Here is a 288358-nt window from a genome sequence, read left to right as displayed (position 1 = left end):
TATAGAAAATATTTTATAGGAGGTGAGAAGAAAGGAAGTATGTTTTTGCTTCGCTTAAAACTTTGGCTCCGTTTCACAGTGGAGTAGCAATGTGTTGTGAGCCCTAGTGTTGAAAAGGAAATTGGGCCACTGGGTGCTGTTTGAGCTATGGACAACAGCAATAATCAGTGCTCAGTGGACGTGGCAGGCCTCTGGGCCCTGGTGCCACTGCACTGGTTGCATCATTGGAAACTACACCCCTGAACTTCACAAAGCATTCTCAAAGAAGTTCACCCACCTCAGCTCCTTCTTGGACAGTGTTGCACAAGACTTGGCCCAAGAAAATCATGGGTCCCAAAGCATTGATTTCGCATGGTAATTCTAATAGGATACTCTATGGTATTGGAAAAAAGACAGAATCGAATGACACAAACATTTTCAGTTAAAAGTTAACATTAGAACTTTACTCAGAGAGCATAGTGTTTGTGATTTGATGCAAATCTGTTCAGCCCCTTTCAACAAACTTGAGTTTAAAGAGGTGCTTGGGGTAGGCCTCAAGGGGTAAAAAGTTAGATACATCTTGATGGTTCATCTGACTGGAGTCATTCAGTAATGAAAATGTAAAAGATAGGGCCTTCTGGTTTGCCAAGGAAGCTTTTTCTCCATTCGGGCGTTATGGTACCACAGGTTTGGCTCTGCTCTCAGTACTGAGCAATCTGATTGGCTAGCTGCAAAGCAGAAGAAAATATTGCAGCTGCCATGACAGTACTCGTAGACCCAGTCCTTCTTTCATAGAAAAGTTTAAAAAACTGAGTACATGGGAGTTGTGTAGGGACACCCTGACCCTATGGCACTTGTGGAAGGGACACAGAGGAACGACCACTGAAGTCAATTGTTTAAAACACATTTTGGGTGGGCTGTGGGTACAGCTGTACTCCTGCAGAAACCAGCAAATCCGACTTGTAAAGAACCATGGGACACTAGCAGGAGAAGAAGATCAAGCTTCACCTCCATGGTACCACAATATCATGCAAGCTTCACTAGTTACAGATAGCTCTAGCCTCATGTCATTCATTATTTAAAACAATAGAATAAGAAGAGCTACAAAGAAAGAATGGTCTTTCATTCAGCGCCCTTCACCCAATGGCCTTCATGTGTTTTTCAAGGGTTGACATTGCTAAGATAGGCTGCCCACCAAGGCTTAGGCAACTTGTGGATGGTTACATTTTCACATTTGTAGGTTTTGCTGATGGGGATTAAGTGGTCCTTTTGTTAGATGCAGATGCGACATTAAGCATAGCTTGTAGTTGAGACCTAGTCTGTATACTGTGATGTATTTACTTTGCGGATACAATGACCTCATAAGTGCTGGTTTATTGATTTTTTTTTTGTTTGGAAAAGTAAACGTGCATGCACATACGATTTCTTAAAGATGCAATGAAAATACTGGCCCTTTGTGAGAAGCTCTTTACTATTCAGTATTTTGCTTTGCAACCCCTGTACATTAATCAGATACACACTTCATATTTGAATAGTTTTCATAGGTGTAAGGAAATGCCTCCTTGGCATGGTTACCCCCTGGCTTTTTGCCTTTTGCTGATGCCAAATTATGATTGAAAGTGTGCTGGGACCCTTCTAACCAGGTCCCAGCACCAGTGTTCTTTCCCTAAACTGTACCTTTGCTTCCACAATTGGCCCAGCCCTGGCACTCAGATAAGTACCTTGTAAATGGATACCCCTGGTACCAAGGGCCCTGATGCCAGGGAAGGTCCCTAAGGGCTGCAGCATGTCTTATGCCACTCTGGGGATCCCTCACTCAGCACATGTGCCTCACAGCTTGTGTGTGCTGGTGGGGAGAAAATGACTAAGTCGACATGGCACTCCCCTCAGAGTGCCATGCCAACCTCACACTGCCTGTGGCATAGGCGAGTCACCCCTCTAGCAGGCCTTACAGCCCTAAGTCAGGGTGCACTATACCAAAGGTGAGGGCATATGTGCATGAGCACTATGTCCCTACAGTGTCTAAGCAAAACCTTAGACATTGTAAGTGCAGGGTAGCCGTAAGAGTATATGGTCTGGGAGTTTGTCAAACACAAACTCCACAGTTCCATAATGGCTACACTGAAATCTGTGAAGTCTGGTATCAAACGTCTCAGCACAATAAATGCACACTGATGCCAGTGTGGAATGTATTGTAAAATGCACCCAGAGGGCATCTTAGAGACGACCCCTGAATACCAATCCGACTTCTAGTGTTAGGCTCACCAGTTTCTGCCAGCCTGCCACAAACCAGACATGTTTCTGGCCACATGGGGAGAGTGCTTTTGTCACTCTGTGGCCAGGAACAAAGCCTGTACTGGGTGGAGGTGCTTCTCACCTCCCCCTGCAGGAACTGTAACACCCGGGGGTGAAAAGGCTCACCCCTTTTGTTAAAGTGCCACAGGGCATCCCAGCTAGTGGAGGTGCCCGCCCCTCCGGCCACGGCCCCCACTTTTGGCGGCAAGGCTGGAGGAGATAAGGAGGAAAACAAGGAGGCGCCACCTATCAGTCAGGACAGCCACTAAGGTGCCCTGAGCTGGGGTGACCCCTGCCTTTAGAAATCCTCCATCTTGATTTTGGAGGATTCCCCAATAGGATTAGGGATGTGCCCCCCCTCCCCTCAGGGAGGAGGCACAAAGAGGGTGTAGCCACCCTCCAGGACAGTAGCCATTGGCTACTGCCCCCCAGACCTAAACATACCCCTAAATTTAGTATTTATGGGTACCCCAGAACATCAGATTCCTGCAACCTGAACTAAGAAGAAGGACTGCTGACCTGAAAGCCCTGCAGAGTCGATGGAAGACGACAAATGCTTTGGCCCCAGCCCTACCGGCCTGTCTCCTGACTCGAAAAACTGCAACAGCGACGCATCCAACAGGGACCAGAAACCTCTGAAGCCTCAGAGGACTGCCCTGAACCTAAGGGCCAAGAAACTCCAGTGAGCAGCGGCTCTGCTCAACAAACAGCAACAATATTGCAACGTTTCTGCAACTTCTAAGGACTTCACTCTTCCCGCCGGAAGGGCGATGTAGGAAAGTACCATCTTGCCTGGCATGTTACCCTCATTTTTCACTGTATATATGTTGTTTTAGTTGTATGTGTCACTGGGACCCTGTTCTCCAGGGCCCCAGTGCTCATAAGTGTGCCTGAATGTGTTACCTGTGTAGTGACTAACTGTCTCACTGAGGCTCTGCTAATCAGAACCTCAGTGGTTATGCTCTCTCATTTCTTTCAAATTGTCACTAACAGGCTAGTGACCAATTTTACCAATTTACATTGGCTTACTGGAACACCCTTATAATTCCCTAGTATATGGTACTGAGGTACCCAGGGTATTGGGGTTCCAGGAGATCCCTATGGGCTGCAGCATTTCTTTTGCCACCCATAGGGAGCTCTGACAATTCTTACACAGGCCTGCCACTGCAGCCTGAGTGAAATAATGCACACATTATTTCACAGCCATTTTCACTGCACTTAAGTAACTTATAAGTCACCTATATGTCTAACCTTTACCTGGTAAAGGTTAGATGCAAAGTTACTTAGTGTGAGGGCACCCTGGCACTAGCCAAGGTGCCCCCACATTGTTCAGGGCCAATTCCCCGGACTTTGTGAGTGCGGTGACACCATTACATGCGTGCACTACACATAGGTCACTACCTATGTGTAGCTTCACAATGGTAACTCCGAATATGGCCATGTAACATGACTAAGATCATGGAATTGCCCCCTCTATGCCATCCTGGCATTGTTGGTACAATCCCATGATCCCACGGGTCTGTAGCACAGACCCTGGTACTGCCAAACTGCCTTTTCAGGGGTTTCACTGCAGCTGCTGCCAACCCCTCAGACAGGTTTCTGCCCCCCTGGGGTCCAGCCAGGCTTGTCCCAGGATGGCAGAACAAAGGACTTCCTCTGAGAGAGGGTGTTACACCCTCTCCCTTTGGAAAATGGTGTGAATGCAGGGGAGGAGTAGCCTCCCCCAGCCTCTGGAAATGCTTTCTTGGGCACATTTGTGCCCAATTCTGCATAAGCCAGTCTACACTGATTCAGGGACCCCTTAGCCCTGCTCTGGCGCGAAACTGGACAAAGGAAAGGGGAGTGACCACTCCCCTGACCTGCACCTCCCCTGGGAGGTGTCCAGAGCTCCTCCAGTGTGCTCCAGACCTCTGCCATCTTGGAAACAGAGGTGCTGCTGGCACACTGGACTGCTCTGAGTGGCCAGTGCCACCAGGTGACGTCAGAGACTCCTTCTGATAGGCTCCTCCAGGTGTTGCTAGCCTATCCTCTTTCCTAGGTAGCCAAACCCTCTTTTCTGGCTATTTAGGGTCTCTGTCTCTGGGGAAACTTTAGATAACGAATGCAAGAGCTCATCAGAGTTCCTCTGCATCTCTCTCTTCACCTTCTGCCAAGGAATCGACTGCTGACCGCGCTGGAAGCCTGCAAAACTGCAACAAAGTAGCTAAGACGACTACTGCAACTCTGTAACGCTGATCCTGCCGCCTTCTCGACTGTTTTCCTGGTGGTGCATGCTGTGGGGGTAGTCTGCCTCCTCTCTGCACTAGAAGCTCCAAAGAAATCTCCCGTGGGTCGACGGAATCTTCCCCCTGCAACCGCAGGCACCAAAAAGCTGCATTACCGGTCCCTTGGGTCTCCTCTCAGCACGACGAGCGAGGTCCCTTGAATCCAGCAACTCTGTCCAAGTGACTCCCACAGTCCAGTGACTCTTCAGTCCAAGTTTGGTGGAGGTAAGTCCTTGCCTCCCCACGCCAGACTGCATTGTTGGAAACTGTGTCTTTTGCAACTACTCTGGCTTCCGTGCACTTCCGGCGGAAATCCTTTGTGCACAGCCAAGCCTGGGTCCACGGCACTCTAACCTGCATTGCACGACTTTCTAAGTTGGTCTCCGGTGACGTGGGACTCATTTGTGCAACTTCGGCGAGCACCGTTTCACGCATCCTCGTAGTGCCTGTTTCTGGCACTTCTCCGGGTGCTACCTGCTGCTGAGAGGGCTCCTTGTCTTGCTCGACGTCCCCTCTCTCTCCTGACGCAATTTGCGACATCCTGGTCCCTCCTGGGCCATAGCAGCATCCAAAAACGCTTACCACACGATTTGCAGCTAGCAAGGCTTGTTGGCGGTCTTTCGGCGGGAAAACACTTCTGCACAACTCTCCACGGCAAGAGAGATCCGTCCACCAAACAGGGAGTCTCTAACCCTTTTCGTTCATGCAGAAACCTCAGCTTCTTCTGTCCAGTAGAAGCTTCTTTGCACCCACAGCTGGCATTTCCTGGGCATCTGCCCATCTCCGACTTGCTTGTGACTTTTGGACTTGGTCCCCTTGTTCCACAGGTACCCTAGATTGGAAATCCATCTTTGTTGCATTGCTGGTTTGTGTCTTTCCTGCATTATTCCTCTATCACAACTTCTTTGTCCTTTGGCGAACTTTAGTGAACTTTGCACTCACTTTTCAGGGTCTTGGGGAGGGCTATTTTTCTAACCCTTACTATTTTCTAATAGTCCCAGCGACCCTCTACACCCTCTACAAGGTCACATAGGTTTGGGGTCCATTCGTGGTTCACATTCCACTTTTGGAGTATATGGTTTGTGTTGCCCCTATCCCTATGTGTCCCCATTGCATCCTATTGTAAGTATACATTGTTTGCACTGTTTTCTAAGACTATACTGCATATTTTTGGTATTGTGTACATATAACTTGTGTAGAATTGCTATCCTCATACTGAGGGTACTCACTGAGATACTTTGGCATATTGTCATAAAAATAAAGTACCTTTATTTTTAGTATATCTGTGTATTGTGTTTTCTTATGATATTGTGCAAGTGACACTAAGTGGTACTGTAGGAGCTTCACTCGTCTCCTAGTTCAGCCTAAGCTGCTCTGCTAAGCTACCATTATCTATCAGCCTATGCTGCTAGACACCCTATACACTAATAAGGGATAACTGGGCCTGGTGCAAGGTGCAAGTACCCCTTGGTACTCACTACAAGCCAGTCCAGCCTCCTACATTGGTTGTGCAGCGTGGGATAAGTGCTTTGAGACTACTTACCACTCTTGTCATTGTACCTTTCATAAGAGAAAAATATACAAAACAAGTTCAGTGTGTGTACACTTTGCTAAAAAGTTTTGCATTTCCTCTTTTCACTCTTTTCTAAGTGCTGAAAAGTACTTCAAACTTTCTAAAAAGTTCTAAAAAGTTTTAAAAGTTTTTTTTCTGTCTTTCTAAAAGTTCTGAAAACTTTTTTCTCTTTTTCTATCACTTTAACTCTCTCTAAAAATGTCTGGCACAGGCCAAAATGTTGACCTGTCCAAGATTGCATATGATCACCTTAGCTGGAAAGGAGCAAGGAGTCTGTGTAGAGAGAAGTTTGAGTGTAGGGAAGAATCCTTCCTTGGAATTGTTACTTAACATGCTTAGAGAACAAGATAAGGCTAAAAGTGCCCCATCTGTTGAAAAAGTAGCTAATGGTTCCCAATCTGATCCAGGGACTCCCCCAGGAAAAGATTCAGGAAAGAAACTTCACAGCCTGCCCATTACTAGACAGTCTAGCATAGTTGGTACTGATGTAGAGTCACACGATACAGATAGTGTTGTCTCACATCATAGCAAGAGCATTGTTTCTCGCCACAGTAGAACTGATGTTTCTGTTAGCCAAGCTGTTAGGGTGCCTTCTGTAAGGGACAGGTCTCCTTCTGTCCATTCTCACCATACTTCTGTGTCTAGGAATGTCCCTCCCACCCACCCTGAAGACAGATTGTTAGAAAGGGAGCTCAATAGATTGAGAGTGGAACAAACCAGACTGAAGCTCAAGAAGCAACAGCTGGATTTGGATAGACAGACGTTAGAAGTAGAAAAGGAGAGACAGAAATTGGGTTTAGAAACCCATGGTGGCAGCAGCAGTATTCCCCATAGTCATCCTGCAAGAGAGCATGATTCAAGGAATCTGCACAAGATAGTTCCCCCTTATAAGGAGGGGGATGACATTAACAAGTGGTTTCCTGCACTTGAGAGGGCCTGTGTTGTACAGGATGTCCCTCAAAGGCAGTGGGCTGCTATCCTATGGCTATCATTTAGTGGAAAAGGTAGGGATAGGCTCCTTACTGTGAAAGAAAGTGATGCCAATAATTTTACAGTTCTTAAGAATGCACTCCTGGATGGTTATGGCTTAACCACTGAACAATACAGGATAAAGTTCAGAGAGACCAAAAAGGAGTCGTCACAAGACTGGGTTGATTTTGTTGACCATTCAGTGAAGGCCTTGGAGGGGTGGTTACATGGCAGTAAAGTTACTGATTATGACAGCCTGTATAACTTGATCCTGAGAGAGCATATTCTTAATAATTGTGTGTCTGATTTGTTGCACCAGTACTTGGTGGACTCTGATCTGACCTCTCCCCAAGAATTGGGAAAGAAGGCAGACAAATGGGTCAGAACAAGGGTGAACAGAAAAGTTCATACAGGGGGTGACAAAGATGGCAATAAGAAGAAGGATGGTAAGTCTTCTGAGAAGGGTGGGGACAAATCTAAAAATGAGTCTTCATCAGGCCCACAAAAGAACTCTGGTGGGGGTGGTGGGCCCAAATCCTCTTCTAATCAAAACAAAGAAAAGAAACCATGGTGCTATTTATGTAAAATAAAAGGCCATTGGACAACAGATCCCAGTTGTCCAAAGAAAAGCACCAAGCCTCCTACCACTACAACCCCTACTGCTACACCTAGTGTCCCTACTAATAGCAGTGGTGGTCGGAGCAAACCTACTAATAGCCAATCCAAGGGAGTAGCTGGGCTCACTATTGTTAACTTAGTTGGGGTTGGTCTGATTAGGGAGACCACAGAGGCTGTGTTAGTCTCTGAGGGGGCTATTGATTTAGCCACCTTGGTTGCTTGTCCCCTTAACATGGATAAGTACAAGCAACTACCCCTAATAAATGGTGTTGAGGTTCAGGCCTACAGGGATACTGGAGCCAGTGTCACAATGGTGATTGAAAAACTGGTCCACCCTGAACAACACCTACTTGGTCACCAGTACCAAGTAACCAATGCTCACAACAACACACTTAGCCACCCCATGGCTGTTGTAAATCTCAACTGGGGGGGGGTTACTGGTCCAAAGAAAGTTGTGGTAGCCACAGATTTACCTGTAGACTGTCTACTAGGAAATGATTTGGAGACATCAGCTTGGTCAGATGTGGAGTTGGAGGCCCATGCAGCAATGCTGGGCATCCCAGGGCATATTTTTGCTTTAACCAGGGCTCAGGCCAAAAAGCAAAAAAGACAGGGAAGCTTGGATCCTGGAACAATGGACCAAGTGCTCCCTAAAGCTAGGGCTAGTAGAAGTAAAGCACTACCTACTATCCCTCCCTCTACAGTGGATTCTACTTCTGAGGAAGAAGAATTCCCTCCCTGTGCAGAACCTACACCAGAGGAGCTTGAAGCAGACACTGCTGAGCTTTTGGGTGAAGGGGGGCCTGCCAGAGAGGAGCTGAGTGTGGCACAGCAAACCTGTCCCACATTAGAGGGTCTGAGACAGCAAGCTGTCAAACAGGCTTATGGGGATGTCAGTGACTCTCACAGAGTCTACTAGGAGGACAACCTCTTGTACACTGAGGCAAGGGATCCTAAACCTGGAGCTGCCAGGAGATTAGTGATTCCTCAGGAGTACAGGAAGTTCCTCCTAACACTGGCTCACGACATTCCCCTAGCTGGGCATCTAGGACAAATGAAAACATGGGACAGGCTTGTTCCCTTGTTTCATTGGCCTAGAATGTCTGAGGACACAAAAGAATTTTGTAAGTCCTGTGAAACCTGTCAAGCCAGTGGCAAGACAGGTGGAACTCCAAAGGCACCCCTTATTCCACTGCCTGTGGTTGGGGTTCCCTTTGAAAGGGTAGGGGTTGACATAGTTGGCCCCCTTGACACTCCTACTGCTTCAGGCAATAGGTTTATCTTGGTGGTAGTGGACCATGCCACAAGATATCCTGAAGCAATTCCTTTAAGGACCACTACAGCACCTGCAGTGGCAAAGGCCCTCCTGGGAATATTTTCCAGAGTGGGCTTCCCAAAGGAAGTAGTATCAGACAGGGGAAGCAATTTCATGTCTGCATACTTAAAGGCCATGTGGAAGGAGTGTGGTGTGACTTATAAGTTCACTACACCCTATCATCCACAAACTAATGGACTGGTGGAGAGATTTAACAAAACTCTCAAAGGCATGATTATGGGTCTCCCTGAAAAACTCCGCAGGAGATGGGATATCCTTCTACCATGCCTCCTTTTTGCCTACAGGGAGGTACCCCAGAAGGGAGAGGGCTTTAGCCCCTTTTAACTTCTTTTTGGACACCCTGTTAGGGGTCCACTCACACTTGTCAAGGAGGGTTGGGAACAACCTCTAAAAGCTCCAAAACAAGATATTGTGGACTATGTACTTGGCCTCAGATCAAGGATGGCTGAGTATATGAAAAAGGCCAGTAAAAAACTTCAGGCCAGCCAAGAGCTCCAGAAGCAATGGCATGATCAGAAGGCTGTTTTGGTTCAGTACCAACCAGGGCAGAAAGTGTGGGTCTTGGAGCCTGTGGCCCCAAGGGCACTCCAAGATAAATGGAGTGGACCCCACACAATTGTTGAGAAAAAGGGTGAAGTCACCTACTTGGTTGACGTAGGCACTGCCAGGAGTCCCCTTAGGGTGCTCCATGTCAACCACCTGAAACCCTACTATGACAGGGCTGATCTCACCCTGCTCATGGCAACTGATGAGGGACAGGAAGAAGACAGTGATCCTCTACCTGATCTCTTCTCTTCCACAGAACAAGATGCTCTTGTGGAAGGTGTAGTTTTGGCTGATTGTCTTACTGCTGAGCAGAAAGACCATTGCATACATCTCCTAGATCAATTCTCTGAACTCTTCTCTACTGTGCCAGGTACCACTTCTTGGTGTGAGCACACTATAGATACTGGAGACAGCTTGCCTGTCAAAAGTAAGATCTATAGGCAGCCTGACCATGTCAGGGACTGCATAAAGCAAGAGGTACAGAAAATGTTAGAACTGGGAGTGGTTGAGCACTCTGAAAGTCCATGGGCTTCTCCTGTGGTACTTGTACCAAAACCCCATTCCAAAGATGGAAAGAAGGAAATGTGGTTTTGTGTAGACTACAGAGGTCTCAACTTGGTAACCAAAACTGATGCTCACCCTATACCCAGGGCAGATGAGCTCATAGATACACTGGCATCTGCCAAGTATCTAAGCACTTTTGACTTGACTGCAGGGTATTGGCAGATCAAATTATCAGAAGATGCAAAACCTAAAACTGCATTTTGAACCATTGGAGGACATTACCAATTCACATTAATGCCTTTTGGATTGAAAAATGCACCTGCCACTTTTCAGAGGTTGGTGAACACAGTCCTGCAAGGGCTGGAAGCTTTCAGTGCAGCATATCTAGACGATATAGCTGTCTTTAGCTCCAGCTGGGATGATCACCTGGTCCACCTATGGAAAGTTTTGGAGGCCCTGCAAAAGGCAGGCCTCACTATCAAGGCTTCAAAGTGCCAGATAGGGCAGGGTAAGGTGGTTGATCTAGGACACCTTGTTGGTGGAGAACAGATTGCACCACTACAGGGGAAAATCCAAACAATTATTGATTGGGTTCCCCCTACTACTCAGACTCAGGTGAGAGCCTTCCTAGGCCTCACTGGGTATTACATGAGGTTCATTAAGAACTATGGCTCCATTGCAGCCCCTCTTAATGACCTCACTTCCAAGAAAATGCCTAAAAAGGTATTATGGACAGCAAACTGTCAGAAAGCTTTTGAGGAGCTGAAGCAGGCTATGTGCTCTGCACCTGTCCTGAAAAGCCCTTGTTACTCTAAAAAATTCTATGTCTAAACTGATGCATCTGAAATAGGAGTAGGGGCAGTCCTATCACAACTTAATTCTGAGGGCCAGGATCAACCTGTTGCTTTTATTAGTAGGAGGTTGACCCCTAGAGAAAAGCGTTGGTCTGCCATAGAGAGGGAGGCCTTTGCTGTGGTCTGGGCACTGAAGAAGTTGAGGCCATACCTGTTTGGCACTCACTTCATTGTTCAGACAGACCACAAACCTCTACTTTGGCTAAAACAAATGAAAGGTGAAAATCCTAAATTGTTGAGGTGGTCCATATCCCTACAGGGAATGGACTATACAGTGGAACATAGACCTGGGAGTAGCCACTCCAATGCAGATGGACTCTCCAGATATTTCCACTTAGACAATGAAGACTCATCAGGTCATGGCTAGTCTTATTGTCCTTCGTTTAGGGGGGGGGGTTGTGTAGGAAAGTACCATCTTGCCTGGCATGTTACCCCCATTTTTCACTGTATATATGTTGTATGTGTCACTGGGACCCTGTTCTCCAGGGCCCCAGTGCTCATAAGTGTGCCTGAATGTGTTACCTGTGTAGTGACTAACTGTCTCACTAAGGCTCTGCTAATCAGAACCTCAGTGGTTATGCTCTTTCATTTCTTTCAAATTGTCACTAACAGGCTAGTGACCAATTTTACCAATTTACATTGGCTTACTGGAACACCCTTATAATTCCCTAGTATATGGTACTGAGGTACCCAGGTATTGGGGTTCCAGGAGATCCCTATGGGCTGCAGCATTTCTTTTGCCACCCATAGGGAGCTCTGACAATTCTTACACAGGCCTGCCACTGCAACCTGAGTGAAATAATGCACACATTATTTCACAGCCATTTTCACTGCACTTAAGTAACTTATAAGTCACCTATATGTCTAACCTTTACCTGGCAAAGGTTAGGTGCAAAGTTACTTAGTGTGAGGGCACCCTGGCACTAGCCAAGGTGCCCCCACATTGTTCAGGGCCAATTCCCCGGACTTTGTGAGTGCGGTGACACCATTACATGCGTGCACTACACATAGGTCCTTATTTACCTATGTGTAGCTTCACAATGGTAACTCCGAATATGGCCATGTAACATGTCTAAGATCATGGAATTGCCCCCTTTATGCCATCCTGGCATTGTTGGTACAATCCCATGATCCCACGGGTCTGTAGCACAGACCCTGGTACTGCCAAACTGCCTTTTCAGGGGTTTCACTGCAGCTGCTGCTGCTGCTGCCAACCCCTCAGACAGGTTTCTGCCCCCCTGGGGTCCAGCCAGGCTTGTCCCAGGATGGCAGAACACAGGACTTCCTCTGAGAGAGGGTGTTACACCCTCTCCCTTTGGAAAATGGTGTGAAGGCAGGGGAGGAGTAGCCTCCCCCAGCCTCTGGAAATGCTTTCTTGGGCACATTTGTTCCCAATTCTGCATAAGCCAGTCTACACCGATTCAGGGACCCCTTAGCCCTGCTCTGGCGCGAAACTGGACAAAGGAAAGGGGAGTGACCACTCCCCTGACCTGCACCTCCCCTGGGAGGTGTCCAGAGCTCCTCCAGTGTGCTCCAGACCTCTGCCATCTTGGAAACAGAGGTGCTGCTGGCACACTGGACTACTCTGAGTGGCCAGTGCCACCAGGTGACGTCAGAGACTCCTTCTGATAGGCTCCTCCAGGTGTTGCTAGCCTATCCTCTCTCCTAGGTAGCCAAACCCTCTTTTCTGGCTATTTAGGGTCTCTGTCTCTGGGGAAACTTTAGATAACGAATGCAAGAGCTCATCAGAGTTCCTCTGCATCTCTCTCTTCACCTTCTGCCAAGGAATCGACTGCTGAGCGCGCTGGAAGCCTGCAAAACTGCAACAAAGTAGCTAAGACGACTACTGCAACTCTGTAACGCTGATCCTGCCGCCTTCTCGACTGTTTTCCTGGTGGTGCATGCTGTGGGGGTAGTCTGCCTCCTCTCTGCACTAGAAGCTCCGAAGAAATCTCCAGTGGGTCGACGGAATCTTCCCCCTGCAACCGCAGGCACCAAAAAGCTGCATTACCGGTCCCTTGGGTCTCCTCTCAGCACGACGAGCGAGGTCCCTTGAATCCAGCAACTCTGTCCAAGTGACTCCCACAGTCCAGTGACTCTTCAGTCCAAGTTTGGTGGAGGTAAGTACTTGCCTCCCCACGCCAGACTGCATTGTTGGAAACCGCGTCTTTTGCAACTACTCCGGCTTCCGTGCACTTCCGGCGGAAATCCTTTGTGCACAGCCAAGCCTGGGTCCACGGCACTCTAACCTGCATTGCACGACTTTCTAAGTTGGTCTCCAGCGACGTGGGACTCCTTTGTGCAACTTCGGCGAGCACCGTTTCACGCATCCTCGTAGTGCTTGTTTCTGGCACTTCTCCGGGTGCTACCTGCTGCTGAGAGGGCTCTTTGTCTTGCTCGACGTCCCCTCTCTCTCCTGACGCAAATTGCGACATCCTGGTCCCTCCTGGGCCATAGCAGCATCCAAAAACGCTTAACGCACGATTTGCAGCTAGCAAGGCTTGTTGGCGGTCTTTCGGCGGGAAAACACTTCTGCACGACTCTCCACGGCGAGAGAGATCCGTCCACCAAAGGGGAAGTCTCTAGCCCTTTTCGTTCCTGCAGAAACCTCCGCTTCTTCTGTCCAGTAGAAGCTTCTTTGCACCCACAGCTGGCATTTCCTGGGCATCTGCCCATCTCCGACTTGCTTGTGACTTTTGGACTTGGTCCCCTTGTTCCACAGGTACCCTAGATTGGAAATCCATCGTTGTTGCATTGCTGGTTTGCGTCTTTCCTGCATTATTCCTCTATCACGACTTCTTTGTCCTTTGGGGAACTTTAGTGCACTTTGCACTCACTTTTCAGGGTCTTGGGGAGGGCTATTTTTCTAACCCTTACTATTTTCTAATAGTCCCAGCGACCCTCTACAAGGTCACATAGGTTTGGGGTCCATTCGTGGTTCACATTCCACTTTTGGAGTATATGGTTTGTGTTGCCCCTATCCCTATGTGTCCCCATTGCATCCTATTGTAACTATACATTGTTTGCACTGTTTTCTAAGACTATACTGCATATTTTTGGTATTGTGTACATATAACTTCACTCGTCTCCTAGTTCAGCCTAAGCTGCTCTGCTAAGCTACCATTATCTATCAGCCTATGCTGCTAGACACCCTATACACTAATAAGGGATAACTGGGCCTGGTGCAAGGTGCAAGTACCCCTTGGTACTCACTACAAGCCAGTCCAGCTTCCTACAGGCGAGACTTCACCCGATGCCCCCGGCTCGAGATCCAGAGAACCAACACCACAGGGAGGACTCCCAGGCGACTGCGACCTCGTGAGTAGCCTGAGATGACCCCCCTGGACCCTCACAACCACGCATACAGAAAGAATCCAGAGGCTTCCCCTGACCGCGACTGTCTGTAACAAGGGACCTGACGCATGGACCAAGCACTGCACCCTCAGCCCCCAGGACCAGAAGGAACTGAACCTCAGTGCAGGAGTGACCCCCAGGTGACCCTCTGCCTAGCCCAGTTGGTGGCTGGCCCAAGAAGCCCCCCTGTGCCCTGCCTGCACCGCTAGAGTGACCCCCGGGTCCCTCCATTGAATCCAATACAAAACCAGACGCCTGCTTTGCACACTGCACCCGGCTGCCTCTGCGCCGCTGAGGGTGTGTTTTGTGTGCCTACTTGTGTCCCCCCAGTTCTCTACAAACCCCCCCCTGGTGTGCCCTCCGAGGACACAGGTACTTACCTGTTGGCAGACTGGAACCGGAGCACCCCTGTTCTCCATAGGCGCCTATGTGTTTTGGGCACCTCTTTGACCTCTGCACCTGACTGGCCCTGAGCTGCTGGTGTGGTAACTTTGGGGTTGCCTTGAACCCCCAATGGTGGGGTGCCTATGCCCAGGAACTAAGACTTGTAAGTGTCTTGCTTACCTCACAACCTAACCAATACTTACCTCCCCAGGAACTGTTGATTTTTGCACTACTTTTAAAATAGCTTATTGCCATCCATTTTAACAAAAACGGTATGTTATTGCTCTAATTCAACGTTCCTAACTTACCTGTGTGGAGCACTTTGCATTTTATGTATTTACTTCAAATCTTGAACTTGTGGTTCTAAAAATGAATTAAGAAAATATATTTTTCTCTATAAAAACGATTGGCCTGGAGTTAAGTCTTTGAGTGTGTGTTCCTCATTTATTGCCGGCGTGTGTACAACAAATGCTTAACACTACCCTCTGATAAGCCTACTGCTCGACCACACTACCACAAAATAGAGCATTAGAATTATCTCTTTTTGCCCCTATCTTACCTCTAAGGGGAACCCTTGGATTCTGTGCATGCTATTTCTTACTTTGAGATAGTATATACAGAGCCAACTTCCTACAATAGCACCCTACCTTAATAGTATATTTTATTCTTAACCCAATGTATTCAGGCAGTTGTGCAAAGGAGCCCTACTTCAACTTCCATACAGGTATAGCCAAAGATGTTGCTTTATTATTAGACTTTCTCTCTAGGACAACCAGCGCCAGCATACATTGATGCGCCCAGGTTTTACTAAATACGTTCCCTGACATCAAGTCAGACAGGCTGGCTTTGCCAATGCTTGTTTAAGTAACACTTACATACCATTAGTGTAGGATACAATACACTGCCACCCATAATATTAGTTACTCAAAGAAAGGACTCACAAGTGAATGTAAAAAAAATGTTGTTGATGTATCATTTCCCTTTATCCAAACAATCTCACACATATGGGTTTTTGACCAAACTCACTTATTTGTCTGAATGAACTGCAATTTATGTAGGAGATTAGGTAACTAGTCACACACTTATGTCTTCATTTAGGAGTGTTGGGTAGCGCTACCATGCAGGTCCCTGCTTAATTGGTATTTTGTATTGGAAGTCCATGGATAATGAGAAACAGTTCCTGGCTTGTTGAATTTTGAAGTGAGGGAACAAAGGGCAAGTGCTAGCTCTTAAAATTAGAAAAAGGTTGAAAGAATATAATTAAAAGTTACGCATCAAACTAAATATTTGTACACTTTGCTCCTACTTCATCCTAAATCTGTGAGTCACTATACCATGTTTAAAACAGCTACCTGCTGCAATATCATATCGTAACATCAACTATCACTGTATCATCACAATATGTAGATGTGGAGATAAGAGTAACACCTCTATACCTAATATAGTAGATGCAATATTTGTGCTAGGTGATATTGGTTTCTTTGAAATTTTGACACACAGCCTCTCTGATCAACACCCTTTGCTTGAGAAAGTGTGTGTACTCAGGAAGCACAAGTCATACTACTGTAAGATTCCTCCTCAACTCTCAACAAAAGAATTAAGGTTTTACAACCTAACCATTCATACACCAACACACCAATATCTCATCGGATCTGCTGGGTATCTGTTAAATACAGATCACAGAGGTGTTCATTCATCCCTAATCTCTGTCCCTAATGCACTCTCCACAATTTCCAACTATGAGGTCCTCACATGAATACTTTACTCAGTGAATGTCAGCCTGAAACTTGTCTTCAAAGCACATGCATCCAGACTTAAGGAACAAGATGAGTACCTAATCCCTTAACCCCCTCGCAGAGAAACTGTAATGTATGTTTTGCACATATACAAAAATGTCTAAATATTATTTTTAGTGCATTGTTACTGCACTGTCTGATGTAACATCTGCGTCACCAAGTACAAAAACAATACCATTGCAAATTGCCATTATTGTTCTGCCAAAAGAGTTCTACCTCTTCATTAGAAGCTAAAGCAAATTGATGTTTTGTATTTCATTGCAAAACTCAGTTTGTCAGTCTGTCCAGCACCGCTTCAGTGCTGGTGGTCACACTTGCATTTGATTGAGTTTGTTCCTTCAGAGTTATCACGGACCATGGGAGAAATTCATTCTTCCCACTTCATGTTCATAGTCTGTACCAGACCCAATGGAGACTCAACCTCTTGCACTCAGAGTTGACAACTTTAATAATGTGTTGATCTTTGAAATGTCATAGTTTAGTGTTTGAAAGTTTCTCTTTGGACATGAAGGAGGATGTGGTGCCCTGGCTAGATATTTTGTTTCTTTCTTGCATCCATTCCTGGTGGGGTGTGACACACATTTGTTAAAAAAACATATGCAACCGCTGCATAAGTAAAACCCTTATAGGCATTGGTGTTTAGTGGAAAATCTGACATAACAAGTAGTACTGCTACTCATGCTTAATGAGAACAATTGGATCGGTGGCAGATAAGGGATGCTGGGCCTGAAAGGATAGGAGATACGCTATATGCTTTTGTCAGTTTTTGTAAGCACCTCCTGGCATTGGATGACTGTGGAGGAAGTAGGCCTCAGCTTGGGATGTGAAACTCTGTGATGCTTAAAGAATGTGAAACAAATGACATGCTACCTGCCATAGAAGAATTCGGACACAATATGCTATACATCGGCACTACCTCAGCACATGGTGCTTTCAAACCAGGAATATAAGTAAATGTTTCCTCATTGCCTTTACTTAAGGAGAGAGTTTCTAAGCAGCACACAAGAGTTGTGTACAGTATCTCTATGAAGGCCACGTATCAGAGTCCTGCTCAAAGATGACTCCAACCCAAGTGTCTAACCTTGTTGGTGCAAACGTTGTGGCTCTTGAAGAAGGTTGTGGTACCCGAGAGTCTGAGGTAGGCAATGTTTAGGCAGCTTTTCCTGACATCCCTGAATTAGCAGGTAGATGAAGGGCTGCACAGTGGCTCTGGGTCACGGTGTAGGCTCATGAGCTCTACCCAAGAGGGCGATGGCAGCCAGCAGTTTAAGACAGAGATGAGACAAAGAGCATGTTGGCAGCCATAAGATGTTGTGAGGACACAGCTGGGTGGGTAACGGCATCATGTGGGTAACCAGGAATAATGGGAGAATGTTGCCAAGTCGTATGATGTGTAGTGTTCGAAACTGTCATGTAAACTACACATTAGGATTCTCAGGAGTCTAGAGATCTTCGTGAGAGGTCAGACTTTGGTTTTGAGTTACTTTGGAATCCCTGAAGCTAAGACGTGACAGTTCCCAGTGAAAGGTTTGTCCTTTATTTTGATGGTTACATTTCTTGACAAAGAGTCACAGAAGACTGTTTGCTGGTAACAAGTCCATGTCCACTATTACATACATCAAGACTTAAAAAAATTTATAAGCATATTTAGGCCCCTTTCACATGAAGTACCTGTGAGTTTGAATGAACTATGACCTTGAATCAGGGCATTGGTGGTTTAGCACAAGGCAAGCCACATATTTGGATGCCTTGTGTGAAGCTTCTATGAAGTCTATGAAGGAAGGGTGATGCACGTCATGGTGTGTAACATCTTTTGGTTGAGTGAGTGGGAGCCATTCATGTCTGACTTTGTGTGATTAGGACATTAGAAGTGTTGAATGTTTGAGACGATGGAAGGTTTGAGAGCGGGTCTCCCTAGAGGGAGAAGTGGCACTCAAGGGTGGCAGCTGTTGGGCAGACATCATACCCATTGGAGGCACTCTGGCAAGATACACCCTTGCCAAGCCCAGTATGGCTAGCGGAGATTATGCTTTATCCCTCCGGAAGGAGTGTGTTAGGCTCGGGTTGTTTCGTAAATGGCAGGACCAGAGCCCAGTGGAGCCAGAGCTGAATGGCCGCTGGCAGATACTGGCAGGCAGATTCCATGAGGTTCTATGTGTGATGCACCTTGTTTTCTTAAGGCTCAATCTGATGCACAGGATGGAAAGGGTGTGTCCGTCGCAGACCTGCCATTATTTTGCAGAGGCACTAACTGGGTGCCACACAGTGAATCTCCATTGTGATCTACCAACCCAGTGGGTCACTTTTAGGACACTTGGTAGCAATTCTACCTTCTGAGAAGAAAAACAGGCCCTGTCTCACAGACTTTGAATCACAGATATTACAAGTCACCTTGCATTAAATTGACAGGGGTCTCAGGTACAGCCCAACAACCTGTTGGAACCAAGAGCAGCATGGAAGGGTTGGCCTGACACCAGTGACCAGGATGGATTTGGTGTCTCACACTTAATTAGCTTTTATCCCCAAGTAGGTGTAAAACACAACACTTCAATGTGTTATAATAGCAGGAAGGGTGAATGTCCTCCTGACCTTCACGGCATAGAAGACAAGGTTGTCACTTCAGTAGCGTGACATTAGAGATTGAAGGAGTGAGGCGCCGTATGCTTGCTTATGCATAACCCTTTTCACCCGGTTCTATCTGAAATGCAGATGGCTGAGGTTCTGTATACAGCTGCATCAGGGTCTGCCAAATAACCTTTCAGAGTGTAGCACCCAGGCATCATCGTAAGGATACTCGAGGGAAGGACTTTTCTAATACCACAATCCAGCTGAAGGAAGTGCCATCAATCTACATGGAAGTGTGCAGGTTGCAGCCATTTTGGTATCACAGTGGGTGCGCCGCCCAAAGGGGGTATACTCTAAGCTCAATCATCTTCTCTTCTAGTCACTTACTAACTTGCATTGCGCACAAACTAAACCAAATCTTGGTTCACCACCAAAATCATTTTTTTCACTTCAGTCTTTAGCTGGCTCTGACTTTTTAAAATATTAAGGCTTATGTACTTCTATTTGCCAATTTTAATAATAGTGGCCCTCATTATGAACATGGCAGTCTGGACCGTCATGCCGGTGGTGGCGGTAATTGCTGCCAATGGCATGGCGGTCCAGACCGCCATATTATGAACGTGGCTGAACCGACACGTTTGAAACGCCGCCACCGCCAGGCTTCCGCCACCAGGCAGCCTTGTCGGTGGCAGCGTTTGTGATTCGAATGGGCAGCGCTGCACGCAGCACTGCCTGCCAGATAATGAGTCACATTCCACCAGCCTTTCCATGGCGGTTTACACTGCCAGGGAAAGGCTGGCAGAATGGTTGACTCTGGCCCCTGCCCATGCACTTGGCCCCCATGCACAGCCCCGTCGCGCATTTCATTGCCCTATTTACGAGCAGTGAAATGCACGACAGGTGCTGCTGCACCCGCCGCACTGCTACATTGCTGCCGGCTTCATTTGGAGCCGGCGTCAATGTTCAGGCCGGCCCGCCGGCCCAGCTGGATGTTCATTATGTGGCCGGTGGGGGGTTCTGCGTGCTAGCGGTCTTCTGTTGACCGTCAGCACCGATCTCGGCATCGTAATGACCCCCATAGTCTATTTGTTGTCCTTGTTCTTCTTTTGTATCATTGGTAATGTTTTTATTAACAAAAATAATCAAATCGATTGAATTCGGTTTTGGTATCAATCCCTTTGAAAACTCCCTCCAGTAATTAAAATGCTGATTAAACTCGAAAAATATTGTAAGAAACTCCCGAAAATGTATCCCCTCCTCCCCCCTAGAGAAATGTATTATGTGCTGCTCGACCCATTTTTCCTTCGGGATTACAGGTAGCTGGTGGGTTTGGAGGTGTCTTTTGCAGGGGGTTTCACTGTGGTTGCATGTGCAAGCTACTAAAAATGGATTTGGTGATGTGAGAAAAATTTAGAAGAGTTGTCTAGGATTTGTTTAGGAATGATAGGGATACACAATCTTTGATAATATGTGTGGCTAATCTGTGAAGTTTTACATGATGAAATAAAAGTAGAGTTGTCATGAATTGCTACTTGAAGTCAGTGTATTTGTCCAAGACCTGGGGCATTATGGACCATTTTCCCTTTTTTGCTGCTGAGTCTGGCAGAGTTGTGTTTTTTCATTCTTTGTCAAGAGATGGACATTCTCTCATTAAGCCAGTTGGTAGGACGTAGCCGGGCCAAAGGTGTCCACATGAGATTCAAGGTGACATGAATGACCTGAAATTTGTGCTCAGATCGTGGTCCGTGTCTATGCGAAGTCATTTGTTAGTCCTTAGGTTTTGGGTTAGTGAATGATGGTTCGAGGGTAGGTTAGAACATTTTCCTTCTGCTGGTATTTTAAAGTGATTTGTAGTTGCTGAGTTATGAAGCTTCATAGGCTGATGATGCATTCTTTCAGCAGATTTAATTGGTGGTTACTGAGATACGCAACAGCTGTTGAGGAGCCATAGTATAGACAAAGGCCGCACCCGCATCATAAATTTCAATAAGTAAAACATGCTGGTATTTCCCAGGAAAAAAATGTGCAATAAATAAAGGGACACGCAGATTTTGGTGCAGTAAGGAACAGAATCTGGAAGTTATGTCCATTTCGAGGACAGCAATTATAAGTGGGTGTTATATTCCGATCTCTATGTGTTGGAATATATCGGACGCAATAAAAATCGCATCCTGTGGCCTTATTGTCATTGACATGGCAGTGGAAATCCAGCACCTTATGTGCTTGAGTTTCACGTGGATGAATAAAGGTGGTGACAGTGTAGCCTTTGCCCGCGGTGCACATTACCGGGGTATCTGTGAATTGAAAGTGTGGACTAAAGACGTAGACAAAAGAAAGTGCTATTGCCCTCCGCTGAGGATATTAACAGTGGTGGATGCTTTTAATTGGCCGCCACACAGTTATTGGCCTGAACCAAAGACCATAGCCCCTAACAAAAACAAATACTGATAGCTGTTTAGGCAATGCAGTGTGCTGGTAAACAGTTATTGACATTTGTCACCTTAATTTCATTCAACACTGACAAAAACACATCTGCTGTGTCTGCTCCATGCCTCTTCCTCTGTGCCTAGAAAGCTTGCAAGCAGTTGTGAATGCAAATAGGCTTAAGCTTTCTGATTGGCAGAATCAATCTCCAAATTCAGATCATGGGTCCAGTGGGTGTTAATTTTATCGAGCTCAGTGGGATGCATGCTATCCAAGATGAAGAACACATTGAACTCCTTGCAATTGAAATTGACATTTTCAGATCACACAGATCATGGATTAACTACCATTTTTGCTTTGACTTTTAGATTCTAACAGTCTTTGCTTTTCAGGTTTTCTTTTTTCCAGGTTCTGTTCCAGGTGCCAGAGACGCTTTTCTCCCTTTAGTTATAATACTGTTTTTTTAGGTTATAGCACATATGCGAAGCTATACCAGGCTTCACAGGTCATAACTGATGCTGGAAGTACTGTGAGTTTTACAAAGGCTGCTCTCGCCATTACTGAACAGTTTCTGAACCATGGAGTGAAGGACCCATGAGGTACGAGGTCTTCTGTGGAGAAGAAATGTGTGAGATACCACGATGCGTTATCGCCCTTCTTCGTCAATTGTGGAAAGCTGCCTCGAAAACTTAATTTCAACTGGGTTTAGTGCATAAACACAGAATTATCGTTTATTGTTCTATCTTTCTAAGCACCTTAATTTCAATCACTTCATCAATTCTGCGCAAGCAGAAGGTTGGAAAAATACTCTGAGACTTCAGAGTCTTAAATCCACCATCATCTCAACAAAATATAGATTTTTTTTACACAAGGTCCGGAGGCCACTGATTGCGGTTTACTAATGAAATCAATCTTTTCCTATGGAAGCCAATAATTTACTAATGTGATCATTATCTCCCTTTAGAAGCCGAGGTTGCCTTCACTATTGGCATTTTCTCCCGAATCACTGCATGTCTCTTTCAGGAGCTCATCTGATGGACAGTTTTGCTAGCTGCATTTCCGGTTTTCTTTCCCTGCTTCGGTACCTCTTTTTGAATCATTAATTCGAATTAATAAACTAATGAATTCTTCAGTTCTTCAAACAATCTACATTTATATGCAGTGTAATATTCCATGGGCTGAGTAGGCATGTGTATGTATGGATACAAGGGCCATATGTACGAACCCTTTTTCCCATAGACACAGAATGGGTAAAAACCTTTGCTACATCTGGCCCCATATCTCTTTAGGTTATGTGGTACTCTCCATTAATGCAATCTCTTTCCCTATGATTGGCTATTCACCAATGTGTGAACCCACCATATCTGCTATATTTGCAGTTGATTTTAGTCAATCATAATGTTTTCCATTTATTATACTTTCAGCCACTGTGATCTTTCCAGATTTTATATTCACTGACCTTGCCCTTTGCCTAGTGTGTTCCCTATTTCCCTATAGGCTCTTTTGACTCATAACTCTGTCTTAACACCTACATGTTTCTGTTTACCTTATCTCGGAATGCTCCATGTTTTTCTTCTGATCCACCTCAATTCTCTCTCTAATTAACAAATCTCTTAACGCATTACAAATCCTTATGAAATGCATGCACAAACAACAGAAATCACTGCAAACTGCAGCCCTTTGCATTCTGGTCATTCAGGATGTTCCAGTTCGCTTGTGCTAAAAAGGGCACATGACTACACAATGTGCTGCAACTGCAACATTTTGAGAGTTTCCGTAAATAGCTAAATTAAAAATTACCGAAAGGATATAAGATTATGCCATCATAATGGAAATTTTGCCCTGGCCTACTAACTCCATTACATTTGCAGCGTGCTCTCTCTGCTTTGTCTTTAGTAACTCACCTTATCCATGTCATTTACACTTTGTAGGTCCCTGTGTCTTAATACTTCAATGTTGTACATATCTGGCATCAGTTCCCCAGATTCCACTCTGCCTTCGTGGGATCTTTTATAATTTGTGATTTGCCTTTTCTAAACTCCTGGCCAATCTATCTGGCATTCTGACCCTGGTGCATATATTTTTTCATGTCCCACTATCGTGTAGATGCTTTGTCATAGATTGACTCTGTACATTAACATCTGACAGTGGTCCTCCATTCTCCAAGGACTCCATCTCATCTGATCTATGTTTACTCTTTTGTATGACATATAATTACGCTCTTCCTTGGCTCCTTTTGCATCACCTGATTATCTGGACTTTGCAGCCTGACACTTTGGAGTCCATCTCTTCTAAAGTCTGATCAAACAACATAATGCTTGCAGAAATTAAAAAAAAAATGTGGCTCATTATTTCTTACACTAAAACAAGACAATTCTACATGGGAAAGAGCTTTTCTTTACCCCCAGAAGTGATTTTCACCATCTGGGTTTAATGACTCAGAGCAACTTAACTCAACTATAACTATTCTTTGTGCTTGCATGATTCCATGTTTTGCATTGACCATAGTACAAAAAACATTGAAAGGTGCCAACCAACTACTTGAACAGACAACATTAGCCTGAAGATTCAGGCCCACGCCTGAGTATATCATTATGGCGGCCCTTTCAGGCTGTAGAGGTGCCCCACCGTTTCAAGGTGCCTTAATTTGGCCCATGTACACTAAATAGCTATGGGGTGGCCATCCTTTATGATTTCTGCAAGGCTTGAAACCTTTTCTACCATGCAGCTTCTCTTGATTTTTCTGTTTGTGCCACCTGCTCAGCAATTCCAAAAACTTCTGAACCGAAAATAGTGTGTGATCCTAAACCTATCAATCCCATTCGTCACAATGACTATTGTATCTCTGCAGCCACTGCAGTCTGACAACAAGCAAATTTACAGCGAAATTGCAAAGATGGATGAATACGGACCTGACAAGGTAGGTTCTCCTTGCAGTTATATTTAACAATGACAATGTTTTCTGGCGCATTACATGGTTTAGACGGCAATAGAGAGTTTTCCAACCTTAGATATCGTAATTTGATAGTGTCATTATGAATTTCCATAAACTACATAACTATAATTATGTTTTTATATTTACGCAAAGTGAATAATTCTATAGCTGTTTACACAGTTTACCTCCTTATGTCTCTATTCTACTTTTGGACACTTACTGGGGCAAGAAGAAGGATATTTTCTGAGCACTCCTGAAATAACAGCAGTGGGTTTGACTTTGTTGTGAGTGCTCGCTTGGTCAAGAGATTGGGAAGGCATCTGTCACTTCTACTGATGTAACTGAACTCACATGTTGAGTGGTAGAGCCTACATACACTGGATGAGATGACATCTTTCAGCAGATGAAGTTGGAGTAACATTTGTTGGACTTCCGGACTAAATCCACTCAGTATTGGTGTAGTATCCAGTTCAGTTGTTTACTGTGACGCAAATCACTTTAATTTCCTGGTACCAGATCTCTGCTTGCAGTTTTCCTTGTGTCAGCAATTCCATGCAGCATAGTTTGCAGTGCTGCTTCCCGATAGAAGGCTCCATCTGAGAATCATAGGTGAGATTGAGTCAGGTTAACTCAGTATGAATTGCAGTAAAGGGCAATGCAAATGGATCAAATGCTGCAACATGCTTTATCCACTAGATACTGAAGAAAGACAAGATGCTGGGCACTAAGTACATTTTTAATAACCTAAAAATATACCATGAGTGATGTAATAAAGTACTTATGAAAAAGGGAGGCTCGAGAAGTTGACAGATCAGGCCATCAATGAGCCAATGAAATTAGCAAGCAAGTAGAACATGCATGACGAGCCAGCCAATAGAATTAGAAAGGTATGAAGAGAGGTAGAGACCAGAACAACATTCATCCAAGGGTGTCGAACACATGCAGAAGCACCACGCGTGCATACAAGTGAATTACAAAACATCAGAACATAGACCGTTTTGGCATCAGAGTTGGATCAGGGATGTTCCTGCAGCAAATTTACCAAGAATCCCAGAATGCTATAATATTAGCAGGTAACTTCAGGCATCCATGCTTGATAACATTTTGTCATTTTATTAGACAGTTTGTAAGCCTTTAACCTAGTCCACTTATGGAAGAATACAAGTGTGGGCAGGGGCATGATCTAGTAAGCGAAGAGTAATGGGAGACGAGAAGCCATAGCTTGGTTGAATGTACGGTAGACATTTTCTAGGAGATACCATTTTACAGTCATAGATTGTTTACTTTTAAAGACTTAAAGTTTTTTACATTTTACAGCATAAACATTGTGCTCATGTTGCTGAGGAGAAGCCTTGGACCTTGGTAAAGACCTTAACAACAGGAGGGAATTTGTAGCAGTAGTATGCTGCACATTCATATGTTGTGATTTGAATAATGTTCAATGATGATGAGTGTGTGGGTTGCTTGAAACTGCAGGCATGCATTATGCGTCAGTCCAATCCTCAGAATCAAACAAACACAAAAGGATGACTAAAAATAAAAAAAGGATAAAGAGCAGAAAGATAATAGCACTGGCAAAGTGCAAACCCCGGTTCTAAAGTGCAATTCTTTTTAGCAGCATGTATTCATGTGGTCAGTAAAATGCTGTTATTCCCAGTGCAAGATTCAGTGTCTGAAGTGGGCTGACTGATTGGCCCATGCTCTTTGCTGTGGTAGGTGGAAGCAAAACACAAATGGCTGCTGAAAAACCAGTGGATGAAGGGAGCTGACTCAAATCCTGTCCATATGTATGTTTGTATATAATTTTATGTATGATTTGTTTATTAATTGTGGATATTGAGACAACTAACGCTGTGCCTTGGCTGACCTAAAAGGAAGCCGTCTAGGATAAGATAACTGGAATAAGCTCAAATTAATAGAGAACACTCAGTGCCCATTATTTCCACTTTCTTTGAGATCTTATCTTAGAACACTGTGGTGAGAAGTTGTTTCTGATAATTTCAAGCACTGTGCCTTGCTACCTAGTGTGAAAGGCGGAGACATGTCTCATACAAGTTCCAGACATTGACCACAGTGTTCTCCTAGTTTTGTCAAAACTTCCTGCCCAATGATGTGTGGAAATGAAATCCAATGTATTGTGTAACAAATTCTCACAAACTGGTGCTTGCTAAGAATTGGTCTCAAGCAGAAAGTTAGTTTGTCAGTTGATTTGATACTGCACAGACCTCTCAAGACATTGGGATGTCGTTGGGTCTGACCTTTGCGGAAAGCAGTTTTCTTGGTTCTTAGTTGGGTGTGGTCTGTAGTCTACTGTCCAAGAAGATTGCTGGTAGAAGGAACTGTGAAAGTCATAGGGGCTCTAAACATGGTATTGGGTGAACCGTGGATGGCTGCCCCACAGGAACTGTAAGTAAAGGATTTCCTTTATATGGAATGGGTTTCAAAAGTGTCTTTTAAGAACAAAGTGGAAATGGCCTTTAAAAATAGAACAGAATATTGATATTTATGCTATACAATTAGAACAGAGATCATGACTATAGCAAAGGATGGAGATCTCACAGCTGTGAGGTAATCTGAGATGCTTTGGGGATGCCCTTGGGTTTAACGATTGGCGTATGTATATTATTAAGATACAGCTAAATCAGATTGCAATTTCAGTTGACCCTGGGCAATGGTGTGGCCAAGGAAAGGGGGAGAGCTACTGTTGCTAACATAATTTAGAGACTGAAACAGTCAAGATGAAGCTTATAACTCGCTGTCACTTTGAAGTTGCACCTCAAAATGTAATTATGAAAAATCTAAGGAACTCATATCAGTAAGTGATATTCGCTTAGGTGAATTCATAAAGGAAAGCGTTTTGAAGAGTTTATGATGATAATTATACCTTTTAAGCGTTTGAAATCTTAATTGAATGTGTCCCTCATGAACGTTAAAAAAATATATAATTTAATAGTGAAGTGAGCCGACTATGCATGTCCACATATCTCTAAAACTATCTTATAACATCAGTTTATACAACTTTTTTTTTCTTTTTGGCTTTCAGAAAGAAGAAAGTGTCTACACAGTAAGTGACTAAACACCTCCTTAATTAGGCTATTAAGTTTCACTGTAGTATGTGTGCTTACTCTATTGCTTGTTACGATCTATGGTTTATCCAGTGCTATGTTATGGGAGCTGATCCCAAAGTTTGGAGGAAAGAACAAAACAATTCTTGAAATGGGACGAGGCACCTAGAGGCGAAGTCCAGATAAAGATAGTTTGTTTAATTGCAGAGAAGTGGCCTTGATGCACAGGTACATACACTGGGATAACGGAGGATAGGTAAAGAGTGACAAGCCATAAATACATAGATAAGATATTGGAAAATTAGATTAACTTTTTAAAGTAAACAACAGAGAAAAATCAGATTGAGTATGACATGCATAGAAAGAACATTCACATGAGCGGTTATAGAATAATAAAAAATAGAATCAAAAGGAGTAAGAAAGTAAGTAAGAAAGCACACTAGACAAGATAAAGTATCAGAAAGAGCAAGGCTTTAAACGGCATTGACTGCAACAAGAGAACACATTTTCAAGAATTTCTAAAGATGAAATTCACATTTGAAGATGAAAGTAATATGCTCTATGAATGAGAAAGAGGAGTCATAATTGCTCCAAGATTTTATCTGAGAGAGATAAGTGGAAATGTGCCAATTGGAAGAAGGTAAATTGTGAAAAAAAAGAGACAACCTAAGACTTCAAGTGCAATAAAAAAGAGAAACTCTGTTTTGGAACGATTAAGAGGGTATAGCGTAAACAGTGAGAGAACATCCAGGCATCAATGTGGTGAGACATTTAGAAATAGTGTCATGATGTTTAGCAGTAAATGAGGAAAACGCAAAATACAGTTGATAGCCAACCTTCTGAAATACTATGATAATTGAAAGGAAGCAATCAGAGGTTCATTATTAAATAGCACCTGATAAGAAGGGGCTGGTCTCAGAAAAGAATGTAGTGGAACAGCATTAATAATTGGTGGACATTTTTGTGTGAGTATATATTTGGTGTCTAATATAGCCTTGGAACCCGCCGTAGCGGGCTCTACCGGCTATTAAAGGCCCGCTCCCCGCGTTAAATGCCCGAGCCGAAGACGAGGGCATTTAACAAGGGAGAGGGACTTTAATAGCCGTTAGAGCCCGCTACGGCGGGTTCTAAGGCTATTAGAACATTCTGCCACAAAGGGCAGAATGTTCTATTAAAAAAAAAAAATAATTCACGGAGCCCGAGGGGATTTAAATCCCCTCGGGCTCCGTGAGGCTTTGTTCACAGCTGTTGCTGTGAACAAAGTGAACATTGGAATGTTGGCGCTGCCGGCTTTTACCGGCCTGTAAAAGCCCGCAGCAGTCCATTGTCTTCAATGGACATGCCAACATTCCAATGTTCTAATTAACAATGGATTGTGCATTTGATGGCATTCTGAGATACAAGTGTAGAAGCAATTATAATGTATATCGGGGTACCAGGTAATTTTTCATATAGTAACAATGAGCATATGATGGCTTTAGTTATTTGCAGATGAGGTGTTTCTTGAAAAGGTTGATTCCACATTTCCTTTCATAATTAGTGGAGTGGAGTCATTCTTCATACATGCTCCATAATCAAGTGCCATAGACATAGTTATTTGTACATTGAGTATTCCCTAATGAAGTGTGTCTTCACTTCCTTAAAGGAACAGAAGAGACATTGTTATTATTTGTTTTGGGATAGAGCTCCAGAGCCTGTGTGCATAGAAAGAGACAACTTAACTCTAGCCTTCTCCTTTTGTTACGTTTGTTGCTTTGGACACCAAAAGCTCGTCCACCAGGAAGGAGTAGTGTGATGGAAATGAATACTTTGAAAGTAATACCACAGATTTTGCATGCGATGTTGCAGGGGGATCGTGGGGTGTACTTTCTTATCCCTCAAACAGTTGTGTGGCCATGAAAAGTTGTCAGGTGTTTCAGATATCTGCAAGCAGTGAATTGCCTATGTTATTTAGGAGAGGAACAATGCTTAATCAGGAGTTCTGATATCTGACCTTGAAGGAGAGAGAGAATTTGCACTGAGCAGTCTCCTAGGGATGTGTTTCCCGAAACTGAAGCTGTTGTTCATGTCGAATTTAGGAGATATTGCACTAACTGGCAATCAGGAGGAACTCAATTTTCATGTGGGTCAGTTCTGGACGGCACTTTGAAATCCTAATTTGATTGCTGGAGAAGAAGCCCCAGCATGGTTGATATCAATGCCAAAGTGTACCTTGAAATAGAGGTGTGTATAGCTCCCACGTTGATATTTTTGCTGGGCAAGAGTACGACAGAGGGGCTCCATGTAAAGGATGAAGATGACCAGTGATAGGAGCAAGTTCCTGACAATGTTGCAGGTCATTGTGTATACCATGACTTCCATTGAGGTCCTCTTTTTGGTGTTCCGGTTTGACTGTCTAGGGAGCTATCCAATGCACCTGAATTGCACTCATGGGGCAATAGCATTAATAAAGGCTTGCTGGTTAACAGTCTTCATTTGTCGGACAGAAATAGGAGGTTGAGGGAAATATAGTCATTACAGGTGATGAGATGGGCATTGGCAGCCAAGTGAATGGTGGCTGTCTCAATATTGCTGTAAGACAAAAACACAGACTGATAATGCTGTAGGCTTGCCTCAGATTGATTTACTTGTGTAACTGGGTAGAGGCACCTTCTTCATGCTCTTGCCAAGAAAGGGAAGGTGCATGACTTGGGATAATTGGAGTAGCAGCTTATTTTCGAGGACAGCCTTCTTCTACGGTGTCAGGGTCCATGCAGTTTTGAGTGGGTCTAGGAAGATGCTTTTGATGAAGGAGACATTCTTCAAAACAACAACAACATCCAGAGTGCCATTATTCCACAGAAAAGTACCCAAAATGGTATTGCTTTAATTATCAGTGTAGCTGTCTATTGAATTATCAACATTGTTCTTAGTCTGTCACAAATAAATTGGAGGGCTTGCACTGAGAAATATCTGTGAAAATAAACATAATGCAAAGTGATGTATAATTTGTTTCTAAATTTTAAAAGAAAAATAAGGCCTGATTGAGAGTCTGGTTGATGCAAGACATCAGCCAAAAACTGGTGGATTCCCGCCCACCCTATTTAGAATTGCATGTCTGTGCCATCTCAGTAGGACAGACAGCACGTCTCCCGTTTTATGTCCATGCCCTACATCTGCCAAACTCTAAATCAGGCCCATGATTTTGTGTCTAAAAATTTAAATTGATACCCCTTGGCCATATGTTTATAGAACATTTCTCATTTAGCATGCATGATACTGTATACAATTTACTAATCAAATTAATTTCATACAGACCTTCACTAAGACTTTTACCATTGTCTGTGAACAAGTAGTGTTTTAGGTGTTCAGCTACATATACATTATGGCACATATTGGCATGGTGCTCTCTTTTAAAGAGCTTCTGGATTGAAGTCATGAAAATGATTTTACATAAAGATGTGTCCCTTAAGTTAATTGTGAACAATATAGTGAAAATTATTCTAGGTACAATAACAGACATTCAACCTTTCTTCACTAACACTATCATCAGATCACAATTCTATTTTCTCATGTTGAGTATAGCAATTACTTTACAATAGATTAATCCGTCACTAATGGAAGATGATTAGGAAACTAATGATATTAAACAGGGTATATGTTCTGTCATGGGCACAGCAATAAAGAATTTGACATCTAACTTTCCTTTTCTTTTTTCATCAGGGTCTCCAATCTCAGAAGCAAGACACCTACGAAACCCTCCAGATGCATGAGAAGCCCAATTAGATTACAGAGTTCACAAACTGCCACACTCATGAATTGCTTAATCTACACTTTTATTGTGGGTTATTTGTGTTGCTGGATTGAACTTTTTGTTCACTGTAAACCTTTAAATATTCAGCCAACAAGTTTCCAAAGTACTTAATTCGAGTATATCACTGAATAAGTCTAGTCTGGACATTTAGAGAGCCAGAGCAATTATTTATTGTTAGTGAGGTATTTGGAGTTTTGAGTGTAGAGAATCAATTTCTCTTATTGCCTCCATAAACTTCTGCTGAGGATCCTCTTCCCAATTTAGTTGCCTCGTATAGAGCAAGGCGACTGATGGAATCAAATTCATTGAGTATTTAATGAACAACAGCTCCTACAGTGCATTTAATAAGTGCAAATCTCTGACACATTATATGATGCCCATTAAACATGTATGTTTCACTATTTGAAATCCATTCACCCACACAAATGGGTAGCAGTAGTTTGTTCGTTTAAACTGACTCTCCAATTCCTATTCCTACAAATTATATCTCCTAGAAACAATGCTTTTTTATGCAGCCAATTTATTTTGTGTTTCATATACTACATTTCTTCATTTTGTATTGAAGTGTGTAGATTCTACTTGTCAACAACTCCCTGCAAATCATTTTCTCATTAAATTGTAAAGGTTTGCAATTCCATTACTATAAATATTAAAAGGATTTAGATCTCTTATTTAAGAGTCTTTGATGGAGTAGGCAAGACATTTTTCAAACTTATTTGGCTGTATTTCAGAATACTGTTAACAAAATATTGTCTGTCGTAAAGATTATTTCCTAATTATCCCTAACCTAAATATTTTCCCATAGAGGGTATATTTTTATATTAACTCAAATGGCTCAATAAATGTGTGAACAATATTTTACACAATATTTTCATGAGTGATATTTAGTCCACAATATTCTGGTACAATATACTCCTGTAGAAAGGCCTCAATAACATGTTTTTCTTTTCGAAGATATCAAGCAGTGATTTTTGGCCAAGTTAGATCTGTTGTTGAAATGACTTCGAAGGAAAAGTTATGACATTTTTCAATCTTCTGCAGTAGAGCAGGAATCCTTTGTAGGATACTAAGCTGGCAGTATTTTATCAGATAGATTAGTCACTCTGTCTGCAAAGAAACTGACAGCTTTGCCAAATGCAGATTCAGTCCACTCTGGACTACGAAGGCAGATGTGTTAGTCAAGATATGATTAAAAAAATCAATATAGTAAAAATTTAAATTTTTAAAGCGAATGCACATAGAGGTAATTCTTAATCTTTATAAAAAATGTTTTTTTCTTAAGCTTTTCTACTTTGAACGGTAGGCTGCCAGCCTAAATTATTATTGACTTCTTGATTCTTTTTCTGTGCCCTTACGGGCTATACATAAAAAACATACATTTTAACCCATATCTTTCTAGAGCATGCAGCAAATCATTTCTAGCCACAAGTGTTGTGTCTCTCAATACTCATGGAATGTAACAGAAGTAGCAGCTCAATTTCATTTATCCTTATTTTGCTTGCCTGCAAATTACCACACAATCAACAATACATTGCTAACTTGGTGGTAGACAATAATAAGAGATTTTGCATTGTACATGGCAATTCCTATGGTGCGTTGGCTTTGCATACATGTTTGTATGTTGTTAATCTCTATTTGATGCTTGAAAAGTTTTCTAAATAAAATCTTCTTGCCGACAATATGGGGACTGCAATGTGACTTAAAAAATTATTTGTTTTATTTGTGATTTTAAGGCTTTACGGCTGGTATGCCATGCATGATGCAGAATACTTCAGATTAAATCCTATCATCTCACCATGCATAATTATTTTTTTAATTCCAGTTCACAAATCGCAGATGGCGTCTACTGGATCCCGTTGTGGGGGTTGTTTTAAAAATTCTATGTGATATGTAAACAATAGAAAAAAGGTGGCTAAGTATATGGGACTGTGCAAATCTGCAGGTATCTGAGGGGTCCAGGCAAAAACCTACATCCACAAGGTGTGCATCCCAAAGAATGAAGAATGCCGCTTCTTGTGGTTGAGCAGGGATAATAATTTCCTCCTTCATGGGCCATAGTACTCTTAGGTTTACACCTCATTATGAGGTGCCTGGAGTTTAGAGCATCAGAAATGAATAATTCCAGTCAGTAACTCCCCATCTAAACTTGGGGCCACACTGAGATCTTGGTGGACGAGTTACTTTGTCACAATAGTGATAGATGTCCCGTCCGCTGAAATATAAATCCCATTATATCCTCTGGGATTTATATTTAAGCGGGCCGGATATCCGTCACCGTTGTGATGGAGTAACTCATCCACCTAGATCTCAATCAGGCCCTTAGTTCCTTTCAAGTGTTAGTCCAGGTACTGTGAAAATCCTGGGTCAATATCACAAGTTATCCCCGATTCCAGGGACCTTTCCACTCCGATTTAACACCTGCCATGAACACGTGGTAAATCTAAGTGAGGGTAAACTATGGCGATCACAGGCATTCTGAGGGTATATATGGACAGTGCATATGCTATTTATGATGTGGGCAGGAGTCGTGTGGGGGCAGGATGGAGCCTATCTTTCCTCTATTGTCTGGAGACCCGGGGGGTTTACGGGATACATTTCTGCACCCAGTACACCCAGGCTTGTATGCCCGCACCTGGTAATGCCTGGCACAGGACTGCAATTCCACACAAAATTGGATGTGGTGGTATCCACCTGAGGGAAAGACCGCCTGCCAATTTATAATGAGGCTGTATGTGATTAGATTATATTCAAGAGTGCCTGTTCTGTAACTAGGAAACAAGATTTTGTTTTCCAAAGGAATGAAATGCTTGGTTTTAATGACCAGCGAATAGCAACATCTGGTTTAAATTCAGGATGATACTTTGGGGGAACACTTTAAAATCAAAGACTTAAGTAAAGGTGAAAAGACATTTAACTTGAAATTTAAGGTGTGCCAAAATCTGGTATAGATGAAATGTTTTTCAACAAAATGTTGCACTGGAATGGTATTGAAACGAAATGGAGTAGATACCTTGATCAGCAATTAGAGAGTTGATATGTGTGTGTGAGAGAGATAGAGACTTAATATCTAACTTCCTCAAAGGGTGGACTTAGGGCCTGATATATATTGGGCATGACTTGTGCAACCTCAATACCAATATCCAGATTGATAACCATTCATGTCCAAACCATAGGGGAGATGCTGATTTTACTTAAGGGACAGAGACCTTGTCCTCCTTGGGTCCTCCTGTTTACCACAAAATAGTGCAAAACAAAGTTAAGGCATGCCACTCCAAATAGCATAAGTAAAGGGGCTTTTTGGTGCAAGGGCCTGATTTTGACCTTGGTAGTTTTTACTCTGTTCGTTAAGGTGGTGACGGATATCACGTCCGACAATCTGAAAAACAGCAATATTTAAAGATTACAGCCGCCCCAGCCGGAATCTCTACGCCCTGAATATCAGTCTGCTTGATCTGACAAGTTGTTTCTTTTTTTTAATGCAACTGTGGGGTTTGGCTTGTAAAGCTTAAATAGAATGTGTTGTATCGGAGGGTGGTTTCTCGTTCGGCCACTTCTGCATGTGGTTTAATTTGCTCTACAACCAGCAGTCTGAAGGCAGGCCATCTTCACGCTGTCACGGAAATATCACTGACTGACCAACACGACCACGGTTCAAAGAAAGACAGGAAGCCGTGGTTGGAACATCTCCGCTTTTTTTGCTGTTGCTTTTTTCAGTTAAAGAATCATCAGAAAATATTTTGGATTCAAAGTGAAATCGTTTTTGTTTTTGGGTTGTTTTCAAAGACTTCACACACGGGATAGCTCCACTCTGCTGGACTTTCACTATCACACACCGCGCACATGAACAAAAGCGGGGTACGGGGTTGCGCCTTTCCTTGCTTGCCTCCTAAAGCCTGGAACGACCTCTCACAACACATCAGAGCCCCTCATCTCTTTTTGACGTGCGCAAAAAGCTGAAGAGCTGGCTTTTTAAGCAAGCCCACCAGGCTGGCCACTCGGACCTGCTACAAGCATCACCATACCCTCATGGGCTACTAGCATGCTATAAAAATACAGATAACATAACATAACCCAAACAGCAGAAGGAATTAACCCCTTCGCTGCCAGGCCTTTTCCCCTCAGGTGCCAAGCCTTTTTTTGACTGTTGGGGCAATTCACGCTTTGACCCTCATAACTTTTTGTCCACATAAGCTAACCACGACAAATTTGCATCCTTTTTTTCCAACATCCTAGGGATTCTAGAGGTACCCAGACTTTGCGAGTTCCCCTGAAGAGACCAAGAAATTAGCCAAAATACAGCAAACGTTTATTTTATTTTTTTTAAATGGGGAAAAAGGGCTGCAGGGGAAGGCTTGTGTTTTTTTCCCCTGAAAATAGCATCAACAAAGGGTTTGCAGTGCTAAAATCACCATCTTCCCACCTATCAGGAACAGGCAGACTTGAATCGGAAAACCCAATTTTTCACACACAATTTTGGCATTTTGCTGGAACATACCCCATTTTTACTATTTTTTTGTGCTTTGTCTTGTTCCATTTAGTGACAGCAATAGGTTTGAAACCAATGCTGGATCCCAGAAAGCTAAACATTTCTGAAAAGTAGACACAATTCTGAATTCAGCAAGGTGTAATTTGTGTAGATCCTACAAGGGTTTCCTACAGAAAATAACAGCTGCAATAAAAACAGATTGAAATTGAGGTGAAAAAAAACAGCAATTTTTCTCCACGTTTTACTCTGTAATTTTTTTCTGCAATGTCAGATTTTTTAAAGCAATATACCATTATGTCTGCTGGACTCTTCTGGTTGCGGGGATATGTAGGTCTTGTAGGTTCATCAAGAACCCTAGGTACCCAGACCCAATAAATGAGCTGCACCTTGCATTGGGTTTTCATCCTATACCGGGTATACAGCAATTCATTTGCTGAAATATAAAGAGAGAAAAATAGGTATCAAGAAATCCTTTGTATTTCCAAAATGGGCACAAGATAAGGTGTTGAGAAGCAGTGGTTATTTGCACATCTCTGAATTCTGGGATGCCCATACGAGCATGTGAATTACATGGCATTTCTCAAATAGATGTCTTGTTTACACACCGTATTACATTTGGAAGGAAAAAATGTAGAGAAAGACAAGGGGCAATAACACTTGTTTTGCTATTCTGTGTTCCCCCAAGTCTCCCGATAAAAATGATACCTTACTTGCGTGGGTAAGCCTAATGCTCGCGACAGGAAACGCAACATGGACACATCACATTTTTACATTGACATCTGACGTATTTTTTGCAAAGTGCCTAATTGTTGATTTTGGCCTCTAGCTCAGCCGGCACCTAGGGAAACCTGCCAAACCTTCGCATTTTTTAAAACTAGACACCTAGGGGAATCCAAGATGGGGGTGACTTGTGGGGCTCTGACCAGGTTCTGTTACAAAGAATCCTTTGCAAACCTCAAAATTTGGCACAAAAAACACTATGCCCCTTGCTTCACCATTTTCCCAAATATAAGTTGTAATGTTTCTCCAAATAGATGTAGGCTAGTAGATACGAGAGTTCTTGAACTTTTTTAGAGATGGATTACAAATGAGAGAGCAGAGATATGTACAGATTAGAGCAGATGACTCTAAATGGATTTGCTTCATATACTAATGCAGAAATCCTGAAATATAAAGATTTATTGGCCCTTATTACAACCCTAGTAGTTGGTGATAAAGTGGCGTTAATACCGCCAACAGGCCAGGGGTAACAAAAATGGAATTATGACCACGGCAGAAACCGCTCAGACAGACAGCCACTTTAGCACACCGACCGCCAGGGCGGAAGCAACAAGCACCACAGCGGTAACCATCAACAGTCAGGCGTAAGACAATGTTCCGCCCACTGTATTAAGACACGCCAATCCCCCACCTTTTCTGGGGCGGTACCAACGACATCAAAAGCCTGGGGGAAACAATGCACAGCAGGTAAACATCTCACCTCCGGAGACTCGGGGAAGAACCATGCCGTCATGCAGCACGAGTTCCATGTCTTCCCCATGCTCGTCTATCTTCTGCTACACTATGAACATCAACACCGGCGAAGACGACCACGGTGAGTACTGCTGCCTAGCACACAGGGGAGGGGGGGGAAGAGAGTGACACAAACAGGCACAACACACACCCCCAACACCAGACACACAAGCAGATGCAGTAACATAACATAATCACTCTGTATCCCTCAGGAATAATGCAAGGACAAAATGATTTGAGGAAAGTGAGTGTAATACATAAACATACTATGAATAAGTGCATCAAAAACCAAACGTATATACATATTTACAAATGTAGGGACACTGCCCAGTCCTCAATGTCCATTGGCCACAGGGCCATAACAGATACCCCAAGGCCTCACCTCACTCCTGCAACAACACGGAGAGAACACTGCAGGGGCATCAGGTCGAAAACAGACAGGCACCTTGGGGGGGGGGGGCGGGGAAAGGGGACGACTTCAGCCAGAAGATGGTACAACGTCACTGGTCCTGGAGGGGGCAACATACCCTGTGCGCTGTCCAGGGGAGTGCAAGGCCACAGTCTCTCAAGTGGGTGGTCTGCCCACTGCTTGGTCCTGGGGAGTGCAAGGCCACAGTCTCTCAAGTGGGTGGTTTGCCCACTGCTTGGTCCTGGTGAGTGCAAGGCCAAGTCTCTCCAGGGGGTGGTCTGCCCACTGCTTGGTCCCGTGGAGTGCAAGGCCACAGTCTCTCAAGAGGATGGTCTGCCCACTGCTTGGTCCTGGGGAGTGCAAGGCCACAGTCCCTCAAGTGAGTGGTTTGCCCACTACCTGGTCCCAGGGAGTGCAAAGGCACAGTCCTCAAGTGGGTGGTTTGCTCACTGCTTGGTCCTGGGGAGTGCAAAGCCACAGTCTCCTGAGTGGATGGCTTCTCCACTGGTTCTGGAGGGGGCATTGTGCCCAGTGTTCTTCATCCTGTAGAGGATGGGGTGAGTAGATGGCTTCTCCAATGGTTCTGGAGGGGGCATTGTGCCCAGTGTTCTTCATCCTGTGGAGGATGGGGTGAGTGGATGGCTTCTCCACTGGTTCTGGAGGGTGCATTGTGTCCTGTGATGCAGATCTTGGGGAGTGCAAGGTCACAGTCCCTCACCTGGGTGTCACACCCACAGGATTTGCTGGGGCCAGGCCGCATAACAGCCCATGGACGCAGGACTACACATTGTCTGCCAGCGGTGGCAGCTGCTCAGTGGTGGCAGTGGTGGTGCTGCTGGTTGAGCTGGCAGTGGTTGGTGGAGGCTCCAGCCCATCCCCTGCAGCCTCGGACGGCTGCCCACTGGTGCTCGTGGCGGTGCTGGCAGTGGTTGGGGAGGCTCCAGCCCTTCCCCTGCAGCCTCGGATGGCTGCCCACTGGGGCAGCTGCTGATGGCAGTGGTGCTGGTGTCAGTGCTGGTGGCGGTGCTAGCAGTGATGGGGGGAGGCTCCAGCCATTCCCTGCAGCCTCGGACAGCTGCCAACTGGGGCTGTTGGCGGGTGACTCAAGCCCTTCCCCTGCAGCCTCGGACGGCTGAACCCCCATGGTTGGTGGTAGGGACTCCAAATGAATCCCAGCACCAGGCATCCTGTCCTTCCTGCCTGCTGGTGCAGGCCCCTTGCCCTTCCTGGCAGCAGCCGGGGATTGCTCTTTGCCGTTCCTTGTCGCAGCAGGTGGTGCCTCCTTGCCCTTCCTTGACACAGCAGGTGATGCTTCCTTGCCCTTCCTTGATGCAGCAGGTGGTGCCTCCTTGGCCTTCCTTGCAGCACCTGGTGCAGGCGCCCTGTCAGGGTGGCTTCCTGGTGCCTGGTATCCTGTAGCTGTCAACACCACTGTGGCCATGGACTGGGTGGCAGAGGTGCTCGCCTGGGTTCTGACCACCCTGGCCCAACATGAAGGACGGGGGGGAGTGGTAGGGAAGAGGTCAAGGGTGGAGAGGAAAAGCTTCTTAGGGACATTGGGGCAGGAAGAGGGAGAATGTTTGGTAGTGGAGGAAGAGGAGGTGGTTGTAGGAGGTGTCTGCTGTGTTTGGGTGCGGGTGCATGAGCTGGATGCTGTTGTGAGGTTGATGGCTGTTGGGTGTCTAAGTGCTTGCGTTTGTGTACTTTGGGAGGAGGGGGTACAGACACAGTGGGAGAGGACACAGGGGATGTGTGCATGGATGTGGGGGTGGTGACTGCCAGTGAGGGGCGTGTAGTGATAGGCGTGATGGTGATGGTGGTAGTGGATGAGGTTGTAGTGCAAGCAGGTGTGAGTGGAGATGCAACTGGGAGGGAGGTGGACGAGGACGGGGACACAGTGAAGGCACTGGATGTTGGCATGTCTGCATCTGGATGGTGTTTGTGTGAGTGCCTGTGGGATGATGTGTGGTGCTTGTGTTTGCCTGAACAACTCCTGTGTGTTGTCTTGTGTGCATGCTGGGCTGCCTGTGTGCTTGGGATAGGTTGGGGTTGAGGGAAATGGGACTGGGTAGAGGAAGTTGGAGAGGGAGGCTAGAAACAGGAACAATGGCTGCCATCAGAGAGGAGGCCAGAGCCTGGATTGATCTCTGTTGGGCCACCATGCCAGTGTGAATGCCCTCCAGGAATGCATTTGTCTGTTGCATTTGGGCTGCCAGCCCCTGGATGGCATTCACAATGGTTGACTGCCAAACAGAGATGGATCGCAGGAAGTCAATAGCCTCCTCACTCAGGGCAGCAGGGCTAACTTGGGCAGGGCCTGAGGTGCCTGGGGCGAAGGAGATGCCCACCCTCCTGGGTGAGCAGGCACGGGAAACACGCTGAGGGGCTGCTGGGAGGGCGGTGCTGGTACGGGGTGGTGGCTGTACCTGTACCTGTAGTTAGGGTGGGCACAGAGGTGTCCGCCACCACCAAGGAGCTTCCATCGAAGGAGGTATCACTATCCAAACTGTCCCCTCCAGTCTCTGCCGTGGTGCTCCCCTCGCCCTCCGTCCCACTGGTGCCCTCACCGTCGGTGGATTCGGCCTCCTGGGCCCTGTGGGATGCAGCTCCCCCTGTCGCTGGTGCCTTTGCTCCTCCGCCAGATGATGCTAATGCACATAAGGACAGGGTGACAAAACAAGAACGGGGGGAGACAAAGGATACAGTTGGTCAATGGCAGCACCAACACCACCTTTGGCGTACACGACACACACCCACACAGGGAACAGTCCTACGCACTATGCAATGCACTACCAGTGTCAATGCTAGTCACCAGCTCATGGAGAGGGACACCTAACGACGATTGCAGCATACCAGAGACCCACAGACCCCTGCCCAGTAGTGGATGCCTACTAGCTTGGTTGGAAGAAGTTTACATCAGACCTACCCTGCAATGTCCGACCTGGGCTAGGGGCACCCACAGGCCCACATCCCCCACCAGGATACCACCCCACCATGCGCAAGTCGTATATTAGGGCACTGTACTCACCCCCTTGTGGCTGCTGTGATGCCCCCAAGTGCTCATCCAGCTCCGGATAGGCCACCACCAGTATGCAGGCCATCAGGGGGGTCAGGGTTCGACAGGCACCCCTTCCTCGTTGGGAGGCCATCCCCAGCTGGGCCTCCACCGTCTTCCATGCCCAGTGTCTCCGGTCCTCCCTCCTTGGCAATGGCACACCATATACCCTTTTTCTGATGGGCGCTGACCTGCAGAGAAACACACACAGGAAAAGGTATCAGTCAGACCGTCCTGCCTGTTATACTCATGGCCCACCATAGCCCTTCACATCCCCTTACGCACAGACATGGCCAAACATACACGCAGCATGCTGCCCAGGGCCCTTCCACCAACCCCCCCCTCCCTACACAAGGCCTACACACACAACATTCCATGCATTCATTCCCCGTGCATCGTGCTCACACTGTACTCACCTGTTAGTCTGGAGGCCCATATAGCATTCGGTTCTGGGGCAGGACCCCATCCATCAGTCTCTCCAACTCCGCAGAGGTGAAGGCAGGGGCCCTTTCCCCAGTAACATGAGACATGTTCAGTTCCAGACACAGGTCAGAGCTGCACATGCAGTGTAGGTCCTCTCCTGTTGAAGGTCCGGTAGCAAGTGAGTAAACAGATGGAAAATGGCGTCACTGCCGGCGTACATCACCATTGGCCACTGTAACCCATAGGGGCCAATAATAACCAATAAGGAGTTGCACAGCGGTTCTCGACCGCCTCCCGCAAAGGCGCACAATGTCGGCGGAATTTCATCATTTCCACATTTCCCTCCATACAGGATAGGCGGACGCCTTTTCATGGGGGGGGTGGCAGGCCATGGCTCCTAACTGCGTCACAGTACACATAAGCACAAGTTGGACTCCTCCAACAAAATACAGTTACAATCACAACATGCAATGAAGTGTAGTGGTTGGAAATATGATATACTGACCAGCTGCTCACCGTTTTGCCCCATAGAGTACAACCACTGCGGATGAATAGGAGATGGTGACATCCCCCCATGTACAGACCCCTGGTGGACTTGGCAACAATGGAGGGCAGGCACATCATCCTCACCTATAGACTTGACAGGGCCACAATCACCGAGCTGTGTGCCCAATTGGAGCCTGGCCTTATATCTGCTATCAGTCAGCCCACTGGGATCCCCCCCTCTTGTGCAAGTCCTATCTGTGCTCCATTTCCTGACAACTGGCTTCTTCCAAGTAACTGGGCTTGGCAGCAGGAATGTCTCAGCCAATGTTCTCAATAGTGCTGACCAGAGTGTTGTCTGCCCTGACACATGCGCAGCTACATCATTTTCCCCCAGGAGGAGGATTTTGCCACAGTGAAAGCTGATTTCTATGCAATGGGACATATCCCCAACATAATTGGGGCAATTGATGGTACACATATTGCATTTGTCCCCCACCCTGGAGGATTGAGCAGGTGTTTAGAAATAGTAAGAGCTTTCACTCAATGAATGTGCAGATAGTGTGCCTGGCGGACCAGTACATCTCCCACGTCAATGCAAAGTATCCTGGGTCTGTCCATGATACCTTTATCCTGAGGAATAGTAGCATCCCATATGTGATGGCCCAACTCCAGAGGCACAGGGTGTGGCTAATAAGTGAGGCCTGGTTCCCACCCAGTGGATGTTGGTGTATGGGTATGGTGTGAGCCCTAAGGGTTAGTGTGTGGCTAACAGTTGTCCCTCGATATTTGCAGGTGACTGGTTACCCCAATCTCTCATGGCTACTGACCCCTGTGAGGAATCCCAGGACAAGGGCAGAGGAACGTTACAATGAGGCACATGGGCAAACAAGAAGAATTATAGAGAGTACATTCGGCCTCCTGAAGGCCAGGTTTTGTTTTGTTGCCTCCATCTAACAGGTGGTTCCCTTTGCTACTCACCCAAGAAGGTCTGCCAGATCATCGTGGCATGCTGTATGTTGCACAACCTTGCCTTATGTTGCCAGGTGCCTTTTCTGCAGGAGGATGAGGCTGGAGATGGCCGTGTGGCAGCAGTGGACCCTGTGGACAGTGAAGAAAAGGAGGCAGAGGATGAGGATGAGGACAACAGAAGTGTTATCATACGTCTATACTTCCAATGACACACACGTAAGCCAGTGTAACTTAAGATTTAATTGACTGTTTTGTGATTGACATTGTCACTGGCAGGCTGATTTTCCCACTTCTATGGCCACTCATTGTACCCTTTGGCATCTCTATTTGCAGATATATGTTCCCCACTCTCACTCGTGGTGTGTTGACTGCAGCCAACTACAGGTCATTCCTATGTATACATTACTGTACAGTTGAATTGCAATGTGTGAACCTTGTTAAACAAATACATACTCAAATCATTTGACATACTCTATATTTGTATTTTTTCAAAGGGTGTTTAAGTGCTAAGAAGTAGAGGGGGATGTGCAATGTGCTGGGGTGATGATGGAGGAAAGTCCAGGATAGAGTCCAGTCTATTGGTATCACAGATGCATTGTCCAAGGGGGCATAGGAAGTGGAGCAATGGCAGTTCAAATTGGACAGGGTGACAGGGTGAGACACAAGGGTGACAATCAGGAGAGTCTTATTTCCTGGCGAAGGTCTTGGCAATAGTCTCTGGCTTCTGCCTGGATCGCAGGGAGCATTTGCAGGGTGGTTCTCCTTCTGCAGGGGGAGGGGTGCTGGTGGCCTTTTGGACCTGTGGCGGTCCCTCCTGTCCACTATCTGCAGCAGAGGTGGAGGGCTGTTCATCGGTTTGGCTAGTGGTAGGGGCCAGGTGGTGTGCCACTGCCTCCCTCATAGTGTTGCCTATATCTGCCAGCACCAGGGTGGTGTTGCTGTCCTTCAAGTCCTCCTTGATTCCTAGGTACTGTCCCTTCTGCAGCCGCTGGTTCTCCCTCATCTTGTCCAGTATCTGGCCCATCGTCTCCTAGGAATGGTGGTATGCTCCCAGTATCTTGGTGAGTGTCTCCTGGAGAGTTTGTTCCATGGGCCTGTCCTCCCCCTGTCGCACAGCAGTCCTCCCAGCTTCCCTGTTGTCCTGTGCCTCTGTCCCCTGAACCATGTGCCCACTGCCACTGACCCCAAGTCCCTGATCGTCCTGTGTTTGTGGGGTGGCCTGTGGTCCCTGTAGTGGTGGACACACTGCTGATTGTCGTGTCCTGGAGACAGAGGTATGGGCCCTCTGGGTGGGTGCTGTGCTGGTGTTTCCTGAGGGGGGAGGCTCTGTAGTGGTATAGGACTTGCCTGGGTAACCGACTGTCCGGAGATCCCTGATGGCCCAGGTTGGTCATCTGGATCCAGGCGAGCAGAGCTGCTGTCATAACTGTGGGCCTCTTCTGGGGAGGGGGGGGGGGAGTAGTGGATGTTGCTGGCACCTCTTTTCCGGTGACGTGAACTGGGTGACCTGTGGGGATGTAAATGCAGTGTTATTGTTTCTGCATGTGACTTCTTGCACATGGGTGTGTTGCTCTCTATGGTTGTTATTGCCCTGGCAGAATAGCCTTTGTGTGAGTTATTTGACGGGCTAGGTGATTGTCTCTAGTGTGCATGCAGTGGTGATAGTTGTCCATGCAGGTCTGTGAGTGGTGTCCATGCATTGGTTTTGCATGCAGGGCTTGGTATTGGGATGGGTGGGTTGTGATATGGGGTGTGTGGGAGGTGGTGGAGTGATGAGAGTGAGGGTAAGGGTGGGGGTATTTGATGGCATGCAGGCATGGGGGGGTGACGGTAATAGGGAGTTGACTTACCAGAGTCCAGTCCTCCTCCTACTCCTTCCAGGCCCTCAGGATGCATGATTGCCAAGACTTGCTTCTCCCATGTTAGTTGTGGGGGAGGAGGTGGGGGTCCACCGCCAGTCCCCTGCACAGTTATTTGGTGCCTTGCTGCCACGGAACGTACCTTTCCTCTTAGGTTGTTCCACCTTTTCCTTATGCCATCCCTTGTTCTTGGGTGCTGTCCCATGGCGTTGACCCTGCCCATGATTCTCTGCCATAGCTCCATCTTCCTAGCAATGGCTGTCTGCTGTAACTTTGATCCGAATATCTGTGGCTCTACCCAGATGATTTCCTCCACCATGACCCTTAGCTCCTCCTCAGAGAACCTGGGGTGTCGTTGTGGTGCTATGAGTGTATTGTGAGTGGTGTGGGTGAGGGTGTGTGGGGTGATGTGTTGGGGTGTGGGATCTAAAGTGCGTGGATGGTGTATGGGGGATGGTGTTATGTGGCTCTGGTCATGTGGGTGCTCTTACTGTAGCTCTCTCTGTTGGCAATTCTTTTTAGTTGTAAAGGGTTGTGGGTAATGTGGGTGTGTGTTTTATATTGGTGTGGGTGTGGTGTGTGTATGTGTGTCGTGTGTGATAATTAAATTGTCCAATGTAGTGGTGTTTTGTATGTTGAGTGCGGCGGTATGTACCGCCAATGGTTTAGTGCCCTTGAATGTCCACTGCAGTGATTCGTGGGTCATAATATTGTGGGCGTAGTTCTGTTGGCGTAATGGTTTGGGTTTGGATACCGCAAGTTTATCACCCACCTTTGGGCTGGCGGACTTGTGTGTGTGGCTGTATAGTGACGGATTGCTATGTGTGTGTCATAATATGAGTAGCGGTAATCCGCCGCGCCAGTGGTATGTTGGTGGCAGTCGGCATGGCGGTAAGCGGAACTTACCGCCAATGTCATAATGAGGGCCATTGTATTTTAAATGAAATTTCAAGCTAGCTTGGAACTTCTCTCCTTAGAGACAAGCGAATTAAGTTTCAAATGTAGTATTGGATTATGGTTAATTTCAATTTGGATTCACTATGGGCCAATGGGAAATACATTGACAACCATCTTAGACTCCATATTGAAAAAAACTATTGATATGCCCATTGGTTTACTAGTAGTAGACTTGTCTTTCTTTAAAAAGTCAAAGAAATAATCTACAGGGGTTTCCTTTATACAATACTATACTACTTTTATTCAATTAGCAAATCCTCAATCCATCTAGATTACTGTAACAGAGAAAACTTTTGAAGAGGTTTGTACATTAATAATCTAATTTCTGAATGGCTGTTTTATTTTGTTAGTTTCCATTAATACAGTTCTCTGAGTTTAGACTGTGGTTCAGAACCTATTACTTTTTGTCTGCATGCAATGCTGAATGTCAGTTAGCACAGAAATTTAGATTCTGCTTTCTTCTCAGATTTTATCCCACAGCTCATTCAATTTTTTTTGCACTTGTTTTAGCATTTATAAAACAGTACTGCAGCTGCTCCAAAAAATGTTTTGGAAATGGGAATACCCCCCAGGGATATAGCTTCAAAAAAGAAATGGAGCCAAATAAAAAAACAAAATAAGGAACAAAATGTATCCCATCAATCTCATTGGTATGCGTTTACAATTATATAGAAACAGATAATGATAATACATACTATCCACAAATCTTCCATAGAAAAGAATAATAGACTACAATGCAGATATTGTTGTTAGTGTGTACAAAAGGAGAATTAAAATATAACTTGCACATCAAGCAGTCCTTGATAGAGGGAATTGCTACCTGAATGTTATTCGCATTTGAATAATGTTTTCTACTATTAAAATAGCATTGTAGGGATTTTTCAATCTCACTGTAATATTGGGCATGTCTGGGAAAGCCATCAATTGGTTGTGTTTGTTGTTTGCTGATGTTTGAATGTGTGAGGTTAGTAGAGAGTTTGCTTTTAAATCATTTTGGGTTTTGTACTTCATTTGTAGATACCTAGATCCCAAGCCTACCATTTGTAAACTCTTGAAAGCCCATGATTGGTGATATTTTCAGTGACACCTCAGCCCAGTGTAAACTCAATCGAGGGCAGTCCTAAAGAACATGCTTGAAATCTGCTGCAGGGGTAAATCATGTGGTGGATGTGTCTGGGATGTCGTGGGGGATCCTATTAGTCAACTGGGGAGAGGCATCCATCCGTGTGTAATATAGAAAACTAGTTTAGCTTTAGACAAGCATTGCCGGAGATCTTCTGAGGCTACACCAGGCTTCTCGACGACGCCTTGCAATGAAGGGTTCTGTCTATCTCATGCTCCATAGTGTCCCTCAGGGGTTGTAGGGAGATTTGAGAATAAGCAACAAGGGCTCTGTACGGGCCAGGCAAAAAGCATTTACCGACTGATTACCTGTCGTATGTAGAGTGTGCTGGTGGCAGGCTCGGAATTTCCCAGGTAACACAGCGGATGTGGAGAATATGATCATCTGTAAGGAACTGCCCTCCATGGAGGTCAAATTCCTTCATTACTGAAATTCAAGAGTTAACCATCCTGGAACAGATCTCCCAGGGTGATGATACCCACTTGGTTCAGAACAGCAACTCCCCGCCGGTCAGGTATCCCTGATTCTTGGGGAGACCCAGGACAGGTAACCCAGTAGTCTAGGGTAAGAGACACATAGGGGGTCATTCTAACTCTGGCGGGTGGCGGAGGCCGCCCGCCAGAGTTCCCCCCTCCAGAATACCACACCGCGGTCAGAAGACCGCTGCGGTTATTCTGTGTTTCCCGCTGGGCTAGCGGGCGACCGCCATAAGGCCGCCCGCCAGCCCAGCGGGAAACCCCTCCCCACGAGGAAGCCGGCTCCGAATGGAGCCGGCGGAGTGAGGAAGGTGCGACAGGTGCAGTTGCACCCGTCGCGAATTTCAGTGTCTGCTAAGCAGACACTGAAATTCTTTGTGGGGCCCTCTTACGGGGGCCCCTGCAGTGCCCATGCCATTGGGCCCCACGACACCCCATACCGCCATCCTGTTCCTGGTGGGCGAACCGCCAGGAACAGGATGGCGGTATGGGGTGTCGGAATCCCCATGGCGGCGCAGCTTGCGGTCAGAATGCCCTGCGGAGCACCGCCAGCCTGTTGGCGGTGCTCCCGCCGACCCCGGCCCCATCAGCCCCCTAGTGTTTCACAACTACCTTGTTTGACACTTCAAAGCCACTTGATAAGGTAAAGGAGGCCAGTGTTAGTAGTGGGCACACAAGACCTTTTTTTAGGCCAGGACATTGGTCGGTTCTGGGGGGAGTTTCTAGAGTTCTCCAGACCACGAATGTGCGAAGAGCCGGTTGGTCGGCTGTTAGATCGCTTAGTAGTAGAGTGCAAAATTAGGAGCACCCAGGCCTCCCCAGTCCAGTTGGAGTTGCAGCTTTAACAGGGGCACCTGGTTACAGAGACTATGACAAATAAACTCACAGAGCAGTTTGTCAAGTTCCAAAAGAACCTTTGAGAGGGGACTATAGGAAGATTAGCAAAGTGGTAAAGAAGTCAGGGAAGCATCACCATCTTTGAGACAGCAATTTAGCCCAGGAAAGACAGGGGGAGTGGCCACCAGAAGGTTACTTGGATTCATAGGGATTGCCACTGCTGCCATAAGATTGCCATTGAGGAGATCTCGGTCAGCGTGAAACATTTAAATCCCCATATATCAGAAGGATGTGGTCTACCACCTCACCGGGCTATCCCCCAGGTACAATTGTAATGTGGCCACAGAGACAGACAACCAGAAAAGACAGGAATTGCTCCAGTTTACTTACGGGCTCAAAGCGTTCCAAAGGTAGTCAGAAGTTGGAAAGGTCCTTGTGCAGATCTTCATTGTAGAACAGTACATCATCTGCACAAACTGAAATTGCATAGGTACCATTTGGTAAGGGGATTCCTCAGTTCCTCTCACACAGGCATGCATGAGCTGCATGCTAAAACAAACAGAAGTGGGAAGGTGGCATCCCTGACTTGTGCCCATAGCAACTAGTAGTGCTGCAGATGTCAGTCCCCACCCAGAATGGATTCTGAGGGTGGGGGTCAAATAAAATAGCCGAACTAATGTGCTAGTATGTGCCTCCGGAACCAAAGAGGATCAAAATACTGAACAGATACACCCAACCCAGAGAATCACATGGCTTCTCTACGTCTAAAATTAGACTGGCGGCTTACGGCAAGTGGTTCTTCGTAGTCTCCAAAGATCTACAAAGGTGTTGGATATTGAGAGAGGTATTTCAACCAGGTACAAGCCATTCTGATCTACGTGAATCAGACGGGGAAGCACATGCAAGTTAGTTGAGAGTTTGTTAAATTTTTAGTGTAGAAGTCATTTGCACAAATAAAATGTATGTACCTTTTGCACATTTTCATTCCGTTGCACCCAAGTTTTAATCAGAACATCATGTTTTTCTCAAAGAAAAATCAACATATTGTTAAGTTCTTCAAAACGATTGACATTCACAGATGAATGCTGGTTTCGTGATATTGCCCATGGGTCAGTTTATGGGTAATGAAATATTTAAAAGTTCTGACCCCAAGAAAAATGGAGAAGTACTGGTGTAGGAGTATTAATAATCCAGGCACAATTTGGGGTGGTTGCGGGTAGCCAGCATCCATCCATAGTTTTTAAAGAGGGGATACAGTTGCCGCTAGTTTGAGGGTGGATATGGCATGCCCCTTTGAGACTCAGCACAAAGGATGTTCCTTTGTGTAATTGATGAAACTGTGGTAGACTTGCACACACTTTCTATGCAGCCCCAAAGCGTATTTCGATCCCCGTCAGCCCCCATCAGCTATTTTGTAAATGTATAATTCAGGGACTGCCCACTATTTACATGTAATTTGATATTATGTAGATACGGCTGTAGTGTGTTAAGTTAGCATTAAACATCAATCTGTTATCTCTTCAAAAAATACACCCACCACAGGAACAGTTAGCAAAGTTTGTGTCATATATTAACACAGGGTATTACACCTAAATGGAACCACTACGGAAAAGGTTGTCAAGTATCAACATCAGTGGAGTTCACATTGTCAGTTGAAGTGAGCACTTGTGAGCCCCCTGGGTCTACAAATTTGGCCAGGAGTTCTGTCCAGACTCTCAAATCATCCTCCAACTTTTCATCAAGTCTACATTTTTTGTAATCGCACCTCCACAACTACAGCCCATTCAGCCACAATTATCGCGATCTGTCCGCAATGGGGTTAGTCTATCCCACCCAGGTAATCCCAACTCATCTCTTAGCCTGAGGCAACACCAAGTGTAAAAACTCAATTTTCTCAATCATTGCCCAATAGGCAGCTAGCCAGGTCTGCTAAAACGGTGTTCTCACCACAGCAGCAACACGTACCACCACAGTCACCCAGAAAGCATGTGCCAATGGGCAATTCCACACCAGATAAAAGAAACATGCCACAGTAGCCGGGCATGTGGGGCAGCTACTGGGATTACTGGGATCCATTTTATGTAGAGGTACTGGTGTCACGTATGAGCGGTGCAGAAAATTTGAAGTGGGTAAATTTAACTGTAGCATTACAGGAGATAGTCTGAAACAATGCACAGTCCTATTTCACTGTCCATAGTTATCTCGTGCCACCTCAAAGGTAAGAAACTCCCCGTTGGGGTGTAAGTCTCCCAGGGTCTTGCAGCCGGCCTCCCTCCAGGCAATTTCATTCATTGACTCAGAAAGGACTTGGAAAGCTGGTAGATCTTAGAAGTCAAATTCTCTGGCAAAGATAGTCCCCCAAGACCACTTTTGCTGCCTTTTCCCAGAGGGAGGAATTATGTGTCTGATAAGGTTTGGTGCATGGTTGCGTCGTCAGCAGTTGTGGGAGAGATGAAACGTGCATTTCGTCTCCTAAGAGTTATTTCTCAGTGTCCCCCCTTCAGTGAGCCAGTGCACAGCATGCTGAATCTGTGAGGCCAAGTGGTACAATTTCAGATCAATGACTGTCAGCTCCCCTCAGAAATAGGAAGTCCCTTGCCACCCTGCTTCTGCCTCCAGCCCATTTCAAAGTAGTAAGGAGGGAGTGCAATTTCCGAAAGACCGCACGGGGAAGGATGTCAAATGAGTGTAGCACAGTTTACAGGCAACGTGGTAAGAACAACATCTTGCCACCAGTGGAAAATGTTGTGGTCCAATTTACATTCCAACACAAATCATGATTTTCTTCGGAAAGTTCCTTAAAGTGACGTAAAGTATCCCTTTCCACTACTTTGCGTCAAGGAGGCCTACCATGGGTGGCACATGGACAGTCCCATTTGTAAGCAGGGAATTTCAACAAAAAAATACACAATGCCTCGAGGCAGGCATTGCAGTGGAGCAAATTTCAAAAGTCTCCACATCTTAGTAGATAAATCACTGTATTGCTCTCACTGTTTGTTGCAAAAGTAGTGCAACGCATTATGGTGAAACCTAGAACTCTCTAACTCTTCCCATAGCGCACTCGGGGTAACAGTTCCCACACTTGTTTTATGCACTTCAACTTCTGATCATAGCAGTATTGTTGCTGCTGAGACAGTGAGATGTAGGAGCTCTAAAAAAGAACTGAAAGCGACCCACCGACGAGCCCCCAAAGTGCATCTCAGTAGACTAGCAGCATGCTACTGTGTTCATGTGCTTGGTTGCGAGCATGTGTGGACAGCAGTGTGGTCTTTCTGTCAGGAGTAATGGCAGTGCTTTAAATGGACAGGTGCTCTCCAGTACTGAGTACCTGCACTTCTCTCATTTGATTGGGAAAGTACCTGCACTTCTCAGCACTGCTCCAATGCTTTTTAATGGGAGAGTACTGACACTTCTCAGGAGCAAACAGGTACTGTGGCGGGTGAGCGACCAATACTTCTGTATTTTAATTAAAAGCATGTATAACGCTGACAAGCATGAGGTGCAGCGGGGAGGTGCTAGTGTGTCCCATCAAACTTGTAACTGTGCACCCGCATGGAGTGAGTCCAAGAGGCGTGACAGACAGTTGTTTACGTGTTTATGCTGACACATAACATACCAAGTCCACTGCAGGCCACTGCCTTCCGGTGCATCATCAGATGGCCACAAAATGGCGCCATACTACCACAAATGGGTTAAGGAAAACTTTTGCTACTAGGGAAAGAGAGCACCCAAATGGACCAATATCATTTTATGTGGTCTCAGAAAATGTTTGCTCCTTTACTGCGTACCAGTGATCCATAGCAGTGACTGGGGCTCGGGCTGGCATGCTGTTCAGCCACTTTTTGATTCGTCAAACAGACATTTGTGCTAATGCAGGGGAGTCAACAAACACTGACAATCTTAAGGATCCTCTAATATGCCAATAATTTTTAATAAATGTAGCCAAATGCGCTTCAAAATATACCATCTCGGGCCATACTGCAGAAACTTTGCACCGGCGCAAAGCACCTTTCTGAACAATTTGCGTCATTTTTTTACGCTTGTTTAAAAGAAATAGGGCATGCAAATTTTATTCCTGTCCATATTACAGAACATGTTTTGCAATAATGAATAGGGGAGAAAATAGGGAATAGAAACAAGCATATCTTAGACGTATTTTGTAAATGCAATGCAGACTTTTTACAACTAAAACCTTGTCCACTAATTCCATTTAAAAAAAAATATTTTGCTATATTTCGTTATTTACACAATGAAGAATGTTAAAAGTAATTATTTAGACTCAATGATACTGAAAGATGGAACACTATGTTTAGTCTACTTGGTATAGATACATTGTAAAATAGGAAATTATTTTGTTTCACGTTTGTCCTGTCGATGACCCTGTTTACTTCATTCAAAGCAGAAAAAATCCGGAAAATGGATTGGCTCTATTATTTTTTTTGTGCATCGGTTTCTATAATATGCTCCGGGACTGACGGACTCAATAGAGTCCGTGTTATTTGCACACCGTTCAAAAGCAAAGGGCTATCTTGTGCATTCTTAATACTTTTGCTTAGCTGGTTTAGTGGCGAAGCTGGTAATGGTGTAAATGTACAGGGCATTAGCACCCTCTCATGGAAATAAAAAAGTATGACAGGTTAAAACTAAAAGCAATTCTAAATGAAATAAGTTTCGAATTTCATTGGGAACTATCATAGTAAGAGGCATTGGCAACGCCAATAGATCTCGTCTAGGTAAGCCCTAGTGGCTTTGCCAATGTTTTAGCTATGTTGTACACCAGTGTGGCTACTGTTCAGCATGGCTAAGAGTTAATGGGGTAAAGGAGAGTGGTGTGGAGTGTTATGGAGTGTTGTAGAGTGGTGTAGAGTGGAGTGAATTGGCGTGTCACAGAGTGGTGTGGAATAGTGTCACGGAGGGATTAGAGTGTTGTAGAGTGGAAGGGCGTTGAATGGCGAAGGGTTGAGTAGGGTGTCACACTGGAGTAGAGTTTTGTAGAGTGGCGAAGAGTATCGTGGAGTGGTGTAGAACAGAGTGGAGGGGTGTGGAGGGTGTTGTGTTGAATGTAGCACAGTGTTGCAGAGTAGAGTGTCGCACAGCAGAGTAGAGAGTCATACAGTGGAGTGTAAGAGTGGAGTAGTGTACGAGAGTGGAATGGCATAGAGTGGAGTAAAGTGTTGTAGAGATAAGTGGCATAGAGTAGAATGAAGTGGCAGGGAGTGTCATAAAGTGGAGTGGCATAGAGTGGAGTGGCGGAGAGTGGAGTAAAGTGGCATGGAGTGGCATAGAGGGAGTTGCGTAGAGCATTGTAGAGTGGAGTAATGTTATAGAGTGGCATAGAGTGGAGTAGAGTTTAATGGAGAAGAGCATCACAGAATGGAGTATTGTAGAGTGGAGTGGAATAGAGCGGCCTGAAGTAAAGTGGCATAAAGTACAGTGGTGCAGAGTAGATGCCAGTGGTGGCATAGGGTGCAGTTGAGAAGAGTGCATTGGTTTTGAGTAAAGTGGTTTAGAGTGCATTGGTGTACAGTGCAACGACATGGAGTGGAGTGGCGTAGACTGCAGTGGCATAGAGTAGAGTGCTGCAGAGTAGATTGCAGTGGTCTAGAGAGCAGTGGCATAGAGTAGATTGCTTCAGAGTAGAGTGAAGTGGCGTAAAGTGGAGTGGTGCAGCGTAGACTGCAGTGGCGCAAAGTAGAGTGATGTAGAATGCAGTGGCATGTCATACAGGGTGTAGAATAGATTAGAATGGCGTGGAGTGATGCAGAGTGCAGTGGCATAGAGTGTAATAGAGTGGTGTATAGTAGAGTGGTGCAGAGTAGTGTGCAGTGGCATAGAGTGCAGTGGTACAGATTGCCCAGGCATAGAGTAGAGTGGTGCAGAGAGCAGTGGCATAAAGTTCAGTGTTGTAGAGTAGAATACAGTGGTGTAGAGTACAGTGGTGCAGAGTGGCATAGTGTACAGGGGCGCAGAGTGCAGTGGTGTAGAGTGTTGTAGAGTATAGTGGCATAGTGTGTAGTGGAGCGGAGCAGTTGGCTTAGAGTGCAGTGACGTAGAGTGCATTGGTTTTGAGTAAGGTCATGTGGAGTGCACTGGCATAGAGTACAGTGATGTAGAGTGCAGTGGCACAGATTAGAGTGTAGTGGTGCTGAGTGCAATGGCAATGAATGAAGTAGCATACAGCGAACTATTTCAGAGTGGAGTGGTGCATGGTATAGTACAAATGCGTAGAGTGCAGATCAGATTACGTGGACTAGAGCAGACTGGCATAGAGTGCACTGGTGTAGAGTGGAGTTGTACAGACTACATTTTATTAGCGTACAGTGCAGTGGTATAAAGTGCAGAGTAGAGTGGTATAGAGTGAAGTGGTGTAGAGTGCAGTGGCAAAGAGTGCAGTGGTGTATAGAATAGTGTGGGGAAGAATGCACTGGCATAGAGTAAAGTGGTTTCTAGTAGAGAAGTGTAGAGTGAAGGGGCGTAGAGTGGAGTGGTGTAGAGTGCAGTGATGCACTGTGGAGTGGAGTGAAGTGGTGTAGAGTGCAGTGGTGTATAGAGTAGTGTGGAGTAGAATGCGTTGGCATAGAGTTAAGTGGTGTCTAATAGGAAGTGTAGAGTGAAGGGATGTGGAGTGGTGTGGAGTGCAGTGACGCAGTGTGGAGTGGAGTGAATTGGTGTAGTGTGGAGCGGTGCAGAGTGGAGTGGGGTAAAGTGAAGTATGCATGATGTGGTAGCATTATAGACAAAACATCTTCAATTGAAATGACCATTACATTTGCACAGACACACAGTTTTACTGATAAAAGTATACATGGCACAAACAATAATGTTTGAAAATGTCATCACCCAGTCTATTGATTTGTTTTGAACATATGAAAATATTTGTGTCCACCACAATTCAGAATTACCAAAAAATGTGTTTCATTTTCCAATTCTGAAATACTCTGGAGTATCTGCACAGTTCATTAACAGAAATTTAAATGTTGTGTGCTAGAAAACAAATAACATTGTACAGCCTTCTGCAATCACACCTCAAGTACCCAGCATGATTGTCATATAAAGCCTCTCACTTGGAAGTCAGAACAGAAAAGTAAACAGCAATACCACTGGAAGACAGAGCCTGACCTTTGACCTCTGTCTTTGAATGCTCAGCAAATGCAGCAAGATATGAACACGCTTTAAAGATCTGTTTTACAGAAATCGAGCACTGGTGGAAGAATATAGTAACTAGAGTTTGGGCAACGGAAGGGACAAACTCAAGCTGGACAACCTAACACCAATTTTAACCACTGGCAATCGCTTATACAATCCTTTTCTTCGCCCAACATGCAACTTCAATTTGCAGCCAACGATATGCAGATCAATCTTGACCCTGCTCATATGAGAACAGTCCAGGCCAACCTGCCAGGCCAGGTCCTCCCTGAACCTGAACACAAGCAACCCAGGACTGGTTTTGCCCTTACTGGGGCCCATCAGCCAGGTATAGCTTGGCTCTAATGATAGAGTGAGCATGGAACTCACATCTGGGCATACCCGTCACACTTAGGTCATCAAAAAAAATGATAGATCCTAACATAAGGAGAAAGAAGCCTGCCAAGACTACTAACAGCTGGAACCAGGACTAGGGATCAAGGTCTGCTAGTATAATTGCTGGGTGAAGGGACATTACCCTGGGAGTTAAGAACACTTGCCCGGAGCCTGAAGCACCAGTATCCTGCCTGTCTGCCAAGACCAGTGTACTGTGTGAGAAGGAGGAAAGAGCCTGGATGGAGTGATGTCTGTTGGGTGCCCCAAGTAAATAGATCCTGGTGAGTGAAACGAGAAACACCCTGTCGGGTAGGGACAGCTGCAGGAGGGTGGGATGCCTGCTTGATCTTGCCAAAGTTGCCAACTTCCATGTCACCAGGAAAGGGGCTACCCTGAAGTGTGGGCTGTCGCTTGTGTGTGTGCCAAAGTCAGTGGCCTCCAAGGGACTAGGAAGAGGCCACTGTGAAGTATAGGTAATTGCCCATCTGAGTGCCAAAGTTGGAGACTAAAATGTTGCCAGTAAGGTGGCCAAAGTAAAGTGCATGCCATCACCTGTGAGTGTCAAAGTACGCGACCCACGTGTGACCAGGAAGAGGGCCAATGTGAAGTGCGGGCCATCATCAGCGTGTGTGCCAAAGATTTAGATCCCCATGTGACCAGGAAGTGTGCCACTGTGAAGTGTGGGTTGTTGCCTATGCAGGTGTCAAGGTCGGTGACCCGCCTGACACCATGAATAGGGCCACTATGAAGATAAGGCTGTTTCTGATCTGTGAACTGAGGTCGGCGACACCCCGTGTAACCTGGAGGTGGCCACTGCGAGTCAAGGCTGTTATTCTGGTTCGTTGTGACGAAGAAACCTGTAAGAACACTCACCGACCGTCCCAGAAGCAGGGTGAGGACATTTGTCACTGATATGACCATCTGAGGACTGAGGAGACCAATGCTTCATCGAGAAGAGACCGTGAGAAGCCACAGGCCCTCAGCGTCCGAGATTAAAGTTAATGCATGAGTGCGCTGGTCCTCCAGGTTTGCCAGCTACCCTCGGGTTGGGTAAGACATCCAGGCAATCAGGTTTGCTTGGGACTTGCATGAACCTAGCATGAAAAAGCTTCTAGCATTTACTCTTAAGGTGACACATAGACTTTGTTGCTTGGGGGACTGCCGTGACAGCATCTGAGTGCTGCCTTCAGTATAGAATGGGGAATAACCCACCCAATTAGACAGATACTCCACCCAGGTCAGAACTAGCACTCTGACCTTAGGAGTCTGTGGCGATTTAGAGTGTTGACTCTAGGCTTTGTGCGGTCACATTTAATTACTCCTTTTTCCTAAAAGCAAGTATTTGGATGGACAATCCCCTTATTGCCATTGCTGTGTGTATTGTGCGTCTTGAACCTGTGTATGCCTCCTACCTACCTCACCCTTGAACAGCCATGGACTGTTTAATTAATTGGCCAAATTACTCAGGACCCATAAGAGGTTGGGTCCCAGTGACATCAGAGTAAAAGGCTTCAATTACCACAGTTGGGCCCAGTTAACTCCTTGCTTGCTCTGTGTCCCTCTGAGAGGGGTTTCTCAGACCACAATTGAACAAACAAATGCTCAACATCTTCACATTTTGCGACAAATGGTAGACTTTGTAAAAAGAAACATTAACACTCTGAAAACTCTTGTTAATTTGTTTAATAGAAAGGAAAAAGAGAAGCACTGAAAGGAATGAGTGTGAATGAGGAAAAAGATGCAGAGAGGTACTGGTGGCACCCGATGAGTGCAGTATCAAGACGATCTGTACTTCCAAAGTGAAAGAAGAAAACTATCTACATATAAAGAATAAGCAGGAAGATAAAACATTTAAAAAATGAAAACACAGAAGGAACATACTTCAGATTCATCTATCTACATGTAAGTCTTTGGTAAATATAAAAAATGTGACTGTCAATGCTGGAAGTAAGAGGGTTCCCAGGAAAAGTCAATGCTGAATACTCTATATTTTCAACCATAAGCCAGAGTTATGTCAGTATAAACATGTCAATTTTTGATTGTTCAAAAATACGCATAAACGTGGGTATACAGTTTGAGATATTCAAATGATTATTCAACTTTTGTATTTTCATTTTGATTGTATATGTTTTATCTGTCAGCTTAAGTAAACAACCCATGTTTATCGAAAATCAATGTTATTTAAGTCTTTAACATTTATCAATGAAGTTCGGAAGGCACTTTTACTTTCTGTTGCAGCAAAGCAGGTTACAATAAGTGAAGCATGTATTAGATATCCCTCATTTGCATGCTTTGGGTGATTTTTAACATAATTCTGACCTTCATTAGTATTCCCTGGCAGAATATCCATATATCATGGTAATTGAAACACAAAGAATCATACTATATAAAACTATTATGCAGCAGTCTTTTGCAGAGGAGTAGAATAAATTAACACCTGACAAAGGCTCTTTCAGTGGTATTTTGTGTATGAATATGTGCTGCCTTATAAAGTCCACCTGATGGGCCTTGGGGTGAAGGAGTTTGAGCAGCCACATTTTAAAGGGTAAGCACTGCCGTGGGAAGTTAACAAAAGGGAGATAGTGATAAAAAAATATTTTGTCATTTTGAACATTCTTCTAAAATACAAGTACGTTTTTTAGGTAAATGTAAGTCTATATATGACTGTGAGAAAATATGTAAGTATGTATATGTACATAACTGTTTACATATTCGCACATTTTATTGTAAAACAATATATATATATATTTTTTTTAAAGGTTAACATACATAAAAATATGTACACAAACATATACAAACATAATATATATATATATTTATATATATATTTCTTTATAGCCAGTCATTTTGCGTATTTTAAATATTTATTTCAGTATTTCATTCTCTCTCTCTCTCTCTCGATATATATATATTTTTTTTAATCATTTGGAAGACCAGTTAACATTCAGGCACCTTGCTCTCCATTAGCGGTGGTGCGCGTCCTTCAGCTGGGCCAAAGCCGTAAATTTCTCATTTCTTTTCCATCACGAAAATTAAGAAAACCCTTTGTACAGCGCTCTTGGTGGTATCGTAGGTAACTTTTAATAGGTCAAAGACAACAAAAACCCTGACACGTTTTGGTCTGATGACCTCGATCACTGGTGGGGTGGAGCACTGTGCCGGCCAAGCCTACTGACCAAAATATCAATAGACCATGCAGCAACGAAAGTGCTCTCTCAGGGATCAGCGCATTAACCTTTATTTCTGGATGCATGGTATAAATAAGCAACAACACGTCAGCCAAGAAATCCAACTGTGTACACAAGCAAAAGCGCTCTTACAAGGGAAATTAGCAGAACAGTGTTTACTGAATAAACACTATTCTGCAAACTTCCATCCTGTGAGCGCTTTTACTTGTGTATTCAGTTGGATGTATGTGTGTGTGTGTGTGTGTGGTTGTGTGTGTGTCTGTCTCTCTCTCTCTCTCTCTCTCTCTCTCTCTATCTCTCTCTCTATATATATATATATATATATACGATCTCAGCGAGAGGACGCATATAGAGATTGAAGAGGGTAGGGCTTAGAGCCCTGAGGTACTCTGCATTTCAAGGGGAAAGTCTTTGAGTAGAATGTTTGAGCTTGCACTTGAAAAGTCCTACCCTCAAGAAAGGATGTTAGCAATAATAATCTGCTTTCTTTTATGCCCACTTCTACAATTCTCTGGGTGAGTACTGCATGGTCGACATTGTCAAATGCAGCATCAGAGCCTCCTTGATCTAGGAGCCGACTGCGACCACAGCTAAAAGTGCTGTTTCGGTACTATGCTGCAGTCTGAACCCTGTTTGAATGGGATAGAGAATTTTGTTGGATTCCAAAAAAAGAGAAAGGTGTTGGTTCACAGCTTTTCCAGCAGTTTAGACATTCCCAGCAATAAGGGAGATGGGCGTGTAGTTTCCCAGACATAATGGGTCCAGACTGAGCTTTTTTAGCAGAGGATTCACTACTGCATGTTCCATTGAGGGGAAATAGCCCACTGGTCAAAGACAAATTCAATAGTTGGTGCAAGGCTGGGAAGATGTTCTCTGACCCTTGTTCTAAAATGTGAAGGAGGCCGAGTCCAGGGGTGAACCCAGTGCTTAATTTGAGCTTGTTGTTTCCGGTGCTAAGCACCAGCACTTATTTTTTAGGGCCGGGGCTTATTCTTCTGCCTCAAGCATTCACTTCGAGCAAAAGACACATAGGAGCAAGACAGAGGAAGGGAAAAACGAAAAAGTGTCTCAAAGGGAGAAAGTAGAAAGATTCAAGAGTGAGCTGAAGGAGCAGGGAGTGGCTTTATATGGGTAGAAGAGGCCCGAGATGGCTTCATGATTACGCCGCCTCAGTATTCCGTGTTCCCACATTTAATTGCAGCAGCCGCATGTTTAAGAGGAGGGCTATGGGCACCGGCACGTTCTTACTTACAAGTTAAGCACTGGGTGAACCTGACTTAATCAAGCTAAATAGTACTGAGAGATTGCTTGCAGTAACGGATGGGAAGGCATATAGATCTTGTGCAGGTGTCTTTAAGAGTTTCCAACTCGAGGAGAGGTCTCGCTCCTTTGTCCTGTCGGGAAAGGATGAGTAGATGTCTGTAATCTTCTTTAGAAAGAAGGTGTCCAGATCTTTACAGCATGTTACCATCTTTTCTGCTAGAGAGTTGTCCGTTCTGAGCTCAGAAAGAGTTTTCAGAATCAGTAACATTTCTCTAGTTAAGTTGGAAGCTTTATCTACATAGTAGTGCAATATGAAGCTGAGGTGCTCTGATTTCGAAAATATAGTTCCTAATTGCCTTCTAGCACTCTTGTTTTCGCTTCTCTTCATAAGACTTTCCCCATTATCTTTCCATTCTTTTGCGGTCCTTCTTAAGTGACAGGGAATGGGAGTTGAACCATGGAGATTGTCTGCTTTGTCAAATGAATTTGTGCGATTTCACTGGGATGGCCTGGTTCAGAGAGTTGGTGATCCAATCGGAAATTTTAAAGGTGGCCGTGGGAATATGATCACCTAATTTGGGCCTAGACTTGCTGAGTATAAATTCCACACCTCAATGCTTAATTTGGACAACAGTGGGACTACCGCTTGGCCTGTGAGGAAAGGCTTGTGTGGTGAGGTGCAAGATGAAACGTATCAAATGCTGGTCTGGGAGTGTTACTGGTAGAGTTTGTGATAACTGCAGATTTAAGATTTTGCTAAACTCAAGGTCAATGGTGTGCCTTTTCTTATGGGTCGGCCCATTACCTTTTGTGTAGGCTTATGGATACCAGGTCTTGAAGTAAGTTCTTATAGGCATAATTTTGGTGTCATTAAGATGAATGTTAAAATCTTCCAACAAGGTGAAGTTGGCTTTGTTCATTGCTAGACGTGCGACTATGTCAGGAAGAGCCTGAGGAAGTGGGCCGATGGACCAGGAGGCCTGTAGAGTAAACCTCCAGAGAGAGTGAAAGTTGGGGTTAACAAGATTGAGAGGAGGAGGTTTTCCCAATCAGGGACAGCAAAAGGAGTATGGGTACAGAACGAGGAAGCCCTTCTCCTTTTAAATATTCCTAAGCATAAGTCATTAAAAAGGGTGCTGGTAGACCTTCACTGGCTTCCGATTTAACAAAAATCCTCAGAGTAAGATGGGAAGGCCGTTCGGTTGCCTAACTGACCCCCAAGCTATGAAACTTCTAGCCGATCAAGTTGCATCAAAAAGACAAAGAATCCACTTTTAGAAACCTGGCTGTTTGTAAATTAGTTGTTCCTTTTAGATCTTGTATGCAGATACGGAATGGGTTGTGCTGGATGTTCTAAGCAGAAGGAAGCCTTTGGATAGCCATGTGTTCTACTAATCCAATAGAATAGAATATTAAAAAAAATAGAGGTTACAACTTAGAGCAGTGTTGTCCAAACTTTTTAGTGCCACACCCCCAGTTGAAAATTAAAATCATTGTAATTTTTCACAATTATTTTGTAAAGATGGCAATGTTTAAATATGTCTAGTCCTATTTAAACACTGCAGATAAGTGACTGTTAGCTTTCCAAATGGAATAACATGTTTGTGCTTAAAACAAAGCCCTGTTCTCTGTATAGTGTTTATTTTGGCCAGAGCCTGCCCCCCCCCCCCCACCGGGATCACTTGAGGCCCCCCTTGTGGGGGGTGGGGGAATACCCCAGTTTGAAGACCTCTGACTTAGAGTTAGGGGTTATTACATTACTACAACACATTTAAAATACATAAACATTAGAAATACTGTAGTTATAGTCTACAATTTATGTCTTTCATTTAATACTTTATTTTAGAAAGTATACTATGATCCACATTTTCAGATTACATATAAACGTAACCGATAATTCTGAAGAACTACAACTCACCATATTTTAAGGAAGTGTGAGTTAAAAAAAATTGCAAATCCATAATATTTTTATATACAATTTCTACCTTTATATATGTTGTAAGAAGGCTTTCCTTAATACTGTAAGGACGAGATATAACATTGGTGAGTATCATTACACATAAATACTCATTCAGCATAGTTAATGCAACTGGTGACAAAAGGTGACATACACAGTTTGTACAGAGGTTAGAATTCACAGCTTGATATATCAATTTCTTAAATGGAATCAATTTACAATCAGGAATGGGAAGATTTAGACATCTTTTAAAATATATGACTGTTGAAAAAGCAAACAAGCACTGGAAAAAATAATGTTCCAAATAGTAAGCAAACAGTTCCTTATAGCAAAAAAGATCATGATCAGCTAAAGTCTCATTTGCTACTATTTCAAGAATAGCCATACAACAGTTCCTCTACAAACATCAACTATATCCCTGACACCACTTGTAGATTGGAACAACTGTGTGTTGTATTGCAGTCCAAAAAACAAATTAATTACAGTCTTACAAAAAAGCTTATTGGTATTTTGTAAGCATGAGTCTTTTACTAATGGTAAATATAATAACAAATAAATAATAACATTACTATAGCAGTTAATCCCATTATTGTTACTAACCAGCAATCCTTTACTTTCAAGGTTTCTTTCCTTCTATTTTAGTACATGGCAAAACATTTCCAAAACCTGATAAGTTCTGAAGCTTTGTTTTCATTTCATATGTATTGAAGGCATACACACTACTAGATATTCACCAAGTGAAGGAGTATATATGGGCCTTAAACAACTATCTGTGTATACAAAAGAAGGGTCTGGAATAATTTTGGTGTTATCTACATCTATAATTTATAGTCCTTGTAAAGTTCTCACACAGGATAAAGTAACGTATGCTATATCCTCTTTAAAAACATTTGAGCCAACGTTAATTAATACATAACTCAAGCTTAAGCCTTGAGATTTATATATTTGTAATAGCATAAGCTAAAAGTAAAGAAAATTGTTCTATTGAAATATATACATCTTTGATTAATAAAGTCTGTCTATTGCGCTTGCAGTGTTTTTGGGGTCCTTAATATTAGCACATTTGACAGTAACAAATTCAATGTCATCATCACTTGTGTAGTGTATAAATGTAACTATATATCCCATTGCTCCATTCACAAGTCTTTGTTTTATACCAAATTGCATCGTAAAATAACACAACTGTTTTTGCACATAAATAAGTCTTTTTCTAATCCAGCTATTCGTGGCACAGATTTTTCATTGTAATAATTTAGTAGATAATATTTTTGTTATAGGAATCTTTCAAAGGAATCTTTGAAAGGTAAATGTATAATTTCTTCATTTTCCCATTCCTGACATTTGCATATTTAAATCATTACATATTTTTTTAGAGCTGGCATCAAACAAACAGTAGGTAGTCCTTGTAAAGGAAGGGAATGCATACATTCTTTGGAGGTTTTTTATACCTGGGAATACAGTGGCTATCCTTCTTGTCTGAAGTTTTTGGTACTATCTGTAACAATTCCTAGCCTAATTTCTTTCAAACATTTTCCATACTCTTCGTTATCGGCTTGTCTCATATTTTTTGTAAGTTCATTAAACGCAAAATGTAACCAAATATTAACATTACCCATACTACCTAAGTAGTTTCTCATTTCTTCAGCTTTCACCATTTTAAATATCAGCTCCCCTTTAACTGAAGGAAGTTGAAGTAGATGGCTATAAACAATTAAATGTTTTCTACGAAGAGAGATCATGTGCAGTCTCCAGTATTTTTGTCATATGCAAATGAACAAAAGCCATCATCAAGTTGGATATCATACAAACCTTGTCTATAATCAAAATGTGTATTTGTTTTCAGAAATATACAAAGTTCTTAAGAAGTATCGCTATTTAGTTTTAAGTATTCCAATTTATTATTGCACTCCACTGGTAGTAATAGTAGTCTGTGTAATGTTATTCCTTAAATATTATGTGCTCCTAATCCACTTAACTGATGCAGTCTGACTAATGTGGACGCACTCTTTCTCACTCCCCGGGGACCACGTTTATGATGCAGTCTGACCAAGGCGGATGCGCTCTTTACCTGTTGTAGGTCATTACGCTTCACTCGTATTGCAACTTGGCTGAGTACTTTAACACACTCATGGGGTGCTTTTTCTCTGGGACCATCGCAGCTGGACATATTGGGATTGACCAGCCACTGCTACTCAACTATGTGAGTGGGATCCGAGGTCCTTATGACCCTTACTGATTTGGACATAATCCTTGGGCACAGCTTAATCAGTGCACGCTCAGAGCTGATTTTGGCAGATTGCTGTCCTACCCGACTTAATTGAGGTATTGTCCCTCAAGTAACCATCAGCACTTCAATATCCCTGTGCAACCGTTGTTCTCATGATGATTTTAAATGACTATGGTTGAAACCCCTTTGACCTTTAAAAAAGAGAATTTTGTCTAATAATTTACTACATGATTTTGACAACTTTTTGTTTATCCTCAATTTGTGCACTAATATTTTGTGAATAATTGCCTTTGTGCTGTTTCTTTTCATATGTTTCACAAGCGCTGTTCACAGGCATTTGCTCACAAGCACTGTGTTCACTGTCTTTTATTCACTGCACGTGATTCAGATAATTGTTGATGCTGCTATACGTTGCTTTTTTGACCTCATAAATACAGTTGCAGTAATTTACTTGGGGTCTTTCCCTTGTTTTTCAAATTCATTAATTTTGTTTAAATTATTTTTAATTGATACCTTTTGAGACATTATTGTATGCTATTATGATTTACCCAGGTCTCAACTGGGCCTCATGGGTTCGCATGTAGCTTGGTTCATCATCACTCTAATCCAGTTAGAGCAGTAACTGCGCAAGATAAGGTTGAATTGTTAATTTTTTAAGGTAAGCTTTTTATGAGGAACCTTTTGCCAGTACCAGTTTGTCTTGATATATATTTCAATATAGGCTGGTATTCAGAACATATACATAAACCCTGTTCATGTTGTAGTCCATGATCAACACTTGTTTTAATCTCAAGTATTGTGAGCTGATCACAATTTAAGTGTGATAACATGTAGTCAAAGTTTTCACCATCCTAACACATTCTTCATTAGCAAGTTCTACCTCATTCATAGCTATTATTCCTAGATTTACAATTTTTGGTACCCCAAGTAGGTCTGCAGGACTTGTATTAGAAACGTTATTTGTACTTGCAGTATCACACAATACTTCTGATTGGATTTTTCTTTTTTCATCAAACATTTCTTAGACCAACATATCAACATAAAGCTTGACCTCTGGCATTGTAACATTGGGTTTGTAGTCACGTAAAGCTTCCTCGTAACATGTAAATGTTCCAATCAATTCTTCCTGCGTTTGCCAGGGTCTGAAAGCTGTAACAGTGCAAAAAAAATCTAAATTCTTTGTTTGCAGGATTATCATATGAAAGTTTGCAGTGATTAATTAATGTAGGTTTGGAATGACATGTCAAACAACCGTCTGTTCCCTGCACATGAAATTTCCCACTATGAACATCCTTAACCACAATATTTCTGAAAGCATAACACTAAGCTACTTCATTTAGTGACAAGGGGCCATATGTACAAACACATTTTCCCATAGACACAGAATGGGTAAAACCCTTTGCTACATCTGGCCCAAGGTCTCCAATAAATGGCTTCTGTTAGGATAGTATGTGCCTATTAAATTTGTTTTCACAATGTCTTTGTTTTTAGAATCAAATTGAGCAACGTACTCAATTTTTTAAAACTCTTCTTCGCAAAGATGCTAATCGTAACAAAAGCCATGCAATAGCCCAACTGGAAGGGCTGAAACGGTCACATGCCTCAAAACTGCTAACCTCTCCGTGAGTTAGCGTTTGAAGGCTAAATCGATAAAAGCCTTTTTGTTAAAGACTGCTCACCAGAAATGTCTTTCCATACTTCCTTCATATCAGTTTTCTCAGCTTTAGTAATATTTGAAGTTATATACCAGGAAGCAGCAGTTGAATTATCAGCCACAAATTGGATATCAATATTAGCACTCCAAGCATAAGCTATTAAAGGGTTGTAATCGTTGATCCACTGTGATGTATACCCTGTTTTTAAATTGTACATGTTTTTGGGGACTTCCCTTTAACAGAATGCCTAAGAGAAAGCATAAGATTATTCACTCTTCATTTTTTTTACATTGGCTTTGGGAATCCAAAACAACATTTTGTATACTGTCTTGATTTTCTCTGAAATGTTCATGAACAGTATTTTCCACAGTTGTGACTTCGAAATTTAATAACTTGTTCAAACAAATGTTTGTTAGTATATTAATTTTGGAATGTCACATGTCACGTATTGTTCAATAAAATTAAGAACTGATTCTTTTGAGACGTATTAAAATGTTGGTGCATTGTTTATCCATTACAGCATATGAATATGAGGTGCACCTCTCTCTTGGTACTCTTTTCTCCAAAAGAAATCAACAACCTTTCATAGGTTTTTTTTTTGTTTGTTATCAACAAATGTTTGCTGGATCTAAAGAACAGAGCCACATCTGGCAAATTACTGTTAGCCTCAAGTAGTAAAGTCTATAAATCATCCCATAGGTAATCCGCACAGCTTAGAGTAAGAAAACAAGTTGGTGGGCCCAAATTTATCAACATACATTTCAGTTCTCCATATCTTCTGAACCAATATTCATAATTACATCATTGACATGCCATGATATTTATTAAGTTATACTTTTGAATGTAGTGGGTGTACACTATAATGCTTGTGTATTTGTTCTGAGTGTTCCTTAGTTCTTTTCTGAAACTGCCCTAGATTAGTTTGTCTGGAAGAAGTAGGTCAATCGTGGCTATGAAGTCATTCCTTTTAAAATTCAGGTAATGTATGCTATTTTCTAACAAGTATAAAATAGCATCTTGTACTTTTGAAATGCTTGTTAATTCTTGCCACTTTTTAAATCTTTTGTTGGAACTCCAGTAACTAATACAACTAAAGGTTCTTCTAATTTATGGTCTACTCCCAAAGTGTCAATATTTTTAAAAAATCTAATGGTATAAGAACAACCTTTCCTTTCAGCGCACAAACGTATTCTTAAGCTTGATTTTTTTCTGATTTTGGTTGCATCTTAATAATAGTTTGAAAAGGATGTAAAGTTTAGATTAAGATACTTTCAGATAAATGCAAACTTTGTAATTTTGCAGGTATAGGGTCAATTTCCAGATTATTCCAGATTGCATGTGAAGGCATAAGGTTATGGTCAAGTTTTCCAAGACAATAATAACATATAATTTGATCACAATAAACATCATATCTGCTTTCCACAATAAGATACATAGCATGTTTTCTCCAAGCTACTCTATCTTCTTTTTCTGTTTTCTCCAATAAATCAATATATTTATTTTGTTTTCCATAATGTGTGCATCTACAGCAAATGCACACTTTAATTGGATTTGCTGCAATTGTTTAATGGAATAGCAAAGTATCCAAAGTATACTGTTTCAAGTCCATATTTGTATTATCAAATGTAGTATCTGTGTATAACATATGTGGTGAATCGTCATGTTTAGACTCACCACCAAAGTATTTTGATTCTGTATACTTTGTAATGGATAGCAGCTTTTGGGGATTATAGTGTTGTAAAGCATCATTAATTTGCTCCAACTGTTTTGCATGCTCTTTAACAAAGTATAAAGTTCTTAAAAGCTTTTGCATACTGAAATGATAAATTGAAAACATTTTATTGTAATGCAATGTGGAATTGCACATATCAATTTAAGGCAGGCTAAACTATGGCCTTGCAGCTGTGTCCTGTTGTGAAATGGGTAATTGTCTAATGTTTTCAAAAGTTAAATTTTATCTTTCAAATGTTTTTGGAAACTACTAAGACATTTTAAAAAGTATTACTATACATTTTCTCTCATTTAACTCATTTGGCAAACGGAATTTTAACTTTTTCCCCTGAAAATCCTGCAGTGAGCGTACCATGACATTGGTCACTTTTTCCTTTAAGCCAACAACAGATCCATTCATAGCTTCATAGTATCACCATAGGACCCAATTAGCATATTTATAGTAACCTTCTTCACAAAAGTATAGTTCAGTACTGGACGTATGTCTCCACATTCCTCTAAATATGTTTGAGAAATTCAACCAATTCAAACTTATTCTACCTAACATATATAATTTGAGTTAAAATTAAGCGTGTGACTGCTTTCATGCTCTTCATTATTAAAACAAATAATTTTCTTTTCACTGCAAAGACATTTTCCACAATTAACTGAACACATTGCCAATTTCTCTTTTACTTTTAAAGCAAGCAATACTACTCTTAACATTTTCCTTTTTGCATTGTCCAGTTTGTCCTTTTGGAGGTGTGGCTACTTTTTCTGTAATACATTTGGTGTACATTTTCATTTATATTTTATTCAGATAATATTTGAAGGCATTGTGGTAACTTTCGTTGTACTACTATATAAAAAAAGAGAAACAAAAGTAACACTGCTATTAGTAATAATTACATTTACGTTTAAATAAAACATTAACTGTAGATCAATGATTTTAAAAAATATATACTATGCCACTTTATTGTTATTTACCTTTGATGGAAACAAACACTGCTATTGCTTTCCTAAGAGTGGAACCGTTTTAAACAAATAGGTGTATCTCCAAGCTTCACTTGAGCTGCAGACCTAAAAGAAAAAACCAAGTAATTGTAATACTGTTTACAGAACCCTAGTAGGGCTATTTTCTGGCACACTGGTACATGTTATGCAATACCTATTTAAGTTACATCCAAATGTTTTCTATAACAACCCATATTATTGGTTTGTTTTTTGACATGTGAGTAAAGGTAGTTTCCCTTTGACTTTATTTTTCAACTAACCAGCAACTACATTCCAAATAACCATTGTCCTACATTTCTAATAGTATAGTCTAATGATTTGCATGGTCATATGACTTTAAACTGTACCGAAATAGCTGTATCTAGTCTGTAGTATGATAAACGTTTACAGTCTAGTCTTTTTACAAATTAACAGGCTTCTCCAGTACTCTTTGGGCTACATTAGCAGCCCATATCATCTTGAACTAACCAGTCTGTTTTTTTCAAAACTATATCATGTTACATAAAAGGTTACTGGCCACAGTTGTAAGCTACTACATAGCACTTTCAGTTTACTGCATTTATTGAGTGATTTCCAAAGGTATTTTATTCTGCTCAAAGAAGATGGTTTGTGTGTGGATGATTGGACACAGTTATATATTTTCGCTCAGAGAGTGAGCAAAGAAAAGAGGAATTGAGCATAATTTAGGTATCTCAAATATTGATATCACATGGGTGTCTACAAAAGAGTTAAGGTGGAATAACATTCTGCCTCTCATTTCATCACTTACTAATTGTTAGCATCCACATTTTATAATATTTCTTTGTGTAGGCAATGATATTGGATACATCACTGGTGTAGAAATTGAGATGGAAACAACTTTCACATCTTTAATGATTTTATTTTCTAACAACCATTTTGTCTATTATAATATTTGCCAAATTAAGTGGAGTTACTCAGTAAAAAATGCAGCAAAGTATGAAAAAACATGCAAACATATAATCAAAACTGGTTCTGCTTTCTTAAGAGATTACAGCAAGTCCTCCATATATCATCTAAACATTGTGTTTTAAAATAGTTCCCTTTATCGTGCAAATGTTGTACATTTCACTGAAACTGGTAATAACATCTTTATTAGTGAGACACGCCAAATTTCAGAAAAATATAGCTGACGATTTTTGTGTTACGCAAAATACAACAGTCTATTTAAAAGGCATTGCATTTGCAGCCTGTTTTGGGACACCTGCCCCTTGTTTCTTCGCAAACACTTTATGAAACACCGCAAATCTTTCAGGACTTTGAAAATCAAACAGGTCAGGGGAGATGAAAGTTTTACGAACATTTGTCAAACGTGTCAAAGTTATTGATGGCAAAAATCCCAAATTCCCTATCCCTGGTCCCCCTAACTATAGACTGGCTACTGCCACTCTGTAATTCTGATATATATATATATATATATATAACAGCATAGGTCTGTACATATTAATTAATAATAATATCTGAAGATATCTATATATTGTGTTTACAGTTAATAAAACCTAAAAAATAAATAGGTGCAAATTAGGAGAATCATAACAGCAGTGTAGGATGTATCTAAAAGCCAGCCATGCTGTTGAAATGATTTTGACATATATATATATAAACATAGATGGATAGAACTTGAGAAGGAGCGAGCAAGGGAAAACAAAGAGACAAACATTCCATACCTCTACAGTAACGGTAAACTTTTTCCTCTTAGAAACCAGTTATACCTTTATTCAAGAGTGGATTGCATCTTTGCCTTTGGCCATATAGCAGTTTGCCTGTCTTTTTTTAGGTTTGAAGTATGTAAATACCATATACATGCACACACGTACATGGATATGTACATTCATTATATTCATTTAATTGTCTCTCATCCCTACACATTCTTCCAACAACCATATTCAGGCATCTACACACACACTCAAATGGTGAGATCCATGGAGTAGCATGCTATCCATCTACAAAGCATATCAATGCCTTGTCAAAGGTACTCAGAGCTACATAAATCTACAAAACAATACACACACTTGGAATTTTTGCTCCAGACTATGTTTAGAAAGTGAACTCTGTATTGCCCATCTTAAATTAAATAAATGGTCACCAGAAACTTTGTGCCCTCATGTACGTTGCCCTGATTAACAAAGATAGTGTCAAAAAGTATAACAGTTTGAACAAAATCTTATATCTGTTATTTTTTTTTTAAAAACAACAAAAAGATAAATAAATGATGGAAATGTTGATGGCCACAGACACAAATAAGTCACAGTCAGGAGGTGGTGATAATGAACAACTTTGAGAGAATACTGATGCTGAGGACTCAGGCTCTCAGTATGTGCCCAGTGAATCTGACTCTAGTGATAAAGATGAGCCAAATGAACATGAGTATAGCATGATATGTACAATAGGAGTCTGCCTGTCCTTACCACTTTTTCTACTTGTACGGTGATTCCATGGAACCCACAGAATTGCAAGCTGTGTCTCTGGACAGACATGGCATGCATTCCCTTCATCCAAACCTCACCCAGATGAGGATAGGCTACCTGTAGCAGATATTAGGGAAATTCTGGCAGTGGTGACAGCTATATACAGACACTTGAGAAAGGTTGCAATATTGCAGTATGGCACTGAGATCATGGACATTACCCTAATACCTACACAAGCACAAGCCACTGCCATCAATCCACTGACTATAATGTGGCATTGCCTAGCAAAATGAAATGTAATCCCTTTCTGGTTAGATAGTAAGACTATCCATTAAAGGTACTTTAGCCTCACTCAATTCCTTAAGTTAATCACTGGATAATGAGTATGTACCTCCCAATAGGATCGTATTATATTGTACTGTTTTGTACTATAGTATTTGTTTGGCATTTATTAATCCTAAATAGGGTGCTGAATCGCTTGGTGCCAAACCAAAGCAATTGTAGTGGGGAAGCATAATTGCAACTCACTTGATAGCTGGGTTATCTGAGATCCAAAAGCAACAACTACAGGAAATCACTGAGCCTCACCTGCAGTTGACCAGGGTATTAAGCAGACAGTCAACATAGATACCGTAGCTGAAATAGTTCTCTATATCATGAGGTTGCTCTATTGGCTACACATCAAAGATATCCCACTGCTTCACAAGATCTGAATGTTACCAAAACGTACTGCTCAAATTTATGTCTAAGTGGGTAGGGACACCTTTGGAACAAAACCACAAAAGCCTCACTTAAAACCCAAACCTGAGAATGAAACAAACTCAAAAGTTAGGAAACAAGGCATGGCAATTCCAGGGAAAGGGTGCAAAAAACCTCTGCAACACGAAAAAATCACAAGGGAATGGAGGCTAAAGGGAATCCGGACTGAAGAAGCACCTCGAAAAGAAGGTAGATGCACCCAGAATCAGGATGTCACACAAAAGTATGGTCATGCTGAAGAGTGTAGAATTATTGGTGGCTGTTCTAGACAGCACGTCGGAAATAACCACAGCCTGCCTGAAGCCCAAACCTCTCCTGACCACAAAAGAGACTAATGGGTATTTTGAGGTAGAAACACTGGCTGGGTATCTAAATATATACCTCATTTAGTTTACAGAATCTGTTTTCAAATTGAAAGCAAAAGTGAGTGAGCAATCTTGATGATTTTGAACTTAGTTGACCTATGGCAGTTATATTATATATGCTGAGGATGAAGGCCCCCACAAATTATAATAGACACTCCAATCTGGGAGGAAGTTATAATGAGCATTTTTCTTCAATAGTGCCTGCGCCACATATAGACACTATGGTTCAAAGTGGCATTACAAACGGCTCCCGCGCAGCATAAAAATCAATAGGGTTAGCACAGAAATACAATTCCACATGTAATCACCTTACAAGATAAACCTCATGTTCAAAAAACAGTATCCAATGAAAGGAGAAGCGATATCTGGGAATAATTACCACATGCCCATCTACCACGAACACCTGTATTTTCCTGGTACTAAAAGCTTATGAGCCATGTACATTGTACTGTACTATCATATTAGAAACCGCACTACAAAAAGGATGCTGTATAGAATAAGCATAGGACTGGATTAATGATGCAGTTTACGGGTAAAAAATATTCACCCCTACTGAAGTTAGGTATTTGCAGAAGCGGGTCACACACTGAACTTCAGGAAATCTACACATGCCTTTTAAATGTAACTTTCCTGATAAATGTGAATTGTCCAGTGAGTAGAAAGGACTGGTAATAGAGGTCCTGGGGGAATGTACCACATTGACTTCTAGAGTGTTCACAAAATGTTATATGGATTAATGAACTTTGACTAACATAGCTTCTATGTGGAGAGGGTAAAGCAGTTATATCAGTTGATCACTATGATGCTCACAAGGAAGAACTGGGTGGAAGAAAACACCTACATCCTCATGGTTTTGCAGAGAGAAATGGTTTCCACAATACATTTATAAATTCGGGACAAGGAATACAATCCAGTGATAAGAAAATTTGATAAGCATGGTCCACATACACAATTTAAAATCAAGGCCAGACTTGGTGAGAGGGTGCATTTAGGTAGGTGAATAAATAGGATTTATTGGGAATCAAAGATTCCTGGAGACAGTGACAGGTGTTGGTCTGTACAGAGAGAGCAGTATGGCAATAAGAGCAACTTTATCATCAAACCTAGAACAAAAATCACAGAATCCTAGCCAGCATCTAAGTTGATCTTTGTTTGTGGATGCTTTCATTTACTCAATTGACTTGAGGAGATTTTGTTTTCAACAAATACTCCCCTCAGTAATTAGGCCTTGAAAGACCTTCTTGCCCAGTCGCTATGGTGAGTTAATTTCTATCAGGGTGAGCTACTTTTAGGGCCTTCTCGCCCGTTCTGGCAAGGGAATTTGAGCTGGCAAAGAACAGGCGTTCTGTTCATTCAGAAAGTCAATGACCAATAAAGATGCCTTTAAATCTTGTTTTTCTCATGTCACATTTCCTGTCTGTCCAAAGATAGAGTTCAAATGTCAGTTTATTCCTTTAACAATTTTTGGCTTATTTTATCCTGGAGGTTGGTCTTTACTTTTCTTTTTCTGACTGCAAAATTACAGTATTTTGTAAAGTGAATTGTTTGGGGTATACAGAGTGTGAAATGAAAGGGTATAAGACGTCACTTATTTTTCTTACACATAACATTTAAATACCTTGTAAAGGGATAGTACAAATATTTCCAAATATATCAACCGTTACAAATATACATTTTTTGTAATTCTGAAGTCCATTCATGGATCCAACCTAGAAGGTGGCGATCAATAAAAACATTCTGTAAACAATCAATTAAACTAATGTGTCTATAGTTGTCTGGCAATGATTTGTCTCCTTTCTTATGTATTGGAATGACTTTGGCTCCCTACCAGGATTCTGGAATTGGGGCTCTACTGGCTATTGTGTTTGCCAGGAGCAGAATTAACCTAGACCAGTTATTCCTATGATACAGAAACATGTCAGCTGGTATGCCATAGGGTCCTTGGTCCCTATCTCTAGTTATAGCATCCATGGCAAGTGTAACATCAGATAGATCAAAAGAAAGCTCCGAAGCAGAGGGGGAGTTGTCAGTGCAGGGGACTTCCACAGCATCATCGACTGGAATGATAAGGTGGCTAGAAGAATATAAGGCTGAGAAATGCTTGATACAGACAGAGGGAGCTATGTGGTTATGAGGGGTGGATGACAGGCCCTCCCCATCCCACTTAACAAGAGACCAAAATTTGATGGAGTCCTTTAGGGAACAAGCCAAACTTAATTCTTGCCTCCTCTCTTCATCCCAATCCCTTTTTGCATTGAGCTGTGCCGCTTTATAAAACTTCCTTGCGAAATGAATCCTGAGAATGTCTTTAGACCTCAGTGCATCTCTCAGCTATCAGTGATAATGCCTGCACTCCATGTTGGATAAGATTTTAACTCTACTGGGGTCCCACAAGATGTAATAGTGGGAACTGTAAAGTAGCTAAAGATTTTTCCAAAACATTGTCAGCACCAGTCAGTGTCAAGAGATCAGGCATCTCTATAAATTGAGACCATTTAAGACGGCGTGCCATTATTAGAATTGATATCCCTGGTACTAACAACAATTTGGTGTTTGTTTCCCAGCTTAGAGCAGAGGGACTCCATTGTCAGTCACATGGGGTTAGGATCACTTTCCACCCTGGTCTTAACAATCATGTCATTGAGATGCGGCCGTAGATGGAGATTAATTTAGGTATAATTCATTTGACTAGTGTGGGACAAATTGTCAAAAGTAAAAGCCCCCCTTCTATCAGATTTAGTTCTCCCACTGGCAGCTCTCAACCCAAATTCTAATGAAAGTGATTTTAACTGAAGGGCAGCCTCTGTCCACTTACATATCAGAGTAAATCAAGTTATGGAATGCCCCAACTCTCATCCTCTGCTTCTAGACTAGCATCATCATTATCTTGGGGCTCAAATGCAGTATTAAAATCCCCTGCTATTATTAATTATGATTCAACGCAATATTTGACCAGAAGGTTGGTGAGTTAAGGCCTCCTTTGACCCCTCTGGTATAGACAATAAATATGTCGATGGATTTTGAGTTGCTTGTCACTATTCGGACAGCTATATCTGGACAATTGCTGTGAAGTTGTTTGATTATAAAATTCAAACTAGAACAGATCTAAATAGTAAGGTTTCTGGTTGGCATCCCGGCAGGGCCATGTCCATTAGGAATTCAAAAATTCTGGTAGCTGGGTTTGAATACTGGTTCCAAAGACCAGGTTTCCTGCAACAAGTAGCTGTCAGACAGCCGATAAAATCATTTCAATCTGGTGAAAAAGTTTTTGATTTTAGTCCTGCAACATTTCAAGACATTATTGAGAGTGTACCTTTGTTCTGGGTGAGAGTAGGTGACAGATAAAGTGCCTCTGTGAATCTAACGTCACTCCTCTACAACATACTAAGAGGAAGGATAGAGTCTAACCATGAGACATCTTCAGGTTGACAACTACAAACAGGTGGGTCAAAATCATCAATTGGCAAGGAAAGATGGTCAGGGGAACTAGGAGCCATACACTGCTCGTTATTAATCCTAAATGAAAACCCATCTAAAAGAGATGATGTTAGGCCCTTGTTGTCAATCTACCGCCGCAATGGATGATTCTTCTACAGGGTGGGGAGGGGATATACACCCTTATTTAGGGTAGTTTAGATCCTGGCACCTGCATTTGAAACAAATATTTGTGTCATACAGAGTAGATGTCCGCACATCAAATGGTATCATATTTAGAGACAGACTGAGTGTGCCTAAAGTCTCCCAAAATATCCTCTCTAATAGCCTCTCACCTTACGAATCCAATGAATCGATTTGTTTATTAATGTGTCCTCTTCTTCTTTGTTTTGGTTTTGCTTAAATTTGGCAACATTAGCCATAAAAACTGAACATCTATGGTACTAATGAAAGGTGCTGGAGTACTCATACTGCGACCCAACTCCTCACTAAATTCTAAAGTAGAATGCGTGTGACGTATGGGGCGCGCTGTCTGAGCTATCTTAGTGTTGCACTGGTCCCCTTTGAGGCTGGTCTTGGGGTTACTTTCCTAGTTCTAGAAGTTTTTTTGTTTGGGGATAGCAAATGAGTTGTTAGGGAGGGCATTTCCATTTCTGCTGTTCAAGATTATCCCAAGTTTGACTTGGGATGGTGCATCTGTGCCATTTAGTGACCCCACTTCCTTGAGTGCAGTTATCAGATTTAGTGGAGCTTTTTAAGTGTTTAGCAGTGCCCAGGACTAAACATGTTGCTTTCCATTTGCCTATATTAGAGTGTGATACACCTTGATTCAAATGTTACAGTGTTGCTTTTAATTCCACAAATAAGAAGCTAAATTTGCAAAATAGGTTAATACAATATGAGGAAATCAGCCTAAATCAAAAACTTTGGGCAATGCAGGAAGCTAAGTCCACCAAACGAGTTTGGTTATGATCCGCTAATAAGGCTCAGAATTAATAAGACAGTCTTGGAAAACGTCATGCACAAGCCCCAGACCCCAATGCTTAAGCCAAGAGGGAAGGCCCACTTCAGCCTCCTGCAAGCTCTTACAGGTGTGCTTTTGGCCCGGGCAGCGGGAAAAGTGCCACAGATTTAAGCACTGGCTGGCGTGCTAGAAAAGCGGCATGCTGCTCCTTCCGCAAGGTGAGTTGGGGCCCATAGTTCTGGCCCAGAAAGGAGCGACCCACGCAGTGGGGAGACAGCCTCAGATTTAAGCGCTAATACTGTGATTATAGGCTGCTTTTAAGCATATCCAGCTTTCTTAGACTGGAAAACTGGTGCACAGACTTCACCCATGACTCAGCGACATTGCAATTCACCCATATCAGGGCTCCAAAAATCTACTCCCCCACTCGCTATGGCGAGTCTTATTTGATCAGGTCGAGCTATTTTTGGGACTTACTCGCCCCTTCTTGCGAACTGACAAAGAAAAGGTGTTCTGTTCAGTGGAAAAGTGGAGGCACAATAAAAGATGTCTTTAAATCTTATTATGTCACATTTGCTCTGTGTGCACAGACAGAGGTCAAAAGCCAGTTTGTCTTAGAACTAATTTTTCTTCTGACTGCAGAGTTCCAGGACTTTGTAAGGTGAACCGTGTGATCTGCTGTTTAGAGTGTAAAATAAAAGGAAATAGGGTATCAGGTTTTTCCTAACACACAACATTTAATCAACTAAGTCAATTGTGCAAACATTTCAAAATACATTTCAGTAGTTGTGAACGCCCATTTTTTATATTTCTTTGTGATGAAAAAAATATTTTAATAGGATGAAAACAAATCAGAATACCTTATGTGTTGATGTGCAAAGGATATGTTTTCTAAAACCCAATTTTCACAGATTGTTAATACACTAAATACTTTTATCAGTAAAGTTGCAAGTTAGTGGGAAGGTTTTTGGACATTTCTTAGAAATGTACTGTGTGTAGATGACAATATGCTAGCACATCATGGTTTCGTAATATAGCTATTAAAAGTGAGTGTTTAAACAAACTGTGAAACACTCCTGCCCTGATGGCATTGCTGTTAGTAAACTAAAAAAAAATCATGTGTCCCTTATATGTGAGCTAGATTATTGTGATACATGCAGCAAACTTTAGTCTAGTTAACCAAACAAAAGATGTTTTTGTACTGCAGAAATGCTGAGCTCACATATTTGAAGGGGCAGTCATATGTGAGAATGAAGAAAAAGGCAACTCTGTAAACTATTTGCCTAGGATCACACAATTTGACACCTGTTTACGGGTCAAATACATTACAGTTATGTCGAGTAGGTTATTTAAGTTACTCAACCTGCAGGTCTAGTAACATTTTTATGATTTTTCGAGGCCTGTATATACTGTGGGCGAATGGGCCCTTTGGGCGGAGAACATTTTCCTTTAACCCGTGCAGGTTCTAGAGCTTGCACTCTGAATTATCCACCAAATGACATTCAGAGGTCTTGAACGCACCAAAAATAAATTCATAATGAGAAAGAGTTTTTTTTAATAAAAGATGACCATCTGTGAGCTATGGTGAGCGTGTGGAGTAGTGAAGATGGACTAAGGCCTTAGTGATTGTGAGTGATGTTGTTGGAGAGCAAACATATTTAATAAATATATGTACCAGAAAAGCACATAACATGTATTAAAAGGCCTGAGAAAGTGTGTGTTCGAAAATAAAACGTGTATGTTTAAAATGTGGCTGACACGGTTTCTGCCACCACAAGTTCTATGTTAAATAATAAATATTTGTGAAAATGTATTTTTATAATTACATGTACTTACGAAAGAAGATTAATATTAACATAGTATAAAACTAAGGGTTTTAAATTATTAGAAATGTTTTATTTCCTTCATATATTAGCATTAGTGAAAAGGCCTACGTTTTAGTTTTTTCCCAGAAGCACCGTGTGGAAATGTTATGCTGACTTTACTGAAACATTTTTGCAAACATTGTTTTATTAGACGTCCTGTTACATGTGCACAGTGGAAAATGTCTGTCCTGTTCTTACTTCTCACTGTGTACTTCCTTGTGATAAATATTGCACGTTTTAACATGGTAGGAAGTAATGCTACCTCAATGTCATGTTTTATGTTGCTTTCTAAATGTAATAATTCTACGGAAACTTCTGAGAGGAGAGGAGTGTCAAGATGGGCTTATTCTGAAGAAGGAATGAAGAAAAGATACATCTGAGGCACAGATTAAGCCTAATTGGCTGCCAACAATGACACCTCATAGATGTGTCCATTAGAAGCCTAGTTAGTAACTTATAGGACTTCCGTTTAACAAAGCTTTAGGTGATGTAAGTCAGTTTAGATTCTGTTTAGCTTCTGTTCAGTTCAGCTATTCATTTCTTTCTATGATTCTAAAAGTTCAGATACCTTAGGCCCTACATTACTGAACTGTTGCCTCTTTGTGTTCCTGATGATTACTGCTGAGGACCTGCTGTTCCAGTGCTCTGCAGATGAAGATACTGCTGGCTGCTGTCTCATTTAGGAGAACAACAACCAATGTGCATTTGTTTTTCCTTTTCAGGTTTCCTTTTTAGAAATACAATCACATATTTTTGTTAGCGCCATAGTTAGATCTTTTCCAAATTAATTTTTGTTTTATTTTTAATTTTTGCATTTGACGAAGTAAAACCCCACACATGCTTTTCAAATTAGAGTGATAGCTAGGATGTCTGACCTAATATTTGATCTAACTGTTTATTTATTGATCGTGGTTGATTCAACTGGTTGATTCAACTGCACAGCCAATGAATTCTGTAACTGTTTCTCAAAGAATTCTGTTATTCTGCATACTTCTTTTGATATGTTTAATTGTGAATTCTCTTACAAGATTGACATTCTTTAGACGCTTTAGATAGCCTGTGTTGTTTCTTTATGGCTACCATTTGGTTTTGGGCATCATTTATGTGACCTTAGAATTGTTAATATAAGGGCAATAAATGTTCAAACTTTACCAAATTGGTGTAGTGAATCATGACTACATAGGTCCTGGTATGTATTAATAACTGACTTGTTGCATATTTTGATTGTTAGTTGACTGTTGGTTCTCATTGTATAACTGGATGATCTCATTACGCCTGTCTGAGTCAAAAGATTCAAGTCAACCTCTGAGGGTAGTAGATGTTACAACCCTATTGCATGTCACCTTAGGCTATAATTAGGTCACACACACGCAATGGCAAGCAAGACATCCTAAGAAATGTTTGAAATATGGCGAGTGACAGGAAAACTGTAAGCAAAACAGAAACTTTGAGACACTATGGTGAAAGTGGCACACAATGACTACAGTACAGAGTGTGAAGAGGAGACTGCTGTGAGTGATTTCAGTGTGGTAAGTTAAAGGATCATGTGTTGAGATGTTGGTGATAGTCTCACAAAAGATGGAAGCTCTGCAGGTCCCTTTGTGGTATTTCTTATGGTTGTAGCCCATTAAGCTGCTTAACGGTCATGGTTGTAAATTCCTACATTTTTGGTTTATGCACATGATCCTGAACCAACAAAGGCCAGAGCTAAAGATGGTCTGTAAATCTGCTTGGAGGGACTTAGTTACAGTCATTCCTTGCATTACTGGCATTGTGAGCTGTCAAGAAGCGGTCAAAGCATGATGTTGGTTGTAATTAGCAGTAGTTGAATAAATTGAGTCTTCCTGTAGCAGATCTCTTCAGTTATTCCACACCTGTATGTGTGGTGATGGATGTTTTGCAGCTATGGACTGGCACAGTACTAGGTGATACAAGACTTGTAGCGATTCAGTCTGCTCCGAGTATAAACGGCCAAGCAGTATTACGGGATTATGTGGCAGGCTGTTTGTCCAACAACTACATGACCATGCACTGTGACAGTATTAGTGATGGCCAGGTATGGCTACATATCATTTTAAATTACTATAAAATAGGCAGTCCGAACACAGGTTAGCCCTTCATGAAATACCAGGACATACAAAGCTAATGGAGTGTTTGCCAACAGGATAGTTTGGTAGTTGGACTGGAGCATATCTGCGGACTGTAGATTGTGAAAGAACATGAGTGCGTGGCACTTGAAAAGAAGCCTTACAAAATTAATTTATTCATTCAGCTACCGGGCGGTTCAAAGAGGTACACTGCCATAAATTCTATGGAGATTATAAAAAGGCGGTTTTAAAAGCTCACTTTAAAATGTACTGCACAAAATAACGCCTTGCGCAAACCTTACAAATCAGAACTTTACATATTTACTTTGAAAGAACTATATCGAAGATGTAGCCTTGTGACCATAAGCCCGTGTTTTTTTTTTTATTTTTTTTAATTAAATAAGTGCACACGTAATGTGCTACTTCTAATGTAAAGCCCTCACAAACACCCTCGGTGAGTTTTCCAGATGCGTAAATCCGCACGGACCAGAATGTTTATGTGGGGGCCTGTGCTTCCCAGCTCCAAAACCCGACCATGCCCACCCCACGTAACGCCGACAGCCCGCAGATGTATTAGACCACGCCCCGTTAGTCTCATAAACCCCCTTTTCTTTCGAGCAGAGGAATACTCTATTTCACGTACTCCCCCACCCCCAAATTGCCAGCGAGCCCCATAATCTAACATCGCCGCTCTTAAGGCAGGCGGCTGCTTGGGGGTGGGGCACAAAATGCGAGGTGTCCGTGACGTAGGAAGAAGGCCGGGTGGCTCCCGTCAGGGCACGCCTGCTGTTCCATGGCAGTCGAGTGCGCTAGGGTGTACAGGAAGCAACGCACACGTCGTGACGTAGGGTAGAGCCCGGGTGGCTTTCCTCGGCGGAAGTGTACTGCCCAGCAGCGGCCCTGTTCGGATGGGTCATAGGGGGCTACGAGCTGCCGTGGGCCCGGCCTCTTTTCACCCACCGGGAGGGGCACAAGTCATCTAGGGGGCCCGCGAAGGCACGGAAGGCGGGACTCAAAGCAGGTACCGTCTGTGCCGGGAGTACCCGTCTGTCTGGAGGGGAGGACCCGGGCGTCCTGGTGGGGTCTCCTACACCCATACTCGCTGGCAACGGGCACCGGGGCCTCTCCGGCCACCGCAGAGTGCAGGCCTGATCCGGTCCGATGCTTCTGTGGTGTGACGGGGTGCGCCGCCAGCCCCACCTGGTGCACTTCACGGGGCCAGAGGGGTGCTGGGGGCAGAGCCCCGAGGCACCGCGGATCCGCAGAGGCCGTCGCCTGCTGCCTCACCCGCCCGCAGAGGCGAGGAAACGCTTGTAACTTGGGGAGTGATCAGAGCAGTCCCTTTGCAAAGCACTTAACTCCCGTCGCAGTCTCCGCCAGCTGGCGCGAGCTCACTGGATAGCGACCAGAAGCGGTAAAGGGGCTTCGATCGGCTGTTTCCGCCTGACAGCTGTTTCGATGGATGTTGGCTTTAGTGTCACGCGCGATGCTTGAGACTCCGTCTCTGTTAGCAAAATGCAGTACTTGCACAGCTGACCAGGGCCCTGCTACCTCAGACTCTGAAACTAGAAAAGCCATACTAGGGAGAGGTCTATGGGAAACGTTTAAGAAGCCACGTTTTTAAACCAACAGGGAATATGTGTTGGTACAGGTGTAATAGTTTTGGATTTTTTCTCCAGTAGGTCTGTTTTTAGTTCTGTTTGTTGCAGTTCCGGGTTCCTTTTGAGAAAGTGCTTTTTATTTATTTCAGTAAGCACCAGGGCACCTAAATGCCATCTCAAGTTAAACTGCGATATAGCAAGCATCAAGGTCTTGCAAATTCTCATTTGTACAGTCCTTAACTCGTTTATACCTCTCACAGTACAGCCATCTTTTATCCCGTGTAGTGACTTCAAACATGATAATTTATTTTTCAGTACTTTACTTTGGATTTCGCGATCAGTTAAAACATGCATGCAGTACCACTCATGGAGGTTGGTGGTGGTATTATTAATGGACAAATCTTGCTAGATTCTTTCGGTGTGTTTGCTTCGGTAATGTCATTGGTTGATGTGCGTGTATAAACACTGCTACACTATGGTAGAGGCAAAGTACAAAAGCAACATGAAATATTTCGTCATGTGTTTAATTTTGTATGATTGAATGTGTTTCCAAGCCAGTGTTCGTTTTCTATTCACCATTTTAATGCAGTACAGGACCTGTGTATCTATAGTAACATATTTATATTTAACTCGTATCTAAAAGCAATAACTTCAAATTATTGGGTCAGAGTTATTGGGTTCAGCAGCCCTCTTGGACGCTTACTTTGTGAAGTACAGTCTTTTGGGTAAGAACACCATAATATATCATAGATACTGTTATAAGAAACGGTTCATCCTATACAAATTGATTTGTTTCACCTTGTTCATCTTTAGTAAACTGGATAATAAGATAATGTGCTACGAGTGTACTAGTAGTCTTGCGTGCTTAAGTGTAAATGTTTGTATATATATTTATATTTTGTTGAAGGATATGTGAGCATTCAGGTTGAAAATCAAAGTTTTAAGGAAGTCTGTTGAACCAGCTAGCGCAATCATTGATGATTTTTAGAAAAGATGGATGCTCATTGGTAACACAGCTCTCATTAAAATTCGTTGTTTTTTTTATAAACAAAATATATTTAGAAGAAGCAAGAAACTAGTCAAATGAAATTAAACATGTATTGATATTTAAAGTGGCTAAACTGTGATACAGTTATGATTTTCTTTAATTAAAAACGAACATTTAAATATGTCCTTGTGCTTAGCTTGGTTTAATTGAGAGGATCTCTTTTGATTCGTTAACAATATTGGCACCATTTGACAAGTATGTGTGCAATTTTGTAGTCAATAGCTTGGTGAGCCTAGTCTGCGATACCAAGTTTTTATGCTCATCATTCAGGGAGAGCAGGAGTTTTCATTTGCTAATAACTTTGGTATTATTTAGCAAATCTCCACCACACTTTACTGGAAATTGGTCAATTGAGCTGATGCATGTTATGTCTTTTAGCAGATCTGTCAAGATCAAAGTTTTGGGCAAGAGTATAAAAAAGTTGTCTTTTCAAAATATGGCATTAGGAGAACTTCATTCTCCGCTATCACAGAAACAGACTACTTAAGGGGATTGTACCTTATTTTTAATTAAGTTAAACATTTACTTTGAATTTGTCCCTAATTTGGTGTAAATATGTTAAATATCATTGAGCTAATTGCATTACATATAAAGGGCATAATGTTGCATTCAATTGGTTACTTGTATGTATCTTACCGTTTGTGATCTTACAGTTTCATATCTGTGGGTGAATTTTTTTCAAAAGAAGCAAACCTTAAAATACCAGAGAGCTATTGTCTGTCAACCCTTCACAGGATCTGCAGATCCTAACTGGTACATGGTGATCTAATTGGCTGACAGAGACTGCAATTTTTTTATGGCAGCTCCCAATGTTTGATTACGCGGGGTCTGCAAATGTTTGTAGAGCCTTCCCTCGAAAAAATACAGCAATATGCTCAGAAGTTGCAAGGGTGACATCCATATCCCAAAGGACCTTGAGCTAAGATTCCTTTTTGGATTTGAGGATCCAGTTTAAGACATTAGTGGGTCTAAAAGAAAATGTGCTGCTGTGAAAAGCTAGAGTACATGTGTAGCTCGTGCTGGCGATTCAGTGTATGCCCAAAGGTTTTTTCTTATACTATTCATTAATGCTCATAGCCAGGCGAGTGTCTGATGAAGTGTGCTCTGCTGTCAAATGGTTTGATGAAAAACTTAGGCGAGAGAATCCGGATTAATGCCCAGCATTGAAAGAAACATTCTTTTTAGACCCTGGACCAAGACAATCAAGCCATTCTGATGCTGTCAAACCTTATGGTGGCCTTTGCTTTCTCTCTAATATACTTTGTAGACTAAGGGAGGTGGTGGGAATGATTGGTAATTGGTTGAAATTATGTTGATGAGACAGACAAGAAAGCAGCAATTTAAATCAAAAACCCTTTTCTAGGTAGTACATTAGGGCCAGAGCTTAGTCTTCGTTTTAGATTTCATGTTTTAATTTGACATCTTTTTTAATGGTGACTTTTCACATGGTTTTACATCAACAAGATAATGAACTGAGAAGTAATCTTTGTTTGTTGTATACTGTCTGAGGCTAGATGCATAGAACACGATGCCCTTGTGTTATGTTGGCCGACGGAGACAGCTCTAAGGCTCCAGACAAACCATTGCATCAATTCTGCATCTTTGACCCAGTGTAGTGTGAACAGTGCTTTATTATATAAACAGCCTCTGTACTACATTTGGCAAAGGAGCACTTCTGCTGGGATTATCCTGGAACGAGGTGCACTGTGGGACGAGATGCAGCCCTGCTGACTCTGACCTCTGACATGCAAAGGACAATAGCTTGCACTACATCAGACGGATTCCTGGCACATCATACACAGGTATGGTGGGCGTTAGGCTATCCCATTGGATCTGGCAGAGGGTACTTCCAATATGCTTTCAATAGTATAGGTAGTAGTAGATAGAAGTTTAACAACATATTACCTCTACCATGGTTGAATTATCTTTTTCACCATTCTCGTGGTGCTGGTTATAATGCGTTGTTTATCTGCCCAATAATTGACACACATGCTTTTTATGCAAGAATACAGTTGTTTCAATGAATATTTTAAAATCCATTTTCATAAATTTCCTGTATTAACCTTTGGTATGCAAAGGAACAGCAAAAAGATATGTCTGTTTCGATTCCCTTGGGAATCTGAGTGGTCATGTTCGAGATTGCTGATATCACCTGGTACCCTTGTAAGGTTAGGGGTTCATATAGGGGAACTATGAGCCAGCAGATGGTATATGTGGGGTAAGTCCCTATATTCTGATGTTCGTGTTGACCTGATGTGCAGTCCTACTTGAAAGTCCTAATTTAAATCCTAATCAGCAGCTTGGACAGTAAATATAAAACAAGTTGTGAAGATTAACATTCCAATATCAATCAGTTTAATATCTTGTATTGTCGCAGATTATATTATAGCAAGATTATATCATATGAAGATTACACTTCAAAAATATTAATTGGTTTAATAGAGTATATTTAACAAGTTATATCATAACAGATTATATTGTAACAATATCTCTGGTGTAGTTGCACCTTTGAAATGTTCCAGTTACAAACAGTTGGCTAAAGGCATTGGTAAAGTGTACTTACATGACATGAGAAACTGTCAAAGATAGACAACTTATTGAGTGATGTATGACATTGTCAAAACATCTACCCTGCCTCGCGATAAAGTTATCCAGTAGTATCGTCCAGCAGCATCAATGTTGAACTGCAGCTCCTAAAATGTAAGAAGAGATTCCAGTGTATCCTTGAACCGCTGATTTTAGGAGTAGCAGGTTTACATTTGTTTCAACGGTCTGATTACACAGTCACATATTTGATACACTCTCTTGCCTTCGAATAAGAGAACTTTGTGTTCATAACCTTGCTAGTAGTAACAACAGTGCTGTGTCCTTATCAATTTAGATAGATTTTTTTCCCCGCAAATCTAACTAACATCATCATGGCAGTCATCGTTTTTCCAGTGTTTTTCATTATTATGTCTTTTATTTGTTCCCACTATTTCCTTTTGTCAGGACATTTCCAAGCTAAGTAGGAAAAAAAAAATCAGAAGAGGGCCATCTGCACCATCCACAGGATGGGCTCACCTCGGAGTCAAATTTACGCGTAGATTCACTAATATAATATACTTTGATTATTTAATATATAGGCTTTTGGTCTGAAATGAACAGAAAACAGCTTCATCTGTTAGCAGTATTCAGGGGTGTGTAATTCCTATAGCCATATATCTAGGACATATTGTTTAGGGTCAAGTACAACATGTTTTCATGTTTGTTTTGTCCTTGGGACAAGGCGGCCAAGCCCCCAGCAGCACAAACCCATTTGGCGGCCAGTTTACAATACCATGTTATGGAGCATGGAAGGGAATTGTCTGAAGTTAATACTTGTGTCCTTATGTTGATGCTGTTCGAACTTGTATTTTTGGTTCATTAATGCAAAGCCTTTATTATTAGGGTGAGTGGTCTACATGTGTTGTAAGCTCGGACTGCACTACTGGACAGTGTTTCCAGAAAAAAAATAGATGTGTACACACATTTGCAAAGTTTAAGAGTATGAGGCTATGTATAATGGTCCCTGAATGCTCTCTGATTAGATGCAAATATTTGCAGAAGCTTGTAAGTAAGATTAATGATTCTTGGCTTTCAAAATAAAATGTTCACAAAAAATGTCATTAGGAAAAATGTTTTGATAACTTACTTTGACATTTTAGATACCACTTCTTTGAAGCATCATTTAGTAAAATGTGTCGAAGGATGCTGGTATTTCCCCCAAAAATAGTCATAATGGAAAAATCAGTGTAACCAATTTCAACAAGATTATGGGAAACATGAAAATTAACAAGCACTGTCAAAGCCAACATGTGGGTCAGTGGTGGTCAGTCTTTTGCTTTTGTCAATGTGAGTCTCATTTTAAATGGCTTCTGTAAAACGTTATTGTTGTGGGAGCTGCTGCTCCCCACTATGACAAAGATTAGCAAAAAGCCAAAATATGTTTTGGTCTCTAAAAGCACACATAGCCACAGTAGTTCTTGGGACTGATCAAAACTACTTTGTGTCCAAATATGCTCCGTATGAAAGAGCAGATTGCTGTCACCTACATTGAAGCCAGCCAGCACATGCATAGAGAGAAAATTTAAACGAAAAGAAAAGGTCAAGGGGCCCAATTCTTGAAATGCGTCACAAAAGTGACCCCAGCGTAGATGTCTTGTGAAGTCATGTATTTAATGACTTCACAAGAAGACCAGAAAATTGTACTCCTAGAAAATATTTGTGAACTGTATTTTAGCACAAGCAAAAATGTGTGTGTAGTTTTGTGCATGCAAAAATCTGTTGAGCGTTTATAAGTTCACTTTACCTCCAACTACTTTTTTCCCCAACCCTGGAAGATGTTTTACTTCTGCTCATGTCAGAAGTAAATTTCCAACCTTTCCCAGTATGGAAAAAGAGCTGGTGAAAACGCTTATACATGCAAGTTAGTAGATTTGCATACGTTCAAAAAGGCATTCCATCCATGGAACTATTGCTTACCAGTACCACCAGACCCAGTATGTAGATCTGTGGAACAATGACAAAATGAGGAAATTGCTGTTATACAAGCCCCACTATAGTATTAGCCCTAGCATAATCTACAAGGCTATTATCAGATCTGTTGTATACTGAGATTGCTGCCATAAATTGTTGCTGCACTACTTGGCACCAACAGGACATTTTTTTTAATTTTTATTTTTTTACAGGACAAGAGCTATGATCTGAGTCAGGGGATGGAATTCCAGTGATTTGTATTGCACATGTGGAAATTTAACCCTTACTGCTTTGCAAAATCCATAGTATGCCAACATGCCTAGTCTAGTTTCATCTTTATCCCAATTTGAAAATAAAATACCTATTACATATTTGTCAAATGTTAGAAGCAAGAACAGGTTTGAAATGGTTGCTCGTGTCCTGCAGCTCTCACCACTGTCCACATTACACTGTAAGAGCATCAGATCCTGTCTGTATAAGTGTGGCTGGCCTGAGCAACGCAGCAATGCAGCAATAAGCAGTTGCAGTGTACCCTGTCCATCCTTGTCTCTCTTTTTTTGGTAGTTAAGTGGATGGGTCTTTCCCCTTGCTGAAACAGTAGATTATAAAATCTGATTGTGCTGCAAAGTAGTAGTCGAGACCACCCCTAGTAAACTGGAAAGCAATAAGCGAAGCCTTCTAAAAAAATACCTAATTTAAGGGCATGGGTATTTGGGGAATAAGAAATAGGTAAAGTTAGCATTTTGATTAGCACTGTCGTGTCTGCCTTGGAAAGTGCCAGATTGATCAAGCTCTCTCTAGCTGAGAATAGAGTTTGTCGAGTGCTAGCTCCTAGCAGTCAGTCAGTCAGAGTATCTTTATCCGGTCTCACTTGAGACCATAAAAGTACATAAAAACAGTATAAACATTAATCATTATGAATAGAAATGAATCAGTAGTCATGAAGTCTAAAAAGATTTAAAAAGCTATAAAACAAAAATGTGCAAAATAGCAAATAATATAAGCCAGTTTCGGCCATTCCTTTGATCAAATAGTTCAAAGTAAACAAAGACCCTTTGATTGTGTTGCCTCCTAATCCAATATAGACAGTAGAATATCTATAAAACTGTTATTCTTACAAAATCAACCCTCTATAAAATGTATTTCAATTCTGTTCACATAAGGTGTGTTATACATCTAGTTGGGTAATAACACAAATATAAAACTCACCCAACCTTAAAAATTCAAAGAACCATGCCATTTTCCTTCTGTTGCTTTTTGGCTGAGATAATAAAAGTCACAGCAGCGTAGCAAATTTCCGGAGAGGCAGCAGATTGCAAGTATCTCAAACCATTTTTATATGATAAAGGTTGCATATGTTTAAGGACGGGGTAAAGAAAACGAGCCCAACATACAAAATATAATTTACAAAAAAGCATAACATGCAATGTAGATTGAATGGAGGTGTTATCACATGGGCAACAAGAATTAATAGTTGTTCTAGTCCCCGCTACTGGAAAGGCTACCAAATAGTGAATTAAGTTATGCCTCAGCCTTGTTATGTAAAACCTATGCTGAGGATTGGTTAGCCATAGCAAGTACATATTCGCCCCTGAAATATTGTCAAACTGCATAAAATTAATCATAGTCACCATGTTGAGGGCTCTTACAATATGCCTTTCCTTCCTGTGCATCAGGTACCGTTTTTTGACCCGTCTTTTGGGTTTGGAAACAAATATCAAGATGATCAAAAAGGGCATCTAGGCAAAGATCATAAAAATAGATTTTAACATATGCCAGCCAAGGGATTGCTTGCCAGTTGGCCAGTTTTAGACAGTCTGCTAAAACTAGCCGGGAAAATGCCGCCTTCGGTGTAACCCAGATTTTAATCCATAGTAGCAGGGAAGCTAAGCCTATGAGATCCTCGATATAACCTACCCCTGATTCAAAGTGAAGAACCAGGCTTGTTGTACTATGAGGTAATGCCAGCAGACGAGATAAAAATCTATTCTCTGCAACTTGTAGCTGCCCCACAGGCCAGTACCATAAACCCCAAAGGGAAATACATTTGCTTCTGTACAACTGTCTCAATTCCTTAATAGGTTTACAACCAAGCTGCTTTGCAAATCTAAATAGCGCAACCAATGCTGTCCCCAGTCTAAGTACTCTTTGAGCAATCGGCCTCTCCCAAGACCCACGTGCATCAACCATGATGGCCCGGTAACAAAAAAAAGGGCACTTTTGTTAGCTGGGTTCACTATGTATGGAAATTATTTGTTTTTGTAGTTTAGGGTCCGCAGGTCATTATGAATGATTTTTGGAAATTTACCTTGAGCTTTTGTGCATTGTTGAAGACCATTTGCAGTTAATGCCAAGAGAACTGCATCATCTATGTAAAGGAGGACCGAGACTGCTTGTTGGGTTTAAGCGTGGGATGTCCAAACTATGGAACTCTAAATAGGTACCTAGGGAATTCATGTACAGTAAATATGAAAAAAAGGCAAGACTACAGCCTTGTCTCACACCTCTGGACACCCTAATTGGGCTTTTACATTCCCCTAAGAGTGTATAGCGCACCTTTGTGGTCGTATCCTTATGTATTCTTTGCACCAGATCCACCAGTGCATGATCAGTGCCAGCTTGATCCATTAAATCCCATAGAATCGCCTGATTCACTAGGTCAAAAGCACAGGAGAGGTCCATAAAAGCCATGTGAAGGGCACCTCTCCTGGCTTTGACATACTTCCCCCAGGTAAGAGTTAGGTTTAAGGCCTGCTCTACTGTCCCTACACTGGGTCTAAAGCCATATTACATAGGTGAAAAAAAAAGTTGTGTCCTCTCTCCGGGTTTCTAGTTTATCTTGGATCACCCGACCATGGATCTTTACTGCAGAATCTAATAGGGAGATCGGGCGATAACACGAAGGCGAGCTTCAATCTCCTTTTTTATAAAATTGGGACAATAATTGCTTCTTTCTTCCCATTAGGCCCTCAGATTACCTTTAACAGCTGCCCTGAGGGCATCGGTCAATAGGGGGACCCAGAAATCAATGTTGTGTTTATACAAATTGATTGGAATCCCATCTGGTCCTGGGGCCTTATTGTTAGCTGCACTTTTGATAGCATTAATTACAGAGGGTAGATTGATAAGGTGACACTCTATTCCAGAGGTAAAATCATTATTTAAGAAATGGGCGATTAACAATTTCCCCCAAAAATTTGCCGTCTTTTAGCTTGCCCGCTTTATCCAGGTCTTCCCATGCCTTGGTCCTCAGCTCACGCTTCCATTTTAACAGGGCCTGCTTACAAGTCCATCTGGAGCTAGTTATAATCTCGTGATTGCGTGGCGTATGAGCAGTCGCCTTTTTAAGAGCTTTGAGTGTAGTGGTGCACTCCTGGTTAAACCAGGATTTCGGTGGGCGTTCACTTGGCCGTTTTTTTTAGAAATTAATTGGCTCGCTACCGCTCTACTAATATTATTAAAACTCTTGAGGATCTCTTTCGGAGGCCTTTCAAAAGACCGGCAACAAGAGAAATCAGTCTCCAGCTTAATGTTTAAAATATTAAATACATTATTCGGGTTGACATTATTCCATTTTAAGCAGACCCCTTTGTTTTGTGTACAGCTGTTTGGGGGGGGGGGGGGCAGATCTTTTTGTTACAAGATTATTACTGTAAAAGAAATGTGAATTGGATTGTGATCACTAAATGGTAGACGGTGCACTTTAAAAAACCTCAAGTTGCACGCCGAATTAGTTGATAGCAGCACAAAGGCGATTGTAACACGGCTACTATGCCCTGTAAAAAGTGTTGACCAGAATATAAGACAGAATCAGTTTATTTATTGCTTAACCATATGCAGTGTAAACAGTGACCACTAGAATTCTCATGTGGATTAGAACCACATAGGCGCTCCCAACTAAATCGACATTTCACAATGTTAAAATCTGCTGCCCAGATTACTCAAATAGTCATGCACTTTTGTCTACCATAGAAGTCTGCGACTTCTTCTTTATATCCTCAACAATATCTGCAGTGCAAGATGAAAATTGGTTATAATAAAAGTTAATTAAGATTAAATTGAATATCGTGTTTTTTTTTTTTTATACAAAATGTGAAAGTTTGAAGTGGACGCCATCACTATGACATTTAAGTTGTCTAAGGCACAGGAGAGAAGTTGTTAAACACCCCCCCCTCTTTCCTCTTCCTGCTACCGAAGCAGTAGCGGGTGAGCAATAAGACCTGTATCCGTTTAATAATACAGGATTGAGAGCCCATGTTTCCTGACAACATATAATGTCATAGTTGGTGACATATTCCAACCATTCTTCGTTGAGGAGTTTCTCTCATCCCTGCTACATTCCAGGACAAAAACTGCAGGCTCTGTGTGAGTCTTACAGAGTTCGTGTCACAATCAGTTACTAAAGGCGACTCAAAAGGGGTAGGGCGCAGGTCAGGTATGTTAGTGGCCCTCTCTGATGACTTGGTCACAGCCCCAAAGTCTCTGGATGTTAGTATGGATTGGCGTCAGTTGATATCTGTTAGATCTGATAGGGCTTCATAGCGATTGGGATGAATACATGGGTTTATGGGATTTGGCAGATCAGATGGCCAATTGCTCTTATTTAGCCCATTAAGCACATCCTTCCTAGGTACATCCAGTGTGGGTGGATAAAAAAAAAAGCCCAATGATCTAGCCTCTATCCTACTTTGTGGTCTATCTGCATAACCCAACCGAGATAACAAAAAGTGAACCAATTTAGTGTTCTCAAGTATAATACAATCCCCTTCAATAGACTTAGGTGTAGGACCCACCCAACTTACTCTGTGGGTCATAATAATATAATCAATTATTGAGTGATGGCACGTAGCATTTTTCTTACACCAATCTGCTGCTTTGTTTATCAATTTTTGAGTATCGTCGAGTAAATAGTCAGCCAGAGGAAGAGCCCCAATTAACACCACTGTGTATGGAGTACACTCAGAGGACAGATGCTAGCGGACAAAAGCCCCCTTAGTTTGGGGGACTGCCCGTAGGTTCGGCTGCATAGGATTTGTCTCGGTCAATCCATTCGATAATTTGTTCTCTGAGGTAGTGCAACACCTCAACATTTCACCATGCCTATTAGCGGAAATTATAATGCTAAGAGGAGCAGCGCTGAGAGTGGGCTCGGTGGACAACAAAGAACATACATCCGCCTGGGCCTCCCGATTCACAACATTAACACCCATGGGGGCCTGGTCTGCTAACGCAGGAAGATCAATCCTGAGATCTCCTTTTGGGATTGTTAGCAATCGTTCCATTTGATTAAATTATTTCTCTATTTGCTCTAAGCGTTCCAGTATCGGGTACAGAGCGTCGATGAACACTTTTTCTTATATTCGGGAAGAGCCCTTCCTGTAAAGACAGTGAGCCTTCAGTGGTCCCATTAACCGACTGACAGGCCCCCAGGTTCTCCCCCCCACTTTAACTTGGGGTGGTCTTCTGGACACCAACTCTCTGCTTTCTTTAATCTTGATGTACTCTCTAATCTTTTCCTTTTAGCACTAATGGGTTTTGGGTTCACTATAGACCTTGATCCTCCCACTGGGGCATAAGCATCAGGTTCCTTCAGCGAATTTCCAGATTTAACACTTAAAGCAGATGGAACAGGTGAAGAGACAGCCTGCCTAGATTGCTGGATGTCTCCCTCCTGGTTGCCCCTCACTCGCGGTATGCTTGGGGTTAAAGCAGGGGTCTGAGCTGAGTTTGGACTATTCGAAGGTATTGAGGACAATGGCAATCTTCTCTCTGCCATTTCATTCTCCATGCTAAGAGCACCCACTGCTTTGCAAAAACCCATCCAATGTGGACTTTAAAGTGGCTGGGGCTGATGGTGTTTTACGCCTGCCTATATTTCCTGAAGTCATTTGGGGAGGAAAAAACCCACAAGCAGTTTACCCCCCACTCAACATTAAAAGTTCACCTCAAACAGCAGTGACCTACACGACAGCTTCGGACACCAGACCCAGCTGACCAACACTGAACCCACACCCCCGGCCATCACCCTCAACGCCTGGACCCACATCAACACAGAAGAGACCAAAACCACCATGAACTCAATCCACTCCGGTGCCCCCTCGGACCCCTGCCCACACTTCATCTTCAATAAAGCCGACGACATCATCGCCCCGCACCTCCAGACTATCATCAACTCCTCGTTTTCGTCTGCTACCTTCCCCGAAAGCTGGAAACACGCTGAAGTCAACGCCCTACTGAAGAAACCTACGGCTGACCCAAGTGACCTGAAGAACTTCCGCCCCATCTCGCTCCTCCCCTTCCCTGCCAAAGTCATAGAGAAGACCGTCAACAAGCAGCTTACCAACTTCCTTGAAGACAACAACCTTCTCGACCCCTCTCAATCCGGATTCCGAGCCAACCACAGCACTGAAACCGCCCTCATCTCAGTCACAGACGACATCAGAACCCTGATGGACAACGGTGAAACAGTCGCCCTCATCCTCCTTGACCTCTCGGCTGCCTTCGACACCGTCTGTCACCGCACCCTAATAACCCACCTCCGCTCCACCGGGATCCAAGGCCAGGCCCTGGACTGGATCGCCTCCTTCCTCTCCAACCGCTCTCAAAGAGTCTACCTCCCACCTTTTCGCTCAGACCCCACTGAGATCATCTGCGGCGTCCCACAAGGCTCCTCGCTCAGCCCGACTCTCTTCAGTGTCTACATGAGCCCCCTCGCCGACCTCGTACGCAAGCACAGCATCATCATCACCTCCTACGCCGACGACACTCAACTGATACTCTCACTCACCAAGGACCCCACCAGCGCAAAGACCAACCTGCAAGATGGAATGAAGGACGTCGCAGATTGGATGAGACTCAGCCGTCTGAAACTGAACTCAGACAAAACGGAAGTCCTCATCCTCGGTAACACCCCGACCGCCTGGGACGACTCCTGGTGGCCCACGGCCCTTGGCACCGCACCGACCCCCTCAGACCACGCAAGCAACCTCGGCTTCATCTTGGACCCACTTCTCACCATGACCATACAAGTCAACGCCGTGTCCTCCTCCTGCTTCCTCACCCTCCGCATGCTCCGGAAGATCTTCCGCTGGATTCCCGCCGTCACCAGAAAGACCGTGACCCACGTCCTCGTCACGAGCCGCCTGGACTACGGCAACACCCTTTATGCTGGGACCACCGCAAAACTCCAGAAACGTCTGCAACGAATTCAGAACGCCTCCGCCCGCCTCATCCTCGACATACCCCGCAACAGCCGCATCTCCGCCCACCTGAGACACCTGCACTGGCTTCCCGTCAGCAAAAGGATCACCTTCTGACTCCTCACCCACGCACACAAAGCCCTCCACAACAAGGGACCAGAATACCTCAACCGCCGCCTCAGCTTCTACGCTCCCACCCGTCTTCTCCGCTCCACCAGCCTCGCTCTCGCCGCTGTCCCTCGTATCCGCCGCTCCACGGCGGGTGGAAGGTCCTTCTCCTACCTGGCGGCCAAGACTTGGAACACCCTCCCCACCATCCTCAGGACCACCCAGGACCACTCCATATTCCGGAGACTCCTCAAGACCTGGCTCTTCGAGCAGCAGTAACCCCTTCCCCCTAGCGCCTTGAGACCCGCACGGGTGAGTAGCGCGCTTTATAAATGTTAATGATTTGATTTGACATAAAACCTGTGACTTATACCTCAGTCGCTGCTAGAATATCAGGCCAAAACACAAACTAAAGGGGGTGGCCCAGCCTCGCTTATTTGCGGACGGACACAGGCGGGCCTGGTATTGGCCTGGACGCGTTCCTCGCTACAGGGAAAGTGTGCTGCTTTTAAGCGCCTCCCGGCGCTGACCGGAAATGGGAGGAGGGGCTCTGAACCTCCCACGCGATTAGGTGCAGTCTGCCATGTGTCTCGTGCCGGGGGGAAAGTGTGCTGCCTTTAGGCACCTCCTGTCGCTGACTGGGTGTGGGATTAGGGGGCTTTGAACCTCCCCTGAGATCCGGTGTAGTCAACTGCGCGTCCCCTGCCGCGGGGAAAGTGTGTTGCCTTCAAGCGCCTCCTGGAGCTTACCAGGAGTGGGAAAAGGGGCTCCGAAACTCCGCCGAGATCAGGTGCAGTCTGCTGCGCGTCCCGCTCATAATTATCTCTAAACCCTTTTCCTCTATTTTTACTTATCTAAACGCCTAAATATTTGACTCAATCTCCCCACCAATGTAATAGGAATGCCGTTGTTGTTTCTGTAGTATTTATAAATGGTGATATGTCCAGGTTTTTCCCAAATGATTTTTATGTTAGAAAAGGCTCTATATCTCACTAACTCTGTGATTACAAGTTCATAGTTGTTACTTAGTTGCTATGTGAATAGTACGCTATTCGCAATGTCAAATCTTTTTTTTTTTTTCATATATGAAATATTGGAAGAAAAGGCTATACGACTGAATCATATTCCTTCTCCATATCAAGTAACACAATCTATCTCTGCTCTGGTATGGTGCAAAATGGTGAAATCTGTTCTAAGTACTGTGGGAAGTATCTATACCTGGCACTAATCCAGACTGCTCTGGTAGAACCAGTTTGTGCATGGGTCGTCATTGTGTTTGCAACAACATGAGCTATTATTTTATTGTGTAGATTTAATAAATATAAAAGAAAATAAGACTCCCATGTTTATGCATTTTTCCCAGGATTTAGTTTCACAGTTACCACTGTTTAACTCTCAGAGAGTGGAAGGCAGCCAGTACTGATGGATTAATTATACTTTGAGTAACCGTGTGTGCTAAGTGCTTGATTTAGAGTTTGGCTATGAGTACTTTGTTACAGACGTGACTGATATGCCGTCCACCTTTTTACAAGTACATTCGAATATAGTGCACGTGTAATAAAGTGGTGGGATATAGACAGGCTCCAAATCGAACCCTAAATCGTCTTTGTTCTTTATAGAACATGGCTCTTAGGCTATAAGGTCAAGGTGCCTTTGCTTTAGGAAGACTGGAATAGCTACTTTTTTTATTGGTTAAAGTAAAAGGTACCTAAAGTTATCTTCTACTCCTGCTAGAGCTGTTCCATCCTGGTATTTGGCTGAGATCTGAGTCATGTACCCTGTTTGATGTTTTCAAGTTTGTGTGATGCTTAAAAAATTCTTGAAAATTCACACCAATAAATTCACTGTTGTGCTGTTTTCTGAAGATAAGAACATAACTGTGTTTTTCTGGTGTGTGCTCCAAGTAGCCATGCTGGTATGCAGCAGGGTCTCTCTACATTACTGTGTCTGCATGCTGCAACATGTTTCCAAGTATTTAATTTCTCTTTCCGCCTCCTCTATATAAAGCTGCAGTGTATTATTCAATTCTTTTAATATAGACAGTTTTTCTGTCTCAGATTGTCTTTCTACCCAGGATTATATCCTCTCAAGTTGTGCAAGTTTTGTTTGAATTATTTTAAACACATTGATCTGCTTGTACGTTGTTACCGCCCTCTCATATACACCTTAAAGTTTTCTTATATTGTGGAAAAGTGACACATTGATATAGCATTTATATCAAATAATTCTATAATACCTGCATGAATTTCTGACCTAAAGACAGGGTTCTGCAGGGTTTCAGACAGTAAGTACCCATTGTGGCCACATTTCTTAACGTTTGGGAGCTGCACCTCCAATAACACAGGTGAATAATTTGGAGATCAGAGACCCAGGCATTATAGTATTACCGATAAAGTGGAAATAGGTTAGAGAAAATGAATCACTTACAAAGGAGTAGAAAAAATATACATTTTATCTCTGTTGCATAACCTCCTTCCATCTAGCTAGTGGATTGATTGCAGGGCTGTAGTCAAGCATTCACTTAGGTGAAGGTGCGAAAGTCCTGAGCCAGCATTTTGAATGAGTAGTGTTTTACATTTGCTCAAGGTGGATGTGCCAAGGTATTAAAAAAGTTGACATAGTCAAGCTTGGGGATTATGAGTGTGAGGATGAATTGCAGTTTCTGTTGGTATTAAGGTATGTAAAGATGCAACTCAATGTTTTAGTTGTGTAGGAGGCATTCTTTGTGACGTTCACATGTATAATCAGGGTTGGGTATGAATCCATGGTTAACCCTAGGTTTCTGGCTTCTCTTGATGTTGTCAGGCTTAGATTTTCTTGAGCCATGTGGCAGTAGACTGATATTTTTCCAATCGTCCATAGGTCATGATCTCTGTCTTTACAGTATTGAGATTTAAATGGTTATTCTCATCCATGTGTTTATGGTGAGAAGGCAGTCACCAGTTTTTGAGCTGTAGAGTTTTTCTGGGCCATCTACTTTACAGTGATTTGGGTGTCATATAGATACTTGTAACAGGTAAGGTTGAATGACTGAGTTGGGTTTGGCAGGGTGTTCAGGACTAATAAAGGGGATATGTTTGACCACTGAGAGACAACACAGTGTTGAGTCTGATGAGCTGATGTGAAATGAAAACCACACTTTGTCTGACTTCGAGATAACAGACAATCTACCATGGTATTTTTTGTACCATGTAACTATTGCATCCTAACGTCCTTCCCTTCCAGGCCTGGAAGCAACAAGAGATTCTCGGTGTGGTCTGCCCAGACCCTGTTGTAGTGTAGGCAAACTCTGAGAGGTTGTTGTCAGTCCCAGTAACAAATGGCATTCCCAAAGAAAAAAACTTTAAATGTCTGACTAACCCACTAGCACCCTAGAACGCCTCTCCTAAATGCCGAATAACTTGCTCTTTCCCATCTACTAGTTTTGTAAGGGTGGCATCCGATCTCTTGTTTCTGGCATCAGTGGTCAGCATGGTTGCATTATTATGGTCGAATTTACCCAAACACGGGTCCTTTATGATATCCAATTTAACTTTTTGAAATATAGATTGGCAATTTATGTTCCATTAAAAAGGGTGCATGGTTCTTCAAAAGGAAACGCATAGGCTGTACGAAGCAGCAAGAATGTTGACACATCTGGAATAAAACTCAGCAAGTTCCAGAAAGAAGTTCTTTGTCAGACAGGGGAGGAGCCTTTACACTGGCTTCTACAAAATCCTTCTTGGGTCTAGTTTGTATTCAGATTTTCCATAAGGATTGTGAGAGACAGTCTGTATATAAAGATACATACTTGTAAATCATGCCAATGTCGGGCTGTTAACTAGATGCTCTTCTGGAAGTGATGGTTCCACTGACCCCATACAGCTGTTGTTGCCATTGTTGAAATCACAAATTCATAGCCATAAATGAGATTCAGAGGTTTTGACTAGCAATCAGCAGGCTTGTCAGAGGTACAGTTTCAAAACAGTTGACAGCTCCGTACATTGAATGTTCTACGTGTAGAAGTAACATAAGTTGGCATGGGGAGGTGTAAAGTACCACTATGATTTATAGCTGGGAATAAACAGGGATATAGCACCCTCCTTTCATCTATGCTAATCTTGAGGTCACTGTTCACCAACGAGTGAGCAACCCCTTTGCCCCCTTGTGGTGGGTACCAAAAATCAGCAGCAACATTGTAATTCAACTATGCTGTCACAGAAATGTGCTGCTGCAGAAGGGTGCAAATGAAAACCTACAGATTCTTGAGGGTTCACGTCAGTACTGAGTAAGAAGTGACAGGATGGGCGGCAAGGGAATTTGGGACGTGTATTGGTTGTGTGGCAGTGTATTGGTGTGATCCTAAATGAAGCAGGCCTGGTCAGCAGTGAATAAGAAGGGGGGTGTTAATCGGAACAGATCAAATGGGATGGTAAGAGGTAGAAAAGTCTGTGGCATGGTGAAAAGTAAGTGGTAGAGATATGCAATGGGTAGACATAAGCCATAATGAGCATGGGTGAAGAGAAGTCCAACGTTTTGGAGCAAAAGCAGGCATGCTACACTGAGTAGGGAGAAGTCACCACGGATAGGGACAAGTACACGTCAGATGGGAAATCTGTAATTTAGAAAGTCATGGAGTTAATTTGAGGGTGGGCCTCTGTTGTCAGCTACAGTGTGCAGATTTAATAAGCTGAGTTTAATATTTTGAGAGAGTTAACGATCAACATCAAATGAGCGTTGTTAACAAAAGGATCCACATTGATTTTTGATTGTTCCCAAACCTCAGCCTTACAGATTTACTTACCCACAAGCTTATTTCATGTTCCTGATAGGTATAAAAAATTATTTATTGAACAGTATGGGCTGCAAAAGGTCAATATAGTTCATCCACCCAACAAAATCCCCCTGTATAAAAGTAAAAACAGCTACAATAGTATAGTATTGATGGTAAGGCAATTTGGTTTAGTAGTTGCTGTGAGTGTATGCTTAGATTACTGAAAAAAAGAATTGTACTGCACTGTATTGTCCGGTCTATTGGTATTCTGGATATAAAAACACTCCTTAAATTATTACCACCTGGCTTAAATTGGTAAACCACCAGGTCTTCCTTGAACTTAAAATAACTCAATCCTTGAATGTCTCATCATTAAACTGCTGAAAAATATTTTGTCAATACGGTTGAACAAATACTACTGGGTATCCCTATTTATTGCTTCAGGAATAAGTAAGAGCCTACATTTTGCACCTCCCCAATACGATTTGAATATTATTGTTGGGCACAATTTTATATACTGTCCCATGCTTGAAATTAACAATGTTATGACCTCTTTCTGCCCATCATTTATTCCCAAAGGTTTCCTGTTGGGCAGTAAGTGCCTATGTCTGGTCCGTGGAATAAGTATATACTTCATGCTTGGACAGTTGTCATGAGCAAGTGTAATTTCAGCTTTCCTTGCTTGGCTGCTGAGTCGCTTTTTGTGTAGCCAAATGAAATAAAGCAATCAATAGCTTTTAATCCACGTTAGCGGTGTGTGCTCTTTGTTGGTTTTCATAAAATGTCAATTCTTGAGAGGAAATTAAATGCAGCTATTTTGTCAGTTTGTTTGTATTTTTGAACACTTCTCAGTTGCCTTACACTACCTCTTTTGAGATTCTACAGTTTTTTTTTAACCACACATAGTATAAAACTGTTGTGTGTAAATGTTGCATTTTCTTTAGACTATTTGAAGATCCTTTCAAATTTTTCACTGTTGGTGGATGAATTGATTTCAAAAGGTTAAAATACATTGATTTTTACATTAATTGCGGTGCCAGTCTTCTTTAAAAAAAAAAAAAAGTTTTAGATGCACCCAGTAAAACAAATGAAGGTTATTCAGACAAGCAACTTTAGATTTTTCCAGCAACCATCGGAGGAGGGAAAATACACCAAAATATACAATCCAAGAGCTTCATTAACTTCACACCCCTGCACTGCAGAGCAGTGCTGTTACTGCTTCAATAAACAACAATAAAACAACTGTTATCTTCAGTTCTAGTGGTATAATACACATATGAATTGCAGCACCGTAAAATAAAAATGGTTAAGTCATAAAGTTGTTTTTGCAGGTTTGTCAGACGTGCATATAAGTGTTTGTAATCCCTGGTTTTCACCTGCAAAGGTTGGATTCATTACTTGTAATTAGCAAAACAATTATGCTAACATTTTGGCTTGGGAACATAACAGTTTCCAGAGGTAGTTATGGCAGCTGGTTGAAGTTGATTAGGAGGCCTGCTTGTTATTTTACCTTTAAGGTCTAGATTAAATACATATGTGAGCTAAACTATGTCTGCACCCCAATACTTGTCAGACAAGGCAAATACCATATACTTGGCCAGGCCCATGTTGTACAGTTTCATTTGATCTAACGTAGATTAAGGTATCCAAACTATAAAATGGAACTTGGAGGCCATCTTACAGCTAGCAACTGTTGCGCGATTCAAAACGGTATCTGTTTATGCCATAAGCTTAGAAGTAAAATAAATAATAATTTTGATAGGAAGTTAGACTCGCATTATGGTAAATGTTACTTCCAATGAGTACTAGCCAGTCCATTTGTAGATCCTTTTATTTAGTATAGTCAACTCTCAGTTACTTAAAAAAGCATTGGTCGATTAGTTGTTTCTCACTAGTAGAATACACCACAACCTCCTGTTTGGAAAACCATTTCCTATTTCAGATGTATTTGTCTGCCTTATAACCTGGTACCATTTGGCATAAAGCCATCTAGACCTTTCCTCCTATGTTTTATAGATGTATTCCATCAATTGCAGGCTTCAAAGTCAGATTGAGAAAAGTAGCTAATAGTTGAACATTGCTCTAGCCACATATGTTTCTATCACAGATGTTACCAGTTTAAACAAGAGCACATTATTTATCAACATCAAAATTAATCTCACTTTTATTTTTGTTTCCTAGTTTCACATCCCTGAAGGGTTATTCTCTTAACAATTTGAAGGCAAGGAGAACCATCACAGAGGGAGTGCACTTCGGGAGAGATGGCCTCCTTGAAACGGAGTCGTTCACAAGCTTGGCCAGAGGAGTCTGGTGACCGAGAGCATGGACTCTACAGCTTGCACCGAATGTTTGACATTGTAGGCACTCATTTAACTCATCGAGATGTGAGAGTGTTGTCTTTCCTTTTTGTTGATGTAATTGATGACTATGAGCGAGGAATGATCCGCAGTGGCCGGGACTTTCTGCTGGCACTGGAAAGGCAAGGCCGCTGCGATGAGACCAACTTTCGGCAGGTTCTTCAGTTGTTGAGGATTATTACCCGCCATGACTTATTACCCTACGTCACGTTAAAAAAAAGACAAGCTGGTAAGTGATTAATTCCTTTTTTCTTCTGATTCCTTGGCCAAGATAAAGAACTAAATACACCTTGATATATGATTGGGAAGTGAATGAAGTGTTGGTCTATTTGTTATCAAAAAAGGCCAAAATGTCAGGTGATTAAGCAGTTTTCATTTTGTTTGCAATATTGCTAGAGATCAGTGCCAGTAACTAAATATTATCTAATAGTTCTGAAATCGCAATGTAGTCATCAGCTGAAGACATATTATGGAGATTGTTCAGATGACTAAAAAGTCTGTCCCTTTTCCCCTTTTTCATGGTAAAATGTACATTACTTACAAGATCAGCAGAAATGGATTTTGAAAATAGCATTTTGAATGTATGAGAAGATTCATTGAACTGCTCACAGTGAGGCTAGTTAGCTGAGCGGCAAATGATGGGGGACCTTCTAATAAACTCCCATCTTTACCTTTTGATGCGATAGCCAAATCACTTAAATGGATCACACATCTATTCGCATCCTTCACGATGATGTAGGTTTTTATTTTTTTTTCAATTTTAGGTTCCCTGTTAACTCATATGTAGTGACCGAGTAACCAAAAACCTTATTAGGTTCGTACTTTACTAAAGGAAAAATTGATTAAGAATGAAGTTTAAGTTAAACAAGCAGTACTAACTGTGTTTGAAAAATTAAATGTTTCTTTTTGGATTCACAAGAAAACATACAAGTTGCAGGATCATTTTAGTATGATGCCATGCAGCAGGTAACACTTGCAAATGAAATGGAAAATTCATTTTTTCAGGTTGATCACTTCTCAGTGATTATGCTAAATTTTTATACTAAAATAACATTGAAACCATTTTAACTCACTTTCTTTATCAAGGGCTATTCATTGATGTTCATAAACTATCACTGAATGGTGTCCATGTGGAGGTTCCCAGAGTCTCAGAGCATTTTTGCAAAATATAGCATTTCTTCCGGAAAGTTTTTACTATGTGTACTGTCATAAGATATATTAAATTTAATCTGTTTTTATGTCACATTCAAGCTATATAATTAAAGAAAACTCTTAAAGTATGTCCTTATGTCTCATCTGTTTTTAGTGGGATAGCAGCTCATGCATGGGAAATAGGACTTGATAGTCAATAGCCTGATGACGTTGAAAATAAGAACACTACAGATTTAATGCAGGCAGCAGTTTCACTATGTTACAGTTATCTGCACTGGCTATTAAAGTTAATTCTTACCCGGCTTGTAAAAACCATAAAAGAGTACATAGCATAAAAAACATTACATGCCATATTTATGTCATAGCAATTGAGGTATAAAAACAATTAAATAATATGAACTGCAAAATAGCAGGTACAATAAGTAGGTTATTTGCCAGCGACAAGCATATACTCCGCTATGGGGATTGAGTGTATAAAGTGACGTGCATGAAAGGGAGAAGAAAATACAGTATAAAAACAAAAATAAATAAGTCCAGCCCCATAATCCATACTAAATGACTCATCAAAAGGACTAAGAACAAATTTAATAAATAACTGTTAAAACTTTACTTCCGCAGCATATTCCTCAGTATTATTGCAGCCGATGTAAACTTGGGTACCATTATACAAACCTATTCAGTTTGCAACAGTTGCAGATAAACTGGAGCTGGTCTGCACTTTCTAATGTTCAGGGTCCTTAGTAATGGAATGAAGAACTGTTTCCTTGGCACACCATGCAATTTACACAAAAACAAATATGTAGCATAGATTGATCTGACCGGGAATCGTAAGGGCATGGCTCAAGGCCCAACTAACTATGGATGTCTCTTGGGTGGGAGACCAGATATGGGCTATATTGAACCTCAGCAGATAAAATCTCTGATGGTGATGAGGTAATAAATGAAGATAGCGTTCCAAACGATCAGTAGTTACTAATATGTGGTAAGCAACTACCCACTTCTTATCAAACTGTTGGGATCCTCTTCTCCTTCCCCCACATAGTCTGGTTTTTAAACTCTTTTTAGATAAGGCAGTAATATCCAGTGGACTATGAAAGCATTCAAGCCTCCCTAGTATAATAAGCTTTTCTTTAACATACCTCAGCAATAAGTATTTTTGAGCATAGTCAAGCCGTAGGCAATCAGTGATTGCATCTTGATTTAATAGCGGTTCCTGTCTGGTCCAGATAGAGTGCCACAGCATAAATGGGGCAAGCTTGATACAGTCTTCTAGATATCTCAAGCTCAGCTCCATGTGACAGGCATCAGTGGGCACACTGGTATATACAGATAGCAGTCTTCTAAAAAAAAAAAACACATTCTCGCTAGCCTGCAGATGGATAGTATTTCAGTATCCTGATATTCCTGTGCTATAGGTCATAGCAGAGAAAAAACATGCTTTGTAGATGTCAACCATCCCTTCTGAAGGTTTAAAGCCTAGATTCCCTGCAGACTTAAAGATTGCCTCTGTTTGGTCAAACTGAGTTTTCTTAAGATTTGTTACATAGACCCAAGTTCATTTGCTTTCAAAGGTACCCCCAGATATGTGAAAGTGGAAAGCAATGGCATTTGCTGCAATTGATAAATATGGGATTCCAGGTTATTTGGGGAACTCCCGAACTCCCACAAACCATGGTGTGTGATTTAGCTATAATGGTCGTTAGTCCTAGGTTACTCATAAACAGATCAAATCTGTCAAATAGGCTCTGGAAACCAGCACCAAATTTAGACCGTAAAACTCAATCATCCGCATATAACTACTGGCAGAGTTCTTGAACCTATCCTGGGCATAGCCCCTTCCCTGAATTCTAAAAATGTATCAAGTCTCTTAATACATACACAAAAATGAAAGGGGGCCAGCACACAGCCATATCTCACACCACGTTTGCTCCTGATTGGTGTGGGACATTAGCCATTAGACCCATACCTAATACATCCAGTCATTTAGCGCACTGTCATTTTTATTATGAACAGATCTTAGATTAATGTTATTAGCCCTCATTACCTTTTTATGTGACGGGATATTTCACTTGGTTTTTGATCTTCTTTTATTATAATTTTTTTTATTTCTTACTGTTATCTGTGCTGACATTTAACAAGAGTTTGCAGAGTTCCTTAATGTTTACTCTTTCGTTGTAGATGCCAAGTGCCCAGGTATTATTACTTGTGAATTCCCCAGCTATTACTTCTTGTGAACTGTCCGGATGTTACTTCTTGTGAAATGCCTCACCTGTGTCTGCAAAAAAAATCTATCCATTATTATTATGGGCTCTGAGTATTGGCATAACTAGCCCATTACAGAAGTGTTAGTATTGTGGCAGAACCTGTCAGGAGCAGACTAACAGACCATTCTGGGGGTGAAAGGGGGGTTCTACCTATGGGATGTTTGAAAAAAAATCTGAAAATATACCATGTTTTGGCTGAGTCTGTAGTAGTAGTGCTTGGGATGCTTCTCTCCAGCACAGTGTGTGGAAGTCCATGCAAGGACTCGTCAGAACTTGACACATCTAGTCACAATTTATTTATTTTACGTTTGATTAACCATTAAACCACTGGCTACTGGTCACATACAACGGGTGACTGAGGAGGCACTTTTTAAGGTGGGTGTCTCCGTATTGAAGCCCATGAAGGTCTGTAATGCAGATTGGATATAGCATTGAGTTATTTTTCAAGAGGCCTTAATTTCACTTTGACAAATGTATTCTGCGTATTCTACAGACACCGTATGAATTGTAGGTATCGATTATCATTTGAGTGTTCGCTTATATAAGCTTGCAAGTTTGTCTACTCTGTTTGATCACCCCATGGTAATACACTGCATGCTTTGCTATCAAAGAGTACACGATAATTGTGATCTCCGCAGCCAAACCTTCTGACTGGAGTAGATGCAAAATCTCTGCACCCCTTTCTCCCAGCCCAGCCCCGCCCCCCACCCCAACACCACTTCCCCAGCACTTTAAAATCATCTTGATTCCTGTGTTTTCAGTGACCAAGAATGTGGACATACCAGTATCCTGAGTTTAGGTATACGAAAAGATGACCAATGCTTAAAGCATGCAAGTCTCTGATGTGTGCATGCAACCACCTCCCATCCAAATTATTAACTCTGTTCTGCTCCCTTGGTCTGTCAGTGGGGAATAATAATGTGTCTGGTAGATGTGTAGAGATGGACTAAGAACTAACCGTAGAATAGTACTTAAGACAAGGAACTGCTACTAATTGTCTCAGGCCAGGAACCTTTCCTCTTCTGAAGACCTTCATCTTTTTTACACCAATCCGATTCTGGCCATCCTCTAAAGGCCTTTGCACTCAGGTTGTCTGTCACAATCCGTTGGTTGTTTTTATGCAGTAATGCAGAGAGCCGATACTCAGTATCTGTTTCATGTGCATGTGAAAGAGGAGTGAGACTTTCTCATTGGGACTTTGCTGCAGAAAAGAAAGCTAAACAATATCTTCCAATGTTAGGCTACAAGTCTAGAACCAAAAACGTCGGAGACCCATAATGACTGTTAATTCCTACATATTTGTTTTTATTTATCAGCAATCTGTTCTATCTAGCAAGCCAGCACATACCAGTTTCTGTAATTGGTACCTCCGTAGTCTCTGGAGTAGTTTGTTACAGTGCTCCAATTTCCCAGTTGCCACTGGTTCCCAGTGGAGCCATTCTGGGTCTGTATTCACTCGCATGGGAGGCACGATCTAGATGCAGTAACTTCTCAGTTCAGAGGTATGTGTGAAGGTAACGCACAAGACCGTCTCTCAGGAAGGGCTGATACTGTCAACACATTTCAAGCAGTATCATGTAGGAGAAACTATTAGGTGAAATCAAAATTCATTTTCTCAAAGGGCCCTCAAAGAATGGAGACAGTTAAAAAATAGTAGTTGTTCAGATAGGACAGGAGCACGTGCTTTTTTTCTTATTTGCTCTTAAAACGTAGTTTTTTGTTGTTGTTTTTTTTTGTTTTGTTTTTGATAAACCATTTTATTCGTTTTTATTGCATTAACAACAAAATAACAGCAGGTCACATCCGCTCTGCAGATCCACATTATACATTTGTATTTACAAATATCCCTTTGGACCTTAGTCGAGCATATTGCTAATACATTGGTTTGTCTATCGTTACATTTGTTTAAGTTTGCAATATGGCGAATTACTCCACAATACCTATTACAGTGTCCCTCTCCATTTCCTCCTCACCTTGTTATATCTACCTTGGCAACCTTTTGACTCGTATACTAGTGTCTCCTGTTGGGCACACCAATCAACCCCCTACCTTTATTGGGCGAGCGTTGGCGCCGTCTCCATGTTCCAGGCAACAGCTAAGTCATGTTTGACCACTAGGCACGCCTTCCCCAAGAAAGCTCGATCAGCCCTCTACTTCCCTCACCCGCCAGAACATCCAAAAGTATTTGTAGTAGGGGGTCATATCTACCTCCATTGCTAGCACCTCAAAGAGCTCCCTGTTCACTGCTCGCCAGCAGGCCACTATGCGTGGACGGGTCCACACCCTGTGATAAAAGTCTGCATTAGGACATGAGCATCAGGGACAGTCAGAATTTGGTCGGAGACCCGCTCTGTGCATTCTATCTGGGGTAAGGTATGCGGTATGTAGGTAGTATGTCTTCACTAGCTGGAGGCGGTTAGTTCTAGTCAAAGCCCTGGAGGCCAGCAAGGCATCGCACCAGTCCTCCTCCTCCTCCTCCAGTGTGCCCAGCCAGCCCTCCCATCGCTCTCTGAGGCCCGTTAGCAGCGTTGCCATATTGATGACCAAGGTATGATAGATCTGAGATACTCCTTCCCTGCCCAAGCCACCCATCATGACTTTCACTTCTACCGGACTAAATTCAGGGAGGACTGTACCCCCTCAGATGTGTTCCTAATGCGTGCCATAACTGTAAATACTTATGAAACTGAGTCTTGGGAAGCGAGTACTGCTCCTGCAGCTCCTGGAAAGACAGCATGTGGGAACCTCCCCAGACATCTCCCAACAGGGAAATACCTGTATTATCCCGCCTGTGGAACCCCTCCAGCGCAGACACCCCATTCAATCGCATACACCGCCACAACGGAGTTTGCTGAGTAAGGCTCAACCACCACCCTGCCCCCCTCTGTGCTGCCCTCCAGCCTGTGAGCACCATTCTTGTGGTTTCAGGGACCTCTCAAGAGAGGGGGGCAGCATACAGTAGGTCAGCCAGTTGGGGAAAGCCCAATGTCAATAGTTCAAGTTGATATGCCGGGTCCGACCACCCACCCGTCAGCCAATCATTGATCACTAGGAGTTGCATAGCCAGATAATAGAGAGATAAATTGGACAGTCCAAGCCTGCCCTCCTGCGCATCGCTCTGGCAAGTGGGTAGAGCGAGTCTGGGGCAGGAATTATGCCATAAGAATTGTCACGCTATTGCATCCATTTCTTTAAACCATCTCCTTGGGAGCTGAGGGGTAGTTTTGCAGAAGATAAAGAGGGCCACAGAAGCTGTTGCGCCTATTGGGAATATTATCCTGCCAGTGGTAGCAGTCTCTGGCTGGGTGTAGCGGGACCAACACCGACTTGCTCGGGCTGACAGTCAGGCCCAAGCCCTCAGAGAAGAGCCCCAACAGCTGTAGGTATCGGGGTCCACTGTCCACTGGAGCAGATAGATAAATGAGTACCGTCGTCTGCGTACAAAGCAATGCAGTCCTCCTGTCCTGGGGACCTGGCCCACCCCTTGATAAGCGGGTCTTCTCTTATGACTTTCGCCAGGGGCTCGATCGCATGTGCAAAGAGAAGTGGGGATAGTGGGCATCCCCGACGAGTTCCATAGCAAGTGCGGAAGGGGGCTGAGATCGCCCCGGTAACCTGCACTCTGGCTGTTGGTTTGGAGTAGAGGAGCCGCACCAGCCCTCGAAACCTAGGGCCAATCCCTGCTTTATGAGCACCTGGGCGAGGTACGACCAGGTGACCGTATCAAACGCTTTCTCAAAGTCTATAAGGAGTAACGCTAAGTGTGGGGGCAAAGAGTGGCGACGGGCCAATCCTGCATGAAGCTGCCTAAGACAGTGCCGACTACTTCTGCCTGGCATGAATCCACATTGGTCTCGGTGGACAAGGAAGGGTAGTATCTTCCTCAGACTACTAGCCAATATTGAAGAAAGTATTTTTATTTCAGTGATAAGGAGCGAGATGAGGCGGTAGGCCGCACAGGAGGTCGAGGGCGGTTGGTACTTCGGAATCACTACAATGGTGGCCTGATCAAGGTCTGAGGGGAAGCTCCCAGTTCGATCAGCCTCGGCATACAGATTCAACAGGTGGGGGGCTAAGAGGTCACTACACTTACGTTACAGTTCTGCTGGGAAACCGTCCGGACCTGGGCTTTTGCTCCAGGCCAGGGCTGACACCGCCTCCCCTATTTTCTCTACCGCTATAGGTTCGTCTAATTCCACACTCCACGCGACCGAGAGTCCAGGAAGGGATATATCACACAACAGGAGGTTTTCCTGCTCTATCAGGGGTCGTAGTCTCTCTGCATACAGTCTGGCATAGTACTCGGCAAAGCCCTGAGTGATATCCTGGTGCATCTTGCAGTGGAAACCTGAGTCATTAATTATTTCAGGGACAATTCTACCAAGTAGAGGCCGGGATTCCAGCCAGTGCAGTAGCTTACCATTCTTATCCCCCACCCATATACATGCGTCACAGAGGTACGCCACATGTGCTTGGCGGACTCAAGCGCAAGGTGACAGATTTCCTCCTGGATCAAGCACAGTTGCCTCGTGATGACTGTGTGGTTCGGGGTTGAGAGTTGCATTTCCAGGCGCAGTGCCTAAGCCTCCAGGTCAGCCACCTTCTGGTTTTTCATAATATACACTCAGGATGTTAACTGGGTGGCCGCCAAGTGTGCCCAACACAGCGATGTAACTGCCCTGTGGGTCTCTCTGGATTGCAGTGATCACAATAGGCATTGAGTGGTGTATCGGGATAGCTACTCCCCTGGAGCCTCTAGCAAAGCCTGCATGGTATATCCCGTCGTAGCTACCAGGTGATAGCATTGGGCAGTGCGTGCTCAGCAGGTGTGTTTCCTGAAGCAACACCACCGAGGAGGCAAAGCGGCGAACTACGCTAAAAACTGCGGATCTCTTGATCTTGTCTAGGAGCCCATTAACATTCCACGAAAGGACCTTGTCAAGAAGTCTAGAGGTGTGTAGAGAAACCATGTTCAGATAGATTTAGGGCTTTATGCGTGCCGGTGTCCCGATGAGAGGGGCCAATGGGTGGGAAGTCTTCCCCAGGGGGAGGGGTGTGCCAATGGTGTTTACCTAGGGATGTGACTCGACCACTGGCAAAAAACAAAAAAAAAGGGTTAACATAGCTAAAACACAGCAAGAACAACTTTAAAACCAGCCCTTTCAACCCCCCCCCCCCCCCCCCCAACTGCTACCCACCTCATACTTCCATCCCTGCAAAGCATCTGTTGCCCCAGAACATAACAAAGACCCCCAAACCAGGATATCCATATTGGATGTAGAGTGGCAGACCCCTTCATATAGTTAGAGTTCTGCAAGAATGCCCCTATCGCGCTTCTGATAGTGGCCCTGAATCCTAAGTTCTCCCCCTCAACATTTCATAGCATATCAAGAACATCAGTTGCATTGTGTGTCAGGTTAGCGAGGGGGTCTGGCTGAGGAGGTTGTCCTCTGGCATTGGCAAGTCCTGTCCCTGCTCCGTGCGGGCTTCCGCATCGGGCGAGTCTTGGATCCCTATGGGCCAGTGTCAGAGTGACTTGGTTCTGCATGTTGCCTCCTGCGGTGAGACCTTGCGCGCCCACGCTTCAGACCGAAGGACTCGTCTCGCCTGAGTGACCGAGAGCCACCCAACCGAGGGGGAGGCTCCCATCAGGGAACTTGGTGCTCCTCTGTGAACCATTTCCATGCAGATTCCAGTGTCTCAAAGAAAAAGGACTGGCCATTGAAAAGGACATTGAGGCGTGCAGGGAACAGCAGCATGTGCGACAGTTGCATTGCTCTTAGTTTCTGCTTAACTGCTTCGTATGAGCTGCGTTTGGTTCGTACCTCTCTTGTATAGTCTGGAAAGATCAGAATTTTATGATTCTCCCACCGGACCTCAAGTTTTCTTGCCTCACCAAGTATTGTATCTCGGTCTTTAAAATGCAGGAATCTGGCAATAATCGGCCTCCTTTGCCCTCCTGGCAGAGGTTTGGGCGCCAGTGATCGGTGCGCTCGCTCAATCGCAAACCAAGGAGACAACCTTGACACTGGCAGCCAGCCCCGGAGCCATGTCTCCAGGATCAGCCGTTAAGTTCTCCTCTGCGCCCTCTGGGAATCCCACAAATCGTAAGTTGTGGCGCCATGAGCGGTTCTCTGCGTTTTCGGCTCTATGGTGGAGTTCTCCTGTGCATGTTAGCAACTGGGCCACTGTAGATTTGAGGTCTACTATCTCGTCCTCGATCGTGGATACCTGGTCTTCGGCCTCCTTGACACGGCCCACTGCCATCCGGAGGTCCTGTCGGAGCAGGCCAACATCCTCCTGCACTTCACCTATTTTGGTCTCGACTGCTTGTTGCGAGGATTGAATCGGTTGGAGGATGGTGTCTAACCCCTCCACCGCCAGCCCCCAGAGTTCGGGGCACTGCCCTCCCAGGGGGTGCAAGTGAGTGGCACATTGATCAATTAGTTGTGTTGTGGGGGGTTGCTTAGCACTTTTGTCTTTCACTTTTGTCTGGTAGAGGGCCAGAGGCACTCCAATGACTCCCTTTCCTCTTGACGTGAAAGCCAGCTATTGCTCGGATGTGGGTTAAGCACCAGAGTCGGTCACTCGGCCTCCCGGCCCTTCATTTCTTCTGTGAATGTTATCACCAGGGGCCACCCAACTCTCAGCTTTCTTCTTGTCACGGCTGGCTACAGGGCAGCCTTGCCTGTACAGCGTGCGATGCTGTACCCAGTTTTGCCTCTGCCTGTCCTCTACGTGCCTGTGGTGGTGCAGCAGAGCGGGTCGGCCTCGTCGCCCAGTCCAGCTGCAGGGGCACCCCTCTCTCTCTGCCCTTTTTCCTTTCAGCTCGGATCCCTGCCTGTTGCAGCCCCCCACTTAATTTCTCATTCCGGATTCTAGATGGACGCAGTTGTCTTAAGTTCTCCCCTAGTCGCACTTCACCTCGGTTGCCAGTCAGTGGAGTGCTGCCTCATCCTGCACCCATCTTGCCACCTCTCCTGAGTCTCGGCTGCTCCATCTAGTCCTCACCACCAGATGGGGACTCAGTCTTTGCCCTGGAGGCCTCTGCGCAGGCACTGCTCTGCCGCACCACCAGGCCCCAGTATCGGTCGCAGCTCTGGCTCTTCTCACTGGCTCAAGGGAGCTCTAGTCTTGCCCCTGCTCACTTTGAGTTGCAGGCCGCGGCTGGCACTTCTTGCAGGGCTTCCTCACTCTGCAAGTCCCAGGGCCTATCGCCGCACCGCTCCTGAGGGCCCAGAAAACTCCGGCTGGCGCTCCCCCAGTGCGGCCCGGGCCAATCTCCAGGGTTGAGGGGTTTACTCTGCCCTTTGGCAGTTGGGTGTATTGTATGGGTGGGCCCCACTTCTTTAGTCGTTTCCCTCACTGGGGCCCCTCTCCCCAGCTCACCGCATCCTCCGGGCCCGCCCTTCTCTCCCAAGCCGCGTGCGACAACTGCGGGCCGGGCCGGTCTCCACAGGCCAGCGGACCCACTTCATGTGCCCTCTCACTGCTGGCATCTGGCTGGGCACACCGCTTACGCCCCGAATCTCTTGGGCACTTCTTTCGTCGGGGGCTGCGTCATCCACATGCCCCCGGTCACCAGGTGCACTCAGCTCCTCCTGCAGTCACTGCTTCAGCTGCGCAAGACCTACCTCCTCAGCTCTCCGCTCCAGCCAGCTGCTTTGGGAGGGTGACCCGGTGGTCTCCGCACCTCCACCCACCGAGCCGATCAGCCCTCATGGGCCCTCCTGCTCCATCTCCTCGCCACTGGGAGGGGGGGGGACTGCCGTGCCAAGTCGTGGCTCTGGGCGCTCCTCTTACGCCAATGGGCCTAGTAGTGCTACTGCTCACCTCTGGCGTCAATCTGAGTGCAGCACCTGGGCCTCCACTCCTTTTATCGCCGCTCTCACTGGGGTCTCCTGCTCAGCACACTGCACTCGCTGGGTGCACTCCAATTTTCCGCAGCCACTGACCTAGACCGGTGAAGCCTGCACGGGAGCTGCTTCCTCTGGCCCTCTGCTCCTGCCTCCCTCCGTCTCTCACCGCCACTTCTAGCCCCATAGATTCTTCTGTGCGCCTCCGGGGCAGGCCTCAATCCTTCCAAATGAAATTGGTCCGTGGGACTTTTTCAGGCGGATGACAGCGGTGGGAGGGGGGGGGGTGGTCCCGGAGCACTCTTAGATTGCGACCACCACGTCCTAGAACTCTTAGTTTTAAGAGCACATCCCAGTATTTGCACATTCCAAGAAATCCCCACTACACAGACTCCACCTTGGATATTTTTTTTTTTTAATACCACGATTTTGTTTGTACCTATGTAACAGTGCTGTGCGTTAACCGTGAATGGACCACAAAATACAAGACAGGAAAGACATCAAATGTCACTCCCTTACACCAGAAGCACTAGAGTCATTTGACGCTGGGCAGTAACCCAACAGCCGAACAATCTAGGTGATATGAGAATAGCTTAGAGGGGATGTAAAATAGCCTTTTTGGCATATTAATCTCCAGTATGTACAAACTATCTTCAAGGGGGTCGATGAAGAAAGATCCTTAAAGGGAAGACTGAGAAGACCTACATCCATGCAATATAACTGTTTCAGAGGAGGATGATTTATTCCAACTTTGTCTAGGCATAGGAGCCCAAAATCGGAGACTAATGTTCAAGGACATCTCCAAGAACTCCAAAGAAGTTTGCAATGACCATGACAGACACAACACCTAGATCACATACACCTAAACATACATTACAGATCGAAAGAATGATTCAATACCTAGCTCGACGTTGGGCCCTGAAAATTTGACTTGCAAGATCTTGAAAACAGGATGGCCAAACCTGAAGAGAATCACATCTGACAGCCTCACCAGCGGGAAATGAAGTGCGCAAGAAAGAACCACCTCCTTAACAAGTAATGTTATGAACATGTAAAACAGGATCAACAAGATGACCAACTTCTACTTCTGAAGCAAGTTGAATGTAAATTTCACCTTAAATTCAGGGGAGTTGCCAGGGTGACTGCAGATCAGTCCCATTCAATTTTTTAGTCCAAAATTGTAAAGCTAGCTTTTCAGGTTCTGTAACAAATTAGCCAGAAACCAGGCCAGTTGAGTCACGATATCCACAATCACAATTATATCTTATCTCGCACTAGATAATCTAGCAAATAAAAGAATATTTGATCAGGCAGTTTAAATGAAAATTTTAAATCAATAGAGCACCAAAAATGTAATTGTAAAAAAAGAAACTTTACGTTCTGTTATTTCACCTTCACCATCTTTAAACCCAGAGTGAAAGAATGAGGTGGAACATGAAAATGAACATCCACAGTGGGAAACGCAGAATGATACCTATGGCAAATAGCAGTTTCAATCAAGTGAGCAACTTTGAACACTTGGGCAATTAAAGCTTCCTCTATGCCCTAAAGCTTCCCCATACAATGCTGTTTTTCAGTATCTGTTTCATGTGCCTGTGGAAGAGGAGGGAGTCTTTCTCATTGGGACTTTGCTGCTGAAAGCAAAGATAAGCAATACCTTCCTATGTTGAAGACTACAAGTCTAGAACCAAAAACATCGGAGACCCGGTTATGACCAGGATCATTATACCAAGAACAGAGAAGAAATTCAAAGCTTATCACAAGATCCAATATATCCTCAGGGGGGATGTACACTAGGCTCAGTGACTGGGCAGACAGCCAGGATAAAAGTGTTATCTCAGAGTGCACGACAAGTCCGTACAGAGAATGAAAATGCCTAGACGTCATTATTAAGAAATAATTTTTGCAGCAACAACGAACGTGTATTGCTGACTCTCAAACCCAGCCTTGTTCAAATGACCACGCCAGTAGTATAAAAATAAGCACATGCTCTAATAGAGTCCTCACAAAGAGAAAGTGGTCATGTAAAAAAATACTGGCGGTCTAAATCATTTAAATGCAAAAAAAAGTAGAAATGAATGGCACAGAGAAGTATTTTTTGTAGTGTTAAGTACCACTCTTCCTCTTTTTCTTAAGAACTTTGTGTAACATTTTATAATTGCCCAATTTATGTATTTATGTTACTTGGTTTACTTAAATACATCCTGCAGACATTGCAGTACTGTACTACAACTGAGGAAAAAAGTAAAATATCCACAGAGCACAACGGATGTTGTATAGATTCCGACACCTTGCCAATACATCACCCACTGAAAAATAAGAAAACAATTCTGGATTACTTATCACTCCAAAGAGAAAATGACGCATTTTCAAAGGTGGTACTAGAACTAGTACCGTTATTGGAGTGGAGAAAGTATTTTATTTATTTCTTCATCCCAAGAAAGGTTTGAACATTGAGAGTGATCCTAGTCCTGAGTTTCCGGGACCAAGCGTTTCAAAATGACATTGTTATAGACAGTCTTGCTGTTGCTGAATTACGGAAAAATATGCATCTTTCTGACCAGTGTACCTATTAAATCTCACGCCTGTATCTTATGGATAGACCGATTCATTCAACTTATCTCTGATGGCTCACATTTGGGGCAAGTAGAAGACCTCACCAGTTCAAAGTACTATCACTGAGCATCAAGTTTGCAACTAGAGTGTAACCATTTGTGTGGAATGTCAGGGCATGCCTGACTGGATACCTGGACGACTGGCTGGTGAAGCAACTAAAAAATCAGAAGCTATACAGACAAGACCACAACATAGCATGATTCCAGATTCAAAACTTTAGTGGTGGCAAAAGCCTATCCAGTGACAGATTAAGAATTTCTGAAATTTATTTTTCATTAGTAGACATCACAATATCTAACTGTTAATAAACTGTTCAGGATGATGGTATCTTTCATTTGCCTGGTCCCAAATGCACATTTATACACAAATCATCTTCACAAAAATTTGCTGAGGCAATGGTCTCATCAAAAGATAATCAGCAGATCTATTTGTGTCCCCTAGAATACAGCCCAGAATACAGTAATGGTAGACTATTTCTGGTTTAATCTAATCCCTTGCAGTTTCTTGTCTCAAGTGAACATTACCACAGCTATACCCCTTAGAGGTTGAGGACAACACAACTTGAATTTGCTATTCAAGGCAAGTGGCTGTCTGAGCTTCCTTCAGCACTTCAAACTGATTGAACCTCTAGCAGTGGAACAAGAGAATTGAGTGTTTCAGAAAATCCTGCACAACAAAGTAATGTTGGTGTGTACAGATACCATGAAAATACCATGGGAACTATGAACTTCAGACAGAAATGGAAAATAATATATATTCTTTTCAGTTGTCGATCAAAGCACAGCTGCTTTGGCATTTTGCTGATGCAAGTTGCATTCATCTCTGGCAAAGCATCTGCCTGGTGTAGACAGTGATTTAGAAGATCTGTTGAGCAGAAATCAGGAAAAACAAGAATAGGTAATCAAAACTAGTAGTTCTTCAAAATCTCTTTCACATTTAAGGAATCACACATATAAATCTGTTTGCAATGGAAAGGAACAAGCGTTGCCAAATTCAACTTTCAGATATGGAGTCCAACAATCCAAAGGGTCTAATCTGTGGATAAATTGGGCAGGTTAATTTCATTACACCACCCTTCCTCTACCTTTTTAATTAAATGTCACCAATGGCATTGATTCACATTTCACTCGCAGTCACACCAGCATCCATTCCACACCTACTATACCTTTTAGGGTAACAAGTATACAGATTGGTGCACCTTAATCTTTTTTTACTGTAGTAATCCTCAGACATTGCCTTGTTTTGCAAAATGTATTGGATTAAAAAAGGAAGATCAAATTCTAGCCACTTTACATTGTGCCAACCAAAAAGAAACATTTTGCAATCTGCTTGGTTCAGAATATTCTCTAAAAACGGCAGGTTTGAGTTGTTAAACCAGCTGCACCATTCTAGTTTTAGAACGCCTACTATTAGAGCATTTTTAGAAGGCCCTCAAAGGATAAATCCACCAAACATACTAACTAGCAGCACATTTTAGGATTAGAACATTGTTCTTATTAGTCTCATGAGCTTGTCATTTGAGCTTTTGGCGTCACGCACACTACAGCACCTCACATGGAAGGAAGTGTTTTAGTAGTAATTATTTCAGTACCGGACCGGCTATGCCAATAAGTTCAAAAGGAAAGAGTAGTCTTATATTTACAGTCACGTTTTTGGCAGAATCCATTTCATCTTTTCCAAATCGATTCGTTAATAGACCTGCTGACTTTTGAAAATTCTCGGAAAGAAAGTCACTGAGTACACTTTTATATAGAAACGGCACTTGTGTAATAAATTGATAAGAAAAGATCAGTCCGAAAGACACCACAATTATTTGATTCTTTGCACATCTACAGCAGGCAAAGCCATTTTTAGAGCAAATGTTAGATGTATTGGTAATTGTACATTTATTTGGTATGCCACTGCAAAAAAAGCACTCTACATAGTCATTCTTCAAGCAGGAAATGGACTACACAGGATTTCCTAGGTAACATTCCTTTGACATTTCTAAAGCAGCATCCTGGACATCGGTGGACAAATTCACACACCATTATGGTGTGAAGATAAAAACTAGGAAAGCCACACGTATGTTGTATTGCACTCAAAACCTTATTTGCATTATCTTTTGAAACATTCAGCATTGTGCTACTTTAGTGGGGGTGAGGGGGTACCTTTTAACCATCTGTGTTAAATCTATGGTCTGCACTAACACATGCTTCAAAACAAAGACTTACAGTTAAGAATGGGTGTGTGTGCTTCTTGGGTTGTACGTTCATAAGTGACTGTTCCACTTGGGCAAGAAAGAAGCAGATTTTGCTCTTTAGGACTGGTGTAATATGGATGATTTTATAACCTGTGTTTAAATGATGCCTAACTGTAATGGGCCATGTCTTTCATCTGACATAAAGACCTCTATTTTCCAGTGTGTCCGGACCTCGTAGACAAGTATCTTGAGGAGACGTCCATCCGCTATGTGACACCACGAGCGCACACCGTAACAGATGACTCCACACACACACAAAAAACAGGTACAATGTAGGCACCGGACCTGGCATTTCTATAATTTACCATAACCTTTTCAATTGTTGACATTATCAGAAAATATGTACTTTTCAGGAGCTCTAGTAGTGTTTTCTGACCTATTTATTCATTTTCCTGTGAATTGAATATGTTTCTAAATTTTGAATTTCTGTACTTCCTCTGTCTTGGGCATGTTTACATGTGATTGAGAGAGCACTACCGTACTGTGTGCAAACTTGTTCTAGTGAAAAGAACCTAGCAGCACTGAATATGTAAATAAGCACATCAGCAAGAAGATGCTGGTGTGGATTCTAATTTTGAATGTGAGATTGGACAGAACAATCATAGATATACAATACTGGACTTGATACAAGAGGCACGAGAAGTTATTCTTCAATTATCCCAGTCTGTGTCCTTTGTGGAAAATATAGATTGAATTTAATGAAGTGTAATCACAAATTTGTGGTACATGTTAAGAAAGACCTTATTCTTGCATCTGTGGCTTCTCCAGAATTTTCTTCAGTCATGAGAGAATGGCTATTAATCATCAGGCGTAACTGCATCATATGTTGCTGAGCTAAGTTCTCACAGAGGAAATAGCATGGATGACCAAAGAAACCCTATGAGATACCCTTCCTACAAAGTAGGTATCTCCTATGCTACAGTAATCAAGTTAGTTTATACCAACATATTTTGAAGGAGTCACAGTGTTCGGGTAGGAAAGCCTAGGTTGCAGTTCTCGGAATACAGAATACCACATAGCCTTAAAATGACACTGCACTTTAGATGTTAGAGTAATGATTAAGACATGGTGCCTCTCCTAGAGGCTTTTTAGGATGTGATGCCTTGAAGAAATAGAAATCACTGGTTTGTAATCTGATAGTGATGTTTAATACTACAAGGCCTGTCAAAATGGGAAAGCAGACGGATAAACGGATATTCCCTGCAACAATGGCTCACATGATGGTGATTTGGAAAGAGTGAGACACCTCAAATTTGACATAAGTCTGGAGGAGATGGTGAAGACTGCATATTACGAAGCAAACCGGGTGGAGTAGGTCTATACCTGATCATGCAATTGACATACCATAGATGGAGCACATTTGTGAAGGCTCTACCTGACTCTTGGATCATCAGATCACATTGTAATTGCTTGGAATGGATCTGTTTTAGAGACTCTGAATTAATGTTTGGATTATAAAGACTGGATGGGCCTCCTTCCTATTTATGAATAAATGGTTGCCAAGAAGATAAGACAAAGTATTCAAATGATTGTCACAAAAACAAAAGATGTCAACTAAACAATTGTTACATAGGTTTTGCTTCTTAAAGTATTACTTAATGCTGAATATTCATGGATAAAATATACATGTTACATAAAACAAGGTCTGATTGTTTACCAGAAAGAGAGAGCAGTTGTGTGTCTGTCAGACTTGGGGCTTAGAAAATCCTAAAAGTTAGAAAGGTAATGGTAACATTGTGTGGGAGATCTGCATATTGCTTCAAGAGCTTTAACTACACATTTGTTGCATGAACTAAGCAGAGAAATAACGATTTCCATTCTCTGAAAAGTTACAGTGACTTCAGTGACTAGAGCTGCAAGGCCACCCAGCTTCACACAAATCATGCTTGGAAGGAGTCAAAAAAATTGGCAACATTTGCCAAACTTCCGAGTGCTTCTGCAATAGAGAAATTGCTAGTGTTCCAAACCGAGGAAATTCCACCTCCCTGAGGAGGTGTAAAGACTACAAAGGATTTGGATGGGACAGGCATGAGGACTGATTGTTAGAGGGACATGCTGAATAACCCTAGCCAGCGGCAGACCCTGTGATTTACTCTGGTATGCTGAATACCTCCACAGCCTGGCAGATAAATAGCTAGGTACTCATTATTTTTGTATGAAACCAATAGCCTTTCCATGAAACGGGTGTTAAAATGACCTTGAATATCTTTCTATAATAGAGATGAAGCAGGTATTAAATTTACCTTGAATCTATACAACCGTTTATAAAGGTGGACAATCTGCAGTGTACTCCAAAGTCCCCCAGATCTACTTTGGATGAAGAATGTGAGGAGGGAACTCTGCTTAGCTGAATATATGGTATTGGACTCCCTATAATTTCTGCTCCAAGCTAATATCCTGTCTATGCAACTTGTGATCCATGATGATATTCCTATCTAGCATTGCTATTACATATATAACTTACCAGAAATATTACATAGCATCTCCTTCCTGTGGGAATTTCTTTTTTTTTTTTTTTATTCGGATGCTTCTCGGTCATGGTTGTGCTTTAAAAACTCTAAAATAATCATTCAGCCATTGTAATAACCCTGAGCTATATGTAGATATTAGGCAGGGACTAGACTAATCTAAGTGTAAGTTGGAATGTGTGATGTAGAATGTTTGAGGTATATCTTATATTCACCTTGCTCTGTATTAGGATTACTGGGATTACAGTAATAATTACCACCATTCCGATACATAGCATTTATGTAATCTTAATAAATAAGATTTTATTGTAAAATACAAATAGTTGTGTCTCTGCTGTGTCTAGAGGCCAGGGTTGGGATCTGCATCTATATAGTGTACTCACCCTGCTGCTGAGTTACTGTGACAGGGCAATGTCGCTCCTTATCTGTATGAGCATAACTTGTTGTGTTTAAGTGAGAAACACCTACCCCTTCTCTTCTCTGAAGAGAGGTATTGTGAATATAATTCCCTTTAGGGCATAGGACATCTACTAGTGTGCTTTCCACCTGTTCACCCTGTTTTATCTCTAATGCTTGTACATTACTGATCATTGCTTCCTTAAATTAGGTATATTACTAGTAAATGCCAATACGTACATTTTAGCATCCACTTGTAAACCCCGTAGACTCATTACAGTGGTTTCTTGTACTGGTGCCCACACTTTTTAATCTGTATGTTGCAGACCTCAAGACAGTTCTCAGAAGCAGCAAGTTGTGTACACCAAAGCTAGGTAGAATGTGTGTGCCGCATTTAAAGTATGCTTATGATGCTGTCTTTCTAGGCAAGACTATTTTTACCCTACAGTGCTCATTGATGCCCTGAAGAGTTATTGTCTCAGCAATGTTTGTCAATAGACACCTAAAAAAAATTGTACATTTGGCAAAAGATTTGAAAAGACTATCATGTGATCATTTAAGGAATCCCTGATCTTGGGTCCACTAGTTATAAATAGCTTGGATAAATTTCACGAGGTAGGTGGCAACCATCTCAATCTATCCACCCTAAAAGCAAAATCAGTGTCTCTCTCGTTTGCATTATGTTGTATATTCCAGTGGCTTTCATGGCCCTCCCTTGTCCCAATTTTAAAAGTTATTAAAGCTACATTTATTAAGCTACTTTTCTAGTAAGGATTTAAAACCGATTAGTTGAGACTGAGATTTGGACTGTTGGAGTTCCGTATGGCGAAGCAGAGTTGGAAAAAAAAAAAAATTGTTCAATGATTATTCACATTAATTGCCTCATGTTCCCTGCATCAAACAGATCTAATTACTAAAAAAAAAAAAATAACGTTGCTGCTTAAATTTTGGTTTGGGAGCTCGCAGTAAGCAATTAAAATATGGTGAGAAGCAGTTCTTGTTATGCACTTGCTTGACTTGCTTACAAAGTGATTTTTGAATATCTTTTGTTTTCTCTCTAGTTGTCTTCCTGTAATGCATTTATACAAGCACGTTTCTGTTCTGGGGATGTATGTATTATTGTGCTATGGCTCATATAGGTCTCAGTGGTCTTTCACTACAGTGTGCTTCTAGATAATGTTTATAAAGCTACCATATTGGATGCTTGTCAGCCCTTAGGTAATTCTTTTTTTTTTTTTTTTTACAATAAATGTAAATCTGATGCCCTCATCAAATGATTCATGTTTTGGCTAGTCCTAGGTGCACGTAAAGTTCAGCCCCTAATCAGAATATGTGCTTGGAAACCTTCAAACTATTTAGGAGGGCAGGATGTATCCACAAGTACAGGTTAGTCGTGGTAGTGGCCTGTGTCCTGGGAGCCCTAGGTTCCTTTCCTCCTAATAGCTCTCCCACATACTTCAGATCGGTCATGGGCTAAACAGACTGAGGCTAGAGCTATGAAGGAATTACTGAGCTTGTGAGGGACATCTATTATACAAGGCCAAAATGTCAGCACTGACCTTCCCTCCAGTCTGGAGAAAGAGGAAATTGAGTCTGATTGCCAGAATCTTTAAGGCGATTAATAAACCGTTCGGTGCTGGAGCAAGCTAATTTATGCATTTTAAAGGGTTGTTAACAATTCAGATATCCTTAATCCCTACTTTTTGATTCAGCATAGCCCGGGAGATTCACAGATCAACAAGTGTTAGCAGTTGCCAGCATACTTGGATAACTATGCTATGATTGCATTTAGTGAAGCGCTACTATTAATGCAATGAATGTTTCTGTCTTAAATTGTTTTGTCAGTAGAATTACCACTGTTGATTCTGCCTATGGGTATTTTTGTCTGGTTTTTATTTTTTCCTCTAATACATTTCTTCTTTTTATCTTAGTGCCTCCGGCCCATCCCATGGTTTGCTGTTCACCGTCTGGACCACAGATCTGTACCAAGAAGCCAGGTCGTGGCAGGAAATCACTTTGCAGCCAACGTAAAAGGAGGAAATCTGCAACACCAGACCCTAAAGAAAAACAAACTTGTGGTAAGGGTGACTGTTTACTTCAGCAGTAGTATTTGGTTGGAGAAAAAAAAAAACACGCCTTTACCTTTAAGGAAGATTTAAACTGGAAAATGCCATGGCATGCTTAAAAATTAAATCATTTTGGCTAGCATTAGGTATTCTTTAGGATTTTTAAATATAGTCTTTGCACACAGCTCTCCTTTTTAAAGTGGATGTCCCACCCTTCTTAGTCAGAGGTTCTCTGATCCTTATTCGGCTTGGAATATGGTTATATTTCATGTAGAAGATCCCTCCCCACTGCTTTTTGTGATCCTTTGAGCTACATACGTTTTCAAACTGTTTCCAGTTTGCACATTACAAGTAATTATGGGCCTTGACCAATCTGAGACCAGTGAATTGTATTAATAGTTTGTGATTTGTAGTGCTTATGACTGACAAAATTGGTGTTTAAGCCAAATGTATCACTTTAAAATTTGAAGTGTATTTATTTTTGGGTTGTGCTTGGGGTTTAAAAGGAAAAAACATAAAAAAGGGTCTTGTATCCTGAGTTATCATTGGAGAGTCAGGCAGGCTTTCTGCTCTTGTCATCCCTCTGCTTTCTAGACCTCTTTTGCTCATTAGGTGCGTTTCTTGAGTGCTTTTCAGGTACTAGTCTCCTTCATCCTACTGCACAGGAGATAAGTGCTAAGGCAGCTCCTATCACCTTTCAGTGTTGAGTTAGTTAATCTGCAAGGCAGCCATATGTACCACTCCGCTTTCTGGATTTTTTTTTGCACTCTGATGTCTTTTCATAACTACTTGATAATAGTTTTTGGTTAGCAATCCTGAAGGATTTGTTTGGCACAGTTCTTAATTAGGTAGTCTTCCCCCATTTTGAAACTCGTGGTACCATCTCCTTACCTCTGGCTAAGCTAAGAGACAAACCTTTTCAGATAAATGACTTTCTCCTCAAGAACCATACAGGCATATTATGTAGTAAGGGTCCCTTCCCCAGGCCAGACGCGTACACTGCATTTTTTTGTTCATTGATCTATCTGGATTTGATCTTATTTCTTTGTTACTCTGCGAATAAAACATACCAGCAAAGTTTCTAGCTTTTTGTGCTGTTTTTCCCAGTCTTCCTATGGTACAGTGCTCTTGTTTTAGGAGTTACACACTATTTGCAGTTGTAATCAGCATTCCTGTCCTGGTGGCCTATGAGAGGAAAGGTAAGCTTACCACCCAAATACGCTTTCAGTAGGAGAGATTTTGTAGCATCAATAGGTGTTCAAACCCCAGGAACACAGCACTTCTCCTGTTAATGCAAAAGCGAGCTACTCTGATCAAGAATCATCCCATGAGGAAGTCCCCTTACTAGCTGCCCACAGTTAGCAAACCAAAAAAGCTTACAACACTTGGTTGAACAGGTGTTGCTTCCAGTTTGTGCAGGCTTATCCTGGATAGGTCCAACTGTCAAGGGAAATTGTAATTGAATAGCACATATTAGTCTTGAGGGGCATTGAAGCGCTTGTCGGCGAGTTACAGGCCACTGAAGAACCCAGAGGATTAGTGTGGTGGATTAGTATAAAGAAATGAAAAGTTAATTTGAGGGGTGGACATGTAAGTCTGTTAGTTTGGGTGAAAAGTATAAAGTAGAGATAGAGGAGGGAAGTGTCTAGATAGACATAGAGGTAAAGGATGAGACATACAATAGTGCATTGGTGGGAGTTGAAGGCTTTTTCTTTCTTTTTACAGTACGAGTAAAGTAATATATAAATTTATAACTGCAGAGAAAATGTACACATTTATGAAAGATGTTCAAGTATGGATAGATAGAAAATTAGACTTTGCTGTAGGTAAAAGCTAATTTATTTGTGAATTATTTTGATATATATTTTTTTTTTTAATATATTTATTTTATGTTTTCTTTATATCCTTACTCCCGGTGTGCTTTTTCGGGAAGCAAGACTCCCTCCACTTACGTTTGTGTTGTATCCTGTGTCCCCTGCCTTGTCTGACTGTTCTGATGCATGGAATGTTGTAGGACACCTGGTCCCACTGAAGAACACACTTCTCTCTCCTTCAGTGCCTGTGTGACATGCTCTTCCCTGAGCGTGAATAATTGTCATTGAAAACCGATGACTCACTGCTCAACTCCTCTAAATTGAATGGTTCCCTGGGCGAGGAAAAAGGATGCGATATACCTCCTGGACACCAAAACTCCTTATACCAGCACTGTTTGTCCCGTTACAGTTTTTCTCCAAATATACCTCCACAGTGCTGGTCATCCAGCGCTTTGTATTTCCTCAATACACACCCTATTACTTGTCTTTACTTTTGCCAAAGCTGATTTACAGTAAGTACACTAAGGACTACCTGCTGTTGCATCCCTCACCACATCAAGATCTGTAACAAAAAAAAGCTTCTTTCTTTAAACAGCTTAACATCTTCTTTACACAGCCTCTCTTAGCTTTTCTGTGAATTCAATGGCTTGCTTCACATGACTATACCCAGCATTTCTGTCATCAATGACAGGACATCTACCCAACTCTACTCTTCTCTCCATGACTTCTCCCTCAACTTGGACAAAGCTTTCTTAAATGACTTAGTATGGTAATGTAGGAAGTTGGCTCTGTATGCACTATTTCAAAGTAAGGAATGGTATGCAGAGTCCAAGGGTTCCCCTTAGAGGTAAGATAGTGGCAAAAAGAGATAATACTAATGCTCTATTTTGTGGTAGTGTGGTCGAGCAGTAGGCTTATCAAAGGAGTAGTGTTAAGCATTTGTTGTACATACACAAGCAATAAATGTGGAACACACACTCAGAGACACTTCCAGGCCAATAGGTTTTTGTATAGAAAAATATCTTTTCTTAGTTTATTTTAAGAACCACAGGTTCAAGATTTACATGTAATACTTCAAATGAAAGGTATTGCAGTTAGGTACTTTAGGAACTTTGAATTAGCAAAATAGCATATACAGTTTTCACATAAATCACACATAGCTATTTTAAAACTAGACAGAGCAATTTTCAACAGTTCCTAGGGGGAGTAAGAGTTTGTTAGTTTTTGCAGGTAAGTAAACCACCTATGGGGTTCAAGTTTGGGTCCAAGGTAGCCCACCGTTGGGGGGTCAGAGCAACCCCAAAGTTACCACACCAGCAGCTCAGGGCCGGTCAGGTGCAGGGGTCAAAGTGGTGCCCAAAACGCATAGGCTTCAATGGAGAAGGGAGGGCCCCGGTTCCAGTCTGCCAGCAGGCAAGTACCCGCGTCTTCGGAGGGCAGACCAGGGGGGTTTTGTAGGGCACCGGGGGGGACACAAGTCAGCACAGAAAGTACACCCTCAGCAGCACAGGGGCGGCCGGCCGGGTGCAGTGTGCAAACACGCGTCGGGTTTTCAATAGGTTTCAATGGGAGACCAAGGGGTCTCTTCAGCGATGCAGACAGGCAAGGGGGGGGGCTCCTCGGGGTAGCCACCACCTGGGCAAGGGAGAGGGCCTCCTGGGGGTCACTCCTGCACTGGAGTTCTGATCTTTCAGGTCCTGGGGGCTGCGGGTGCAGAGTCTTTACCAGGCGTCGGGATCTGGGAAGCAGGCAGTCGCGGTCAGGGGGAGCCTCAGGACTCTGGCTACTCACGGTCTCGCAGTCGCCGGGGAGTCCTCCCCCTGAAGTGTTGTTTCTCCACAAATCGAGCCGGGGGCGTCGGGTGCAGAGTAGCAAGTCTCACGCTTCCGGCGGGAAACGCAAGTTTTTTAAAGTTGCTCCTTTGAAACAAAGTTGCAGTCTTGGGTGAACAGAGCCGCTGTCCTCGGGAGTTTCTTGGTCCTTCTAGAGCAGGGCAGTCCTCTGAGGATTCAGAGGTCGCTAGTCCCGGGGGAAAGCGTCGCTGGAGCAGTGTCTTTAGAAGTGGGGAGACAGGCCGGTAGAGCTGGGGCCAAAGCAGTTGGTGTCTTCTCTGCAGGGATTTTCAGCTTAGCAGTCCTCTTCTTCTTAGGTTGCAGGAATCTGAGTTCCTAGGTTCTGGGGAGCCCCTAAATACTGAATTTAGGGCTGTGTTTAGGTCTGGGAGGGCAGTAGCCAATGGTTACTGTCCTTGAGGGTGGCTACACCCTCTTTGTGCCTCCTCCCTGAGGGGAGGGGGGCACATCCCTAATCCCATTGGGGGAATCCTCCATCTGCAAGATGGAGGATTTCTACAGGGAGTGCAGAATTATTAGGCAAATGAGTATTTTGACCACATCATCCTCTTTATGCATGTTGTCTTACTCCAAGCTGTATAGGCTCGAAAGCCTACTACCAATTAAGCATATTAGGTGATGTGCATCTCTGTAATGAGAAGGGGTGTGGTCTAATGACATCAACACCCTATATCAGGTGTGCATAATTATTAGGCAACTTCCTTTCCTTTGGCAAAATGGGTCAAAAGAAGGACTTGACAGGCTCCGAAAAGTCAAAAATAGTGAGATATCTTGCAGAGGGATGCAGCACTCTTAAAATTGCAAAGCTTCTGAAGCGTGATCATCGAACAATCAAGCGTTTCATTCAAAATAGTCAACAGGGTCGCAAGAAGCGTGTGGAAAAATCAAGGCGCAAAATAACTGCCCATGAACTGAGAAAAGTCAAGCGTGCAGCTGCCACGATGCCACTTGCCACCAGTTTGGCCATATTTCAGAGCTGCAACATCACTGGAGTGCCCAAAAGCACAAGGTGTGCAATACTCAGAGACATGGCCAAGGTAAGAAAGGCTGAAAGACGACCACCACTGAACAAGACACACAAGCTGAAACGTCAAGACTGGGCCAATAAATATCTCAAGACTGATTTTTCTAAGGTTTTATGGACTGATGAAATGAGAGTGAGTCTTGATGGGCCAGATGGATGGGCCCGTGGCTGGATTGGTAAAGGGCAGAGAGCTCCAGTCCGACTCAGACGCCAGCAAGGTGGAGGTGGAGTACTGGTTTGGGCTGGTATCATCAAAGATGAGCTTGTGGGGCCTTTTCGGGTTGAGGATGGAGTCAAGCTCAACTCCCAGTCCTACTACCAGTTCCTGGAAGACACCTTCTTCAAGCAGTGGTACAGGAAGAAGTCTGCATCCTTCAAGAAAAACATGATTTTCATGCAGGACAATGCTCCATCACACGCGTCTAAGTACTCCACAGCGTGGCTGGCAAGAAAGGGTATAAAAGAAGGAAATCTAATGACATGGCCTCCTTGTTCACCTGATCTGAACCCCATTGAGAACCTGTGGTCCATCATCAAATGTGAGATTTACAAGGAGGGAAAACAGTACACCTCTCTGAACAGTGTCTGGGAGGCTGTGGTTGCTGCTGCACGCAATGTTGATGGTGAACAGATCAAAACACTGACAGAATCCATGGATGGCAGGCTTTTGAGTGTCCTTGCAAAGAAAGGTGTCTATATTGGTCACTGATTTGTTTTTGTTTTGTTTTTGAATGTCAGGAATGTATATTTGTGAATGTTGAGATGTTATATTGGTTTCACTGGTAATAATAAATAATTGAAATGGGTATATATTTTTTTTTTGTTAAGTTGCCTAATAATTATGCACAGTAATAGTCACCTGCACACACAGATATCCCCCTAACATAGCTAAAACTAAAAACTACTTCCAAAAATATTCAGCTTTGATATTAATGAGTTTTTTGGGTTCATTGAGAACATGGTTGTTGTTCAATAATAAAATTAATCCTCAAAAATACAACTTGCCTAATAATTCTGCACTCCCTGTAAAAGTCAGAGTCACTTCAGCTCAGGACACCTTAGGGGCTGTCCTGACTGGCCAGTGACTCCTCCTTGTTTTTCTCATTATCTCTCCTGGACTTGCCGCCAAAAGTGGGGCTGTGTCCAGGGGGCAGGCATCTCCACTAGCTGGAGTGCCCTGGGGCATTGTAACACGAAGCCTGAGCCTTTGAGGCTCACTGCTAGGTGTTACAGTTCCTGCAGGGGGGAGGTGTAAAGCACCTCCACCCAGAGCAGGCTTTGTTTCTGTCCTCAGAGAGCACAAAGGCTCTCACCACATGGGGTCAGAAACTCGTCTCTCAGCAGCAGGCTGGCACAGACCAGTCCTGCACTGAACAATTGGGTAAAATACAGGGGGCATCTCTAAGATGCCTTGTGTGTGCATTTTTTAATAAATCCAACACTGGCATCAGTGTGGGTTTATTATTCTGAGAAGTTTGATACCAAACTCCCCAGTATTCAGTGTAGCCATTATGGAGCTGTGGAGTTCGTTTTTGACAGACTCCCATACCATATACTCTTATGGCTACCCTGCACTTAAAATGTCTAAGGTTTTGCTTAGACACCGTAGGGGCATAGTGCTCATGCACCTATGCCCTCACCTGTGGTATAGTGCACCCTGCCTTAGGTCTGTAAGGCCTGCTAGAGGGGTGACTTACCTATGCCACAGGCAGTGTGAGGTTGGCATGGCACCCTGAGGGGAGTGCCATGTCGACTTAGTCATTTTCTCCCCACCAGCACACACAAGCTGGCAAGCAGTGTCTGTGGTGAGTGAGGGGACCCTAGGGTGGCATTAGACATGCTGCAGCCCTTAGAGACCTTCCCTGGCATCAGGGCCCTTGGTACTAGAAGTACCAGTTACAAGGGACTTACCTGGGTGCCAGGGTTGTGCCAATTGTGGAGACAATGGTACATTTTAGGTGAAAGAACACTGGTGCTGGGGCCTGGTTAGCAGGGTCCCAGCACACTTCTCAGTCAAGTCAGCATCAGTATCAGGCAAAAAGTGGGGGGTAACTGCAACAGGGAGCCATTTCTTTACAGTCAAGCACTGAGAAACTTGAAAAGCTCTTACAGGTCTCCAGCACCACAAAGCACAGTGTTCTGGAGTGTTCCTAAGAAACTACTTTCAGGGTAATCACTTACGTTTCTAATAAACCTGACCTAGGGTTCACATGTATGGCACGGGTTACTGTAAGTGAAATAAGGTTTGCTAGTTAACTTATGACAGAATCAAGCTACCAGAGGGTACTCAAAAGAGGATTCTGCCAACTAACAAAACCTCTTCTTTTCGGCAGGCACTTAACACTTGTCTTTGTTTTACTAATCCTTTACTTGTCACTTCCTTGGATTTGGCTTCCATGCTGTGTTGTTGACACAGATCACCTCTCCGACCACAGAGTTCTCACTTTCTTATGATGAACTTTTTCCATTATCATGTACCGTGTCATTGTTGTCCTCTCTTTTAAGTTCTCTGCAAGTCTTCTCTTTTTATTGGAGACGAAGACTTAGCAAAGTTACTTAAGTGGTCAAATAATATGCTTACATTTTGCAGACGCTCGTGCATGTGTAAAATGTATCTTAATATTTAAAGTACTTTTAATAAAAATGACACTGCTAACCAATATTTGAGGGTTCATATTTTGGTATTTTTGGTGCACTCTCCCATCAATTGCCACTGTCCTTTCAGTTTTTAGGTGTCATTGGCTAAAGTGTTAAACATGCTGCTTCGCACCTGAACTTCTTAATTTAATTCAACATCATATCATTCTTTATGGTACCATAAACAGTGGACTGCTTTTATGCATATGTGGCCCTAATCTCAGGAAAATAGTTTTACAGTACTTGTTAAAAAAAAAAAAGTTACATAAAGGAACCATGCCTATAAGATAACATTTTATATTTTTGGGGGTTTTAACAATGAAACTTATAAGTCAAATCAGTTTTAAGTTGCTTTCAAGAAAAAAACCTACAGTTTTTAAAATTTTTCCTTTTTTTTTTTAAACATACAAAAATGGAAAAAGATCACGGCAACTTTGTTGTACCTGAAGTAAAACACATGACACTGCACCTTCCCATTGTACCCAAGTCTCCGTCAGTCAATTTTCCCAGCTTGAGAAGAACGATCTTATGTGTTTTGACATTAACTTGGTAAAGGTTAGGGGGTGGGCGGAGTTGGCAGAATTGGATTCTGCTGAATTACATTAAAATTCCATAGATGGGCTAAGTGGGCATTTTGTGATATTTTCTTAGCGTAGAATGAACCCTCTTATGCAAAAATGGATGCGAGGATGCATTTTCCTCTAAGAAATAGCGCTGCCAAATACCAAATGTACTTACTAAAGGGCATGTGCTCTATCTCCCCTGAACATGGGTTGATTAGTACATCCACAGTTGGCACATTTCATTTACTTAAGTCTCTAGTAAAGTGCTCTATGTTTGCACATGGCTTGTAAATTAAATGCTGCTAGTGGGACTGCAGCACTGCATGTGTCACCCACTCAAGTAGCCCTCAAACATGTCTCATTGCAGACCCTGTGTGTGCAGTTACACTGCCATGCCTTCTTGGCATTTAAAACCTCTTGCCAAGCCTTAAAAACTCATCTTTTATTACATATAAGTCACCCCTGAGGTAGGCCCTAGGTAGCTCTTTGGGCAGGGTGCTATATAATGAAAAGGCAGGACATGCACCTTTAGAATTTTCATTTCCTGGTAGTGAAAAACTCCCAAGTTCGTTTTCTCTGTTGATGCCCACCCTTATCATAGGCTAACATTGGGGATTCCTTTTTACATTCAATTAAGTGCAATTCCTGATTGAGAAGTCTTTGACCATATTTCGTACCTATGGAATAAATCCTCTTTAATGGTTGTAGTATTTACTATTACAATTTTGAAAATGTCACTTTTAGAAAGTTGGTATTTTCCTTCTCTTAGCCCTGTGTGCCTGCAGCCTGTCTCCAAACAAAGTTTTGACTTGGGTGACAGCTGGCTTTCTGCATTCTCTCTAGATAGCCTCACACAAAGGAAGAGTAGGTGTGACTAAGTGGCCATCTGCATGGTGATGGGTCATCTTGTGCGGGATGGGAGGGACGAGCTGACACACCTGGATGGGCAGTGTCATGCTCTCACATAAAGGACTGCTTAACTCTTTGTAGTGAGTCTGGAGCCAGGGCTGGACGAAAGGATCTCTGTGCACTTCAAAGACCCTTCATTGAACTCCCCCGACTTCAAAGGAACAAGTGGGTATACGTACTGGACCTCTGATTTCAGTTCAACTCTGCCAAGTTCATCATTAGTTGGGTACTGCAGTTGACTATCGCACATTATTGCCTATAGAAAATAAATTTGATCTGTTGATGGAGACTCCAGGTATAGTCAGACAAGTCTTCTCTCTTCTGGGCAGCTTTGCCTCCTATAGCTGTATAGTGCCCAAAAGCAGTTCACATGTTACCCTATCTATATTGATCACGGGCAATGACAGACTAGGAAGAAAACAGTCACCTGAAAAACAGCTCAGTTCATTCCCTGGCATGGTGATTCAAGAGGAATAACAAGGTATTCCGAGTTCTTTGCACAGGCCAACTTCTGAACAATTCAGCGTCACAGATGCATTCATAGAAGGATAGGAAGACCATGTGGGACTCCTATTGGATCAGATTGTATCGGGGCTGAACTGTCAATTTTCCCCATGATTAGACTATTTTCCTTCAAGCTTTCTTTTTAAATACTTGTTACATCGCAGAAAGGGGCTTGAGTATATTCAATGTGAGGAAAGAATTGCATGGAAAATCAGAACTTTGGCTTCAATGTACCTATGATATAGCGTGGAAATGCAGAACACTGACTCTAAATCTAAACAATTGTTTGTAAATTATATAGCTCTTCATTCAGGTATGGGTCCCGCTAAACAGAAAATTGCTGAATAAAGAGTTCCCATTCTCGACATTTGTAAGAATGTCACTTGGAGGAGTGTTTATACATTTGCAAAGCACTGCTGCCGTAATTGGGACTCCTTCAGTTACAATTATGGGGCCAAAACTTTCTGCTCAACTTTTCTTAATTTCTTTGGCTATTTTTCTATTGCTTGTATGTTTCCTACCCGAGAGGCAGGAGTATATTTTCAGCTTCCTGGTCTATTCTACTTTTTATGGGTGTTCTAGAGAAATCCAAAATGGGAAAATAGGTTGCCTCATTGGTAGTCTCACTTAATCTATAAACATCTCATTCATCTTCCAAAAAATATTAATTGTTTGGGTTCTTCTAATGCTCTCACCTGTTTCCTTTTGAAAACAAACTACCTGACTAACCCTGCAGTGCATGATGGGAATTTGCAACTTAAGGATTTCTTAACGGCATAGTTACTTCATCTTAATGCATGTATTAATTTGTGTTCTGGGAATTCTGCACCTGTGTCAAGATATTCTACTTTTTTGGGGGGCTCAAAGTGAATACCCATAAGGGATAATTGTAATTATAATTAAGTTATGTCATGTTGAAGATTGGGTGGACCTCATAAAGGGGTTGCAAGACTTAGGCCCAAGAATACGGCGATTCACTGGTCATAAATCATGCTATTAGGAGATGCAGTCCTCAGAATGGTGAGTAATTTGTGGGATTGAGGATACTCTACTCCGAATAGGTGGTGCGTTTTAGCGGTGTGGGTGGTGGTGCGGCTTGCGGGAGTAGAGGGGGCAGTAGAAAGAGGATGTTAGACGAAAGAGGAAGATGTGCTCCCCGTGTTTCTGTAGGCTGACCGGATCCAAGCTGTGTTTCTGCCTATAGCAGCTGCCCCCCAAAGATGCAATTTTATTAAGTTCAGAGGTTCAATCAGTAAATACTGGGTCCAGTGTTTTTGGACCTAGTAATTCCGGGACCACAAACCCAGATCATTTATTTATTGGGGAAGCAGTATCTGTGTTTAGGATAGTGTTCTTCCATACTGGGGATAAGTGCCCTTGTGTTCATAAAAGGGGCTGGTAAGATGAGGTGATAACCTTAAAATTGCTCCTTGAGGAAAGTGTTATAGGCCATGTTCAGTTGTCTAAATGAGCATTCCCTTCCAAAACGAATACATAAAGGCTCATGTTTTATAATCTGAGTAAAGGTTTTTGACCTACCAACCATATAATGTTATAATTTTCAGCATATATCTTAAATATCTTGTTTTAAAAAAAAAAAATTATAACCGTAACCAATATCCGAGGTGATTCCCTAGTTATTTTTTTTTCTTGTTTCAGATATCCGTCTCAGAGTTCGGGCAGAGTACTGCCAGCACGAGACAGCGCTTCAGGGAAATGTCTTCTCCAATAAGCAGGACCCATTAGAACGACAGTTTGAGCGATTTAACCAGGCCAACACCATCTTAAAATCGCGGGACCTAGGCTCCATCATCTGTGACATAAAATTTTCAGAACTCACCTACCTCGACGCATTTTGGCGTGACTACATTAACGGATCCTTGTTGGAGGCCCTGAAGGGGGTTTTCATTACAGACTCTCTTAAGCAGGCAGTAGGCCATGAAGCCATCAAGCTTCTAGTCAACGTGGACGAAGAAGATTATGAAATTGGACGCCAAAAACTGCTTCGGAACTTGATGATTCAGTCTGCGCCTTGACATTCTCTAACACTTTTTTTTTTGTCTGGTTGCTTGTCCACAGTCTGATTTTTTTGAGGATCTTTTTTTTAAAGATTATTACAAAAACGAAACGCAAGCTCAGTATGACATACTCTTGCTGAAGGAACTGGAACGGGTGGAGGAGGGCCCATTTGAAATCCTGACTCCACCCCCTCGTTCGCTCTTGTTTCCCCCACAGCCTCTCTCCATATTTTTCTTTTCATAAACCCAAATAAAAATGTATGGGAGAGATGAAGCACTGATATTTCCATCTCGGGGCCTGTTAGAGAATGGTGGTTTACCAAGCATAGCACTAAGAGGAAAACGAATAAGGTGATTCTGTGGAATGCTCAAACAATGGAAAGGACCTTGACTTCTCGCTCAGTCTCACCAAGCTCTTCAGACTTCTTGTTTCGCTATTTTTTTTGTACTGTGTAGTACTAATAAAGAATGATTATGAACATTGCTTTGGCAAGAAACCTTGGCAAATGAAAATGCCATATTATTGTGAAAGTTCAATAGAAAGGTTTTTTTGGAAGTTGGTGGCATGAAAGACGATGAAACACTGTGTGACCCTCGTAACCTCTTCAACTCCTTCTCTTTAAAAAAAAAAAAAAAAAGACAAAAAAGAGGTGTCAAGACCAAGAGGATGTGGGGATCCCATGCAGTACATCCTTGTGTTCATGATTTATTTTTTAGCTGTGTTCACTAATGGTTAATTTTTGTTTTCTCTCTGTGGCTCCAATTATTGATTAGCTATTTGGATAAAAAATTGTGCAGCGGTCGGTGAATAGGTTGACCAATATTGATGTCTAAAAACAAAAAAAAGAGAACAAACCCCGCTATTGTTGGGGGTTGAACATATGTAGCATTTCCCTAATGGTCTTTAGCCAACTTACAGTGTAATTTCTCACTGTTATTCAGTCTGTTGCCAATATCACTTTTGATGTCTCATCTGTGATCTGTATGACTTAAGTTGGGAGTGTGAGAGGAGAACAATAAACATTTGTCCTACCAGTGAAAGTTTGTCTTGAAGATTACTCTTGAAACACTTAGACTTATTTGTTTTTATTACTAAAGGTCTTTATGAAGTTCAGTGAATATAATGGCAGGAATAGACTGCGTATTTTGAGAGAATATATTTTTTTATAGCTTTTTCATCTCAATATGTGTTTTGTTGCTTCATGCTAATAATTTGTGCATGAAGGTGGACGAGACATAACAGCATAACATGGTTTGTGATATCAGTGCAGCAACATCTCTTCCTGGTGTAGGTGTACATCACAAAAAAATAAGAATGAAAATGAAGAATCTGATTTCAAAAGAGATTTTCCATGTATATGAAAATTGATTTGCCCTTACTTTTTTTTTTTTGTTTGAGCTTTCCTACCCTAACACGGCACACTCTTTCACGCACACAATTGCTCATTCTTTTCTACTATGGTTTTAACTAACTGATTTTTATCACTCCAGTTAAACATTACAATTCTTTGGTAACTGAACACTACAAACTGGAGTTGGTGACATGTTTGTTGATCGTGTACTTTCATTTGTGACAATGTTTATTGAGGTTACTGTTTCTTGTACTTATCCGAAAAAATACAGTTTCAGAGCTCTAATGCTTGATGGTTTCTCGTACCCCAACACTGAATGACAGATGGTAAAATCAGAAGTAGTGCAACAGTAGGAGACATCTAAAGACCATGGAGGACACACTTATAAAGATCTGGTGTAGGTTCTCCAACACTTAAATTTCTATTACCTTTCTTGTTCTTGTTATGTCACATGCAGTTTATGTACTTCTGGATATAGACCAGCTTCATTACTTCCACATGCCACTTATAATTTCAACAAATTTATATTTTTGTTAGGCAATAATATGTTCATCTCACTTCATCTTTATTCAGTTAAAATATTATATCACCATGAAAGATACACCATAAAGTCAATTAACATTTCATACACTTCCCCTTAAACTCCTTGTTTTTTCTGCTGCAGAAAGAAAATAAGCAGCGTGATAAATATTGTTCATCAAGTAAAAACTGTAAATATAAAAGGGTATGCTTCACCTGTTAGGAATTTTGATTTCTTGAGCAGTAGTTAAATAAAATGATTCCTCAAAATACTGCACTTGGGACAAAACCTAATAAAGTGCAATGTGTCTTTTCGAGGTAACTTCTCGCAGGGGCAAGGTACTGTTTCGGATTCCTTGGCCATAACTAGCAGGTAAGCAAGCTTCATCCTAAACCATGTCAACAGGTAACTATTATGGTTTAGACATTTCCATACAACGATAAGGCAATATTAACAAAGTAATTTTAACCATAATGGATTGTCTTACTGAAGTTTTGACAATAGCACCGAACTTCCTCTCTGAATGTTTCCAGCGATGAAAGCCTTTTTTTGTGCCCTTTTACAACAGCCTTGGTAATGTAGCTGGGGCAGTCAAACTAGTGAAGACAGACTGAAGACTTAAAGCTGAGCTTTATAAAACTCAACTATGGTATCAGCATAGAATAGTCTAGTCCAAGGCATTCTTCCAAAATTAAAAGATTCAGCTCTGTATCAGGTTTGAGCCACACTTTGAGCCAACTACCAGTATTCCAGAACATACCGCTATGCTTTTTAGTGCAAGCATCAATGAGTTTCTCCCTACCTATTTTTTTCAGTTCCTTTAAAATTATTTTGTAATTTGATCAAGAGAAGGAGATTATGGTACGGTCTCTAGGAATTTGCTTCAGAGGACAACTTTAGTTGTCGGTGGGCTTCAGTGGTCAAACCACCTATTAAGGGGGGGGTTTAAGTGTATTACCATACATAGACAAAATAGACTGCCACAAACGGAATTATATCAGAACAAAATTAAATTGTATGACAGACCATTATCAAGCCACACCTCAAACTTGTGCACATTTCTGAAACAAGTTTGTATAAAATACAGTGGCCATAACTTTGGCCCATTTTACCCTGCGCCTTTGGTCCTGCAGTGTTACCACACCATTGTAATCAGACTCCAGTGTTTTTTCCAAAACTCCACTCAAAAGAGGATGTCAATGGGTTATGGTTGCTACAATCACCCCATAAAACCTTAAATTTTGTAGGTGAGGGAAGGGTGCTCAAGGTAACAGAAATTAAACCTATAACCAAAAGATTTCCGCTACCAGTGAAAGTAGTAGTGCTAAGAGGACTGTAGAGCCAACCTGTGAATCCGACAAAATAGATAGAAGTCAAAATAACAGAATTATTCATATCTCCTTGGTTTGAGTGTCTAAAGTGCCTTAAATGTGTTAATTACAATCAACTGATTGTTATCTACAATAGGACAGCCATCACATAGTTGCAGGTTAAAATTGCCAACCGGCATGACTGAAATAAAATCATTTGCTAAAATTAAAGTACTTACCTAGAAACCTCCTGAGGACATACACATGAACACTTGAGCCTTGAATAAAATTATACATATTCATACTTAAACTTCCTGCTTGTGAAATCGAAGCAAACCGGCTGCTATGTTCAGGACGCCAGAGTCCAGTGATTCGGTTTGACAAAGTGCAAAGCGCTTACAATTAATAAGCCACAGCTGGATTGGCATGCGTAAAGAAGGCACATCCCATAAATCCTGTAAGCAAATAATTTGAAATTCCTTTAAAAATCCTGATATGCCTACAATATTCCAGTTCAAAATACTGAAGAATCCATTCGATCCCAGATCAATGGTAGGAACATGAAAGATGGAGTAGGGAACGTTTGCAGTAAATCCCAGATTGCTTAATACTTTAAATCTAGTGGCCGTAGGAATGTTAAAAATACCTCCCTTTGAATCATTAAGGGCTAAATTCACTCTTGAGAAGGTATGGCCAGTGGACCCAGCCAATTATTGCAACCTCTAGAAGCACTCCAATAGCAATGCCAGACTGCCCTTGTTACTTTAAGATGTTATGTTCAGCATTATGACGCATGGTGTTTGTTAAATGTGTGCACGTGTGTGTAAGAACGGTGAAAAAGGTTTTCAGCAGTACTTGTTAATTGCTGCGGGGATCTGAGCTTACTAGCGAGTGCAGGAGGTCTGCCATCGACTCGAGGTGGAAGACAAGTGCCTGGGGCAAGTTCGCCTTCACCAGTCAATTGTCGAGGTAGGGGAAGACTGGAACCCCTGACCTTTGCAGATGTGCTGCAATCACCGCCATCACCTTGGTGAATACCAAAGGGAAGCATAGCAAACAAAGTGCTCTTCGCCCACTGTGATTTGCAGGTAATGCCTCTGGGCAGGCAGGACAGGGATGAGGAAGTCTGCATAATGCAAATCCAACCATCCAGTTTCCATGGCAGACAGGACTTGAGCTAATGTGGGCATTGTTACCTATACAAGCTGGTTCTTCAAACATGTGCCTCCTTCACTCCAAAGTCAGTGTCACCCTTTTATGTAGGCCAGAACAACACCTTCCCTACCTTCTTGGTTACACCTCACCCTTCTAAAAGAAAAAAAAGAGGAGAAACTCCACTGCCTGGATCCAAAAAGAGTGTTGTTGTTTTACCTTGATTGTACCAAAGAGTTCCTGGTGGATGATCAACTCTTTGGAGGATATATTGGAGCTAAGAAGGGGAAGGATGTGCAGATACAGACCATTTCATGATGGATAGTGCTCTACATAAAGCTCTGCTACGCATTGGCCAAAAAGCAACCCCCTGAGAGCAAACATGCTCATTCCACTGGAGTTTCTGTCTGGGACCTCTATCATGTAGCTACCTGGGCATCTCTGCACACGCTTACTAATCACTACTGCCTGGATGTCAGATCTGTTGGGACGGGAAATATGCTCATTTTGGCCCTCCTGGACTTTTTCCTAAAATCCGTTTAGCAGATCCACTTTCAAAAGGTATTGCTTGGGTAACTATTCTAAGGCAAGGAATCTACGGCTAGAAGATTTCTTCAGATGAAGAAGTTACAAACCTTTGGTAACGCCATATCTGGTAGAACCTATCTAGCCACAGATTCCTTACCTACCCTCCTGTTCTCCAGCTCAACGAATAGATTATGGTGTAAGGGTCAACCTTTTAGGGGCTGTAAACATGCATACCAGTCTTTCAGTGTCTCTTGTGGTTCTGCACTTTTGGCTTGGAAAGGAGCAAAAAATAACTGAGGTCATCGCGGTGGGGTGGTGCCAATATAAGCACCACACAAGTCACTTCCAGTATGAATGACTGCACTGACGCAGAGCCAAATGTCATCACCAACCAGCGTGCAGGGGTATTGCAAAAAAAAATCTCCAGAATGAGTTTGATGCTTGAGGAAGTTTCTAAGTTGGGGAATTTACAACTAAATAGGGTATTCAGCGGATAGGGCGTTGCCAGGTATAAGTAACATATTCGTTGAAAACAGAAGCATGAAAGTAGTTTTAATGACAGAATGTTGAAGCATACCATTTTATATCGCCAGTTCCAACATTTGAAATAATAAATCTTTATTTGTTCGTGCTTTAAAGTTGATTATCAGTACTCTCGTGACCAGAACCCTAATGCTCTTATTAAACCATTCCAGCGCGTGTTTAGGACTTCTAAAAAAAGCTCCCAAAAAATGACTCCTTTAACAACAATTGGGTGAATTCTTCAGTATTTCCTCTTTGACCGTATGCAAACTTCCTAATTGCGTACTACACTTAACTCTAGTTTAATTTTGCTTGGGCGCAGCATGCTTCTTTTTATTAAATTTGATGATTTTTTAAATGTGTGGAATGTATAATTTGGATGGCCCTGTAAAGAAATCCGATGATCCTTAGGAAGTAGCCTTCGAAGATATTGATTTACCTTTCATGACACTGCTGCCTCCCACTCATTTTTCTGATGCTCTCAGAAGCTTATTTATATGAAATGCTGCATGTATACGTTCTTAATGGGTGCTAGCGAGGCAATATTATTTTTTTTTAGATCTGGTGTTAGCCAACAGCTTTTGAATAAACTAAAATTATGTATAAATATACTTAGGTAGAGGGGCTTTCAGCCAGCCCCTTTGGCTTACTGATACAGTAAGGGATTCTCACACTCCCTTTTGGCGCTCAGCCTCAATGTCATTTTGAAAGTGAATATCGGTTTTTGGGGGGGGTGATAGTAACTCGCCAAAAAACCATTTCAACCACTGAACACTGGCAACTTCATAAAGCCGGGCCCTATTCTGAAGTACTTAAGGATGGTTATGAAGTTCTCAGAGCAGGGAATCTAAACCTACACTTCCAAAACGTGTTGGCCCTGGAAAGCTAACGCTCATGTAGCAAGGAGTGGGACAACCCAGCGCTTCTAGACATATGCAGCACATCTGTTTCACTGACTGGTCTATTTCATTTTCTTTTTGGATGTAGATCTGGGAGCCACAGCCTGAAGATACCACAATGACTCTGTGGACATCTTATGGCCGGTCCCAGTCTGATACAGTAGGACTCTCTTCTGATATACAGATGCAGTTGTGGCTCAAGTTCTTTGACTAGATTCAAAAGACCCTGGAAAGAGTAATCAATCTTCGCTTTAATAGGAAGGACCTGTGCAGTCCCTCTACATGCAAGGACCTCAAGGCAGGCATGGTATGCTGCAGTAGCCCAAATGAAATAACTTTCAAAGTTCACCTGTCAAATCTCATGAATAATTTTCACATAAGCTTAGAAAAAATAGTACTGTGGGTTGCAGTGCATCAATAAAGGATTTCAAAAAGTTTTCTTTCTGCTTAATGCTCGTCAGTCTCAGATGATGACCTGAATAGTCAAATATTCATATTCTTTCTGGATAGTCATACATATTTCGCAATATCATATGTCACAGTATTGTCTTCTTCAGTCTTTGCATAAATCCGGCTATCCCCTGGGATGTCATGAAACGCCTATGGCATTTTCAAAAGCTTATGCCATGGTTCATGAGCGATCTAAAAGCTCAAAGTAGAGTGACCGTAGCTGGCTAAAACCTATGCTGATTTCAGGTTGATGGTGTAAAAATATGTCAGCCCTATTGGTTCACATACCTCTTGTATCTTTGGATGATGGTCAATTTCCATGTTTTTGTATATTATTCACAAGTTTGCTCAGGGATTCAAATCCACCTCCTTTTTCTTGAATAACATAGGGGTAGCATGCTCTTCAGAGATGACCGGTTTCATAACTTATATCTGCTGTTGCCTTTCTTTTCATTCAGCTGAGCTCCTACGACAAACAGCAGCACATTTGTGACCTCATGGGCAAAAGAAATTGCTTTCCCTTTTATTATAATCTTGTGCTTGAACTCATTTGCACAGCCAGGCTTACATGTCTTTTTAAGAATCCACAATGCCATCATTGTTGGGAATGTGACAAAACAAAAGTCAACACTTTGTGCCTTAATATTAAAATTATATTTAAGATAGAAGGAAAACGACTGCTCTGTGAATAAAAGAGGACCTCCGAAAGATAGGTGAAACACTTTATTCAGATCAAATTTAAGAGGAGAGCGCTTGCCAGCTAGCTGACCCCACCCAGAGCACACTGAGCCTCATCCATTATTAGAACCAAACGCTCACTCAGTGTTCTTCATAGCGAGCAGTGCGGGATGCCACAGTTCTTCCTACCTTAAATTATAAAAAAAGAAACATATGACATTGAATTAACTATGTTAGGAAATACTATTAACAAAAATATGGAAAAATGTACATATCCATATAAAAAATTCATAACATTACATCTGTCATATGAGAATTCACAATTTTCCTACATTGAAGAATATACTTCAGAATCCTCAAATCACTTGAGTACTTCACATGTCTTATTCAAGAATGGTGATTCAGTGCCACCACTCTTAGAACTCTCTTACTTCACTCCCTGCATCGAGCACTCAAGTAGCTTCACCATCCTCTTGCATTTCCATCACTAAACAGAACAAAATAAGGATTGACTGACTCTCCTTATCTGGAGGAGATGGGAGCATTTGGACAACACTTTGCTTGTCCAGTGCCTTTTTCTCACTCACACCCAATTTCCTCCCTGCAGCTGTACAGGAACACTCCTGGCCAATTCCCTTTTACTTTCCTCACTCACAATTTTCTTTGCCACACCATCAGACAACAATGCTCTGGGCTGCTACCCCTCAAAATGATTATCGCTGTGACTGTTGGGAGTTGTCAGATATGACCACACCAACTTGCTCACAGCATTTTCCACTGAACTCCATTAGTTAAGATATATCTGGGACAATGTTCTTCCATGGGACATCAAGCTTGACGGACTAATTTGGTGGATGCAGCACTGTTTTAGGTAACTTTTCGTTCCATGCACATGGTATACAATACCTTCCGTTTCATTCCACATCACAGTCAAATCTTGGCCAGCAGTAACTCTGAACTAAAACAATATTTGGAGGCATTGATCCCTAAATGATGTTCCAGAATAAGTCTTAAAATTATGACTTTCAACGTTATTATAGTCTCCCTCCCAGAGTACGACAATTCTGCACCTACGTTGAAAAATTATTCTGCCCTTCCGATGCAAGACCCTTCTTAAGCCATCCCAACACAAATTTTTCTTTGAGGGAATTCACCCTTTGTTATTTCATTAAGACCAGCAATCATTACTTCTTAATCAACTGATTGACCAATCTGAACATCTTCTACAGGCAGGCATGACAGCATCTGCTAAAACATTTTTTTTTTCCCAAGAAGCCATTCCACTCTGTATTTATACTCCACTAATCTCAGATGTCACTTTGAAATTCTTGCAGGGGCTGGGCCTTCTCCCTTACCCAACACCTATCAATCACGGATTAGTTCTTCTCTGCTTCCCTTGATGGACTCAATGAATATGCAGTGGTAACTTCTCTTAACATGCCCGAGTTGTAATAGGACAGCACCCAGCCCAATGCTAATAGCGTCAGTACTAATGATAGATTTAGCCCGGGTTTTGAACAACTTAAATGCTAGAGCTGTGGCAATGATCTTTTTTCAAATCACAAAACTCCCTTACACTCTGCACTAATTAAATTTCATTTTTCAGCATATGTTTACGTATTTAATTAGTCTAGTCTGGAAATATGGGAATAAAGCAAGAATATTGATGAGTAAACCCTAGAAATGTTCACAACTGTTCCTTGCTCTACGACAAAGTACCTTTAAGACTGAATTTAAAACCCTATTATGTGTCTCAATCATCACCAATAGGCATCCTGAAAGTATTTAACATTGGAGAGATCCTTTAAAAAAATGGTGAATGGCACTTTGGCCAAAGTCAACCCAAAGGGCACACACTTGTACATATATGCCTTGTTAGGCATAATGCAAGAAGTCCGCGGCAAGGAGTGAAGAGAGATTTGAGGGTATGCTGATGACAAGTCAAAGGTGGAGAAAATCCTTGCTCCTCCGATTGTCATCAGCATTGCCCCAATGTTAAGGGGAGGATGGTCTATTCAGAGATTGCTCAGTCAAATCATGCAGTTCTAAACATTAAAAAACGTCCAATAATATCCTCCTTACATAATCTTTGCAATCAATTCTCTGTGCAAAGGTTCCCTCATAGCCAATGGAACACCTTGTACTTTGTGTGCCTTGCGAATTACACCGTTCATACGTAGATGAAGCTTTACTAGGTGTGGGTGCTTCCTGCCCTTGTCCTTTGTTTTGAACGACCAGGTTGGAGACCTTACAACGGGTGGTTTCCTGGCTGGTTCCTTCGGGTATGCTATTATTCTGAAGTTGCCTCCTCGCGTTTTCTAACGGTACTATGTACCCTTACACTTCTTTAAGTTAGGGAATATTCTTTCCTGTGACCTCCACGAACTTGAGTAGTTCCCTTGAAGAGCTCGTGGTGATTGTAGACCTACACACTAGGTCTCCCAGTTGTATGTGCTGGAAGCTATTTATGACGTTACTGGTGTTTTTATTTCAATAGTAATATATGTCCATGCTTAAAATGTCACCTTTATATGTGGTCTGATAATCATTTTTGTCATATTCACTTTGACGGACATTTCTGCTTCAGTGGTTTTCTAAAGTGAGAAGACTTTTCCCCATCAGCTTTCACGAATCTGTATAGTTATTGATTGGTTGTCATTTGGGTTCGGTGAATCTGTCGTCTGGCTTTTTTTTTTGTCTCATCTCATGCTACATCTACAATTCTTTTTTTTATTTTTTTTTTAGGTTTTGTCAATGCCTTGGGCTGTGACACGCAATTTTGTATTTGTGAGAGTATATATATGTTTGGTGGCATGTGTAGCTGCAGATACACATGCTATGCACAGGTCCTGCCATCTAGTGCTGGGCTCGGAGTGTTACAAGTTGTTTTTCTTCTAAGAAGTCTTTTCGAGTCACAGGACCAAGTGACTCCTCCTTTTCGGCTCCATTGCACATGGGCACCGACTCCATCTTAGATTGTTTTCTTTCTGCCATCGGGCTCAGACATGTTCCTCTTCACTTCGGTTGTTCGAGTCGGAAAAAACTTATAATTCATCGAAATTAGTCTGTACTGTTTTCGATCGCGCCCCATCTTGCATCGACACCTCGGTACCGGCGAACACACATCTTTGGTTGCCCTTCGGGGCACCCGCGCCCAACATGGGGCTGGTCGGCCATACCGCAAGAAGCGCCGAAGCCTCATGGACCGGACCCCGTTCAGATTCTGCCCTCAGTGACACGCCAAGTATCCCTACACACATCAACATTGGGTCTGTGATCTGTGTTTGTCTCCAGATCACCGAGAGGATACTTGTGAGGCCTGCAGATCCTTCCATTCCAAAAAGACCTTGCGAGACCGAAGAGCGAGAAGGCTACAGATGGCGTCTCTGTTCAAGGTTCCGATTCTGAGGAATCTGACTTCGACTGACCACCGACAGCGGGCCAGCATCTGAGTACGCTTGCCCCGACCCAGACCAAGACCAAAAAGAAGGCCTCGGGGACACCACTGCCAGGAGGCCATGGCTCCACCCGTAAAAAAAAAAATCAACCGGTGACCAAGTAACACCTTCGGCACTGAAAAAGGCCACACCCGCTTCGAAGTCTTCAGACTCGAGTCGAGACTCAGGCTCCGAAACCATACAGCACCGACCCATCGAGGCGAGACCCCGAAAGTCCCTTTCGGAACCGAGGCCAACTACCACCCCGGGCCATTCGTTGCCGAAGAAACCGGCTTCGGAGCCAAAAAGACAGTCGTACACAGAGGAGCATGGACTTTCGAAACAGCTTAAAGGAAGCCATAGATTTGAGGAAGAGCTACAACAAATGGAGGATTTTGATGACAGAAAAGGCAGGATACAGATCCACAAGGACACTGGCAGGATCCTCACAGCACCTCCCCTCAAAATTAAAAGAAAACTGGCCTACCATGGACGTTTGGACACTGATCAGCCAACGGCTAAAGTGCCAAGAGAGAAATCTCCACCTCCCCAGTTTTCTCCTCACCAGTCTCCTCCTCATTCTCCTCAAAAAAACTCTCTCCACCTGCTATACCCACCGCACAGTCTCCTACACACACTATGCAGTCACATCAAGACACAGATCCATGGGATCTGTATGATGACCCTGTGTCAGACAACAGCCCAGAGTGCTATCCATCTAAACCCTCTCCACCTGAGGATAGCACCTCCTACACACAAGTTTTGGCTAGGGCAGCAGCTTTCCACAATGTTAGCATGCACACGGAACCACTAGAGGACGACTTTCTATTCAATACATTGTCCTCAACACACGCCACATACCAAAGCCTACCCATGCTCCCTGGTATGCTCAAACATGCCTAACAGATATTCCAGGAGCTGGTTAAGGGAAGAGCTATAACCCCAAGGGTAGAAAAAAAAGTACAAACCACCACCCTCAGACCCGGTGTATATCATGCAACAACTGCCACCAGATTTGGTAGTGGTCAGCGCAGCAAGGAAAAGAGCTAACTCGCAGTCCTCTGGAGATGCACCCCCTCCAGATAAGGCAAGCAAAAAATTTGATGCAGCAGGAAAAAGGGTGGTGTCACAAGCAGCCAATCAGTGGCGCATAGCTATCTCGCAGGCCCTCCTCGCTAGATATGATAGGGCTCATTGGGATGAGATGAAGGACATTATCCAACATCTCCCCAAGGAACACCAAAAGAGAGCTCAGCAGGTAGTAGAGGAGGGACAGGCGATAACAAACAATCAGATAAGATCAGCGCTAGACTCAGCTGATACAGCCGCAAGGACAATAAATACGGCAGTCACCATTAGGCGGCATGCATGGCTCAGGTCATCAGGTTTTAAACAGGCCGTCCTCAACATGCCCTTTAACCAACAGCAATTATTCGGCACACAGGTGGACACAGCCATAGATAAAATGAAAAAAGATGCCGACACTGCTAAAGCGATGGGAGAGCTTTATTCATCCCAATACAGAGGCTCATTTCGGAAGCCTCAGTATAGGGGGGGGTTTCAGGCCACAGCCCTCCAAGACATCCACCTCACAATCCAAGCCCTCATAACAAACACAATACCAAAGAGGGGGATTTTGGGTATCCTACAGAGGACAATTTCCAAAATCTAGGGGAAAATTCCAATCCTCAAAGCAAGCCACAAACAGTGACTTAGTCATCACCTTCCCTCAACGCACTTCCCCTGTGGGAGGAAGACTGAAAATGGTTAAACATCACAACAGACACATGGGTACTATCCATTATCCAACATGGTTACTGCATAGAATTCACACAATTTCCTCCAGACGTTCCCCCACAAGCGCACAAACTTTCATCACAACATCTTGCAATGTTACAAACAGAGGTGCAGGCACTATTGCTCAAACAAGCCATATAACTAGTGCCTCAACATCAAAAAGGAACAGGGGTTTACTCCCTGTACTTCCTTATTCCCAAGAAAGACAAAAGACTAAGGCCAATATTAGATCTCAGGACTCTCAACCTCTACATCCGATCAGAACACTTCCACATGGTGACACTACAAGATGTAGTCCCATTGCTGCAACAGGGAGAATACATGCCAACACTGGATTTAAAAGACACATATTTTCACATACCCATCCATCCAGCTCACAGAAAATACCTCAGGTTTGTTATGAAAGGGAAAACATTACCAATTCAAGGTATTACCCTTCGGGATAACAACGGCCCCCACAGTCTTTACAAAATGCCTTGCCGTAGTAGCAGCATACATAAGGAGACAAAATATGCATGTATTCCCAGATCTTGACGATTGGCTAATAAAAGCCAACACTCAAAAACAGTGTCAGCATCACACACACTAGGGTTTTCGATAAATTATCAAAAATCACACCTGCAACCATCTCAAAATCAACTATAAAATACTTTGGAGCTACCCTCAAAAGGCGCTTGCAAGTCCAAGCCCACAAAGAGTGCAATTGTTCCACACCATGTTGCCAAAAATACAGCCAAATCAGCACTACACTGTACGTTTTGTCATGAAACTCCCAGGCATGATGGCATCATGCATCGCGATTGTCCCAAACGCGCGGTTACACATGCGGCCCTTACAACAGTGCCTAGCATCACAATGGTCGCAGGCACAGGGTCATCTCCACGATCTAGTGTTGACAGACCGCCAAACACACTATTCGCTTCAGTGGTGGAATACCAAAAATGTAAACAAAGGGCGGCCTTTTCAAGACCCTGTGCCTCACGCCATTCTCACAACAGATGCATCGATGATTGGGTGGGGGAGCACACCTCAACAATCGCAATATTCAGGGACAATGGGACAACCAGCAGAAACAACTACACATAAATCACTTAGAACTGCTGGCAGTCTCTCTAGCACTAAGAGCCTTTCAACCTCTTTTGGCTCACAAACCCATTCTTGTCAGAACAGACAATATGACAACAATATACTACTTAAACAGGGGGGAACCCACTCATCACAACTTTGCATCCTAGCACAAAACATGTGGCATTGGGCAATTCACAACAACATTCAACTGATAGCTCAATACATTCCAGGGATTCACAATCAGTTAGCAGACCACCTCAGTCGAGATCACCAGCAAACTCACGAGTGGGAAATTCACCCCCATGTACTCCACAAATACTTTCATCAGTGGGGGACACCAGACATGGATCTGTTCGCCACAAATCACAACACAAAATGCCAAAACTTCGTGTCCAGGTACCCACACCCTCAGTGCAGGGGCAATGCTCCATGGATCAACTGGTCAGGGATATTTACTTATGCTTTTCCCCCTCTCCCACTCATTCCATTTTTGGTGAACAAACTACGTCAAAACAAACTCAAACTAATACTTATAGCACCAATGTGGGCACGCCAACCATGGTACACCACACTGTTGGACCTGTCAATAGTACCACACGTCAAACTCCCAAACAGGCCAGAGCTGCTGACGCAACACAAACAGCAGATCATCCAGCGATGCTCAATCTAGCTCCTGAAATCTTAGAGTTTGGCTATCTGAATCTTCCACCAGAGTGTATGGAAGTCATTAAACAGGCAAGAAAACCTGCCACCAGGCAGTGTTATGCTAACAAATGGAAAAGATTTGTTTTCTATTGCCAAGCAAAACATATAACACCTTTGGATGCGTCCATACAAGACATCGTAGGTTATTTACTCCACCTACAAAAGGCAAATCTAGCTTTTTCATCCATCAGAATACATCTCACAGCAATTTCTGCTTATTTGCAAAATAATCAGACAAAATCCCTATTTAGGATAGCAGTCATTAAAGCCTTCATGGAGGGCCTAAAACAAATCATACCTCCAAGAACTCCACCAGTACCCTCGTGGAATCTTAACATTGTAATTACACGACTCATGGGTCCACCTTTTGAACCCATGCACTCTTGTCAGATCCAATTCTTAACTTAGAAAATAAAATTTCTAGTGGCAAGCGCTTCATTACGTAGAGTTAGTGAAATATAGGCATTCACTATTGAAGAACCCTTTTTACAAGTACACAAACATAAAGTTGTACTCCGCACAAACCCTAAATTTCTACCAAAAGTCGTCTCACCGTTTCATTTAAACCAAACAGTGGAACTCCCAGTCTTCTTCCCACAGCCAGACTCGGTGGCAGAAAGAGCACTGCATACTTTAGATATTAAAAGAGCTCTAATGGATTACATCGACAGAACAAAATCATTTCGTAAAACTAAACAGTTGTTCGTCGCATTCCAAAAACCCCATACTGGTAACCCTATATCCAAACAAGGCATAGCCAGATGGATAGTGAAATATATACAAACTTGTTACGTTAAAGCTAAAAGACAACTGCTCATTACGCCAAAGGCACACTCCACCAGGAAGAAGGGAGCAACAATGGCTTTTCTGGGAAACATACCAATGACAGAAATTTGTAAGGCAGTCACTTGGTCCACACCTCATACTTTCACCAAGCATTACTGTGTAGATGTGTTAGCAACACAACAAGCCACAGTAGGGCAAGCTGTACTAAGAACATTATTTCAGACAACTTCAACTCCTTCGGGCTGACCACCGCTTACGGGAGGATTACTGCATTGTAGTCTATGTATAGCATGTGTATCTGCAGCTACATAGGCCACCGAACGGAAAATGTCACTTACCCAGTGTACATCTGTTCGTGGCATGTTCCGCTGCAGATTCACATGCGCCCTTCCTCCTCCCCGGGAGCCTGTAGCCGTTTAAGTTCTAATTAACATTTGTGCATATGTATATAAACATTCCTTTATTTCAACTTTGTAAATACATCTCTATTCCATTGCATGGACATCTCTCTGTTTACACTTTATCACTCCTACCTTACCCTCTGCGGGAAAACAATCTAAGATGGAGTCGATGCCCATGCGCAATGGAGCCGAAAAGGAGGAGTCACTCGGTCCTGTGACTCGAAAAGACTTCTTAGAAGAAAAACAACTTGTAACACTCCGAGCCCAACACTAGATGGCAGGACTTGTGCATAGCATGTGAATCTGCAACGGAACATGCCACGAACAGATGTACACTGGGTAAGTGACATTTTCCATATATATATTTTACATATATGTGTTAATTAGCAGAACTGAGTTGAAACGTTGACTTTCAATATTTTTCGGATGGACTTCACCAAATGTTTGAATATCAATTATATATACTTGAAAATTACCATATGATTTGTGTCCTAATGTAGGCCATTGACCTTTTTTTCACACCTTTTTTACAATTCTATTCCACATCAGTTTCACCAGTTGTGCACTGCGCCATCACACCATATACACTGCACCGTTATAATTCATTGCTGTTGTGATTTACACGTTTACTTAACTTTCTATTTGTGTCTCTCTCCTTTTTGATTTGCTACATATGGGCTTACCTATGTTTTTGTTGTTTTTCCCTTCCCCCAGAGGGAACCATTCAACTGATATCTGTATCGCAGACTCGCAGTTGTAGACATGGTCTGACTTCATTTTAAGACTTTTCGGTTGATTGCTGGCCATCCTTCAAGCCCTGGACAGCAGGCACTACAGACACTGATTGGTGACACAAGGGCACTCTTCTACCGTGAGATGTTTGCCGCTCGTTGCCAGCGAAGAGAAGTGGACTTATGAAATGTAGGTGAAATCCTTTATTCAGACCAAACCTAAAAGGAGGGCGCTCGCCAGACATCTGGTCTTACTCAGGAAACACTGAGGGTTATCCATTTTTCGAGCAGAATGCTCTCTAAGTGTTCTTCCTAGCAATGCAAGCAGGAAGTGACACTCTGCTTTACCTGAACTCTAGCAACCTATTTTGTGTTAGTGCCCAAACTCTCCAGTGACACCATCAAGATTCTAGGACACAGACTTTTAAAGAGATCATGTATTACTGCAGTACGGTACATCTCACTGGTAAAGCCATAACATGACCAACTGTATTCATGCCACTGATGTGTAACCAATGGAAGAACAGATTAGCAAATTATACATGTTCAGTGAGTTATATTTGTGAACCCAACCATGAGCGAGTATGTGCAGCAACTGTTTATCGGTGGCATGGCCCACTGGGAAGTAGTAGCAGAAGGCTCGTCCTAGCGTGCACAGAACTTTTGTCAAAGCTGCTGGCTTTTATCTTCCACGTTATAGGGCGTGGGGAAGACTCTTATGTTAACTCACTTCTCCATGCATTACAAGTTTGGACTGTAGGAAGCTGGCCTTTTATATAGCGGACTAAAATGAGTACACTGTGTAACGAGTCCAGGCAAACTCCTAATTGGTTGACAGACAAAAATGATAATTTAAATCCTCTTTTTTGTTGTAGTGTGGGAGAGGAGATAGTCTTAAGGCAGTAAGTGAGACACACACACAAAGAAATCCAACACCAATTTATAAAAGTGAACGCAGCTTTTACATGAATTTAGATACAAAGATCATCCGAATCAGGCAAGTACTTTTCGAGATATGAATTTTTATTGGTTTCAAAAGTTCACACGGTGCAAACTCTGGAGGGGTAATGTTATCTTATGGGAGAAAAAACATATACTTCATTCAGGCACTTGTAAGTGACTTACGGGACTCTCCTCCTGGACTTAAGGTGAGTACAGGGCAAGGTCCAAGGCAACACCAACAGGTCACCTCAGCAGCACTGGAGCATTAGGGTGCAGAGGTGCTTCTCAGCGTCGGGGGACCCGTTTATGTCTATGGGGAATCCGTCCAGCCACAAAAATGCTGGGACTTGGGGCCAGTCCCAGTGAACCCACCAGGGGCTCAGTCCTGGAGATGTTCAGGCACACTTCTCCTCGGGCTGTGGGTCTCGAGTGCCATGGTGATTTTAGCTGTCCGGTTGCGATGCAGGAGACCCTCAGTATTGAGGGAGCCTGCAAAAAGAGGCTGCAGGCAGTGACTGATGAACTAATCTTGCCTAACCCAAGGGTGTGAGGTCAACTTTTGAGGGTCTCAGGACCGCGATCGCACTATCACCTCCCTTACATTCAGGCTGTGGGGCACATGGCAGAGGTGCTTTGAGGAGTCAGGTGGTGGCAACTCTCTTTTCTTGGTTGTACAGAAAGGGGCTAACAGGATGGCTGGGCCACTCTCGATGTGGGTCTCACTGTCCCTGAAGTCACTTGATGTGCAGGTCAGTCTTCCTCAGCGTTGGTGTCTGGACTGGACAAAGCAAGCTTTGTTTGCCGCAAGGGGTTCGGGACCCCGGGTATTAGTGCTGTGCGCCTCCTGTTGGTCCTGGCATGCCCACACCTGGAGGGGTGGGGATAGATCTGACCTGTGGTGGCACGGTGACCTTTTCCTGGGTGCCTGCGGCATTGATAGTCCTGGTAAGCAGCAGAACAGTGAACCTGACCTTGCTTCTCTGCACCTGCGGCTGCAGGAGAGTAGCTCCCCCTACTCCAAGGGAGTTCTCTGGCTATTTGCGAAACACTAACAGCCCTCCATGTTTCTTGGAGTCTGCACAGCAGCAGGACAAGTCTGTTTCTCCACGATTGTCGGGGGTAGCTGGCAGGATTGGCACCAGGTCAGTCGTTGTCAGCACTCTTCTTTGTGTCCATTGAATTAGAGGTCCTGGCATCAGTGCTGCCACCTCACTACTGTATTTAGGGGCATTATAGGGAATGTCAGGTAGTAGCCAATGGGTTACCTACCTTTAGGGTGACTCCACCCTCTATATGACCACTTCCTAAAGGAAGTGTGCATAACCATGACCCAGGACCTAATTCCACCAAAAACCAAGATGGTGGAATTTTTCTAGGTATGTGCACTTCAGGCAGCTCACCTTAAGGGTGGTACTAACCTGAGGGTAAACGCATCTCCTGACTAGCTAATTTTACAGCCTGTTCTGGTGCCAAATGGGCCCTGGGCAGGGGGTGGCATTTCCCCTGTCTGGGAAAACCAGGGTCCCATATCAAAAGCAGTGGGGGCCTTTGAAACCTTCTTCCTTGATATGCTGATTACCAGTCACCCTGCTTGGAGGAGGTGCCATCACCTCCTGCCAGAGCAGGCATTATTTCTGACTTCTGAGAAAGTGGGCACTCGCCTACATGTGGACAGAACGTGTTTGTTGTAGCAGGCTAGACCGGATCAGCCAGCTAATACAACGGAGGTCAGTAGGTTTTCATGGGGGAACCTCTAAGGTACCCACTGGGTGCATGTATTAATAAATTCACCACTGGAATAAGTCTGGGTTTATTAATATGAGGTGTTTGATACCAAACACCATAGGTTTAGTGAAACCATTATGTAGCTGGGAAACTTGTTTTGACTAGTGCCCTGTACATACCTTCAAATGGCTTCCCGGTTCACTTGTACTGTCCGTAATCGAACTGGCCAACACAGGGGCATATTTGCTCATGCAGATATGTCATTCCATGCAATATAATGCTCCCTGCCTTAGTAATGTAAGGCCTGCTGAAGGATGACTTACAAATATTAAATGCAGTGTTAGGGGACAAAGGGTGTGTGCCTTGTTGTGTTTTCATTTTTTAGAGCACCTTGTCATGCAGCCTACAGTGACAGTCTGCATGGGTTTGGTGCTGGGCCCCTTAAAGTGCTTAGAGTGGCACAAGATATGCTCCAGCTCTTAGTGTCCCTCTTTAGTACCTATGCCCTAGGTACCAGGGGTACCACTTACTAGGGACTTACAGAGGTGCTAAAGGCCTCGCCAACTGGGAATCAATTGACCATTTACCTTGTTTTGGTGGAAGAACACTTGCACTGGGGACATGGTTAGCAGGAACCCAGTGCATTCCAATCAAAGTTGCATCAAATACCAGGCAAATAGTGTAGGGGGCTACTGCAACAAAACCCAGTTTCCTACATGGGAAACTTAGGATGACTACCTTCAACAGGATGGGGTTGCCTTGCAGTGCTACTGCAACCTCTTATATGTATGAAAGTGAGTAAATGTTTCTTGGAGCGACTGAGGCCTATACTAGAGAGTAGCTGGGATAATGTCCACTATACCATAAGGTCATAAACTGTCAGCAAGAATTTCAATATATTTTAAGGAATATATTTGAGAAACACATGCATATTTATATAAGGTGTACAAACAGCAAGATAAAAAGTGCATTTTGTTAGACATGTCTATCACTCTGTTCAGGTTGTAAAATGATACAGGTTACATCTGAAAACGCAACCACCAACTATAACCTGAAATTCATGACTGGCCATTACTATCCCAATGCAAACCTGGTACATGCTTGCTACTGCTAGCTTACAATTCAGAAAATGATCTTTTTTGTTAGTGTGCAGTGTGTACTATAGATGGTAAATCACATGCACAAAGAAAAGAGAAATACCTTTGTGTTTTGAACCCATAATTAGGCCTGCTGAGTTCATCACTGCCTTCCCAATGGGAATTATCAAAGATAAGACATAGGTATGTGGACAAAATCCAGTGACAATCCTCTTTGTACCTTCATAGACCCAAAACCATTGAGACAAGTTATGAGCCCTAAGTTGTAGTGTGAATTTAGACAGAAGCCCAACAAACTTCAGACATCAAGGGGGTAATTACGAGTTCGGTGGACAGTTTTTACAGTCCCCGACCTTCCGATGGGGAGGCTGCCGCCACAGCCTACCTTCCCGTTGGCCCCATTAAGAGTTTCCCACTAGGCTGGAAACCTTGGTTTCTGCCCGTCAGCCTAGCGGGAAACAAGCTACAGCATTGTCACTGGCTTGTAATCGAGCCGGTGGCAATGCTGTAGCCTGCAGGCTGCACCAGCACCCTTGCAATGTTCTCTGTCTGCAGGGCAGCCAGTGAACATTGCGATGGTACGGGGGGGGGGGGTCAGTGCAGCCCCCCCCGTGCCCCCGTTCTCCGCCAGTCTTTTCATGGCGGTGCTACCACCTTGAAAAAGGCTGGCAAAGAACAAGGTCGACTGCCAGGGTTGTAATGTGGCAGTAGGACTGCCGCATTGGCAGTGGTCTGACCTCCAGACTCGTAATGAGGCCCTAAGTCATCAAGAGAGTACTATACCAAGGAGTGATAATAAGCCTAACTCACTGTAAGTTCTGTAAGCTGTTAGGTATCATAAAGCGTGTCACCCGAGCAACCAGGAACTGAGAATCCTTAATGTCCCAACAGATCTTAACTCACTTGTGGTGTTTGATGAGGGAGGCAGTGGGCCCCTGTGACTGAAAGCTAGACCACACAAATATGGTAAAACTTACACTAGAATAATGGAACTTTGAGATCTCCATTGCAGCAATTGAGTTGGTTAGGGCTCTTTTATTTTTTAATTAAATTCTACCATCTGGTGGGTGGAATGTTGTAACAGCACTATAGCCCTTCTACTACAGGCTACAACAGTTGTTGCAGACCTTCACTCTTTATAGATCTTCAGCTTGGGCCTGTAACTCACATTCAGGGATAACAACCATTAAGACCCTCGGCAATGAGCTTGCATTCTTTATTGTACAAATCTTGTTTTTTTTTCCCCTTGAACTTTAAGTGCAACATGCCATTGAGCCTGAGAGAAATGGCCTGAGCATCTGCTCATGTCCAATGACCACATCTATACCGCTAAACTAACAATGCTCCAGGGGCGCCAACGGAGCAGAGCCTCACAAATGGCTACTTAAAATGTAAATCCTACATGTGAAGTGAAAGACTGAGAAATTTCTTCTACTCAGCTAATGCTCAAGATCACCTCTTTACATTAAGAGAAAACACATTAGTACAAATCCACCCTAAGTAAAAAAATAAAAAAAAATAAAAAGTTTACATTGAATTTTAAAACACTAGGCTTATCAGCAAGTGGTAAATTAAAAATTATCAATGGTAATTCTGTAAGGTAACAAAAGGGTATGTTTTAAAGCACATTAGGCCAATAATGCTGCTCAGAAATTAATGGTGTCGAATCATCATTCTAAATAGAAGTCTTGAAGGTTCTCCATCATGGAATGCTTGAGGAAGGCAATGGAAAATGGTAGGTTATAAATGACGTTAGGACCGCTACAGTGGCCATTTCTTGAAGGGATTTAAAAACAACTTTTCCCAAGGATGCCAGCAACCACTGTATTTTAACAAGCATTGGCAAAGCCAATAGGTCGCGACAATGGGTAACATATTGCCTTTGGCAATGGGGAGGTGAGCTGGATGGCGGGTGTGAGAAACTGGCGGCCCACGTCCTTCGCTGCCGCAGTGCTGAGGGCAGAGCGGCAAGAGCCAGGATTTTGACTCGGAACTCTAAGCAGCCACAGAAGAGCGTCTGGCTTCCGCATCTGCGTTCAGAATACTGAGGACACACAGCTATTCCACCCAGATTGTTACCTGTCCAACGGCTGCCTCAAAAGCTGAGGGAATCAGAGGATACCGGGGAAGTGTGTATGCAACAAGAGCGACCTTTGTGCGCACAGGCAGCATCCATGGATGGTTTATACAACCATGGTCAGCAGCTAGTTGCAGTTAGAGTGAGCATTGCACGTATTTGTTTCCACCTCACCACCCTCCTCTGCAAAGAGCAACAATAGAATCAACAGTTGTTGTAGGAGTACCGAGGTTGGTCAGCAACATCAAAGGGAAGTCTAGCATACAAGTACCAGCGAGCAACACGCTGCATAAAAAGTGTCGGCAGTACTGTATAATTTGCCCAGCAGTCATTGGCAGGGCTGTTGTACATGTTTTGCAGCAAGCGGTAAAAATGAACTTCCAGTGGATTCAGGATGCTTGGGCCACAGGCAGATGTTCCCAACGTTGCTTAGAGAGGAACAAACAAAGCAGTTTTAAATAGCCCTGCTTGGACTGAGTAAAAGGGAGAGTGCGAGGGCTTGTTAACCAAGAAACAAAAAGCAGTGCGAGAAGCAAATAAAAGGACCAGCTCTCTTGAGGAGGCCTTGTAAGCCAAGAAAAAAGAAGTCCCTAACATATGTAATAAAATGAGGGATTGTGTAGTTGGTCCCTGCTCTCCGGGAGGAGTAAGTAGAGGAAGAGGCATGCCATGCACAAATGGTGAGAAACAATGGGAGAGCGATGATGAAGCTAGCAATGGCAAGCCTATGGACAGGCTGAAGCCCACGATGTAGATACAGCATGTCTCGGTTTGAGGCAGCGCATGCGTGCTGTCTAGAGCTGAGGCCTAAAAAACACTTTGCGCATGTCACATCTGGATCTAAACACCACTAATGAAGAACAGCAGAACTTGACGGGCTTCCACCAAGAATATTTTCTTTTGAGAAACTATACTGGAAAGAATTCCTTTTATGACAGACAGTTGTAAAACATTTCTAAGTATCTGATAGCATTTAAAGCACTTCACACTTAGTGGGTCTTAAAGTGGTTCTTTCTAAAATCTTGCTCCCTGTGGTCCTGCCTGCTGAGTACCAACAGTGTCGTTTGTGCAGATCAAGACTTTGTATGTGTTTCCATCTCCTGTCAAATAAATTACTTATCTCTAGTAATCTTCTTCAAGGTGGATACTCTAACTGCACATTTCTCACACAGGCAAATCTCCCCATGCACTAGACTGGATCAGTAAACTCTTGCAATAGCTCCTATGCGTCAAATGTTGGCACCACTGACCTCCATTGAAACTCTCCTGCCTCACTTCAAGTTGTGACAAGTGTTCCTTGAAGGGCCCAAAGGCCGCCAGGGACTAAGAGGCCAAGGTGTGCACTGCAGAACACAAGAGGCACTACCACTCTAGTCAAATTTGCCCTGGTTAGCTGAAGCAAAAATTAGGTAAAAATGAAAGTTCAAGGACAAGGTGGAGAAGAAAGCAAGAAGCATGACTAAATATTCCTCAAAGTACATATGTCCCTAGTACACTGGGTGATTGTGACAGCCATCTTAGACCTCTGTTGTCTGACTCCTACCAACACCGACCTTGAGGCAGATGCCCCTCAAGTTACAAAGGCCACTGTCGACTCCTCAACAGATTGTGTTCTTCAAGGAGGCCAGGCTGGAGTTGGTTAAGTTCATTCTGGCTCTCTGGCCCTTCTTCCAGTCCGGTGGTCAAGCCAGGATCTCCAGTCTGACTTCTTCTGGTGGACCATTTACAGACACAGACTGATATTAGTTTAAGCCAGCCCGCTGTGCTAAAGGTTCCTTCACTGCTGGGCGCACATCCTCGTCCTCTTTCGGTGCCTGCTACAATACTTATGGCTCTGGATCTCTCCAGATGAAGATGTAGAACTATCTTCAGCTAGAACCACCCGCTGTGGAAGTTTTAAAGCAAATACTCAAAGAAATGCAGCCTCTCTTCCAGTGTCCTTTGCTTGGCCACAGAATTTCTGAAGGATGGAGGACATTTTACAGTTGGATCCTGACACCATTCAAGACCTCCAACAAGTTCTACATGAAGATGGTGAAAAGGAAGGAGATAATTTACTTCAACCTCATTATACAAATGCAGGCCTCTGTCTGGATTTTTTTTATTTTATTTTTTAGGGGGGCTACGGGGGAGGTTATATAGTGTGAACTCAGCCAAAGGGAAGGGGGGCCTTTACTTGTGTACCAGATTACTTTACACACAGTCATATCTTTGTGCTTTTTTAAGCCACAGGGTAATTATTTGATTTGCTGTGAATCAGATGAAGTTGAGCGAAAGCCAGGATTTGAACATGGTTCAACATGTCCTCATCCTTGGATTTGCAAAATACCATGGATCTCCTTTGTTCTCCTACTGAGGTAATTAGCGCCTTTGCAGTTCGGTGTCTAAGAACTGAGAAAGTCCTGGAATTGCCGCTTACGACAGCAGAGACTAAAGCTAACCTCCTCAAGAAAATTTTGCCAAGTGGGCCTTTGTTGCCTTTTTGATTTTCAGCCCTGGCTGTAAGTCGTGACATTGCAAGGCATCACATGTCAGCGCCAGGTATTCCAAAATTTTTGTAGGCAACATCATCCCCGGTTGGCCTTTTAAGGCAGTCATTCATGGTCGAAGTAACCCTAAATCCTTTCCTTCTTCTAGATCAGAAAGAGAATCAAACAAAGGGAAGGTATAGGCAAAAAAGTATTTTCTTATGCCACTCTGGCTTTAAGTTCCCTGAATGTAATATGACTCATGGGTCATCACACTCACTCCCTTTGAGACCTGGCATGTAAAGTGTTGCCAGTCTTGCAAGGGAACAAGTGCAGTGCCTTTGGTAAGAGAGTAAGTGATGGTCCAAATGCTGCAAAGCTGTGACTGCATATCTATCAGAACTAAAGTGTGTTAGTCCAGCTCACTGGTGTCTGAAATTTGGGGTCACTGCATTCCCCAAAGATAGTTCTGGCAGAAAGGCGTTTGATTCTTGCCTACATTTAAAGGTTGGAATTGTGGGCAGCATAGTGGTGCATTTTTTTCTGAAGTACTCTCTTAACACCAGTATTTCAAGGAATGGAGTGGCCAGATTTAGAAAACAAAAAACCTGTACATAACATGAAAATAAAAGGAGGATTACAATTTTACATCATCCCTGGAGCACAGAAAGACAGCGTGAATTAAAAGAGAAACACAGATAATGAGGTACTAAGGAAATAAAATGGAATTTTCAAGCCCAGTACCTTACCTGTTAAAAACCTGCTTTCTAATAAGACCTGATAACTACCCATGCTAACCATCCCCGCAAATCCATGATGCCTGGTCAGCCTATCAATGAATCATGATGATGATTGTTTTTGTTTCAGCATCTTGTTGTCACCAAAGGCTAAGTATAGCTGTGATAGTAACACAATCTCCTTTTCCTGCTACTGTGTCGTCCCCCACCACACACCCATATTCCCTTTGCTCTTTTCCAGACCATGTGTGTTGCTTACCACTATGTGACCATCCAATTTGACAACAATAAGATGATGGGTAAGTAAGTCTGCCTTGCGGCTGGCCATACATTAACTGGTGTGTGTTTTCTAGCCAGTCTTGGAAAGCTGCTGGCTGTGCTGTAATTGTTCAGTGCTTATGAGGGAATCTTATATCGCTGTTGCTAACGCCTGATCTTTCTCTGTCTGCCAGGGAATCTTGCAACGCTTGCACTGCCGCGGTTACCTGTGTCTAGGGATCCTTGTACTGCTGCTACCAGTCTTGTAACTGTCTGAGGAAAGATCACACTGCTGCAGCCTGTGCTTACCCTGACGGAGCTCATGGTATGTATGGTGCAAACAAAGTTGGAAGTTAAGTATACACTAGCATTTAAAATGATGTAAAGATACTCCAAAGGGCCAAAGTATAAAGCGAAGAATAATATGATGGTCCGATCATTTAGTCAGAAGCTTATTTAATTTCAGAAACACAGGACACCACATTATCCAGGGACCAACATTAGTGTTACCTTTTGAAAAAATATACATGACAAGTTTAGCAATGGAGTTTAGAATGCATCAGTGTTTGTGTATGTTTAAGTCACAGGTAGAATGTATTGTCATCTGATTTAAGAATAACAAACTGTGAGGAGTGCTAAACAAATCAATCGCTTACAAATTTTTGCGGTGTGGAAAGGACTTATCATGCCGGCAGAAACAATTTTCTAGTTGCAATGGTTTTCTATTGTTCATACAATTTGCTGAGCTCAAAGACACTAAGGCTGATTTCTGTTGTACAGCAGCAGGATGCAAAAGGGTATTGCTAATGCACTGGTGTGTTCTATAATTTGGTGATTTTACCATACAAGTCAAGTCTCCGATGGTTGCATACAGGCATTTCCTGGCGGATTCGGTGGAGGTAGTCAAGCTTTATCTCGGCATAGCAAAGGCCAGTTCCTTCTTGGCACTGAGCGATGATACTGCCCCATGGATCCACCACCATGGCATGACCATACGAGGCACGGCGCTCGTTATGTGAACCAGTCTGTGCGGCAGCCACCACATAGCACTGAGTCTCTATGGCTCGAGCTCGAAGCAGTACCTACACAAAAAGATGGAGATATCGGTTTTGCAAATTTCCATGAATGAGTTAAGAAGCATGAACAAAATTACTGAGCTGAGTTCACAACCCTCCTGCCCACTCACATTATCCGTATTAGGAGGAATATGTAGCATTGGCACGCTTACCTCCCAATGTGCCAGCCCAGTCGTCACAGTAAAGGCTGAGGGGAATGTGAGAAGCTCAGCTCCTTCTTGGGCCAGAGTTAAGGACATCTCTGGGAAACGTAGATCATAACAAACTGCTAGGCCAACCTATTGGGAGTAAATATATGTATGTAGCTGAATATTGTATATAACTAATGTAAACCAACTCATGTAATTATATATGATATATTGTGTTCTTGTATGGATTTTTTCATCCTAGTCTTTAGCTGAACTTTACATTACCTTTTGGCGAGATGCAATTATCTTTTTACTATCAAGTTGCAAACACTGCCTCAGAGGTCACTTGTTTGCTCGTTGGGGTTGCATTGATTAAGTCACCCCAACAGCACTCAAGAAATTGAATTTAAAATTAAAAAAGGAGTTTAAAAGCTCTAATAATGTGGTTGCAGATAAAGAACCTTTATGTGGTAATTCTGCATGAGACAGTGTTCATAGCGTTCTTACATGCGGAGTGAAAACTTAGAGTACTGGGACTCGTATGCAGTTCAACAATCTTCAATATATCCATTTAGATTTCACCTCATGTTACAGTTAGTTATTTGCAGAGCACCCGCCTAGATCTCAGTCTACTTTTCCTAAAACCAACAACCCTAACAATTTGTAAGGTTAGTCTACAAAAATGTTTTCAAATCCTAGAGTGACCACTCACCCAATGACAATACCTACCTTCCCAACAGGTGAGTTCACAGGAGGTAGAATTTCAGAGCCAGGGATGGTGAATTTGGTCTCTCTCAGGGAAACTCTTCCAACTAGCTCAACATCAAAGAGGTGTGCCTTGTGGTATACAGACACAACCGATCCTGGGGAAACCCCACAATAAATACATATTAGTTAGATTAAGGAAGCATAAGAGTAATGATTGTTGTTAACAAAAGGGGGAGGAAGCTGGCAAGCTCTGAAGAACCCAAATGCAATGCATGAGTGTGTAGGGCATAAATACAGTTATGATAAAATTAGATGTAAGATCAGACCACACTCCATTCAGAGATATGATAATGCTTTTTGGTGGTTACAGTAAGGGTTTGGAAATTGTCAGATCTACACAAATCACGGCCTCTTCCATTTAGCTTGATCAATAAAACACAGCTGCATCACAAGGAAACCAGGTCAGAAACCTCATGTGTGTACGCAGCATAGACAAAGATACTGATGCATTAAAAAAACATTGGGCTACAATGTTCCTCCATTCAACATTAGATGGAAAGGGAGCAAATGTATCGGTATGACTGTACAGTCATTCTGCATACAATTCCACTGGAATAAACATGGACACTTTTCCCTTCACAATTGTTTTCAAAAGGGGTGGGTGGTATAACACTAGGTTGGTCCCAAGTTTTACAAACTGCTTTCGAAGCTTGTGTATGTCCATTCACCTGCCAGCTGAAACGGGGGACACAGCAGTGTCTTCCCCAAATATGCATCTTTCGGCTGTTTTGTGGCCAACCTCAACACTGTGTCTCGCTGGGACTCATCACCAACCAAGGTTCAGCGCTGGAGTTTCATGGTCACCCTCCAAGTGTTGATCACCCCTTACTAGAACTCTCAGCGCTAGCTTGATTATGAGATCCTCGACTGCACTGGTAATGTTCACGGGGTCGCAAACGAAGGACTGAATAGCATCATTAAAAATGCCATGTCAGTTGGATTCAAACCAACCCACTAACTAGACATTGGTTGCTCTACTCGATTCTCCAGACCCTTCTGGTTAGTGCATCTTTCTCTCCCATGCGTGCAAGTACAAGCAATGCCTGTGGTCCTCAAAGCCATGGTTTGCATATGGGTTTCCATCACTGTAACAATCTGTTTATTTTCTTCTGGATGCTTCCAGTGACTTCACGGATGTGCACCGCATGAGCCATAATTATTGTTACTTCCCATGCTCAACACAATGATACCCTTGCAATTTTCCATACTCCGGGCAGCTGTAGCCATGGGTATTTCTCATATCCAGGACAGTCGACACTACAGTTATTTACCACACTCAAGACAGCTATAGACACTTTTTGTCTCATATTCTGGACACTTATGTCCAATTTTACATCTTAATGTGTCTCAAACTGTTGTGTACTGTTATGTATAATTAAACTAGTTCTACAAGCTTTTGCTGTACACATCCATACAAAAAATGTACTGTACCAATGCATATTTTTATTTAGATCTTCATTGTATCAGAGTGGTGCAACTGTACACATGCTAGAGGAAGAGGGCATACAAATAATAGTGGTAATAGAATAATTGGTGAGCACTCTTTCGACCCTGTCTCAACTCAGTTTTACCAAGCAGTTTTAAACTCTTGAAAAAAAGCAAGATGGCGATTTTTAAGCATACACACTGCGCGTTAGGTATCTATACACAATGCAGATACGTTCCCTGGCAGGCAAGCTAAAAATCTGAAGCAAATATATAACTACACACATGAGCACAAACTCACATGACAGGTACAGGGGTTGGGGTATACTGCCCCCAGTTCCATTGCTAAAATTGGAAAGTGCTTTAGAAGGTACTAAAAGGAGAGTACCTCAAATGATAGGCAGCATGCTGAGCTGTGGTAGAAGGGACCTGGCCAAAGCACAGTAGTTTCTATAGCCCACCAAGTAAAAGCCAAATTGAATTTCTGCATTACTCTATAGGAGTGGTTTACTCTTCCACGGTTCTCTGTCTATTACGCGTTGGGCAGCTGTGGTGAAAAAACACAGTTACTTTGACCCCAAAGTAATATTTCATATTATGCATTTGAGAGAATAAGAAAGAGCACACATACACCTAAAGAAGATATTTTCTTATTGCTCATGACAAACCTTTACCCCAGGAATGGTGACAGTTACCTGTGAATGACAGTGTTTGACTTCAGCAACTCTCAGAAGGACAAAAGACTGAACATTTTCAAAGACCAGATTCAAGCCTTAGGTGCCATTATAATTTGAAGCTGATACTGCATGACGCAAGAGTTGTAGTTTTGTGTAGACGACTGACCTTTGTTGTCCATAATGACGTGAGAGTTGTGTATTCTTTTATCCTTTTCCCAGTCACTCCCTTTCTCATGAAAACCTCCTAAAGATAACCACATTCCAGACTCCCTGAAAAACATCCAGAGACATGACTTAGCATACAAGGCCATGCTGCAGAATCTGCACAGACTGCTAAACAACTCACAACATGTTTTTTTATTACTGACTAAACATGGCCAGTGTGCAGAAAAACCCAAGTGATCTGAAGGGTCTGTTCAGACTATTCTGCAGATCAAAATTATTTGAACATTGTAGCACAGTGGATTAGGACTAGTAAATCGATGTACATGCAAGGTAGGAGAAGATCTTTAAAAAACATAAACACTCCCAGCTGGCAGAAAAATCCAGTCTTTATTGCAAACTTTAACAGACATCATTCCTGCAATGTCCATTCAGATGGTCCTTGAATCTATACTGAGTAAATGCCAAGGTCCAGACTCCTCCTTGCTTCTGTATGGTGGATTTCACACCAAAGAAGGAAACAGTTTTGCAAAGTTTGACTCAGGCGGTTCTCTATGCCAGGCTCTATGATGGTTGAAGTAGTTTACCCATTCACATCCCTATGACCAGGCAACTGAAGGGCAATTAATTGTGTAATGTTTAATAGCCTTCAGAAAGTAAATTAATTAAGTATAAAGAAAGCCAAGGGCATCTTCATTATACAGAAATCTATGATGACACCTGGATGAAAGAATAATGTAGTGCTTACTGATGTCCAAGTAGCGTATTAGCTTCCAACATGATTTCTGCTTCTTCTTGTTAGAATGAAGCCCTAGTTACATGAAATTATTCCTGCATGGTCCTATCATGAAGACTAATCACAGATGCCACAGGCATGCTTTATAAGCAATAAAGTTTAGATTTGGTCACTAACGGTAACCCTGCCTATGGTATTTGAAAGGTAATGTAATACGTGCATTTCTTTCTTTTGTGACTTGTTAACCTCATTAAGGGATAGAGATGCTCAGTTTTAATCTTGGAAGTAAAAAAAAAAAACACATATTCTTGCCTTTAATCTTTTTTCTTCAACTAGAAACACAGTATTTGGCTGAAGGGGCAGTCTAAATACTTTTAGACCACTGTCCTTCACCAACAATAATGTCATATCATAAGTTAGAGGGGTCAATCAATGCTTTTATCTGTTCATGAAGGCACTGGACTCCAGCAATTAATATTACCTCCAAAGGCAGTTTGTCCCAATTGAACTCATATGATTTATAATCCTGTGTCTCAAAGCCTAATTGTGAGTTGAACACTTGCCACTAGTACAATGTTCAACCTAATTGTGATGCTACCACACTCCACTGATCTGTGACTACATCAATGTTACTACTACAGGGAATACTGCCACATCATGTAGGCAAGTAAAATACATTTCATTAGATTGTGAGGTACTTCGATTTAATTAGGTAATACAGGTTACATTTGATTTCATTTAAATTATGAAAGGGTTAATGTACAAATTTAATTTCAATTATTTAAGAGGTGGGTTAAATAACTATATCTAACTTAATGTGCATTAAGGGCACCATCCAGTTTTTGTTATGATTAATAATTGCATTAATTTTGACTAAGGGGCCTAGATTACAATTCCAGTTAAGATTTGGCTATCCAAATATTGTAAATATAAAAGAAATACATCCAATTAATTTTACTTTTTTCATTGTAGTTGTGAAGCAGGATTAATGGGAATGGTGTAGCTGTAAAAAAAACAATTTAGTTGCTAACAGGCTATTGACATTGATGCAGTGGTCCCCTGGGGTATTTATCAATTAAATAATAACATACAACCCACAGAGAACAGAGCCAGCGCTGCTAACATATGTACCATAAATCGCTTGCACTCTAGATTGTGGCAATCATGCTGTTATTGCTGTCAGAAAAAAAAAAAAAAGAAAAATCATAAACCACTGTTGCTAATTTTTTCATGTTTCACAATAATGAAATCATTACATTCTCTGCAAATGCACAAAGATTGTCAGCCTGAGTTGTACCTGGCTAGGTTAGAGTATCTCTGCATGAGATTGCCTTGTAAGGTTTCAGCCAGGTTGAGGGTCTCTTCAGTGCTTTTTCCAATGTAATCAAAGTTCTCTGGCAGAAAAACCATGCTGGCGCCTCTATGTGCTGCTTCACGGATCAGTTGTGAGCAGGTGGCAAAATTCTGTTCCTTGTCAGAGGTGGAAGTCATCTGACACACAGCTATAAGAGGTTTGACTGGACTGGCTGTGCTGGACATGCTTCTGATCCTATTCATTGAAAAATATTCAGGGATTAAGAAACCGTATAAATAATAATATTGTTTATGTCTGCAAACTCTACTACAAGCACAGCGTAATATATTCATCTGATAAGATCCTGAGGATTCATACTCTAGTATCATGGCACTTCCACTGCTCGGTGTCTTCACTGTGGCCTAAACCTAAACTTTACCAGAGATGTGGTTCAGTGTTTAAAGGAGCCATCTGTAGTACAAACAAATCTGTTAGATGTATCCTGTCCTGCATCTTTATTATCATCAACACTAGGCCTTCTACTTTGATTGATGTCTGCTTTAGGACTTATTGTGAAATAATTCACCTGATGGCTCCCTCAAAGGATTATTTTTGCTGGAAAGAATTGTGAATTCAAATCCTGGGCCAGCCTCAACATATAATTTCAACAGTTTACTTCACTGTTCATTACTAAATTGACTTACAATTGGAAAACTTAGACAGGGGTTACAGATGGGCTGAAAACTTCGGACCGCTGTCTGTGGAAGGATCTTAATTACAATAAGGGCATATTTTATCACACTTTGTAATTACCTTTTGTGTTTAAGCCCACAGCCCCATTAAAGTAGGGTAGGTCTAAAAAGTTACATCGGCATGCATATTTTTGGTACATTTATCAAGAAATCTGTATGACCACAGATTGGGGTAAAAGCTTGTAAAAATGCTATTTATTACACCAGATGAATTGCGGATCCCAAGGTGTGGTAGTAAGTTATAAATTTAAAGCACATGGTTGTCATGCTATAGAATACATACATGTTGTTATAAATAATCTTAAAAGTTTATTATACATACTTTTCGCTATGGGCGTTCTTAAAGGTTCATTTCAACCCCCTCTACCCCATTTAAAGCAAAAAACAAGCTTTCCATGGCACATGTTACATAAAAGAATTAAATACTAAATACAAGCTGTATTGCTTCTGCCCTTGACACAACTGCATATTTCTTTAAAAAAATGTTAAAAAGCAGTGTCTAATTGATAAGAAATATAAACAGCCCATTATACATTTACTAGAGAAAAGTGCATGCCTGGCCTGCAATTACAGTTCCTTTTGGCATCTCTGATATATACATTTCTCCCTGCCAGTTCAAAAGCCAGATTCTGTCCTGCATGAAGTTTTAAAATTGCCAGCTGTACAGTGGGATTCAGTATACTGGATAGACAGAGAAATAAACTGGCATTTTTCCAGGAGTCTCTCAGGAGGAAAGTGAAGGGCTAATCGCTCAAATGGTACAAATCTCTCCTCCTTGGCTCCAAAACACCACTTTCAATTAATTCCCTTTACAATAGTGAAAAAAGAGTCATCACATTTGAAATCCTGTACATTACAGTATTGCTGCAATTCTCTGACTCATCCCGCCCATACTCTCTCACTGTTACAAATTCCCTTGACACACAGCTTGCAACTCCACTGCTGGTTTATGCCAAAAGCAAAGACTTTGAATAGATGCAATATAGTTCAGTGAATTCAGCTTGGTCTCCATTCTTATAGCTTGAATTATAGTATTAGGTGGGGAGAGGGAACACCAACAGGCTTTTCAAACATTTATCCTCTATATATCCCCAATCATAACCTGAATCGAGGCCTAACAGCTCTGCCCTTTATAAAGGAGTGGAAGCACCATAGCTTTGTAGGCCCACAGGATGGGTTCACTTGAAGGGCCAACAAAGCCTCTTTTGAATTTCTGAAGCCTGCCCATTTTTTAAATTGCTGATGTTTTTAAATTATCTAGGTACAACTTCCATTGTAACGTTTCATTAAAGGTCATAACCAGATATTTATACTAAAGCACCTTCTTAACAAACGTTTCTCCAATTGGCCACTTTAATGATTTACTTTTTTTTTTTTTTTTTAACAAAAACACAAATGTATTAGTTTTTTTCCTATAGTAACGGCTAGTTTGTCGGACAAAGTTTATTACAAGCATTTAATTTTCTGAGAAAGTGAAGCCCTATTGTCTATCACTATCTTGGCCGAATTTCCATGCTATAGCTCTTGTAGTATAGCGAACTAGGTACTTGGGATATTCATAATATATAGTTTTTACCAAAGAGTGGCCCAGTCAACTAAATCAAAAGCCGCACAGAAATCATCAAAACAAGCCCTCTGTGATTTCTATGGATTTTTTAGCCATCCCCCAGAGAGCGAAACAGTGGTCTATAGATGAGTGACCTTCTCTAAACCTTCCTTGTAAAATTGGTATTACATCATACTCCTCAATCCAAGCTTTCAGGTACACCAGGATAGTTTCCGCATTCATTTTAACCCGACATCTAACAGGTTAATGAGGGGATAGTTGTAAGGTTCTGCAGGATCATCTTGTTTCAACATTGGTCTTATTATTACCTCTTTCTAACTATCCGGGAAAATCCCTGCACTCCTAAATGTCATAAAAGCTGTAGCAAAAAAAGTATGCCCATTGGTTAATGTTGTTTTTTATTGTTATTGCCTGTGAGTTATCTGGCCCTGCTGTTCTTGACAGATTGAGTTTTACAATTATCCCTTTTATAGACTTTATGTATAAGTAAGAAAAATGTATTCACCCAAGATAAATTCTTCCCTACTAGGCTTTGTTTTTCACTCGTATAAATCTTCAAGAGATAGTTAATCAAATATTCTTCTGGTTATATCGAAACTGGGATTTTTTTTTAATTCCTGGGTCTCCCTTTCCACCAATTTCCAGAACTTCTTCATGTCATTTGTTCCCAATACCACCAACATTTCAAACATTTCATCCCAAATAGATTTGTATGGAAGTCTTTTATTTTTCTTAAGATTGAAGCAGCATAATCCGCTTTAGGTTTTCTATCTATTTTGTTACAACTACTAAGACAATTGTGTGCCTTTTTTGCTTTATCCTTCTCATTTTTATTTTTAGATCGTGACATTGGATGTCAAACCACAGGGTATTCCTTGGACTTTTAACAAACCCTTGAGCCCTCTTTGGTGTATTGCTCTTTTGTTTACTATGAAACATTCAATTACTTTTTGAATAGTCTGTGAGTACTATTTTAACGTCTCCAATTTGCTTTGCATATTCCTATCTAGTTCTATAGAACACTGTATTATTGCCTATGCAGCAAGATGAACATCATCAATTTCTGTTACCATTCTTTTTTGCATAATTAATGTTTAACTGCATTGTTTGATCCCATACACGCATTGCCAGGTTTAATCCATCAGTTAGGGTGCCAATTATCACTGTCTTCTAACTTTTGCACCTTCAAGTTTTTTACATAACTCAAACTCCCAATACTGAATGAATTTGTAATCAATTTGGGCTTTCTGCTTACCCAGGAGGAATGCTTGTTTTGCTGGATAATCTAATACCATACACCCATTAAGACATATAAACCGTATTTCTGCTAGAGTTTTTTTGCATTTTTTTTTTGTGTGATTTTCAGATTAGCTCAACATGGGAATATCGCAAGTGGTATGTTATATTCAGAGAGAATTTCTCCAGGGTTTGAGATTTTCTGGTATGTGAATGCTACTGAATACTTCTCCCTCGCAATTGCAATGGGCTACTGCATAATAGCCCACTAGAACAAAGAAGTGAAACAATGAATTATTCATGTGGAACTTTTGAATCACTGTAGATGGTGCCAGGATTAGAGTTTGTATCCGTCAACGGCTTACCACACAGGCAGCCTTTCACCTGTAGGTGATAATGTCTAAGCCATACCTAAATCTGTCCTCATCCTGTTCTAAGATAAAATGTTGAATGAGTAACTTGGCAAGACATTATTCATGCTTGTACAGAAATTAAGAAACAAAAACCTAAATTCCAAGCATAACCCTGGCAGTTATCTATTACAGTGGTCTTCAACCTTTTGACTTCTGTGGACCCCTACTTTATCAATGCTGGAACCAGGTGACCCCCACTGAATCATTATTGGAATCCAGAGACCCCCCCCCATGAGTCATTACTGAAACCTGGGGACCTAATCTGTTAATATTTTTTCATTTTCTAAGCAGTCACAGACCCCCTGAGAAGGTTTCACGGGCCCCCAGGGGTCTCCGAACCACAGGTTGGGAACCACTAATCTATTAAACTGAATAGAAGCAAAAACTGAATATAAGCAAAAACCTCAGTGTAATCCCACATTCTGTTCATGCTCTCTCACTTGGCCGATTCGCAACCCTGAAAAACTGATCCTTTCATGTCAAAAGGTGATATTATTTTGAAACATATTTCACAATCAACATTCTTTTAATAAAGTGTTTAATTTTTTAGAAGAAACCTGAAGAACAATATGCTTTTCTACGCATTCCGTTGCAACGCATGCCTTCATCATGCAAGTGTTACAACGTGAATGCCTTAACCACGCATAACCTTAACCACCCATAACCTTAACAACGAATATGCCTTTACCATGCAAGCCTTTACAATGCTTTTCGTTGTAAAAGCATGTATGCATATGCGTGGTTAAGGTTTTCCCTGCCCTAAGCCCTTAGACCGGACCTCTGTGGCCCCCCGCCGACAGCCCTTTTAAAAAAAATACCCGACCCCCTGCCATGAAGTCTAAAACTGTCCCCCATGCCCCAAGCCCTAAGCCCTAAATCAGAACCCCTGTCCCACTGAGCCCTAAAATCTGACCCAGCGTGACACTCCGACCCTCAACCCTTTTTAAAAAAAAATACCCGACCCCTGAAGCCTAAAACTGCCCCCTTTGCACTAAGCCCTAAAGCCAAACCCACATGAGCCTTAAAACCTGACCCCAGCGCGACACCAGACTCCAAACCCTTTTAAGAAAATTCCCAAACCCTGCCCTGAACCAGTACACCATCCCCCAGCCCCAAGGAATAAAAACCCAACCTACCCCCCCACACTGAACCCTAAAAGCAGACCCCACCGTGACCACCCCTGAACCCCAACACTTACCCCCAGCCCTAAAACCGTCCCCCCTTCCCCTTACCTCACTCTCCACACGATGAGCCAGCTCTCCTGAGGTGCGGTGCAGGTCGTAAAGAGGAAACCGAGAGACCCTTCTGTTTCCTCTTTACGACCTGCGATGCTGATAGCCTTTACCGAGCCTTTACCACGCATATGCTCTTAGCACCAGTACCACACATATGCCCTTATTATGCATACCTTACAACTTAATTTGTTGTAAAGGCATACGTGGTAAAGGCATACGCATTGTAAAAAATGAGTTGTTAGGGCTGTGCTTGGTAAAAGTGCATGCGTTGTAATGTATGCGTGGTTAAGGGTATGCGTGGTTACAGTTGCGTTGTAACGGCAGATTCACCTCTTCAACAGCCTTAGATGACCTTTATTCTGAGCGCAATATAAATATTTAACATAACATTTTACAAACGTTTTTGGACAACATGTACGTCCGCAATTAGAGCAAAGTGGCAATAAAACAAGGATATTCTTACATCAACAACAAAATGTATCATATCATTGCGGAACATTAACTAGTGTCTCTAAAAAAAAGTAACTTAATATTTGGTCCTCAACTTCCAGGGTTTTACATTGCTGGTTTCTTCCCCTTTTATTTACTAAAAAAAATACCAAGAGCACACAAAGCATATGTATAATGGTACCTGTTGGGAGGTATGTCAAAGACAACCTTTGCCAATGGTTCCCGTATTCCTAGATGAAGGATCTTGCGCAAAATCTGTGCCGGTTTCTCTATAAGCAGCCAGGTCCTAAAAAATAAAGCAGTATTTACATTAATTTCTGTCAGACTGCTACAATGTCAAATTTCCAAAACTATTTACAGACAAATAAGTAACTCTCTTAGCTAATCACAAGCACTAATGATGAGTTCGTTCTCAAAAGGAGAAACGTACCAGAAGGGAAGAAACTACTCCTGAGAATATGTATTTAAAAAAAATAAGTTTCCAATAATTCTATCAGTTGTTATGAATCAATGCACTAATGATTTCCAGTGCATGGCTGATTCCATTATGTCGCCCTCTGGGGGCATTGTTTGACTTTAAAAAGTACTGGGGTTGAACCAGTGATACTTTCAACCTTGGATTAATAATCTTTGCATCACAATGATGGGAGGAGGATGACGGGGGAGTGGTGCAACAATTCAGGGAAAATGCCTGAAGCCCAGTAAATCAGATTTACATTCCGAGTATTAGAAACAGAGAAAGAGCTTTAACATATATGCCTGAAGAAATGTACTAGACATCAGAGACCTGCTCCTCTGTCACTTACAGAATGTAGTTACCATATTACCATCCACCTCTGAAGTTATGGACTTAACTGATCACAACAAAATCTTCCCCGTAGCCGTAACTTGACAAAAGATGATTTCCCAAAGGTTAGTGAATTACAAAAGTTAGTGACGGCTGAAGCATCTGCTACCCATTGCCTTAAAGTGTGTGGAATTATTTCCTAAATTTTTAAAAATAAAATATGCAAAATACACTCTTAGATTAGTAATAACTGATTTTGTTCTTGTCAATCTAGGCAGAACCTTAGCCACATAAAACCATTTTCATGGACTTCAAACCCATAAATGAAATGGCGCTCATAGCTATGAAGGGTGGCAGCAGGCCATCAGGATCTCCTTCAGACATATATTGTATTATAATTACATTTATATACTGCTTGCTACTCCTGACCAGGCAATGTAGTTATTTACAGTGACCAAAACACTTCTCTGGAACCCAAGGTCAGCGGTAAATCCAGTGGTTATTGTTTTTTGTTGGACATTGGGACTAGTTATTTGCTTTCAGAAACCAGTGCATTTATTTCTGTTTGTGGTAGATTACATATACCAGGATTTAGGTGAGATCGTTTGTGGGTGCCATGTGGGTTCATCCAAATGGTTTTTGAGATGAATAGATAAACTGGCAGAGACTAGATATTGTTAGGTTTCGAGGGTAGGGTTTTAAAGGAGAGTTTGTGATCTATGAAATGAGGTGTAAGCCAGTTGCAGAAATACAACAACAGAGATTAAGGCATGGAGTCATGTTTCTGAGAGAACGCTGTGCTCAGAAAGCAGTGACGTGCAGAGAATAGAAAGTAAAGAAAGAGTCACTTGGAGGCAAGGAAGGAGAGGAATCAATTATGATTAGTAATTCACAGTCCATTTTTCAAGCAGTGTTTTAAGAATATAGCAAAAGGGGGATTTCTGAGAAACCATGCAATCCGACTTTGTAAGGCTGTAAAAAAAAAAAAACATTAAGTTGTGCTTATTGTTTTTTTGGGGAAAAGGCCTCATATAATGTTCTTCCCTGGCTATTCTAATATAATTGTACTAAAGAGTTATTTTAATCATTGAAAAAAAGGTTATTTGCCAACGGCAGAGAGCAATGCGCAATCACACACTCAGAATCATACGCCATGTTACTTAATCCTATTCTGGGCTTTCTCTACAGCAGAGGAACCACAGAAACACAGGTACCTACTGCTTAAATCCCAAGAGTATGTTGTATGTGTGTGGAGTATATGGTACGCGCTTTGTGAGAATGAGTGACCCAGAGTAAGGAAGGTCTCTTGGTCCCATTTGGAAGTCCTTGAACTGTTCCAGTGTACGAGATGGGGGCACGCTGTTTTCCAAGACACTGGCAGTGTATTTCTGACAGTTCCTGAGTTAGAGGGAGAGGGACTGATACACTGAAGTGAAGACAGACGAGACAAGAATGAGTACGATCTCGCTTATTTACAGATGTACATGGGAGACATTCCAGGTGATGTTAAAAAAAACAATCTTTCTGAGATTTTTCTCACAGGTTTTTCAAATATTTTATTCTACAGATAAAACATTGTGAAAGAAAAGTTGGAATTTCGTATGCTGGTGAAAAAAAACACTGAACAATTATATGCTAATAGGCCATCACCAATATGCTGCTCAAATCACTTGAGACTCTAATTCACAGCAGTTGCTAACTTACTCTAGTACTTATATCTTCAAAAGCCACATGCTGCCAACAGGATCTTGACGAAACCATTCGTACAGCAAACTGCAAAATTCTCTTGTGTATTCTTAGAGGGAGATTTAAAAGGCCCACCAGGAGTGCTAGGTCAAAAAGTGTGTCATCGGTGCATCTGAAAGGTTCAGTAGCAGTAAATGTCCATACTTTACAATATTTATTTTACTAAGCGCTCCAGGTTTTGGCATAAGATGATAAAACAATGTGTTCCAGGATAACACAAAGTGGTCATTTGGGAACAATGTTTTATCCGGCGACACTGCCACTCAAACGTATGCTTTTTATCTGCACGGAAACATCACTACTAATGCCTGAAAAGATTACTCTGAGCTGACAGATTTGAAGATTACTCCGAGATTCTCCAAACCATGTGTCAAATAAATACATCTCACTTTGACATGTGGAAGATGAGGATTGCAATTCTTAGCTCAGTCGTTTTCTCAAAACATCTATGGGAGTTTGTACAAATAGTGTGAAACAATTATAAATATTACACACATAAAACGTGCACACTGTCTTGCAAATTGAATGCTTAGTGATAAAAATATTTACCACAAAATCAAAATACACCCAATGAAAAAATGCTTATTAAAATGTGAAGCCGCCTTAACTATCTGAGAAAGCCAAATGGCACTTTAGCCTGATGTGAGATGAGCTCTCCTGTAAATCTGCAACACCCTCCCAAAATGTCACCTCGATAGACTTCAATGATATTGCGATGGAGAGTACCAATATGTGTCCCTCACTTGATAGCCAGCAGGTGAAGAGACACAGCACAGATCAGAGATTGATACCTAATAACTAGACTGATGTGTTAAATGTCTTTATTTGCAGCCTACCTCTGCGGAACAAAGGGCATTGCCCTTGACCCTGGTCTCCATTTAGTCCCACTGCTCGCATCTAGTAGATCACTTACTTTTCCACAGTACCTCTTGCTTTGCTCAGTCGCAGTACTGACGTTCCCTTACCTGTTCACCCTCAGGTAGGCTGGTGGAGGCACCCAATCAGTGAAAATCACCCCATGCACTGCAAAGTTTCAATAACCGCAGCAGCAGCCATCTCTTATCTCAGCTCAAAACATGATGGAGCTCTGCCAAGGATTCAGCATGTTTCAGTCCCTGGTCCGCCTTAACCCTCCTCCCCTACAGTGAGCTCCGGGGGACTATCTTACGACTTTGTGATCTCAATATGATACAACACAGACTGGCTGTAACAAAAACACTGGCAGACATATTCTAGATACAAGCTGGCAGTCAGCTACAACACAAATAATGACAGAAACAAAATATGGGCATGATACTCAGACTAGACAAACACTAGAAGACAGCCATCTTGGATACAAACTGCGACCACAAGCAAGGAATGATAAAAGCAGTATGAAAAGCTGTGGCACAAACACTTCCAAGCTACACTACAATCACTTATAGATGTAAAACTTGAGCGCAAACAGTGACAAACCTGCTTGGATACACACTCCAAGAGACTGCAAGCTAAGATGAAAATGTTGACATCAAGGTGTGGTGCAGTCAAACATCTGGACAGGCTCCGAACAAACACACAGCATGCCAGGATACAAACATGGTTAGTCCATTAATCTGCCACTGCTGAATCCCAGAGACTGCTCAAGTTCTGCACCCAGTCTAAAACTAATGCCTATGCAGCTAAATGTATGGATTCAATAGGGTTCTTGCAAAAGGAGCTGTTACGCAGCAATAAAAAAATGCAACTCTGAAATATCTTCTCACAAATCCCTCCTTAGACTCGGGATCCTAACTATTGCCAGGTCTCTCTCATCTGTATTTGTGCAAACTCTTGGAGAGACTTGTATGTACCATGCTGCAGCACTTTGTAGAAATATTGCTCTTGGCTGTTACTAGGTTGGCTTTCACCCAGGAAGGTGCACAGAGCAGGGTGTCTTCTGTACTAGATGATCTAAGATGTTCAGCCCACAGAGGTGGTGTTGGAATGCTGGCGTTACTACATCTGTCTGCCACCTTTGACACCACAGACTACTCAATGCAATCAGTACAATAATCTAGATCATCACTGCAAGAACTGAACTAAGATAGCTAGAGTCTTATATCTCAAACAGAAACCAATGTATTGCTCTTCCGACTTTCTTCTCCGAGTCAAGGGCAATCAATTGCGTTAGCCCGACAGATTGTACATCCTGATCCACTGGTGGATGTTAACTATTTTTCTTAAGTTGGATCCTTCAAACAAGGAAGTCCTTGTCTCCCAGAATTACCTTAACATTTGAGTTCTTTTGGATGGGCCTCTGAAATAGGTGCTACTCCATCCATAGCATAGAAATCCAAAATATAGAGATATTTAAAGATAGCCACATTATGGTCAAAGTGTCAACAAGCTATAATTTACAAATAAAAATCAGCTTAAAAGGTCATTCCCTAGCTACCTTCCTGTTATAACATGCCTGTAGTTAATGTTCTGATTGAAGTCAAAAGTGGGCAATGCAAATGCTGTTTACATCAAGTCCCTAGAAAACGTTGTCAGGTTACAACTCTTGCAGAACACAGGAGCAAGACACATTTCAGATTCATCCAGACACAATCACTTAGGCTCCATTATCAGACGACCCCACTGGTAACCTGTTAAAGAGTTTCAATAAATGTCCATGCTGATAACACAGACAAATATAGGTTGGCTACTCTGATTTTTTGGCAGCTAAACTGAAGCAATACCAGTCGCTGCAGACTAGTTTGGGCTCAATTGTTCCTAAATAGCTAACATGGAACTTTGGTGATCAACTTTTTCAACTGCTGCACCCACTATGTGGAACATCTAGCTGCTGCCCTTAAGAAGCAAAAGCTGTTAAGTTCCAAAGAACTTGAAAGGTTTACTATCCACCAGTGTAAGTTATGAAAAGCAGTTGTTGCCAGTCATTCTTACCAGTTCTTCTGTCCTCCTATTTCAAATGGATGCTGCTAGACCTGGCATTCTTGGTGTGGTTTTTCAACAACTTTTTGCCTTTGGACCTCCTATTTTTCCCTACTTCGTTTTTGCTGGCCTTAGGACTCTGTGAATTTTACCACAGCTAACCAGTGCTAAAGTGATTGTGCTGTCTGCTCAAAACACAGTAACATTGGCTTATACCCAATTGGCACATTTATGTACACATCCCTAGTAAAGTGCACTACATGTGTCCAGGGCCTGTAAAATAAAGTAAATGCTACTAGTGGGCCTGTAGCACTGATTGTGCCACCCATTGTGGTGCCCTTTAAACATGTCTCAGACCTGCCATTGCAGAGCCTATGTGTGCAGTTTAAACTGCCATTCGGACCTAGCAAAATGAACCTTCAGCCAGGCCCAAACCTTACTTTTGTATACATATGTCACTCTTAAGGTAGTCCCTGGACAGACCCAAGGACAGGGTGCAGTGTATTTAAAAGGTTGGTCATGTACATTTATGTTTTAGTTGGCCTGGTAGTGAAACACTTTTACATTTGTTTTTCACTACTGCAAGGCCTCTCTCTCCCGGAGGATAACATTGGAATTGCCTTATTATTATTTATAAGTGTAAGTTCCAAATGGGAAGAGTTAATTAATTCATGTTTGGTATCTCTGGAATCCTAATTTATAATCCTAACTTATGGTGGTTAGATTTTAAAGTACAAGTCTGAAACTGCCACTTTTAGAAAGTTAGCATTTTCTTGCCTTAGCCATTTGGAGCCTTCAGCCTGTCACACGACTGAGAGAGGTTGGCAGTTGAGCTCTGTGTATTACTCCTCGACAGTCACACACAATGGGACCTTAGTGGATGGGCCATCACTGGCAGGATGGGAGGGAGAAGCTGGGTCCAGCCTCAAACCTGAATAGGCTGCGTCCTGTCTCTACACAAAGGACTGCATACCCCCTTATAGTTAGTCTGGAGTCAGGGAAGGCAGGACATCTGTGCACTTCAAAGGCATGGCTCTAAAAGCTTCTTCCCCACTTCAAAGGCAAAACTATGTATAAAAGAAGGACCTCAGACACTACCATTTCAGTACATTTCTGGACCTGTGGATACTCTGTCAGAAAGAAGGAATGTTGTGCTGCTACAAGGACTGCAACTCTGCTTGACTGTTGCCCTGCTGTGCTGACTTGCTGCCCTCTTGTCTGGGTGAGAAGGACAGGACCTGCATCTCTTGAACCCAGAACAAGAGTGACATCAAGGGATAGTTGGCTAGCCTTCTGATCTGAACCCTCAGGCTTCCAACAACCTTGCATCTGCATCTGAACTCTGCCATCTGTAAGTCTACCCTGCCAAGAAGTACCACCCTAGTCCTGACCACCTGGCAGATGGCTTAAGATGCTTTGTCAGCCTCTGTTGTACCAGAGGAACATGTGCATCACCTCTGCTGTGCAGCACAACCTCAAGCAGAACCAACGCCTCCCTGCTGCTGTGTGGATTGGACCCATCGCTGCCACAGCCCACATCGCCTTTGGAACTGCCACTGCTCAATGCATCCTCGGGTACGGCCTTTGCATCTCTTGGAAATGACGCCAGAATCTGCATCGCAGCTCTTAAGAACCGATGCATCACCATGACTGTGTTGTGTGTTGCATCCTCGACACCAGACTTCCCATTGCAAGCCCAGTTGAAAGGATCCTCAACGACAACGTAGACCCTCGCACCACAGACTCCCCACATCTTGGAACTGACACATCGATTTGGCTGCGTGACGTATCTTTGACGCGCACCCCCATGATGCTCCTCAAAATAGGATTTAAGATACTCTGGTCAGCAGGCGTAGCTGGGTCCCTATAGCTGGCCCACGCCCCATTGTGGTCAGCCTGAACTTTTGGCTTGGTCCCCTTCTGGCACGACCAGATACCCACAGTTGGCATTTTACACCTTTTGGCGCTATTTTCTCTAAAAACGTTTAAAATTCAATAGCTCTGGTTTTCCTAATTGGATTTATGTTGTTTTGGTTGTGCTTTATTTAATACATTAAGCTCTATATTTCTAAGCTGTTGTGGGTCCTTTTTGTGTGGTGTTTTCACTGTTTCACTGCTTGAAGTATTGCACAACTACTTTAAACCTTACCTCTAAGTTAAAACTGTGCCAAGTCACCAGGGGGTGAGCACCAGTTAATTTGGGGATTGCTTGTGCCCTGCTCTGACTACGTTTGTGGTAGGTGCTTGACCAGGGCTCACACCCCAGTCAAACAGTAACCCAATTTTTAACAGATGCCTGTTTCTCTCCTCCGAATCCTTTTTGTTGTTGTTAGTTCCTTTTCAAGCATGATTTAATCCCAAGCACCATAAAGCTTTGTGATAGTGTGCTACCGCTGATGGAGCCTCAATGACTCCCCTCCTCAACTATGTAGTGGTATCCTAAGAATCTACATCCGTGCCTCTTGTTTTTGTAAATAACATAGGGGTAGAAAAACTACCTTGCGTTAAAGTACAATTTTCAAGCAGATGCATCCTAACTGTAACTGTATTTATGTAGCTCTTACTACTCGACGAGGCGCTGAAGCCCTTTACAGCAAGTAGCAAACTACCCTAGAACCCAAGGTTAGTGTTTAATGAAGTTGTTGTTATTGTTTATTTAGATTAGTCATATGCTCTCCAGATAACAAAAACACATGCATCTACACCAGTTACTTTGCATTAGATTATATTAATACCAGTTACATTTAATCATTACTGGGGTATGTGTTTTCAGGTGAATGGCTGGTGAAACGGGTAGGATGACAGAGATTAGGTAATGTTAGGCTCAAGGGCAGGGTTTTAGACAGGAGAGGTTGAGATCTATGAAATGAGGTGTCAGTCTATTATGAGATTGAGAGGAGGCTAGACTCCGATACAGAAGGTGTGCAGAAGATGGAGGCCAAAGAAGAGAGACACTCTGAATAAAGGAATGAGAGGAATTAAGCAGGGATAGGTCAAGGTCAATTTTCTTACAGAGTTTTAGGAGTTTAGTGGAAGATGGCTTTCTGAAATAGTAAGCAATCTGAGAATGTAAGCTGTAGAATAAAACTTTATAAATAGTGTTTCATATCTGAGACGGAGAGCTTAAACATTTGAGTCAAAGTGTGTGCCTTATTTAATAAATTAGGAGCTCCATCCTGCTGTGTGCTAGCCTCGGGTAGCCATTGTAAATATAGTCTGGAGTATTCTATCCTTGGTCCATGGTCTATACTCTAAACAATGGGAGATGGCGCAGAAAAATAAAATGTCTCATTTAAAGATCTTCCCTCATTACTCTGTATTAAAGGTTTTTATCTCTCACTAAAAATTAGCTATTTAGCACTGGCATTGGCTGAGAGTGTCTTGTCAATGTGCAGTTAGAATTGTACCTTGTTTTGTCACCCAACCCCATTTCAGGTTCTTTCTATGGTATACCAGAGCAACCACTGATATGACACTACCTACAGCGAACAACCCTAACATAAGTTTGTACATTTGGCCAGTGTAGTATATGTATCATACGTATAAGTGAAGTAGAGTACTGGAGGCCTGTGGGTTCCATTTTGAAAGTCCCTGGCCTGTACCTGCACAAGACAGGGGTGACGTTGTTTTCCAAGACAGGGTAAGTGTAAACGTAACCGGAGAGACGCAGGAAGGACGACATCTACACAATGAAGTGGTAACAAAGGAGACACAGCCCCTACAGAATAGGCAGTGTTTCTTCCTCACCATCTCCGACTTTTTCATAGAGCCTAATCTTGAATTAGACTGCTTCCCTTCATTTTCTTCTAATGTAATAAGCTTTATCAGAAGGCGTACACAAAAACAGAAGAACTGCCATCTTAATTACTATTACTTCCAACCAAATGATCATACCTTGCTGTTGTTATGTCTGTATCTTGCACATGAAAAGGTGACATCACTTATAATGTCCTTTTCACAACAAGTGTGTCCACTATCCAGTTGCATAACATTAGCCCCTGCAGCCTGGGGAGAGGGCTCCCGAACTTGAGGGAGCCTTCTCAGCACTGTACACTGGGAGGTGGGCTCCTGGCCTGGGAGCTCCTGACTGGCTTGGTGAGTGTGGGGGGCGGCTCAAGTTTTGTGACACTATCTCTACTCTCAAGTCACAGGCATGACAACTGCTTCTCAGAGACAAGAGAATGGATGAACTTATGACTTTATTACTTATCATTTAGGTGTGTAACTTACCCCGTGGTTGGAGATCACGCAATGTGCCCAGAATTGCATTGAGCATGCTGGACTCAAACCAGGTTGACTAGTTCCACAGTTGGCAGCTCTGGTTGTTTAGGGAACATCTCCTTTCCATACATATCTTTAAATCTGAAGAACACCTTTATGCTTGTAACAAAAAGCTAATGTGCTGCAACTTTTGTTAAAAAAAGACATGTTGAAACAAAGAGAGGTGCCAAAGCCTCCATAATTATTTGTTAAACCATCACAACCAAAAAACAACCCATTTTAACAAAAGGTTCACTTGCATCTTCCACATTTTACTATTCTTTACTTCTATACTGTAGCTTAACTTGTTTCTAAAATACAAAATAAAAGTTGTTATACCAAAAAGCACACAATTATTTATCTTTAAAAAAGTTATAAAATTTACATTTGAGATCTTGTGAAGGGAGTCGGTATTATCAGAGAAGGTCCGAAAGTCAGCAGAAGCTTCTTGTGCCCATTGCTGTGAGGTTAAAGTCCTACCCCAGGAAAGATGGGCCAGGAACTCTGTCTTCAGCACTCGCAGCCATCTTTCTTTGGGGCCGCTTTGGATTGCAGTTTGGGGAAGAAATTTGCTACAGACTACCTTTACATAGAAGTTAGTTTCGAGATACGTTTTTTTGGGCTACAGACGGGCGAGCACTGATTAAAGAGGTGTGTCCAGTTCAGTACAGAATAGAAATCGTTCCTATTTCCCCCCCGGGTTGATTAGTTCAAGTTGATACAGAAGGGCAATATAGGCTCAACGCCGCACAAACCGGAAGTGACGTTGAGAGGTGGAGTGTACGAAGCACGTGCCCAGTTCAATAAGTCTCCCGATTGTAGACTTCTATAGTAACGACAGCTAGGAGGCAGCACTCAACAAGATGGCGTCGAACAGCAGCAGCACCGCTACAGTCGGCAAACCGATGACAGCAGAACAGGTGAGACTCAGCGCGGGGGATGGACGACGAGAACGTGCACGTCTTGTCTAAGATTTAGCGAAGTCACCGTCCGCTAGAGGAGAAACTATGAGACAAGAGGCACAAGATAGGATCGTATAAATTGTCAATGCAGTTGGAGGGCGTCAACGTAGTGGCCATCTTGGAACGGTATGCTGCATTTTCAGTGTAGTCGGTTAACGGAAATAGAAGTCATGCTCGATATCAGGTGTCCAATTGGTCTGCAGAATCATATTGAAGTTAAGCGTTTTTTCAACCCGTTTATTCTACTTCTGTCAAAGGAACCAATTTTCTGTCCTACGAACCGATTTTCTTATTTAATGTATCGATAAATTGCAACACGTTCAAAGATCGTTTTGTTTCTTATTTGTGACGCCAACTAAGCCCCAGAAACCAACTGAGACGCATAGATCAATTTTCTCGGAGAATCTCTGAGTCTCCACACATATTTTAACATATAGTAGACTTGGTGAAAATGGAACCTTGTTTCCAGTGTTATGGTTTTCTCTACATCCAGCAGCCTTTATTTGTAAATTAAATCGGTTCCAAAATGGTCGGCTGGTGTTACAATTGTGTTTAAGATAACGCTATTCTAGTGTACAGTCTCACTGTATACCTTTTCACTCTGCATACGTTATTTATCACATTCTGAGATGCCTGCTTAAACGACCTGTTCATTTAAATTACATCAGATCTATTGGCACCCTTCCTGTTTGCATTTCTTCTATTCCACAAGGTTATTTTGAGTGTGTTATGACATTGTATTTAGGTGAGGAAAGCAACTCAAACTAACTTATGAGCATTACCTTGATTTACAAAGCTTATCAGCTGCTTCATTTATTAGCCGGCCCACCTCTGGTTCTGTGTGTGGCAGTGAGGTTGTTTGACACATCATTTTCCTGCAGCAGTGCCACTCTTAAACACATATTTCCAAAGGCAAGTTTCAGTGCTCTTGTGTGCCCTTAAGACTTGGCATTCAGAAATAAGAGTCCGACTATACAAACAAGTGGGCATATAAGAGAGTTTGGGCACAGAAGCATATAAGCGGGAGCAGCACACTATGGACGGGGAAGCAAGGAGTGTAAAAAGCTGGTTAAACACATCCACTGTCATGCACTCTTATGGTTGTAGGGAAATAGCTTGAAGGTTCATCAATAAATGAGCTGCACCTTGCAATGGATTTTCATTGTATAGCGGGTATACAGCAATTAATTTGGTGAAATATAAAGAGTGAACAATACGTATCAAGGAAACCTTTGTTTTTCCAAAATGGGCACAAGATAAGGTTTTGAGAAGCAGTGGTTATTTGCACAACTCTCAATTCCGGGGTCCCCATACTAGCATGTAAAATACAGGGGATTTCTCAAACAGACTTCTTTTTTACACACTGTCTTACATTTGGAAGGAAAAAATGTAGAGAAAGACAAGGGGTAATAACACTTGTTCTTCTATCCTGTGTTCCTCCAAGTCTCCCAATAAAAATGGTACCTCACTTGTGTGGGTAGGCCTAATGCCTGCATCAGGAAATACAACATGGACACATCCCATTTTTACATTGGAATCTGACGTCTTTGAAAAGTGCCTTGCTGTGGATTTTGGCCTCCAGCTCAGCCTGCACCTTGGGAAACCTAACAAACCTATACATTTTTTAAAACTAGACACCTAGGGGAATTCAGAATGGGGTGACTTGTGAGGCTCCTACCAGGTTCTGTTACCCAGAATCCTTTGCAAACCTCAAAATTGGGCAAAAAACACTTTTCCTCAAATTAAGGTCTGGAATCCGAGAGAAGCCACAAATTTCCTTCCACCCAGCATTCCCCCAAGTCTCCCGATAGAAATGGTACCTCACTTGTATTGGTTGGCCTAGTGCCTGCGACAGGAAACGCCCCAAAAAAGCAACATGGACACCGCATTTTTTTTACATTGAAAACTGACATGGTTTTTGGAAAGTGCCTAGCTGTGGATTTTGGTCTCTAGCTCAGCCGGCACCTAGGAAAACCTACCAAACTTGTGCATTTTTGAAAACTATACACATAGGGGAGCCCAGGATGGGGGTGACTTGTGGCTATCTCACCATGTTCTGTTACCCAGAAACCTTTGCAAACCTCAAAATTTGGCAAAAAATACCAAAACACTTTTTCCTCACATTTGGGTGACAGAAAGTACTGGAATCTGAGAGGAGCCACAAATTTGCTTCCACCCAGTATTCCCCCAAGTCTCCCAATAAAAATGGTACCTCACTTGTGTGGGTAGTCCTAGTGCCCGTGTCAGGAATGGATCACACAACGGTCAATGTTAATCTTTACATGAGGGCAACTATTGACCCTGGAGTGATCCATTCCTGATGCAGGCACTAGGTACAGGCACTCTAGTGGGGTAGGGTTTTTATCAAGACCGGTGAGGAAACACTGGGTGGTAGGAATTTTATGGGTCCCAACACATTCCTGTAGTTTGTCTGACAGAAATGCAAGAAAAAATGGCTTTTATTCAACATTTCACCTGTGCAGGGTATTCTGGGTAAGAAAACTTTGGGGAATCCACACAAGCCACACCTCTGTCAACTTCCCGGCTGTCTAGTTTCCAGAAATGTGTGGGGTTTGTAGGTTTCCCTATATGGCTACCAAACCCAGGACCAAAAACGCAGGCGCCTGCCTTACAAAACCAGGTTGTTTTGTGATAGATAATTTTGATGTCTCCACCATACGATTTGGGTGGTGGAATTTGGGGCTGAACTAATTTGGAGAGCTCCCAAGAGAGCACTCTCTTTGTGCTTGCCGCCACGTGCACCTGCTCTCTGGGTTGGGCTAACCTGCTATTATCCAGCTGCACATACCGTGCTTGCAAAGGGACAGCAGGACTTTCCTCATCACCTTCCTCAGAATCACTGGAAGAGGAGTTGTCTGATGGGACTCCTCCGACTGAAAAATCACTCCCAGAGTCTGCGCCATTGCCCTATACCTCAGATGCTGTTTCAGTATCTGCTGTCTCAGTCTCTGATCCTAAGTCAGAGCTGTCCTTTATAACCCGAGTGAGGGTTTGAGCAGCAGTCATCCAGCGAGATGCCATCTCTGTTACTGTCTAAACTGTTGCTCTAAAACATTAGCCTACGTAGATAGTCACAAAATTGCTGGTGTGTGTGATGCGTGCAACAATAAAGGTCACCTTACCTTCCCTTCTTCCCTCGATCAGCACGTTCTCTCAAGCCACTCAAAAAAAACAAAAGACGTACCGTTACTGCACCTTGTCACATACCAGTTGTCACAGTCTTTAGTGCCTGTGGCGCACAGTTCGACAATCAATATTTGTGCTCACACCCCCATGACCACCACCTCTGATTCCCTCACCACCACCCAGCAAAAGTGCCCTTCATCTCTCCATAGCCCCCCTCGCACATACATTGCATTTGTATTGTAGCGCAGGTAATGGCTGGCTTCACTAATTCACTCAGCTATTCACATAAAATACAGATTTGATCTTTGCAGTAGGCATATAAACCTTCTGCGCTACTTTATGGCATCAAAACTGTGTGTATATATATGGAAAATGTCACTTACCCAGTGTACATCTGTTCGTGGCATTAGTCGCTGCAGATTCACATGCTGTGCACATCCCGCCATCTGGTGTTGGGCTCGGAGTGTTACAAGTTGTTTTTCTTCGAAGAAGTCTTTTCAAGTCACAAGATCGAGGGACTCCTCCCATTTCGACTCATTGCGCATGGGCGTCGACTCCATCTTAGATTGTTTTCCCCGCAGAGGGTGAGGTAGAAGTTGTGTATGCTAGTAATAGTGCCCATGCAATGGAGTGAATACGTATGTACATAATGTAGTTTAAAGTAATATATTTTCAAATTTACAAATGTTCAAGATCAACTTCTAAACGGCTACAGGCTCCCGGGGAGGCGGGTGGGTGCATGTGAATCTGCAGCGACTAATGCCACGAGCAGATGTACACTGGGTAAGTGACATTTTCCGTTCGATGGCATGTGTAGCTGCAGATACACATGCTGTGCATAGACTAGTAAGCAGTTATCTCCGCAAAAGCAGTGGTTCAGCCTGTAGGAGTTGAAGTTGTTTGAAACAATGTTCGTAGTACTGCTTGACCTACTGTGGCTTGTTGTGCCGTTAACACATCTACACAGTAGTATTTGGTAAATGTATGAGGCGTAGACCATGTAGCTGCCTTACATATTTCGGTCATTGGAATATTTCCTAGAAAGGCCATAGTAGCACCTTTCTTTCTAGTTGAGTGTGCCTTTGGTGTAATAGGCAGTTCTCTTTTTGCTTTAAGGTAACAGGTTTGAATGCACTTAACTATCCATCTAGCAATGCCTTGTTTAGAAATTGGATTTCCTGTATGAGGTTTTTGGAACGCAACAAATAATTGTTTTGTTTTTCGAATTAGTTTTGTTCTGTCAATGTAGTACATTAACGCTCTTTTGATGTCTAATGTATGTAGTGCTCTTTCAGCTACAGAATCTGGCTGTGGGAAGAACACTGGTAATTCTACTGTTTGATTCAAGTGGAACGGTGATATGACCTTTGGTACAACATTTTGGATTTTCCGCAGAACTACTTTATGCTTGTGTATTTGAATAAATGGTTCTTGTATGGTAAATGCTTGAATCTCACTTACTCTTCTTAGAGATGTGATGGCAATTAAAAATGCAACTTTCCATGTTAAGTATTGCATTTCACAAGACTGCATGGGCTCAAAACCCATGAGTCGTGTTAAGACAATGTTGAGGTTCCATGAAGGAACTGGTGGTGTTCTTGGTGGTATAATTCTCTTTCGGCCTTCCATAAACGCTTTTATGACTGGTATCCTAAATAGTGAAGTTGAGTGTGTAATTTGCAGGTAAGCTGAAATTGCAGTAAGATGTATCTTAATGGAAGAAAAAGCTAGCTTTGACTTTTGCAAATGTAGTAAGTATCTTACGATGTCTTTGGCAGATGCATGTAAGGGTTGAATTTGATTATTATGGCAGTAATAAACAAATCTTTCTTTTCCACTTATTTGCATAGCAATGTCTAGTGGTAGGTTTCCTAGCTTGTTTTAAGACCTCCATACATTCTTGTGTAAGGTCTAAGTGTCCGAATTCTAGGACTTCAGGAGCCAAATTGCTAGATTCAGCGATGCTGGATTTGGATGTCTGATCTGTTGTTTGTGTTGCGTTAACAGATCTGGTCTGTTTGGTAGTTTGACATGAGGCACTACTGAGAGGTCTAGTAGTGTTGTGTACCAAGGTTGTCTTGCCCATGTTGGCGCTATCAGTATGAGTTTGAGTTTGTTTTGACTCAACTTGTTTACTAGATATGGAAGGAGTGGGAGAGGGGAAAAAGCGTAAGCAAATATCCCTGACCAACTCATCCATAACGCATTGCCCTGAGACTGATCTTGTGGGTACCTGGACGCAAAGTTTCAGCATTTTGCGTTTTCCTTTGTTGCAAATAGATCTATTTGTGGTGTTCCCCAATTCTGGAAGTAAGTGTTCAGGATTTGGGGGTGAATCTCCCATTTGTGTATCTGTTGGTGATCCCGAGAGAGATTGTCTGCTAACTGATTCTGAATTCCTGGAATAAATTGTGCTATTAGGCGAATGTGGTTGTGAATCGCCCAATGCCATATTCTCTGTGCTAGGAGACACAACTGTGTTGAGTGTGTCCCTCCCTGTTTGTTTAGGTAATACATCGTTGTCATGTTGTCTGTTTTGACAAGAATGTGTTTGTGGCTTATTATGGGTTGAAAAGCTTTCAGTGCTAGAAATACTGCCAATAGTTCTAAGTGATTTATGTGAAACTGTCTTTGCTGAGTGTTCCATTGTCCTTGGATGCTGTGTTGATTGAGGTGTGCTCCCCACCCTATCATGGAGGCATCTGTTGTTATTACATATTGTGGCACTGGGCCTTGGAAAGGCCGCCCTTGGTTTAAATTTATACTGTTCCACCATTGAAGCGAGATGTATGTTTGGCGGTCTATCAACACCAGATCTAGAAGTTGACCCTGTGCTTGTGACCATTGTGATGCTAGGCACTGTTGTAAGGGCCGCATGTGCAACCTTGCGTTTGGGACAATGGCTATGCATGAGGACATCATGCCTAGGAGTTTCATCACCATATTTACTTGTATCTTTTGTTTTGGATACATGGCCTGTATTACATTGTGAAATGCCTGAACCCTTTGTGGGCTTGGAGTGGCAATCCCTTTTGCTCTGTTGATTGTCGCCCCTAAGTATTGCTATGTTTGACACGGCAGAAGGTGTGACTTTGTGTAGTTGATTGAGAAACCTAGTTTGTGGAGGGTTTCTATGACATACTTTGTGTGTTGTGAACACCGTTCTAGTGTGTTGGTTTTGATTAACCAATCGTCTAGGTACGGGAACACATGTATTTGCTGCCTTCTGATATGTGCAGCTACGACTGCCAGGCATTTTGTAAAAACTCTTGGCGCAGTTGTTATTCCGAATGGCAACACCTTGAATTGGTAATGTACCCCTTGGAATACAAACCTTAAGTACCTTCTGTGTGAAGAATGTATCGGTATATGGAAATATGCATCCTTTAGGTCTAGTGTTGTCATGTAGTCTTGTTGTTTGAGCAGTGGGATTACGTCCTGTAATGTCACCATGTGAAAGTGATCTGATTTGATGTAGGTATTTAATGTTCTGAGATCTAATATAGGTCTCGGACTCATGTCTTTTTTGGGTATTAGAAAGTACAGAGAGTAAACTCCTGTTCCTTTCTGTTGGTTTGGTACTAATTCTATTGCCTCTTTCTGTAGCAATGCCTGAACTTCTAGTCCTAGAAGATCTATATGTTGTTTTGACATATTGTGTGTTTTCGGTGGGACGTTTGGAGGGAATTTGAGAAATTCTATGCAATAACCATGCTGGATGATTGCCAGTACCCAAGTGTCTATTGTTATCTCCTCCCAATGTTTGTAAAATGTGCTTAGTCTCCCCCCCCACCCCCCCACAGGTGTTATGTGTTGGGGATGTGTGACTTGGAAGTCACTGCTTATTTTGAGGAGTTTTGGGACTCTGGAACTTCCCTCTACTTTTTTGGAACTGTCCCCCTCTATATTGTCCCCAAAAACTTCCCCGCAGATATTGGCTCTGATAAGTGGGCCTTGTTTGTGAGGTCGTGGGTTCTGTGCTTTGCCCTCGAAACCCCCCTCGAAATTGTGTTTTTCGAAATGTGCCTCTGCTCTGTGGGGAGTAGAGTGCGCCCATGGCTTTGGCCGTGTCAGTGTCTTTCTTAAGTTTTTCGATAGCAGTGTCCACCTCCGGCCCAAACAACTGCTGTCCGTTGAATGGCATATTCAGCACAGCTTGCTGTATTTCTGGTTTAAATCCTGATGTACGCAGCCATGCATGTCTCCTTATTGTCACTGCTGTGTTGACAGTTCTAGCAGCTGTGTCTGCAGCATCCATTGCTGACCGTATCTGATTGTTGGAGATACTCTGTCCTTCTTCTACTACTTGCTGTGCTCTCTTCTGGAACTCCTTGGGCAAACGTTCTATAAAGTGTTGCATTTCGTCCCAGTGAGCCCTATCGTATCTGGCCAACAAAGCCTGTGAGTTTGCAATATGCCACTGGTTTGCTGCCTGTGCCGCCACCCTTTTGCCTGCTGCGTCGAATTTCCGACTTTCTTTATCTGGAGGTGGCGCATCTCCTGAAGTATGTGAGTTCGCTCTCTTGCGAGCTGCCCCTACTACAACTGAGTCCGGTGTTAACTGTTGTGTGATGTACACGGGGTATGTTGGTGGCGGTTTATATTTTTTCTCCACTCTTGGAGTAATGGCCCTTCCTTTTACAGGCTCCTCAAACACTTGTTTGGAGTGTTTTAGCATTCCGGGTAGCATGGGAAGACTCTGGTACTGGCTGTGTGTGGACGATAGTGTGTTAAATAGAAAGTCGTCTTTAATGGGCTCTGCATGCAGGCTTACATTATGGAATGCCGCTGCTCTCGACACCACCTGTGCGTAGGCTGTACTATCTTCTGGTGGCGACGGTCTAGCTGGATAACAGTCAGGAATATTATCTGACACTGGTGCATCATAAAGGTCCCACGCGTCAGGGTCATCTTGACTCATCCCTGTATGGGTTGGGGATTGCATCATAGGTGGGGTGGCTACCGGTGATATTTGCGGCGAGCGTTGTGGAGACGGTGGCGGGCTTACTTGTTTAGCCACCTTTGCCTGTGGCTGCTTGTCTTTCTCCTGGAATGCAAGTTTGCGTTTCATTCTAATAGGAGGGAGAGTGCTGATCTTCCCCGTTTCTTTTTGGATGTGGAGCCTTCTTTGGGTGTAGTCTGGCTCCATTGTCTCCAATTCCTGTCCAAATCTATATATTTTCATTTGTGAGGACAGTCCTTGTTCCTCTGTGTAGGAACTTGATTTCGGTATCGAAACCTTTTCGGCTACTTTTTTCGGTTCCGACGAAACCTTTCTTGTTTTCGGCGTAGTTGTTTCTCGGTGCCGACTCAATTCGGTGACGCTGTCTCGGTGCCGAACTTGCTCGGAGCCGCTATCTCGGGCCCGAGATTGCTGTGTGGCGGTATCTCGACCGGAGTCGGATGACTTCGACACCAGCGTGCCCTTTTTCGGTGCCGATGATCGGTCACCTATTTTTCGGGTTAAGCCATGGCCTGTTGGCGGTGGCGTCCCCTGGGCTTTTGTGGTCTTTTCGTGAGTTTTATGTTTCGACGTCTTACTCACGGTTTTCGGCGTTTCTTCGGGTTCGATCTCATCCGAGTCAGATTCCTGGATGGAGAAGGTTTCCTCCTCCTCCTCGAAACGCCCTTGTCCTGTCGGCGCCGACGCCATTTGCAGTCTTCTTGCTCTTCGGTCTCTTAGTGTCTTCCTGGACCGAAACGCTCGACAGGCTTCACAAGTATCTTCCTTGTGTTCTGGTGACAAACACAAGTTACACACCAGATGCTGATCTGTATATGGATACTTGTTATGGCATTTTGGGCAGAAGCGGAATGGGGTCTGTTCCATCAGCCTTGAAGAGACACGTGGCCGGGCCGACCAGGCCCCGACGGGGGATCAAAAAAACCCCGAAGGGCCACCGGAGCTCTTCAAAAGTCGGTGTCGATCTGTTGTAACTAACCCGATACCGAACGCAAACAATACCGATGATTTTTCCGAGATTCTAACTAACTTTCCGACCCGAAACACGGAGCGAAAAGGAACACGTCCGAACCCGATGGCGGGAAAAAAACAATCTAAGATGGAGTCGACGCCCATGCGCAATGGAGTCGAAATGGGAGGAGTCCCCCGATCTCGTGACTCGAAAAGACTTCTTCGAAGAAAAACAACTTGTAACACTCCGAGCTCAACACCAGATGGCGGGACATGCACAGCATGTGTATCTGCAGCTACACATGCCATCGAACATATATATATGTGTGTGTGTATATGTAATAAAGAGATCACTTTTATATGTGGGTGTGGTTTCCCTGGGAGCCGATCCTGGCCCCCTGGGAAACCATATAGCTATTAATAAAATAAATTGTTCCCACAGGAGGTAAGCCCTGTTTACTGACCACCACCCCGTCAGTTTATTTTTTTTTAAAATGTTTCTTTTTTTAACCCCTGGGGTTAACTAACATTTTTCTTTTTTAATATGCCCCCGGGGTGGGCAGTTTCAGAGGGGTCCGATTCCCCCCCCCCCCCCCCCCCCCCCCCCCACACACACACACCAAGTGTAATCCCTCGTGTCTAGTGTGGTTTCCTGGCCGTGGATCGCAGTGTGGCTGCAGTTCTCGGCCAGGAAACCATTTCAGGAAGGCCTCGTTTGAAAGGGGAGAATTTCTTAGTGGAAGTTCCTTTTGGCCATGTCCGGCTCTTCAGTGAGGGAAATGATGAGTTGTGTGTCATCAGCATATGACACAATGTTCTTTCCGTGGCTTCTGACGATGGCTGCGAGAGGGCCATGTATACGTTGAACAGTGTGGGACTCAGTGAGGTTCCTTGGGGGACTCCACAGTTGACTCCTGTGTGTCTGGATGTGTAGGGCGGGAGTCTGACCCTCTGAGCCCTCCTGGAGAGGAAGGAGTGGAGCCATTCCAGGGCTCTTCCGTGGATTCCTATGTCGTGAAATCTGGTGCATAGAGAGCTGTGGGAGACCGTGTCAAAGGCTGCTGAGAGGTCAAGGAGTATGAATGCTGGGGTGTGGCCATGGTCTAGGAGTGATTAGATGTCGTCGGTGGCTGCCAGGAAGGCTGTCACTGTACTGTGGTTGCTGCGGAAACCAGGTTTGGAGCTGTCCAAGGAGTTGTTGGCCTCGGTGAAATTCTGTAGTTTTGCATTCATTGCTTTCTCCGGTACTTTGACGGGGTAAGGTAGCAGCGAGATAGGCCAGAAATTCTTTAGTTCTGAAGGGTCGGCCAAGGGTTTCTTCAGGACAGGGCATACTTCTGCGTATTTCCAGTCCTCGGGCAAGGTGCTAGTGTTTATGGAGCAGTTCATCGTATTTCGAGGGCAAGGGGTGTGCTGGCTCTGATGTATATGTGGTGCGCGCAGGGTTCCGTGGGGGCTCTGGAGTGGGTGCTGTTCATGATGCTGACTGTTTCCTCCGTGGTGAGCGCGGACCAAATGTGGATGAGGGTGCGGGGCAGGGGGGTCGGTCACAGGTTCTGGTGCCATGTTTTTCCAGGAGGAAGCTGTCGCAAATGTCCTGGATCATGCTGTGGAAAAAGGTGGAGACTTTGTCACATAGGTCCTGTGACGGGGATGCTGGAGGCTTCGGGGGGGGGGGGTTTGTGTACTGGTTGAAGACTGAGAAGAGTTCCTTAGAGTTGTGTGTGGAGGAGTTGAAGCGATCCCGTAGCGTCCTTCCTTGATTTTTCGGCAGTGGGTGGTGGTTGCGGCTCTGAAGGAGGCGAATTCTTCGCTGGTTTGGCTGTTCCTCCATTTTTTCTCGAAATGTCTGTGGGTGCGCTTTGTTTCTTGGAGTTCGGTGGTTAACCAGCTGGCTTTCTTAGGTATGCGTTTGGCTAATGTTAGCCAGAGGGGGGCTAGAGTGTCAACGCATTTGATGATCCATGCGTTGAGATTATGCACTGCTGTGTTGGCGTCATCGGAGGGAGGGAGTTGCCGAGAGTTGAGGTGAGTTGCTCGTTGGTGATTTTGTTCCATTTTCTGTGGGGCGTCCTGGGGGTGTGGTACGGCTGCTGGGTGTGGTGATTGTGAAATGTATGCAGCGGTGGTCGGTCTAGTCTGAGGTGGAGATGGTCTTGATGGTGATCCAGTTGCTTGAAGTGAAGATGGTGTCCAGTGTGTGTCCTGCGATGTGTGTGGATGCGGTGATCAGCTGTCTGAGGCTGAGGGTGGCAAGGTTGTCGAGTAGAGCGGTGGTGTTTGGGTCGGCGTAGTCCTTGAGGTGGAAATTCAGTTAGCCGAGGAGGAGGCAGTTTCTGACACCGGGGGGGAGCAATGTCTACAATGGCCTCTATGAAGGTTGGGCAGGGGCCGGGTGGCCTGTACACCTCGGTGCAGCGTATGGAGGCGTTGTGGTTGGAGTCGACCAGGAAGTGAAGGTGTTCCATGGTGGCGCATTGTTCTTCTGGGACAGCCTTGACACATAGTGCGTACTTGTGTATGATGGGGAGTGCTCCGCCCGGGCGGGAGGGCTGGTCCTTCCTTAGGATGCTGTATCTGTCAGGAATGAGAGGCCAATGTCTGGTCCCGAGGTGGGATTGGCCCTGGTCTTGGTAAGTAGGGCGATGTCCCGTCGGGAGGTGTAGATCAAATCCCAGAGTTCAGTGGCGTGTTTGTGGAGGGAGGCAGGGGCGAAAAAAAGGAAAAGAGATGGAAAAAAACACTTGATAGCCACTAGACCACAAGAGATGAGGGGCAGGGACGAGCCTGCGGGTGGAGGAGAGCCTCTAACTGATAGTCTGGAGGCTCTCAGTTTCTCAGGCAAGGGCAGAGGCAGCAGTAGCCAGAGGAGGTCAGTGCAGTTGCATACATACTTTCGGGATCATGGGCAGGATCAGACCTACTGTAGAATGTTGTATACCTGTGTTCCATTATGAGTGCTGACACAATGTAAGTATACCTAAAACTTGTATCAGATATTTCTGTGGCATCACACATCCTACCTTGAATAAAAATGTAGCAACATTCATTAAGGAATGCTTAAGAGAAAAAACACATACAAAGTCCCAATAGAAAGTCATATGGGGTTAGCATTTGCCATGATAATCTACCACATAGAGCGCTGATTGCAGGCGACTTCTGGTGATCAATACTCCAATTTGGGGCACTCCTATGCCCTCATTACTATGTAATTTCAGTTTTGTATCTGTAATTAAAACCACATTTGCCTCTATCAATCTTTGAGAAAGCTTATATTTAATAGAGCCTGAGTGAAACGTTTTGGCTGATACTCAGACATGCCGGTAAAGAATTGGAACGCCATTTACTATTTGTGGGCCTGTTTTTCAAATAATCTGTTTTTTAATTGCTTATTCATCCTCCTCCATTATTTTTTGTTCAGCCTGGACAGTGTGGTCCAATCCAGTGATTTGTAATCCAGGAAGGAATTCATATTGTCACAAGGAACACATGGTAGTGCCAAACCCTTCTGCGTACAGCTAGAACCCCATCACTTGTACTGTTTCTGAGTGACTGAAAACCCGTAGGTTAGATTTACAATGTAATTCTCTTACAAATTGTTGATTTGTATCACCAACAGGCTAACAAGAACTAGCAGATATGAAATATCAAACTGGTTAGTGATGAGATGCTATATTGTCTTTTCAAACGTGATTTTTTTTTTTTTTTTTTCAGTGAACTATTTTTAACAGCAGAAGTAGACAGTTGATTGTTGGCAACAGCTTTGTACTTATATCAGGTTCTGAGTAGAAGAGAAGTGGCACATGCCATATACACCTTCACTGTAATCTCCTAATCTGGTACTGGATTGGCAGTTTTACAAGGATCAGTAGCAAGATAAGGAATTGGGCATGGAAGCCAAGAAAGGATGTTCAATCTTTCCACAAAGATCCTATATAGGATGTGGAAAGTGCAGTCAAATGTTGGACAACTAACCACCCTACAGTATTACTCTTATGTCTGGGCCATGACATAGATGTGAAGTGAGTGGTAGTTTAAGTGTTAATGAGTAGAGCGGACATTTATGGAATAGGCAGAAGCCTGTCAAAATCCTGCTCTTTGCTTAGATAGTGTTGCTTTGATTTATATTAGGACCATTACTTTGCCAGTCTTACAGCAGGGCACAACATTGGAAGAGCACTTTTGCAGGATGCTCAAATGCAGATTCTGCTGATCTAATGTATGATCTTAATTGGTTTTTTTTTTTTCAATTCAAGATAAAATTTAACTGACGTGTTGGATAGCTGTTGTTTTGCAGTTCCAAATTATATGAAGGAAGGCCATATGTACTAAGCATTGTAATGGTCACAAATGTTCCAATTAGGAAAATACTTTTTTATATTCTAATCCCTTTTTAGGAGTCGGAAACGTTTTTCTGGCCCTGAAATTGGGACTGCGAATAAATACGTGTTATAGATAGATGTCCCTTCCAAATAATACATCTGTATCTAAAGCAGCGTTTCCCAAATTGTTTAGAACCACAACCCCCTTTTTAGAACAACAAACATTCGTGACCCACCTAGCTTTAATGGACATGAGATGGGCAATTCTTTAATTTTTTTTAATGTAACTCAAACGTCACATGACAGTGTACTGTTATTTACAGACAGCACATTTTCCATCGAAATTACAACTAAATTTGCACAGAAATACTACCTATAAAACTATATTGCACACAAATGAAAATGTGTGGGAATCGGGTTTCAGTGAAAACGTATTTGTGCATCACCAAGTGAAGTGTCTTGATTTGTTTTGACCCTATTAAATTATTTTTATCCATCACACATCAACATTACAAAACATGTGCTTTGTTTGTCTTAACTGCTAAGTACATACAGTTTGTAGGAAAGTCCCCTCTTTCTTGGCATGGTTACCCCCATTTTTTCTACCTGTTATCAGTGTGTTTGACTGTGTTCACTGGAATCCTGCTAACCAGGACCCCGGTGATTATGCCCTCTCCTCCAAATTTGGTTGCAACTAACCTTTTCTCCCCACAATTGGCATACTAGTGCCCCCATGTATGTCCCTAGTATATGGTACCCAGGGCATTGGGGTTCCAGGGCATCCCCATGGGATACAGCAGTTATTTGCCACCAATAGGGAGCCCATGCAAAAGGTTCTGCAGGCCTGCTATTGCAGTCTGCGTGAACCGGGTGCACAAACCCGTTTCACTACAGGTCACAAAGTCACCACTATGGTAGGCCCTCTCAGCCCAGAAGGCTGGGTGCAGGTACCTGTGTGTGAGGGCACCCCTGCACTAGCAGAGGTGCACCCACAAACTCAGCTCCATTTTTCTGGACTTCGTGAGTGCAGGATGCCATTTTACGAATGTACTGAACATAGATCACTACCTATGTTCAGCTACGTAATGGTAACCCTGAACCTGGGCACGTTTGGTATCAAATATGTCGGAATCATACCTCAGTTCTGTTGCAAGTATTGGAAGTATGATCCCATGCACTCTGGAGGCTCCTTAGAGGACCCCTCAGCATTGCTATCGTCAGTCTTACAGAGTTTTCCTGGGCAGCCCAGATGCCGCCACCCCTCAGACAGGCTTCTGCCCTCCTGCTGCTTGATCTGATCAAGCCCAGGAAGGCAGAATAAAGGAATTCCTTTGGGAGAGGAGGTAACACCCTCTCCCTTTTGAAATAGGTGTGACTGGCTTGGGAGGGGTAGCATCCCCAAGCCACTGGTTTTGTTTCAAAGGGCACATTTGGTGCCCTCTGTGTATGAACCAGTCCACACTGGTTCAGGGACCCCCCCAGTCACTCCTCTGGCGTGAAACTGGACAATGGAAGGGGGAATGACCACTCCCCTGTCCATCACCACCCAAGGGGTGGTGCCCAGAACTCCTCCAGAGGGTCCTTGGGTTCTGCCATCTTGATTCCAAGGTTGTCCGGGAACTCTGGGAGCATCTGAGTGGCCAGGCCAGGCAGGTGATGTCAGAGGCACCCTATGATAGGTAGTTATCTGGTTAGGTGACCAAGCCCCCTCTTTGGGCAATATAGGGTCTTCCTCTGGTGTGGGTCTTTGGATTCGGCTTGCCAGACTCCAGCGGGACTCCTGTGCCACCTCTGTTCTCGACTTCTGGCCTCAGGAACCGCAACTGGACCCTCCAGGAACCTACAAGCGCAGATCCGCGAGGAAGACTCTTCTGCATCATTGTATCCTGAACTGCTGCTAGTTTTGCAACATTTCCCCGGCTGTACATCCAAAGAAGACTGCAACTTTTCTGCCTGCATGAGTAGAAGACAGAATCTCCCTTGGGGTGGAGGCATCACTCCCCTGTAACTTCAGATACCCGGCTGCATCGACGACCGGCTGCGTGGATCTCCCCTCCTCCTGAGCGGCGTGGGTCCTGCATCACAGGTGGTGATCCAGAGAGTCGCCCTTGGTCTTGTCTAACAACTTTTGCACTTTGATGGTGGTAAAGTGCTTTCCACTCCGTGCATGACAGTACCCCAGTGCACTGCATCGTTTGCAGCTGCCAAGGCTTGTTGCTTCACCTTCAAGGGGAAGTTCAGGCGATGTGTAGCTCCAGTCCCCAGCACTCCACCCCTGCACCTTCTTGACCTCTGCGTGGTCCTCCGGTGACGTGGGAACAACTAATGTGGTGCTGCGTGGGCTGCTTCATCAACTTCCGTGTCCCTGTCCTGTGGGACATCTGTGGATGCTGCCTCTGCTCCTGTGGGCCTTCTGTGATGCGGCGGGTCCCCTGTGATTCTGCTTCATGGGTAGAGTCCTCCTGGACCCTGCTGGTCTCCGGCAGCATCCCTTTTCCTCCAACCGCAAGTTTCTTTGCCAAGGTGGAAATCCTTCACAGACACCCATTTGCAATCCAGCTTCCAGGGTGGGACACCTTTTGCATGCATCAGGAACTCTTCTCTGGCTTCTGTGCTGCAGTGTTGACCTGTCTTCCTTCTTTGTCAACCAGCTCCAATAGGTACCTCTGGTCGGGTAGTATCTCCTACTCCCTCTGGACTCCTCAGACACTTCTGGACTTGGTCTTCTATCTCCACATGTCTCCATCTTCGGTTTTCCAATGCTGGTTCCTTGCAGGCTGTTCTGGGTGTCTTCATTTTCTTCTTTTCATCCTTTGGGGTGGTTTTGGGGAAATCTAATGTTTTACTCTTGCGTTCCTGGTCACTTTGGGGGGGTACTGCATTACTTACCTGTGCAGTTTCCTAGTACTCCCAGCTCCCCTCTACACGATTTACTTACTGAAGTGGGGGCCCTCTGTTCGCGTTCAATTTTCTTAGCATATGGTGTGGGCTTCCCCTAGGACTACTATTGCATACTGCTTTGTAACCTTCTTATGCTTCTTACTGTTTATCAGTATGTATATAGTGTATTTACTTACCTCCTATTGGAGGGTTGCCTTTAGTATTTTCTGATACTGTGTTCCAAAAATAAAGTACCTTTATTTGTGTACAACCTAGTGTTATTCTTTCTTGTGTGTAAGGACTGTGTGACTGTAGTGGTATTGCATGAGCTTTGCATGTCTCCTAGATAAGCCTTGGCTGCTCATCCACAGTTACCTCGAGAGCCTTGCTTCTAGGCACTGTATACATTTCACTGAGAGGGGATACCTGCACCTGTTATAAGGTGCAAGTGCCACAGGTACCCACCACACACCAGGCCAGCTTTCTACATTGGTGGTGTAGCGGTGGGATAAGCACTTGCCTTACCTCTCTTTAACTCTGTGCTTTCTTCAAGAAAGACCACTTCCAAGTTAAGTTTACACTTACACCTAGTGGCAGGGATAGTACCCCCACAGGTGCCAGTGTCACTATGGTGACTGAAAAACCGGTGTCCCCTGAGCAACACCTACTTGGTCAGCAGTGCCAAGTGACTGATGCCCACAACAACACTGTAAGCCACCCCATGCCAGTTGATTTCAGCTGGGAGGGGGTTACTGGCCTAAAGAAGGTAGTAGTGTCCACAGACTTACCTGTAGAGTGTCTCTTGGGGAATGATTTGGAGACTTCAGCTTCGGCTGAAGTGGAGTTGGAGGCTCATGCAGCAGTGCTTGGCATTTCTGGACATATTTTTGCTTTCAATCAATCAATCAGGAATTTGTAAAGTGCACTACTCCCCCGCGAGGGTCTCAAGGCAATGAAGAGGAGAGGGGGGGAGGAAAATGGTGGGGGAGGGGAGGTGGGGATACAGCCCGAACAGCCAGGTCTTGAGAAGTTTCCTGAAGGTAATGAGGTCTTTGGTCTGCTGGCGCAGGTGGGTGGGAAGAGTGTTCCACTTTTTGGCGGTGAGGTGCGAGAATGATCTACCGCCGGTTTTATTTCTGCGGACGTGTGGGGCAGTTGCGAGGGCGAGATCGTCTGACTGGAGATGCAGGGTCGGGGTGTAGAAGGAGAGCCGTCTGTTGAGGTATTCTGGTCCGGTGTTGTACAGTGCTTTGTCAGCGTGGGTGAGGAGTTTGAATGTGATTCTCTTGTTGACTGGGAGCCAGTGCAGGTTTCTCAGGTGGCCTGTGATGTGGCAGTGGTGGGGGATATCCAGGATGAGGCAAGTGGAGGCATCCTGGGTGCGTTGCAGGCTCTTCTAGAGCTTGCCCGTGGTTCCTGCGTAGAGGGCATTGCCGTAGTCCAGTTTGCTGCTTACGAGGGCTTGGGTGACTGTTCTTCTGGTTTCGGTGGGTAGCCATTTATAGATCTTTCGGAGCATGCGGAGGGTGTTGAATCAGGAGGAGGAGATGTCGTTGACTTGCTTGGGTCATGGATAATGAGTGGTCCAAGATTAATCCTAGGTTGCGTGCGTGGTCGGTGGGAGTCTGAGAAGCTCTGAGAGTGGCAGGCCACCAGCAGTCATCCCATGCGGGGGAGATGGAGCCGAAGAAGAGGACTTCCGTCTTGTCGGAATTGAGTTTGAGGTAGCTGCTCTTCATCCATTCGACGATGGGCTTCATTCCTTCGTGGAGGTTGGTCTTGGCGGAGTCCTTGGTGAGGGAGAGGATCAGTTGGGTGTCGTCGGCGTATGAGATGATGTTGAGGTTGTGGGATCAGGCTATGTTAGCGAGCAGGCCATGTAGATGTTGAAGAGGGTCGGGCTGAGGGACGAACCCTGGGGTACACTGCAGATGATTTCGGTGGCCTCCGAGCGGAATGGGGGAGGAGCACTTTGCCGGTGAGATAGGAGGTGACCCAGTCAAGGGCTCTATCGCGGGTTCCTGCATTGCTGAGGCGTGAACGTAGGGAGTGGGGGCAGTGTTGAATGCGGCCAAGAGGTCCAGGAGGATGAGGGCCGCGTTTTCACTGCTGTCCAGTATGGTTCTGATGTCGTCTGTGGTGGCGATGAGGGCAGTTTTGGTACTGTGTTTGCTGCAGAATCTGGATTGGGAAGGGTCCAGGGTGCAGTTCTCGAGGAAGCAGGTTAGTTGTCTGTTGACAGCCTTCTCAATGACTTTTGCCGGGAAGGGGAGCAGGGAGATAGGCCGGAAGTTCTTGAGGTCATTTAGGTCATCCTTGGGTTTTTTGAGGAGCGCGTTGATCTCTGCATGTTTCCAGCTCTCTGGGAAGGTGGTGGACTTGAAGGAGCATTTATGATCTTCCGTAGTTTGGGTGCAATGACAGAGCTTGCTTTGTTGAGGATGTGGTGAGGGCAGGGGTCAGATGGAGAGCCGGAAAGGATGGTGTTGATGGTGTCGTTGACGAGGGTGCAGGATAGCAGGAGGTTGGTCGGAGGTACATCTGTGGTGTTGGTGGTTGCCGGGGGGGGGAGTCTGGGTGCTGAAGCTGTCGTGGATGTCTGCAATCTTGCTGTGGAAGTAGGAGGCTAAGGAGTCGCAGAGGTCTTGGGATGGAGGGATGTCATTGGCATTAGAGCTGGGATTGGAGAGTGCCTTCATGACATTGAAGAGCTCCTTGTGGCTGTGTACGTTATTGTTGATTCGGTCTTTGAAGGCGGTTCTCTTTGACCAGGGCTCAGGCCCAGAAGCAAAAAGAAAAGGGAATCTTGGAGCCTGGAACAGGGGGCCAAGAGGCTCCCAAAGCCAAAGGTAGGAAGTGAAAAATGTTGCCCCCCTACCCCATTCTCCAATGAGGATCCCACCTCTCAGGAGGAGAAATCCACTCCCTTGGTAGAACCTACACCTGAAGAGTTGAAAGCTGATACAGTTGAACTTGAGGGTGCAGGGTGCCTGTCAGGCAAGAGATCAGTAGGGCACATCACACCTGTCCCACACTGGGAGGAGCAAGCTGTCCTACAAGAAGCAGGAGATGTCAGTGGCACCCACAAGGTGTACTGGGAGGACAATCTCCTATACTCAGAAGCAAGGGAACCCAAACCTGGTGCCACCAGGAGGTTGCTGCAGTATAAAGTTTTTGTTGAATCTGGCACATGACATACCCCCTGGCAGGCCTCTTGGGGCAAAGCAAGACTTGGGACAGACGTTTTCCACACTTTCACTGGCCCCACATGGCTGTAGAGACAAAGGAGTTTTGTCGCTCCTGTGTCACCTGTCAAGCCAATGGCAAAACAGGTGGCACTCCAAAGCCCCCCCCCCCCCCCCCCCCCCCCCCCAAAAAAAAATCCACTACCAGTGGTTAGGATTCCCTTTGAGAGGATTTGCGGTATTGTTGGACCCCTAGACTTGCCCACTGCCTCTGGAAACAGATTCATACTGGTGGTATCCAGAGGCCATACATTTAATGATGGACCACTACAGCTGTGGAAAAAGCCCTCCTGAGAATCTTCTCTAGGGTGGGCCTCCCAAAAGAGGTGGTCACAGACAGGGGTACAAATGTCATGTCTGCATATCTCAGCCATGTGGAAGGGATGTGGTGTTACTTACAAGTTCAGCACACCTTACCACCCAAAAACCAATGGTGTGGTTAAGAGATTGAACACAACTCTCAAAGGTATGATTATGGGACTCCCTGAAAAACTCAGAAGGAGATGGGATGTCCTGTTACCATGCCTCCTGTTTGCCTACAGGGAGGTTCCTTAGAAGGGAGTGGGCTACAGCCTCTTTGAACTTCTGTTTGGTCACCCTGTTGGGGGTCCACTGGAACTTGTAAGGGAAGGATGGGAGCAACCTCTCAAGCCCCCTAAACAGGGCACTATGGACTATGTGCTTGTCTCAGATCCAGGATGGCTGAGTACATGAAAAAGGTCACTAAAAACCTTCAGGCCAGCCAGGAACTGCAAAAGCAGTGGCATGATCAGAAGGTTGTCCTAACTGTGTACCAGCCAGGCCAGAAAATCTGGGTCCTGGAGTCTGTGGCTCCCAGGGCATTCCAAGACAAATGGAGTGGTCCCCACACTTTAGTGGAGAAAAAGGGTGAGGTCACCTAATTGATGGACGTTGGCACTCCTAGAAGCCCCCTCAGGGTGCTTAAAGGGAACTGCCTTAAGCCATACTATGATAGGGCTGATCTGACCCTGCTCATGGCAACTGATGAGGGACGGGAAGAATAGATTGACCCTCTCCCTGATCTCTTCTGTACCACTGCGGAAGATGGCTCAGTGCATGGAGTGGTCCCTCTAGACTGCCTTTCTGAATCTCAGGAGGAGGAATGCAGGACCCTCCTTGTCAGAAGATTACCCATTAAATCAAACGTCCACAGGAGCAGATGCCTTTTACCCAACTCCCTCCCAAAGATGCGTGCTCAGACTTTACTGATTATCTGAACCCTGTATCCCTAGGAAGAAAGGGGAATTGGAATAGAAAAAGAGAGACGGCCTCCAGATCCAGTTCCAGCCTGTGTTTCCTACTTGAAGATAGGACATTCAGTGTGTGCTTCTGTAACATGCACCTTTTCTTCTTGATGGGATTTCTTTAAAGGAAGGACCTGCAGTCGCGTGATAAGAGCAGAGGTAAGTACATTCCTACTGCGCATTCAACTGTTCAGCCATTCACATTCCCCAGTTGTATCGTTCTCCTAACCTGGTGCTTTTGAGAGACTAGCCTCTCTCTAAGAGAGCAATGTTAACTTAATATCTTCTTTTCTCCAAGAGTCAGAGGTATCCAAGGTTCTCTGGAGAACAGTTCAAAGGTTCACAAATATACAATCTACTAATGTCTTTTACAGGAAATGAAAACTCCTTCTCCAGGTTCAGTTTTCTCAACCACTGTCTCTAGGAATTAGTCTGAACACTGAGGTTTGTCTCTAAGACTGACAAGTCTGCAAAGCAAAAGGTTATTGTGTATGTGTGTGTGTGTGTATATATATATATATATATATATATATATATATATATATATATATATATATATATATATACAAGTCTGGAATTTGTACAAAAGGATTCCTTACTGCAGTAAAAATTCAGCTTCTTTAAAAGGGAAAAAGTAGCTGCCGTGCACACCGTAACAAGAAAAATAATTACTCAAAGCTGGAAGATTTTCCTATGAAACAAAGCGCCTCAGGTACACTGTTCATTCTCCTCAGGACAGTTGAAGTGCACGGCTCCCAGAGAGAAATAGCTGGAGGCAAGCTTCAGGGTGAGACTAATTTAGAAACACTAGTGTGCTGACCTCACAAGGATTTGCGGCCACCATCTTGAGTGGCAGTTAAACCTGAAGAAGCAAGTTCTAAGAACAGCCTTCGCGAGAGCCACCGGAAGTGAGGATGCCGCTGCAAACAACGGGGGTACAAGGAAAAGGGGAATTCTTGTTTGCTGAGGGAAGAACTTAACAACACTGGCAATAGTTTTCCTGACACTCCTAGGTCAGTTCTCTGAACTGTTATCTCTGACACCTGGTCAGATTACATGGTGTGAACACACCATTGACAGAGGGGACAGTTTGCCTGCTAAAAGTAAAATTTACAGGCAACCTGATCATGTTAGAGATTGTATTAAAGCTGAGATGCAAAAGATGCTCGACCTAGGAGTGATTGAGCACTCTGACAGCCCCTGAGATAGCCCAGTGGATCTGGTACCAAAACCTCAATCAAAAAATGGTAAGAAAGAGATGAGATTCTTTGTAGATTATTGAGGGCTCAACAGAGTCACAAAGACTGATGCTCACCCTACATCCAGGGCAGATGAGCTAATAGATACACTGGCATCTGCCAAGTATCTGAGCACCTTCGACTTGACTGCAGGGTATTGGTAGATCAAATTGTCACAGGATGCAAAACCAAAAACTGCATTCTCAACAATTGGAGGGCAAGTTTTGGTCTGAAGAATGCACCTTCCACTTTCCAGAGGCTGGTGAATACAGTCCTCCAAGGTTTGGAAGCCTATAGTGCAGCTTATCTGGACGACATAACTGTCTTTAGCTCCACCTGGGATGACCACCTGGAATGTTTTAGGGGCCCTGGAAAACGCAAGCCTCACTATCAAGGCCCCTAAGTGACAGCGCACAGTACGGTTGTATATCTGGGCCACCCGGTAGGTGGAGGCCAGATCCAACCATTGCAGGAGAAGTTCCAGACTGTTTTAGATTGGGCTCTCCCTAGAACACAAACCCAGGTAAGTGCCTTCTTAGGCCTCACTGGGTACTACTAGAGGTTCATTAAGAACTAGGGCTCCATTGTAGCCCCTCTTAATGACCTCACATCCAAAAGGATATCGAAGAAAGTTTTGTGGACAGCTAGCTGTCAAAAAGCTTTTGAGGACCTGAAACAGGCCATGTGCTCTGCACCAGTGTTTGGGGTAGGGGTGGGGACATTTTTTTTTTTCTCAGCTCATCGCTGATGGCCAGGATCAACCAGTTGCTTTTATCAGCAGAAGGGTGACCCCTAGAGAGAAGCGTTGGTCATCTATTGAATGTGAGGCCTTTGCTGTGGTCTGGGCCTTGTAGAAGCTGAGGCCATATCTGTTTGGCACTCACTTCATAGTTCAAACGGACCACAAGCCCCTTCTGTGGCTCAGACAGATGAAAGGAGAAAATCCCAAATTGTTGAGGTGGTCCATATCCCTACAGGGAATGGACTATACAGTGGAACCTAGACCTGGGAGTAACCACTCCGATGTAGATGGACTCTCTAGATATTTCCACTTAGACAATGAAGACTCATCTGCGCAAGGTTAGCCTTCTTGTCCTTCTTTTGAGGGTGGGTGGTTGCGTAGGAAAGTGCCTTCTTTCTTGGCATGGTTACCCCCATTTTCTGCCTGTTGCCAGTGTGTTTGACTGTGTTCACTGGGATCTTGCTAACTTGGACCCCACTGATTGTGCTCTCTCCTCCAAATCTGGTTGCTACTAACCTTTTCTCCCCACAGTTGGCATACTGGTGCCCCCATGTAAGTCCCTAGTATATGGTACCTAGGGCATTGGGGTTCCAGGGGATCCCTGTGGGCTGTAGCAGTTATTCTACCACCCATAGGGAGCCCATGTAAAGGGTTCTGCAGACCTGCCATTGCAGTCTGCGTGAACCGAGTGAACACTCCCGGTTTTACTACAGGTCACTGCACCAGGTCACTGTAAGTCACCCCTATGGTAGGCCCTCTCAGCCCAGAGGGCAGGGTGCAGATACCGGTGTGTGAGGGCTCCCCTGCACTAGCAGAGGTGCCCCGGGGAACCCCAGCTCCATTTTCTGGACTTTGTGAGTGCAGGGACGCCATCTTATGCGTGTACTGAACATAGATCACTTAATGGTAACTCCGAACCTGAGCACGTTTGATATCAAACATGTCAGAATCATACCCCGATACTGTTGCAAGTATTAGATGTATGATTCCATGCACTCTGGGGGCTCGTTAGAGGACCCCCAGCATTGTGACCACCTGTCATACAGGGTTTTCCTGGGCAGCCCAGCTGCTGCTTGATCTGATCAAGCCCAGTAAGGCAGAATGAAGGATTTCCTTTGGGAGAGGAGGTAATACCCTCTTCCTTTGGAAACCGGTGTGACTGGTTTGGGAGGGGTAGCCTCCTCAAGCCACTGGTTTTGCTTTGAAAGGCACATTTGGTGCCCTTTGTGCATAAACCAGTCCACATCGGTTCAGGGACCCCCAGCGCCTGCTCTGGGGCGAAACCGGACAATGGAAAGAGGAGTGACCACTCCTTGTCCATCACCACCCCAGGGGTGGTACCCAGAGCTCCTCTAGAGGGTCCCTGGGCTCCGCCATCTTGATTCCAAGGTTGGTGGGAAACTCTGGGAGCATCTGAGTAGCCAGGCCAGGCAGGTGACGTCAGAGGCACCCTCTGATAGGTAGTTACCTGGTTAGGTGACCTAGCCCCCTTTTGGGCTTTATAGGGTCTTCTGGGGTGGGTCCTCGGATTCGACTTGCAAGACTCCAGCAGGACTCCTCTGCTTCGACATCTGGCCTCAGGAACCACAACTGGACCCTCCAGGAACCTACAAGCTGCAAATCCACAAGGAAAACTCTTCTGCAACATTGTATCCGGAACTCCTGCCAGTTTTGCAACATTTCCCCTGGTGTGCATCCTAAGAAGACTGCAACTTTTCTGCCTGCATGAGAAGAAGGAATCTCCCTTGGGGTGAAGGCATCACTCCCCTGTAACTACAGGTACCTGGCTGCATCGACGACCGGCTGCTTGAATCTCCCCTCATCCTGAATGGTGTGGTGGTCTGGAGAGTCGCCCTTCATCCTCTCTACCAACTGTTGCACTTCGGTGGTCAAAAAGTTATTTCCACTCCACGCAAGACAGTACCTCTGTGCCCTGTGCCCTGTGTCCTTTGTAACTGCCAAGGCGATGTGTAGCTCCAGCCCCTAGCACTTCCTCCCCCCCCCCCCCCCCCCCTGAAACTTCTGGACCTCTGTGTGGCCCACTAGCGACGCAGGAGCAATGTCTGTGATGCTGCGTGGGCTGCTTCAGCAACTTGTGTGTTCTTGTCTGTTGGACATCTGAGGGTACTGCCTCTGCTCCTGTGGGCCTTCTGTGACGCGGCGGGCCCCTCTGGCTCGCCCTCCTGGGTAGAGGAATCCTGGATCCTGCTGGTCCTTGGTAGCATCCCTTTTTCTCCAAACGCGAGTTTGCCTTTGCCAAGGTTTGTTGGTGAAATTCTTTCACCGACACCCATCTGCAATCGAGCTTCCTGCGTGGGACATCTTTTGCATGCATCAGGAACCCTTCTCCGGTTTCTTTGCTGCAGTGTTAACCTGTCTTCCTTCTTCGTCTACCAGCCCCAAAAGGTACCTCTGGTTGGGTCGTATCTCCTACTCCCCCTAGACTCCTCAGACACTTCTGGACTTGGTCCTCTCTCTCCACAGGTCTCCATCTTCGGTTTTCCAATGCTGGTTCCTTGCAGGCTGTTGTGGGTGTCTTCATTTTCTTCTTTTCATCCTTTGGTGTGGTTTTGGAGAAATCTGGTGTTTTACTCATGCATTCCTGGTCGCTGGGGGGTACTACATTACTTACATGTGTGGTTTCCTGGTACTTCCCGCTCCCCCCTTCATGATTTACTTACCTAGGTAGGGGACATGTGTTCTCATTCCTCTTTCTTACAGTATGGTTTGGGCTCCCCCTAGGCCTACTACTGCATATATTACTAATTTACACCGTTTTCAAACCCTTTTTATGCCTCTTACTGTTAGTGTATGTGTGTGTATGTATATGTATGTGTATATGTATGTATGTATGTATGTATATATATATATATATATATATATATATATATATATATATATATATATATATATATATATATATATATACCTCCTATTGGAGGGTTGCCTCTCTAGTATTTTCTGATACTCTGTTCCAAAAATAAAGTGCCTTTACTTTAAACAACCAAGTTTTTTCTTTCTTGTGTGTAAGGACTGTGGTGGTATTGCATGAGCCTGGCTGGTTATCCACAGCTACCTCCTGAGAGCCTGGCTTCTAGACACTGCCTACACTTCACTGATAGGGGATACCTGGACTGGTATAAGGTGTAAGTACCATAGGTACCCACCACACACACCAGCTTCCTACACTGTCAGTTTACCGTTTTTTTTTGTTTTTAGTTTTCTTTTCTTTTAGAAGAAAAGGAAATCCTACACCTTTACTTTATACCCCCCCCGCCCCTTTGGCAACATTGTCACATAATTCACTTTACTGCTCAGTCCTTTACTGCCGAGTTAGAGGAGTTTGTAAACACCCATCCCCTGTTAAAAAAAAATAAGCAGCAATTTGTCAGAAGATATAGGGCCTCATTACAACCCTGGTGGTCGGTATTAAAGTGGTGGTAAAAATAGCGCCAACAGGCCGGCGGTAAAAAAAAAATGTAACCACGACGGAAAACGCCAACATAGACAGCCACTTTAACACTCCGACCGCCACGGCAGTAGCAACAAACACCGCGGCGGTCACCGCCAGTAGACAGGTGGAAGACAGTGTACTGCCCACCCTATTACAATCCGCCAGCTTTTCCGGGGCGGTAGCAACGCCATCAAAAGCACGGCAGAAACAGTCTTTGGAAGGGAAACCAGTCACCTCTCGACAATCAATGAAGAACCAGAACGCCATGGAGCCCGAGCTGCAGGTCCTTCCGATGCTGGTCTACCTACTCTTACATACAGAATATCAAAGGTGGTGGCGATGACGACCACGGTGAGTACTACACCTAGCCCACGGGGGGGGGGAAGAGAATGACACCCACACAACACCATACACACACACACACGGATCAACATTACATTTACACCCCATTACCCTCTGGAAGAATGCAAGGACAAAAGGAACTGAGTTAAATCAATGACATTTTAGAAATAGGCAGATATACTTAACGAATAGAAAAACAGTATATACAAATATTTACAATATGTAGAGAAGGCCATACACTGTCCTTTGCAAATGTCCGTTGCCCACTGGGCCAAAAATTATGGGCCAAGCCCACACTTGACTCCGGCCTCAATATGGAGAGAACACTGCAGGGGCATCAGGTCGTAAACACACAGGCACCTCAGGGGGACGGGGAAGTGGGGGGGGGGGGGCACCTCAGCCAGAAGATGGTACCTGGTCACTGCTCCTCGAGGGGGCTCCATGCCCTCTGCTTACTCCTGGGGAGTACAAGGCCACAGTCTCTCAAATGGGTGGCATCTCCACTGGTTCTGGAGGGGGCCTTGTGCCCAGTCTGCTTCATCCTGCCAAGGATAAGGGGAGTGGATGCATTTCTCCACTAGTTCTGGAGGGGCCTCTGAGCCCAGTAATGCAGCACTGGGGTGTGGCAATTCACATTCCTTCACCTGGGTGTCTGAGGCACGAGATTTGCAGGGAACAGTTAGCATGATACTCCATGGAGGCAGGGCCATACTCCATCCTGCGGCGACTAAGGCTGCAAACTGGTGGTAGTGCCGGTGCTGGTGGGGGTGCTTCCAGTGGTGATGGGAGGCTCCAGGCCACCTCCTGCAGCCTCTGACAGCTGCTGTAGGAGGCTGGCCTTGCTTATAGTGGGTACCTTTTGGTACTTACACCCTGTGCCAGGTCCAGTTATCCCTTATTAGTAGAATAGAGGTGTTTCTAGCAGCTTAGGCTGATAGAAGGTAACTATGGCAAAGCTGCTTAGGCTGAACTAGGAGACATGCAAAGCTCCTACTATACCACTTATATCATATAGCACAATATCATAATGAAACACAATACTGAGTTACTAAAAATAAAGGTACTTTATTTTTATGACAATATGCCAAAAGTATCTCAGTGAGTACCCTCAGTTAGAAGGTAAGTAATATACACAAGTCATATGTACACAAACCCAAAACAGGTGTGTAATAGTAAGAAAAGTAATGCAAACAGTGTAGAATTACAATAGGATGCAATAGGTGAACATAGGTCTTGGGGCAACACAAACCATATACCCCAAAAGTCGAATGCGAATCTCGAATGGACCCCAGACCTATGGGAGCTTGTAGAGGGTCGCTGGGACTGTAAGAAAACAGTCAGGGTGTCCAAGATACCCCACCCCAAGACCCTGAAAAGTAGGAGTACATTTCCCCCACTACCCCAATAGGACACAATAGTCGTGATAGGGGGATTCTGCAAGAACCACAAATGCCAACAAAGCACTGAAGACGGATTCCTGGACCTGAGGACCTGCAAGGCAAGGGGACCAAGAGTCGCGATAGTGTCTGGGGGGGGGGGGGCAGGAGCCCAGGAAACCCCGGATAAAGGTGCAAGCAGGCTGCCTCCGGGTGGAAGAAGCCAAGGATTCTGCAACTACGAAAAGAGCTAGGAATTTCTCCTTTGGATGGAAGATGTCCCACGGTGTCCTGGAGGTTGTAGAAGTGTTTCCACACAGAAATACCGCAAACAAGCCTTGCTAGCTGCAAGGGTCTCGGTACAGGTTTTTGGGTGCTGCTGGGGACCAGGAAGGACCAGCATGTCGCCCCTTGGAGGAGGAGACAGAGGGGGCACTCAGCAACTCAGAGAGCCCCCACAGAAGCAGGCAGCACCCGCAGAAGTACCAGAGCAGGCACTTAGAAGATTTGTGAACTGGAGCTGGTTCAGAGTCACAAAGGAGGGTCCCATGACGTCTGAGTCCAACTCAGAGGGTTGAGCACTGCAGGACAGAGTGCTGGGGACCCAGGCTAGGCTGTGCACAAAGGAATCCTTTGAGAAGTGCACAGAAGCCAGAGCAGCTGCAAATCATGCAGTACACAGGTTTGCAGTCTAGCGTGGGGAGGAAAGGACTTACCTCCACCAAACTTGGACTGAAGGATCACTGGACTGTGAGGGTCACTTGGATAGAGTTCCTGTGTTCCAGGGACCACGCTTGTCAGGATGAGAGAGGACCCAGAGGACCGGTGATGCAGTCTTTTGGTGCCTGCGTTAGCAGGGGGAAGATTCCGTCGACCCACAGGAGATTTTTTCTTGGCTTCCAGTGCTGGGTGGAGGCATACAGCCCTCAGAGCATGCACCACCAGGAAACAGTTGAGAAAGCCGGCAGGATGAGGTGCTACAATGTTGCTGGTAGTCGTCTTGCTACTTTGTTGCTGTTTTGCAGGCGTCCTGGAGCAGTCAGCGGTCGATCCTTGGCAGAAATCGAAGAGGGAAGTGCAGAGGAACTCTGATGAGCTCTTGCATTCGTTATCTGAAGAATACCCCAGAGGAGAGATCCTAAATAGCCAGAAAAGGAGAATTGGCTACCAAGAAATGTAAGAGCCTATCAGAGGGGGTCTCTGACGTCACCTGCTGGCACTGGCCACTCAGAGCAGTCCAGTGTGCCCCCAACACCTCTGAATCCAAGATGGCAGAGGTCTGGGACACACTGGAGGAGCTCTGGGCACCTCCCCTGGGAGGTACTGGTCAGGGGAGTGATCACTCCCCTTTCCTTTGTCCAGTTTCATGCCAGAGCAGTTGCTGGGGGATCCCTGAACCGGTGTAGACTGGCTTATGCAGAGATGGGCACCATCTGTGACCATCAAAGCATTTCCAGAGGCTGGGGGAGGCTATTCCTCCCCAGCCCTTCACACCTATTTCCAAAGGGAGAGGGTGTAACACCCTCTCTCAGAGGAAATCCTTTGTTCTGCCTTCCTGGGCCAGGGCTGCCCAGACCCCAGGAGGGCAGAATCCTGTCTGAGGGGTTGGCAGCAGCTGCAGTGGAAACCCCGGAAAGGCAGTTTGGCAGTACCCGGGTTCTGTGCTAGAGACCCGGGGGATCATGGAATTGTCCCCCCAATACCAGAATGGTATTGGGGGGACAATTCCATGATCTTAGACATGTTACATGGCCATGTTCAGAGTTACCATTGTGACGCTATACATAGGTAGTGACCTATGTATAGTGCACGTGTGTAATGGTGCCCCCGCACTCACAAAGTCCGGGGAAATTGCCCTGAACGATGTGGGGGCACCTTGGCTAGTGCCAGGGTGCCCACACACTAACTTGGCACCCAACCTTCACCAAGTGAGGGTTAGACATATAGGTTACTTATAAGTTACTTATGTGCAGTGAAAAATGGCTGTAAAATAACGTGGACGTTATTTCACTCAGGCTGCAGTGGCAAACCTGTGTAAGAATTGCCTGAGCTCCCTATGGGTGGCAAAAGAAATGCTGCAGCCCATAGGGATCTCCTGGAACCCCAATACTCTGGGTACCTAAGTACCATATAAAAGGGAATTATATGGGTATACCAGTGTGCCAATGAGAATTGGTAAATTTAGTCACTAGCCTGCAGTGACAAATTTAGAAAGCAGAGGGCGAGCATAAACACAGGTTCTGGTTAGCAGAGCCTCCGTGATACAGTTAGGCACCACACAGGTAACATATATATAGTCCACAACCATATGAGCACTGGGGTCCTGGCTAGCAGGATCCCAGTGAGACAGTAAAAACACCCTGACATATACTCACAAACAGGCCAAAAGTGGGGGGTAACAAGGATAGAAAGAGGCTACCTTCCTACAGCTGCCCACTGGGGTGCGGCTGCTGACAATTGTCGCGGCAGCGACGGTGCTTGCGGCTGGGATGCTGGTAGTGGTGGAGGGTGGCACCAGCCCATCTCCTGCAGCCTCGGACTGCTGCCCACTGGGTATGCTGCTGCTGACAGTTGTGGCAACGGCGGGGCAGGTGGCGGTGCTTGCGGCGGTGTTTGCGGTGGTGTTTGCCATGGTACAGGTGGCGGGGCTGTCGGTTCTGATGGTGGGAACCAGGTCCTCACCTGGAGCCTCTGAGGCCTGAAGTGCCTTGCCTTGGCTTTTCTGCCCCTTCCTCACCTTCGCAGATGCTGCTGGGACCTTGGCACCGGCAGCTGGAGTTTTGGAGGAGGCCTTGCTGGGTGGGTCGTGCTCCTTGGCCGTGCTGCATGCTGGCCCCTTCTTCACCTTGGCAGGTGGCGGAATAGGTTAGTCCTTTGCAGGCGTCGGTGGCACACTGCCTGGCCTGACGGGTGCCCCCTTTGATCCTCTGGGAGTTGCAGGTACCATAGTGTCTGCCGACTTGGTGGCTGAGATGCTGGCCTGGAATCTTCTGGACACCCTGGCCCGAGTGGAAGGATGTGTGGAGTGGGGGGGAGGTGTCGGGGGTGGGGGGGGGCGTAGGGAAGAGGTCAATGTTTGCCAGGAACAGTTTTTTAGACACACTGGGATGGAGAGGGTTTGGGAGTGGTAGTAGGAGGTGTTTGTCTGCTGAGTTTGGGTGAAGGTGCATGGGCTGGATGCTGTTGTGAGGTGGATGCCTGTTGGGTGGGTGGGTGCTTGCTTTTGTGTACTTTGGGAGGAGGGGTCAAACACACTGGGAGAGGACACAGGGGATGTGTGCATGGTTGTGGGGGTGATGACTGCTCGTGAGGGCTGTATTGTGATGGGCCTGCTGGTGATGGATGTAGTGGATGAAGATGTAGTGCATGCAGGTGTGAGTGGAGACGCTACTGGGAGGGAGGTGGACGATGAGGAAGGGGACACAGTGGAGGCAGTGGATGTTGGTGTGTTTGCATGGGCATGGTGCTTGTGCGAGTGCCTGTGAGATGAAGTGTGGTGCTTATGTTTGGCTGAGCCACTTTTGTGTGGTGATTTGGGGGAATGCTAGTCTGAAGGTGTGCTTGGGATAGGCTGAGGTTGAGGGGATTGGGTCTGGGTAGAGGAAGTTGCAGGGGAGAGGCTAGACACAGGGACAAGGGCTGCCATCAGTGCTGAGACCAGAGCCTGAAATGATCTCTGTTAGGCCGCCACGCCACAGTGAATGCCCTCCAGGTATGCATTTGTTTGCGCAAATGCCTCTCAACACCCTGGATGGCATTCAGAATGGTTGACTGCCCAACAGTGAGGGATCTGAGGAGGTCAATAGCCTCCTCACTGAGGGCATCAGGGCTGACTGGGGCAGGGCCTGAGGTGCCTGGGGTGAAGGAGATGCCCACCCTGCTGGGTGAGCAGGCACGGGAAACACGCTGAGGGGCTGCTAGAAGGGCGGAGCTGGTAGGGGGGGGTGGTGGTTGTACCTATTGTTGGGGTGGGCACAGAGGTGTCCGCCACCGCCAGGGCGCTTTCACCTGAGGAGTCGCCGCTGTCTGTGGTCTCCCCTCCTGTCCCTGTTGTGGTGCTCCCCTCGCCCTCCGTTCCACTGATGCCTTCACCCTCGGTGGATTTGGCCACCAGGCCCATGTGGGATGCAGCTCCCTCCGTCGCCGGTGCCTCTGCTCCTCCGCCAGATGATGCTAAAGCACACAAGGACAGGGTGACAAAACAAAAAGGGGTGGGGGGAGACCGAGGATACAAACCACCGTTGATGTACACTACACACAGGGATCAGCCCTATAGACTAGGCCATGCCCAACCATTTACTGAGACAGTCACCAGCCCATGGGGTACAATGCCTAACGCCAGCATCTGCACACCAGAATCCCACAGGACCCTACCCAGTAGTAGAAGGCCACTTACACCACTGGGGTAGGAGTGCTCCAGAGCCTGCCCAACAAGGGACCTACCCTGCCATGATCGCCCTGGCCTTGTGGCTGCTGTGATGCGCTCAAGCGCCCATCCAACTCCGGATAGGCCACCGCCAGGATGCGGAACATCAGGGGGGTCCTGGTGCGACGGGCACCCCTTCCACGTTGGGAGGCCAACCCCAGCTGGGCCTCTGGCGTCCTCGTTGACCAGCGGCGCAGGTCCTCTCATCTCTTGCGGCAATGGGTGCTCCGCCTGTGAAAGACCCCCAGGGTCCGTACCTCCTTGGCGATGGCACACCAAATACCCTTTTTCTGGTGGGCGCCGACCTGGAGGGAAAAGAAAGCAGAGAAGGAAATTACTCTCCCGTCTGGACTCATTGCCCACCAGTTCCCACCCATGCCCTGACGCACATACACTGACCACCTTACATGCTGCACTCTGACCAGGACGCCTCAGCCCCCCCCAGCATGTGGCTTACATCAACAACACTCCATACATTCATGGCCCACGCATCATGCTCACAGTGTACTCACCTGTTTGTCTGGAGGACCATAGAGTAATGTGTACTGGGGTAGGACCCCATCCACCAGTTTCTCCGACTCCTCCGAAGTGAAGGCAGGGGCCCTTTCCCCAGACACATGAGCCATTGTCGCTTCCAGACACAGGTCATAGCAGCACTTGCAGTGTAGGTCCTCTCCTGTTGAAGGTTAGGTAGCAAGTGAGTGAATAGTTAGAAAACGCCGGTCACGTCACCATGGGCGTACATCGCCATTGGCTCCTGGAACCCATAGGGCCCAATAATAACCAATGCGAAGCTGCGCGGCGGTCATCGACCGCCTACCGCGACGGCACACAACACCAGCGCAATTACCTCATTTCCACTTGTCCCTCCTCACAGGTCAGACAGCTGCCATTTCAGGGTGCACAGCACATGGCACCTAACTGCGTCACAGCAGACATTTGCACATCAACTGACTCAAGTTCACATACTGCTTCTGTAAAGTAAATTATTCAACATTAGTGCAATAGATGTGAAAATATGACCCTCTGCTCACCGTTCTCTTCCATAGGCTTCAACCGCTGAGGCAGAATATGAGATGGCGGCATCCTCAGGTGTACAGACCCCTGGTGGACCTTGCGACAATGGAGGACAGACACATTATCATCACATACAGACTTGATTGTGCCACAATCCAAGAACTGTGTGCCCAATTGGAGCCAGACCTGATGTCAGCTATCCGCCAGCCCACAGGAATCCCCCTTCTAGTGCAGGTCCTGTCAGTGCCCCATTTCCTAGCAAGTGGTTCCTTCCAAACAACAGTGGCCATGGCATCCGGGATGTCTCAGCCAATGTTCTCCAACGTGTTGTCCTCGGGAGTTCTTGGTCCTTTTAGATGCAGGGTAGTCCTCTGAGCCGTCAGAGGTCGCTGGACCCTGGGAGACGCGTTGCAGTTGCAATTTTTCTTGAAGTGGGGAGACAGGCCGGTAGGGCTGGGGCCAAAGCAGTTGGTGTCTCCGTCTTCTCTGCAGGGCTTCAGGTCAGCAATCCTTCTTCGTCTTCAGGTTGCAGGAATCTAGTTTCATAGGTTCTGGGGAGCCCCTAAATACTGAATTTAGGGGTGTGTTTAGGTATGGGAGCGCAGTAGCCAATGGCTACTGTCCTTGCGGGTGGCTACACCCCCTTTGTGCCTCCTCCCTGAGGGGAGGAGGGCACATCCCTATTCCTATTGGGGAAATCCTCCAAAATCAAGATGGAGGATTTCTAAAGGCAGGGGTCACCTCAGCTTAGGACTCCTTAGGGGCTGTCCTTACTGGTGGGTGACTCATCCTTTTTTTTCTCATTATCTCCCCCGGACTTGCCGCCAAAACTGGGGGCTGTGTCCAGGGGGTGGGCATCTCCACTAGCTGGAGTGCCCTGGGGCATTGTAACACGAAGCCTGAGACTTTGAGGCTCACTGCTAGGTTTTACAGTTCCTGCAGGGGGGAGGTGTGAAGCACCTCCCCCCCAGAGCAAGCTTTAGTTTCTGTCCTCAGAGAGCACACAGGCCCTCACCACATAGGGTCAGAAACTCGTCTCTCAGCAGCAGGCTGGAACAGACCAGTCAGTGCTGCACTGAACAATTGGCTAAACTACAGGGGCCATCTCTAAGATGCCCTCTGTGTGCATTTTTTTTTTTTTTATAAATCCAACACTGGCATCAGTGTGGGTTTATTATTCTGAGAAGTTTGATACCAAACTTCCCAGTATTCAGTGTAGCCATTATGGAGCTGTGGAGTTCGTTTTTGACAAACTCCCAGACCATATACTTAATATGGCCACAACTGTACTTAAAATGTCTAAGAATAGACTTAGACACTGTAGGGGCATATTGCTCATGCAGCTATGCCCTAACCTGTGGTATAGCACACCCTGCCTAAGGCCTGCTAGAGGGGTGACTTAACTATGCCACAGGCAGTATTTTGTGTGCATGGCATCCTGAGGGGGATGCCATGTCGACTTTGCCTTTTTCTCCCCACCAACACACACAATCTGCAATGGCAGTGTGCATGTGTTAGGTGAGGGGTCCCTTAGGGTGGCACAACATATGCTGCAGCCCTTAGGGACCTCCCCTAGTCACAGGGCCCTTGGTACCACTGGTACCTTTTACAAGGGACTTATCTGTGTGCCATTAGTGTGCCAATTGTGGAAACAGTGGTACATTTTAGGTGAAAGAACACTGGTGCTGGGGCCTGGTTAGCAGGGTCCCAGTACACCTCTCAGTCAAGTCAGTTTCAGGCAAAAAGTGGGGGTAGCTGCAACAGCGAGCCATTTCCTTACAAAGGTGGACAGGGTAACAGAGTGGGACAGAAGGGTGACTATCAGGAGAGTCTTATTTCCTGGTGGGGGTCTTGGCAATGCTCTGTCTTCTGCCTGGATTGCAGGGACCGTTTGCGGGGTGATTCTCCTTCTGCAGAGGGTGGGGTGCTGGTGGCCTGTAGGTCCTGTGGCGGGGCCTCCTGTCCACTACCGCTGGCAGAGGTGGAAGGCTGTTCCTCGATTTGGCTAGTGTCAGTGCCCTTTGTTGTACCACTGCCTCCGTCGTGGTCTTGCCCATATCAGCCAGCATCCCTGCAATGGTGACCAGGATGGTGTAGATTTTTCTTAGGTCATCCCTGATCCCCAAGTACTGTCCCTCCTGCAGCTGCTGGGTCTCCTGCAACGTGGCCGGTATCTGGCCCATCGTCTCCTGGGAATGGTGGTATGCTCCCAGGATGTGTAAGAGTGCCTCGTGGAGAGTGGGTTCCCTGGGCCTATCCTCCCCCTGTCGCACAGAAGTCCTCCCAGCTTTCCTGTTGTCCTGTGCCTCTGCCCCTGAACCGTGTGCTCACTGCCCCTGACCCCAGGTCCCTGATCGTCCTGGATTTGTGGTATTGCCTGGGGTCCCTTTAGTGGTGGACACACTGCTGATTGAGATGTCCTGGGCCTGCTGGGTGGGTGCTGTGCTGGTGTTTCCTGAGGAGGGAGGCTCTGTGGTGTGTTGGGACTGTGGCAAGTTGGGACTCTGGCAGGGGAAACGACTGTCCAGAGGCCCCTGATGGGCCAGGTTGGTCATCCTGATCCTGGTGTGCAGAGCTGCTGTCGTCATTGTGGGCCTTGTCATGGGAGGGACTGGATGTAGCTGCCACCTCCTCTCCGGTGACGTTGAGTAGGGGTCCTGTTGGGATGCAAATGCATTGTTAATGTATCTGCGTTGGCCATATTGTGCATGGGCGTGTTTCCATCTATGATTATGATTTCCCTGTCGGCTTGCCCTTGTGTGAGTGGTGATTTTGTTGGCTGGGTGAGCCTCTCTACTGTGCATGCTGGGGTGATGTGTGTCCCTGAGGTCTGTGATGGGGGTCCATGCATTGGTGTGGCATGCAGGGCTTGGTATTGGGATGGGTGGGTTGTGATGGTGGGGTATATGTGAGGTGGTGGAGTGATGGGGGTGAGGGTAGGGGTAGGACTTCGTAATGGCATGCAGGTAGTGTGGGGGGGATGAAGTAGTTCCGATTTGACTTACTAGAGTCCAGTCCTGCTACTCCTGCAAGGCCCTCAGGATGCATGATCGCCAAGACTTGCGCCTCCCATGTTGTTAGTTGTGGGGGAGGAGGTGGGGGTCCACCGACAGTCCTCTGTACAGCAATCTGGTGTCCTGCTACCACGGAACGCACCTTCCCCCGTAGGTCGATCTACCTCTTCCTGATGTCATCCCTGGTTCTTTGGTGCTGTCCCACAGCGTTGACCCTGTCCACGATTCTCTACCATAGCTCCATCTTCCTTGCAATGTACGTCTGCTGCACCTGTGATCCGAATAGCTGTGGCTCTACCCGGATGATTTCCTCCACCACTACCCTTAGCTCTTTCTCATAGAACCTGGGGTGTCTTTGGGGTGGAGCGAGTGAAATGGATGTGGTGCGAGTGAAATGTGTGAGGATGTGTGGGGTGATGTGTTGTGTATGCTGTGATACTGTGGGCATATTCCTGTTGGTGTAACGGTGTGGATTTTGCTAGCGCCAGTTTATCACTGACCTTTGGTCTGGCGGACTTGTGTGGATGTCTGTATAGTGGCAGATTTCTATGTGTGGGTCATAATACACATGGCTGATTACCGCCGTGGTCACGGTTTGTTGGTGGCCGTCAGCACTGCGGTAGGCGGCATTTACCGTCAGGGTTGTAATGGGGGCTATTGTCTTGACATTTGACCACTTACTCTCGAGTGCAGCAAATGTGATCAGATAAATACATAATTTAAAGGCATCTTCATTTATTGCTTGGACTTTCATGACCCACCAAGTATCTGCTCACGATGCACCAGTGGGTTGCGACCCACAGTTTGGGAAACACTGATCTAATGTATCACTGTTTTTCAAACAATCTGGCCAGAAAACATTGATATTCCACCAATGTTGTAATGCATTCAGTATGGGGAAAGGGTGCTCTTGGCACCACTTTCACTTTTTGAATGTGAAAAAAGGAAAACTGTCTGTATCTTTTAAAAATAAAGTGTACTTTATTAAAATACATTATTTGATTTGTTTGCTGGCCCCAGGCGGCCACCATTCTCATAGTGCATCATAATTTGAGGTCTATCTCAATATTCATGGTGTATTTCAGCTTGTGACCTGCTATGATTCAGATTTTTTTTTTTTTTTAAAGAACCAATTATTAATACATAGGTCGGTTCTTAAAAACCTTTACAGGTCATAATTTGTGTTGAGTATTTTGCAACCAGATATTTGTACAGCTAGTCGAGAGTCCTTTAGTTTTCTTCTCTGGTAAGCATTAGTCTTGTTTCCTGCTGTCCCAATTTTTTACTTCCATTTGGCTTTGGCTTTCGCTATTTTGGCAGTTCGGGGCGGACTATTCCTATTGGAGCAGAATCAAGGTTGATTTGCCAATGGATGGGTCTAATTGAGGTAGCATGGTGGCAATAGAACGAAAGGTTGGAATGCTTCTCGAGTGACTGCCTGTGGTTAAACAAATTGAAAGCAATCCTCCTATCACCTTTTGTGTGGTTGTTTTGTCTCTATCTTTATTGATGGCCATCTTACCCCAGTTTCACGAAGCATGCCTAAAAATCATGTGCTGTACAAAAGGGAAATCATTATTCAAATGAATAAAAGACTAAGGGACAGATGTAAAGACAATTTTGTGATGGCAAACTGTCCAATTTGCAAAGTCACAGGCTTGCGTCTACAAATGGCAGCGCCTTATATTCAAATCCCATTTTAGGAGTCAGAAATGTTTTTCCAACTCGTAAAATGGAGTTTGGACCAATAGCAAACAGCAGTGTGGAAGTGACGTAAAAGTATGTTTCTTCATAACCAGGATTCAGTTTGTAATGTTTCACTGGTTTGCATATGCAATTCCGCTTGCAAACTGTTGAACAGCTATTGACACATCAAGGTGATGTAACACTGTTCCAAAGGGGAAAGTGGATCTAGTTTGGGCGCTTCATGAAGAGTAGACAGTGGTCCAAAGGAAAACCTTTTTATAAAACAGAAAAAGTCCTTAAAACATAAATTTGGGAGTACAAACCCAGTGATGGCGGTCTGCTATCCCTTGCAGCTCACTATCACTCTGTAGCCAAATTCTGGGGGTCGTAAATTGCAACCTGCATAATTAGTAATCCTTAGGCAGGTAGTTATGAGACTGATTTTGGGAAGCTACCTTATAGTACCTAGGCTGCTTTGAAAAATCAAATACTTGGTGCAAAGAAGTCAGTGCACAATTTGCCACCACTTTTTCCAACCGTTATGATAGTACCTCTGGCCCCAAATACTAAAAATACGATCTAAATTCATAATATGAAAGTCGAATCAAAAAGTGATGTAAAATATTTACATTCTCATTTTAGCTAAAAGCAGTAAATGGAGATAAAAAAAATGAATAATGAACACATGCCACTCATTTATGATGATTGAGTGGCTCATTTTGTCTTAAGCTGAAGCAGTATTCTCTATTAACCACTCTTTCTCTAGGTTGTGGCCGGCTTCAATCGTCTTAGGCAAGAACAGCGAGGGATGGCGTCAAAAGCAGCAGAGTTGGAAATGGAATTGAACGAACACAGGTGAGTATGTAAGAAATATACTGTTAAACTTCAGTTTGTGCCATTTACTAAACGGCTATGAAGACGTTGTTCCAAGCGTGTTGCCCTGAGTGTAGCTGGGGCTCATCTGTAGAGAATAACATGAACCCTGCCCTGGCTTGGTCAACCTTCTGGTATTTCATACTTTAAATTCATTTGTACAAGTTGTTAATATTTCACATTAGAAGTGCAGTTTGAAACCTCGATTATCAGTGTGTATTTGTGTATGCTTTGTTGGCTGCTTAACAGAACAATCCTATTAAGTTGTAATGCTAGTGGTCTTCAAGAATGAGTTTTGGCTGTTCACCAACATACTGGCCTTTACATGTTGTGATAGTCCTTAGATGCAGACATCTGATAGAGACTTCTAGTTGCAGATTCCTTACCTTAGAATTTCCCCCCCGGCGTCGCACTGGACCCGTAGATTTTTTTTTTTTTCTTCGAGCAGTACCCTTGTGCGTCATTAGGTGGCGTTGGCCGGATCCGCAGGTGCCGTTGGTGTTTGTCGCCGTGATGACGTGAGAACTAGTTCATAGACTTTGCCTCAGCGCAGTTTTTTTGGTGACGTGTTTGGTGCGTCGAGATGTCACTGAAGACCGGCTTCAAACCATGCAAGAACTGTCACCACATGATATCGGTGACAGATCCACATTGGGTCTGTTTGTGGTGCCTGGAGCGCGACCACGACCCAAAGTCGTGCTCCATGTGCCGGGCCATGCACCTGAAGGCCTTGAGGGAGCGGTCCGTCAAGCTTATGGTGGCCTGGCGGTCAACTCCGCATAGGTCCCGGTCTCGCTCAAGAGGATGGTCTCTAGACCGGTCAGGGGGAGCCACTACCACTCGTCTTCCTTGAAGTCTTTGGGTCAAGGTAAGAAGAAGTTGAAGAAATCTCACCATCCTTCGACTTCAGCCCGTCACACGGCTGATGCGACACGAGGGGAGCGTCGACACTCAACGGCCTACGTCCTCGGAGCCTGCTTTTCTGTCCGCTCCACACCTCCCTGAGTTTCAGGGATTCAGGGCAACCCCCTGCCCAATTAAAGGAGTTCTATGAGGTCATGTGCCTCATTTTTAGGCAGCCCAACCGCGCTCCGGTACCTTCGGGCCAAGGGTTTCAGTTGGAGGGCCTTCAGGTTCAGCGCTGCCAGCTCCGGCCACCGAAGTCCCCTCCAGATCCGCACTGAGATCCGTACCAACACCAGTCGTACCATCGAGACCTTCCCCGGCGCCAGTTCGAATGTCGCCGCTCCTGACATCAGTGGTACCCATATTGACGTTGACCCGATCCTGATCCCCGATGACTCTGAGTTGGAACGGCGTCAGCGGACGCTACCTCCTTTGATAGGGGCTATTCACCCCAGGTTGGATTCTGACCCTTATTCTTAAGGGTTTGAATTTGGGGAAGGATTGGAGGGGTCCCTAGACCCTTATGAATACCAGGATGATCCTAAGATGGACTGGGCATAGGAGTTAGGTGAGGCTTGTGGTCTGGATACCTCTCCAGACGCTGGCATGCTGTCTCCTCCAACCTTAGCTACGGCGGAGGGAGCTACTTATTCCATGGTGGTCAGTAGGGTGGCTGAGGTCCTAAGCCTTGAGCTGCCTACTATTCAGGTCAGATCTAATCTCCTGACTGAGGGTTTTCAACCAGGGGCTTCCACCTCTGAGCCTCTTCTTCAGTTCAATGAAGCCCTAACCGATGCCCTTTTGGGTACTTGGTCCAGACCCAACACAGGGGCTCCTATGAACAGGACAATCGCACGCCGCCATCTGCGTCCCCAAACAACCCTAAATTCCTGTCCCAACACCCCTCGCCTGAGAGCCTTGTAATCCAAGCATCCTCATCCTCATCCTCTGGCGCATTCCCTTCAGCACCTCCCAATAGGGAATCAAAAAGGCTGGAACAATGTGGGAAGAAGATGTTTACTTCCTCCAGTGTAGCGCTGAGGTCCGTGAACACTGCATGCTTTTTGGCCGTTATACTCGCTCTGTCTGGGATACGGTCATGCACGTTCTGCCACAGATACCGGAGGAAGCCCGTGCTAGCGTCTGCCAAGCTGTCACTGATGGGAGAGACACGGAAAAGTTCACTATCCAATGTGGGCTGGACACCACCGACTTCCTGGGTAGATCGTTTGCGTCAACGGTGACCTTGGGGCTCCACGTCTGAATACGAACATCTGGTTTCTCAGGGTATGTCCAACAGAACCTTATGGACATGCCCTTTGATGGCTCCCTCCTCTCTGGAGACAAGGCGGACTCGGTGCTGGAGAGGTTCAAGGACTCCCGGACTACAATTCGGTCCCTCAGCCTTTCCACTGCCCCCCTGTCCCCCAAGAGTCCGCCTTTCTCCCCTTTCGTGGTCATGGAAGGGGCTCCCTGTTGCGTCCCTTTCCCAGCCACCACTCCAGCCGTGCTGTTCAGCCTCTGCATGGCCAGGGACGCAGAATCCCAAGTGGTAGTGAGACAGGGAATCAAAGGTCTGGCCAGTCTGCCCCTGCTGCAGCCTCCAAACCCTACTAGTTAATCCCCTCAGTCTCATCCAGTTGGCGGCAGGATTCGCCATCACATGGCCCACTGGGAATCCATCATTACGGACAGGTAGGTTTTACAGATCGTTCAACGGGGCTACTCCCTCCCCTTCGAGTCTGCCCCACCAGCCATGCCTCCATCATTCAGCTGTATACTGGAGGATCATTTGGCACTTCTCCGATAGGAAGTCGTGGCTCTCTTGGCCAAGGGAGCCATAGAGAGGGTCCCTGTGCCAGAAGTAGGTTGTGGTTGTTATTCCTGCTACTTTCTGGTGCCCAAGAAAGACAAAGGCTTACGTCCTATCCTAGATCTTTAGGCCCTCTATCTCTTCCTCAAGAAGGAGAAATTCATAATGCTCACCCTGGCTCAGGGCCTGTCTGCCTTGGACCCTGGAGACTGGATGGTAGCGTTGGACTTCCACAACGCTTATTTCCATATCCCCATCCTGCCTGCCACAGACTTTGCCTACGATTCTTGGAAGGTCATGAGCACTTTCAATTTACCACGCTCCCCTGCAACCTTACCTGCGCCCTCGGGTGTTCACAAAAGTGATGAAGGTGGTTGCAGCTTATCTGCGCAGGTTGGCGGTTTGTCTTCCCCTACCTTGATGACTGGCTGTTGAAGGCGGACTCACCCCAGAAAGTCGTCTTCCACCTTCATAGGGTAAACCTCCTGCACACACTGTGGTTCACTATAAACTTGCTGAAGTCACACCTGACCCTCTCAGGCGCTCCCTTTCATCTGAGCTGTTCTGGACATAGTGCAGTTTTGGTCCTATCCTCCCGAAAAGCGAGTCCAGGATATTCAGGCTATGATTCCGATCTTTCAGCCTCTATCTTGGGTTTCTTGAGACCGACTCTGAGGATGCTGGGCCTAATGGCCTCCCTCATCTTGCTATTGACACATGGCAGATGGCATATGCGGGCTCTGCAGTGGGATGCAGAATCAGGGATATCTTTCTGACATGGCCCAGATCTCGTAGGGGACTGCAAAAGATCTGCAGTGGTGGCTTTCGAATCGGCATTGGGTCAAAGGCAGATCCCTCTCCCTTCCCAAACAAGATCTATCCATAGTGACAGAGGTGTTACTTCTGGGATGGGGCAGCCACATGTGAGATACGGAGATCAGAGGCCTCTGGTCTCTGGAGGAGTCTGGGTTCCATATGCATCTTCTGGAGCTCCGTGCGATCATTCTTGCATTGAAAGCATTTCTTCCCTTTCTCAAAGGGAAAGTAGTGCAAGTGTTCATGGACAACACTACCACCATGTGGTACTGCAACAAACGGGGCGAAGTAGGGTCCTGGAGCCTTTGTACAGAGGCGCTGCACCTCTGGACAAGGCTGGCATATCAAGACATCACCCTGGTGAATCAACATCTGGCAGGCTCTCTGAACACTAGAGCAGACTAACTCAGCCGTCGATGCATAGCCGATCACGAATGGTGTCTCCATCTGGAGGTGGCGCAAGGTCTCTTTCAGCAGTGGGGAGATCCTTGGTTAGATCTGTTCGCCTCCGCAGAGAATACACAATGACAGCTGTTGTGCGCGTTGGAGTTTCCAAGGCGGCACTCGCTCTGAGACTCTTTTCGTCTCGAGTTCGACTCCGGCCTCCTTTCCGCCTATACCACTTCTGTCCAGAGTTCTCAAGAAGATCAAGAATGACCGGGTTCAAGTAATCTTGGTGGTTCCGGACTGGGCCCAGGGAGTATGGTATCCAGAGCTACTGAGCATGGCCACCGATCCTCCACTCAGACTGCCCCTTCGGGAGGATCTTCTGTCGCAGCAACAGGGGACTGTTCTCCACCCGAACCTGTCCAATCTCCACCTTCGTGCGCGGAAATTGAGTGGCGGTTGTTGACCGCTTTTGACCTTCCACCCAAAGCCTATGATGTAATCTTGGCAGCCAGGCGTCCCTCCACCAGGTGCCTGTTGTTGGCATAAATTTGTGGCATGATGTAACAGCAAATCTGTTGATCCCCTCTCTGCTCCTCTTTCTAAGATACTTTTGTTCATTCTTTCTTTGGTACAGCAGGGCTTTGGGCACCCTTAAGGGCTATTTATTGGCTATCTCAGCCTTCCTTAGGTTGCCTGATCAGCCTTCACTCTTCAAAACTCCTATTGTTAGTAGATTCCTTAAGGGCCTCACCCATTTGTTTCCTCCCACTCTGTTTATCATGCCTCAGTGGGACCTCAATCTTGTCCTCACTTACCTAATGTGTCCTCCTTTTAAGCCGATGCACAATTGTCCCTTACGGCTCCTTACTTTCAAAACTTTCTTGTGTTGGCGTTCTATCTCAATTGGGCTAAAGATTTCCAGGCGGACGATCAACTCTTTGTTGGATATGTGGGTACGAAGAAAGGGAATACGGTGCAAAAACGTATCATCTCACGATGGGCACTTCTTTGCATCAAAATGTGCTGCGCTTTGGCAAACAAGCAACCCTCTGAGGGCTCACTGGTGTTCTGCAGCTACTACAGTGAAATTAGAAACCTATTTTATCTCTGAAGAGCTTTGAAGTCTTATATCCAAAAACCAAACTTGCCTTTGTGGCTCCTTTTTGCATCAGTTGTAGTGAAAACTGACCATTGGTGTGAAGAATAGTGACTGGCCTATCCTCAAATGTAAGATAGCCAGATAACATGTGATATCTAATGGTCATAGAACTTGTGTAGCACAGATTGCAAAGCAGGTTTCCAGTATAATATCCTACATATTGAAGATCTGATTGTTATTTCTTGAACCTCATGGTATTTAGCTCCTTAAAAATCATGATTTGTGCACCTCCTATCTCATTACCATGTGACAATTTATTCTTCTAGCCTTGTAATTGATACACTTAAAGAAGTTGATCCAAGCAGGAAGTGCTACCGTATGGTTGGTGGAGTACTGGTTGAGCGAACGGTAAAAGAAGTTCTCCCTGCCCTTGAAAGCAACAAAGACCAGGTAAACTATTAAAAAATATATATTGATCATGAGACATGTTGAAGCATTTGGGCTCCTTAGAATCTTTGTAGTTTTGTTGTGCTTGATCAGAATCCAATAGAAAAAAAGAAATAAACTACTATGAGCCTCCTTCTGACACAATTGCAACTATGATACCATAAAACTGCCCTGGAAAAAGCTTTTATACTTCTTTCAGATTTAACTCTGCACACTTTTACAGCAGGAGTCTGATTTTTCCAGGTCAAAACGAAGGTGAAGATGCAGAATCCAAGTTCATGTGGCTGATGTTTGCACATTTGTTCAGCTTCTGACCTATGTTGTTCACCTAACTTCTGGTCATTATGAACACTATCTCAAGTCCTGAACTTTACCATACAAATTATTTACTACACACGTGTTATCATAAATATATCACTGGTCTCAAAACAAGACTACAAGACAGCAGTTTTAGGCTACCACATAAAAGTACAGGAACTCGAAAGGTTCATAATGACCTGAGGAGAGAGGTGCTTTACTTTATTCTCACTCATTTTCTCATACAAATGTCACTAGGTGTTTCTTAGCGAAAGTGTTAAAATGCCAGATAGTGAGCATTAGAGCACAACTTGGACTCGCAGGGATTAGGTGCAAATAGCATTTGCATCTCATCTCAGTGTTGCCACTGCAATATGAATGTGGGCCCGTGTAGGCAAAAAGTTCATCCCGTTGAAAGAGCATCAATTGGGACAAAGGTTATTGGCCTTGATGCTCAGAATGTGACATACGATTTTCAAGTGGAAAGATTTTCACTAGCCTCATCAATACACAGAAGAGGTACAAAATGGACAGTATTTATGAAGCTAACACACACACACACACACAAACAAAAGCACTCTGTATTTGTACTTAGTAGTATTCTTGAAACCATCATAGATCACGTGGGCAGCAGGATTGTACACTACCTGAACCCTTGCAGGCAATGGTATGTTAATCCCGACTAATAATGAAATACAATAGTACACGCAGAAGGTAGTTTTGGCGGATATTTCTGATGATTTCCCCAGTTCATAAAGCAAGGGATGGTTTTTGTATAATTCCTTTGTATGAACTTGCTTACCACTGAATCTGGGGTAACCTGAAGACCTAGTTACGTATTGAGTTAATAGATGAATGGCTGACTCTTGTATCAGCTGGTATGAAATTGGTGCCTAGATTATCATGGTAACGCCCATAACCTTTAGCTTATCCAATTTAGCTTAAGTGAGTGTCCTACATAGTCCGTGGCCACAAGCATATATTGCATGGAGTGACTTAAGGATGACCATGACGCTTAGTAAGAATTCAGTTCGATTAGCAAACCTATGCTATGAGACTGTGTGAGCTCGGTCTATGGCAAATGTACAAATTAAATAGACCAGCAGATCTCTGGACAATTGAATGTGAAGACCAGAACATTTTGGGTGTTGTACACCACCCTACTGCTGTTAATGGCTGAAATAGACAAGTAGGCTTAGTATAATTGCGGGTAATGTTTGTTCAAGTCTTCTAGCTGTTTGAACATCCCGCCTGTGTATAGAATTATATGAGAGCAATACAGGTTTTTGATCCTAAAACACGTTAGGGAATGACTGATTCACTGCAGAAAGTACATGGAAAAAATAGAGACCTTTGGCGTGGTGGATATAGGAGACTTGGGTGCTTTGAGCAATGAGGATTGGGAATTCGATTAAATTGATCTTCCTTTAAGTGAAACGTTTCATTGTGCAGAAATTGAGCTGTAGAAGGGGTCAGCAGGGTGACCCAGTGCATGTAACTTCCCATTCTTTCTTTTATAGATTTTATGAATGCTCAGTATTTTTTTTCTATTGGCTACACACATTTGGTGACAGTTGTGTCCTAAGGTCGACAAAATGTTCCTTATCCTAAAAAAAACAAAAAAACCTTTAGGCACTTACTTGCATATAAATTCTATTGATGCAAGTTGGAAAATATACCTGTAAGGAAATGCCTCCTTGGCATGGTTACCCCTTGACTTTTTGCCTTTGCTGATGCCAAGTTATGATTTGAAAGTGTGCTGAGGCCTGCTAACCAGGCCCCAGCACCAGTGTTCTTTCCCTAACCTGTTCCTTTGTTCCCACAATTGGCACACCCTGGCATTCAGGTAAGTCCCTTGTAACTGGTACCCCTGGTACCAAGGGCCCTGATGCCAGGGAAGGTCTCTAAGGGCTGCAGCATGTCTTATGCCACCCTGGAGACCCCTCACTCAGCACAGACACACTGCTTGCCAGATTGTGTGTGCTGGTGGGGATAAAATGACTAAGTCGACATGGCACTCCCCTCGGGGTGCCATGCCAACCTCACACTGCCTATGGCATAGATAAGTCACCCCTCTAGTAGGCCTTACAGCCCTAAGGCAGGGTGCACTATACCATAGGTGAGGGCATAAGTGCATGAGCACTATGCCCCTACAGTGTCTAAGCAAAACCTTAGACATTGTAAGTGCAGGGTAGCCATAAGAGTATATGGTCTGGGAGTCTGTCATGGATGAACTCCACAGCACCATAATGGCTACACTGAAAACTGGGAAGTTTGGTATCAAACTTCTCAGCACAATAAATGCACACTGATGCCAGTGTACATTTTATTGTGAAACACACCCAGAGGGCATCTTAGAGATGCCCCCTGAAATCATACCCGAGTACCAGTGTGGGCTGACTAGTTTTAGCAGCCTGCCACACACCAGACATGTTGCTGGCCACATGGGTAGAGTGCCTTTGTCACTCTGTGGCTAGTAACAAAGCATGTACTGGGTGGAGGTGCCTCTCACCTCCCCCTGCAGGCACTGTAACACCTGGCAGTGAGCCTCAAAGGCTCACCCCCTTTGTTACAGCACCCCAGGGCACTCCAGCTAGTGGAGTTGCCCGCCCCCTCCGGCCACGGCCCCACTTTTGGCGGCAAGGCCGGAGGAGATAATGAGAAAAACAAGGAGGAGTCACTGGCCAGTCAGGACAGCCCCTAAGGTGACCTGAGCTGAGGTGACTGACATTTAGAAATCCTCCATCTTGCAGATGGAGGATTCCCCCAATAGGATTAGGGATGTGCCCCCCTCCCCTCAGGGAGGAGGCACAAAGAGGGTGTAGCCACCCTCAGGGCTAGTAGCCATTGGCCACTAACCCCCCAGACCTAAACACATCCCTAAATCGAGTATTTAGGGGCTCCCAGAACCTAGGTAACTAGATTCCTGCAAACTAAGACGAAGGAGGGCTGCTGAGCTGAAAAACCTGCAGAGAAGATGGAGACACCAACTGCTTTGGCCCCAGCTCTACCGACCTGTCTCCCCACTTCAAGAAAAACTGCAACAGCAACGCGTTCCACAGAGTCCAGCGACCTCTGAAGCCTCAGAGGACTACCCTGCATCTAAAAGGACCAAGAACTCCCGAGGACAGCGGCTCTGCTCCAAAGAAGAAACATCTTTGCAACAAAGAAGCAACTCTGAAAGAACACACGTTTCCCGCCGGAAGCGTGAGACTTTGCACTCTGCACCCGACGCCCCTGGCTCGACTTGTGGAGAACCAACACTACAGGGAGGACTCCCCGGCGACTGCGAGCCCGTGAGTAGCCAGAGTTGACCCCCCTGAGCCCCCACAGCGACGCCTGCAGAGGGAATCCAGAGGCTCCCCCTGACCGCGACAGCCTGCTTCAAAGACCCGACGCCTGGTAAAGGACACTGCACCCGCTGCACCCAGGACCTGAAGGATCCGACCTCCAGTGCAGGAGCAACCCCCAGGTGGCCCTCTCCCTTGCCCAGGTGGTGGCTACCCCGAGGAGTTTCCCCCCCCCCCCCCCCCCTTGCCTGCCTGCATCACTGAAAAGAGACCCCTAGGTCTCCCATTGGACTACATTGCAAACTCGACGCCTGTTTGCACACTGCACCTGGCCGCCCCGTGCCGCTGAGGGTGTACTTTTTGTGCTGACTTGTGTCCCCCACGGTGCCCTACAAAACCCCCTGGTCTGCCCTCTAAAGACGCGGGTACTTACCTGCTGGCAGACTGGAACCGGGGCACCCCCTTCTCCATTGAAGCCTATGCGTTTTGGGCACCATTTTGACCTCTGCACCTGACCAGCCCTGAGCTGCTGGTGTGGTAACTTTGGGGTTGCCCTGAACCCCCAAAGGTGGGCTACCTTGGACCCAACTTTGAACCCTGTAGGTGGTTTACTTACCTGCAAAACTAACAAACACTTACCTCCCCCAGGAACTGTTGAAAATTGCACTGTGTCCAGTTTTAAAATAGCTTATTGCCATTTGTGTGAAAACTGTATATGCTATTTTGCTAATTCAAAGTTCCTAAGTGAAATACCTTTCATTTAAAGTATTGTTTGTAAATCTTGAACCTGTGGTTCTTAAAATAAACTAAGAAAATATATTTTTCTATATAAAAACCTATTGGCCTGGAATTGTCTTTGAGTGTGTGTTCCTCATTTATTGCCTGTGTGTGTACAACAAATGCTTAACACTACCCTCTACTGCTCGACCACACTACCACAAAATAGAGCATTAGAAGTATCTCTTTTTACACTATCTTACCTCTAAGGGGAACCCTTGGACTCTGTGCATACTGTTTCTTACTTTGAAATAGTACATACAGAGCCAACTTCCTACAATACCTGAAATCAATTTTTAGACAAATAACAAAAAATAAGTTAGAGTGGACAGGTCGGTGAGGCTAAATCAGTTCCTTTGTGGGGAAAAAATAATTGGTAGCATGTAAACACTTGGAGAGAACCTTGAGAAGGCTTGACTTGTGGTTAGCCATGGTATTATATACTAATGTCCATTCATATAGAACCCTTCAAGCCCACACTAATACAATAACACTCCATGGTTGGCTGCCAGTTGTAGAGCATACAGGCCTTATATTGCTTAATCCTCTTACTATGCACATAAGACATATAGATCATGAGTATTACACCAGCTCATAAACCAGCCATCTCAACTGAACAGGCATGGAACAACTAAAGGATCATTCACATACTCTTAGTCAATCAGAGGACTCTAATCTAGTCGTCACTGCTTGTGCCAGCTAGCTGTATGCTATGACTGCTTCTTTACATCTCACAATGACATTCAGATATGAGATGATAGTGACTAAGTCCATGGTAGTCGAATTCCCAACAACTTCTCTCTGTCCATGCCTGCTCATTGTCCTAACCTTTAAACAAAATATTGGATTGGACAACACAGAGTGGCAACCAGCTAGGTAGGTATGCTATGATGTAAGAAATACCATAAAGAGACATGCATAGATGTTCAAAATTTTCTGACAACCAAATACGGAGTGTCTTCATCCACCACACTGCTAAGTGCTGTGTCCCAAGAAACGATTATCACTCCACTGTGGTCATCACACACAACAATAAATACTTGCCACATAACATCAAAAACAAAGAAACACCCACCGAACCACAAGCCTAACACAACCATATAGGCAAACACTTGAGTCCCCATCATAGGGTATTAAGTGCAGTACAAATGTTCCATTACAATACGAAGTTTAGCTTTATAAAAGGTTAACAGGTAACCCTCTTCTCATTGTCAAAATTGCATCATTCTAAGAGAATCCGTTTTTGTAGGTTTTGCAAGATCGAGTGTGATTGAACAATAGGTAGTTGGATCCACAGATAGGGTGTGACATTTGCTAAAATTACTACTGCCACCACTTTTAGTCCAGTCAGCTGGCAGAAGGTTATCCCAGGCACATTGTTCTGAATTTGTTTAACTCTAATGTGATTCAGAATTCAGTACTTTGTGAGGTCTGTGCCACCCCTCAGCCCACACAGATCAGGATAGCTTGAGTAAAGAATTGTGAACGTCCAAGCTTAAAATTAGCTTATGACACACTCGGTATAGAGATCATTTCAAATTGATAATTGTATGTGTTTTTTTTTTTTTTTTTAAAATAATGATTAAAGTAATTAAAGGTTTCCCACATCCATGTTTTATTTCCAGAGTGTAGTGTAGCGTTGCCTATAATTTTTGCTCCCTAGACAATCGGAAATTGCTTTGTTACTCAAAGCATGATTTCTTTCTTGTTGTCCTGAAGGTATGCAGAATCCAGATTGTCTCATCCTATGAAATATGAGGCTTTTAAGCAACTTATTTGATGTTTCTATACCATATAATTTTGATGACATGGTAACTCGCAAAAATGCCAAATGCATTACACTTCTAACAGATAATTGTGTTTTATACTATAATTTCTCAGATACTGCTTCTGGCACATATGATACAAAGCTTTGTGTGAGTAATTTCTGATTTCGTGCTCACATGTCCTGCCTTCGAAAACAGTATTTGCATTAGTTGTGCAGCTTATTGAGCACAGTTTTGCAGTAGGGAAGCACAAAGCTGAACAGCTAAATATCAGAGGTGTGCAGAGGAGGACTGCAGAACGCGGGACCAAAAAGACAGAGATGCAGTTAACTGAGCAGAATTGAAGGACACATCAACAAAAACAACCATTACCTAGCCATTAGTTCTTTCCTTCTGGACCAAGTTTCTTTGCCAATGGCTTCCAGCGATGCTGTGCAGCATGGCTAAAGAAGAACAAAAAAAGCCTGTGGCGCGGTTGGCTGCGTCCTTTTGTAGGCACCGACAATGCACACATGCACCTTCAAAGTGAAGCATTATTTTTGTTGTTGTTTACCGATCCTAGTTAGATCAGTAGATAAAAAGAAAAAAGGATCAAGAAAGCAAAGAATAATACCACCACTACTACTGCAACAACTATCAATCATAGCAGGTTAGATAAGGTGCATAGAGCTCAGTCATGCATGTCAATACTTTCTATTTATGTGCAAAGACTGATTGTTTTCATTGGTACTATGCAGTCAAAAAGAGCCCACAAGAGATTGTACTGCAACCGAGATAATCCTCAAGGTGATTGGAACAGCTAGCCTGACACAAAACAAGCTCCATTGCACAATACGAACACATCCTTCAACCTCTGATATGGGTGAGGAGGAAAGCAGGAAATGGCCACTCCACTGACTGATAGAGCAAAAGGAAATTTTGTTTACACCCTATCTCATAATTAAGTGGAAGCTTACACTGGTTATCGTGAGCCAGAGTGGAACATTCCAGTAACATGAGAAAATGTGAATGGATTAAGAAAATAGCATTTGCTATCTCACACATCTTAAAGAGGCCTACTGAATGAGACCTACTGATGAAGAATAATTTGCACAAGAGGGATAGAAATCACTGAGAAAAAAGCTCAGGTGATGAGGTCAGTCGCATCATTTTGTAGGGCTGCGCACATGCTTGCTTGCAATTAACAAAAGGACATGGCCTGTTTCTTTCCATTTATTTGACCAACCAAGTTAGATCGGCAAATCAAAAGAAGAAACATGTCAGAAAGTGTATGTTTTTGTAAGCACTGGTGTGGATTGTGGAAGGGTTGAAGCAACTGAGGGCGGTAGAAGCACTTGCGCGAGGAGGAGAAATAAAGAGGTGGGGCAGAGAGCCACAGGGACAATAGAAAGTAATACTGGGGTGGGCAGGGCAGGGCAGCAGCATATGGGAAAGATAGCAATGTGGAGCACAGGCAGTGAGAGTAGAAGTGCACAGAAAAACATAGACTGAGAGTTAAACACAGCATGAAGGAAGAGAGAGAGAATACACAGGAGTCAGCTGAAAAGCGAATGCACTCTAATGGAGTTCTTCACAAAAGAGATCTATTTCCTGGAAAACAAAAACCCATTGAAGAGTAGGAGCTGCTGCCAATCAAAGAGGTGACATCTGGATGAGCTCCATAGGAGGGACAAAACAAACTGGGTGGGCTAAAACAAATAAAAACAGCAAAAGGAAAGCAAGCAAGTGCAAATTACTAAAGACAAAGCCAATGGTAAGCAATGGGCAGAATACATTTAGGTAAGCTTTCGGTATGTCACCATGTGTTTAGCAACTGAACAGATGTGCTGGCTATGACCCAAAAATTCACGCATCGTAGGAAAGAAGGCAGACTAATGCTTAGTGTGATCCACACAAAGTGGAGTGTAAGCTATGCAGAATATGCATAATCATACCTTCTGAAAGCACCGTGCTGCAGGTGTGATCTTTTTATTGAAGATAGTGGAACATTATGAAATTAGACTGTGTGGAGGCACAGGAGTAGAGGAGGACGTGGGGGGAACTGCACTGGCAAACAAAAAAAAATCACTATTGACGTCCACCATTTTCTGTTGGCTGTGAAATGTAGGAAGTGGTAGGAACAATCCAATGTGGTGGCTGACGCATGGCAGGAACAGATTAGAGATGGACAAAAAGACGTTGGGGACGAAATTAATAACTTGCTACCAGTGACCGAATTTGTTGGCAGTGCTATACAAGAAGGTCAGTCTACACAAAAGGTGGAGGAAAGGAAGTGTTAAAAAAAAAAAAACACAAAAAACTTTGATTGCTGATACAACATTGTACCCATGGTGTGCCAGAAACCGCCTGTACGGTGTATGAAGTCTGTGGACAGCCCATACAGCGTGTTTGATGGAATGGAGATGAGAGGGCATAAAAGAAACCACCTACGACTGTCAAACCATTATGGCATATGAGGCATTAACAATAACATAAGGGGATGAGCAGGAAAGATGTTGAGAGGAACAGACTATAGCATTGGAAAAGAAGGCAGCCTGTAAGAGTGTTTTTGATATTATTCCTGCGTTGGACTTTTTCCCTTATGCAGGGTCATCCCCAATCTTTTTGGGCCATATGTATGAACACATTTTCCCATAGACACAAAATGGGTAAAACCCTTTAATACATCTGGCCCATTGCCTCCTATTTTTTCTGACCTGTTTTGCTGGCTTTAGAACTCTGAACACTTTACACTGCTTACTAGTGCTAAGGTGCATATGCTCTCTGTGTAAATTGTATGGTTGATTGGTTTATCCATGATTGGCATATTTGATTTACTGGTAAGTCCCTAGTACAGTACACTAGAGGTGCCCAGGGCCTGTAAATCAAATGCTGCTAGTGGGCCTACAGCACTGGTTGTGCCACCCACATTAGTAGCCCTGTAAATATGGCTCAGACCTGCCACTGCATAGTCTGTGTGTGCAGTTTTTAAATTGCCAATTCGTCTTGGCAAGTGTACCCACTTGACACGCCTAAATCTTTCCTTGTCATACATGTCAGACACCCCTAAGGTAGGCCCTAGTTAGCCCCATGGGCAGGTTGCAGTGTGTGTATGGGGTAGGACATATACTAATATGTTTTATATGTCCTAAGAGTGAAATACTGCCAAATTCGGTTTTCACTGTTGCAAAGCCTATCCCTCTCATAGGTGACATGGGGGCTGCCTTTAAATATGATTAAAGCGTAGATTCTCTTTGGGAGCGGATAAACGTGGAGTTTGGGGTCTCTGAGCTCACAATTTGAAAATACATCTTTTAGTAAAGTTAATTTTAAGATTGTGTGTTTGAAAAAGCCACTTTCTAAAAAGTGGGCATTTTCTTGCTTAAACCATTTATGTGACTCTGCCTGTTTGTGGATTCCTTGTCTGGGTCAGTTTGACAGTTGGGCTGTTTCCACCTCTCTCTAGACAGTGACACAAAGGGAGCTGGGATGTAGCCTGCATACCCTAATGAGCCCTCTGTGCTAGGAGGGAGGGGAGGAGTGGTCACTTACACCTGAAAGGGCTGTGCCTGCCCTCACACAATGCAGTCTCCAACCCCCTGGTGTGTGTCTGGGGCCTGGCCTGGGCAAGGCAGGATTTCACAAACAAGGGAGACTTTCCTTTGAAGTAAGCCTACTTCAAAGGCCAAAATGGGTATTAGAAGGGCACCCAAAACCACAGACTTTACATCATTTCTGAAAATCAAAAGGAACCTCTGTCTGGAGAAGAGCTGAGGAAGAAGAGTTGCCCTGCTTGTGACTGTGCTTTTTGGAGCTATCCTGCAGCTGCTGCTTCTGCGTGTGCAAGGGGACAAAAACTGGACTTAGTTGTGCATTCCTGCTTGTGTAGAACTCTCCAAGGGCTTGAAGCTGAGCTTGCCTCCTGTTGTTGAAGTCTCAGGGCCATCAGAGACTTCCCCCTGCCAGCATCTGGGCTCTCTGCGAGACTCCTGCCCTGCCAAGTGGTGCCCTATCCAATTCCCGGGGCCTTGAAAGGTGAGGCTTGTAGACCAAGGTTGAGAAATTCACGCACAGACCGCCGTGCGGGGAAATTTTCGACGCAACCTCCTGAGTATGGCTGGAAAAACAACACGTCGCCGGCTTTGTGGCTGAAATCGATGCTGCGTCTGCAGCGCGGTTGGGAAATGGACGCACCCAGCTGGAGAAACGACTCGCGGCATCGCTGACGGAGGCTGCAACGACGCAACATTGCTGGGCGTGGAAAAACAATGCAAACCTACCCGAACCCGAGGTGTTTTGTCCAGATCGACGCATCTCTCTCCTGTGGGGAAAGAAATGACGCATGCCGATCGGACTGTAGAAGGAGAAATGACGCACGACCTCACTTGCGGGTGAGAAATCGACTCATCGCTAACCTTTTTTCGACGCACACTCGCTTGTGCGTATTATTTTGAAGCTACCCAGGTACTTTTCAACGCTAACAGTGTTAGCCTTGTTTTCTCAAGGATTTAAGACTCTCTTTGCTATTTAATTATTACTTGACTTGTATGTTGAATTTTTGTCATTTTGGTCTTGTTTTGTTTAGATAAATATTTATATTTTTCTAAACTTGTGCTGTCATTTTGTAGTGTTTTGATTAAGTTACTGTGTGTGTTGGTACAAATACTTTACACCTAGCACTCTGAAGTTAAGCCTGCCTGCTCGTGCCAAGCTACCAAGGGGGTGAGCGGGGGTTAGCTCAGGGTGATTCTCCTTTACCCTGACTTGAGTGAGGGTTGTTGCTTGGACAAGGGAGTAACCTGACTGCCAACCAAAGACCCCATTTCTAACATCCTGGACATGAAATATGCTTTCGTACTTTTAATACAGACATATGGCTTGTTTTTGTTGCTTCAACCCTATTTGCTGTCGCTAATGATGCTTTAGTTACTTGCACCCACAACTGTACTGCTCCATGCCACTTGACTCTGTAGCTCCACTACCTCCCACTCCAGGCCACTTCACTGTAGGTCCCTCCACACTATGGTGCTCCGTTCTACACCCATCCCTTCAGTGCTACCCTGCTCTACGCCATGCTAATCTACTCTGCTCTATGCCACTCTACAGTATGCCCCTTCACTCTACTGTACGTCCCTGAAGTCTACTCTACAACACTCTACTCTGCTCCACTCACCTCCATGCCACTTCATGGCTCTCCATTCTGCTTCACCCCACTCTACTCCGCACCACCCCACTGTACTCCACACCACTTCTCTCTGCTCTATGCCACCCTGCTCTACGCCTTTCTGTTCTATGCCTCTGTGCTACTCTATGCCACTCCACTGTATGCCACTCCACTCTATGCCCCTTTACTCCAGTCTACTGAATGCCACGCCACTCTCTGCCCCTTTACTCCACTCCACTCTATGCCACCCTACTCTGTGCTACTCTACGTCCCTCATCTATATGTCACTTCCGTCTGTGCCACTCCACTGACTATGCTGGTGAAGAAAGATGTATATACCTGTAACAAATGTTCAACAATATCTTTTATTGATCTACCTGGAACTGCCTCAACTAGCAAAATGCTATCCTGTTTTTGGTTTCAAAGTGGAAAGAAAAACTGGCAGGGAATGCTTTCATATCCACTTTAAACTCTATTGCATGTGATATCGAGAGAGTAAACTGTATTTTACAATTTAAACATTATATAGACTTCATGTTGACGTGAGGGTACATGAGGCATCTCATTCATTCGAATTTAGAGACGATCCATGGCATATTGATGCAGCTAAGACATGATTCTTGGGGAGCAAACAGTTGTGGTCTATCAGAAGGACTAGAACCCTTGACTTAGGGAGATCGTTTTCAATAGTTTGATTCCTTGTTTCTTACCTTTTTGTTTATACTGTTTGTGCTGGATCAAACAGACTGTACATATATATTTTGAAGCACATTTTATTGGTTTAGCTGTATTTTGACATGACATAAAGATCAAAACAATAACTGAACAGCTCTGGCATACAAGACCCTGTTTTTCTCTGTGCTCCCCCGACTGTAAATGTATCTTGAACTCCTGTTCATCTTTACCTATATTAGTAATGTAACATAACCTCTTTTTTTAAATCATTGCAGATCAACAAAATTATCGAGTCCCTGAATGTGCAGTTGCAAACCAAGGGTAAGGAGCTGAACGAATTTCGTGAGAAGCACAACATTCGCGTGATGGGAGAGGACGAGCGGAAGCAGCCTGCCAAGGAGAGTGGCAATGGGTCATCTGGCAGTAAAACCACGTCTGCTGGTGTGCTAGTCTCCTGAAACCCATATATCCCAGTGCTCTCTGATCCGAGTCCCGTTTCCACCACCTTAGTAAAGGATTAACTTTATTCATATATTTTTTGGGGTGCTTGTAATATTTTTGTTAAATAAATATTTGTTTGACTTTTGGACAGGTTTCACTTGAACTTGATGTCCATTTTCTTGTGTTATTTTTCTGTTCCTCAAAACATAGGATGCAACACAAAACCTTTAGAAAACAAATGTTAACACTAATTTGCTGGAGATAGCCTAGCAGCCTTACAAGTTATTTATGAGTACACATTTCAGAATTAGTGGTGGTGACCCTAGTTATGCTTGAAATGGCAGGCCAAACAGAATATTATTATAATGGTTTTTTTTTTGTTTGTTTTTTAAATTGCTAATAAATTCAGTTCAGTTTGATGAACCTACTCACTGAAGTGTTCCTTCCAGGTAAGGCTTGACCTTTCAAATTTAGTGTGGGTTAGTCAGAAGAGTGCAAAGTAAGTGGGGCATTGCAAATGGAGCATTATCAAAATGTGCCAACATATGGTTGTTCCCTGTTACAAGTACTAATTGGTACTAAACCTAAGTTTATTGCCTGCAGCAGTCGAAAGCGTATTTTTCCTTGCCTGTAAATTTGCCTACAGATTAAGGTTAGAATTTGGGGAATTGCTTGCAGATTAAGGGGAGGAAGGAGTTACTATGGTGTACTAAATATACTGGCAATTAAAATACATGAGTAACGATAAGTGATAATGTAGAAGTCAGTTACTAGAAAGTTATCACCATTTGGATGCTAATATGCACTAAACCGGATCAAAGCTGTATGCAGCCGAAAGTAGACAAGGGATTGGCTTGGGTGGGGTGCATGGTGTAGGAAAACTATGGAGCCCAGATTATTTGGCTAGCCGGTACAGCTACCTGTGTATTGGAACAGGTCATGGCTAACGGCTTGGCCATAAACCCAGTACCTAGTAGTAGCTTGGCATTCAGTTTAAGTTGTGGCACACTGATCAATAACTCTAGGATAAAGCTGACATGCCCATGAGTGCACGGAGGACTTGGCGAAAGGCATGGTCTTTGTCCCAGTGACTCCTAGCTATGGGGTATTGTACGCATTGCCAAATGAAGACTGGATGAAGGTTTTGTACCCTGTACAAAAAAGGCAGAAAGACTTGAAGGCTGGTTCAGGGAAACCAGTGGAAGAAAGATGGCCAGTTTGATGGTACTTTGGGAAATGTCCAGGACGCAAAGCCTTATTGAGATGATTGCAGGAAGCAGACATCTGCCAAAAATGGTAAATGTCTTGTCTGTTCTCCTCCTTCTTCCCGACCTCATCTAGATTGAGCCAGAGCTGTGGGTGAGCAGAAAACATCCTTGTACACGACATCGGCAGAAATAGTTTGAGTAGGTGCTTTATTTAATATGATCATAAATAAAGTGTTTATAAGAAATACACAGGGAGGGGGAGATCCAAAAGATTCTCTGGTGAATGTCTTGTTTCTGGAGTGTGAGCAGTGTGCGCCGTCATGCCCAGTGAAGAAATCTGTTTTTCAGTAGCCTATTGCTGCTAAATAACTCATTGCATATCGGCGATGCCAGGACTCAGTTATTCTGAATCTGACAGAATTGCTTACCAGATTTGTAGTTATCAGACAGACATGGTGTAGTAATTTTTGACCACTGGACAAAACTCAGCTGGTGTGTAAAGAAGTGCCTAAAAACTAAAATTAAACATCTTTCGAGCTGAATTCCCTCTAAATCTGTATTTGCTGTCCGCATAATGAACATAATGTATCTGCAGAAGAGGGTGGCTTTCGAAAAGTTTGAGATGCAGTTATGTACTCTTGACTCCTCAGGATATGTGTTGCATCAGTCCTATGGAAAGAAATGTAAACTAGTGATTAGGCAGCTAGGTCGGAAACCAGGAGACCTAAGCCCAGCTTGCCCACTCCATGTGTTGTCCTCAGTGAATCAATCTGTCTTCTTGTGCTTCAGTTACCACCTTCTTAAAATGTTGGAGCATCTACATGCAAATTGAGCACTACAAAAATGGTGTATTTTAGCATTCACATTCTGACAATATAACAAGTGAGCTCCACTGAAACTCTGACCTTCCAAGGAGCGTGAAGAATCTCAGAAATTCAATATCCAAATTGAATCTTAACCAGTCAGATTGGTTCAAAGATTTATGAACCACTAAGACAATTTACAATGAGCCCGTTCAAATTTCTTGATCTTATACAGTTTAAATGATACCGCTGTAGGTATGTTAGTATGCAAATTAAAGTAGTGGGTGAAGTAACCAAAGGCCTTACAAATGGCACCTTTTTAATTCTATGCAGTATTGGCTAGGTGGTGCTTTCTTTCTCTTCTTTCTCAGTCCTTTGGGTAATATCTAATGTGCAGATCTCTGGGCATGGTGTCTTGCCATCTGCACCAAATCCTCCAACTAGGTACAGCGTATCGTTGAGAAGGCATGTCCGGTGTCCTATCCTCTTCTGGCGACGGTCTGTGCTGGGAAAGTGGAACCAGGTTGGCGGTGAAGATCCTAAAAAAAAAAATAATAATAATATATATGTTTAAATGTAAACACGTTAATATTTTAGGGCAAAACTGCAGAACATTTGTGGATATAAAGAACTGATAAAGGAAACAGTTTAAGCTGGCTTAGGCAATGACTTGAGACTTGAAACCAGCTATCAATGTTGCCTCGAGCCCTCCTTAATCTCCCCATTTACCTCCCAACTCCTCCAAACCTGGCCCAGCTGAATGGCCGTCCACAAAACATACAAAAATCCTCATCCTGGTCTATAAGGACATCAGTGACACGGCCAAGCTCTCCAAACAACTCCAGACACTGACATGTTGTGTTTTTTTTTTTTTTTTTTTTTTTTTTTTTTTTTTTTTTAAGGTTCGCGGACCATGCTTACAATGTTATAATTTTCAGTGCACCCACAGCTGTTAATCACACCTGTGTATATACTGGATCCCTATGGGCTTGAGCAGCAGGCACAATGCCCTCATGGGTTCCCTATACCATAAGGTTAAGGAACTGAGGGGAGTAGTTCCAAAAGCCTGTATTGTCAGACCTCAACCAATAACACTCCTTCTGGTTCCTTAAAGCTGCAGAGCCAGTTCATGAATCACAAGTTGTCGAACTGGAGAAAAAACATTCAAAGTTTCAATTTAATGAACTGGTGCGTGAACCAACCTGGTCCAGATATTCATAACGTTTGTCATTTTTCTTTAGATCAGTTCTGTCCAGGAGGTATTGATTTAGTGGCGAGCAAAAATTCCCACACCTCATTCGAATGCAAAGTTTGGCAATCTACCTTATAAATCATCTTCCTCTCCCCAGTGTGCATCAAGTTTGTAAAAAACGATCCTAGTAGTAGTAATAAGCTTTATTTCAGTTAAAAAAAAAAAAAAACATAAAAGTTCAAATACAATAATAAATATAGTTAAAAACGATGCATATCACAAAATCCATAGCACAAAAGTACAAAAATACATTCCTTAGCTCTAATAAAATCTGCCTCCTAAAATAAATGCGAGACAAAAAGGTCTCATTTACAAAGTCACAAGACTTAGAAACACAATATTCACCAGGGTCACCTCATAAACAATACCACCGTTTCTTATCTCTTCTAGAGCAACACAAGCACTAAAATTGAGACTAAAGTGCATGTCTGGCTTCCTGCTTTTTATGACTTATCAAGGCCGCATGCAAAAATTTAGCTAAGATAAAGACAACCACCTCGTATATATCAGCTTGTTGCAACCTAAGGGCCGAACACGAGGGTTCTTACACTAAGGAACTTACACATTGGGACGATCCATTTCCTTCTTGGATGTCTATTGGCCTCGCAAAAAAATGCAAAGTGCAAAATTGTTTCAGGAGCAGTGTACAAGCTGGACAAACATTACTTAAGGCACTTTTACCACTCAAGTTAGTCAAAAAAAACTCCTGTGGGAAGGGTTCCATATCTGAATTTCAGATATAGCAGTCTTGAAATGGAGCCCAGAATAACATATAAGGCGGGCTCAAATGCTGGTACAGTCTTACAATGAAAAAAAGTAGTCAGATAGGTTCCCCCCCCTTTGCAATTCTTGATTATTTCCCACAGACCTTGTGGGGGAGTCTTCAGGGTTATCCCACAGAGCTTCAAGAGCAAGAGATTTTTAAATATTCTTTAAATAGGAAAGCCATGCAATCATTGAGTGGCCAGCAATACTCATGACCTCTCTAGGAGGGGGACCTGTAGGATTCAATCTCTGCCGTGGTCCATAATCTATGCCCAAATAGAAGGGGTCTCATCTGCACTGTTAGAGAGATCAGGTACAGGCCCAGGTCAAGCAATAGAGAAAGCATTGGAGTGCTAGATGGGAGGTTTGTTAGCTGCTTAACAAACTTGCTCTCAACCACTTTAAGCTTGGTTATGGCCCCATAGCTCAGCCTCATACATGGCTGAATTTTTTGCCTTGACCCTACATAGCTCTAGCACAGGCAATAGACCAGTGGACTTAATTTTCCTCACCAACTTTAATATTGCCCCAGAGTCTTGCTGCAATTTCAAGGCACATCTAGCTATTTCTGCATTCCAGCTGAGATTAGTAGAGAGGGTCACCCCCAAGTACTCAAAATTTGAGACTTGGTCAAGTGGCAAATTGTAAGCACATATCCTAGGTCATACAGATTTATAAAGATTAAACACAATGTACTTAGTTGTGCTTGTATTAAACTCTAGACCGTGGTCAATGCGAAACATTAAAAAACGGTCCAGAATTGCTTGCAAGCCCCCCGTTTTTTTTTTTTTTTAAACATAATAAGGGTATGGTCTGAGACCCCCTTCCTAGCTGCATGCATCAAATCTTCCCAGACTCCCGTCTCCCAAGCATTTTTAGCTCATTATACATTTTACGGGCCTCTGGAATCCTGCACTGATAACCCGCCTTAATGCAAGCCAGAAGCAACACTTTCACAGCCGTGCAATTATCGTTCTACCATGAAGGCTGTTTAGAGCCACACCTTGCCGGGCTCCAGACTTCCTTTTTATCTAAGGGACTTAAATATTTTTCTAGGAACCTTCTGCCAAATGGGTCCAATATATTAGAGATCCGGAAAGTGTTTTTCAGTGTAAAATACAGTTCAAATACTGAGTGGCTTCTTGTGTGTCTATTACATTGAAATAGTCCATTGTCTCCCTTCCTCTTTTGGCCCTCTGTTAAAGGGATATTGTGATTTAGTTGCTAATTTTAACAGTCCATTTTAGTTATGCACCATAGAATCCTCAATTCATTGGTCACGCACTTCACACAAGCACTTTATCTAGTGCCCCTGCCAGCAGCTAGATACTCGTGTGTTCTATTGATAAAAGGCAGAGATCATAGCCTGGGGCTTCAATGCATGACCATCGGCCATGCCACCTGCACAGAACAGCTCCCCCTTCCTGTGAGAGAGTGCTTTTTTTTTTTTTTTTTTTTTTGTGGCTCCACATTGTTGGAGGGATTCTTTGAAAGATAAAGGTTCTGAATTTGTAACTTTATTCTGTAGAACTATTATTACTAATGGTATGCTCAGAATATTAATTATTTTTGTAAGTAACTAAATCAGCACATCTCCTGAAAATACCACACTGATTTTTGCTCCACCATTTCTTTAAAAATAATTGACGAATGCTCTGTCATGCTTACCCTGGCATCCAATTAAAAATCCTGCTGTCATTAAAGACATGGACAGCATCTGAAATGGCCCTCATGGTTGGCAGAGAAATCACAGTAACATGGGGTGAATGCAACATGCTTTGGGAGATGAAAGTGTTCAGTCACTCTGCCCGCAGCCACAGTGTGCTAGACTTCAAATATTTTTCTTATATCAAAATATATTATCTTTATATGTGAGTGTAGGACTGTAGGACAGTGACCACCACTTTTGGCCTAATTGTCAGTGTGTCTGACTGTGTCTACTGGAATCCTGATAATTAGGACCCCAGTAATTATGCTCTCTCCCTTAAATTATGGTTATTGCATACTGGTAACCCAGAATTTCACCCAAAAGTGGCCTAATGTTGCCCCCTATAAGTCCCTAGTATATGGTACCTAGGTACTCGGGGCGTTGGGGTTCCAGGGGATCCCTATGGGCTGCAGCAATTCTTTTGCCACCCCTAGGGAGCCTATGAAAAGGCTTCTACAGGACTGCCAGTGCAGCCTGTGTGAAAAGGTGCATGCACCCTTTCACTGCCATTTACACTGCACCAGGTCACTTAAAAGTAATCCCTATAGCAGGCCCTCCAGCCCTGACGACAGGGTGCAGAGTGCCTTTGTGTGAGGGCACCCCTGCACTAGCAGAGGTGCCCCACGACCTCCAGCACCATTTACCCAGACTTCATGAGTGCAGGGACGCCATTTTACGCGTACACTGGACATAGGTCACTACCTATGTCCAGCTACATAATGGTTACTCTGAACATAGGCATGCTTGGCATCAAACCTGTTGGAATCATACCCCAGTGCTATTGCAAGCATTGGTTGTATTATTCCAAGCACTCTGGGGGCTCCTTAGAGAACCCCCGTATTGCCATTCCAGCCTTCTGAGGATTCCAGGCAGCCCCAGCTGCTGCCACCTTTCAGACAGGTTTCTGCCCTCCTGTTGCTTGAGCAGCTCAAGCCCAGGAGGGCAAAACAAAGGATTTTCTTTGGGAGAGGGGTGATACACCCTTTTCCTTTGGAAATGGGTGTTACAGGCTTGGGACGGGTAGCCTCCCCAAGCCACTGGAAATGCTTTGAAGGGGCACATTTGGTGCCCTCCTTGCATAATCCTGTCTACACCGCTTCAGGGTTCCCCAGTCCCTGCTCTGGACAAAGAAAAGGGCAGCGCCTGCAGAGGGTTCCTGGGTTTTGCCATCTTGGGTTCCAAGTTGGCAGGGCACTCTGGGAGTATCTGAGTGGCCAGTGCCAGCAGGAGACGTCAGAACCCTCCCCTGATAGGTGCTCACCTGTTTAGCTGACCAACCCCCCTTTTAGGGCTATTTAGGGGCTCTCCTTTGGGAGGTTCTTCAGATTCGGATTGCAAGACTCCAGCAGGAATCCTCTGCATCCTTTACTTCACCTTCTCACCAAAGAAACAGCATCTGGACCCTCCAGAAACTCTAAAACTGCAATAAGAAGCAAAGACGACTTCTGCAACATTGTATCTTCAGCTCCTGCCAGGAACTGCAACTGTTTCCAGGTCATGCATCCTTAGAGGACAGACAGCCTGTCTTCAGCCTGCACCAGAAGAACAAAGGAATCTCTCTTTGAGTGAAAGTCACTCCCTTGCTTCAGCAGGCACCCCTCTGCAGCGACGACCGGTGACGTGGGTCCCCTCTCCTGAAGAGCTGCGTGGATCCAGAATCACGGGTTGTGGACTGAAGTGGTCACGATGGTCCTGACATCCAACTGTTCAACTTTGGTGGAGGTAAGAGCTTGCCTCCCAACACAAGACAGTACCCCGTGCTCCACTGTTTTGCAGTTGTCAAGGCCTGTTGGCATCCTTCCACGAAGTTCTTCATCACCGTGCAGCTCCGGCCCCCAGCACCCTATCCTGCGACGCATAGCTTCCTGAGTGGTTCTCAGGCAGTGTGGGACTCTTTGTTGTAGTGCTGCGTGGGCCTCCTTTTGCACCTCCTTAGCCCCAGTGCTGTGGGACTCCTGTGTGAGCTGCCTAGTCTTCTGAGGGCTCTCTGAGTTGCTGAGAGTTCCCTCTGGCTCCCCCTCCTGAGTAGAGTCCACCAGGTCCCTCCTGATCCCGGGCAGCGTCATTTTCCGCTAACCACGAGCTTTGCGTGTGCCAAGGCTTGTTGGCGGAATCCAGCAACGCAACAATACTGCAATCATCCATCCGGCATGGGACATCATCTGCACCAACCAAGAACCTGCATCAGTCTTCGAAGGTGCAGTACTGATTTTTGCTCTTCACCAATGGTTCTTCTTTTGCTCCTTCATCTGGGTTAGAAGGGGCTCCTGTTCTCTCTGGACTCTTCAGTGCTTCTTGGACGTGGTCCACCTCTTTAACAGGTCTTCAGGTCCAGGAATCCATTGTGGTGACTTGCAGTCTCTTCTGGTTCTTGCATAATCTTCTTTCTCGTGTTCCTGTGTGTATTAGGAAAGTTACTGTGATTTACTCCTGCTTTCCTGGGTTCTGGGGTGGGTTCTATTACTTACCTTCGGTGTTTTCTAATACTCCCAGCACCCCTCTACACACTACACTTGCCTAGGTGGGAAACCGACTTGCGCATTCCACTTTCTTGGTATATGGTTTGTGTTCCCCCAGGCCCATTTCTAACTATTGTGATTTTCACTATTTGCATTGTTTTCTAACTGTTTTTACAGCTATTTCTGCATACTAGTGTATATAATTTGTGTATTACTTACCTCATAAGGGAGTATGGTCTCTATGGTATTTTTGGCATTTGTGTCACCAAAATAATGTACCTTTATTTTTGTAACACTTTGGCCCTCATTATGACATTGGAGGTGAATCCCACTTACTGCCACGCTGACTGCCGCCAACATACTGCGATGGCGGCTGATATCCGTTTACCATATTATGACACACACACACCAATCCAACAGATTACTGCCATTGACACAAATCCGCCACACCAAAGGTCAGTGATAAACTGATGGTATTTACGGCAACAGAACAATGCCCACCACATTATGACCCACGAATCACCACGGCGGACATTCAATGGTGGTAAACCATTTGCAGTACATACCGCCGCGCTCAAAATACACAAACTCAAACAAAACAGCACCACATTGGACAATCAAAACAACACACACCTGATACCCATACACACACCACTATAAAACACACCCACATTACCCACAACCCTTTACGACTACAAACAATTGGCACCAGAGAGACACAGCAAGACAACTGACACAACCAGAGCCACACACCACTCACACCTATACACCACTCATGAACCCCACATCCACACTCCAACACATTACTCAACACACCCTCACCTTCACACCCCACACAACACCCCTGGCACCACAAAGACACCCCCGATTCTCAGAGAAGGAGCGAAGGGTCATGGAAATCATCAGGGTAGAGCCTCAGCTATTTGGAGCACAGGTGCAGCAGATATCCATTGCAAGGAAGATGAAGCTATGGCGGAGGACCGTGGACAGGGGCAACACCATGGGACAGCACCCAAGAACTAGGGACGACATCGGGAAGAGGTGGAACGACCTACGGGGGAAGGTACGTTCTATTGCAGCAAGACACCAACTCGCTGTACAGAGGACTGGCGGTGGACCCTCACCTCCTCCCCCCACAACTAACATGGGAGGAGCAAGTCTTGGCAATCATGCATCCTGAGGACCTGGCTGGAGTAGGAGGAGGACTGGACTCTGGTAAGTCAACTCTTTACTAATATCACCCCCCTACCTGCATGCCATCACATACCCCCCACCGTCACCTTCCCTCCCATCACTCCACCACCTCCCACACACCACACCATCACATCTCACTCATCCTAATGCCAAGCCCTTCATGCTCTACCAATGCATGGACAACACTCACAGCCCTGCATAGACACTTATCACAAAAGCATGCACACTAGAGAGAATCAGCTAGCCTACCACATACCAACTTACACAAGTTAAAGCTGCCAGCGCAAATGCAACCAAAGAGGGCAACCCACCGATGCACAATATGTCACACACAGAAACAATAACACATCATTTACATCCCCAAAGGTATCCCAGCCAATGTCCCTGCAGAGTAGGTGCCAGTAATATCCAGCACCCCAACTGAAGAGGCCCACAGCGATGACAGCAACTCTGGTCGCCTGGATCTGGATGACAAACCTGGCCCATCAGGGACCTCTGGACAGTCGGTTACCCAAGCCCAGTCACACGCCTCCACAGAGCCTCCCCCATCTGGAAACACCACCACAGCACCCACTGAGCGTACCCATACCTCTGTCCCCAGGACACGTCTATCAGCAGTGTGTCCACCTCTACAGGGACCCCAGGACACACCTCATACCCAAGACAATCGGGGACTAGGGGTCAGTGGCAGTGGGCACACGGTGCAGGGGGACAGAGGCACAGAACAACAGGGAAACTGGGAGGACTGCTGTGCGCCAGGGGGAGGACAGGCCCAGGGAACAGACTCTCCAGGGGGCACTCACCAAGATCCTGGGAGCATATCAACATTCCTAGGACACAATGGGCCAGGTCCTGGACAATGTACAGGAGAACAGGTGGCTTCAGGAGGGACAGTACCAGGGGATCAGGGAGGACTTGTAGGCCATCAACACCACCCTGGTCTGCATAGCAGTGGTGCTGGCAGACATGGCCAACATTATGAGGGAGGCAGTCTCACACTAGCAGGCCCCTGCTGCTAGCCAGTCATCAGAACTGCCTTCCACCTCCGCTGCCGCTAGTGGCCAGGAGGCCCTGCTACAGGACTCGCAAGGCATCAGTGCCCCTCCCCCTGCAGTAGGAGAACCACCCCACAAACGTTCCCTCAGATCCAGGCAGAGGCCAGACACTATTGCCAAGAGCCCTGCCAGGAAATGAGTCTCTCCAGATTGTCACCCTTGTGTCCCACTCTGTCACCCTGTCCACCTTGAACTGCCATGGCTCCCCTTCCTATGTCCCCATGGACAATGCACCTGTGCTACAGACTGGAACTATACCCTGGAATTCCCTCCATCATCACCCCATCCCATTGTACTTAAACCTCTTTTTCTTAGCATTTCAATAAATACCCTTGGAAAAAAATACAAGAATGAAGTACGTCAATTTTTTCAAGTATGTATTCATTTAAACAGGTACAAACAATGTAATTCAACTGTACAGTAAATGAGCACATAAGAAAGACCTGTAGTTGGCTGCAGTGATCACACCAGGAGCTATAGTGAGGCACCAACATCTGCAAAATGAATTGTCAAAGGGTACAGTAAGTGGGTATAGAAGTGGGAAATAACAGCATGATAGTGCCAAAGAATTTCAAAATAATGACAATGAACTGTGAAGTAACACTGTCTTTACCTGTCTGTCATTGGAAATATTGTAGCATCACTGCTGTTCTGTTGTCCTCATCCTTATCCTCTGCCTCCTCATCCTCACTGTACACAGGGTCCACTGCTGCCACACAGCATCTCCAGCCTCCTCCTCCTCCTGCAGAAAAGGCACATGGCGTCTCAGGGCATGGTTGTGCAACATGCAGCATGCCACTATTATCTGGCAGACCTTCTTGGGTGAGTAGCACAGGGATCCACCTGTTAGATGGAGGCACCGAAACCTGGCCTTCAGGAGGTCAAAGGTTCTTTCTATGATCCTTCTGGTTTGACTATGTGCCTCATTATAACGTTCTTCTGCCCTTGACCTGGCATTCCTCACAGGGGTCAGAAGCCATGATAGGTTGGGGTAACCAGAGTCACCTGCAAATACTGAGGGACACCATTTAGCCACACACTATTCCACATGGCCCACACCATACACCAACATATACTGGGTGAGGACCAGAGCTCACCTATTAGCCACACTCTGTGCCTCTGTAGTTAGCCCAATACATTTGGAATGCTGCTATTCCTCAGGATAAAGGCATCATGCACCAACCCAAAATACTTAGCATTGATATGGGAGATGTACTGGTCCGCCGAGCACACCATCTGTACATTCATTGAGTGGAAACTCTAGCGATTTCTATACACCTGTTCATTTTGATTGTGTTGAGGGTATATCCCATTGCATAGAAGTTAGTCTTCACTGTGGCCAAATCCTCCACCTGGGGAAATACAATGTAGCTGCACATGTGTTTAATCAGGGCAGACAACACTCTGGTCAGTACTATTGAGAACAGTGGCTGTGACATTCCTGTTGCCAAGCCCACTGTCACTTAGAAAGAACCAGTTTCCAGGAAATAGAGCACTGATTGAACTTGCACAAGAGGGGGGGTCCCAGTGGGGTGACGGATAGCAGATATCAGGTCAGGCTCCAATTGGGCACACAGCTCTGTGATTGTGGCCCTGTCAAGTCTGTAGATGAGTTTATGTGCCTGTCCTCCATTGTTGCCTAGTCCATCAGGGGTCTGTACACGGGGTTTGTCCATCTCCTATTCATCCGCAGGGGTAACAATTTATGGGACAAATGAGCGAGGAGCAAGTCACAAACTGAATAATGGGGCTACAACAGCACAATGCATGCTGTCAAATTGTAGTGGGTACGTGAGAATTGTGCTGTATGTCTAAATTTAGACAGCAACGCAGTAATTATCCTGGGCCTACCCCCCACCACCCCTGAAATGGCATCCGCCTATCCTGTGTGGAGGGACAGGTGGAAGTGAGGTAATTCCGCCGTGCAACTCCTCATTGGTTGACATTGGGCCCTATGGGCTACAGTGGCCAATGGTGATGTACGTAGGCGGTGATGGTATGCACAGCTGCGGTCTTGACCGCCATTTTCTATCCGATACCTCACTTGCTACCTGAACTTCCACAGGAGAGGACCTACACTGCATGTGCTGCTGTGACCTGTGTCTGGAACCTACCATGGCCCGTGTGACTGGGGAAAGGGCCCCTGGCTTCACCTTGGTGGAGTTGCAGAGACTGGTGGATGGGATCCTACCCCAGTACGGACAGCTGTATGGACCTCCAGACTAACAGGTGAGTACACTGTGGGCACGATGCACGAGGCATGAATGCATGGAGTTGTGTGTGAAGGCCTCGTATAAGGGGGATGGGTGGATGTCCTCTTGGCGGTGTATGTGTTGTGGGCTGGGCTATGTGTGTGCCAATGGTGATGCAAACTGGTATGGTGGGCCATAAGTGTTACAGGCTGTACTGTTTGTTTGATTAAATCTGTTTTCCTGTGTCTATTGCCTCTGCAGGCCATTGCCCATGAAAAGGAGGTTATATGGCGTGCCATCCACCAAGGAGGTGCGGGCCCTGGGGGTCTACGTCAGGCAGAGCAACCACTGTCAAACGGGGGAAGGGCCTGAGACGCTGGGCACGGAAGAGGGCGGAGGCCCATCTGGGGGATAGCCTTCCAACAAGGAAGGGGTGCCCGTCGACACCTGACCCCCCTGATGGCCGGTATATTGGCAGTGGCCTATCCTGAGCTGGATGGGCACGTGAGGGCAACACAGCAGCCACAAGGGGGTGAGTACATTGCCCATCATCACAACTTACGCATAGTAGGGTGGCATCTGTGTGGGAGATGTGTGTCAATGGGTGCCCCTAGGCCAGGTCTGACATTGCAGAGTAGGTCCCCTGGTGGCAAGGGTCCGGAAGGGCGAATCCTGCTACCTAGCTCGTAGGAATCCACTACTGGTCAGGGCTGCGTCTGTCCAAGGTGTGCAGCATTTAGCGGTGTGTGCCCCTCCCCATGCCTTGACGGCTAGCAATATCACTGGTAGTGCAATGCATATTGTGTAGGCCTGTTCACTGTGTGTGTGTGTGTGTGGGTGCTGTGTATGACATAGGTAGGGTTGGTGCAGCCATTGACCAAGTGTGTCCTTTGTCTCACCCCCCCCTCCTTTTTGTTTTTTCACGCTGTCCTTATGTGCATTAGCATCATCTGACGGAGGTGGAGTCCACCGACGGTGAGGGCACCAGTGGGACGGAGGACGAGGGGAGCACCACGGCGGAGACTGGAGGGGACAGTTCTGACACGGATATCTCCTCTGATGGAAGCTCCCTGGTGGTGGCAGACACCTCTGTGACCACCCAAGCTACAGGTACAGCCACCACCCCCCGTGCCAGCACCGCCCTCCCAGCAGTCCCTCAGCGAGTTGCCCGTGCCTGCTCACCCAGGAGGGTGGGCATCTCCTTCGCCCCAGGCACACCAGGCCCTACCCCAGTGAGTCCAGCTGCCCTAAGTGAGGAGGCTATTGCCTTCCTGAGATCCAGCTCTGTAGGGCAGTCAACCATTGTGAATGCCATCCAGGGGCTGGCAGCCGAGGTGCAACAGACTAATGCATCCCTGGAGAACATTCACACTGGCTTGGTGGCCCAACAGAGATCGATCCAGGCTCTGGCCTCCTCTCTGATGGCAGCCATTGTCCCTGTTTCCACCCTCCCCCTCCAACTTCCTCTTCCCAATCCTATTCCGCTCAACCCCAAACTATCCCAAGCACACAGGCAGACGAGCATGAACACAAGACAACACACAAGAGTGGCACAGGCAAACACAAGCACCACACATTATCCCACTGGCACTCACACAAACACCATCCAGATGCAGACACACTAATATCCACAATTTCAACTGTGTCCCCCTCCACCTCCTTCACCTCCCTCACAGTTCCGTCTATACTCACACCTGCATGCACTGCATTCTCATCCACTTCCAGCATCACCTCCACACCCAGCAGAACACCCACCTCACTGGCAGACACCTCCACAACAGCCATGCACATGTCCCCTGTGTCCTCTCCCATTGTGTCTGCCCCACCCTCCTAAAGTACACAAACGCAAGCACTCAGACACCCAACAGCCAAATACCTCAACAGCATCAAGCCCATGCACCTTCACCCAAAATCAGGAGACAGACACCTCCTACAACCACTCCCTCTTCCTCCACTCCCATACCTTCTCCCTCTTCCCACCCCAATGTCCTTAAAAAGCTTTTCCTATCCACCATTGACCTCAGCCACCCAGTCCACGGGCCCAGTAGTCACCACACCCACTCGTGGTGGGAAAGGATCCAGGGCACATGTCCTGAGGGTTAAGGAGCCTGCACCAGCTGCTGCCAAGAAGTCCAAGGATCCAGCAGGCAGGAAGGGCAAGGGGCAGGAACTCAGACGTAGTCACCTCCACCAACCATGGTTGTGCAGCCATCTGAGGCAGCAGCACCACCATCCCCAGTGGGTAGCCATCCGAGGCTGCAGGGGATGGGATGGAGCTTCCCCCCGCCAGCAGCAGCACTACCACCAGTGTGCAGCCATCCGAGGCTGCAGGGGATGGGCTGGACCCCCCCCCCCCCCCCCCCAACCACCACCAGCAGCAGCACCACCACCAGTGGGTAGCCATCTGAGGCTGCAGGGGTTGGGCTGTAGCCCCCCCGCCCAGCAGCAGCAGCACCACCCCCACCAGTGGGCAGCCATCTGAGGCTGCAGGGGATGGGCTGGAGCTCCCCCCCCCCCCCCCCACCACCACCAGCAGCACCAGCACCACTACCATCACTGAGCAGCTGTCACCGCTAGTGGATGGTATGTAGTCCTGCCTCCATGGGCTGCTGTGTGGGCTACCCCCTGCAAATCCAGTGGGTATGACACCCACCTGAGACACTGTGACCTTGCACTCCCTAGGATCACGAGCACAGGGCAAGATGCCCCCTCCAGAACCAGTAAGTAAGACACCCACCAACCCCAGTCTCCCCAGGATCAAGCACAGGGCATGTTATCCCCTCCAGATCATGTGGGCAAGTCACACACTTGAGAGACTGTGGCCTTGCACTCCCCAGGACCGAGCACAGGGCAGGTTGCCCCCTCCAGAACCAGGGGTCTTGTTTCATCTCCCGGCTGAGGCGACCTCCCACCCCACACCCATCCCTTGTCCCCCCGAGGTGCCTGCCTATTTACCAACTGATGCCCCTGCAGTATTCTCTCCGTGTTGATGCAGGTGACGAGTGGGGCCTTGAACTTTGGCCTGTGGCCATGTGGCCCACTCAAACTGAGGACTGGGCAGTGTCCCTTGAACTGTACAATTGTAATTATCTGTTACGTTGGCTAAACTTTATACTGTGTTGTTCTTATTACACTCTTTGGTGAATGTATTGTGCCCTTGCATTATTCATCCGAGTTACAGGGTAAAATGTTTTAGTAATGCAGCTGATTGTGTGTATGGTGTTGTGTGTGTGTGTGTGGGGGGGGGGGGGTTGTGCATGTGTGTCACTCTCTTCCCTCCCCCCCCCCCCCCTGTGCACTAGGCGGCTGTTCTCAGTGTTGTGGTATTCGCCACCATTGGTGTTCGTGGTGGAGCAGCACGTAGAAGTGCTTGGGGAAGACATGCAGCTCAGGCTCCATGGCGGCGTGGTTGTTCCCTGTGTCCCCAATGGTGAGTCCTTTCACTTCTGTGCGGTGTTTCCACCAGGCTTTTGATGTCCTTGGTACTGCCCTGGAAAAGGTGGCGATTTCCTTTGTCTTAATACTGTGAGCAGAACTTTGACTTCCACCTGGTTGTAGGTGGCTACCGCTGTGGCTGTCTATCTGCCATGGTCACAATTTGGGGGTAATTACCGCCAGCCTGTTGGCAGTATTACCGCCACTTTTACACCACCTGCCAGGGTTGTAATGAGCGCCTTAGTATTTTCTTTCATGTGTGTGAGTACTATGTGACTAGAGTAGGAGACTTGCAAAGCTCATGCAAAACCAGTTAGGCCTTGCCTGCTCATCCACACTACCTATACAGAGCCTGGCTTCTAGACACTGTCTACATTTCAATAATAAGGGATAACTGGACCCAGTATGAGGTGTCGGTATCCACTACAAACCAGGCCAGCCTCCTACAAGGATCGCTTAGTTTTTTTGCCCCCCTAAGTGGGTCATGCTACTGCAGATTTTCCTCATGTAATCGTAAGTCATCTAAGCTATGCTGTGGACAGCAAAATACATTGTATGGGAGGGGGCAGAGAGACTCTTAGTAACTCTACACTATGATTTTCTAGCACACTCAACTCGCACTGTGTGCAACAGGTCCTTTGGTGGTGGACTTCTTTGAAAGTGCAGAAAAGGGTATACGAGCACCATCTAAAATAAGTGGAGGGTACAAGAACCTTCTGCAAGCAACATTTGCATGTACTACAAAGCTATAGGGACCATTTGAGAGCCTCAAGTCGGGTGCTAATCACAATTCACAAAGTTTGGCTTGGCAATTCCAATGATGCTTCTGCTAGGTCTCTCTAAACATTTTAGGGCACCCTTCCTGTCTATCCCCAACTATGAGGTCTTCATAGCTGCATTACTGTAAGGCACACTGAGGCCAACACAACAATCTAAATAAGTCTATAGATCTGAGCATTGTTCTCCACGTGAAGCTCCAGCAGCTAGAGACAAACCAAAGGTGGCCTTCATACTGTACTTGAGGTTACATAAATGGCTCAACAAATTAAAGCAGACTATACACAATGAGTCTCCAGAACTGGTTGGGACCTTAAGAATTGGGTACAAGAATCCAGTTGATGGCTCCAGATATCAGCATACTAAGAATTGCTGTCTTTGGATGGAAGATGGGTGAGGCCTTACTAGCGATACATACCCAACATCCCAGAGTGATCTCAGCAGCCTACTACTTTTCTTTGCTCACTTTGGGGTATCATATCAAATGATCTCAAAGCTGTTCAATAACAAGTGTTGCCGTGCTTGTACTTCTCAGGCAGCACAATGTATATGAATGTGGAAATCACGCACTACAGCCCCTTAGCCTTACCTGGTCTGTCTATCTGATAGAGAATTCTAGTTGCAGATTCCTTACCTTAGAATTTTCCCCCAGGCGTCAGACTGGATCCGGAGATTTTTCTTCGAGCAGTACCCTTGCGCGTCGGTAGGTGGCGTTGGTCGACTCCGCAGGCATTGTGGTCGCCATGATGACGTCGGGAGTAGTACATAGACACCGCCTCGCGCAGTGATGTCAGTTCTTTTCTTTCCACGCCACGCGCTGATCCGGAGAGAGCTACCCTAGGCTATTTTTTTGTCCGAATTCGACCGTTTAGTCAAGGTTTTTTGGTGCGACCTTGGTGCGTCAAGGATGTCCCCGAGGACCGGGTTCAAGCCTTGTGAGGACTGCCATCGGATGATGTTGGTGACTTATCCTCATCGCGTTTGCCTATGGCACCTCAAGCATGACCCGAAGTAGTGCTCCGAGTATCGGGCCATGCACCCGAAGGCTTTGAGGGAGCTGTCCCTAAAGCTAATGGCAGCCCGGCACTCGACTCCGCATAGGTCCTGGTCTCGCTCGAGAGGAAGGTCTTGAGATCGGTCGCGGAGTCATCACCACTCGTCTTATTCAAAGTCCTCCGATCAAGGTAAGAAGAAGAAGTCGAAGAGTCCCATCGCTCTCAGACTTCACCCCGTCACTCGGCCAATGCGCCGCTGGACGAGCGTCCATGCACTAGGCCTATGTCTGGGTCGACTCCGCGCTTCCCCGAGTTTCCCAGAGCCGGAACGACCCCCGCCCAACTTAAGAGTTTTACGAGGCCAGGTGCCTCATCTTTGCACCTGCCGACCCCGATACGGCACCTTCGGGCCCAAGGGGTTTGGCTGAGGGGCTTTTGGGTTCCGCACTGACTGCTTCGGCCCCAGCAACCGAGGTCGCCTCCAGATCTGTGCACGTATCCGCACCGACGCCCGTCGCACCATCGAGACCTTCCCTGGTGCCGGGTCTATTATCAACGCTCCTGACATCGGTAGTGCCCACTATCGACGGCGACCCAATTCTCATACCTGATGACTCAGAGCGGTGCCGGCCGACCCTATTCGCCCAAGGTCTGATTCAGACCCATTTTCCTATGGGTATGAATACAGGGAGGAATGGGAGGGTTCCCTGGACCCTTATGAATACCAGGATGACCCTACTATGGACTGGGCACAGGACTTGGGTAAAGCCAGTGGTCTGAATACTTCTCCTGATGCTGGCATGCTGTCTCCTCCTACCATGGCTAAGGCGGAGGGAGCTTCCTATAGTATGGTGATTAGTAGGGTGGCTGAGGTCCTTAGCCTTGAGCTACCTACTGTTGAAGTCAGGTCTAATCTCCTGACGGAGGAGCTTCAGCCTGGGCCTTCTATGTCGGAACCTCTTCTCCCATTTAATGAGGCCCTCACTGATGTCCTTTTGGGTACATGGTCCAAACCCACCACAGGGGCTCCTGTGAACAGGACTATCAGTCGCCGCCATCGGCCTGCGCCGAACGTCCCAAAATTCCTGTCCCAACATCCTACTCCTGAGAGTCTTGTAATCCAGGCTTCCTCTTCTTCTGGCGCGTTCCCTTCTGCACCCCCGGATAGGGAATCCAAAAGACTGAAACAATTTGGTAAGAAGTTGTTTTCCTCCGCCAGCCTAGCACTGCGGTCTGTGAACACCGCATGTCTTTTGGGCCGTTATTCCCACTTACTGTGGGATACGGTTGCGCAAGTCCTGCCGCAGATCCCGGAGGAGGCCCATGCTATTGTCTCCCAAGCAGTGAAAGATGGGAGAGACGCAGCAAAGTTAACTATCTGTTGTGGGCTGGATATGACCGACTCTCTGGGCAGATCGGTTGCGACGATAGTGGCCTTACGGAGCCATGCCTGGTTAGGTACTCCTGGCTTCTCGGGGGATGTCCAACTGTCACTCATGAACATGCCCTTTGATGGAACCCGACTCTTCGAAGACAAAGCAGATTCAGCCTTGGAGAGATTCAAGGATTCCCAGGCTACGGCTTGGTCCCTTGGACTTTCCTCCGTCACACGCCCACCACAGTCCACTTTTCGTCCCTTTCGTGGCCACGGAAGGGGCGCCCTGTTGCGTCCTCAACCCAGCCACCGTGCCATGCATGCTGGATAGCCTATGGGTGGCCGTGGATGTGGAATCCCACGTGGCCGTGGGACAGGGAACCAGAGGTCTGTCCAGTCTGCCTCTGCCCCCGCTGCAGCCTCCAAACCTTCCTAGTCGGTCCCCTCACTCCCGCCCAGTTGGTGGCAGGATCCGCCATCACCTGCCCCACTGGGAACATATCACCACGGACGGGTGGGTTTTGCAAATAATTCGGAAGGGCTACTCCCTCCCTTTATAATCTGCACTACCGCACATGCCACCATCCTTCCATCATCTTCCAGAGGATCATTTGGTGCTTCTCCGCCAGGAAGTCGCGGCTCTCTTGGCCAAGAGAGCTATAGAAAGGGTCCCTGTGCCAGAAGTAGGTTGTGGTTGTTATTCCCGCTACTTTCTGATACCAAAGAAGGACAAAGGCTTGCGTCCTGTCCTAGATCTTCAGGACCTGAACTACTTCCTCAAGAAGAAGTTCAGAATGCTCACCCTCGCTCGGGTTCTGTCTGCCTTGGACCCAGGAGAGTGGATGGTAGTGCTGGACTTGCAGGACACTTATTTCCACATCCCCATTCTGCCTGCCCACAGGCGCTACCTATGATTCGTGGTAGGTCACGAGGACTTTCAGTTTACCGTGCTCCCTTTCGGCCTTACCAGTGCCTCTCGGATGTTCACGAAAGTGATGGCAGTGGTTGCAGCTCATCTGCGCAGGTTAGGGTTCTGAGTCTTCCCCTACTTGACGACTTGCTGTTGAAGGCGTCTCCTCCCCTGACAGTTGTCTCCCACCTTCAGACTATGGTGAACCTCCTGCACCAGCTGGGGTTCACTATAAACGTGCTGAAGTCACACCTGACTCCCTTTCAGACGCTCCCTTTCATGGGAGCTGTTCTGGACACGGTGCTGTTTTGGGCTTATCCTCCCGTAAAGCGAGTCCAAGACATTCAGGCTATGATTCTGAACTTTCAGCCTTGATCTTGGGCTTCGGTGAGACAGACTCTGAGGCTGCTGGGCCTCATGGCCTTCTGCATCCTGCTAGTACCACATACCAGGTGGCATATGCGGGCTCTGTAGTGGGACTTGAAGTTCCAGTGGGCGCAGCATCAGGGAAATCTCTCTGACATGGTCCAGATCTCGGAGGGAACTGCGAAAGACCTGAAGTGGTGGCCTTCGAATCCCGATTGGGTCAACGGCAGATCCCTCTCCCACATGGGAGAGGCAGAGATCAGTGGCCTCTGGTCTCCGGCGAAGTAGGGACTTCACATAAATATGCTGGAGCTCCAGGCGATCAGGCTTGCATTGGAAGCATTCCTTCCCTCTCTCAAAGGGAAAGTGGTGCACGTGTTCACAGACAACACTACTGCCATGTGGCACTCCAACAAACAAGGCGTGGTAGTGTCCTGGACCCTTTGTCAGGAGGCACTATGCCTCTGGACATGGCTGGAACATCAGGGCATTACCCTGACGGTTCAACATCTGGTGGGCTCTCTCAACGCCAGGACAGACGAACTCAGCCGCCGACGCAGTGTCTATCACGAATGGCTTCTCCATCCGGAGGTGGTTCAAAGTCTCTTTCTCAAGTGGGGAGAGCCTTGGTTAGATCTGTTCGCCTACACAGAGAACGCGCATTCTTAGCTTTTTTGCGTTTGGAGTTTACAAGGCGGCACTTGCTCGAAGACGTTTTTCGTCTCGAGTGGACCTCTGGCCTCCTTTACGCCTTCCCGCCTATCTCTCTTCTGCCCACAGTTCTCAAGAAAATCAAGTGCGACCAGGCCCAAGTTATCTTGGTGGCTCCGGACTGGGCTCGAAGAGTGTCTTATCCAGAGCTATTGAGCATGTCAATTGATCCTCCACTCAGACTGCCTCTTCGGGCGGATCTTCTGTCACAGCAGCAGGGGACGGTCCTCCACCCGAACCTGTCCAATGTCCGCCTTCATGCATGGAGATTGAGCGGCAACAGTTGACGGCATTTGCCCTTCCACCTGAAGTCTGTAATGTTATCTTGGCAGCCAGGCGTCAGTCGACTAAAACTGTATACACCTGTTGTTGGAATAAATTTGTGGCATGGTGTACCAACAAATCTGTTGACCCCCTTTCTGCCCCTCTTTCAGAGGTTCTTCTGTTCATTTTTTCTTTAGCCCAGCAGGGCTCTGCGTTGGGCACCCTTAAAGGCTATTTGTCTGCAATTTCTGCCTTTCTTAGGCTTCCTGATCAGCCCTCACTCTTTAAATCTCCTCTTGTGAGTAGGTTCTTCAAAAGGCTCACCCACTTATTTCCTCCCACTCCCTTCATCATGCCTCAGTGGGATCTTAATCTTGTACTTACTTACTTGATGTGCTCCCCCTTTGAGCCAATACATAAATGTCCCTTGCGGTTCCTCACATTCAAAACTGTCTTTCTCATTGCTATTACCTCTGCTCGCAGGGTGAGTGAGCTTCAGGCCCTTTCTTCAAAGCCTCCATATTTATCTGTACACCCTGACAAAGTGGTGTTATGCACGAGAGCTTCCTTCCTTCCTAAGGTGGTTACACCATTTCATGTAGACCAGTGCATCACATTGCCTACCTTCTATGCACCCCCCACATCCTTCCCATGAGGAGGAGACCCAAAAAGAGTGTTGGCGTTCTACCTCAATCATACGAAAGAATTCCGGGTGGCGATCAACTCTTTGTTGGCTATGTGGGTGCGAAGAAAGGGAAGGCGGTGCAAAAGCGTACCATCTTTCGAAGGGTGCTTCTTTGCATCAAAATGTGCTATGCTTTGGCAAAAAAGCAACCTCCTGACGGTTTGCCGGCTCATTCTACCAGAGCAACTGCTGCATCCACTGCATTAGCACGCGGAGTTCCTGTCCTGGATATCTGTCAGGCAGCTACGTGGGCATCCCTGAACACGTTTGCTAAGTATTACTGCCTGGATAGTCCGGTCCGTCAGGACAGCTACTTTGGTTGTTCGGCCCTGCAGGACTTTCTAGTAGGATCTTGGTTCGCAGCCCACCACCGAGGATGGCATTGCTTGGGTATCTATTCTAAGGTAAGGAATCTGCAACTAGAAGTCTCTATCAGATGTACAAGTTACTTACGGTAACGAAATATCTGGTAGAGACATACTCTAGTTGCAGATTCCTTACCGCACACCCATCCTCCCCGCTTGTGAACTGATTTCTAGGGACAGAGATTCCCTCTTTCAGGTCCTTAGCTCTGGCGCACCAATATCGGTGTTCTTAGCCGCTCTGCGCTCTGGCGTGGAAAGTCGTTAAAAGAAACTGACGTCACTGCGTGAGGGCGGCACCTATGTGTTACTCCCGACGTCATCATGGTGACCACGACGCCTGCGGAGTCGACTGATGCCACCTACCGACGCGCAAGGGTATTGCTCTAAGAAAAATCCCTGGATCCATTCTGACGCCTGGGCGAAAATTCTAAGGTAAGGAATCTGCAACTAGAATATGTCTCTACCAGATATTTCGTTACCGAAGGTAAGTAACTTGTACTTTAGTGAAGAGAGGTGAAAACGTTATATAGGCAATCCGTTCTACTCAATTGCTTGTGAATTAAAATCCAGGACACTTAATTTGCAGATAATTTCCAATACAAGGTTAACAAAAAAAAGAAAAAAATACAATTTGTGCATTGCAGGGCAAAGGCATTTATAGGCCATTCATGCCGTTCACAGATATCACACCACACAGCAACACATCCCATTGCAGCCATCTAGGGAGGCTACACGGATGCTGGGTGATGTAATACATGCACAGATAAGTTATGATTTGGACACTGCAACACTGTCTAGACCACCTGTCCTGAACACTGCACAAGAGCCAAAACCATGCACTCATGCACTAGAAAGAACACTTGATCTGCCAGATGAACACCACGCTACCTGTCATCTATGAAAATACTTCCAGTACTGCACCTGTGATGAGACACAAATCCATCTCTGGAACTAGCCACACTATCTGACCACAAATTAGATCAAAACAATAACTGTCACCTCTCTTTTCTGATCAAGGGAACAATGGCAAAATCTAGGTAGGAGTCTCATTCTTGGGGGGGGGGGGGTCCATCTTTTGAACGTCGTCAAGAATAAATGGAAAACCAAAGGTCTACTCCACTACTGCAAATTAAAATTTTTTAAAAAAACAGCATACCCCTGGCCAAATGAAAACCCTGAATCTCACTTCAACTCATAGAATGCTGATTCGATGTAAAAGTTCCCATCTTTAGCACTTTTTTTTTTTTTTTTTATACAAAATGTGTATTTCTTGACCAGGAGTGCTGTGATTTGTATTTTACTGGCCCATTTGCTTGGTAACAGAAGTAGGTAATTCTCTTTATTCTATACTATTTTATTGATATCCTTAAAATCTAGGTCCGAAAATAGAATATTACTCACTTGTATCATAGATGTACAAATCGTTGCAGATGGCGTCTCTCCCCTTGGATAGTGTTTCTCCACCGAACACCACTGCAAATGGGCCGACCATGGTGCACGAGTGGTGTCTGAGTCCTTTAGGTGCCTCGCGAGAAGTGCCGTTGGAGGCAACTAGATATGACAGCTGTTCAGTCAGCTTAGGAGCATGGATAGTGTCCACCTGGATCAGAAGAAAACACAGATCAAGATGAACTTTACCGCCTGGACAGAAGCAAAGAAAAGGAACATGACTGTTGGGGAAGGGAGATGTCCAAAATGTAAGTCGGCCATCTGAATTAAACCAGCAAAGTTGCTCATTTGGATTAAATGAGCATTGTAGGAAACTGCATGTAGTGTTCTTGCACCAGGTTAGAATACTGAAAAAGCTTCCTGAACTTTAAACTCCTTCTGAAACATTGAAGTGGTACTATTATGTTTGGTCTGCAGCAGAAATAGATCTTATTAAAATCTGGATTTGAAAGAACTGACACATTTGATCTCAAGCTTAATGCAGTAAATACAGAGAATGAAGTAAAATAATCCCATGTAAATGTACCAGATCTCTACATGCCAGGGCTATCTCTTCTTGGTTTGCATTCATCAAAGTCCATGTCTGGCAGAATTACATGGGTTCTTGACTCTTTATTCTAGGCCTCCAGGTAGAGGTCAAGCCATTGAGAAGGCCAACAGCACTTTTACAAATACTTCAGTTTCTATTTATTCAAAATGCAATGGTTGTATACATTTATTGTTTTATCTTGTTTTTTGACATTTTCTAGCTGCCTGTTTCTGAAAACATCTATTACATACAGTACCATTACACAGAGAGTGCTTTTGGTAAGCCCATTGCATATCATTGGTTGCCTGTCTTGTTAGTTTCATTTGCTTTCTTATTTAGTGCCTTTACTTCCTTTTTCTTGTGTGTGTGCGCCTCCCCTGAAGCATACGTTTCTGCCACTGTTTTGATTGGATGATTTGTATCCTTACAAGGCTAACTTTCAAAGAAATGTAAAAAAAAAAATTCTTCATTTTTTTTTTTTCTTCAGGATTCTATTAGGTGCATGTGTGTTCTTGCTGTTTTAATCATTTGTTGCTTCTCCCTCAAATCTCAGCCCACCTGCTCTCTGTGTGCCCCAACTCTTCCCACAGCTTGTCACTTGCTTTCCCTGCCCACCTGCCTCCTTATTCCTCTTGGATTTTCTTTTTCATTTTTTAACTCCTCTACCCACCACACCTCTCCGCTCCTCCCTTCCCCCAAATGACACACTGTTGCTCCCCAACACTTTGTGGCGCTTAGGTGCTCCCCAACTCTATGAATCTCTGATACTACACCGCTATTCCCCTTTTACTTCTTCAGGGGATCTGGTAACTTCAATTTAGTACAGGGCTGGTCCCTTCACTACAATATGCTTCTGATGGATACAACTACCTGTGGATTCCTCACCTCATGAATACTCCCATGGCGCCAGCATTCTACGGAAATCTTCTTACTAGTCTCTGCACGTCGACGAGGACGTCACTGTCTCGCACGCGACGCCGTCTGACGTCATACAGGCAATAAGAGGTCCTCGACGACGTGCGGACGTCAGTTCCCTTTTTTCCGTGCATTCGAAACGGTTATCTTCGAGGGAGCAACTGTTACTCTTGCGGTTACAGTGTATATCTTGCTGCGTACTCTTTCTCTGTGGAAATAATGTCGCAGAGAAAGTCTGGATTTAAGCCTTGTCGTGAGTGTGGAGGCAAGATGTCGGTGACGGATCCTCATTCCGATTGCCTTTGGTGTTTGAGCTCCGACCACGACGTCTCGACTTGTGATTCATGTCAGCACATGAATCCGAAGGCCCTTAAAGAACGTGAGGCGAAGCTGTTTATGGCCAAGTCAAAGGAGAAGCATCACAAGAAGTCTTCTCCAAAACATCGGCGTCATCGAAACTCCCGGCGCCGTAGAGAATCTCGGCGTCATTCAAGGGAGGCTCGTTCCAGGTCTCCGGATCGGCGCCGAAAGACATGGGAGGTCAGCCCCACGGTGACGCCGCATCCTTCGACGCCGTTGCCCTCTCCGGCGTCACCAACTTCGCCTGGACAGGCGTCGGTGATTGAGGTATTGGAGCCTCAAGTGTTTTCTCCGGCGCAGACGCCGAGGCCGGAGTCGGGGTCGCCTCCGAGACAGGCACCCCAGTACCCGGCTTTTCCCACCCCTGGAGCCGATAGTTCCGCATTCTTGAATGCGATGTATGCCATCTTCCAACAGATGGCTCCAGGGGGTGCTCCGGCTGGGCCTTTGGCCTTTTCTTTGGGTGATCCTGCGCCTCTTCGGCCGGCACCCTTTATGCCCTTTCTCCCGTTTGGGAACGTGGGCTCGGCGCCAGTGTCGGCGCTGGTGGCCGCTTCGGAGGGATTGGCCCCAGGGATTTCCATCCCGTCGACGTCGAGATTTCGGCCTGTGACTCCGGTGGGTCCATCTGTTTCAGCTGCTCTTCAGTCGGCGCCGAAGTTACCCGTGGCGCCGGATGCGGCGTCGGTGGCTTCGGAAGATCGGCGCCGATTTCCGACTTCGGCGGAGGCATTGTCGACTCCGCGGATTGAGCAACGACTGCATTCAAGGAGGCGTGCTCTCCGGGTACTAGAAGAGCAGGAGTACCAACGAGCCCTAGAGGAAGGAGAGCTAGAGGACTCGGGTGATGGGCTGCGTGGACTGGAGTCGGCCAGTGGGCTGGACACTTCCCCTGAGTGGGACCTTTCGTCCCCGGGGGAATATACTGAGGAAGCTGCTTCCTTTCATACAGTGGTACGGAAGGCAGCTAGTTTTTTGGACCTGCCTTTGCCGGTGGTGGAGGCAAAACAAAACCTTTTGACGGAGGTGTTGCATCCGGCCTCAGCCGCGGCGGAGCCTCTGTTACCTTTTAATGACGCTCTGCTGGATCCGGTTTTAGAGGTGTGGAAGAGGCCGGCATCTTCCCCAGCAGTTCACAGAGCCGTGGCCAGGAGGTATCGGACGGCTCCAACTGATCCTGGTTTCCTATCTAGGCACCCTACGCCGGAGAGCTTGGTAGTGCAGGCCTCCTGTTCGTCCAAGTCAGCGCCTGGTTCTTTCCCGACGGTGCCTGGGGACAGAGACTCAAAAAAGCTAGAGGCGCAGTCGAAGAAGATTTTTTCATCCTGCAGTCTGGCGTTAAAGGCCACTAATGCGACCTGTATCCTGGGGAGGTATATTCATGCTCTGATGGATGACATCTCCTCTTCGTTTACAGAGCTTCCCCAGGGTCTTTTGTAACTTGTCTCTGATGCCCAGGCTGCTGCGACCCAAATTATTCAGACGGGACTGGATACCACCGACTCGGTAGCCAGAGCAATGGGCACAACTGTGGTGGAAAGGAGACAGGCCTGGCTCCGTAACTCGGGCTTTTCGGCAGATGTACAGTCCACATTGTTGGATCTCCCGTTTGATGGGGACAAACTGTTTGGGGCTAAGGCTGATTCGGCCTTGGAACGTTTTAAGGAGAGCAGGGCCACGGCTAAGTCGTTGGGACTCCAAGCTCCTTCTTCCACAGCCTCTTCCAGATTCTTCAGGAGGTTTCGTGGATTTGGGCGTGGCTCTTCCTCCTCTTCCTTTCGGGGAAGATATCAGCAACCTGCCTCTTCCCACCCCTATAGATCTTTTAGGGGGAGGGGTAGGGTCCGCACCAGGGGAGCCTCTCAGCAGCACTCTGCCTCTTCCTTATCCTCTGGCGGGGTGCAGCAGGGGAAGCAGCCTTAGGCTTCCACCATTTCCCACTCACTCCTCTCCTGTAGGGGGAAGATTACAGCATTTTCTCACCAAATGGGAGACTGTTACGTCGGACACTTGGGTTCTCAGTGTTGTGGGAAAAGGCTACACCCTTCCCTTTCGGGATTTTCCGCCCCTCATCCCGCCCCGCCCTTCGTATTGTTCACAAGAACACCTCCTGTTGCTAGAACAGGAGGTAGAAGTCCTCCTTTTAAAGGGCGCGGTGGAGTTGGTCCCGGAGCAGGAAAGGGGTCAAGGAATTTACTCAAGGTATTTCCTGATTCCCAAGAAGGATGGTCGTTTGAGACCAATTCTGGACCTGAGGATCTTGAATTGGTTCCTCAAGCAGGAAAAGTTCAAGATGCTGACCCTAGCACAGGTGCTTTTGGCGTTGAACATGGAAGACTGGATGGTGTCTGTCGACTTGCAGGATGCTTACTTTCATATCCCGATACTCAAGTCACACAGGAAGTATCTCCGGTTTGTGGTGGGATCGCAACACTACCAGTTTGCGGTCCTTCCGTTTGGTCTTACTTCAGCACCTCGAGTCTTCACGAAGGTGATGTCGGTGGTTGCGGCAGAGCTCAGAAGGAAGGGGATAGCAGTATTCCCTTACTTGGACGATTGGTTGATCAAAGCCAAGTCCCCGGAGCTTGTGTTGCGTCATCTGCAGTCAACAACCCAGTTGTTGTTCGACCTGGGCTTTTCGGTGAACGAGCCCAAATCTCACCTGGAGCCCTCTCAGCGCCTCCTGTTCATAGGGGCAGTACTGGATACAACATTGGGTCGGGCCTTTCCTCCGCCTCAGCGGATTCAAGATATTCAGGATTTGGTTCCAATGTTTCGAAATGGAGCGGTAGTTCCAGTCCTCAAGGTCCTTCGTCTGCTCGGTCTTTTTGCCTCCTGCATTCTGTTGGTCACGCATGCTCGCTGGCACATGAGGGCTCTTCAGTGGTGCCTCCGAAGGCAGTGGTCTCAACACAGAGGGGATCTAGAGGGTACTGTCAAGATCTCCAGAGATGCTGCTGTGGATTTGAAGTGGTGGATTGCAAGCAACAATCTTTCACAAGGAAAGCCGTTCCAGCAGTCACCACCAGTGGCCACAGTCATAACGGATGCTTCCACTCTAGGGTGGGGAGCTCATCTGGGGGATCTGGAGATCAAAGGTCTTTGGTCTCCAGAGGAACAGATTTTTCACATCAATCTGTTAGAGTTACGGGCTGTACGTCTGGCTCTCAAGGCCTTCCTCCCTTCCCTTCGTGGTCAGTCGGTACAGGTCCTAACGGACAATACTACCACGATGTGGTACATAAACAAGCAGGGAGGAGTGGGTCGTACCTTCTCTGCAGAGAAGCTCTTCGACTATGGTCCTGGGCAAAGGACCATCGGATTTGCTTGATAGCAAACCATCTGGCCGGAGTCTTGAACGTGCGTGCGGACAGTCTCAGTCGCCACTTCTCGGCAGACCACGAGTGGCGTCTCCATCCAGATCAAATCCGTTTAATCTTCCAGAAGTGGGGGTTTCCTCGGGTAGATCTGTTCGCCACTCGAGAGAACGCGCATTGTCCGTTGTTCTGCAGCCTTCAGTATCCGATGCAGGAAGCGTTGGGGGACGCGTTTCAAATGACCTGGTGCGGCCAGTTGCTTTACGCGTTTCCTCCCATACCCTTGATTCCTCGAGTATTGAGGAAGATTCGCCAAGACCGGGCTCTAGTAATCTTAATAGCTCCGGATTGGCCAAGGAGGGTGTGGTACTCCGACCTTCTCCAACTCTCAACGTGCCCGCCGCTCCGTCTCCCTTTCAGGGCAGACCTCCTCTCACAGTCGCAGGGGCAGGTTCTACACCCCAACCTCCAGAGTCTGCACCTACATGCCTGGAGATTGAACGGGGCAACCTGAGTTCCTTCTCTCTCCCGCCTGAGGTAGTGGATGTTATATTAGCGGCCAGGCGACACTCCACTAAATCTATCTACGCTAATAGGTGGTCTAAATTTGTTGCGTGGTGTGGAGAGAGGCAGATTGATCCTTTACATGCTCATCTATCGGACGTTTTGTCTTTTGCTCTATCTCTGGCGCAGAAAGGTTGTGCAGTGGCTACCATTAAAGGTTATTTATCGGCCTTGTCAGCCTTCATATGTCTTCCAGACCAACCATCTTTATTTAAATCCCCTATTGTTATCAGATTCTTGAAAGGTCTTCTAAATCAATATCCTCCAAAGCCATTCGTTATGCCGCAATGGGATTTGTCCTTAGTCCTGACTTTCCTTATGGGGTCCCCTTTTGAACCTATGCATTCTTGCCCCTTGAGGTATTTGGTTTTAAAAACAGTCTTCCTAATAGCTATAACATCAGCAAGGAGAGTGAGTGAGTTGCAGGCCTTATCAGTAAAACCCCCTTATACAACTTTTTATGGGGATAAGGTGGTGTTGAGGACCAAGGCTGCTTTCCTCCCGAAGGTTGTTTCACCCTTCCATTTGGCTCAGGCAATTACTTTGTCCACGTTCTATCCTCCGCCTCATCCTTCCAAAGAGGAAGAAAGACTGCACCGTCTGGACCCAAAGAGAGCGTTGAGCTTCTTTATCGATAGAACAAAGGATTTCAGGCTGGAGGATCAGCTGTTTATTGGATACGTGGGCAAGAGGAGAGGAAAGGCAGTCCACAAGAGAACACTATCCAGGTGGGTTGTTCTTTGCATTAAAATATGTTACTCTTTGGCAAAGAAGGATCCTCCTGAGGGCATTAGAGCTCATTCCACCAGAGCTAAGTCGGCCACTTCGGCCTTAGCCAGAGGTGTTCCTGTGGTCGACATCTGCAAGGCCGCAACTTGGTCGTCCCTTCACACTTTTGCAAAACATTACTGTTTAGATTCTGAGGTTAGAAGGGACGGCCATTTTGCACGGTCAGTGCTGCAGGATTTCTTGGTTTGACCATTTAGGCACCCACCGCCGGGCGTGGTACTGCTTTGGGACTCTATTCATGAGGTGAGGAATCCACAGGTAGTTGTATCCATCAGAAGAACGAGTTACTTACCTTCGGTAACGACTTTTCTGGTGGATACATTAGCTACCTGTGGATTCCTCACGGTCCCACCCGCCTCCCCGTTGCCTTTATGGTCTTGCCAAGTAATCCTTGAGTGTGCTCCTCTTGGTCTTTGAGGGTGCAATAGATGTGTATATATATATATAATATATTTATATATATATGGGTATATGTGTATATATCTTTATGTATATACTTGGTGTGTGTATATATTTTAAAAGAGAGAGTTTTATATATATATATATATATATGTACATAAAAAGATTTACAGTTATTCATACAATGTGGTGTATTTTTACAATATAATGGATGTTGCTTTGTTCTTTCATTGCATTGCCTGGTTGTTCTCATGCACGTAAAAAATGATTGGTACTGACGTCCGCACGTCGTCGAGGACCTCTTATTGCCTGTATGACGTCAGACGGCGTCGCGTGCGAGACAGTGACGTCCTCGTCGACGTGCAGAGACTAGTAAGAAGATTTCCGTAGAATGCTGGCGCCATGGGAGTATTCATGAGGTGAGGAATCCACAGGTAGCTAATGTATCCACCAGAAAAGTCGTTACCGAAGGTAAGTAACTCGTTCTTTTGGCATCTGCCATCTCCAAACAGTAAATAAATTTAGAAAAATGGCCTCTCCATCATGAGTTTGTGAAGGCGTGCACGGTGACCCGTGCGGTAAAAATAATGTATGTTTTATATGCAGGTGCATGTCAGCTTTTGCAGGAAACAATGGCAAAGCCAAAAGGTCAGTTACACTCTTTCAATTGTGACATCCATTTTGCTTTGGCTGCAACAATCTGAAAAGAGAATGGTGAAGAGTATGGAACTGCTACCTAGCACAGTTCCTTGGCCATTGACTATTCCGTAGCCGCTAGAAATGCGCCCAGAAAACGACTCGAAATTTGGGTAATATAAGAGGAAATTAGTGCATTGGTACCACTTTCCATGTGTTATCCATTCCTGTATATGGAAATTAAAAATGTGTAATAACAAGAGCATTATGGGAAATGACAAATGTGCTAACTGGGGTTGACTGAAAGCAGTCAATGTGGGCACAATTTGATTTTATAGAAACTGCATTGGTTGCATGCTGGGTAATTTGTGAAATCGCAGTGCAATACACATTGAACAATAAAATGGTCTCTTAAACGTCTTAAATTTTGAACTAACATTATTGACAAAATTGCTTCAAGGCCAAAGAGTCCACTGGTTAAAAATACAAATGTAGACCTGTGTTACAGGCAAGTGGATAGGGAAGGGTGTAGAGTGCAATGTTTGTTACAGATGTGTCCTTTTTTTCCAGCACAAGGGTCTCCACTCACATGCATTTTGTCCTTGCCCCAGTGGCCTGCCATCTCAACATCTGAGGAGTCTCGACCTCCGAACACCAGGAGATTGTAACCAGCGTCTTTCCCGTCTCGGCCCTTGCTGTGCAGCAGCATGGCACAATGTCCAGATCTTGAGGCTGTTCTGGATGGCTCCTCCTTGTACCTAACAAAAGCAACAATAAAAAATTATGAAATGGGTTGGCTTTTTTTTTTCTTCAGGTTTTACACTGCTCATCCTTGTTTGAAGCTTGGACCTTCGGCCTCTCAGCCTGTTGTGGATGCTCTACTCCTAGCAGCACAGAAAAGCCACTTGCGAGTGTTTCAGAATATCCAGTCATTGGCTCTTGATCATTTTACGATTTTAGTTTTGCATGTTACGGTTGTTGTTTACTTTTTACACAGTCTTATAGCTGTGGTTTGGAGACAGAGCTTTAAAACCCCTCCCTCAATTCCCGCCTCACGTATCTGACTGCTCCCCACCCGCTTTTTTAATGTATTTATTTATGTACTTTTATGCAGAGAATTTGGCAGCAAAATGCTGTTGAAATGTCCGCTTTAAAAGCACCTTTGAGCTACTGCTATTTTTTTTTTTTTTTTTTTTTAATTTACAGATATATCTAAGAGTTATAAATAAAAATATGTTGCCTGCGTCATTTTGTAGGTGTGCTTGATAGAGCATGCACGCATCTACAAACTGATGTGGTCGCATCACTGCTCCTTTTAACTTTTTATTTTGGCTTTTTTTTTTTTTTTTTTTTGGGCTCTTCTATGCTGTACAGCATGGCTAACTCCACTGGCAAAACCATTGGGTCGCAGAAGCCCAAAGGAGAGACGTGATGGCTTTGCCAATGCTTCTTTTAATACTTCTTTGTGAGAAGCAACTTGTACTGCTTTCGTCAGTTGATTTAGGCTTGTACCACCCTGGGCAGAAAGCAATGGCCAGTGCTTTGGTATAGAGAGTCTTAAGTGCCCAAAATATCCTCCAACCAGTGGCATCTTCCCACTTGTTCTAGTGACAGACTATTCAATACAGACCGGCATTTGTACAAAAATTAACCACAGCACGACTACTTATGCACAGACGATAAAAAAAAAAGATATAAAAAACATCAAAGAAGTATAGTATAACATGTGGGAACTGGTGGATAAGGAATTCTGATGACGGAATGTACTGTCACAGCAGATACTGAATGTCATTTTTCAAGTTGGGGGTAACAGCAAGTAGACATTACTGAAATTCAAACCCTTAGAATTATATTTGATTAACCATCCACAAATGTGTATGTTGTTAAAGTGGGATTCTGATTTGATGCAACTGTAAGGAGATCTTAAGTCTACATACATATAATTTCAGGAAAGGTCTACCAATGGGATTAATTTTGGAACTAATATCTATATATTATTTATATCAGGGTTTCAGTCACCAGCGAAGATAAATCAATATGGTTTTCTAATTTCATTCCTGCAGTCAAGTTGTGGCGTCTCAAGTCATCTTTAATATGAAAATGGTGTAGCTTGGAGTTTCATGACTACATAAAGGAACTTGCCATCAGCATTGTTCCTCAATATGTTAATGGAACTTCTCAGTGGCTTTCAATATCCTTCTGATTTAGACAGAAGAAAATGTATTGGATAGAAAACCCTGGCATACCTTATAAGTCATATGAATTGATCTTTAGACTGTCAGGTTGCAGGCAGATCCCTTTAAATAGTCATTGTGTAGGCAATTCATTTACACCATCTAACCGTTTGGAAAAGACAAGGCAGTGACAACGACCAGGCTGCATGCTTGTACTAGAGCCCCAGCCAATGCCATAGTCTTGACAGTAACTAAATAATAGTCCTGAGAAGTGTTGTATCTCTCATTTTCCTACAATTTCAGGTGCACGTTCAGGCTACTAATGCCTTCATTACCTCCTATTCACTATAGATCTGTAATGCCACTGAATATCATCTTAGAATCATGTATGATTGACATGTGCACATTTATTGCTAAAGGCTTCATCTCGAAGTTCCCATCTGTGGATTTTGAGGGTTACTATCCAGGTCAATACATTATAACTTCGCACTGTAAGGTATTTATCCTGTAAACAAGGAAATGGGTTCGGCAAAGGAAGCACACAACTTACCAGTAGGTTTTGGTTTTGGCATTAACTCGGAGGGTGTAGACGCTGGCATAGCGCCGTTGTGTGCGCAGCCCACCTTCCCTCCCGACGACTCTCAATTCGTGATCGGAGACCTTCGTGCATGTGTGGCTGCTGAGACCCACCGGCGGGTCGTTGGATGCGCCCTCACTCCACGTGTCCCAGACCTTGCTCTCCGTATCAAAGCTGAACACGGAGGAGACCCTCTTGGTGCCATCCCATCCTCCCACGATGCATAGGCACCGCCCTCCGAGGGCCGCGGCATCATGGTGGCTGCGGCCATGCCTGCTGTTCTCTGCCACTTGCTCCACCGACTGTTGTGCCGCGTCAAAGACCACCACGTCCGCCAGTGGGACCGCCTTGGGGCCTTCTGTTTTTACTCCACCAAAGACGAACAGCTTGCCTTGCACCACAGTGCATGTGTGATAAGCCCGCGCAAAGAGATCATCATGCGCCACGGGCTTCCAGCCCCAGCTGGAGTCAGCTGTAGACATGTCCTATTGCAGCAAAAGGCAAGAGAAGAGATTCGTTTTTTCCATGGGATTTCATCTGACACAATTCCACACATAATATAATGACCTTCCACAACAACTGATTAATAAACCAATTAGTTTATTTTATGGCAAGGCCTCCCTATTTCTAGATACAAAAACATGTATGTGTAAAGTGGCATTTCATAAATTTCACAGTACGTTCAGCGAGTGTTTCCCACAATCTTGCTTTCAAAGCATAACAACTTCGCTCATAAAAATGCAAATGGGCACGGTTAAATTTGTCTTGCTTGCAAAGGTACATTTATCTTGCAGTCACAAGTTGCCAAGATTATTTTTACCATTTCACAATTATTTATTAGTTTTATGATGTAGAGAATTAGTGGTTGTTGAGGGGGCTGGACTTGCGAAGCTGTCTTTGCATGGTTGATCTTTATAGGACGCCCTATTCAAATAAAAAAAAAATCATTGAGTCTGGCAGAGTTGTGTCTTGTTTATTGGACTTCGTATAATTGGATGTGGAGCAGTGTGGCACAATGGTTAGAGCGGCAGCCCCTGATGCAGAGACCTGGCCTGACAGGGTTCGAATCCCACCTCTGCAGGAAGGACCAGATAATTCTCGCCTTGGTGCCTACTCTAATTAATGGATCCCACTCTGTAACTCTGGGCAATAGCTTGCTTAATCTCTACAGCAACTTTATAGGATGCCCTGTTCAAATAAAAAAATTGTGTCTTGTTTATTGGACTTCCTTAATCTCTACAGCAACTTTATCTGATGCCCTATTCAAATATAAATAAAACCATTGAGTCTTGCAGAGTTGTGTCTTGTTTATTGGACTTCCTACATTTGGATGTGGAGAAGTGTGGCACAATGGTTAGAGCGGCAGACCCTGTTGCAGAGATCTGGCCTGACCAGGGTTCAATTCCCACCTCCACAGGAAGGACCAGATAATTCTTGCCTTGGTGCCTAATCTAATTAATGGGTCTAACTCTGGGCAATAGCTTGCTTAATCTCTACAGCAACTTTATAGGATGCCCTATTCAAATAAAAAAAATGTGTCTTGTTTATTGGACTTCCTTAATCTCTACAGCAACTTTATCTGACGCCCTATTCAAATAAAAAAAAAAAAAATTGAGTCTTGCAGAGTTGTGTCTTGTTTATTGGACTTCTTACATTTGGATGTGGAGAAGTGTGGCACAATGGTTAGAGCCCTGCTGCAGAGATCTGGCCTGACAAGGGTTTGATGCCCACCCCCACAGGAAGGACCAGATAATTCTTGACTTGGTGCCTAATCTAATTAATGGGTCCACTCTGGGCAATAGTGCGCTTAATCTCTATAGCAACTTTATAGGACGCCCTATTCAAATAAAAAATATCATTGAGTCTAGCAGAGTTGTGTCTTGTTTATTGGACTTGGTACACTTCAATGTGGAACAGTGTGGCACAATGGTTAGAGCGGCAGACCCTGATGCAGAGATCAGGCCTGACCCCAGGGTTCAATTCCCACCTCTGCAGGAAGGACCAGATAATTCTCGCCTTGGTGCCTAATCTAATTAATGGGTCCCACTCTGGGCAATAGCTTGCTTAATCTCTACAGCAACTTTATCTGACGCCCTATTCAAATAAAAAAAAATCACTGAGTCTTGCAGAGTTGTGTCTTGTTTATTGGACTTCGTACATTGGGATGTGGAGCAGTGTGGCACAATGGTTAGAGCAGCAGACCTCTAATGCAGAGATTTGGCCTGACCAGGGCTCAATTCCCACCTCTGCAGGTTCTCACCTTGGTGCCTAATCTAATTAATGGGTCCCACTTTGTAACTCTGGGCAATAGCTTGCTTAATCTCTACAGCAACATTATAGGATTCCTTATTCAAATAAAAAAACGTATGTCTTGTTTATTGGACTTCCTTAATCTCTACAGTAACTATATAGGACACCCTATTCAAGTAAAAAAAAATCATTGAGTCTTGCAGAGTTGTGTCTTGTTTATTGGACTTCGTACATTTTGATGTGGAGAAGTGTGGCACAATGGTTAGAGGGGCAGACCCTGATGCAGAGATCTTCCCTGACCAGGGTTCAATTCCCACCGCAGGAAGGACCAGATAATTCTTACCTTGGTATCTAATTAATGGGTCCCACTCTGTAACTCTGGGCAATAGCTTGCTTAATCTCTACAGCAACTTTATAGGACACCCTATTCAAATAAAAAAATCATTGAGTTGTGTCTTGTTTATTGGACTTCCTTAATCTATACAGCAACTTTATAGGACGCCCTATTCAAATAAAAAAAAAATCATTGAGTCTTGCAGAGTTGTGTCTTGTTTATTGGACTTCGTACATTTCAACCTGGAGAAGTGTGTCACAATGGTTAGAGTGGCGGACCCTCATGCAGAGGTCTGGTCTGACCAGGGTTCAATTCCCACCTCCACCGGTCTTGGGCTCAATTCCCTTGGACTAGATAATTCTTGCCTCAGTGCCTAATCTAATTAATGGGTATAACTCTGGGCAATAGTTTGCTTAATCTCTACAGCAACAATGTTTTCTTTGATATCCTATAAAATTGCTGTAGAGATTAAGCAAGCTATTGCCCAGAGTTATACCCATTAATTAGATTAGGCACTGAGGCAAGAATTATCTAGTCCTAGGGAATTGAGCCCAAGACCCGTGGAGGTGGGAATTGAACCCTGGTCAGACCAGATCTCTGCATGAGGGTCCGCCACTCTAACCATTGTGACATGACTGCTCATATTATTGAAGTCAACAATTATAATGTTTCTAGCCAATAAACCCATCTCTTGGATAGAACTCGCTTTTTACGACCCAAACCATGCAGATCGCCACGGGTGTTAAAAACGAACAATTATTAAAACGTTTTTGTTTTTCAGAATCGCGCAGATCCCTTCGTGAACGTCTTCCTTTTGATCCGCACGTCATAAGGCGCTACAATTGTGGAAACTGATGTAAAACGCACAGAAGCAGGTCTCACCTGGTAAGAGTCCCTGTTTGCCTGGTTACCGCAGCAACCCGCGGCCCTTGGCAACCGAGCACAACACCCCTGGCAACGGCTGCCGCAAACCTGCCAGAAAGCGTTCTCTCTGACGCATTTCCGGCAGTAGAGCGCGCGCCGCTCGTCCGAGGAGGGGGCGAGATGAGCTTGTGCCGCTGAAGCCAGGGAAACAAACGGGGTCTTTCGGCGCAAGCAGGCCTGTCGGGCGGGTCTCCGTAGCACTGGTTCGAGGCAGGGCCGTCCGTGGGGGTGTTGCGGGCGCTCCACACAACTCGCACGAACTTCAAGGCGTTTCGCGGGCTCTGGAAGAGGGGGGTCGGTAGCGTGACCAGGCTTCTCAGTTTTTCACACACTTTCCCTGCAGTTTTCGGGAAATTGGGCTCGTGTCCTGTTTTTAGAGAGGGTCGACTGAAAGCTGGGAGGCGCGGGTTTCTGTGTTCTAAAGCACGAGTTGTTAGCAGACGTTTTAAGAAGGGAATTCATAATTAACTATGATGCCGTGTTTAAAAATGCCATTATATGTGGCGCTCGGTTAATAAAAAATTGTAGTCCTCCTATTTTTGTGAAATGTCCCGTTTTTTTTGGTTTAAAATCTGGTCACCCAGATACTTGCGTTGTTTTGGTAAATAACGGTTTATAGCACGCCGGGTGTTTTGAACGGTGTGCCAAATGTTCCCATTGGCAGTAAGATGCAGGGATTTCAAAGACTATCTCTGCGCTTCTGTTCACTGGGCTTTTTACTCGCCAAATGGTCCACACGAGGCTACTCGCGTTGTTCTGGTAAATAACGGTTTTTAGTTAATAGCACGTGGGCAGTTTTGAACGGTGTGCCAAATGTTCCCATTGGCAGTAAGATGCAGGGATTTCAAAGAGTGTCTCTGCGCTCCTGTTCACTGGGCTTTTTACTCACCAAATGGTCCACACGAGGCTACTCGTGTTGTTCTGATAAATAACGGTTTATGGCACGCCGGCTGTTTTGAACAGTGTGCCAAATTTTCCCATTGGCAGTAAGATGCAGAGGGATTTCAAAGACTGTCTCTGCGCTCCTATTCACTAGGCTTTTTAACACTTAATTGCCTACAGAAAATAAAGGCAGAAGGCCAGGAACAACATTTTATTTAGCATTTAACACGTGCTTAGTAGACATCGCATGATACCATCAGCAACTCCTGGGTGTTCTGCCAGAGCATGTTGCCTTGTAGTTTTGATTTTAACAGTCATCATGGAGTCAAATCCAAGCACGCACAATCCTGTTTTCTATAGCAAAGGCCACTAGAATTATGTGAAAGAAGGGGGCCTAATTATGCAGCAGTGTAGACCAAATTATGTGGGTAAAAAAAGGAATAGTATGCAGCACCTTTTGCGATAGAATTACCTTATATATATATATATTTTTTTTTTTACATGTTAAGGCTGTCCGGGCAAATGTTTTGTCTCAAGTAACACTGAATGAACAACTGAAAGATGACCCGCCAACCTTTGCACAGGACCTGCAATGTGTGGCAACATATGTTGTTGCGATTTTAGTAACTCTTGATCCATTTGAGCTAGAAGCAAAAGTTGCTAAAATCTGCAGATGAAAGTGGTGGTCATATATTTTCAAAGAAAGTGAATTATAATATAACCCACCACAAAAATAATCTTGAGGGTAAATTAAAAAAAACTAAAGCAGGAGTTATTATCTTTTCTGCAAAATTGGTTTTACAAATTACTTGTACAATTGTGATTTTAATGATGCATACCGTAACTGATGAACTAATGAAGTTGCACTTGAACCAACTTAATTAGGTGAGTTCAAGTGTGAATAACAATATAGTATAGTTATGCCACATTTTGTGCAAGACTCCATTTATTAGAATTGATGACATTTCTGATTTTATGCTCATCTTGCTCCTGCTCATTTTCCCCCTTAATCAGAGTACCACTGGGAGTCTCTTCTCACAGTTTCCATGAAGCACAGGGTACTACGACATAAACGCTGATTGTCGTTAGAAAGTGGGTATTGGGAATGAAGCTTTTCACCATGTATTCTATGTATCTTTTTGAAGGATTTCCGCTGGAAGTTCTGATTTAAGCCTGCAGAAGAGCATAATTCTATGCACTTTTGTTTGGGGATGTACAATATAATATGAAACATTTCTCGAGTACAGTTGCGGAGGAGGCAAGCAGAAGATTTTTACCATAAGAAATGTGTTAGTGCGAAGAGCTTTCATTATTATTACATTGGTTTTGATTTGCCAATGCAACCTAACCATGATAATTTCATGCTGAATTTGCTAATTGTTTAGGCACAAAATGTGTTAAAAAAACCAACTAGCTTTAAAGGTTTGGGGGTGACTTCTCATTTTCCTCCCTAAACTGTCCAATTATTTTGAGACTTTATCCTGAACCCTTAAAATGCTGTCTGCACTCTCCAAGGGTTAGTCAATTACAACCTAGAGAGGCTTCATTACTTAAATAGGGACGTTTGTTGTGATTTTATGATTTTAGTGTGCTCTATCTGGGCATTCATAGCAAGTTATGCATTTCTCTGTATCATTTATATTAAGAATTCTGTAATAAATCTTTTGAACTTATTTTCGGTATAGAACTCCATTATTTTTAAATTTTACTCTGCTAATTAGTGGGCTTAATGTTTGAGAGGTTGGTGTCTCGTGCCACTAGATCAGCAAGAACAATGGAGCCGGATTGCCTGAGGTAAAAATCAAGGTGCATAAAATACTGAGGTTCAGTAAATTATAGCGGTTCGGCTCACACAAAAATGAAAGCAAACATTGGTGTACCAGTACTAAATGAACTACATTCTAGATGGATGTAAACATGCCGAAGAGTTAAATCTTCTCACTCACTTTGAACAGCCAGTGGCTGAAGTGGGCTGACATTTTTCCATCCTGTAGGCTATGGTGGGCCAAACCAAATGCTAATGATACAATGTCGCCCAACAATAGAAATGGATCCATTATTAAAAGTGATACTTCATTCTGAAATACTCCCTTCAGCTGGAGTTTTCCAGTCTTCCTTATTTTGGCTAAAAAACCCATAAAAGAATTCAACACAATACAACAATAAATATATTCATACTTGAAATAGGAAATCTACCACTTGTTCAATAAAAGAACTTTAAAACCATATTTTCAGAAATCTTTAGATAACAATGCATTAAATCTACTGGATACCTGTCCCCCTATTACACAAGGTAATCTACCACAGACAACAGTAATCATACCCTCCATTATCTTTTTAGCAATATGTGACATTTGTTATTTCTTGAGAACATCTATGTAGGTACACCATGCCCAGTGCCTTTACCTCTGCCTCTTACCTACTGAAGCTGCCAAAAAATATAGTTAACTCCTTCATTCTCAGTTTCCATTTCACAAAATGAAATCACAATCTGTTTCCTCATGTCACTTCAGATTCCTAAGGGATTCCTGGCAATTCCTAAGCCCATGTAACTTGCATAATGCTACAGTCGATTGTAGCTAGAGATTTTACCATCAAGTAATGACCATATAGTAAAGGATAGTTGTGGATTGGGGGGTTTCCCCACAGCTGTCGAGTGGCCCAAAGTCATCTGTGGCATCTTCAGTTTTCACATGGCTGCAATGGCTATTTCCATACTTCACACTCATACTAACGGAGCTAAAGGAGAGCCAGCCATAACCTTGCCATAAATCTCTTGACTAGGTCACAGCCAGTAACCCTAGCAGGCAGCCTTAATGATGTGGAGGTGGTGAGGGGTCTGGTGGTTTTGTCTTGCTTTCCCTATTTAGCTCCACTTTTTTTTTAAACAGAATATTCACTTAAAAAGGGGTGCACTGTTAATGGTGGGTGAAAATGAGACAATTACAGTGTTAGCATGACAGTAAATTCATTTTATCAGTGGGTGATGCCCGGCATGCACATTTGGGGATCACATACTTGTCACATGAAATCACCATTATGTTTAGAATTTAAAAACCATTTTGTTGGTTTGTGTGCCTTTGGGATCTCACCAGTGATTGGCATTGATCACTTGCAGTGAGCATATGAGACCAGTGTGATGGAGGCTGAAGTATGAACTTACCCTCTAAATCAAAGAAACAAAGCTTTTGTGATGTTTGCCATTTTGGGAGTAGTTCTACTGGAATAATTTGCCATTAATGTTATATCACTGAAGTCATAGTGGTTGTGAAAGTGCCAAGCACCATACAAAAAAACAAGTGTAGCAGTAGTAGTACAAACTTTATTCCACTTTCAACAAGTCATAAAAAGTATCAAATATTTTACATTTCAATATACAATAAATAAGCTAAAATATTAATGATTTACAATGATAAAAAGATCCATACATGAAAAATATTTAACATTTCTTTAAGAAAAATTTCCTAGATACGAACCGTTGGGTAAACTAGATAAAATTACATTGCTACCCCCATGCGCTTTCTTGTATTTAATACGGAGCATAAAAAGTTGGCCAAGGTTCCGCACGTCTCAATGGAGGATAGCACCTGGAGGCTGGTGTACGCGGTATGACTCTGGGGCAGATTAATTAACCTTAGAAGAGGGGCTACTAAGCGCTTTCTTTGCTTGGCATAGAATTTACAAAATAAAACCACATGAATTGTCGTTTGGGGTGCCTTTGCATCACATGGACAAGCCTTCAGGGTGGTGCTCCAATCATTCATAGTTGGAAAGGTCACTAAACGATGGAATATATCTAGCTTCAGTCTGGTGAGAACAAAACGGTGGCAGGGTTTATCACGTTCGTCAAATAAGGCTGTATGGCCTCCGTCGACAGAATTATTGGATTGTAAGTGACGGTGGGCTTTTTTGATTCAACCTCCCATCGTAAATCTTCTAAATATTTTAATGCCAGAGCACTCGGGTCCTTCCTAGAGATTTTTTCCAGCGAAGCTGGGTTTGTGTAATAAGCTTTATTGCCCGTGTTTTCAAAAAAGGTCATAATGTATCTTAGCCAGGGCACCCTTGCTGCGTATATAGACTCCATGCAGTCAGTCAAGATGGCCTTATTTAGTTCAGTATGTTCCGAGGTCCAGACTTTGTGCCATCACAATAAGGGTTGAATCTTTATCAAGTCTGTAATAAAGGGGAGCCCCCGTTCTGAGTGGATAATGTATGATGATGTACCATTTGGTACCATCAATAGATGTCTTATAAAATCATTTTCGACCGTCTGCACCAGGTTACAATTTGTGTATCCCCAAATTCCAGACCCGTACATGGCGGCTGGGGTGCACTTGGCTTTATAAATTGTTATCATATTTGGCGGGGTAATCCCCCCTATCCTTTTGGAAAAAAGCCTTAGATCCATCGTTGTTTTAATAAGCTGGGCTTTTTTCATCTTCCTACAATTAGCCTAGGAGACCTGTTTGTCAAACATTATGCCCAGGTAAGAGAAGGTTCGCGCAGTTTCTACTCTCCCATCCGCAGTAGTAATATTATAGGACTTGCCGCGTTTCCCGCCACAGTTCATAATGAACGTTTTTGAGCGATTGACAGTAAGACCCAGTTGTGACATGAATGTGATGCAGGTAGTTAAGAGTTTTTGTAGAGCTAACGGGGTCCTGGCCATTAAAACTGCGTCATCTGCATAGAGTAAAGCCGGGACAGCACGATTGCCTATTTGGGGTAGATCTTTGCAGTTACTAGCCAATACATTTTCTAGGTTATTTATGTACATTGAAAACAGGAACGGGGCAAGAACACAACCTTGGCGCACACCTCTATATATGCCAAAAGGGCGAGTACTTTCCCCCTTTAGGCCATACCTCACTCTTGCTCTGCACCCTGTATACATTTCTCGTTTAAACTGGATTATGGCTGGTTCTACCCCCATGCTGCTTAGGATATCCCATAGCTTGTCATGTAGTACACAATCAAATGCTGATGATAGGTCAATGAAAGCCAGATACAGGTTACCTTCTCTAATCCTTGTATACTTTCCTATAATGATACTTAGATTCAGGCTTTGTTCCACTGTCCCAATTCCTTTCCGGAATCCATATTCGACAGGAGATAAAGCACTCTTTTCTTCCGCCCATATTCGCAACCTGTTCAAGATAATTCTCCCCGCTAGTTTAGCCGTTGAGTCCAGCAAGGAGATTGGTCTGTAACAGGCTGGGTTAAGGCGGTCACCTTTTTTATATATTGGAATTATATTGGAGTCTCGCCAAGATGGTAGGTGACCTCGTATACAAATGGCCCTCAATGACTGATATTTACAAGGCCAATATCCAGTTATGGGGGCCTGTACTGACGCAATCGGAACGCCATCGGGGCCCGGAGCTTTCCCTGATTTACTTAGAGTTATGGCTTCCTCTACCTCCTCAAGGCTAAATTGTGGGGTTATTAACAGGCGTGTACCTTCCTGGAGAGCTTGATCGTATACAGAAAATGAAGGGTTTGCATCGCTAGCCCGCGAGTATATTTTAGAAAAATGTGCAATCCAGTCTTCTTTGGAGATCGCTATTTCCATCCTGGGGGAGTCTCTGTCCCCAAACATAGGAGAGTTGATTGTTTTCCAGAAGAGAATATTATCTTTCGTTTGGCTAGCTGTGTCTGCACTTACGTATCTCAGTTAAAGAACTTTTTGGGGCTCTTAGAGCCTTTTTCAATTTCCTATGTGCTTGTGAGCAGTTATAATCAAACCATCCAGTGGCCCTTTTTTTCCCAACTTACCACTTCTGATAGTAAGGGCTTTCTTTATGGATTGCATAATCAATGTAAAGGCACTTAAACATCACCCTGGGTCTGGATTCTCACTTAAACAGTCTGCAAAAGCATGCTTGCAGTTGCTTAGTAACTGTTTCAGCAGAGACTTGGGGTCAGTCTGTGACCATTTCAGGGTATATCCATTACGCTGCATTAATTCGATGTTATCTATCAGTGGCCCTGTCATCTCTATCTGCTGTAAGGGGGGTTATTAGGAGGTTCAGGCTCTGAGGATAATGGTCACTAATTGCGATGTCATGCAGAGTATAATTCATAAGGTAGTGTGCAAAGTGGGTTGACATTAAAACGTAATCAATCACGGGATTCGCACCCCTTCCATTATATGTTGGTTTAAACTGTGTTTCAGCAGAGTATAATTCGTTTACAAAGGATAAATTGTGGGTTTGAGCCAGTAAATTCAATGCGTCTCCTTGGGTGTTATGTGCAAAGCGAAGACTTAAGCCAACACCTTCAGGGTCCCAGCCACATACCTTATCTGAGGTTTCTTTACAGGGATGGACATTAAAGTCTCCACCCCAGATCATAAAGGTCTCGCGATTATTATTAATACTTATTATTTTTTTTAAATCATTTCCCATCTCCATTAGGATATTAGGAAACTCTCCTGGGGCTACATTATTATAAAAGTTAATGATGACTAGGTGAGTCTTATGATCCAAGTTACCCTCTATCATTTGATAGTACAAGCTCGTAAATTTAAACTCTAGGTTTTGTAGACAAGTGTAGCAAATATACCATGCCCATTCAGCAGGACAGTGGTAAAGGTATGCAGGGGTGTAGCTTCTGGGGAGGTGTGTAGGGTGTCACCCACTCCTAATAAATGTACTTTGTGATAAAGCATTTTCACCCATGTATTTCAGTTGGGTATGGTGAGGTGTCTGTCAGATTTCACCAGGAAGTTTTATACACATTGACAAAAACTCACACACACTCCCTCTGTTCGGAAAGGTTTAAAAAAATGTTGGTTACTTCCAGGCCCGGTTCTAGCAGGGTTGGGGGGGGAGAGGAGTTGGCAGGTGGGCCGGGCCCACCTAAACATGACATCTGGCCCACCCAATCACTGCAGACGAGGCCATGGAGAAGGCACCTGTTAAGTGCTTCCTCCATCTCAACATCAGAACTGTGTGAAACTGCAACTAAGCGCTGTGTGTTGGGGGCAGACGTTGGTGAGCAAACAAAATGAACAGGGAGACTGGCCTGGCTCTTAGAGTCCATGCACAAGCCAAGCCCTGAAAATGTTTAGTATGTAAAACATACAACAGACATCATGTAATATACAATAAATTCTCTTCAAAATTCAAAAAAGTGTACTTCTTAAACACAGGAAAGCTTTGAAATCAATATGCCACAACATAGTCCTGCACTGAAAAGTACTTATTAAAAGGGATACTTTTTAAACATGAGCTTAGTCATTCATGCCCTCATTCTGAAACTGGTGACAATGCCATTAGTGAACCAACAGGCAAGACAATTGCCACTTGACCCCTGTATGTGGCCCAGATTATTACAGAGCAACGTTAGTCTATTAAATCAAACACAATAGATTTTTGTATATCTGGTTTTCTGATTCATGTTTTTGAATGCCATTCTGTGCTCAAATATGAAGAAAAATAAGTTTTGGTGAAATAAAATATTTGCCTAAGATCACAAAATTAAGTGGGGAAGGTGCAATTCGCCCAAGTTTTATGTTTTCACTTTGTACAAATCAGCCACTAAACGGCTATCTATTTGTTCCTCTTATTATGTTAATGCTTTGTTTTTAGCTCTTAATGTTGTTTTCTGCAGTTTTTATATAGTGCAAACTCTACTTGGAGGCACTTTATCTGAACACCAGTGACATTACGCAGGATCACATTCATTTATTTATTTTAGGCATTGGTGATTTGCCCAGGATCACAGGCTGTTGAGCCAACACTGAGGCTTGATCCTAAGTTTGAAGCTCTTGCTGTAACACCATATCCAGGTACATTGAGTCCATAACGAGTGGAGCTTTCATGTACCTTCTAACTGCAACCCTCAAAGTTACACAGGACCTCAACCTGAGCTAGAGACCTGCTTCAGGCTCAAGCCTGAATCGAGGTTCCAGTGGGTCCGCATCTCTAGTTGGGAGAATGGAGACATAGGTTTACCTGCTAATGGTGCAGCAGGTACAGTGACACCAGGGCCCAGACCCGTGAACAGCCTTCTGCACCTCAATTATGGTCTGCGTGGGGGTTCTGAGAGTGTTTATCTATTTTAGTTTGTGTAAGAAGCATGCAGACATACTGTAGGATGGGGCATACTTTATACTAATCACATAGTAGCAGCGCATGCCTCATTGGATGAGCAGCCTCCAGGGTGGGGCAATCATACATGGCCCCAAAAATTAATGTGGAATTACAATACCTAAAAGAGTAAGAGCCTGATCACAAAGGTAAACTCACACTTTTGTGTAAGTTTACTCTTATTTGTATTCAAGAACTAAAATGTACTTTTACTGACAGTAACTTTACAACTCAGGAGATGCTGCAGTCGGGATGAAGAGTTCAGCACATAAAATATGACAGGCCCAACTTTTTATGTGTGGAGTCTCTGCCATGAGTGCGGAGTCTCTACAGTCATAAAATTACTATTTGTACAATTAAACTTGTAGTTTAGGAATACCAAAAAAAGAGCACAAACCTACACAAAGTTTATCTTTGTGAATCAGGCTCCAAACGCGTCTGTCTGATTTCTGCGACCTGTTGGGGTGAAGTAAATAAATGTTATCTCAAGTAAGCTACTGTGTTGGGCTGAATTTTTTCTCACCAGTACGGCAGAATTACAAGTATGAGCATTTCATAATCTGATGTCTTATTACAGTACACTATACATTCAAGGGTTACAGTCACTGCTACTGGAATTGTGCAGGTGGCTGTGGTGCTTTCTGCAAAATTATGGATTTGCCAAATTTGCCACATAATCTATCATCTGCTGCATCATCTGCAGATTTTAAAAAATGTTTCTATCTTAAAAGGACCAAAAGATAAGACAGAATGATGCAATACATGTTGCAGAGCAGTTGAAGACCTTTTCCAAAGGTTGACTGTTCACTTTTCAGTTCCTTATTGATATACTTGGTTGTTAAACTTGTGCTAATGAGGTGCAACACAGGCGCAAACAGTGTTAACACGTAAAAAAAACTGTCACAATAATGAAGTAATCACAAAATGTCACTGCATTACTCCACATAATTTATCTTTTTTTGTTGCATATACTCTGCTGCCTTATTTGGCCCTCACCTACTGCATAATTTCCGTGGCCCTGGTGATACTTTTTGTCCCACCAGATCTACTCATAATCAGTTCAATAAAGGGCTACCATGGGTTATGCAACGTGGGATGATATACACATGGTGGACTTAATGCTAATTATCTAGGCTCACCTCAGAACTAAATAAGCCAAGCCAAGCCAAGCAGCTTCGAATAAACTCAACTGCAAACTCAACATCACAGCCCATGTGAATGCCATCATTGCTTTATGCTTCCAAATAGTGAAGATGCTAACACAGATTTTCAAATGGCTCCCAGTCAATACATGGAAAATCATCACCTACACTCTTGTCACCAGCAACCTAGACTACAAGAACACCCTCTATGCCGGATAAACAAGCATCTCATCAGGAGGCTGCAGAACATCCAGAACTCAGCAGCCAAAATCAATCCCAACTTCTCGCGACACTCACATCTCACCTCAACTCAAGGTGCTACACTGGCTACCCATACCCAAATGAGCACATTTCAAACTCCTCACCCAAACTTTTTAAGGCATTATGGCCCAGTATGCCTCAAAAATACCATCTGGTTTAACAAACCTTCCAAACAACTCAGCTTGGCAAGACTCATATTTTCACACATCCCACACATGAAAAACCATATCCAATAGTTGAGCCCTCTTCTGCATCACTCATAAGCATGAAATTAAGTGCTGTCATGCAACAGGGCCTCCTCCTCCTCACTTCTTGGTTTTCACAAGAAACTGAAGACCTGGCTTTTTTGAGCAAGCAATTTAGGCTCTAGGCTTGGTTTATCTCACACCTTCTCAGTGCCAGGATACCCTGGGCAAGAATGCCCTTTACAAACCAACACAATATAATTTAACATGACATGACCCAACAGAAGCAAATGCACTTTATGGAGCATTCAGTTCAGACTGATACAAACCCCAACTATGCTGGAGTATTTGGTTAGTTTGTGTTAGGAATTGGGTTTCTGGTTGGCTAGGGAAAGCACCTAAACCAGGCAGAACCCACCCACTGTAGTCAGGGTGAGGGGGGGTCACACATCCAGGCTAACCCCTGCTCACCCCCTTGGTAGTTTGGCACAAGCAGTCAGGCCTAACCCGGAGGCAATGTGTGAAGTGTTTGCACAACACTCAAAACACACGTGACACATTACACACAACACTATGTTATAGAAAAATATATTGTATTGTACACAACATCATTAGACCAAACACAACATGTCAGTAATACCCTGCTACCTAACCAGTTGTCAGAACATTACACAGTACTGTTACTCTGCAAGGACCAACAGTAGTCAGATATAACATACATGGTACTCATTATTCTGCAACAGAAGCAGCAGCCAGGAAAGCATTACTACTGTAATGCACGTCATACTACACATAAATGCCCATAGGAGGAACGTTAGC

General features: G+C 44.3%; 4 protein-coding genes across 4 annotated transcripts; 2 read left to right on the top strand and 2 right to left on the bottom strand.

The window, feature by feature from the left end:
* Positions 1–81158: 81158 nt before the first annotated feature.
* On the top strand, positions 81159–135268 carry DEDD (death effector domain containing). Its single transcript, XM_069218282.1, has 5 exons — positions 81159–81303; positions 101670–102074; positions 118136–118240; positions 122771–122917; positions 133869–135268. The coding sequence occupies exons 2-5, from the start codon at positions 101750–101752 to the stop codon at positions 134243–134245; spliced, it is 954 nt and encodes a 317-aa protein (XP_069074383.1). The 5' UTR covers positions 81159–81303; positions 101670–101749; the 3' UTR covers positions 134246–135268.
* Positions 135269–141668: 6400 nt separating this feature from the next.
* On the bottom strand, positions 141669–182231 carry NIT1 (nitrilase 1). The gene is made up of 8 exons (XM_069218279.1): positions 181860–182231; positions 171968–172072; positions 166137–166388; positions 164108–164211; positions 161801–161934; positions 161096–161221; positions 160709–160949; positions 141669–141827 (listed from the first exon to the last, which is right to left on the bottom strand). Coding segments are annotated over exons 1-8 (1002 nt in total). The 5' UTR covers positions 181862–182231; the 3' UTR covers positions 141669–141789.
* A 9-nt stretch (positions 182232–182240) lies between these two features.
* On the top strand, positions 182241–239383 carry PFDN2 (prefoldin subunit 2). The gene is made up of 4 exons (XM_069218280.1): positions 182241–182394; positions 221271–221359; positions 226728–226851; positions 239072–239383. Exons 1-4 carry the CDS (start codon positions 182338–182340, stop codon positions 239252–239254), a joined length of 453 nt encoding a protein of 150 aa, XP_069074381.1. The 5' UTR covers positions 182241–182337; the 3' UTR covers positions 239255–239383.
* Positions 238877–276987, bottom strand: KLHDC9 (kelch domain containing 9). The gene is made up of 5 exons (XM_069218278.1): positions 276932–276987; positions 273439–273950; positions 271304–271472; positions 263158–263356; positions 238877–241787 (listed from the first exon to the last, which is right to left on the bottom strand). Exons 2-5 carry the CDS (start codon positions 273945–273947, stop codon positions 241588–241590), a joined length of 1077 nt encoding a protein of 358 aa, XP_069074379.1. The 5' UTR covers positions 273948–273950; positions 276932–276987; the 3' UTR covers positions 238877–241587.
* Between the last annotated feature and the right edge of the window lie 11371 nt (positions 276988–288358).

This window comes from Pleurodeles waltl, chromosome 12, assembly GCF_031143425.1.
Source record: "Pleurodeles waltl isolate 20211129_DDA chromosome 12, aPleWal1.hap1.20221129, whole genome shotgun sequence".
Taxonomy (NCBI): Eukaryota; Metazoa; Chordata; class Amphibia; order Caudata; family Salamandridae; genus Pleurodeles; species Pleurodeles waltl.
This window is presented reverse-complemented; position numbering and strand designations above follow the sequence as displayed.

Excerpts from the sequence above, each read along its gene's own strand:
- NIT1 (XM_069218279.1), bottom strand. Across the intron at positions 164,212-166,136 it reads AGATACTCTAACCTAGCCAG|GGAGTCTGGAATGTGGTTAT; the intron begins GTACAACTCAGG and ends GATGTTTTTCAG. Across the intron at positions 161,935-164,107 it reads CGTCATTATGGACAACAAAG|GATCGGTTGTGTCTGTATAC; the intron begins GTCAGTCGTCTA and ends GGGTTTCCCCAG.
- DEDD (XM_069218282.1), top strand. The coding sequence starts at position 101,750 with ATGGCCTCCTTGAAACGGAGTCGTTCACAAGCTTGGCCAGAGGAGTCT. Across the intron at positions 118,241-122,770 it reads CACACACACACAAAAAACAG|TGCCTCCGGCCCATCCCATG; the intron begins GTACAATGTAGG and ends TTTTTATCTTAG. Across the intron at positions 122,918-133,868 it reads TAAAGAAAAACAAACTTGTG|ATATCCGTCTCAGAGTTCGG; the intron begins GTAAGGGTGACT and ends TTCTTGTTTCAG.
- PFDN2 (XM_069218280.1), top strand. The coding sequence starts at position 182,338 with ATGGCGTCGAACAGCAGCAGCACCGCTACAGTCGGCAAACCGATGACA. Across the intron at positions 182,395-221,270 it reads AACCGATGACAGCAGAACAG|GTTGTGGCCGGCTTCAATCG; the intron begins GTGAGACTCAGC and ends CTCTTTCTCTAG. Across the intron at positions 221,360-226,727 it reads ATGGAATTGAACGAACACAG|CCTTGTAATTGATACACTTA; the intron begins GTGAGTATGTAA and ends TTATTCTTCTAG.
- KLHDC9 (XM_069218278.1), bottom strand. The coding sequence starts at position 273,947 with ATGTCTACAGCTGACTCCAGCTGGGGCTGGAAGCCCGTGGCGCATGAT. Across the intron at positions 271,473-273,438 it reads GCCAAAACCAAAACCTACTG|GTACAAGGAGGAGCCATCCA; the intron begins GTAAGTTGTGTG and ends TGCTTTTGTTAG. Across the intron at positions 263,357-271,303 it reads GGGGCAAGGACAAAATGCAT|GTGGACACTATCCATGCTCC; the intron begins GTGAGTGGAGAC and ends CTTCTGATCCAG.